This window comes from Trichomycterus rosablanca, chromosome 1 (assembly GCF_030014385.1).
Source record: "Trichomycterus rosablanca isolate fTriRos1 chromosome 1, fTriRos1.hap1, whole genome shotgun sequence".
NCBI lineage: Eukaryota > Metazoa > Chordata > Actinopteri > Siluriformes > Trichomycteridae > Trichomycterus > Trichomycterus rosablanca.
The window spans coordinates 51,168,009-51,456,366 of record NC_085988.1 but is presented as its reverse complement, the minus strand read 5'-3'; the positions used below and the strand labels follow the sequence as shown (position 1 = coordinate 51,456,366).

General features: G+C 39.1%; 1 protein-coding gene and 1 pseudogene across 3 annotated transcripts; one reads left to right on the top strand and one right to left on the bottom strand.

Moving 5' to 3' along the window:
* Positions 1-71,658: 71,658 nt before the first annotated feature.
* anks1b (ankyrin repeat and sterile alpha motif domain containing 1B) lies at positions 71,659-287,390 on the top strand. 3 transcript variants are annotated; one of them, XM_062994177.1, is made up of 21 exons: positions 71,659-71,949; positions 88,518-88,593; positions 102,645-102,826; positions 106,154-106,270; positions 134,745-134,898; positions 144,438-144,574; positions 159,512-159,698; positions 190,544-191,109; positions 194,077-194,149; positions 197,172-197,278; positions 221,612-221,710; positions 239,159-239,311; positions 264,853-264,960; positions 267,102-267,287; positions 269,496-269,621; positions 274,314-274,385; positions 276,789-276,872; positions 278,574-278,711; positions 278,882-279,049; positions 285,116-285,207; positions 286,009-287,390. In XM_062994177.1, exons 1-21 carry the CDS (start codon positions 71,746-71,748, stop codon positions 286,055-286,057), a joined length of 3,078 nt encoding a protein of 1,025 aa, XP_062850247.1. In that variant the 5' UTR covers positions 71,659-71,745; the 3' UTR covers positions 286,058-287,390. The 3 variants fall into 3 exon arrangements, with proteins under 3 accessions (XP_062850247.1, XP_062850256.1, XP_062850265.1); XM_062994186.1 differs by having other exon boundaries at positions 276,786-276,872; positions 285,116-287,390; XM_062994195.1 differs by lacking the exons at positions 71,659-71,949; positions 88,518-88,593; positions 102,645-102,826; ... (4 more) ...; positions 190,544-191,109; positions 194,077-194,149 and having other exon boundaries at positions 197,075-197,278; positions 276,786-276,872.
* On the bottom strand, positions 229,570-233,621 carry LOC134312336 (uncharacterized; annotated as a pseudogene).
* Positions 287,391-288,358: the final 968 nt, after the last annotated feature.

Sequence of the window (288,358 nt, the reverse complement as noted above, 5' to 3'; positions counted from 1 at the left end):
TTGGCATTAGGTAAAACAATACTGGGGCTATAAAGCTACTAACAAAAAAGGGGACAATCACAAATAAATAAGGTGGCCAAAATAATGAAAACAAACTGAAAGACAAAAACATCTGCAGCCTCCAACTGAAAAAAGTAGATAGAACAGGTATAGCATAGAATTAAAAACTGGTTGTTACAATATGACAGGCTGCTCTGGTTGTCTGTGACAACACAGTTCTCAGAAAAATAAAGATAGCAAACCCTAACACAAGCTGGGTGTCGAAACACTAGCGGTAGGCCCATACTATTAACTGGCGTAGCCCACGCTCAGCATGGTTCCAGTATGTGGCGATCACTCGTAAAAGAGGTCGTCACATCACCTCTGGGGCAGCTTGCTCATCCAGGAGCGGTTTCAAATGTGACACCACTAACTGTCGTGACTCTGGCTAAGTGCCTGCAATTAATAATTTTGACCTATACGAGGTGTCTTCCGGCCTTGTGGCCAGTTTTTCCTGGGATATGCTCATGAACCACTGAAATAAAGCAAATCAAAGATAGATTATATGTACGGAAGAACTTTGCATGGGTTTTCCCTCTGCGTTCCTGTGTTTTAATTGGTTATTTGTTCTTTAAGTACACCTGTGTCCATGTATATTGACCACCTTGTGTGCCATAGTTCTTTTTAAAAGTATTACCAATAATAGATTTAATATTAAGCCTTGTTTCGAATTTCTTTTTTCCTCGGGTATCCTAGTTCCATTATGTCCTTGTTTTTGAATTGCATGTTTTGCATTTTCAGCATTTAGCTGACACTTGTAACCAAAGTCACCTACAGCTGGAAGTGAATAAAGTTTAATAATTTTAGGTTAAAGGGCCTTGCTCAGTGACTTAACAGTGGCAACTTAGCAGTGGGGATGGAGGGAAGGGGGCTTGAATCAATTACCCTCTGATCACTAGTCCTGTACCTTAACCACTGAGTGAAAACTGCCCTGTTTTGAATATGGATTTAATGTGATTACCTTGTCTGCCTGTGATTCGATCCCAGCTTTGGGCTTTGACATCTTTGAATCCTGTTTAATCTCCAGCACTCTATTACTAGGATCTCGACCAAGTGGCATCATAAAGGTTAATGTCTGTCTCATTGATTCATGTAATGTCAGCCTGAACATCTTTCTCAAAACTGCGTATTACTTACGTGCTAAAGGTGTCTTTCCAAGCCGCAGGGCAGAAGGAAATGAGACCAGGATCATGCCTTTGTCATGCATGTGCCCATGCCAATATGCACTATGATTCTAATAAGTTAGAGTTGCATGAAAATAAGAGCAAATCCAAACACTGAAAATGACATACAAATAACATAGTAACTGATTCATAAAACACATTTACAAAATTAAAAACAAGTCAGCTATGAAAATAAGGCAGTATTTGGGAAGCATTGAAAAGAACATGAGCAATTACAAACACAAATGCAGGCAGTCAGAATATATGAATAAAACAGTATTAGTAATTAAATGAATAGTGTAAAGCAGAACGTTTGTCAGGGAGGTAAGTGATTTATGAACACATTAAGATTAGTAATGAATCATTATGTTAACCGTATAAAATATGTTCTCCATTAAGCTTTGTCTTTTGTCATATCAGAAAAAAGACCTGCTGTGGGGTTGTGATAACACACATTCCAGCAACCTGTCTAATTAATAAATCTAGTAAGTAGCTAGTCAGGGTTCATTGTTTTTGAGGAAGCCTTGGTCTTACTTCTTTGCAAAAAGATTGATAGTATGTCCCAGAAAGCATTTATGTAAATTATGTAAACTTTTTCCCTATGCTAGAGTGATTGTGTTGCTCTTAATGTTGTGAGATCAAAGGAATTTGTAGAGAAAGTCTGGAGATAGCGCTTCTGCCTATATCAGCAGATTGTACCTGAACGGAAATGTGAACAACCCATTCAACTGCTTGCTTCATTTGCATTTTTTCTTCATATTTTAACATACTTTGTATTTATGAGCAGAAGAAGAAAGTTTGGAAATAATAGTTTAAATAATAGTTTAACCACAGCTACTCCAATTAAATTTTGAGCAGGGTAAACTATATATGGACATTTGAAGGCCAGGTTTTGGCATTTGGTTGACAGAACTGAGTTGTTGTTTTTTTTGGTACAAACTCGACCTTTGCGTACAGTTTACATTAGTGCTGGGCGGTATGACGGTACATTTGGTATACCATCTTTGATTCCTCATACCATATGGATTTTTCAAATAGTGCCATACCATAGCATAGTTAATACAACAGCTGTAGGTTTCAGTAGGCAGCAAATAATATAATATTGTTTGCCGCCAAAAGCGCTATGGAGCGCTGTGTAGATTAGATACTCACAAGTAAGCCAGGTAGCGTTAACATGACAGTGTTAACAGATGAGAGAGGTTTCCTCGATATGGTGAAAAAAAAAAAAAAAACAGGTGGAGGATGAAGAGAGGAAGACCTGCCAAAGAAATAAGGCGTGTTGGAAGTTTAGAACAGACTAAATCACTATATACTGCATGGTTTGTCGAGCCACGGCTGTTGCAAACAACGACATTTCAAATGCAGTACAATCCACATATGCAAGGACAAGAGTCCTCTATAGACAGTCGAGAAAGAAGCTTTCAGAGCAATAATTAAAACAGTGGATTCCAGGTATGTATACTTCAGGTCAGTCGCTATTCCAACGTTATAAGCGAACTGGAAGCCAGGATATTTAAAGCAGAGATATTTATTTGGTCAAGTTGTACAGTGGAGTTTGCAAACATCATTTTGTTTGTTAAAGGGAGAGCTAAGGGTAATTGTACAATACTTTAATATTAAATAAGCAATAAAAATTGTATATATTGCAACTGTTTCACGCGTACTGATTCCATCATATATTGTGTCATTTTGTGGGGCCAAGCAAAGCTTATAGTACTCAAAACTTTCATTATATACATGGTAAAATTAAAACATTTTATATTCTATGTACTTATGATGGTATGACAGTAAAATGTTATGACAGTAGAACTGTCAGAATCGTAAAAAATACTGTGATACAAATTTTTGGTCATGCCGCCCAGCCCATGTTCTAAATAGATTAGACTCAGGACTTTGGGAAGGCCATTTCAAATGCTTAATTGTAGCCTATGCTATTGTAGTGTTGCAGGTTCTGTCAACTCAGTCAACTTTCTGCAATGCATCAGTTTAACTTTTTACTGGTTTTTACTGGAAGCAAAACAGCCCCAGAGCATGGTACTGCCATAATTATACCTGCAGTAGGTACAATGTTTTGGGTTTGAATGCCTTACTTTTTTCTCCAGTTTTTTCTCTCAGTTTCTGTTTTATCTGACTCTCCTCCAAAACTCTTCTCCAATGTTTGTGTGGTTAACAACAATGCTGAGTTTTAAGGTTCCGATTTTACAGCAGGGGTTTCTTTCTTGCTCAGCAACCTCCAAGTCTATAGTTCTGAAAAGCTTGCAAGGCTTCAACAGTTTTTACGTATTGCATATTGTAATTGGTAATAGTGACTTTTACACCATCCTTATGGCAACACTCCACATGTGCACTTTGTTTTGTCTTCATGTGTGTTTCACTGCCCTGTCTACACCCCGTATGTGATTTGTTCCTCATGTTTGTTGTCGTCACCTGTTTCCTATTGTCTCTGTGATTAGTGTGTGAGTAGTGTCTTGAGTTCCTTGGTCTTTGTTGTTGTGTGGCCTGTTTATTTGGATGCCAATAATGCATTTGTCTGCACTAACCCTGTCTGCCTGTCACCTGACCCTTTGACTGTTTCATGGAAAAACCATAATAAAGTGTTTGCTGATTATATGCATGTGTCCTGCCTCCTCTGTCCACCCAGCATAACAATTTATTATATAAGAGGTCTAATGCGCTGGACCACAACTGCTATCAGAACTCTCAAGTTTAATTCTCAGCTCTGCTATCTTTCGGCCAGGCGCCTGCACAGACGTAGTTGGCAGTGTTTGAGGGAGGGCCGAAGGGGATTCCCTTTTGCTTTTGTAATTGCTGCCTCTGCTGACTGGTCGATGGCACTTGTGCAAGAACAGGGAATAATGAGACTCCTGAAAACTGAAAAGAAGTGATTGGTTCCCGCACACATATCAAAGGGGACGTGTTAGGTATGACCCTCCCTGTCGGGGTAGAAGTCTGCAACACAGAGGAGATACAACTGGGTAATTGGATCTGACTAGACTGGGAAGAAAAGGGGTGAAAGCATAAATATGAATTATGTCCTTACTGTGTACCAAAAACACATGAGCAAGATTGCGGTCTTGAAGTTACATCTACAATAGGTCCACAAAATTAGATAATATCTGAGTATTATATTATATACAGTGTATCACAAAAGTGAGTACACCCCTCACATTTCTGCAAATATTTCATTATATCTTTTCATGGGACAACACTATAGACATGAAACTTGGATATAACTTAGAGTAGTCAGTGTACAACTTGTATTGCAGTGTAGATTTACTGTCTTCTGAAAATAACTCAACACACAGCCATTAATGTCTAAATGGCTGGCAACATAAGTGAGTACACCCCACAGTGAACATGTCCAAATTGTGCCCAAAGTGTCAATATTTTGTGTGCCCACCATTATTATCCAGCACTGCCTTAACCCTCCTGGGCATGGAATTCACCAGAGCTGCACAGGTTGCTACTGGAATCCTCTTCCACTCCTCCATGATGACATCACGGAGCTGGTGGATGTTAGACACCTTGAACTCCTCCACCTTCCACTTGAGGATGCGCCACAGGTGCTCAATTGGGTTTAGTCCATCACCTTTACCTTCAGCTTCCTCAGCAAGGCAGTTGTCATCTTGGAGGTTGTGTTTGGGGTCGTTATCCTGTTGGAAAACTGCCATGAGGCCCAGTTTTCGAAGGGAGGGGATCATGCTCTGTTTCAGAATGTCACAGTACATGTTGGAATTCATGTTTCCCTCAATGAACTGCAGCTCCCCAGTGCCAGCAACACTCATGCAGCCCAAGACCATGATGCTACCACCACCATGCTTGACTGTAGGCAAGATACAGTTGTCTTGGTACTTCTCACCAGGGCGCCGCCACACATGCTGGACACCATCTGAGCCAAACAAGTTTATCTTGGTCTCGTCAGACCACAGGGCATTCCAGTAATCCATGTTCTTGGACTGCTTGTCTTCAGCAAACTGTTTGCGGGCTTTCTTGTGCGTCAGCTTCCTTCTGGGATGACGACCATGCAGACCGAGTTGATGCAGTGTGCGGCGTATGGTCTGAGCACTGACAGGCTGACCTCCCACGTCTTCAACCTCTGCAGCAATGCTAGCAGCACTCATGTGTCTATTTTTTAAAGCCAACCTCTGGATATGACGCCGAACACGTGGACTCAACTTCTTTGGTCGACCCTGGCGAAGCCTGTTCCGAGTGGAACCTGTCCTGGAAAACCGCTGTATGACCTTGGCCACCATGCTGTAGCTCAGTTTCAGGGTGTTAGCAATCTTCTTATAGCCCAGGCCATCTTTGTGGAGAGCAACAATTCTATTTCTCACATCCTCAGAGAGTTCTTTGCCATGAGGTGCCATGTTGAATATCCAGTGGCCAGTATGAGAGAATTGTACCCAAAACACCAAATTTAACAGCCCTGCTCCCCATTTACACCTGGGACCTTGACACATGACACCAGGGAGGGACAACGACGCATTTGGGCACAATTTCGACATGTTCACTGTGGGGTGTACTCACTTATGTTGCCAGCTATTTAGACATTAATGGCTGTGTGTTGAGTTATTTTCAGAAGACAGTAAATCTACACTGCTATACAAGCTGTACACTGACTACTCTAAGTTATATCCAAGTTTCATGTCTATAGTGTTGTCCCATGAAAAGATATAATGAAATATTTGCAGAAATGTGAGGGGTGTACTCACTTTTGTGATACACTGTATATACAGTGGGGCCAAAAAGTATTTAGTCAGCCACTGATTGTGCAAGTTCTCCTACTTAGAAAGATGAGAGAGGTCTGTAATTTTCATCATAGGTACACTTCAACTATGAGAGACAAAATGAGAAAAAAAAATCCAGGAAATCACATTGTAGGATTTTTAAAGAATTTATTTGTAAATTATGGTGGAAAATAAGTATTTGGTCACCCACAAACAAGCAAGATTTCTGGCTCTCACAGACCTGTAACTTCTTCTTTAAGAAGCTCTTCTGTCCTCCACTCGTTACCTGTATTAATGGCACCTGTTTTACCTCGTTATCTGTATAAAAGACACCTGTCAACAGCCTCAAACTGTCAGACTCCAAACTCAACCATGGCCAAGACCAAAGAGCTGTCGAAGGACACCAGGAAGAAAATTGTAGACCTGCACCAGGCTGGGAAGAGTGAATCTACAATAGGCAAGCAGGTTGGTATGAATAAATCAACTGTGGGAGCAATTGTAAGAAAATGGAAGACATACAAGACCATTGATAATCTCCCTCGATCTGGGGCCCCATGCAAGATCTCATCCCGTGGGGTCAAAATGATCAAGAGAACGGTGAGCAAAAATCCCAGAACTACACGGAGGGACCTGATGAATGACCTGCAGAGAGCTGGGACCAAAGTAACAAAGGCTACCATCAGTAACACACTATGCCGAGAGGGACTCAAATCCTGCAGTGCATGAATGATATTCATTCATTACACACAGACTGATATATTTCAAATGTTTATTTCTTTTAATGTTGATGATTATAACTGACAACTAATGAAAACCCCAAATTCAGTATCTCAGAAAATTAGAATATTACTTAAGACTAGGGCTGGGTATCGCCACTAATTTCCTGGATCGATTCGATTCCGATTCACAAGGTCCCGATTCGATCTTCGATCTTCGATTTTTGATTCGATTTCGATTCAACACATTTAGGCATATTTGAGTTACATTAACAGGTTTTGTTTAAATATGTACAGATGTTCAGAGAACGAATGTGGTAATTGTAGAAAGAACACTCATTATTAAAAATATATATATTTTTATATTTGTGTATTTTGTTTACATAAATAATTAATCCAAAACAGAAAACAGTAACATTCATTTTTTATTATTATTTTATATGTCTGACACGCTACAACATTGTAAATGTAATGTAAACATACACCTGGCTGTTGAACAGCTTATGCCAAGTTTACACTACACGACACTCTGATTAACACCTGGTCGCTGTGTGGGGGTTTTTACACTACACCATCTATCACCAGGGGGAATCACAGGCGAGCTTCTCTGGTCTCCAAAACTAAGTTTTGTCACGAAAACACACGTGAGAAGTGATGAAAGGTTTAATGACACCACGTCCAAACATGCACATCAACAAGTAGCGAGTGATCAAAGTTTGTGCGCTGATGAAATAAATGAATCTGAGTGGATTTGGCAACACGAGCAGCATGGCTTGTTCTATAGTGAGTTGGAGGTTAATAAATATTTTGTTTTGTAGAGAACGATCAGGTCAGAAATACTGTAAAACTCGTGTGTGCTGATGTACAGTGTATCACAAAAGTGAGTACACCCCTCACATTTCTGCAAATATTTTATTATATCTTTTCATGGGACAACACTATAGAAATAAAACTTGGATATAACTTAGAGTAGTCAGTGTACAACTTGTATAGCAGTGTAGATTTACTGTCTTCTGAAAATAACTCAACACACAGCCATTAATGTCTAAATGGCTAGCAACATAAGTGAGTACACCCCACAGTGAACATGTCCAAATTGTGCCCAAAGTGTCAATATTTTGTGTGACCACCATTATTATCCAGCACTGCCTTAACCCTCCTGGGCATGGAATTCACCAGAGCTGCACAGGTTGCTACTGGAATCCTCTTCCACTCCTCCATGATGACATCACGGAGCTGGTGGATGTTAGACACCTTGAACTCCTCCACCTTCCACTTGAGGATGCGCCACAGGTGCTCAATTGGGTTTAGTCCATCACCTTTACCTTCAGCTTCCTCAGCAAGGCAGTTGTCATCTTGGAGGTTGTGTTTGGGGTCGTTATCCTGTTGGAAAACTGCCATGAGGCCCAGTTTTCGAAGGGAGGGGATCATGCTCTGTTTCAGAATGTCACAGTACATGTTGGAATTCATGTTTCCCTCAATGAACTGCAGCTCCCCAGTGCCAGCAACACTCATGCAGCCCAAGACCATGATGCTACCACCACCATGCTTGACTGTAGGCAAGATACAGTTGTCTTGGTACTTCTCACCAGGGCGCCGCCACACATGCTGGACACCATCTGAGCCAAACAAGTTTATCTTGGTCTCGTCAGACCACAGGGCATTCCAGTAATCCATGTTCTTGGACTGCTTGTTTTCAGCAAACTGTTTGCTGGCTTTCTTGTGCGTCAGCTTCCTTCTGGGATGATGACCATGCAGACCGAGTTGATGCAGTGTGCGGCGTATGGTCTGAGCACTGACAGGCTGACCTCCCACGTCTTCAACCTCTGCAGCAATGCTGGCAGCACTCATGTGTCTATTTTTTAAAGCCAACCTCTGGATATGACGCCGAACACGTGGACTCAACTTCTTTGGTCGACCCTAGCGAAGCCTGTTCCGAGTGGAACCTGTCCTGGAAAACCGCTGTATGACCTTGGCCACCATGCTGTAGCTCAGTTTCAGGGTGTTAGCAATCTTCTTATAGCCCAGGCCATCTTTGTGGAGAGCAACAATTCTATTTCTCACATCCTCAGAGAGTTCTTTGCCATGAGGTGCCATGTTGAATATCCAGTGGCCAGTATGAGAGAATTGTACCCAAAACACCAAATTTAACAGCCCTGCTCCCCATTCACACCTGGGACCTTGACACATGACACCAGGGAGGGACAACGACACATTTGGGCACAATTTGGACATATTCACTGTGGGGTGTACTCACTTATGTTGCCAGCTATTTAGACATTAATGGCTGTGTGTTGAGTTATTTTCAGAAGACAGTAAATCTACACTGCTATACAAGCTGTACACTGACTACTCTAAGTTATATCCAAGTTTCATGTCTATAGTGTTGTCCCATGAAAAGATATAATGAAATATTTGCAGAAATGTGAGGGGTGTACTCACTTTTGTGATACACTGTATTCTGATAGAAACTATATTGCGCTCCACCACCTGTTTACAACCTCTCCCCTGTGTTTCCCCTCGCTGTTTCTCACATTGATTGAGAGCCGAGTTTTGATCGCAGAGCGAACACCGAGTTCCTCCCGAATCCAGAGCCGAGCGAAAATCAGTGCAAAAAGTTGTGTAGTGGTCATAACTTGAGCTTCTGCCATGCTAAACTGATGTGCAGGTCAGATCTCGTTGCATGAAAAAACACTGGCTGGTCACGCGAAATTAAAGGGGGTAACAGATTTCCGTGTGCACCATAAAAAGGGGCGTATTTAAAAGATCGATCTCGCGTTTATATGAATCGATATCGGATCGTTTAAATAAAGATCGATTCGAATCGAAAAATCTATTTTATAAACCCACCCCTACTTAAGACCAATACAAAAAAAGGATTTTTAGAAATATTGGCCAACTGAAAAGTATGAACATGAAAAGTATGAGCATGTACAGCACTCAATACTTAGTTGGGGCTCCTTTTGCCTGGATTACTGCAGCAATGCGGCGTGGCATGGAGTCCATCAGTCTGTAGCTCTGCTCAGGTGTTATGAGAGCCCAGGTTGCTCTGATAGTGGCCTTCAGCTCTTCTGAATTGTTGGGTCTGGCGTATCGCATCTTCCTCTTCACAATACCCCATAGATTTTCTATGGGGTTAAGGTCAGGCGAGTTTGCTGACCAATTAAGAACAGGCATACCATGGTCCTTAAACCAGGTACTGGTAGCTTTGGCACTGTGTGCAGGTGCCAAGTCCTGTTGGAAAATGAAATCTGCATTTCCATAAAGTTGGTCAGCAGCAGGAAGCATGAAAAGTGCTCTAAAACTTCCTGGTAGGCGGCTGCGTTGACCTTGGACCTCAGAAAACACAGTGGACCAACACCAGCAGATGACATGGCACTCCAAACCATCACTGACTGTGGAAACTTTACACTGGACCTCAAGCAACGTGGATTCTGTGCCTCTCCTCTCTTCCTCCAGACTCTGGGACCTTGATTTCCAAAGGTAATGCAAAATTTACTTTCATCAGAGAACATAACTTTGGACCATTCAGCAGTCCTTTTTGTCTTTAGCCCAGGCGAGACGCTTCTGACGCTGTCTCTTGTTCAAGAGTGGCTTGACACAAGGAATGCGACAGCTGAAACCCATGTCTTGCATACGTCTGTGCGTGGTGGTTCTTGAAGCACTGACTCTAGCTGCAGTCCACTCTGTGAATTTCCCCCACATTTTTGAATGGGTTTTGTTTCACAATCCTCTCCAGGGTGCGGTTATCCCCATTGCTTGTACACTTTTTTCTACCACATCTTTTCCTTCCCTTCGCCTCTCTATTAATGTGCTTGGACACAGAGCTCTGTGAACAGCCAGCCTCTTTAGCAATGACCTTTTGTGTCTTGCCTTCCTTGTGCAAGGTGTCAATGGTCGTCTTTTGGACAGCTGTCAAGTCAGCAGTCTTCCCCATGATTGTGTAGCCTACAGAACTAGACTGAGAGACCATTTAAAGGCCTTTGCAGGTGTTTTGAGTTAATTAGCTGATTAGAGTGTGGCACCAGGTGTCTTCAATATTGTACCTTGTCACAATATTCTAATTTTCTGAGATACTGAATTTGGGGTTTTCATTAGTTGTCAGTTATAATCATCAACATTAAAAGAAATAAACATTTGAAATATATCAGTCTGTGTGTAATGAATGAACATAATATACAAGTTTCACTTTTTGAATGGAATTACTGAAATAAATCAAATTCTTCATGATATTCTAATTTTATGACCAGCACCAGTAATATATATATATATACTGTATATAAAAATGATCCACCACCCAAATAATACCTGCTCTGTGGTGGTCCTGTGGGGGTCCTGACCATTGAAGAACAGGGTGAAAGCAGGCAAGATATGTAGAGAAACAGATGGACTACAGTCAGTAATTGTAGAACTACAAAGCGTTTGTATATGGTGAGTGGAGCTGACAAAATGGACAGTGAGTGTAGAAACAATTTATTTAGTAATTGTTTCTTTTTGCTGCTTTAACAGCCTTCACTCTTTTAGTAAAGCTGTCGTCTAGATTTTGGCACATGGATGCAGAGATTCATTTATTCAACGAAAACATCAGTGTGGTTAGGAACTGATGTGAGGTGATAAGATCTGGCTTTCAACCTGCTTTACCATTTACCAGACCATTTAAATTGTTTTACATCAAACCTAGCAAACCACTTTTTCGAATTGTTACTTCATGCATGTATGTGCTGTTGCCACAATGTTTAAAGCACACAGATGTTTTAAGATTTTACTTATTTGTGCTTAGTGGTTCAGAGCATTACAAAATAATAGAGACCATTATCACAGCATAATCAATTTGACTGTTGGCATTGTGAGACTGATATAATACTCCGGAAATTGCATTTTTATTCATGGTGTGATTGACACCACTTTGGCTAAGCCATGGTATTACAGATGATGATCTTAGGCTTACACAAGACACAGTGATTTTTGTGATTTACATACTGCCACTTCTGAATTTGTGGGGCCTGTTATTGCTCCATGGTGTTTTCACCTCACAGAACCAGCACTTACATTTGACCAGGGCAGAACCTAGCATCCAGTGACAAGTACAGTGTATCACAAAAGTGAGTACACCCCTCACATTTCTGCAAATATTTCATTATATCTTTTCATGGGACAACACTATAGACATGAAACTTGGATATAACTTAGAGTAGTCAGTGTACAGCTTGTATAGCAGTGTAGATTTACTGTCTTCTGAAAATAACTCAACACACAGCCATTAATGTCTAAATAGCTGGCAACATAAGTGAGTACACCCCACAGTGAACATGTCCAAATTGTGCCCAAATGTGTCGTTGTCCCTCCCTGGTGTCATGTGTCAAGGTCCCAGGTGTAAATGGGGAGCAGGGCTGTTAAATTTGGTGTTTTGGGTACAATTCTCTCATACTGGCCACTGGATATTCAACATGGCACCTCATGGCAAAGAACTCTCTGAGGATGTGAGAAATAGAATTGTTGCTCTCCACAAAGATGGCCTGGGCTATAAGAAGATTGCTAACACCCTAAAACTGAGCTACAGCATGGTGGCCAAGGTCATACAGCGGTTTTCCAGCATTGCTGCAGAGGTTGAAGACGTGGGAGGTCAGCCTGTCAGTGCTCAGACCATACACCGCACACTGCATCAACTCGGTCTGCATGGTCGTCATCCCAGAAGGAAGCTGACGCACAAGAAAGCCCGCAAACAGTTTGCTGAAGACAAGCAGTCCAAGAACATGGATTACTGGAATGCCCTGTGGTCTGACGAGACCAAGATAAACTTGTTTGGCTCAGATGGTGTCCAGCATGTGTGGCGGCGCCCTGGTGAGAAGTACCAAGACAACTGTATCTTGCCTACAGTCAAGCATGGTGGTGGTAGCATCATGGTCTTGGGCTGCATGAGTGTTGCTGGCACTGGGGAGCTGCAGTTCATTGAGGGAAACATGAATTTCAACATGTACTGTGACATTCTGAAACAGAGCATGATCCCCTCCCTTCGAAAACTGGGCCTCATGGCAGTTTTCCAACAGGATAACGACCCCAAACACAACCTCCAAGATGACAACTGCCTTGCTGAGGAAGCTGAAGGTAAAGCTGAGAAAGCCATTTAGACATTAATGGCTGTGTGTTGAGTTATTTTCAGAAGACAGTAAAGCTACACTGCTATACAAGTTGTACACTGACTACTCTAAGTTATATCCAAGTTTCATGTTTATAGTGTTGTCCCATGAAAAGATATAATGAAATATTTGCAGAAATGTGAGGGGTGTACTCACTTTTGTGATACACTGTATATGATACAAAAGTCACTGAGCATTATGGTTTGACACTACTGTGATACTCCTACCACTTATATTATGGTATGACACTACCGTGAATAGTTCAACCAGCAATGTGTACATATGAGGACATTATAATGTAGTGGAGTGGATTAGACATTAGCTGTGTGTGCAGTGCTTTGTAATCACCTTTTATTACTTCAACCTCAGTGCACTAATCTGAAAGAGGCGCTAGCACAGGGCACACTCATGTAGCCAACTAAATCAATAATGCACTTACTGTGATGCTCGGGGCAAAGTGTGTATGTGCATGCACAAGTGTGTCTTTGTGTTTGTGGAATATATCTAAAGCCTAGTCTATATCAAGAGGACAGGCTGAATACTGAGGGCATCACATAATGGAATTCCACTGGCATAAACAGCTACAAAGATGTTGAGAACAGTTTCTTTAATTAATATAACTGCCTGGCCAAAAAAAAGTCACACACTCTAATATTTGGTTGGACCGCCTTTAGCTTTGATTACTTTAATTTTTCCCCAAGATCTTGTATTGATGATGGGAGATTCGGACCACTGCGCAAAGTCTTCTCCAGCACATCCCAAAGATTCTCAATGGGGTTTAGGTCTCTGGACTCATCAGACCACATGACCTTCTTCCATTGCTCCAGAGTCCAATCTTTATGCTCCCTAGCAAATTGAAGCCGTTTTTGCCGGTTAGCCTCACTGACAAGTGGTTTTCTTAAGACTACACAGCTGTTTAGTCCCAATCCCTTGAGTTCCCTTTGCACTGTGCGTGTGGTAATGCTCTTACTTTCACTATTAAACATATCCCTGAGTTCTACTGTAGTTGTTCTACCATTTGATTTCACCAAACGTTTAAGTGATCGCCGTTCACGATCATTCAAGATTTTTTTCTGACAACATTTCTTCCTCGAAGATGATGTTTCCCCACTGTCCTTTCACTTTTTAATAATGCGTTGGACAGTTTTTAACCCGACTTTAGTAGTTTCAGCAATCTGCTTAGATGTTTTTTCTGCTTGATGCATGCCAATAATTTGACCCTTCTGAAACAGATTAACATCTTTTCCATGACCACAGGATGTGTCTTTCGACATGGTTGTATAACAAATGAGAAGCTACTTACTGCATCAGTTAGGGTTAAATAACTTGTTGCCAGCTGAAACATAATCACCCATGCAGTAATTATCCAATGGGAGGCTCTTACCTATTCGCTTAGTTAAATCCAGGTGGTGACCTTTTTTTTTTGGCCAGGCAGTGTATAATAGGAACATAAAAGAGGGATTATCATTAGCCTCTGTTTATTTCAGTGGGGTATTTTCATTGGTACACTTTTAGACCTGAATTAAAATATGTGACTTGTCACTGTGAAAAACACTGACTACCTTAAAACACCTTGTAACCTTGAAAAACTGAACAGCTTTTTGATGCTTTACCATTATGGATTTGATATGTGTGTCTGCCATGACTAGGCAGTTATATTCAACCAGACATGCAGTGTATTGCGTCTAGTCTCTTTCATCAAACTCATATTTGTTAAAGACTTAAGTTGTTTTCCTAGTTTTAAGATTTTCTCACCACTTTCTCTGCTATTTCATATCACAGTAATTATCAGTTCATGTGGGTGAGGGCTTGCATGGAATACAGATTAAAGCTAGATTAGGTACCTGGGTGGGTCAGCTGGTTGGAGGTGCCTACGTCCACTTGCATCCAATTCAGTTCAGAGATCCCTAGGATTGGCTTGCAAAATAATGATTAATGGTGGAGATTGGAGTACTGTTCCTCTCACCCACAGAGGAAAACTAATCAGTGGCTTGTACTGCTGGGTTTTAGACCAAACACTGCTGTGCCGCTCAAAGGCTTACTCTTACCTCTATACTAATATTTCATTTTATTTTCATGTGTTACCACTACATTATATTGGTCAGGGTCATGGTGGGTCTGGTTTCTCCAGAATCTGAGCTCAATGCAATAACACACTGAATGGAATGCCAATCTATCGCAGGGCCTTGTGAAGTTTATGAGGGAACATGGCTCGGCAACAACACACCACACACCCACCCATTCAATCACTGACACCTAGGGGCTATCTAGAGCAGGAGTACTTACAGGAAACACACAAGGATTTAAAAAGACTATTAGGATCACGTTTTACACTTTTGGTTACATTCATGACAGGAACAGTAGTTACTTATTACACAAGGTTCATCAGTTCACAAGGATATATTGAACACAGTCATGGACAATTTTGTATCTCTAATTCACCTCATTTGCATGTCTTTGGACTGTGGGAGGAAATGAGGAAATTGGACTGTGGGTTTACACCGGAGCACCCGGAGTAAACCCACGCAGACACGGAGAGAACATACAAACTCCACACAGAAAGGACCTGGACCGCCCCACCTGGGGATCGAACCCAGGACCTTCTTGCTGTGAGGCGACAGTGCTACCCACTTAGCCATCGCACCACCCAAAAGTATACAGAGATCTCTTTGGGTCTTTTCACTAACAAAAGTTCTTTATAAGCCAATACTTGGCCACCATCTAACGTCAGTGTACTGTGAAAAGGCTTTTGTGTGGGAATATGTACATTTAGTTAAAAAAGCATTTGTAAGGTTGGCTATTATGAAAGTTCTATTACCTCCCATAGGTGTTTGCTGATGATTCTAATTACATCTTCTTTACAATTTTGTTACATTCATTGTCACAATTCACATACAGTATGAGCAATTATATAATTAATGAAATAATGTAATAAATAACACTTTTATAAGTAATAAGGACCAAGTCAAATTGTATTTTCTAATTAGAATTATCATTGGTGATAAGTTATAACTGTCATTCCCTATGATTTTTGTATGTGCATTACAGCCTAAAGCCCAACATGGGGTGCAAATGCCAAATGTCCTGTATCCGGTTGTCTGCCTGACTTCATATAGCATGTGTTATGCCACTGACTGTCTCACTGGAATTTAAGAAGACAAGATTATTATTGAGGTTGTCTCCTAGCAGAGAGCTTATGTTCACTCTGCAGGTGTGCCGCAGAAGGTCGTACCACACTGGCAGCGAAATATGTTGCAGCTCATGTGACAGTTATTTTGTCGCACAGGCTACAGTTACAGGGCAATTATTGTAGGTAGTATCTGAATGCATACAAGCTGTGTCTAAAATTAAAGACAGTTATCTTTATTCCTTAGTATCTTCAAAGGCAACAATTTTATCATTTGTTAGAAACAAAATTCACACATTGTATGTTTTCTATATCTGTAATATCAGTCAGTCCTAAGCAGAGAGGTATTAAACAACTGAGACATGATGATATTATAGTCTGCATGTACTGTTGTATTGCATCAACTGGCAACCTTGAAAGGGCGTGTTATCTAATAGAGGCTTAGAGATCAGAAAATGTGGAGGAGTGTGATAAATAAAGCTTAACATTGTGCTGTTTTCCTTTAAGCCAGCAATAGAATAGTTGTTTAAAACTTAAATGCAACAAAACACCCACTGTTCAATATGACAGCACATCCTTGTTTTAAAAGATTTAATTTTAATGCTTCTTAATGTACATTCAGCTTGATTAGGGTTTGTAGTTTAAGCCTGTTATACCTACATATTGCTATTTACGCAGCCCATGAGACCAACTTTTGGCCACTGCTGCGTCTCTTTGCAAGGGTTGAGAATCACTGTGATAGATTATTTAATAGCTAATGATTTAATTGCACTGGTGTAATCGAATGACAGAGAGAGCAAGTGGTGAATATAATAAATAAAGAGAAAGGAATTGTAGTAGTAATGTATGGGATGTATTTGTCACTGAGCAAGGACTGGCATTGGGATGGTATTAAGGTATGTGACAAAGGCACCTGGAAATATAAATACATTGGAAAACCAGGTTTTCATTTAATCATCTTTATCAACTGCTTTATCCTGATCGGAGACATAATGGGTTAAGAGAAACAGTAGATTTAAGACAGGGACACACCAATCGACAGTCCACCTACTGACATGTTTTTAGGAGGAACCTTGAGACACAAGAACACATGCCACAACCAAAGTGAGAACTGAACCTGAGCGAGTCCTGAGAACCCAGCAGCTGTGTAAAATCTGGACTACCTTCTGCACCGCTGTACCTTAGTGAAATACAAATTGTATTGCTTTTGGTTAAAGTATTCCAGTGATGTTAAACAAACAAAACTTATTACCTTACTCTATTAAAATTATAGTAAAAAGGAACAGAGTTTAGTAGCTAAATTGAGAATCCAGAAAAAAAACCAGAATCTGAATAAAGAATAAAAAATACACAGATCAGCCATAACTTTAAAACCACCTCCTTGTTTCTACACTACAATTACTGACTGTAGTCCATCTGTTTCTCTGCACGCTTTGTTAGTCCCCTTTCATGCTGTCCTTCAATGGTCAGGACTCTCCCAGGACCACTACAGAGTAGGTATTATTTGGGTGGTGGGTCATTCTCAGCACTGCAGTGACACTGACATGGTGGTATTGTGTTAGTGTGTGTTGCGCTGGTATGAGTGGATAAGACACAGCAGCGCTGATGGAGTTTTTAAACACCTCACTGTCACTGCTGGACTAAGAATAGTCCAACAACCAAAAATATATCCAGCCAGCAGCGCCCCGTGGGCAGCTTCCTGTAACCACTGATGAAGGTCTAGAAGATGACCAACTCAAACAGCAGCAATAGATGAGCGATCGTCTCTGACTTTACATCTACAAGGTGAACCAACTCGGTAGGAGTGTCTAATAGAGTGAACAGTGAGTGGACATGGTACTTAAAAACTCCAGCAGCGCTGCTGTGTCTGATCTGCTCTGTGGTGGTCCTGTGGGGGTCCTGACCATTGAAGAACAGAGTAAAAGCAGGCTAAAAAGGTATGTAGAGAAACAGGTGGACTACAGTCAATAATAGTAGAAATGCAAAGTGCTTCTATATGGTAAATGGAGCTGATAAAATGGACAGTGAGTGTAGAAACAAGGAGGTGGTTTTAATGTTATAGCTGATCGGTGTATATATAATTGGATTTAGACCCAGAATTCAGAAGCAAAACTGAACGTCCAATTGTTGAATAAAAATTCTAAATCTGTATCTGTACACAGTGTAAGTTTGAGTTAAAGGGAAACAGTCTCTTTTGGCTGTTTATATTATCAATATAGGCTGTATGAGGATTCCAGTGCTTTAAAAACGACATTAAATGTCCCTAAAGACATGCTGATGATACCATAATTTCTGTATGACAGTGTTAGCTCAGCTTAAAATGTTAGCTCAGCTGTGGTAATGGAGCACTGATCAGAAGGTTGCTGGTTCAAACCCTACCATTGCCAAGTTGCTACTGTTGGGCGCCTGGGCAAAGCCCTTAACCCCTTATTGTATTGTGTTTGGTCACAGTTGTAAAGTGCTTGGATTATGTACACGTATCTGTTGGATTATGTACATTTAAATGTATCAGGCAACACTATAAGAGCAGTTTTGTTATGTCTGCTTTTAAGCATGACTTGTCTGCTTTTAACAATAGCAACACACAGTTGTTTTCTTTTTAATGTCTGTCTTTTTTAAATGTATATATGATTGTGGCTCTAACCTGTGTGTTTTGTCACCATCATAGACGTTAGACGTTGGATTAAGAAGGCAAGAGAATCTGATGAGCATTTCATCTCTAGGATCATGCAGAAATACCAATGTCACTGTGTACTTCACTATGCAAAGGAAGGAGAGCGTTAAAGTGTGTGATATGAAGTGTGTGCTGAGCTCCTATCACATCTGTCTGCAGAAGTAATCCATCATTTGTGTGTGCAAATGGAAGGAGAGAGAGATGTATGTAAAAGCAAAAAAAGTGACAGAATTCATTCAGTCATCCATGGCATCTATCACCACCTGCCTATTTCCTTACAGCTTCTATACTAGAGAGAGAGAAAACACAAAAGAGTAAGACTGACAGACAACTACAGAGACTCAATGACAGCGTTTCTGGTTGATGACTGACAGATTGTCATCAGATAGTTTTTCCTTTCAATATGTACTTACTGGCTACTTTATTAGGAAAATTATAATACTGTGTAGGATCACCTTCTGCTTTTAGAACAGCCCCTCTTTGTTGGTTCCTTTTCACAAGGTGTTTGAAACATTTCTTTGGGGTTCTGGTTCAAAAACATGGACCACATACTGACCCTCCCATTAGCATGTGTAAGCAAGATTTATCAGACCAGGGGACATTTTAGCAATCCTCATCTGTCCAGTTTATTAAGGAGCGTTGTGTCAGCAAGTGCATCTGGTGTAATAACTGTGACAAATCAGGTATCCAGACCAGAATGATTCGCTGGTGGTCTCTGTGGTGACCCTTACATTTGGGAGAAAAATAAGGAAAAAAAAAGAGAAAGCTGTTGTGGTTTTCTGTTGTTGTAGCCCATTTGCCTGAAAGTTTAAGATACTTTTCTGCTAATCAAAGTTGTAAAGAGTGGCTATTTAATTTTAGTAGTCTTTCTTTTAGGTCTAACTAGTCTGACTATTTTAAAATATTTTAGCCACACTTAACATCACACAGATCACATTGTCAGCATCTATACTTTGTCTCTCTGGCTACTTAAAAAAGTTTGTTATTGCACTTTATGTGATGGAATTCATAGCACAGCTGCTGTGGTAAACTTTATTTTATTAGAACAGTTACCAGCTGTGTGTGAGCTGAACAGCTTAAATCTTTTTGAGTAGGTATAAGCTCATGTTGCTTATAGTCCCCCCCCCCCCCCCCCCCCCCCCCTTCGACCCTTCACCGTTGACTGAGGACGCCTCTCAACTGACATACGCCCCCTCCGGCACGTACAGTCAGTACAAACTGCATTTTTCACCTGCAGTTGCACCAGTTATGAGGACCTATGATCCGACTTTCTTACGCTCTAACCCTGAAGAACAGCCAATCGTTGTTCATGCTGCCGCCCAGTTGGAAAGGCAGAGCTGAAATTCCATACGATGTATTCGAAACCCCAACTCTGGTGCGCTAGCGTACTTTAATGCTGCGCCACCTGAGCGGCTCATGTTGCTTATAGTTGAAGTCAAACGTTTCAATTACATTTCATGGCAGACCCATGTGCCCTGATTCTACCTGTATTGTTCAGGTAACTGGATCTTTGTTTACTTGGTATTATTTTGTATACCATTTGTAGAAAATGTAGTATGATGTAGAAAGTTGAAGTAAAATTTTTACTAGGCTCTGGCAGGGTTTACATTGGTGGACTGAAGAGAATAAAACAGACATGGATGTGATTATCATAAATAAACCTGCTATTAGTAAACACACACACACACACACACTCATACACACTTTTACAGATGTGAGATGCTTCCTTGTGCGTTGTGCGTCTGTCTGTTCTTTGATAATCCAGTTCATGCATAAATTCAGACAACATGCTCCCTGGTGTTAGCATAGAGATATTAGTAATGTTTACAGAAGAAGCGAGGAAACATGTTTTGGAGAGGCAGCAGAATTTAGCAGAACCATATATAGTCATGTCTTCTGGCCTCCGGGAGTGTATATTCATAAAAGTAACATTCACTGGGGACTTTGTCACTCATGTAAATACAAGCGCTATGATAAACAGAGATGCACAACCACCACTGCTTACCCATTGAAGGTGGATTAAAATGGTGCTTAAATAACATTGCGCTTACTTTTACTAAAATGATTCCAGGTGAGAAATCATTTAAATCATTACTTGAGTGTACTTAGGTACTGCTGTAGTAAATAACATTAAAACAATGCAAACTTTGCACCTCACCAAATTATTTTCAGTATTTTCTTTACTTTGATGCAAGAACAAGCTTCAACTTCAGTAGTTGCTAAATATGTTTCAATATTAACAGACCTTAAACAGTAAACATAGGCATCATACGTGTAATTACTGAATTTTGAGCAAAGAGATGTATATAAACATTCTTTTATTGTGTGTTTTACCACTGCTTGTTTCTGGTTGGGGTAAGGGTGGATTTGATTCGTTGGGCAAAAGGTAGGAAACACCCTTGACAGGTCGCCTTTCTGTCACAGTGCAAACACACGCTTTCTCTCTCTCTCTCTTTCTCTCTTTCTCTCTCTCTCTCTCACACACACACACACACACACACACATACCTAGGGCAATTTTGTATCTTCAATTCACCTCACTTGCATGTCTTGGACTGTGGGCGGAAGCCAAAGCACCCAGAGGAAACCCACACAGAGAGAACATGCTGTACCTGGACCGCTCCACCTGGGAATCAAACCCAGGACCTTCTGGCTGTGAGGTGAAAGTGCTACCCACTGAGCCACTGTGTTGCCCTTGTACACATAAACAATAATTATTTAATTATTTTCACTAAATACTTGATAATTGATTCACTAAATACCTGTACAGGTTGCCTGTTCATCGTTGGTGTGAGATGTGGCTGACAGAAGAGGCAGGACACCTGCATATCATCAGAAATATTTTATATAGATAGATAGATGCCTTTATTTGTCATATATACATATACAGTACAATTAAATTCTTTCTTCATGTATCCCAGCTTGTTTGGAAGCTGGGGTCAGAGCGTAGGGTCAGCCATCGTACAGCGTCCCTGGAGCAGACAGGGTTAAAAGCCTTGCTTTGAGGCCCAACACTGGCAGCATGGCAGAGCTGGGATTCGAACTCTCAACCTTTCAGTTGATAGCCCAAAGCTCTACCCACTATGCTACCACTGTCCTATGCTACTTATTTGGGCAAATCCAAGAAACACTGACAGTGGTTTTAACCTGGTTCAAGCCCCACCTCTGCCAACTTGCCACTTTTGGGCTGCTGAGCAAGGCCCTCACTAACCCTTGTCACAATTGTAAGTCACTTTGGAAAAAAGTGTCTGCTAAATGCTGAAAATATAAATGTAAATGTAAATCTGTGATCAGAATACCAAGGCAAAGGGTCAGAATTCATACTATATATTATATAATTTATTGAAAACAAAGAAGCCAGGCTTAGAAACCAGTTCTTGGAACAAGGAACTGAAACAAGACGCAGGAACAGGCACAAAACACAGATACTCAGAACACAGGCAAGCATGTTGTATGCCTATAATGATGGCAATACACAACCAACAGACACACAGGGTACATATACACGCTAATTACAAGGTGATGAAAACAGTGTTAACAGTGAACAGAAGAAACTATTGACAGACAGCTATCAACAGAAACAACAAAAACATGTGGCGCCATATGGAACTCTAAAGGGCAGACTGGGTAGTATGTTTTAGCATGGCAACACACATTTACACATTCACTTACACATACTTTACACTAGCCAATTCAATTTTAATGACGGGATAAATAACCCAGGATAAACCCTATGAACCCTATGCTAAACTTTTTACAGTGACCGGAAACAACGATCAAACCCAAGATCTCAGGAACCCTGCTCATGTGTGGAACGCATAGCAGCTACACCACAGTTGTCACTTAATTGTAAAATATTATGTTTTTTGGGTGTTTTTTTTCCCACTTTTCCTCCCAATCTATTCGTATCCAATTACCCGATTGCATTTCGCTTCCTCTCTACTGACCTCCATTCCTGACTGAAAATAATCGTGACTAACACACACCCCCTTTGACACGTGTGCAGTAGCCAACTGCGTCTATGCACCTGCAGGGGTTGTAACTGCATTTGTTATGAGGAACATCTCCGGCATCCAACCTGATGGACGAGCCCATCCATGTCCGTATAGGCGCCCAGGTGCGCTAGCGTGTTTTACCGCTGCGTCACAATGTTCCTCTGTAATATTTCATCTCTAATTTCTGTGCCAAGTAATATTTAAACACAGTCCACTATAAACACATACCAAATCCCAAATCACCTAATCTTCAATGCACATGTACTTTACATAGTACTGTATACAGTGTATCACAAAAGTGAGTACACCCCTCACATTTCTGCAAATATTTCATTATATCTTTTCATGGGACAACACTATAGACATGAAACTTGGATATAACTTAGAGTAGTCAGTGTACAGCTTGTATAGCAGTGTAGATTTACTGTCTTCTGAAAATAACTCAACACACAGCCATTAATGTCTAAATAGCTGGCAACATAAGTGAGTACACCCCACAGTGAACATGTCCAAATTGTGCCCAAATGTGTCGTTGTCCCTCCCTGGTGTCATGTGTCAAGGTCCCAGGTGTAAATAGGAAGCAGGGCTGTTAAATTTGGTGTTTTGGGTACAATTCTCTCATACTGGCCACTGGATATTCAACATGGCACCTCATGGCAAATAACTCTCTGAGGATGTGAGAAATAGAATTGTTGCTCTCCACAAAGATGGCCTGGGCTATAAGAAGATTGCTAACACCCTGAAACTGAGCTACAGCATGGTGGCCAAGGTCATACAGCGGTTTTCCAGGACAGGTTCCACTCGGAACAGGCTTCGCCAGGGTCGACCAAAGAAGTTGAGTCCACGTGTTCGGCGTCATATCCAGAGGTTGGCTTTAAAAAATAGACACATGAGTGCTGCCAGCATTGCTGCAGAGGTTGAAGACGTGGGAGGTCAGCCTGTCAGTGCTCAGACCATACGCCGCACACTGCATCAACTCGGTCTGCATGGTCGTCATCCCAGAAGGAAGCTGACGCACAAGAAAGCCCGCAAACAGTTTGCTGAAGACAAGCAGTCCAAGAACATGGATTACTGGAATGCCCTGTGGTCTGACGAGACCAAGATATACTTGTTTGGCTCAGATGGTGTCCAGCATGTGTGGCGGCGCCCTGGTGAGAAGTACCAAGACAACTGTATCTTGCCTACAGTCAAGCATGGTGGTGGTAGCATCATGGTCTTGGGCTGCATGAGTGTTGCTGGCACTGGGGAGCTGCAGTTCATTGAGGGAAACATGAATTCCAACATGTACTGTGACATTCTGAAACAGAGCATGATCCCCTCCCTTCGAAAACTGGGCCTCATGGCAGTTTTCCAACAGGATAACGACCCCAAACACAACCTCCAAGATGACAACTGCCTTGCTGAGGAAGCTGAAGGTAAAGGTGATGGACTAAACCCAATTGAGCACCTGTGGCGCATCCTCATGTGGAAGGTGGAGGAGTTCAAGGTGTCTAACATCCACCAGCTCCATGATGTCATCATGGAGGAGTGGAAGAGGATTCCAGTAGCAACCTGTGCAGCTCTGGTGAATTCCATGCCCAGGAGGGTTAAGGCAGTGCTGGATAATAATGGTGGTCACACAAAATATTGACACTTTGGGCACAATTTGGACATGTTCACTGTGGGGTGTACTCACTTATGTTGCCAGCCATTTAGACATTAATGGCTGTGTGTTGAGTTATTTTCAGAAGACAGTAAATCTACACTGCTATACAAGTTGTACACTGACTACTCTAAGTTATATCCAAGTTTTATTTCTATAGTGTTGTCCCATGAAAAGATATAATAAAATATTTGCAGAAATGTGAGGGGTGTACTCACTTTTGTGATACACTGTATATAATATGCGCTCACAATATGCCAGCACAGCCTAATGGGTGAGTAAGAATGCATTCACATGATCTGCAGCAAAAGTGCTTTTGCGCTGGCTGTGCCATGTTTACTATAAAGTGAAGTGATGCCGCTTATCTTGCCACAGCGCTTGAACTTGGCTCCTTGCAGCTTATTTTTTACTACTTTCCACTTTTAAATCCTATCAAAATTTGAGCCAGTTGCCTGCTGACAGCGCCATCAATAAGACAATTTTTTTATATGATGTAAAAAGTAAAGCACAGATATGGCAGAGAGAAACTGATTCTCACAAAACCCTATTTCACTTAAATTAGAACTATGGCATTGGGCAGAAAATATGGAATAACAACATTTACTAATACTGGAATTGCTTGTTGTCAATCAGATTTAGTGTGCCAATTTAACCAAACCAACATTTTCAAAATAAATTTTTCCCCTTTTTGTGTTTAAAATTACAAGGATGTGCTGTTTTGCTTTTATATGTATACAACATACACAGTAAGTGGAAAATGTTCACAGTTGCTAGTTTAACAAAATACAGAAAAGTAACTGGGGACTACAAGTTTATTTGTGATGAAATGTGTTGTCATTGGGCAGAAGCAGGATAAAACAGGCATGATTGTAAGCAGGTCAGGCATTATCTGTGATGTTCTGGCCTTTTTTGGAAATGGGAAAAGATAAACTAGAACATATTTTAGGTTTTTCTAGTCTCTGTAGAGTGCTTTAATTAGACTTAATGCATTAGAAGGAATGATGTATTTACTTTTCCTTATGCCAGCACTTTTATTTCTTTTTATATTACAGTGGTGAAGTACAGTACATAAAGCAGTTATGAGGTATGAAAGTAGCTAATTATTTTAAGTAGCAAAATAAACTGCAATGTAAGATCTTTTAGCGAATTAAATTTGTTGCATTTAACCAATGTTTTATACCATTGTGCTCTGTAGTGTGTGGGTAAAACTTGATTGTTCAGTTTCATTCTTTTCCTAACAAAGCAAACAAAATTCTGCAGCACTCATTTTATTCTGAGTGCTTTTGTAAAATAAAAGACAATCTGAACTTATTATTAAAGGTGAAATACCCACCACCTTTAAGTGGAATCGTCAAAACAGTTTGTGTCCAAGCATCTTGAAAAGGAGAACCACATAACATTTTGGAGCTGGATGTACTTATTTATAATAATGCGACACCTAAAGCTGCCTGCATTCCTTAATCTATTCATTTTGAAGAATTGGGAATTAGTAAGCAGTCAATACACACTAAATTATGCTGCTTAACATATTAGCTTAATATAACAAAAAACTTAACGTGACTCAATGTGTTACACCAACCCAAAAAAGCATCTTGTGCTTTTTTTTAACAGCACAATATTTTTTGCACAGTAGAGTAAAAAACAATTGCCCTCTTTCAACACTACACAGCATTTTCTATTTTTTAAGGAGAAATGTGATGTAACACCAGTATTACACTTGTGAAAAGCAATTTCCCCCTAACTTGAACAATGTAAGGTGGTATCACCTTTAGCAGCATGACTACAACTAAACAGTTTCTATAATTTTACATTATTCTACAGAAACTTAGCCCACACTTCTCAGCAGAACTGCTTTTAATCTCTCTCTCTCTCTCTCTCTCTCTCTCTCTCTCTCTCTCTCTCTCTCTCTCTCTCTCACACACACACACACACACACACGTTAAGCATGAAGAGCATAAGTCGTTAAGCATGAAGAGCTTGTTTTAGGATTCGCCATAGATCTTTGTCCTGCTGCATAAATCAATTAAGTAACATCAGTTTATGCTCATGGACACACTATCTCACATTAAGGTGGACTTAACCCCAAATCAGAAAAAGTTGGGACAGTAGGAAAATGCAAATCAAATAAAAATGTAAAAGTAAATCAAATAAAAGTGTTCCTTACATTTACTTTGACTTTTATTTTATCCAAAAAAAGTTGGGACGGGGCAATTTAGGGCTAGTAATGAGGTGAAAAAGTAAATAATGATGTGATTCCAAACAGGTGATGTCAACAGATGATTGTAATCATGGTTTGGTACAAAAGCAGCATCCAGGAAAGGCTGAGTCTTTGATGGGCAAAGATGATCAGAGGATCTCCAGTTTGTCAACAAATGCATGAGAAAATTATTGAAATATTTAAAAGCAATGTCCCTCAAAGACAGATTGGAATGGATTTGCATATTTCTCCCTCTACAGTGCATAATATCATTAAACCATTCAAGAAATTGGGATGAATTTCACGAATGTGAATTCAACAGAGAATGTGTGGAGAATTTTGAAACGAAAAATGCGACAACGACGACCCCGCACTGTTGCACATCTTAAGACGTGTTTGCAGGAAGAATGGAACAAAATAAAAGATGAAACACTAAATTCCTTGGTCCTGACTCTAAATAAACACCCCCAGAACATTACACCACCACCAGAAGACTGTGTAAATGTTATAAAGTAAATACTATAAAATGTTGTTTTATAAGGCCTAATGACACTTTTATTGCCCAAAAAGTCCTAATTTTGATTCATCTGTTGAAATGTAAAATGAGCATAGAAGTGTCTCCTGGTTAGCAGTGTTTTTTTCCTTGCTACTCTTTTATAAATTCCATTTTTTGCTTTGTCATTTTCATAATATGAAGTCATGAACAATGACCATAGCTAAAGGGATATTTTCAGTTCTTGTAATGTTTCTTTGGAATCTTTTGACCTCTAGATTAGCTGTCACTGAGCTTTCGGAGAGATTTTCTGTGTAGCTTTACCATATTGCACTTTAATCTACAATAAGAAATCCAGCTTTCATTAATATGCTAATTGTAACCCCTATTCAAACCCACCCACAGTTGAACTGCTGTTGTATATCCTACTTATTGTATCTGATGCACTAACACTTTCCTGTGATCAGTCCTAGTCAAGAATTTCCAATGAAATTTTCACCTCCCATTGTTCCTTAAAAGTGCAGCCACTAGCCACTAGAGTGGTAATTTGGGTAACACTCAAATTTCTTTTGCCAAAAGTATTTAATCATAAAATGTTTCATTTGTTTTGGCTTTTTGACTTAAAATATCAAAGTACTAAATAACAAGTCCCAACCAGTATGCTTTTTTTATTATTCTTAAGTGGACTTAAACCTTTACATCTGATACACCTGCACCTAACTTCTCATAAATAAACTTTTACAAATGCATCCAGCTGCTTTGAATGTCTTACACTGTCATAGTCGGCTGTGCGTGTAAAAGTACTTCCAACACAGCTTCAGAATTAGATTATACAAGCAGCTCTAACTCCCAATAAACCAACCCACAGCAGGAGAGCTGCACACCATCTACTGACTCACTGCTGCTGCCTCCACTCTCTGCTCTTTATCCTGATCACTGAGGGTACAGATAAGGATACACCCACATAAATGACTTTAATCTTTAAAAATACTTTTTGAACAGTTTTCTGTAAAAGCTTGGACACTACTGGTGTTGAACATTTGTGAAATGACACTTTCCCACCATTTGCTCCAAAACTAGCCTTACCGAGTGCTTCTTGTATACCAGCCAGCAGTGGATTCTCACAAAGAGACTTATCTCATAAGTCATAAGTTGCAAATAAGAATCCACCGCCAATTGTGCTGGCACTGTAACCAGACAACAGAGATGACATTTCTGCATCAGTAAATAAGGGGGGAAAAGGACAGCCAGTCAACCAATCCATCATCAGGGCTGGCCAATTTAGCTCATTAGACTGCTGATATTCAATATATAAAGGAGCTAACAAAGAATATTGATCAGTTATTTTAGATGATCTAAGGTGGTTGGTAAAAGCTGGCTTTTCTTTTGTTATAGCTCCAATATAACAGCCAGCCAGCACCACACAGTAAGTACCTCAGTGATTAAGTGGAAAACACAGAAGAGAATACTGATGCGCACATACACTTAAGCCTTACTCTAATGTGCCAGTGGAGGTGATTTAGGGAGGTTTTTTATGTCTACTCCATCACCCCGGGCTAATGCTGTGTGAGATAAAAATGGCCTGAGTGAATTGTGTTACATATTGTGGATAAGTGGCCTAAGTTACATGATGACTCTGGTTATCAACTGTGGGCACTAGAGTTAAATATCAATACACTTCCTTTACTCTATTTTTGAAAAATGGACTTATAAAGATAAATGTTATTTAAGGTACTGTTTACTTTTACAAATGTACTTTTAAATGTATTCCAGTTCATTTATTTATATTCATAGTGACCTTTGTTCTGTGGTTGAGTCTTAAATCGTCTTGGTATGGTTAATATGCAGTCTTTGATCCATTGTTTTATATACAGGGTGGGCCATTTATATGGATACACCTAAATAAAATGGGAATGGTTGGTGATATTAACTTCCTGTTTGTGGCACATTAGTATATGGGAGGGGGAAAACTTTTCAAGATGGGTGGTGACCATGGTGGCCATTTTGAAGTCGGCCATTTTGGATCCAACTTTAGTTTTTTCAATGGGAAGAGGGTCATGTGACACATCAAACTTATTGAGAATTTCACAAGAAAAACAATGGTGTGCTTGGTTTTAACGTAACTTTATTCTTTCATGAGTTATTTACAAGCTTCTCTTTGTTTACAGTCATTGACATGTCGCAGAGGTTAACACGTGAGGAACGGATATAAATTGTGTTGATGTCTGGTGAACGCAGTACCCGGGTCATTGCAGCAGATTTTAATGCAAGACACCCTACGAGACCACCCATCTCCCATGCTACAGTTAGCAAACTGCTTGCCAAGTTTCGTGAAACTGGTTCAGTGTTGGATTTGCCAAAATGTGGACGCATGAAAACTGTCACTAATGAAGAAACATCAGTGGCTGTCCTAGCTTCATTCAGCAAGAGCCCACAGCGTAGCACTCGCCGCATGTCACTGGAGAGTGGCATCAGTCGAACATCCCTTCGGCGGATATTAGCTACTCACAAATGGCACCCTTACAAACTCCAGCTGCTGCAGCATCTCAACGAGGATGACCCAGATCGGCGCACTGAATTTGGAGAATGGGCAAAACAAAAATTGGAACAGGACCCTCAGTTTACACAGAACATTTTGTTCAGTGATGAGGCAAACTTTTATGTGAATGGTGAAGTTAACAAACAAAACCACCGCTATTGGTCTGACACTAACCCACATTGGATAGATCCCGCCAAGACTGTTGGAACACAAAAATTGATGGTATGGTGTGGTATATGGGGTACAAAGATAGTGGGGCCATTCTTCATCAATGGAAACCTCAAGGCCACTGAATATTTGAAATTGCTACATGATGATGTGTTTTTCCAGCAAGATGGTGCACCACCACATTATGGGTGTCAGGTCCGAGCATTCCTAGATGAACAGTTTCCTGGAAAGTGGATTGGTCGTCGTGGGCCAGTTGAATGGCCCCCAAGGTCTCCCGATCTGACCCCCTTAGACTTTTATCTTTGGGGTCATCTGAAGGCAATTGTCTATGCTGTGAAGATACGAGATGTGCAGCACCTGAAACTACGTATACTGGAAGCCTGTGCTAGCATTTCTTCTGCGGTGTTGCTATCAGTGTGTGAAGAGTGGGAGAAGAGGGTTGCATTGACAATCCAACACAATGGGCAGCACTTTGTAACTTTTTTTAAAGTTACGTTAAAACCAAGCACACCATTGTTTTTCTTGTGAAATTCTCAATAAGTTTGATGTGTCACATGACCCTCTTCCCATTGAAAAAACTAAAGTTGGATCCAAAATGGCCGACTTCAAAATGGCCGCCATGGTCACCACCCATCTTGAAAAGTTTTCCCCCTCCCATATACTAATGTGCCACAAACAGGAAGTTAATATCACCAACCATTCCCATTTTATTTAGGTGTATCCATATAAATGGCCCACCCTGTACTGTGAGTTCGAAGATGAACAGCGGCCAGACAACATGTATTGCTGCTGTGGTTAAAGGAGCCGGTCAAATTAAAGCATCGGGCCGTAGTTTGATGACCCCTGCCTTACACCCTTGAATGAAGCTTGAAGCTTCTTATTTATGTGTGTGTGTGTGTGTGTGTTTGTGTGTTCATACCCAAAATGTGTCTCATTTAAGTTGTATAATAATGGCATACAATATGCACTGCACAATCTCAAAGTTCTTTCACTATACACACAGAGGAGTGTTCTTGCGTGTCTGTATGTGGGTTCTCTAGGTACTTTTTCACACCTTTCAAAAACATACAGAAGGTGTACTGGTTATTAGGCTTTACCTAAACAATCCCTGTTTCTAATGTTCATCTGAACAATCATATAATCAAGGTAAAATAAATGAACAATGTTCAGTTTTATATTGTATATTTGTTGTATATTGTTTCTTCAACTAAAAGAACGTTTTAGAAAGACCTTCAGATTTGTGAAACCCTGTTAAGCTTTTAATAAATGCATAGGGACGCAAATAAAAGGGTTTTTACAAATGGTTGTAGGGTACTGAGAGTGCACACACACACACACACACACAGACCTAAGGCCAACTGTACTTTATTCCCATGACTAGAGCTTGAAATGTCAATAAGTCTGACGTCCCAGGAGAGGAAAGAATGAAAATCTCACGATATTCAAGACCAGCTAACTGACAAACACCCCCCCCCCACACACACACACACACTCAAAGCTGCAGAGCCAACAAGGCATGTAAAATGTCTAGTAAATAAACAGTTATACACATCAGTCTTTAATTCTTAGATAAAACAAGTTCAATAAATCAGTCTAACAGAGCAAGAATGTAAACAATTAAGTTAAGAAGTACTTAAATGTTCAAGTTTGTTTATTTGACTCATCACTTGAAACATGTGCAAATCCAGTTAGACAAAGCAAATGGCTGCAAAATGTCCAAAAGTGATGCAAGATGTATAACAAGATGTATTTGTTTTTAAATAATTACAATAATTTACCAAGTGAAAGCTTAGTTGACTGGAAAAATAAATAAAACATTCATTCATAACATATCTTCTTGAACTGTGTTTTCTTGGGTAATGGATTGATTTTACTATCTTGCAGGATAATTTGGTTTGGTGTATGCCAAAAGAATGCTTCTACTACACCACTTGGCTTGTAAAGTGTGATATACAGTTGTAATCTGAAATATTCAACCTCTTCACATTAAAAGCTATTATGTCATGTGTGTAGCATTTAATACAAATATACAAGAAGTCTCAGTAAACAGAGAAAGAACATTTACTGATACAAGCAGTTTTGAAAAGTTGACATCCTTAGTTTTCTTGATTAGGGTCAACCCCATCCCCAACACTTCTGGGACAATTGCTTTGCTGACCAACATCAACAGTGAACCTTGCAAATATGCTTGTGGCTAAATGGAAATGAATCCGCTACCCAAAGTCTAGTGAAACTCTTTTAGCCTTGCAAGAAGAGTGAATGCTAATGTGGATGCAAAGAAGCAGGTGACTGATTCATAATAATGTGCAGGGTTCAGAACGAGTTTAACAAGCATATGTAAATAGTTGTGATCAGCTTCACACAACAAAATTCCAAAAACAACACATACTAGTCCGCCACCTACATTCAAATCCAGCTGCTGCATTATTCCTGATGTGCGGTAAAGCAAAAGGCAAATTGTCTCAACAGCAGAAGTCACCATATCCTTTCTGCTCTGTGATCGGCTGATTTGTGGTGTGCGCTTGTGTCTATTTTCCTTTATTTCCTATAACTTTTGTTTTTAAATCTAAATTAAATGAATTGAAATTTAAATCAAATAGCTGAACCTCCCATAACTCTTATTAAGTAAATCATATAAATCTTATTAAATAAGTCATTTAATCAAATATTTTTAAACTCTCTTTCCAGAAAACTTTTTGCAATAAAATCAATAATCTGCTGTTTGTTCATTCTCATGAACCTTTAACTGACAAAAATACAAAAAAAAGATATTTTATGTTACCACTGATCAACTTTATTTTATGTTATACTGTAAATAAAAACATATTTGGAATTGGATGCCTGCACACCACAAAATGTGGCAGAGGCACGTTTAACACTATGTTACATCACCTTTCCTGTTAATGAGACTTTTTAATGGTTTGGGAACTGAGGACACTAATTGTTACAGTTTAGCAAGTGGATTTTTTTAAGAATTTGATATGAGTCTTCAGCGACTCAACAGTCTGTAGTCACCATTGTCTAAAACTCTACTTCATGATGTACTATACTTTTTCAATTAAAGACATACCCTCTTCTTCTGCAGCCATGCCTTTGTAATCTGTGCATGTTGTTTTGCATTGTCTTGTTAAAAAATGCATGGATGTCCCTGGAAAAGATGACGTCTTGAAGGCAGCATATGTTGCTATAAGATCTCAGTGTACTTTTCTGCATTAATGCTGCCATCACAGAAGTGTAAATTATCTTTACCAAGGGCACTGACATAAACCCATACCATGACAGACCCTGGCTTTTGGACTTGTTGCTGATAACAGTCTGGATGGTCCTTTTCATCTTTGATCCAGAGCACACGGCATCCATCTAATTCAAAAAAAGATCTGGAATGCTGATTCATCAGACCACAATACACATTTCCACTGTGTGATAGCCCATCACAGATGCCCCTAAGAACAGAGAAGTCGATGCCGCTTCTGGACATGGTTAACATAAGGCTTCTTTGTTGCACAGTAAAGTGGCATTTGTGAATGTAACTCTGTATTTTAGTGCTTGACAAAGGTTTGCCAAAGTAATTCCTTGCCCATGTGGTTATATCACCTATTGATGGATAACGGTTCTTGATGCAGTGCCGTCGGAAGGATTGGGGATCACAAGTGTTTAGCTAAGGGTTGTGCTCTTGCCCTTACACACTGAAATTCCCCTAGATTCCCTAAATCACTTAATAATAATATGCACTGTAGAGGTAGAAACATGCAAATCCCTTCCAATTGTACTTTGAGAAACATTGCTGTTAAACACTTTAATGAAATTCCCATGCACTTGTTGCCAAACTAAAGATCCTCTACTCATTCTTGCTCCTTAAAGCTTTTCGTGGATACTTTTGACCTCATTAACAGCCCTATATTTCTACCTTTACAACTTTTTTAGAATGTGTTGGAATAGATGTATATTAACAAATAAAATAAAACTGACCAAACAAACGAAATGTATTGGGTTCATAATGTCTGCAATGAAATAAGTCATTGAAACAAACACTAAGAAATGTCTTCTTTATTTGTGTAATATTGTGTATTGTTAAAAAAAAACAACTACATTTTTGCAGTGGATACATGCACAGAGCAAATTTGTAAAATGTAGAAATAAATAAATAAATGTGACTGCACACTGTCTCTTCTTTAGCTCACGAACAATTAGAGAGGCAGTGCAGTGAGGGGACTGTATAAACCTGCACTCAGTAGATATGACCAATTCATGTGTGAAATTATAGATTTGATGACACAGTAAGTGAATGTTAATGAGGAAAAAAGTGAACAACACTTAACACTGAGAATGAAACAGGAATGCTCTAAAAACACAGACACATTACATAGCTGTGAGCATGTATGAAGACCTGATCGTAGCATCATAATTACAAAATGCATTATAAGATCTTGTCTGTTGCCTCCCAACTCCCACACATACACACACACATACACACACACTCACTCACAGCAACAGAAGCATTTAGAGGAAAGACCCTGCCGCCGCAGTTCACAGAGGATGAGTCATCCAAATTGTGTGTGTGTGTGTGTGTGTGTGTGTGTAGTGAAAGTTATTTGAGGTTGTGCACTGCATACAGTATAACAATATTACCAACCTAAGCAGGACTTCACACAGAGATTTAGCAACACACACTGCTTAACAAACATCACTAACAATCCATAAATACGATTGTATACCACTGCAATCTCCATATACAGACACTGACCTTATAACAAGTCATACTGCAGAGCTCAATGACTTTCAGCACTGACAGCAAATGCCACCTTTTCAACAACACAGTCCTTAAGTCTGACCAGGTATCTCTAATAGGGCAGAAAAATGGATAGCTGTTGTAAAACGTCTAAGAGCAACAAAAGCTCAGCTGATCACAAAAAGTTCTCAAATAAGAATCAGTGCTGAATGTTGTAGTTCATAACATCTGTCTGTCTTTGGTGCAAAGCAAAGCTAGTACAACATCTGTTATTTTGGAGCTTAATGGTTTGGATTTTCATGACTGATCAGCTAAATGCAAGCTTAAGATCACACTACAAAGTGCACAATGTCAGATATAGTTGTGTAAAGCACACCAATATAGAACCCTGGGGCAGTAAAATGTGATCCCTATGAAATTAATTTTGTGGGGTTTTTTTAAATCCAAGAAAAAAGAGAGTGCCAAGCTAGTTAAAACAGCATTACTAGCAAATAATAACAATAATAATAACAACAATAATTTACCAAGTAAAAGCTTAGTCGACTGGCAAAGATAAATAAAACATAAAATTCTTCTAGTTCTCTGAGGTAATGGATTTTTCCCCATTTTTCCTCCCAATCTAGTTGTATCCAATTACCCAATTGCATTACGCTTCCTCTCTACTGTTGCTGACCTCCACTGACTGAGGAGAGCCATGACTAACAGACGCCCCCTCCGACACGTGTGCAGTAGCCGACTGCATCTTTTCACCTGCACATCTCCTCTGGCACCCTCCCTTGAACAACAAGTCAATCATTGTTCGGGTACACCACTTGTAAAGTGTGATATACAGTTGCAACCACTTTAACTTAAAAGCTATTATGTCATGTGTGTAGAATGTAATGAAATCTCAGTAAAAAGAATATTTATTAATACAAGCAGTTTTGAGAATTTGACATCATTAGAAATAAAAAAAACAACAATTAGTTTCAGGGCCGGAGTGGGCCCCTTTTTCAGCCCAGGAGTTTTATGCCCAAACCCGGCCCACTTTTTCCATGGAGGATGAATTTGAATAAATAAAACAGCAGCTAGCTCTTTCAATGCCTTTTTATTGGGTATACGTTCAGGTATATGTTGGTTAGTTAACAGAAAACACTTCACTTAAACATGTTTAATTCAAATTTAAATCAGATAAAGATTTAAAAGGTAAAAAAATGTGATAAAGATGAAAACGTATTTACATTTGTACAGGAGCAATAAGTTGAAATAAAAAAAAAAGAGGTGCTCTATTGTTAGGTTTACACTAAACTCTTAAATAGCTTCACTACACACATATTTAGTAGGCTACATACAGCATCAAAAACCTCCTAAACAGTGCACTGGTTTCTGCAACTTTATTAATAACGGTGTTATTGTCTATAGACATGAGAATTTCCTTCTCTGTGTACATTAACATGAAGGCCTCCAAGGGGTCCTGTTTAACTATTTCATTTGGGCTGATTTTAATGCATTTTCAGCATTCTGAATATCTGGGTACTGGGTATCATTTAGAATCTATCCATCACATCTGTTCTGTGTGCAACTTGTTACATAAAAAAGTTTTTTAGTTAATTTTTATTTTCTCTACTCGTCTCTGTAGTCCTGGCCTCTCCATGCCTACTCGGTTCATCAGCAGGATCAGACTGGCTCTGAGGCTAAAAAAAACCATTTCATTAAGGGTTAGCCTATTTTGCTGAATAACATAACATGCTTGAAGTTTTTTTTTTTTTTTTTAGCCTATATTATGATGGTGTAAAATTGATAGTGATTTAGGCTATTTGTCTCCATTTGTTAAAATAAATTAGGCTATCGTGCTGACATCTTTCTGAATGTCTGAACAATTTAACATACATCATGTATATTCTCTACGTTACATTTTACATTACAAATAACTATCTTAGTTTAAATAACTTTGTTAGACTATCCTCTACCTGTCCCTTCAGTAGTCATGGCCTCCTCGGGATCAGTAGCGTCAAAAACATTCCATTAATGAGTTAGGCTGTTTAATATATTACACTTCAAATTATGTTTATTATTTTCAGCTTGAAACTGGATATTTGTGATTAATGGTGTGTATTGGGTTCTACAAAATCCACTGACTGATGGTTTGCGCTATTCTGTTGCTATATTTACTTTTACCGGCGCTCCAGAAAAGACGCCTCATGGGCCAAACCAACTGAAACATTTGGGAGGGGGGAATTCCCTCAGATAGTAGAACCCATCTAATCTACTGCTGCGATGTAGGGGCTGCGCTGTCAGATGAATGGAGAATGAATGAAAGAAGAAGATTAGATAAGTGACAAATAAGTGTCAGAATTATTTTTCCCATCCAACCGGCCCAAACTCGAGATTGACATGAGCTGGCCCATCGGGAATCCTCCCGAATCTCCCGATTAGCCACTCCGGGCCTGGTTAGTTTTCTTGATTAGTGTAGACCCCATCTAACATTTCTGGCTATGCTGACCAACATCAATAGCCAAACCTACAAATATGCTTGTGGCTAAATGTAGATGAATCCGCTACCCAAAGTCTAGTGAAACTCTTTTAGCCTTCCCAGAAGAGTGAATGCTGAAATAAATGCAAAGAAGCAGGGGTCTACCTAAGAATAATGTCCAGGGTTCAGAACAAGTTTAACAGGCATACAGTGGGGCCAAAAAGTATTTAGTCAGCCACTGATTGTGCAAGTTCTCCTACTTAGAAAGATGGGAGAGGTCTGTAATTTTCATCATAGGTACACTTCAACTATGAGAGACAAAATGAGAAAAAAAAATCCAGGAAATCACATTGTAGGATTTTTTAAGAATTTATTTGTAAATTATGGTGGAAAATAAGTATTTGGTCACCCACAAACAAGCAAGATTTCTGGCTCCTGTAACTTTCTGACCTGTAACTTCTTCTTTAAGAAGCTCTTCTGTCCTCCACTCGTTACCTGTATTAATGGCACCTGTTTGACCTCGTTATCTGTATAAAAGACACCTGTCCACAGCCTCAAACAGTCAGACTCCAAACTCAACCATGGCCAAGACCAAAGAGCTGTCGAAAGACACCAGGAAGAAAATTGTAGACCTGCACCAGGCTGGGAAGAGTGAATCTACAATAGGCAAGCAGGTTGGTATGAATAAATCAACTGTTGGAGCAATTGTAAGAAAATGGAAGACATACAAGACCATTGATAATCTCCCTCGATCTGGGGCCCCACACAAGATCTCATCCCGTGGGGTCAAAATGATCATGAGAACGGTGAGCAAAAATCCCAGAACTACACGGAGGGACCTGATGAATGACCTGCAAAGAGCTGGGACCAAAGTAACAAAGACTACCATCAGTAACACACTACGCCGAGAGGGACTCAAATCCTGCAGTGCCAGGCGTGTCCCCCTGCTTAAGCCAGTACATGTCCAGGCCCGTCTGAAGTTTGCCAGAGAGCATATGGATGATCCAGAAGAGGACTGGGAGAATATCATGTGGTCAGATGAAACCAAAATGGAACTTTTTGGTAAAAACTCAACTCGTCGTGTTTGGAGGAAGAAGAATGCTGAGTTGCATCCCAAGAACACCATACCTACTGTGAAGCATGGGGGTGGAAACATCATGCTTTGGGGCTGTTTTTCTGCAAAGGGGACAGGACGACTGATCCATGTTAAGGAAAGAATGAACGGAGCCATGTATCATGAGATTTTAAGCCAAAACTTCCTTCCATCAGTGAGAGCATTGAAGATGGAACGTGACTGGGTCTTCCAGCATGACAATGATCCCAAACACACCGCTCAGACAACGAAGGAGTGACTCCGTAAAAAGCATTTCAAGGTCCTGGAGTGGCCTAGCCAGTCTCCAGAGCTCAACCCCATAGAAAATTTGTGGAGTCCATGTTGCCCAGCGACAGCCCCAAAACATCACTGCTCTAGAGGAGATCTGCATGGAGGAATGGGCCAAAATACCAGCTACAGTGTGTGCAAACCTGGTGAAGACTTACAGGAAACGTTTGACCTCTGTCATTGCCAACAAAGGTTATGTTACAAAGTATTGAGTTGAACTTTTGTTATTGACCAAATACTTATTTTCCACCAATTCTTTAAAAATACTACAATGTGATTTCCTGGATTTTTTTTTCCTCATTTTGTCTCTCATAGTTGAAGTGTACCTATGATGAAAATTACAGACCTCTCTCATCTTTCTAAGTAGGAGAACTTGCACAATCAGTGGCTGACTAAATACTTTTTGGCCCCACTGTACTGTATATGAATAGATGTGATCAGCTTCACACAACAAAATTACCAGAAACAACCCAGCTGCTGCATTATTCCTGATGTTTGGTAAAGCAAAGGGCAAATTGTCTCAACAGCAGAAGTCACCAAATCCTTTCTGCTCTGTGATCGGCTGATTCGTGGTGTGCGCTTGTGTTCATTTTCCTTTATTTGCACAGGAGGATAATCAAAAACAGACAAAAGCAATCAATAAGCACACAGTGCTTTAGGGATTCAGAGAGTGCATTGGTGTCAGTGAGTCTCCCAATGCAGGTCACATTCAATCCATCTCCAATCAGCTGTTGCTGCTCAGTGCAATTTGATTACAGTCAATCAGGCTGATCTGTGCTGTAGCCTTCTTCCACAATTACACCCGTAACAGTTTGTAAGCATAAGGAACAAACATGCATAAGTAAAAAAGGAAAGTATTTGCTGTCTTGGGGTTTTAATTTCCGCAACCATTTTTTTTCTGCATTTGATTGATTGAACATGTTCTTTTTTGTTGTGGATTTTCCAAATAATGTTACTAATTTTAAATACAACTGGTGCCCATATAAGTAGGGTTAGATTGACAACACCCAAAATCCCATCTATATAGTCACGAGTACATGTAACACTAATCTCTTTATGTAAGCATCCACCTGCCATGGAGATCGGAAGAGAGCATGGGTAACAGAATCATGCACACCACCTCTGCCATTATGGTCAGCATGGAGGCAAAGAGGACTGGCTCATTGCTGTGAGACCAGTATTTTTGTTTCTGATGGCTCAAATTTTTGTTTCTGATGGAATTCTTTTACAAGAAATTCATAGTGTTGTGGCTCCTCTCTGCCTAAAATGACAAACTGCCTCCAGAGGCAGCATGACAGCACCCCTCTGAGAGGAGCCCTACAAATTGGATGCGAGCTTCATCACTGGTGGAGTTGCTGTTCTACCCTGCTTGTACTAAACTCATCTCTTCATCTCTCTTTTATGCAAACGTGGGATGTCTCCTGGCAGTGGGCCTTCTTTTGTATATTATGTATTATTTTTCTACTGGGGGGCGTGTTGTGAGCGCATACTATATATATATATATATATACCGTATATACAGGGGTTGGACAAAATAACTGAAACACCTGTCATTTTAGTGTGGGAGGTTTCATGGCTAAATTGGACCAGTCTGGTGGCCAATCTTCATTAATTGCACATTGCACCAGTAAGAGCAGAGTGTGAAGGTTCAATTAGCAGGGTAAGAGCACAGTTTTGCTCAAAATATTGCAATGCACACAACATTATGGGTGACATACCAGAGTTCAAAAGAGGACAAATTGTTGGTGCACGTCTTGCTGGCGCATCTGTGACCAAGACAGCAAGTCTTTGTGATGTATCAAGAGCCACGGTATCCAGGGTAATGTCAGCATACCACCAAGAAGGACAAACCACATCCAACAGGATTAACTGTGGACGCAAGAGGAAGCTGTCTGAAAGGGATGTTCGGGTGCTAACCCGGATTGTATCCAAAAAACATAAAACCACGGCTGCCCAAATCACGGCAGAATTAAATGTGCACCTCAATTCTCCTGTTTCCACCAGAACTGTCCGTCGGGAGCTCCACAGGGTCAATATACACGGCCGGGCTGCTATAGCCAAACCTTTGGTCACTCGTGCCAATGCCAAACGTCGGTTTCAATGGTGCAAGGAGCGCAAATCTTGGGCTGTGGACAATGTGAAACATGTATTGTTCTCTGATGAGTCCACCTTTACTGTTTTCCCCACATCCGGGAGAGTTATGGTGTGGAGAAGCCCCAAAGAAGCGTACCACCCAGACTGTTGCATGCCCAGAGTGAAGCATGGGGGTGGATCAGTGATGGTTTGGGCTGCCATATCATGGCATTCCCTTGGCCCAATACTTGTGCTAGATGGGCGCGTCACTGCCAAGGACTACCGAACCATTCTGGAGGACCATGTGCATCCAATGGCGGTGCCGTGTATCAGGATGACAATGCACCAATACACACAGCAAGACTGGTGAAAGATTGGTTTGATGAACATGAAAGTGAAGTTGAACATCTCCCATGGCCTGCACAGTCACCAGATCTAAATATTATTGAGCCACTTTGGGGTGTTTTGGAGAAGCGAGTCAGGAAACGTTTTCCTCCACCAGCATCACGTAGTGACCTGGCCACTATCCTGCAAGAAGAATGGCTTAAAATCCCTCTGACCACTGTGCAGGACTTGTATATGTCATTTCCAAGACGAATTGACGCTGTATTGGCCGCAAAAGGAGGCCCTACACCATACTAATAAATTATTGTGGTCTAAAACCAGGTGTTTCAGTTATTTTGTCCAACCCCTGTATATACAGTGTATCACAAAAGTGAGTACACCCCTCACATTTCTGCAGATATTTAAGTATATCTTTTCATGGGACAACACTGACAAAATGACACTTTGACACAATGAAAAGTAGTCTGTGTGCAGCTTATATAACAGTGTAAATTTATTCTTCCCTCAAAATAACTCAATATACAGCCATTAATGTCTAAACCACCGGCAACAAAAGTGAGTACACCCCTAAGAGACTACACCCCTAAATGTCCAAATTGAGCACTGCTTGTCATTCTCCCTCCAAAATGTCATGTGACTCGTTAGTGTTACTAGGTCTCAGGTGTGCATAGGGAGCAGGTGTGTTCAATTTAGTAGTACAGCTCTCACACTCTCTCATACTGGTCACTGAAAGTTCCAACATGGCACCTCATGGCAAAGAACTCTCTGAGGATCTTAAAAGACGAATTGTTGCGCTACATGAAGATGGCCAAGGCTACAAGAAGATTGCCAACACTCTGAAACTGAGCTGCAGCACAGTGGCCAAGATCATCCAGCGTTTTAAAAGAGCAGGGTCCACTCAGAACAGACCTCGCGTTGGTCGTCCAAAGAAGCTGAGTGCACGTGCTCAGCGTCACATCCAACTGCTGTCTTTGAAAGATAGGCGCAGGAGTGCTGTCAGCATTGCTGCAGAGATTGAAAAGGTGGGGGGTCAGCCTGTCAGTGCTCAGACCATACGCCGCACACTACATCAAATTGGTCTGCATGGCTGTCACCTCAGAAGGAAGCCTCTTCTGAAGTCTCTACACAAGAAAGCCCGCAAACAGTTTGCTGAAGACATGTCAACAAAGGACATGGATTACTGGAACCATGTCCTATGGTCTGATGAGACCAAGATTAATTTGTTTGGTTCAGATGGTCTCAAGCATGTGTGGCGGCAATCAGGTGAGGAGTACAAAGATAAGTGTGTCATGCCTACAGTCAAGCATGGTGGTGGGAATGCCATGGTCTGGGGCTGCATGAGTGCAGCAGGTGTTGGGGAGTTACATTTCATTGAGGGACACATGAACTCCAATATGTACTGTGAAATACTGAAGCAGAGCATGATCCCCTCCCTCCGGAAACTGGGTCGCAGGGCAGTGTTCCAGCATGATAATGACCCCAAACACACCTCTAAGACGACCACTGCTTTATTGAAGAGGCTGAGGGTAAAGGTGATGGACTGGCCAAGCATGTCTCCAGACCTAAACCCAATAGAACATCTTTGGGGTATCCTCAAGCGGAAGGTGGAGGAGCGCAAAGTCTCGAATATCCGCCAGCTCCGTGATGTCGTCATGGAGGAGTGGAAAAGCATTCCAGTGGCAACCTGTGAAGCTCTGGTAAACTCCATGCCCAGGAGAGTTAAGGCAGTTCTGGGAAATAATGGTGGCCACACAAAATATTGACACTTCAGGAACTTTCACTAAGGGGTGTACTCACTTTTGTTGCCGGTGGTTTAGACATTAATGGCTGTATATTGAGTTATTTTGAGGGAAGAATAAATTTACACTGTTATATAAGCTGCACACAGACTACTTTTCATTGTGTCAAAGTGTCATTTTGTCAGTGTTGTCCCATGAAAAGATATACTTAAACATCTGCAGAAATGTGAGGGGTGTACTCACTTTTGTGATACACTGTATATATATATATATATATGTATATACACCGATCAGCCATAACATTAAAACCACCTCCTGTCCATTTTATCAGCTCCACTTATCATATAGAAGCACTTTAAAGTTGTACAATTACTGACTGTAGTCCATTTGTTTCTCTACATGCTTTTTTAACCAGCTTTCACCCTATTCTTCAATGGTCAGGGCCCCCACAAGACCACCATATAGCAGGTATTATTTAGGTGGTGGATCATTCTCAGCACTGCAGTGACAATGACATGGTGGTGGTGTGTTAGTGTGTGTTGTGCTGGTATGAGTGGATCAGACACAGCAGCGCTGCTGGAGTTTTTAATAGTGTCCACTTCCTGTCCACTCTATTAGACACTCCTACCTAGTTGGTCCACCTTGTAGGTGTAAAGTCTGAGACTCATCTATTGCTGCTGTTTGAGTTGGTCATCTTCTAGACCTTCATCAGTGGTCACAGGACGCTGCCCTCAGGGCGCTGTTGGCTGGATGTATTTTTGGTTGGTGGGCTATTCTCAATCCAGCAGTGAAAGCAAGGTGTTTAAAAACTCCAGCAGTGCTGCTGTGTCTTATCCACTCAAACCAGCACAACACACACTAACACACCACCACCATGTCAGTGTCACTGCAGTGCTGAGAATGACCCACCACCCAAATAATACCTACTCTGTGGTGGTCCTGTGGGGGACCTGACCATTGAAGAACAGCATGAAAGTGGGTTAACATAGCATTTAGAGAAACAGATGTACTACAGTCAGAACTTCAAAGTACAGGGTGGGCAATTTATATGGATACACCTAAATAAAATGGGAATGGTTGGTAATATTAACTTCCTGTTTGTGGCACATTAGTATATGGGAGGGGGAAAACTTTTCAAGATGGGTGGTGACCATGGCGGCCATTTTGAAGTCGGCCATTTTGGATCCAACTTTAGTTTTTTCAATGAGAAGAGGGTCATGTGACACATCAAACTTATTGAGAATTTCACAAGAAAAACAATGGTGTGCTTGGTTTTAACGTAACTTTATTCTTTCATGAGTTATTTACAAGTTTCTGCCCACTTATAAAATGTGTTCAAAGTGCTGCCCATTTTGTTGGATTGTCAATGCAACCCTCTTCTCCCACTCTTCACACACTGATAGCAACACCGCAGAAGAAATGCTAGCACAGGCTTCCAGTATCCGTAGTTTCAGGTGCTGAACATCTCGTATCTTCACAGCATAGACAATTGCCTTCAGATGACCCCAAAGATAAAAGTCTAAGGGGGTCAGATCGGAAGACCTTGGGGGCCATTCAACTGGCCCACGACGACCAATCCACTTTCCAGGAAACTGTTCATCTAGGAATGCTCGGACCTGACACCCATAATGTGGTGGTGCACCATCTTGCTGGAAAAACTCAGGGAACGTGCCAGCTTCAGTGCATAAAGAGGGAAACACATCATCATGTAGCAATTTCAAATATCCAGTGGCCTTGAGGTTTCCATTGATGAAGAATGGCCCCACTATCTTTGTACCCCATATACCACACCATACCATCAATTTTTGTGTTCCAACAGTCTTGGAGGGATCTATCCAATGTGGGTTAGTGTCAGACCAATAGCGGTGGTTTTGTTTGTTAACTTCACCATTCACATAAAAGTTTGCCTCATCACTGAACAAAATGTTCTGTGTAAACTGAGGGTCCTGTTCCAATTTTTGTTTTGCCCATTCTGCAAATTCAGTGCGCCGATCTGGGTCATCCTCGTTGAGATGCTGCAGCAGCTGGAGTTTGTAAGGGTGCCATTTGTGAGTAGCTAATATCCGCCGAAGGGATGTTCGACTGATGCCACTCTCCAGTGACATGCGGCGAGTGCTACGCTGTGGGCTCTTGCTGAATGAAGCTAGGACAGCCACTGATGTTTCTTCATTAGTGACAGTTTTCATGCGTCCACATTTTGGCAAATCCAACACTGAACCAGTTTCACGAAACTTGGCAAGCAGTTTGCTAACTGTAGCATGGGAGATGTGTGGTCTCGTAGGGTGTCTTGCATTGAAATCTGCTGCAATGACCCAGGTACTGCGTTCACCAGACATCAACACAATTTCTATCCGCTCCTCACGTGTTAACCTCTGCGACATGTCAATGGCTGTAAACAAAGAGAAGCTTGTAAATAACTCATGAAAGAATAAAGTTACGTTAAAACCAAGCACACCATTGTTTTTCTTGTGAAATTCTCAATAAGTTTGATGTGTCACATGACCCTCTTCCCATTGAAAAAACTAAAGTTGGATCCAAAATGGCCGACTTCAAAATGGCCGCCATGGTCACCACCCATCTTGAAAAGTTTTCCCCCTCCCATATACTAATGTGCCACAAACAGGAAGTTAATATCACCAACCATTCCCATTTTATTTAGGTGTATCCATATAAATGGCCCACCCTGTATTATAACGGGGAAAAAAATTACAGAGGAAACAAAAAATGGCCACATGGAGATTAGATTATACGGCAGCGATCCAACAGGTGGCGCTCCAAGCATGAGGGGAGTGATTGGCGCATCAATAGAGAGATGAGTGACCGCAGCCACTGAACTGTGTTGCGAAGCAGTTAAGTGGGATTTCGTTTTGAAAATCCTCGTGTCCTGTGTTAATTTCATTAAAGCTAATGCTCTTAACTACAGGCAGTTTCAGGAATTCTTGTCTGAGCTGAAGATGTGCTTTACTGAGATCCGCTGGCTGAGTCGGGGCGAGTTTTGAAATGTTTTAACGACCTGCTCCCGGAGATCAACGCATTTATGCATCCAAAATCAAAACTCAAACACATTGTTTAATTTTTATGCTTCTCTTTCCATTGTGAGCTCCCCGATCTCAATAAAACATACACTCAAAGTAACTACCGTTTTCGGGAGCATCTGCATCTGTAAGCAGACTTTCTCGAAGTTGAAACACCTTAAATCTCCAACCGGATGCAGTCAGACTGCTAAATTGCTCCACCCCTCATGTACTGTCTATTCACCAGTTACCTTAAACACCTGTGACCTGGTGCTGCCTTTTTCTGCTGATATAGTTCGAATCATGCACTTTAGATCCACATAAAGCTGCTGTAGTTCCTGTACAATACTTAAATGTAAATGTAAATATTTAAAATTCCTATCTTAGTTATTTCTTCTAGTCTTTTTAAGTCCTAAGTTTTATTTTTACTTAACTTGGTTTTCTTGCTATTTATATTTTATATATTATTATGTTTACACACACCGAGACCTGAGTAAGTGCATTTCGTTCTAATCATGTACATGGTTTTGAATGACAATAAAGCTGAGTCTGAGTCTGAGTCAGATCCAGACTCACTGATCAACATTTATTAGCTATTATGACTGGCAGTAACAAATATGGAACCTGATGCTTACTCTCGTCAGGCAAAAGTAGGCTCACAGTTCACACTGATTTTTTTAAGGAAACACTGTATGAGGAAGGATAATGGAAATTATTAAAATAAATAACATTTCTGCCTTATCATTATGAACTACAATTATACAAAGCACAGACAATACATCCAGTATACATAGTAAATAGCTTTTTTGGGTGTATTTACTATTTCACCTGCGGTCCGGCCCCCTGAAACACTGAAGAACAGTAATCTGGCCCTTTGGTTAAAAAGTTTGAGGACCCCTGGTGTAAGGGAATTAAACACCATTCATACATCCTGGTCAACATAAAAGGCAACACATACTCACAGGTCCAATTTTGTACCCCTACCATCAGACACACTGTCTCTCAGGCAGTATGCTTTTATTATTAAGTGGAAAAAAAAGATTATACATCAAATTATTTCAGTAATGAAATAAATATGCTATTGCTCACTGATTCTCCTTATCATGATTTGCCATGTGTTTTTAATAGAAGACAGATCTGGACTGCAGCCAGGCCAGTCAAGCACACACTCTGTTCCTACAAAGCCATGCTGTTGTAACAAGAATTCTGTTGATCATCTTAACCTATTACTGGTGATACTGGTGGTGTCTGTATTATTTGCTTGGCCTCATGCTGTTGGTGCTTTTGGTACGCCTCTGCTGCCACATAAACTGTTTTAATTCAATAAAGCCTGAAGTCATGTTTAATATTCTAATGTATTTAATATTTTTAATGTTGCTTTAAACCAAAAAATAAGGGTCTGTACAAAATGTAAAACCACTTCCCATTTTAAGCTCATCAATCCCACTAAATGAAAAATAACTTAATGTAAGAAGCTATCACATAAGCACAGCAAATCAGCCCTTACCCTCTTTCCTATTTTGGTTCATATTAATGTTTTAAAATGTTATCAAATTTATACTATGTGGCTGACAGGATTGTATAGGATAAGGGAAGTGCTTAGATGAGTTGAATTTAGTGTGTTGAAAAAAGAGGTTAGAATGATTAGCTGATACGGTGGGTGAGTATAATATTGTTTGTATTTGTTAAACTGTTTAACAATGAATGTGTCTGCCGATTTAGCTTACCGGAGTATTGTGCAAGAGTTAAACTGAATGTGTGTCTTATTTATTTTCTGCAGTATGTGGAGAGGGCTGAATGTGAACTGCACAGACAGCTCGGGATACACACCTCTACATCATGCTGCACTCAACGGTCACAGGTACAGCACCTATCTCACTTATGTAGCAGGTATTGCAGATGACAGGATGTAGACAGATACACACACTGCTGTTGTATCAAGCATGCACAGGCAGTCACTTAGACATATGAAATATTTAGATAAGGGGGGAAATATATCTTTATTTTAACATATATTGCTGCAACACTGGGGTGGTGCAGTGGTCTATTACTCTAGTCCACCACAGCTGAGATCTGGATTTGAATCTCCAGTGGTGCTATCAGCCATCCAAGCATCACACAGACAGGATTGGCTATGCTGAAAGGGGGAGACCCTACCCTTAAATAGGGAGGCTGGAAAATGTAAGAGATAATGCCCTCCAAATGATGTCATATTGTAAGGAAAATAACAGACAAGGTGGATGCCAAAAACAACTCGCTTACCTTTCTTTTTAGCTTAATACACATGTCCAAAACAACAAAAGATTTTGTACATGCAGTCATTTATCTAAAACTGCAATCTAAACAATGTGTCCATAAAAGAGGTTGACATTGGTGGGGTATTGTTTCAATGCCAAGTCTGGTATTTCTGTTAGAACAGTTTGGTGGGTTTTATTGTTGTTATACCATACTCACTTTATAACTTTTGTAACTGACGATCTTAATATAATTGTCCTGCTTGATCTCAGCTCAAGCTTTGATACTGTCTGCCATATAATACAGCTTCCTGGCCTTTCTTCAATAGACATTACAGACAAAACTTTGTCTAAAAACAATCATCTACTACTCCACTCACACAAGATGTTCCTCAAAGATCTGTTTTGGGTCTTCTTTTTATAATCTACATGCTTTCTTCTGGCACATTATCCAACATCAAAACCTCGGTTGTGACTTTCATCATTATGCTTATCAACATCAGTTCTTCCTCTGCTTCCTTCTCCTTCTTTTACAGCATGTATCTGTGAAATAATGGACTGGATGCATCCCAGTTTCTTTGCTCAATTGTTTCAAAACTGATATCCGATTAGTCAGCTATTACAGTCAAATACAGAGGTGCTTAAAGTTTGCCATTGATATACATGGAATGCTACATAGACCTTCACAAAGAGTCAGTGAGCTTGGTGTTATTTTTGACCCACTGACACTTAATTTTAAAACCCATATCAGCTTTCTCACCAAAACTGCCTGTTCATCTATGTAATATTCCAAGACTTTGTCTTTCACTCAGCATTAAAGATGCAGAGACTCTAATTCATGCCTCAATGAATATAAGACTAGACTTTTGCGATGTCTTCCCTCCAAAACTGCTCGACTACAGTACATTTACAACTCAGCAGCTAGGGTACTTACACACACCAAGAAATGTTTTCTTATCACCTCTATCTTGAGTGTGAATCTCGGTGGTGGTACCAACCTGGCTGGGCATTCATCAGATACCATTGGTCATGTCTTAGAGAAAAGGTCAGGTGGGGAATCATCTCCTTGCCACTGCAACCATGACTTACACATTCTGGAAAGATATAAAAAAAATGTGTCATGGTTTTTAGATTCTTATGAGGCTGTCTGCAGGAATCCACCACTATCCACTGTGCTATCCTGTGGCCTTCATCGACCAGGGTAGGTGTTCTGAACAGGGATTTTGAGCGTAGGCAAACTGAGACAATACAAGAAGGAAAACACACTTGTCATATGACACAGTTAACATCTTTTTAATTTGTGTTTGTTTTATTATTTTCCTTTTTTAAATTCAGTTATTTTATGATTTGTTGAAAAGTATAGTATAGTATAGTATAGTATAGTATAGTATAGTATAGTATAGTATAGTATAGTATAGTATAATCTGCTGGAGAACATCAAACATCAAACACTCTGGTATTCTTCCCTTTGCAAAGGTACACAGTGAATTTATTAAGAATCTCCTTCTTATAGCTGTCCTCATCAGAGTTGACAGACAGGTCAACAACACAAAAACAAAAAAAATAACAAGATGCTGAGAAATACTGAGGAATATATCAAGGCGCTGAATCCCATTTTAATGAATAGAGACAGACAATGGAAAGATTATGTGCAAAAAAGATGTTATGAGACCACAGATTGAAAATGGATGGGCATAATAAAGATTGACAGCTTAAGGATGGAGTTGGAGGAACAACAGATATGGAGTGCTAAAAGATAGACTGGAGTCTGTCATGCCCATCCAAGCCTTTATAACACCAGGAGGTACACTGATCAGCCATCACATTAAAACCACCCCACACTCACTGTCCATTTTATCAGCTCAACTTAACATATAGAAGCACTTTGTAGTTCTACAATTACTGACTGTAGTCCATCTGTTTTTCTATATACTTTTTTTTAGCCTGCTTTCAACCTGTTATTCAATGGTCTGGACCCCCACAGTACCACCACAGAGCAGGTAGACAATGACATGGTGGTGGTGTGTTAGTGTGTAGTTGGTTCACCTTGTAGATTGCTCATCTATTGCTGCTGTTTGAGTTGGTCATCTTCTAGACCTTCATCAGTGGTCACAGGACGCTGCCTATGGGGCGTTGTTGGCTGGATATTTTTGGTTGGTGGACTATTCTCAGTCCAGCAGTGACAGTGAGGTGTTTAAAAACTCCAGCAGCATTTCTGTGTCTTATCCACTCATACCAGCAAAACACACACTAACACACCACCACCATGTCAGTGTCACTGCAGTACTGAGAATGATCCACCACCCAAATAATACCTGCTCTGTGGTGGTCCTGGGAGAGTCCTGACCATTGAAGAACAGCATGAAAGGCGGCTAACAAAGCATGCAGAGAAACAGATGGACTACAGTCAGTAATTGTAGAACTACAAAGTGCTTCTATATGGTAAGTAAAGCTGATAAAAGCCGACAGTGAGTGAAGAAACATGAAGGTGGTTTTAATGTTATGGCTGATCGGTGTATATACTACCAGCTAAAAGTATGTGAACACCTGATGATGAGCTTTATAGATCTTTATAGATCTTGCATTGTGCACTTGGACCTTCCTTTTTATTGGCACACAATTGAAAACATATTCATTTTTTAAACAGTTGCCACAAAATTAAAAGCATATTAATGATTTTATATGCTTGTTAGCAATAAGTGTTCCTGAAACACCTCAACTCTCTAATAAGAAGGGAGTTTTCACATACTTTTGGTAGTTCAACAAAATACAAGCTGCTTTGTAAACCTGCCTGTATAAAATAATTGTCAAACATAATAGTCTTTAATGCAGCTAAAGCGCTGCATACAAGTCAAAAGTTTACATACATATGCTTATAAGATGTAAAGATGTCCTAGCATTCTTGGGATTTCTTACATTTTTGCAACCTGAATGCATTGTTCTTTTATGAAATCTGGTTCCTTCTCAGGCTTGATGTGGTTTTCTAAGCAACAGATAGATTTACAATGTCATATGACTTATGACACATAGCCTTCTAATTTCTCATTAGTGAAAAACATCTCTGTGCCCTTATAGGTAGGGCTAGGTTAGACTTAGATAAAAACATTATAAAGCAAATAAATGATAAACTTTTTAGGAACAGTCAGAGCTTTTTTTCTCCTTTATTTCCCCTAAGATTATTATTACAGTGGTGTTTTTGTGACAAATCTTTGCTCATTTAATTTTGTAACAAAAACTGCTTGTTTGCAAGTGTTATCCTAGTGTTATTGAATACGCTCATTTTCTTTACTCCCATGGGCTTATATATACAACACATTTGCAAATGTGGGTGAATTAAGCTGTATTGAATAAAGATATTAAATTAAAGGTATTCAATGTATTTTTAACCACTAAGTGGAACCGTAGACCATCGTAGGATACACTGGGATGCTGTAAATTGTGTATCATGCAGATACAGAGTACATAGTTGTGAAGTAAAAATGTTTATACCAACAGTATGTTATATACCCTGAATCATATGCCCTGCTACAGAAAAGGGGATTTCCCTCAGTGTCTGTAGGAATTCTGTATAATATTATTGTACTGATGATAGCTCCTCAAAAATTCAAATACCTACTACATAGTAATGTTGCACGAAAAACAGCCTGAAAACATCACATAGTTTCATTTAAGTTGGAGAAAACACAGGTTAGTCTTCACAATCCTAGATTAAACATTCTGCTAGTGGACATTGGTGAAAATTTGGTTGCGGCTTATGTAAAATAAAATGAACAAATTAAGTGAAACGGGTGACATGGTGGCTCCGTGGGTAGCACTGTTGCCTCATAGCAAGAGAGTCCTGGGTTCAACCCACAGGCGGGGCGGTCCGGGTCCTTTCTGTGCGGAGTTTGCATGTTCTCCCCGTGTCTGCGTGGGTTTCCTCCGGGAGCTTCGGTTTCCTCCCACAGTCCAAAAACATGCAGTCAGGTTAATTGGAAACACTGAATTGCCCTATAGGTGAATGGGTGTATGCATGTGTGTGTGTATGTGTGTCTGCCCTGTAATGGACTGGCGCCCCCGTCCAGGGTGTTACTATGTGCCTTGCGCCCATTGAAAAGCTGTTTAAGAAAGTCTGTTCTGGTAGCTCAGTGGTTAAGGTACTGGACTAGTAATCAGAAGGTTGCAGGTTCAAGCCTCACCACTGCCAAGTTCCCCCCTGAGCAAGGCCCTTAACTCTCAATTTTTTGTAGGGCAGTTGTAGCCTAGCGGTTAAGGTACTGGACTAGTAATCACAAGGTCGCTGGTTCAAGCCCCACCACTGCCAGGTTGCTGCTGTTGGGCCCTTGAGCAAGGCCCTTAACCCTCATCTGCTCAGACTGTATACTGTCACACTACTGTAAGTCGCTTTGGATAAAGGTGTCTGATAAATGATGAAAATGTAAATGTAAGAAAGTGAGTAAATGAAATTAAGTGAAACATGGGAAAGTACACTTAAGCTATTTTTAGACACTTAATGTTGTGTATAAGGATTGAGATTTTCTTTTCATTATACAAAGACCAAAATGTAATAAGTATTACATATATTGTAGTACTGTTTGTGATGTCTTTTATATCTGTTTGTCAGGGATGTAGTACTTAAGCTGTTGCAGTTTGAGGCCTCCACCAACATACCTGACAGTAAAGGATGCTTCCCTTTGCATCTGGCTGCTTGGAGGGGAGATGTGGACATTGTTCGAATCCTCATACACCATGGCCCGTCACACTGCAGAGTCAACGAACAGGTACACACACACACACACACACACACACACACACAAACACATTACATTTAATCATTTATAAATGAATTTAAATCATTTATAAATTAAATAATTGTAACTGTAACCATAAAGATATTAGCTATAGATACTATATTATATTATATAGCCTAGCGGTTAAAGTACTGGACTAGTAAGCATAAGGTTGCTGGCTCAAACCCCACCACTGCCAGGTTGCCGTTGTTGGGCCCTTGAGCAAGGCCCCTAACCCTTAATTGCTTAGACTGTACACTGTAAGTTGCTTTGGATAAAAGCATCTGGTAAATGCTGAAAATGTAAATGTAGCTGCAAAGAACAAAGCAGAAATAACACTATACATAAATGACCCTGGCAGCTTGTGCAGTAATTCCCCTAAATGTTCTCATTCCTAAAGAACAAATGAACATACAGGCAGAGAGTTAGTGTGAGAGTGTGTAAGAAGGCTGGAGTGATCATTCACTCTGCCTGGAGAAGGTTTATAATGGTTCACAACTCATAAACTATCCCATAGTGATAGCAGCTGTGTGTGTGCTGTGTGCACCTGGGAGCGAGAGATAAAAAGTCATTCAATGTCAAGTTTTATCTGTGCTCTGTAAAATATGACCCATGTTTTGAAAAAAGAGGACCCAGGATATACATAAATTTTGGTTTAAACACCTACAATATCTCACAAATGTCAATGAGTATTATAAACTACTAATACATTTGATAGTCTTTATGGTGTGTCATATATGGTTATTGTACTCTGTGCTGTCACCTTTAAATCAACACTATTATTCACTGCCTCTTATATTAAAAGGTTGTTGACACACGTACTCTTATACCCCACTGGCCAAAATAAATAGACCTTTTTATCCATTATATGCTCTAAAATTTTATAAAGTATTATATGTTGTATACATTGTTGTATAGAACTAAAGGTTAGTTAGTTCCTAAAATGGTGAAAATGCATGTCTACAACTAGTGGATTTATAGTTCATTACTTGTGACCGCTGGATGTATTTGCTGTACTTTTTTGCATGCAAGAGCCATTGACATATGTTTAATTCTTAAAAGTCACTTGTTGGGTGCTCATGCTTGTTAGGACTTAACCACAAAAAATGAGTAGTTTCTTATGAGTTTGCTGTTAATCAGCAATCTATGAAATCAGCATTGGCCTCAAATAGGCAGAGAGGACTATCTCTATCCATTAATATATTGGATTCAGATGGATATTTATGAGCGGGTGTAATCTCCGGTCTGAAACTTTAAAAATGGGATGAAACCAGAGAGACTGAATGCATCAGTTCTGCTCTGTAATAAAATGTTTCAGAGACAGAAAATCAATCTACTCTCTTAATTCATCTACAATGCAAAGGGCGCCATCTGAATTTGAAAATGGAAAACAGTCTGAACTGTAGTCTCAGCATCCTGTATCAGTGGAGATCAAACATAGAGCCTAAATCAGATTGGATCTTCTCAGGACTTTTCAGGACACTAGAAATCTACGGAAAGTCACCTTATGTATTTAATTTGTGCTTATTTTCATTTAGACCCCTCCCTACATGGCCAAAAGCATGTGGATACCTGTATATTCAGTAAAATTGCATTTTTGAGGTCAGGTACTGTAAAACAAGAAGGCCTAGCTCACAATCAACATGCTATTTTATTCCAAAGTTTTTTAAAGTGATGTTTAGGCTCTTTGCTGGCCACTTGAGTTTCTTCAACACATAGCGTTTTGCAGTTGGGATTTTTTTTTGCCAAATCTTGCTGCTGAGAATCTCATGGAGTAAGAGGAGGCCTACTGGGCAAGTTTACAAGATGGTCAAAGCAGAAAGGGAGCTACTCAATCACAATAAGTTCAGCAAGCTACATTACTTTGGCATGTGATGAGGCACCCACATGTCTTATGACAGGAACACTGACTCAAAAGACATGGAAGACCAAGAATAAGCTGGTTGGACAAAAACATGACATGGGATGTGTTATAAGGGGTTAGTATGCTACAAGCATTATTAGACAGGGGGGTTAGAGACAGCTGACTCGTCTGTACAGCCAACCATTGGAAAGCGATGATGGCATAGTGATGTGACATGACAAGACTTCAGCTGCCCAACAGTCTGTGTTTGCCATTGTCTGTTTTTACTGTTTAATAAGGCTTTTATGAATACCTCCAATCTTTTCACAAAATGATATGCAGTAAATTGTGAAAGAACTAATTATTTCCATCTTTGCTTGCAAAGACAAAGCCTTTGGTGGATTTTCCTTTTATATCTAATCATGATTTTATCAGCTCTGTATGAATTCACCTGTTTTTCTTGAATGTTTCAAACTGGTGTCACTGGAATACTTATTATTTTTCTCTGTCCCAACCTTTTTGATACATGTTAATAAGGCTTGAAATTCAGGATTTGTTTCTATGTCGAAATCAAATATGTTTTTATTTTCTGGATTTTTAAATTTTGAAATGTACTATGACATGCCAGTAAATAATTTAATCTAAACACAGTTTTGCAAAGGTTTATTATTTGAATGACATAGAATATATTTGGCTTATTTTACAGTAAAAAAAGTATGTTGGATCCTGGTCAAAGTGTAGCTAATATAACCCTGAACATTGCATAGAAATATACAGTACATCTTTGGTTAAAACAAAGAAGAATGCTTTTATTTGTCATATATGAGTGAAAGACGAATAGGGTGTTCCAAGTACCAAAAAAATAAAATGGTTAAATTGTATAATTTTTTCATTTAATATTGTGCACAAATGTGTCACCTATGTAAATATGTATTTTGTTTCTCAGCATTTTGCTTATTTGATAGTTTTAGTGTGGTTGACACACAACAAGGGCACAAAAATGTCATTCAGTGCAACGACTAATTTATGAAAAAATACACACACAAGGAACAATCTTAGCCATTTCAAATTTATAAGTTTAGTATATTTCCTACAAAAGATTTAAAACCTCAGAAGAAACTGTACTTACTCCGTTTAGAATTTTCTGTGCATTGTTTGTACTCTAATGCGTCTTGGGATTTTGTTTATTTGTATACAAGACGTTTTTGCTACACATTCTATTCTATTTAAAACCCAATCAAACTCCGTTTTCTATGAAGCAGGCCTGGATTCTCTTGCATTCACATGAAAAAAATATATAATAATTACTTATTACAGTTATTTTAAGCAAATGTTTTTGTTGCACTGTATGATGATTTTATGTTGCACTGAATGGCATACTCCAAATTATCCTGTTACATCAGAATATTCATGACTTAATTTGTTTTTAAGTTCTTTATTGATTAAAGTAGCAGTAGTAGAATGAAATTATGCCACACCAGTGGCAAGTAAGTGTTATAATATTACTACATCATGAGTTTGCATGTTCTCCCCGTGTCTGCATGGGTTTACTCCGGGAGCTCCGGTTCCCTCCCACAGTCCAAAAACATGCAAGTGAGGTGAATTGGACACACTAAATTGTCCATGACTGTGTTTGATAAAGCTAATGAACCTTGTGTGAAGATAAAGTACTGTTTCCTGTCATGAATGTAACCGAAAGTGTAAAACATGATGTTAAAATCCTAATAAACAAACAAACAAACTACATTATGAAAAAAGTAAGGCAATCAAAAACGTAAACTTTATTCTGAAATAAAACAAGAAACTTGCATAAAAGTGATGTAACATAAGATCATTTGAAGTCCTGTCATAGCATGAAAAAATGGTTGCTGTTAAAGCATTTCAATATATTCATAAAGCATTTTAATATTAAAACATAGCTAATGAAGCCATCATAACAACTTGTAAGGCACCAGAACAGTGTGGAAGTGTGGAATTTGTGTCATAACACGTGAAAAAGTTGCTGCGGTAAATCTAAATTCATTCAGCAGTGAAAACCATTTGAAGTCACATTTTATCTTTTGTTGTTAACCTTGAGGTTCTTGCTGTACATGGCTTTGGTTCTGCGATTATGATTTTGACATCAGACTTAAGGTAGTAAATTTCATCAGGTGGATTTGGCCACACAAAGGTATTTCTGTTTCAATTTTGCTTTAAAAAATAATTTTAAAACATTAAAAAGTCAGTATAACAATGTCATTGTCAATTTAGTGCAACAGCGAAATTCTGAATGACTGTTGTTGTACTGAATGACAGAAATTTTACTTTAGCACATTTTACAGTTATCCCAGTGGTTAGCCAAAGCTAACATTGACCTTAACTCAAAGACATTTCTACACATATTCACATTTAAATTTTAATAACCTTGTTTGTTTTCAAGAGTAACCGTAATATTATGTTTTCTGTGTTGTACTGAATGACACTTAGTTTTGTTCTTTAATGTACTATGTCAGTAAAAAGACATTTTTATCAAATAATGTTAAAATGCATTGACCTTTGTGTGTGCTGAGGGGTCCCCAGGTGTCTTCTTTTGTTGTTATAATTGGTCACATGACTGCAGTAACTTGATCGCATATTAAAATAAGGCTCTTTATTAACGTTGTACTGAATGACAACTGAAGATTGGGAAAATGGGGACTGAAAGTGTCCTGAATATTATTAATATTAAAAAACACATCTGATTGAATATTATTTAATATGTCACACATGACATTTGTACAATTATGCCAAAGCAGTCAATTTTAAGTTTTACTTAAGATTAATTAGTTTTTTCTTAATGTATTATTCCTTAAAGAGGTAGGGGGACCGTTGCACTAAATGACATTTTGGGGGTTTGAAGGGTAATTTTTTCAAAAATCATACATTTTCTGTAAAAATTACTTTAAGTTTCAGTAAACATGTACAAATGGAGTAGATTGAAGGTATATCCACTTATATTAATATAATTGTATATTATTTATCAAGTGGGGACACTAAAAAGTTACGTCTCGTCTTTGACCCATATACATATACAGTACACACATACAGTACAACAAAATTCCTTTCCTGCATATCCCAGCTTGTTTGTAAGCTGGGGTCAGAGCGCAGTGTCAGCCATTGTACGGCGCCCCTGAAGCAGACAGGGTTAAGGCCCTTGCTCAAGGGCCCAATAGTGGCTGCATAGCAGAGCCTGGACTTGAATCAACAATCTTTTGACTGATAGCCCAAAGCTCTACCCACTAGGCTACCACTGTTCTTATGAAATGGGCATATAAACTTCTTAGATTTTCACAGCTTTACATATAAAGGTAAATGTGTGCACTGTTTGTACTTGTGTGGTATGGCTCCCAAAATGCTTGATGTGAAACAGTGTCGCATTATTTGCTTTATAATTCATAAAAAAAACTGCCTAAACTTGACAAATACTGTAAGTCATTTTACACATTATTTAGACACCAATGTGATAATAACTATCCAAGATTTCGTAATCACTGAATTTGACCATAATAATCTTAACCTGATTTGAAAAAGATATTTGGTATAATGCTTAAGGTGTACATCTACATCAGATAAATGGAGGTTCTGTTCTTTATTGTGTAACATGTCTAAACTGTAGAATGAATTTGTTAGTGAGTCATGCTAAGAGTTGTGACCCTCTGTATTGCCATTTTGGCTGGCAGAGGGGGCATGAAGGCGCAAATGTTGATGGACATGGAAACCATGGCAATAATTTACTTAGCCAGCATTGCTGCAGTTTGGGGGTGTCACATTTGGAAACTCTCTAAATGAGCGAGCTGCCCCTTAGGGGGTGTGATGACCTATTTTCTTTTCTGGAGCTGTTCCCAGGTAGTGAAACCACACTGCATCAGTTCATGCTGAGGGTTAACCGCTTGTATTTTTATTTAACTGTCCCCAGCTTGTGTTAGGGTTCCCTATCTTTCCTGAGTTGTCACAGATGGCCAGAGCTGCCAGTCATATTATGACAACCAGTTCTCAGTTCTGCCCTATACCAGTTCTATACACTTTCTCCACTGTGGCTGCAGAAGTTTTTGTGTTGTGTTAGAACTAAACATATTGATGTACATTACATGTATAAATGTCAGCTCACTAAAATTAAATATACTGCATTATTTCCAATTTTTTGTTTATAGTAAATGTAAAAAGTAGTGTTTCCGAGGTTGATTTAGCATGGATAGCCGAAGCAAATAGAAAATAAATAAATACATAAATAAATAAAAATGTTTTCACAGCAGCCTCAACAAACAGACTCTGCTCTTCCATATCAAGAAAAGCAATTTTTGAGCTGTTTAAAATACTGGCCGCTACTTGCAGTGCAATACTCCATTGTTCATTGTAAGGGCCTGTGGTAGCCTAGTGGGTAGGGCTTTGGGCTATCAACCGGAAGATTGGCGGTTCAAATCCAGGCTCTGCTATGTAGCCACTGTTGGGTCCTTGAGCAAGGCCCTTAACCCTGTCTGCTCCAGGGGCGCCGTAAGTTGGCTGACCCTGCGCTCTGACCCCAGCTTCCAACACCAGCTGGGATATGCGAAGAAAGAATTTCATTGTACTGTACATCTGTATATGTATATATGACAAATAAAGGATATCTTCATGGTGTTGCTTGGTGTGCATGTTCAGGCCTGTTTGAAAATAAAATAGAAAATGCTTCAAAGGCCTTAAGTTTAAGTTAGACTCATTGTACTGTGTTTTGTAAGCTTAGGTCTGTTAGGAGCTAATATAACTAGTAAATCTCACTCTCTCTTTTTTAATCAGCCCATACACATAGACAGGCTTTGAGGAGAGTGCCAAAAGCTCAATTCTATATAAATGAGTAAAGAAAATAACCATAGACAGATAAGTATGATTTTTTCCACCAAAATAACCTAGACAGTGTTATCTACATTAAATTACAGTAATGTGAATAATTATAGGGTGTATTTTGAAATGCTTGACTAATATTATATTTTCAAATAGAGTCAATCCTCAAATACTTTTACTTTATTTATACAGAGTGTTTGGGGTCAAATGTATTCTTTATAACAGATGGGGAGCGGCTTAGTGGGTAACACTGTCGCCTCACAGCAAGAAGGTCCTGGGTTCGATTCCCAGGTGAAGTGGTCCGGGTCCTTTGTGGAGTTTGCATGTTCTCTCTGTGTCTGTGTGGGTTTCCTCCGGGAGCTCAGGTTTCCTCCCACAGTCCAAAGACATGCAGGTGAGGTGAACTGTCAATACAAAATTGTTCATGACTGTTATGACATCCATGACATTAAAATCTTGTAAACTTAATCTTGTGTAACGAGTAATTACCTGTTCTGTCATGATTGTAACCAAAGTGTTTAAAACATGACGTTAAATCCTAATAAATAAATAATAATAATTATAACAGGCGTGACATTATTTTTAAGGGCACATAATAGAGTGACACAATTTAAATAAAGTCAGATTTGACCAGTGAATCATTATTAGAAGATGCCCTTTAGAGGCTGCTACCTATTAGTATGCTATTTTAATGCTAATGCTGGCTAGTTGCCAGTTTGTTGACTGTGTGTTTATGCTAACTGCTTATCAGCACAGTTATTATGGTATGGCATGTTCTGAGGTACTATGATGGAAATCATCAAGATTTATAATGTTACTTAAAAGTTTACATTTACATTTACATTTTCAGCATTTAGCAGACGCTCTTATCCAGAGCGACTTACAGAAGTGCTTCTATAGTGAACATTTCATTTCTCAAGTTTAGGTAAACAACAGTCGAAGAACATAAATCTGCTAAAACCTGTTAGAACCCAAGCCTTTTTTTTTTTTTTTTTTTTTTTTGGAAATGGAAAAGAATGGAACAAAATGTTAGTAAATAAGTACAAGTCAGCCTAAGTGTTTAGTAAAAAGGTGGGTTTTTAATCGTTTTTTAAAGACAGCAAGAGACTCAGATGTTCGGACAGACAGAGGAAGTTCATTCCACCACTTCGGCGCTAGAACAGAGAACAGCCTTGATGCTTGTCTTCCTCGAGTCCTGGGTGGAGGATCAAGTCGAGCGAGACTAGAGGCTCGGAGGTTGCGTGGTACAGAGCGGGGTTTGATTAGGCCACGAAGGTAGCTTGGGGCTGGTCCATTTTTGGCTTTGTAGGCGAGCGTCAGTGTTTTAAACTGAATGCGTGCAGCTACAGGAAGCCAGTGAAGAGAACGTAGCAGTGGGGTGATGTGGCAGTGTTTGGGTTGGTTAAAAACCAGACGTGCAGCTGCATTTTGAATGAGCTGTAAGGGTTTAATTGTGGACATGGGAGCTCCAGCCAGAAGGGAGTTGCAGTAGTCCAACCGTGAGATTACAAGTGATTGCACCAGAATCTGGGTAGCTTCCCTGGAGAGAAATGGACGAATCTTCCTGATGTTGTACAGGAGGAACCGACACGCTCTTGTCATGTTGGCTATATGAGGAGAGAATGTCAGCTGGTTATCAAGGACAACACCAAGACTTCTTACCTTATCAGATGGTCTGATCTGGGAGTCATCCAGAGAAATGACTAGGTCCTGGGTTGGAGACTGATCTCCAGGAATGAGCAACATCTCTGTCTTGCTGGGATTAAGTTTTAGATGATGAGCCGACATCCATTGTGAGATATCTTGCAGACATGCTGAGATGCGAGCTGAGACCTGCGTGTCTGAAGGAGGAAATGACAGAACGAGCTGAGTGTCATCTGCATAGGAGTGGTAGGAGAAGCCATGGGAGGCTATGACCTTGCCCAGAGAGCGGGTGTAGATAGAGAAAAGAAGTGGGCCAAGTACAGAGCCCTGAGGAACACCGGTTGAGAGAGTGCATGGGGGAGATATGGATCCCCTCCATGACACTTGGTAGGAGCGCCCTTCCAGGTAGGAGGCCATCCATTGCCATGCTAAACCTGTTACTCCAAGGTTGGAGAGAGTGGTCAGGAGAATGCTGTGATTCACTGTGTCGAAGGCTGCAGAGAGGTCAAGAAAAATAAGGACAGATGACAGTTTGGCTGCTTTGGCTGCATGAAGCTTCTCAGTAACAGCTACAAGAGCTGTTTCCGTAGAATGTGCTGCCTTGAAGCCAGACTGGTACGGATCGTGGAGATCAGTGAGAAAGGCAGATAGTTGGTTATAGACAGCACGTTCAAGAATTTTGGATAGAAAAGAGAGGAGTGAGACAGGTCTGTAGTTGTTAATGTCTGTAGTGTAGTGTAGGTTTCTTAGGAAGGGGAATGACCTGAGCCTTCTTAAAAGCAGTAGGGACAACACCTGATGTCAGGGAGTTGTTGGTGATGGGTGTGATACTATACAGTTTCAATAGTACTGGACTGCAGGCAGCACACATATTCTGTGTTTATGAAGGCATACTGTTGTAGTGCATGCAAAATAAGGCCTTGCATCGTCTTGCTTAAATAATCATAGACTTCCCGGGAAAAGGCATTGCCCTGATGGCAGCATGTGTCTCTCTGAAATTCCCAATACAGTAGACCCTTGACTTACGAACCGTTTACCATACGAACATTTTGGGTTAAGAGTGATTTTTTTCAACTTAATGTACGAACAAATTTCGGATTACGAACCGAAATTTGCACGCGAACGAAACACGTGACGTCACGAACAAGTTGACTCCGACCGTCTCTGAGCGAACATTTGGACAGTGGCCGGTGTTTTTCCGATGTTTTCTTTATATTTTGTAAAATTCTATATTAAAATGTCCCTAAAGAAGGTGCAGAGAAAGCGTAGTGGTGAGAAAATGAAAAAAATCTATTACAATTGAAAAAAAGAAGGAAATTTATTATGGTGTATGGTACAGCACACATACTGTACTAAAATGTAATGTGTGTTTTTTATGTACAGTACAGTACTATTGTGTATTGTTGTTTATTATTCGTTTATTATTCATCAATGGAACCTTCACACATATGCAAGTCACCCATGCCGTGGGCACTGATGCACCCCCATAACATAATAGATGTTGGCTTTTGCACCTTTTATTGATAACAGACTGGATGGTCCTTTTCATTTTTGTCACAGAGAACCCGCCATCCTTTTTCCCCCAAAAACAAGCTGAAACGTGGCCTAATCTGACCACAGAATGTTTCCACAGTCCTTCTGGCTTTGCCTTACATGGACTGAGATCTGTCCAGATTTCCTGAATCTTTTCACAATATTATGAACAGTAGATGGTTAAAGACTAAATTATTTGCAGTCTGGCATTGTGAAATATAGGTTTTGAACTGATTGGTAATTCTCTCCTAAAAATTGGTATAAAGTGGTGAGCCAAACCCATCATAGCTTGAGAAGACCATTGGTGGATCCACCTTTTACACCCAATCATAATTTCTTACCTGTTACCAATTCACCTGCTTATTGTGGAATGCTGTAACTTGAATATTCTAACTTTTTTTCACTCCTTTTCCCCCCCGCTCTTTTCCAGCATTTTTGAAGTGTGTTTATACTTTTTAACTTTTTACATTGACTAAAATAAAGGTTTAGCAAACACTTAAATCAATATAAACTGTAATAACATTGGTTAAATGTGAAGCACGTAAATAGTATGTATAAATCCCTGTTTGCGAGCATGGCTTATTGCTCTGTATGGCTCTGTTCTATAATGGGTTTTATATAGACTTCAGGAATGTTTTGCTTTTAGCTGAGGGAAACCAAAAGGTTGCAACATTCCATCTGACTTAAAACCCCCACATCTCACTAGAGACCAGTCTCCAGACTCCCACCAACTCCCAATCCTCTTCCCTCTAACTCCCACAGTAGTGTCCAGACACACATACACACAAAAAAACATAACATGCTTACATTCACAGTGATAACGTCCTGGGTTTGATTTCCAGGTAAAAGGGTTTGGGTCCTTTCTGTGTGGAGTTTGCATGTTTTCCTTGTATCTGTGTGGGTTTCTTCTGGAAGCTCCGGTTTCCTCCCACAGCCCAAACACATGTAAGTTAGGTGAATTGGAGATACAAAATTGACTGTGACTTTGTTTGACATTGATTTAAACTGATCGATGTGTTATTCTTTCTGCCAACTGAGCAGGTTTGACCCTCTCAGCGCACTTCTGTAAGTTGTCAACAACTTGTGTTTAGCACAACCCAGGTGTTATGTCAAATTTGGCACCCCTGTTGTCAGATGCAACCTTTCTTTGAAGGACAGGCATAGAAAACCTACAGAAAGACCATTATGATTATGTTATATTTGTTAACAAAACATATTTTGCCTCATAAGCCAACATAAAGGTAGTATTTAGATCAGCATGTCATATTCACTGATGATTTGTGAAATCGTAAGCTATATCAGCTGCATCTGTATTATTTGATTAGGCAATATATATATATATATATATATATATATATATATATATATATATATACTAGATAGATAGATAGATAGATAGATAGATAGATAGATAGATAGATAGATAGATAGATAGATAGATAGATAGATATACATACACTGCCTGGCCAAAAAAAAGGTCACAAACTCTTAATATTTCATTGGATCGCCTTTAGCTTTGATTACGGCACGCATTCGCTGTGGCATCGGTTCCACAAGCTTCTGCAATGTCACAACATTTATTTCTGTCCAGAGTTGCATTAATTTTTCCCCAAGATCTTGTATTGATGATGGGAGATTTGGACCACTGCGCACAGTCTTCTCCAGCACATCCCAAAGATTCTCAATGGGGTTCAGGTCTGGACTCTGTGGTGGCCAATCCATGTGTGAAAATGATGTCTCATGCTCCCTGAACCACTCTTTCACAATTTGAGCCCGATGAATCCTGGCAGTGTCATCTTGGAATATGCCCGTGCCATCAGGGAAGAAAAAATTTATTGATGGAATAACCTGGTCGTTCAGTATATTCAGTATATATAGCTGACCTCATTCTTTGGGCACATAACGTTGCTGAACCTAGACATGGCCAACTGCAGCAACCCCAGATCATAGCACTGCTCCCATAGGCTTGTACAGTAGGCACTAGGCATGATGGGTGCATTACTTCAGCCGCCTCTCTTCTTACCCTGATGCGCCCATCTCTCTGGAACAGGGTAAATCTGGACTCGTCAGACCACATGACCTTCTTCCATTGCTCCAGAGTTCAATCTATTCTCCTTAGCAAATTGAAGCCATTTTTGCCAGTTAGCCTCACTGACAAGTGGTTTTCTTAAGGCTACACAGCTGTTTAGTCCCAATCGCTTTAGTTCCCTTCGCATTGTGTGTGTGGAAATGCTCTTACTTTCACTATTAAACATATCCCTGAGTTCTACTGTTGTTTTTCTTCGATTTGATTTCACCAAACGTTTAAGTGATCGCCGATCGATGATCGAAGATGATGTTTCCCCACTGTCCTTCCACTTTTTAATAATGAGTTGGACAGTTCTTAACCCGATTTTAGTAGTTTCAGCAATCTCCTTAGATGTTTTCTCTGCTTGATGCATGCCAATAATTTGACCCTTCTGAAACAGATTAACATCTTTTTCACGACCACAGGATGTGTCTTTCGACATGGTTGTTTAACAAATGAGAAGCTACTCACTGCGTCAGTTAGGGTTAAATAACATGTTGCCAGCTGAAACATAATCACCCATGCAGTAATTATCCAATGGTAGGCTCTTACCTATTTGCTTAGTTAAATCCAGGTGGTGACCTTTTTTTCGGCCAGGCAGTGTATACAGGTCCTTCTCAAAAAATTAGCATATTGTGATAAAGTTCATTATTTTCCATAATGTAATGATAAAAATTTAACTTTCATATATTTTAGATTTATTGCACACCAACTGAAATATTTCAGGTCTTTTATTGTTTTAATACTGATGATTTTGGCATACAGCTCATGAAAACCCAAAATTCCTATCTCAAAAAATTAGCATATTTCATCCGACCAATAAAAGAAAAGTGTTTTTAATACAAAAAAAGTCAACCTTCAAATAATTATGTTCAGTTATGCACTCAATACTTGGTCGGGAATCCTTTTGCAGAAATGACTGCTTCAATGCGGCGTGGCATGGAGGCAATCAGCCTGTGGCACTGCTGAGGTGTTATGGAGGCCCAGGATGCTTCGATAGCGGCCTTAAGCTCATCCAGAGTGTTGGGTCTTGTGTCTCTCAACTTTCTCTTCACAATATCCCACAGATTCTCTATGGGGTTCAGGTCAGGAGAGTTGGCAGGCCAATTGAGCACAGTAATACCATGGTCAGTAAACCATTCACCAGTGGTTTTGGCACTGTGAGCAGGTGCCAGGTCGTGCTGAAAAATGAAATCTTCATCTCCATAAAGCTTTTCAGCAGATGGAAGCATGAAGTGCTCCAAAATCTCCTGATAGCTAGCTGCATTGACCCTGCCCTTGATAAAACACAGTGGACCAACACCAGCAGCTGACATGGCACCCCAGACCATCACTGACGGTGGGTACTTGACACTGGACTTCAGGCATTTTGGCATTTCCTTTTCCCCAGTCTTCCTCCAGACTCTGGCACCTTGATTTCCGAAAACAGTACTTTGGACCACTGAGCAACAGTCCAGTGCTGCTTCTCTGTAGCCCAGGTCAGGCGCTTCTGCCGCTGTTTCTGGTTCAAAAGTGGCTTGACCTGGGGAATGCGGCACCTGTAGCCCATTTCCTGCACACGCCTGTGCACGGTGGCTCTGGATGTTTCTACTCCAGACTCAGTCCACTGCTTCCGCAGGTCCCCCAAGGTCTGGAATCGGCCCTTCTCCACAATCTTCCTCAGGGTCCGGTCACCTCTTCTCGTTGTGCAGCGTTTTCTGCCACACTTTTTCCTTCCCACAGACTTCCCACTGAGGTGCCTTGATACAGCACTCTGGGAACAGCCTATTCGTTCAGAAATTTCTTTCTGTGTCTTACCCTCTTGCTTGAGGGTGTCAATGATGGCCTTCTGGACAGCAGTCAGGTCGGCAGTCTTACCCATGATTGCAGTTTTGAGTAATGAACCAGGCTGGGAGTTTTTAAAAGCCTCAGAAATCTTTTGCAGGTGTTTAGAGTTAATTCGTTGATTCAGATGATTAGGTTAATAGCTCGTTTAGAGAACCTTTTCATGATATGCTAATTTTTTGAGATAGGAATTTTGGGTTTTCATGAGCTGTATGCCAAAATCATCAGTATTAAAACAATAAAAGACCTGAAATATTTCAGTTGGTGTGCAATGAATCTAAAATATATGAAAGTTTAATTTTTATCATTACATTATGGAAAATAATGAACTTTATCACAATATGCTAATTTTTTGAGAAGGACCTGTATATATATGTAATTTATGCATTTTCTCCCGACTTTTATCACGTCCAATTGCCCGATTGCATTATGCTTCCTCTCCACTGATGCCGATCTAAGCTCCGATTGAGGTGAATGAAACTAACACACGCCCCCTCCGAAACGTGTGCAGTAGCCGACTGCATCTTTTCATCTGCACTAGGCGAGTTCATATGCGGATTAGCTTTATGTACGGACAGCCACACCCTGATCAACGCAATCTGCTATTTGTTCTGCTATTCTATTTGTTTGTCCATAACAGATGCCAGAGTTGCCAGTGAGCACCCATTGCAGCATCCCTTGCAATTTCAAGGGATCAAAATCACTCAAGTTTTTGTAATTGCCTATATCTGTTGCATGTAATATGTACTGTATATGTTGTGCAGAATTATAACCAAAAGGCACATGTACATTTTTAAGGTGTGGTTCTAATATTTTGGCTCATCAGTGCATGTAATAAAGTGTAAAGAAGGCTATTCAGACTGTTCTTCACTACAACCAAATGCCATGTTAATGTTTTCTCAGTCTTAAGACACAATTTTCACACTTTTGTGAATAGGAGATTTTAAAAAAACTCTTGGCCAAATAGACACAACTGGCTGTGTCTGATGGGGGTGGTCTGAATGGCCAGCAGTGAGAAGGCCTGGATCTTCATAGGCAGGTGAAAAGAAGTGGTTGCTGCCTGGACACATGCCTGAGGGGACACACGATAGTCTGTGGCTTCCCTTGGTCAGGGTGGGGGTTTGCAGCAGCAGAGGCAGTTATTGGGGAAATTGAATACAATCTGATTGGAAGGAAAATGGGACGAATGCATGCAATGACAGTACATTTTATTTCTTTTCATTTTTAGAATTTACCAGATGCTTTTATTCAATGCGACTTACAGATGTAATAGTATACAATCTAAGCAATTGAAGGTTAAGGACCTTGCTCAAAGGCCCAACAGTGACAACCTGGCATCCTTCTGATTACTAGTCCAGTACCTTAAGCGCTAGGCTACAACTGCAATTGTACATAAACATACATGTATACATGAACATACATATCTGACTTTAACTGTACATATCTGTCATTTAAGTCACGTGTTATTTGAATGTGTTACTTATAAAGATGGGATGTACGTATTCTGTTGTCTAGATAGTTAAATACAGGGATTGGACAAAACATTGGAGACTCAAACAGTATAGCATCATGAAGTGGCTAGTAAAAATGTTGCAAACCTTCTAGATCAGCTTACTATGCTCTCATAATGCATGTTCTGATTGATTTGTACTGGCATGACTTCAAAGTCTGCATATCAGAGCTTCCTATAGAGGTTCAGTGATTTTTAAATGTAGTAAATAGGACTCCATGAAAGGTGCTTCATTCTGGTTCTCATCAAACCATTTCTAAAAAATTTTTGCAATATGCATAGGGGAAAGTATCATTCTGAAATATGAAATATGAATACTAAGAATTTCTAAGTGTTTGTATGTAACGTTGCACCTGGTATTGTAAATTTGCTGCATATTTTTGGCTGTTAAGCATTTTTATTATTCAGATGATTTGACCAGATCACTATTCAATTTTGGATGCTTGTTTAATTCTTTGGTTATTTTCTATGTGGCTGTGTTCTTTTTGTTAAAAGCTATTTGTCTTTGTCAGTGAGCTATGATTTGCCACCACTGTTTATACATACTGCCATGATGTTGTTTCATTTAAAACCTCATAGTTGCCTTATCCTGCTTCGAATTGTTAAATGATAAAGTCCTTATTGTCAGAGCACTTTTATAGCTAATAGATCAAAAACAGAATTACACTAAACTGTGCAGCTGTGTTGATAACGGTTTTTGTTTTTTATTCTTCTGTTATTTTGTCCAACACCTGTATGTACTTGTATCCAAGTCAGTCAGATGTTGTGGTGCAAATAACGTCTGGAGATATGCAAACCTCTGTTCATTTTAGATGACTATATGCTTTATGTATACTCTACTGTAGATGTAATTCTGTAATTAAGATTACACAACAAGCATACTAGCTGAATACAGCAAACACTCTGTACCTAGTTTTGTAACATGTTGCCAGAAGAAAATAATAGATATTTTTAATGATACAGTCAATTCAGTATTTGTGTTTACAGCTGGAACACCAATATAAATAAAAAGAATAAGAAGCAAGAGTTAGAGAGTTCATATGTGTCTGTGCGAGTGTATAAATCTACCCTACTCCAGCGTCGGAGTCTCTTTTTCAGGCCCTAAATTATTTGACTAATTAAGAGACCCATTTACAAACAAGACATTTAGGTTAAATCACCCACTTGCTGCAGTTTGCTCTGTTATTTACTGCACATCCAGTCATTTCCCACGCTTAAACACACTGTTGCTTCGCAGTTGCAGTAATGTGAAATATTATAATATAATATCATAATTTTTCACAGCACATATACATTAACACATAGCCACACACCCATAGAGCCTGTCATTTTGTCTGTCAAGGAAAGATAGAACAAAACTGTGCAGTAGGACAAACAAAAGAAACAAATGAATGTAAACTGCATAGTAAGTGGAATACAGAACAGCAAATTTAGTACGCTTCTGGAGTAAGTAAAAAAAACCCTAATAATTAGCAAGCTTTCAAATAATGCAATAATAATTATTTTAGCTTATTATGTGGAATTAATCATGCCAAAACTGTCAAGGGTTTGGAGCCCCAAGAGTGCATGTGAGGCATTCCTTTAGTTTATTGTCAAACAAAGCAATAATAACCAAACACGGGCATCATTCGTTCATCCTATCATTTTCATGTTTTACCAATGCTATATCCTGGTCAGGGTCATTGTGGGTCAAGCTTCCCTAGAATAACTGGATGCAATGCAGTAAAACACCCTGGACAGGACCTTGGCCACCCTCTCAGACAGATGCATGAGCATCAAAAAGTCTTTTATATTCAAAACACGACAGACAGTGCTCTCATTCAGATTAGTTCAGCTGCCCAGTCATGTTGCATTAGCAGCAGTTTGAAGATATTCACCACCCTCATGTAGCTTGGTGCCACAACTAGCAATATACAATAATTAAAATGAGCCAAAATTATTTCATGTATTACAAACTAAGTACTTACATTTCTAGAAAACAGAGACTTTATAGGTTATAAAGTTTTATTTCAGAGAGATTCAACTGCCATGCTGACCAACAGATCAGGAGCTCAGTAAACCTCACTGCTGCTACATTTTCTCTCTGTAAAGATTGGGACATACTGTGTCATTTTATATCAAAGGTGTTCAATGAGGTTGATGTCAGGGCTCTGTGTTCTTTCTCCACACCAAGCTCATCAAACCATCATGGGTAGAGTCTTGTTGGAACTAAAAAGCCTTTCTCAAACTTTTGCCACAATGTTGGAAGCATGTAATCTGTTATATAACATACATCTGTCAACAGCAGGTGGCTGTATGTCACTGATGACATCTTTACATCCTTACATCATAATTTTCCACCACTCATATTGGTGCCTTGACAAGACTCCAGTCTTCGCTCTCCGGCATACTCAACTGTGTCATTTGAGTGCCCCGCTAGACTGGTGGCACTGGCGAGAGTCTTAGAGTGTCTGTGCCTTCTGAAGAAGACCTTCTTCAAGAATGTCACAAAAATTGGCTGTATTTATCCATTGTTCAGTTCTCCAGTCTCTCTGTCCCTGTCGTTAAGAAGCACCACCTTAGCATGATGATGCTTCCCTGATGTGTCACCATAGGATTGGTATTAGTCAAATGACAGATATGCCCTTTACTCAATAGTGGCTTCTGTATTACCACTCTGTCACTACAACCGGATTTATGAAGTGCTGCAAAGATGGTTGTCTGTTCAACAGGATTTATAGTGACCATGCCCAATTTGGCCAATTTGCACCAAGTCTTTTCCCATTTCAAAATTATCATAGCCACTGAGTTCCCGCACACTAGAAGCTTTAGATATTGTATTATACCCTGCCACAGTTTAAACATTGAGTTCCACAGGCAGTTGATTGGACTTTCTTGGTTTTTGTACACTGCAGTATAAATTGTGGGCCCTTATAGACCTAAACTAAACTATGTCTAATTACTTCAGATTGCAACATTTTGACTCCAATTGATTTATAGACATATCTTAGAATAGAAAAAAATGCCTTTATTTGTCATATATACATATACAGAAATACAGTACAACGAAATTCTTTCTTCACGTATCCCAACTTTTTTTCAAAGCTGGAGTCAAAGCGCAGGGTCAGCCATTGTACGGCGCCCCTGGAGCAGAGGGCCTTGCTCAAGGGCCCAACAGTGACTGCATGGCAAAGCTGGGATTCGAACTCTTCAGTTGATAGCCCAAAGCTCAACCCACTAAGCTACCACTTAAGGATAATAAAAGCAGAATGCACACAATTTTGAGTGCCACAACAAAGGGTCTGATTACGTTTGTGAGTATTTTTATTACAATATTTTTACTTTGTCGTTAGGGGCGTAGCACTGTCGCCTCACAGCAAGAAGGTCCTGGGTTCGATCCCCAGGTGGGGCGGTCCGGGTCCTTTCTGTGTGGAGTTTGCATGTTCTCCCTGTGTCCGCGTGGGTTTCCTCCGGGTGCTCCGGTTTCCTCCCACAGTCCAAAGACATGCACATGAGGTGAATTGGAGATACAAAATTGTCCAGGACTGTGTTCGATATAACCTTGTGAACTGATGAACCTTGTGTAATGAGTAACTACCGTTTCTGTCATGAATGTAACCAAAGTGTAAAACATGATGTTACAATCCTAATAAACAAACAAACAAACTTTGTCATTATTGTGATGAAGTGTAGGTAAATGGGTAAATGGCAAGTTTCTTCCTAAATCTTTAATTACAATCAATATCCTCAACACAACATAGTGCACACAAAGTTAGAGGCCTGAATACTATTTGGGTCCATTGCGTATTTATTCATTTGCTTATAAGAATTTCTAAATAGTAATAGCAGTACTTGTGTACTTTTGATTAGTGATGTTTTCTATTAAATAAATGTTTCTTTTTCAAAGTTTGCTTTCCTCATAGTTCTTAATGATTTATTCTACAAAATTATGCTTTTAACTAGAACATTTTTCACAATCTTTTTGCTTGTATTTAGGAACCATGAATTCTAAAGCTGACTGTGTAGTTTAATAATAAATCATTCCATGTTTTGTTTGTTGCAGAACCATGAGAAGGAGACGGCATTGCACTGTGCGGCACAATATGGCCATTCGGAGGTCGTATGTGTGCTACTGCAGGAGCTGACCGACCCCAGCATGAGGAACCGCCGAGGCGAGACACCTTTGGACCTAGCTGCACTCTACGGCCGGCTACAGGTGGTGCGCATGCTGCTGAGCGCTCACCCCAACCTCATGAGCCTCAACACATGCCAGCACACGCCATTGCACCTCGCTGCCCGCAACGGACACCACACTACCGTTCAGGCACTTTTGGAAGCTGGCATGGATGTCAACACAGAGGTTTGTGTCAGATCTCTGAATATGCAGTAAATTCACACATGCTTAAGGTTTTTTTGTTCATTTTAATGGGTTGATCAGTTGTGTAAATGGTTGCCAGATACTTTTTTTTTTTTTACATTTTTGCTAGCACATCCAATCTACAGTATTATCAGCCGTTGGATTTGGCTCCTGTCTGATCTTTTTAAAGAAACGTCAATAAGCTAGCAGGTCGGTCAGTAATGCGTCCTACACTGTGGGTGTACTGTATCTCTCATGTCTGTTTCAGCTCATGCGAATCTAGAAACACATTTTTCCTCAGACTAAGAAAGAGACAGTTTTGTAAAAAACACTGTCATGTCTCAATAAATTTGGATCAGACATTGGGGAAAAGTCATCCATCACAGTGGGCAAGGCTACAAAAAGCATCAAACTAACAGTCAGATTTCTGGAGATCTTTAAAGTATGTGAAGCAAAACACCCCAAATTCATGACAAAACATTAACAGACCAATTTTCCACACATACCTCTGAATCATGGTATGTAGATCAATTTACACAGATGACCCACTTTTTATTTATTCTACCCAGAAACTTAGTCTCCCCTCTCTCTTCTATGGCATCTACCAGTTTGGGAGGATAATGACTAATATGTATTTTCTATAAGACAATTAAAAACAGCAACTGCTTTTTTAACCTGCAGTTAATGCAAGTAATAAAGCAGCTGAACACTGAACTATCCTATTTTGTATATGAAGTTAACCTGTAAAAAAGTATTTTCTTCCACACAGTCAGTTATTAATTTTTGAACATCATGGCTATGACCTTGTGATTATCTGGTGGCTAATACTAAAGTACTCTAATAAAAGGGCACATTTCAAAACCTTTACCATAGCTCAATGCACAAAAACAACCCACTTTCAATCTTTTACATACTTAATGTGGCACAAACATCAGCTAATAAAAATGTTGTACAATAGAGTAGATACAGTAGAACCAGTCATGAACCATCTGTATTCTGAAGCTGCAAGGTGAATGGCTGTGCTACTAGAGTAAGAGTAATGGTACTGTATTTCTGTGTTCCTTAATGGGACGGGTTGCGCCTCTCCACTAAGGCGGCTTACCTGCGAGCATGGGGAGGATGAAGCCAATATGCAGGAGACTTAACCAAGGTAGAACATTAGTGTGGCTAAAGAAACACAAACATTAAACTACAATATAAAGGGTGGGCAAAATAACAGAAATAAATTAAATAAATCAATATGCACACCATCTGTCCATCTGTTTCTCTGCATGCTTTGTTAGCCCCCTTTCATGCTGTTCTTCAATGGTCAGGACTCTCCCAGGACCACTACAGAGTACTGTAGGTATTATTTGGATGGTGGATCATTCTCAGCACTGCATTGACACTGACATGGTGCTGGTGTGTTAGTGTGTGTTGTGCTGGTATAAGTGGATAAGACACAGCAATGCTGATGGAGTTTTTAAACACCTCACTGTCACTGCTGGATTGAGAATAGTCCACCAACCAAAAATATCCAGCCAACAGCGCCCCGAAGGCATCATCCTGTGACCACTGATGAAGGTCTAGAAGATGACCAACTCAAACAGTAGCAATAGATGAGCGATCGTCTCTGACTTTACATCTTTACATCAAGGTGGACCAACTGGGTAGGAGTGTCTAATAGAGTGGACAGTGAGTGGACACGGTATTTAAAAACTCCAGCAGCGCTGCAGTGTCTGATCTGCTCATACCAGCACAACACACACTAACACACCACCACCATGTCATTGTCACTGCAGTGCTGAGAATGATCCACCACCTAAATAATACCTGCTCTGTGGGGGTCCTGACCATTAAAGAACAGGGTAAAAGCGGGATAATAAAAGTATGTAGAGAAACAGATGGACTACAGTCAGTAATTGTAGAACTACAAAGTGCTTCTATATGGTAGGTGGAGCTGATAAAATGGACAGTGAGTGTAGAAACAAGGAGGTGGTTTTAATCTTATGGCTGATCAGTGTATAATTATATGCCAGGCTAAAGCTTTCATGGCTTGGTGAGGTATATAAGCTTTGTCACATTGTCTGTGAGATAACTGAAACAGGGTAGGAGGATGTACACCATTGTAGGGAATAAAGACAGCAAGAAGCTGAAGAGAGAGTTGAACTGTAGCTCTGGGAGGATGAATAATTGATCTAGCTCTAAGGAAAAAGCAGAAGTATGCCAGGAACTCTAGCCAACTCACATGTAAGTGGGGTTGTGTAAACAATGTTTAATATACAATACTACTGATGGGTTTCTGGCAGTGGCGATTTCTCTAAGACTGCAAGAGAAGCTCAGCTTCCCCTAAAATGTCAAAAAATAAATGGTCAAATATGTACAGTGTATCACCCCTCACATTTCTGCAAATATTTCATTATATCTTTTCATGGGACAACACTATAGACATGAAACTTGGATATAACTTAGAGTAGTCAGTGTACAGCTTGTATAGCAGTGTAGATTTACTGTCTTCTGAAAATAACTCAACTCATAGCCATTAATGTCTAAATAGCTGGCAACATAAGTGAGTACACCCCACAGTGAACATGTCCAAATTGTGCCCAAATGTGTCGTTGTCCCTCCCTGGTGTCATGTGTCAAGGTCCCAGGTGTAAATGGGGAGCAGGGCTGTTAAATTTGGTGTTTTGGGTACAATTCTGTCATACTGGCCACTGGATATTCAACATGGCACCTCATGGCAAAGAACTCTCTGAGGATGTGAGAAATAGAATTGTTGCTCTCCACAAAGATGGCCTGGGCTATAAGAAGATTGCTAACACCCTGAAACTGAGCTACAGCATGGTGGCCAAGGTCATACAGCGGTTTTCCAGGACAGGTTCCACTCGGAACAGGCTTCGCCAGGGTCGACCAAAGAAGTTGAGTCCACGTGTTCGGCGTCATATCCAGAGGTTGGCTTTAAAAAATAGACACATGAGTGCTGCCAGCATTGCTGCAGAGTTTGAAGACGTGGAAGGTCAGCCTGTCAGTGCTCAGACCATACGCCGCACACTGCATCAACTCGGTCTGCATGGTCGTCATCCCAGAAGGAAGCTGACGCACAAGAAAGCCCGCAAACAGTTTGCTGAAGACAAGCAGTCCAAGAACATGGATTACTGGAATGCCCTGTGGTCTGACGAGACCAAGATAAACTTGTTTGGCTCAGATGGTGTCCAGCATGTGTGGCGGCGCCCTGGTGAGAAGTACCAAGACAACTGTATCTTGCCTACAGTCAAGCATGGTGGTGGTAGCATCATGGTCTTGGGCTGCTTGAGTGTTGCTGGCACTGGGGAGCTGCAGTTCATTGAGGGAAACATGAATTCCAACATGTACTGTGACATTCTGAAACAGAGCATGATCCCCTCCCTTCGAAAACTGTTTTCCAACAGGATAACGACCCCAAACACAACCTCCAAGATGACAACTGCCTTGCTGAGGAAGCTGAAGGTAAAGGTGATGGACTAAACCCAATTGAGCACCTGTGGCGCATCCTCAAGTGGAAGGTGGAGGAGTTCAAGGTGTCTAACATCCACCAGCTCCGTGATGTCATCATGGAGGAGTGGAAGAGGATTCCAGTAGCAACCTGTGCAGCTCTGGTGAATTCCATGCCCAGGAGGGTTAAGGCAGTGCTGGATAATAATGGTGGTCACACAAAATATTGACACTTTGGGCACAATTTGGACATGTTCACTGTGGGGTGTACTCACTTATGTTGCCAGCCATTTAGACATTAATGGCTGTGTGTTGAGTTATTTTCAGAAGACAGTAAATCTACACTGCTATACAAGTTGTACACTGACTACTCTAAGTTATATCCAAGTTTTATTTCTATAGTGTTGTCCCACGAAAAGATATAATAAAATATTTGCAGAAATGTGAGGGGTGTACTCACTTTTGTGATACACTGTACAGTTGTGTTAACATTTCATTGACTACAAATGCGTTAGAACACATTCATCTCGAAGACGAGTTTGTTCAGAATCAGCTACTTATCACAAATCGACTGACTCCAACTTCTCATACATTCCCGTAGCTCAATGCATTTGCCCGCAGAAGCTGAGCGTCTCTTCACTTCAATGGGGCTGCATGGGAGTTTTTTTTTTTATTGCTTCAAAACTCGTCGGTCATTGGATAAATGCCACGATTTTGTCCCGCCCCCGGACGCTGAGCGTCTCTGGGGGTGAATGGAGCTGTGGGCGGGTCTGGACGCTGAGCTTCTGCAAGATGATTGGAGGATCAGTCGAAAGGCTGAATCCCGTTTTGATTGACAGCTATCACTTAGAGCTTCAGTCCCATCGCGGATTTTGCGAGTAAAGTCGAAAGACAAACTGCATCCCATTTCAGGCCATTTTCTTGAAAAGGAACAGAGGGCACAATTTATATATAAATAAATTGACAAATTTTATGATGTAAGCCGACAATGAGCTTCCCCTGTTTGAAAGACCAGCAGCCGCCACTGGTTTCTGGACACAATGAGATTGATGCCCTAAAGCCCAGGTCACACCAGAAACTTGCCATTCGCAACACTTGCCAAGTTGGCATAGTCAGACCGAGACTGGAGTATTTTATCCTGAAATCATCCACCGTTGTTAGTTATTTAGCTATTTCTTAACTTATAAGTTCTTATTTATTTAATAGGATTTTAATGTCATATTTTACACACTTTGGATACATTAATGACAGGACAGGTAGTTACTGGTTACACAAGATTCATCAGTTCACAAGTCTTTAATGTCAAATACGGTCGTAGACAATTTTGTATCTTTAATTCACCTCACTTGCATGTCTTTGGACTGTGGGAGGAAACCGGAGCTCCTGGAAGAAACCCACACAGACACGGGGAGAACATGCAAACTTCGTACAGAAAGGACCCGGACCGCCCCACCTGTGGATCAAACCCAGGACCTTCTTGCTGTGAGGCGACAGTGCTACCCATTGAGCCACCGTGCTCATTCTAGTTTGCATGAAAAATTACTATTGTAAATTAATACAATCCAAGCAATTCAGTGTTGAAGGCCTTAATCCAATGCTCAACAGTGGCAATCTGGCAAGGGGGTGGGGTGAACCAGTGATGTTTGGATTACTAGTACTGTACCCTAACTGCTGAACTGAAAGTGCCCAATCAAATTAATTTCTACACAAAAGTTTTATATATCAAGAGTCACTGTTACGAAGGTAATCTTACTTGGCTAATCCCATGAACAATAAAAAATGCAACCATAAGAGACATTTTAATCTATCAAAGTAAGTTTTGTCTCTTATTTTCTTTTTAATAAAATAAGATCCTGCAAATCCTAACCAGCACCCGTCCCTACTGTTAAAAAGAATGCTTGCAACCAACACTACATTTCACAGTTGGGCCATTTTGCAGCTGTGCCATTTGTGTCCCATAACCACAGATGAATAAGAGGACAAACTGTTAGTGTTAGCTGTTGTCTTATTCAGGCTTTGTGCATCTTAACTGAATACTGTTATTACTCACCACAGTGTGAAGCCCTGCAATTCTCAGGCATCCTATCTATGCTGTATTCTCTCTAAATAAATAAATACATATCCTACTTATATCCTAATTATTTTGTATTTCTTGTATTTTAGTGTATATTTTGTTTGGGTCACATTATGTCTATTGGGCAGTTATGCAGTCTGCCTATTTTTATATCTCATTCTTAATATGCATGAGTGTGTGTGTGTGTGTGTGTGTGTGTGTGTTCTGAGGTGCAGTGAGCGTGCTCGGTAGGGGTTCTTTGCTTATGAATGAGAGCAGCTGTACGAACACAGAGGACTTTGATCCCAGAAACTACGCTCCTCCTCCTCTTTTTCTCTTTTTTGCTTTTTCTCTGCTCTGTTTCCTCTGACTAAAATGTCATGGGGTGTAGAACGGGATAGGGATGTCATGCTGCATGGATTTCTGTTTAAAAGAGAATGAGTTATGTTGGATGCATTTTCAATGATTGTTCTCTCCTGACTCCCCTCGATTTTTCACTACTACCCTTCTCCTTTACACTCTGCTTCTTAAAGCACACACATTCTTAGACATTGCAGGCCATGTCTACACACTTCATTACTCTCGACAGGTCCTGACCACCTCCACTGAGGTGTAGGATTAGGAAGAAACAACCTAATTGGTTCATGCCCAGCATTTGTAAAAAAGGAAGGCAGCTGCTGGTATTTGATTTGTGGGTAGAAAATGACCCCTTTTCTTAAATTGGAGATCTGGGTCCATAGCTACTGCTGTGCTCTTGCAGATGATATTAATAGTAACAGCCTTCTCAAGAGTGCAACAGGGCTATTGTGTAGTCAAAAAGCTGTCTCAGTTGGCATTAGAAAATGGTTCACATATTTTGCTACCTGGTCCACAGCCATTTTTTGCTCTAGATGTTAGTCATGTTTACTGATTCCTCATGAATCTTGGATCTTACTGATATTCCTGGCTATAGGTCAGACCTGACGACCTGCCTAGCTTCTCCCCTGGCCTTTTTACTGGTGCTCTTTTGTTCTGGTTCTGGTTCCTAACTTATATGAAGGGTAAGATAGTGCCTCAGTCAAGCAGCTTTTTTCTGGCCTGGAGTTTTTTTGCCACACCAGCTGTTCCAGTGAAGTGCACTACGTAGGGTATTCAACCATTTTAAGTGAGATTCCAATCCAAAGGAGGGAGTGGGGAGAGACGCTTCATCACTATGCCGGAAGCTGACTGGAACATTTACCCATTGCGTGCGTTGCGGGTTAAGATGGCCGGAGCATTATTAGAGAGCAGAAAATGACACTATCAGAATGATGTAGGATCATATATATATATATATATATATATATACAGTGTATCACAAAAGTGAGTACACCCCTCACATTTCTGCAAATATTTTATTATATCTTTTCATGGGACAACACTATAGACATGAAACTTGGATATAAGTTAGAGTAGTCAGTGTACAACTTGTATAGCAGTGTAGATTTACTGTCTTCTGAAAATAACTCAACACACAGCCATTAATGTCTAAATGGCTGGCAACATAAGTGAGTACACCCCACAGTGAACATGTCCAAATTGTGCCCAAAGTGTCAATATTTTGTGTGACCACCATTATTATCCAGCACTGCCTTAACCCTCCTGGGCATGGAATTCACCAGAGCTGCACAGGTTGCTACTGGAATCCTCTTCCACTCCTCCATGATGACATCACGGAGCTGGTGGATGTTAGACACCTTGAACTCCTCCACCTTCCACTTGAGGATGCGCCACAGGTGCTCAATTGGGTTTAGTCCATCACCTTTACATTCAGCTTCCTCAGCAAGGCAGTTGTCATCTTGGAGGTTGTGTTTGGGGTCGTTATCCTGTTGGAAAACTGCCATGAGGCCCAGTTTTCGAAGGGAGGGGATCATGCTCTGTTTCAGAATGTCACAGTACATGTTGGAATTCATGTTTCCCTCAATGAACTGCAGCTCCCCAGTGCCAGCAACACTCATGCAGCCCAAAACCATGATGCTACCACCACCATGCTTGACTGTAGGCAAGATACAGTTGTCTTGGTACTTCTCACCAGGACGCCGCCACACATGCTGGACACCATCTGAGCCAAACAAGTTTATCTTGGTCTCGTCAGACCACAGGGCATTCCAGTAATCCATGTTCTTGGACTGCTTGTCTTCAGCAAACTGTTTGCGGGCTTTCTTGTGCGTCAGCTTCCTTCTGGGATGACGACCATGCAGACCGAGTTGATGCAGTGTGCGGCGTATGGTCTGAGCACTGACAGGCTGACCTCCCACGTCTTCAACCTCTGCAGCAATGCTGGCAGCACTCATGTGTCTATTTTTTAAAGCCAACCTCTGGATATGACGCCGAACACGTGGACTCAACTTCTTTGGTCGACCCTGGCGAAGCCTGTTCCGAGTGGAACCTGTCCTGGAAAACCGCTGTATGACCTTGGCCACCATGCTGTAGCTCAGTTTCAGGGTGTTAGCAATCTTCTTATAGCCCAGGCCATCTTTGTGGAGAGCAACAATTCTATTTCTCACATCCTCAGAGAGTTATTTGCCATGAGGTGCCATGTTGAATATCCAGTGGCAAGTATGACAGAATTGTACCCAAAACACCAAATTTAACAGCCCTGCTCCCCATTTACACCTGGGACCTTGACACATGACACCAGGGAAGGACAACGACACATTTGGGCACAATTTGGACATGTTCACTGTGGGGTGTACTCACTTATGTTGCCAGCTATTTAGACATTAATGGCTGTGTGTTGAGTTATTTTCAGAAGACAGTAAATCTACACTGCTATACAAGTTGTACACTGACTACTCTAAGTTATATCCAAGTTTCACGTCTATAGTGTTGTCCCATGAAAAGATATAATAAAATATTTGCAGAAATGTGAGGGGTGTACTCACTTTTGTGATACACTGTATATAATTGTCACACGTAACTAAAGTTAACACATGCTGACTTTTGTTGTATACAAGTCATTTTTTGCGAGTCACGAGTCAAGTCCGAGTCATTTGAAACGAGTCTGAAGTTGCTGTGTGTGCGACTTACGTGCGACTCGAGTCCCCATCTCTGCTGTGGGGTGAGCTAAAGAAGAGAGTGCACATGATGGAACCTAGGACCCTGGACAACCTGGAGAGATTCTGTAAAAAGGAATGGTTCTTCTCTGCACTCTCCAACCATATAAGATGTTATAGGAGAAGGCTGAGTGCTGTTTTATTGGCAGAGAGAAGCTGCGTAAAGTATTATATGCAGGGACTCAGTATGGAATTAGGTTAATTCGACATAAGGGGACTTTCTTATAACACTTTCTTTACTAATCTTCACCAGGGGTGCCAGTATTGTTAAGGGGAGTTTACAGAAGACAACAGCTGTAGTAAATATTAATATTGCATTAAAGAAGAATTAGGAGGCCATGCCACAAAGTTAGTGACAAAAACTTTGTTTCAAAAACCTGAAAGAACTTCTAAAGGTTTATAATTCATTTTTGACAAAATCATTCAGCAAAAGAGTTGCAGAATACCAGGATTGTTATGACAGTTTTGACTTCACCTAGCTGTTTAATACATACGATTCAACTAGTACATGGAATCTTCTAAAAATCATTTATTAAAAATGAGGTTAAACACTCACTGTACATACTGTAAACAGTAATATGAAAGACACACATGTACAGACTACTATAGAGAAGAGCCCCTCAGTTCCAGAAATTTCCATAGGAATGAATTGATATCCTTTTTCTGGTGACACTGCTAGCTAATCGCCATGGGAAACAGGATGGGAAGTGGTGTTCGGTATGGGAGGGTTTCACTTCCTGTCTTGCTGCGGGTGTTCTTCTCGCTTATTCAAAGCCTGAGGAATACAGTTGTTTGAGCTTTATTACCGGATACAGTGTTATAGCAGTTTACACCGTTACATTAGGATTCATTTTGTTTGTGGATTTCTTTACAAGATAAGACATTGAGATGCTACTTTCATGTCTAATATTTTTCACACCGAGTAATGGCACACTCTTTGAGATGTAAGTACAGAAAAATATATATTGCTTCAGAACCTATTTATGTGCAGTGGTTAATTTGGGTGAATAGTTATTTATGGCTTCAAGTTCACTAAAAAGGAAAGTAAATTGTACTAAATTGTAACTGTGGTGGTACCCTTCAAAGTAGTAAATAGTTTTAAAAATAGAATGCAAAATAGTAGCTTGGTAAATAGAATAGGTATATAGGTACAAACCTCATTTAAGCTTTAACTGACTAAACTACAAAGAAATGTTTAAATGTTTAGTTGTATTACACCACTGTGTTAGATCACAGGTTGTATTAATTAAACGTTTGGAAACTAAAGATAGTAATTGTTGCACTTTTGCAAGTAAAATTTTTGACCATTCTTGCTTGATACAAGACTTCAACAGCTCAACTGTCTGTGGTTGCTGTTGTCTGATTCATTTTCAATAGGAGTTAGATGTGAACTGTAGGCAGGTAAGTCAAGACAACATGCACTCTGTGTCTACAATGCCACACTTACACTGCATCCAGAATAAGGTCTTGTATTGTTATACTGAAATGGACTTCCTGGGAATAAATGTCTTGATGGCAGCATATATCTCTTTAAAATCAGAATATACACTGATCAGCCATAACATTAAAACCACCTCCTTGTTTCTACACTCACTGTTCATTTTATCAGCTACAACCACTACAGAGTAGGCATTATTTAGGTGGTGGATCATTCTCAGCACTGCAGTGACAGTGACAGGTGGTGGTGTGTTAGTGTGTGTTGTGCTAATATGAGTGGATAAGACACAGCAGCGCTGCTGGAGTTTTTAAACACCTCACTGTCACTGCTGTATTGAGAATAGTCCACAAACCAAAAATATATCCAGCCAACAGCGCCCCAAGGGCAGTGTCCTGTGACCACTGATGAAGGTCTAGAAGATGACTAACTCAAACAACAGCACTAGATGACTTATCGTCTCTGATTTTACATCTACAAGGTGGACCAACTAGGTAGGAGTGTCTAATAGAGTGGACAGTGAGTGGACACGGTATTTAAAAACTCCAGCAGCGCTGCTGTGTCTGATCCACTCATACCAGCACAACACACACCAGCACCATGTCATTGTCACTGCAGTGCTGAGAATGATCCACCACCTAAATAATACCTACTCTGTAGTGGTCCTGTGAGAGTCCTGGCCATTGAAGAACAGCATGAAAGGGGGCTAACAAAGCATGCAGAGAAACAGATGGACTACAGTCGGTAATTGTAGAGCTACAAAGTGCTTCTATATGGTAAGTGGAGCTGATAAAATGGACAGTGAGTGTGGAAACAAGAAGGTGGTTTTAATGTTATGGCTGATCAGTGTATGCCTCTACACTTTTGTTGGCCTGTTTCAGGTATCTCAGTTTTGAAGGGTGGATTCTCCCAACTGCTAATCCATTTCTGTGTGTTTTGTAAAATGCTTTTTTGGGTCATTGTATTGTTAGAAGACTCGTGACCTCTGACAGAAACTCAGCTTTCTGACACTGAGCCATACATTGAGCTTCAAAATTCTTTGGTAGTCTTCAGATTTCATGATGCCATGCACACAGTCAAGGCATCCAGCGATAGAAGCAGCAAGGCAACCTCCACCATGAACCTCTACCATGGTTTGGCTGTAGGGACTGTAATATTCCGTTAAAGCTGTAAATTGGACAATGATGTGATTTAACAAAAAGCCTGGTCTTATTTATCCACTGGGCTTTGTCAGCAGTGGAGTCAACCTGGGTCTCCTACCATAGCTATTTAATTCATATAATGATGAATAGTATGAGCTGACACTATTGTAACCTGTACAATAGTGGTCAGCTTGAATTGAATTTGTTGATTGATTGATTAATTCGTTGGCATTTTCTATACATTTTCTCATCTGCCCACATTCAGGGATATCAGCTACAGTGCCACTTTCATCAGTGCCAATGTAAAGTTTTTACTAATATTGCACAAAGTGGACGTAGAAGCAATAACCTTTTTGGAAATAAACCTTTTGTACAATTTTGGTTTTTATATCTTTAGACACTTCTTTGCCTGTCTTTCATTTCTCAATGTCTTACATACAGATACAGATTAAGCCACTTTCCTCCATTTAAGCTTGTTGCAAGTGTGATTTCTATATTGCCAGCACTTGTTGCTTAAACAGTTGAGTTTAAGTATCAATTAAAGAACCATCAAAGGATTGAAATATATACACCGACGAGGCATAACATTATGAGCACTGAGAGGTGAAGTGAATAATATGATTATCTCTTCATCATAGCACCTGTTAGTGAGTGGGATATATTAGGCAGCAAGTGAACATTTTATTCTTAAAGTTGGTGTGTTAGAAGCAGGAAAAATAGGCAAGTGTAAGGATTTGAGTGAGTTTGACAAGGAATATCAGACTTTACTTTTTTTTCTTAGCTTTTTTGTGTAGTTCCAGTTTAAATAAACATGTGAATATTAAAGCCTTTGAAACCCACATAGTATGCTTCTAAAACAGCTATGACCAGCTAAGACTTGAACTTTACAATACATCTATTGGTGTTCTGTGGTATCTTATAACATGACATTACTCAGACCAGTTGGCTATCTTTCACAGCTCCGATGTCCAGTTCTGACGCCTGCGTGACCATTTTAGGTACTTTTGAAGATGGTGCAGAGGGTGCAGCCCATTACTTATCTATTGGTGTCCAGTGATATTGGGTACCATGACATTATATAGACCAACTGGCCTTCTGTAATGACTCGGATGTCCAGTTCTGATGCCCATGTGACCATTTTAGGTGCTTTTGAAGGTGGTGCAGAAGGTGCAGTCCATTGCTTGTCTATTGGTGTCCTGTGGTATCGGGTACTATGACACTATTCAGACCAATTGGCCTTCTTTCATGGCTCCGATGTCCAGTTCTGATGCCTGCGTGACCATTTTAGGTGCCTTTAAAGGTGGTGCAGAATGTGCAGCCCCATACTCAGAAGGGTTTGATGTGCTGTGTTATGAAATATTCACCTCATTATTACCTCATGTCCCCTGGCATGAATGAGTCTTGGCCAACAAACATTCTGTCATGGTTCATGGCTTGTCCCTCCTTGAACCACTGTTGGTGGGTATTCTGTGGCTACCTGTAAGCACGCCTTGCTTGTTTGGAGATAATTCAACCGACGTACTACCAGTAACTACCATCAGCCCAACACTTCTTATATGTCTGACAATCACATGCATAGTTGTTACAAATTAGGCATTGCCTTGAACATATTGGGGTTGTTGGCACATCAGTGTATGTAAATATTAGTTTTCCAAGCCACGTTTCAGCCACCATAGTCCAGAGGGTTCACAGAGGTGAAATAACACATATTAATGCATGGCAAAATTGCAAATCATGAACACAATATTTTTATTTCAACTCCATGAATATGTGTGCCAATGTCCGAAATAACCGGATTAGCTTGAATATAGTGCTAGCTCTTTGTGTTGCTGGTAAATCCATTTAGCAGGAGCAATGTAATGGGTAGGATGAGATTCTATGGTTAAAAGGCAGTAAAGCACAGAAGTGTTTGATTTAATAAAGACCACTGGGATGTACTCTCAGCAGAACTAAATATTGTGTGCAATCCCTCAGCTGTTTATTAAAATGGTCCTGCTTGCTAGCACAGGGAGCTGTCACACACACACACATGCTGTTGCTCTGGTTTGTTTTCCTTGATATTTCTCTCTATGGTACTATATGCCTCTTTTCTCTCTACTCTGGTATCACTGTTCTGTACTCTGTATTTCTTTGATAGAACTAGGGATGTCAATAGTTAATCATAAAAGTCACTGTTCAGTTAATGCCTTATGAATTAATTTTCAACAGCTGATGCTCTATTTGAACTGAAAACAGATCTCCACACACACAAGAGCACTTAGTTTGGAGAAAGTGCAATTTCAGGACACTGACCAGGATAAAGTGGTTGACTTCCATTTAAAACTTACATTCCTAATGTTGAACTGGATCTGCTCACAGTGTTTGTCTTATTGTCTTACTATTCTACATTGCCAGGTTCACTATTTCCATCTTTAATTCCATTCTTGTAATCTTGTTGTTATTGTTTACATGTAAAACTAATGATGGTCAGTTATTAGTTAAAAAATAAACTGGCCAAAATTGCACTCCGAGCTATAACCTTGTAAATCTGTAACAGTCAACTTTGCCTTACGAATGAAGTGGCAGGTGTAGCCCCACACCTACAGGAACTGAAAATGAACTGCATCTGCAGGATGCTTAACCAAGGTAGAAAAATACTGTGACTAAAACCACAAACAAACCAAAGAGAGTAAATAGGAAAAAGGCTAAAACAATGGAAACAAATGAAATATAAGACAAAACAAGGTAGGGTGTAGAAACAAAAACTGGTTGCACAATATGGCAAGCTGCTTAGTGCACCTACAACAACACAGTTGGTGGAAAAAGGAGAAAAAAAAAAAACCCAGAACAAGCTAGGGACAGCTAGCGCAGCCTGAGCTCATTGTGGATCCACTTGTGGGGCCCGCTCCAGAAAAGAGCTGCCAAACAAACATTTGCTTGCTCATTTAGCGTTCCCAGATAGAGATAAGTGTGCTGGCATCATACACCAGCAGAAAACTGTACCTGACTGAGCCCAGCATCACAGTTTCAAGAGAGAGCAGGTTGCCAGCAGAGGAGCTAGCAAGTCTGTAAACAGAAAACTGATCTCTTAGTTCTGTGACTATCAGTTAAGAGGAAGCAACATATCACATCTGCGATTCCATGCCCCCTATGCCGGCCATATTTGGCAAAGCATAAGGACATGATTTTCCTCAGCAGGTGGGCTCGTTATAAAATCATGACGTTAATTGCATGGCAGTAAACACCTGTTATGTGGATTATCATCAGTATTTACTCTGTATACTTTCCTCAGAACACATAATAAATAAAATGGGAAGAAATATATTTGAAACAAATGCTCAAACTGCATTTAACATAGGAAATTATTGCAATAATGATGCAAGAAATATCAGAAAGAGGAAACATTTTAATTGCATAGGTCACCATCTCTTGCAAAATAAACTTACACTTTGAAATAATTAATCACTATTATAATCATGTATACACAGTGAGTTTTATTAAGTTGATTGCTAATTAACAGCATGTATTAGCTATAAACTAGATTTGACAAGTAGCACTTTGATTTCAAGTAGCACTAACATTTCAAACAAAGCCAAAGGGTGCCTTTAATATCAATGTCGCTGTTAAGTATTGAATAAACTGGGTGATCCAAAATAGTGCGGACAGCGACCTTGTAGAAATCATAATGTCCAGTAATTTTTTTGTATAAATGTACACACATCAAGCATGGAAACACAAAAGACATCTTGAACATGCATACAGTGGTTGTTTTAAGAGCTACACTTACTATAAAGACCATATACACTTTGTGGATATACTAAAGCAATAAGCCACGAGAGACCGTGCGTTACTGCGATTTTATCACGGGGAAGTCTAAAACGTCTTTCCCTGTGATAAAATCCTAGCAGTAACGCACGGCCTCGAGTGGCTTATTGCTTTTATAAAACGGCGGTCAACATAAAATATAATAAAATACAACAATGTTCAATAAATAAATGTTTTTATTTACAAAAACACTTACAAAAAGCATTCTTCCGCGAAATCACGTAGTCCGTTAACAGTGTTGCTAGGCAACATGAGGGCGAACGTAACATTCACTTTTTTTTTTTTCAGTGGCGTATTAATATGGAATGATGTGAGGTGGTCATAGGTGTGCGTTTATCGCGGATTTTACAACGGCTTCGAACGCGGCTCAGCCAATCAGATTTTAGGACCGGAACTATCCGTTTTATAAAATTACATTATCTGTTGCTCTGCACACTAATTACTAAATGTGGCACAGAGGAGAGAAGATGTACAGAGGTTCAGCTAGGCTGCAGTCAGTAAGTGTATTCCCACACAGTGCATCAATGCTACCTTATTGACTTTAATTGTTTAACTGTTATACAGTATGATCACCTGTGATACAGACATTCTGGTTTATAAAACAAACTAATCTCTAATTTATTATATATAATACTTGGTCACCTGACTCTAAGCTTGTTAAAAACATTTTATTTTTATTTTATTTTATTTTATTTTGTTTTTATGTTTCATGTGTATCTGGTTTTCCCGGAATCACCTGACACAATGCAGTAGCACACTCGGAATATGATTTATTTTATTAACCTTTATTTTAACTCGGAAATACATTGAGGGTGACCCTCATTTTCAATGCAGCCGAGAATTTACAATACACAAAAAATGAAGAAATAAAAATAAAAACCAAGTCAAAATTTAGTAATCTTAAGTCAAACAACAAAGGTAAATAAGCAGCTAATTAACATATAAAGAAAAAGCCAAAAACTAAAAAGTAAAGTAATTAAGATCTAGTAAAACAGTTACAGGCTGTCTGAAGGTGGTTAGAAATTAAAAGTTTAAAATGATTTAGTGATACCAGCGAGCTGAGTTTTAGTGTTTCCTGTAGTGAATTCCAGCTCGCCGCTGCACTGTAACTGCAGTGATGATGCCAATCTATTGCAGGGTCTTGGCTATCCTCCCCTCAGACATAGACAATTGTATGTAGATGCCAGAGGCAGTGGGCTAGTGCAGTTTAATGCTGCTTTGATGTTGGATGTTACAGTTTATTTCAGAAATGTTCATTGGGGTTGACATTATGGCTCTATGCAGAAATTTGTTCCTCCACAACAAGCTTGTCAAACCAGGACTTTAGAGACTGTGCTTTGTGCATAAGTGGACAGTCATGCTGGAAATGGAAAATCTTCTTCAACTGCTGACACAAAGTTAATACAATACAATACAATATAATACAATACAAAGGTATGCATGTAACCCTGGCCATATAGTGTATTAAGATTGATATTACCCAATATTATTTGGGACTAATAAATAAAAAACAAAACAAAATGCTGTGATCATATGCTTTGTGTTTGTGTGTATTTGTACTTAATCAGTTATTGACTGTCATCTCTCACCTTTCCTGTATATCTGTGCTAGACTGAAAAGGGCAGTGCGCTCCACGAAGCTGCTCTCTATGGGAAGATGGATGTAGTTCGACTCCTGCTTGACTCAGGTAGACATTTTTAACTGTTTAAACCTTTGATGTCCTTTTTTTTGTTCAGCAGCGCTGGTTTTAGTTCCATTTGTGGGCTATGTGTTCTTGTGTGTGCTTGTGTGACCTTGCCTTTTTCCTCTTAGAGCTGTCAATAGTATAGGAAGTGTAAGACTGAGAAACTGGAAAATGGGCTATGTTGTATTGTAGTGAAAAAAGTATTTTAATTCATTTTTCTAATGCATCTAAACTAATAGTATTCAATCTAAGAGGGGAGAATAGGGGAAACTTGCAAAGAAATTGCCCCCCTAAACTTAACAACTGGAAATTCATCTTTGATTACTGTGAAGGACCATGCTTCTTTACAGAATTGCTGTAATTCAGCCACCTTTGAGGGCACTCTGGAAGCATGAACTGCTCATTTAAGGTACCACCATAGCATCTCAATGTGGTTTAAGTCAGTTTGTTATATTTGCAAATATGCTCCAAAGTTCATGTAGGCTTCTTATAACAGCTACTTGCTTTGTAAATTAATATGTTTAAGAAGAAAGCTCCACACAGTGTGGCATATTTCAAACCCTACATTAGGTAATTCATAAAATAATCCCTATCAGTAGAAAAATTATTACTTTGTACACTAATTAATTAATGTGGCACAGAGGAGAGAAGGTGTACAGAGGTTCAGCTAGGCTGCAGTAACATATTTCAAACCCTATATTAGGTAATTCATAACATAATTCCCATCAGTAGAAAAACATTTCAGTTAAGCTTTTACAGTTTTGTGCAGGTAGGCTAAAGAGTTATTAGGGTGAGTTAACCCAGTTTAATGTTGCAGCTTTTCCTGAAATAGGGTTTGTGGAACTAAGACAATTTGTTTGTAAAAAAATTGGGACATGGTTATTTATGGCATTCAGTGGCCAAATATAACAAAGTGACTTACCGGTGTACCTTTTACAATAAAATGCAAGCAATTAAAGTTTAAGCGCCTTGCTCTGAGGCACGTTTCCCATTCTCACTTGATATAACACTTTAGCTTTCAACAGAACAGGTTCTCTGTTTTCTTGTATTGCAACTAATAATTCACCACATTTCCAGTGGGAGACAAATCCTGACTGCATGTGCTTACTTTGAAGGCACACTATTGTAAAACATGCAAAACATGGCTTGGTACTATTTGTTAAAACAAGCTGGGGCATCTCTGAAAAAGACAATGTACAACCCCAAATCAGAAAAAGTTGGGACATCATGGAAAATGCAAATAATAAAAAACACAGAGTTTCTTACATTTACTTTGACTTTTATTTGATTGCAGACAGGATGAACCTGAGATATTTCATGTTTTGTCTGCTCAACTTAATATCATATATTAATAAACATCCATTCCTGCATTTCAGGCCTGCAACACATTCCAAAGAAAGTTGAGACAGTAAAGCATTTACCACTTTGTAATGTTGCCATTTCTTTTCACCACACTTAAAAGATATTTTGGCACCGAGGATATCAAGTGATTTAGTGTTTCAGTTTTTATTTTGTCTCATTCTTCCTGCAAACACGTCTTAAGATGTACAACAGTACGGGGTCGTCGTTGTCGTTTTTTGTTCAAAATTCTCCACACATCCTCTATTGGGGACAGGTCATGACTGCAAGCAGGCCAGTCCAGTACCCATACCCTCTTCTTCCACAGCTATGTCTTTGTAATGTGTGCAGCATGTGGTTTTACATTGTCTTGTTGAAAAATGCATGGACGTCCCTGGAAAAGATGACGTCTTGAAGGCATCCTATGTTGCTCTAAGATCTCAATGTACTTTTCTGCATTAATGCTGCCATCATAGAAGTGTAAATGACCTTTGCCAAGGGCACTGACACAGCCCCATACCATGACAGACCCAGGCTTTTGGACTTGTTGCTGATAACAGTCTGGAACTGGAATGCTGATCCATCTGACCAAAATACACATTTCCGCTGTGTAATGGTCCATCCTAGATGCCTCCGAGCCCAGAGAAGTTGACACCGCTTCTGGACATGGTTAACATAAGGCTTCTTTTTTGTACAGTAAAGTGGCGTTTGTGCATGTAACTATGTATTGTAGTGCTTGACAAATGTTTGCCAAAGTAATCCCTCACCCATGTGGTTATATCAGCAATTGTTAAGTGGCCGTCTGAGGGATGTAGTGCCGTCTGAGGGATCAAAGATCACAGGCATTCAGCTTAAGCTTGCGCCCTTGGCCTTTATGCACTAAAATTCTTCCCTATTCCTTGAATGGTTTAATGATATTATGCACTGTCAAGGGAGAAATATGTAAATCCCTTCCAATACTTCTTTGAGGTACATTGTTTTTAAACATTTCAATCATTTTCACATGCATTTGTTGACAAACTAGAGATCCTCTGACCATCTTTGCTCATCCAAGACTTTCTTGGATCACCTGTTGACATCACCTGTTTGGAATCACATCATTATTTAGTTTTTTCATCTCATTACTAGCCTTAAATTGTCCCAACTTTTGGAATGTCTTGCAGGCCTAAAAATGCAGGAATGGATGTTTATTAACAAATGAAATGAAGTTGAGCAGACAAAACATGAAATATCTTTGGTTCAAACTGACTGCAGTCAAATAAAAGTCAAAGTAAATGTAAGGAACACTGCATTTTTATTTTATTTGCATTTTCCATACTGTCCCAAGTTTTTCTAATTTGGGTTTGTATAAATGCTAGCACTTATTCCTCCCTGATAAAGGCAAGCACATTCTGATAAAAAATGCATTGTATTGGTGCTTTTGCAGATGTTCAAACTGTCCTTGCCATTTACACTAAGCAACACTTATAACATGAAAATGTGGATGTATTTCTCTTTGGTCCAGAGAACACAACATTCATTGTTACCAACCACAGTTAAAAAGTGGACTTGTCAGATCACGGTGCATCATGTGCTTAAGAAAACGGTTGACATTTCTGAATGTTTTTGATATATGGCTTCCATGTTTTACTTTATTCTTTATTTGCATTAGTAGATACATCTACAAATAAATATTTGTATTACAGATATAAATTAACAGCAGAGCGACAAGTTGTACACTGTACATTTTAGACTTATTGCACTATTTAACTATTTCACATTAAAATCACAAACCAAAGCTGTTTTTTATAGATAGATAGATAGATAATAGATAGATAATACTTTATTGTCAGATCAAAGATCTGAAATTTGTCTTGCATAAAAACACAGTAGCTCCGTTACAACACAATACATTAACATTACAACACATAAAACACAGACATTATACAAAATTATAACACCTTTGATAATTATGGATTAAGCTCTTTGTTGAACATATTCACTGTTTAAAACATGATTAGTATCGGAGATAATATTTTTAGCCAGCCGCACTGTGTTGTTATGATAAGCTGTCTCATACAGGCCCTCTAGAGGCTGACCCACAGTCTTTGAACAGATTTTGATCAGACTTTACAGATGTGGACAAACAGCTGTACCACACAGAATTACAGTACTGCAGAACACTCAAAATAACAGCAGTATAGAACAGTAAAAGTATCTGCCGAGTAGCTCCAAAGGACCGAAGGCGACGGAGAAAATACATTCTCTGTTTAGTTTTTTTACAGATGTAGTCGATGTGGTGTTTCCATGATAAGGTGGCATCAATCATGACACCAAGATATTTATAAGACTCCACCTGTTTGATTATTTCATTATTGATAATGGTGGGGTTTACAACTATTGGTTTTAGGCTAAACACAATTTCTTAATTTCTTAATTCTTAATTAATTTTTATCATTATGAAGTCTGACTGCATGTAAACAAACTATTTAAATGTCTAGTCAGTTTAGTCACATTATTCTGACCTCCTACTTTTGATGGCGGCAGAGCGTAGCTTATGAAGAAAGTCATGTTTCGTAAACTGGTTTGGTGGGTATATAAGGTGGTGCGATAGGCTGTCTGCACATATATCCATAGTTGCTGTCATGGGTAAAGGTACCATGAGTAAAATTTTCTTCCCTGGGGTGTATGGGATCTTCCAGCATGACATGTCACATGGCTAGAAATGTCTGACACTGGTTGGAAGAGCATGACCAAGACTTCCAAATACTACCCTGGTACCCTAATTCCCCAGACATTAACAATATTGAGCATCTGTAGGACCACCTCGATTGTCGTGTTTGCTTTATGTATACTCCCTCACGCACCCTTCAGCAGCTGTGAGATGCACTGCAGTCAGCATGGCTCCAGATACCTGTGACAACTTACCAAGACCTTATTGAGTAACTCCCGGCCCGTCTAGCTGCTGTCCGTGCTGCACATGGCGTTTACTCTGGATATTAGCTGGTGGTCAGAATAATGTGCCTTGACTGTGTATATTCTGTTTGCTAAACTAGTTTTACTTACACTGTTTATGTTAATTGTACTGTTCTTCATTACTGATGTTCAACCTGTCTTTAATCTATAAAGTGTAAAGACTTGATATGAAAATCGGTAATGTGTTTTATATTTTAATGGGATACTCTAAACTTGTAAGTTAACAGTTGGTTAGCAGTTTACAAAAAAATAAAAGGAATTAAAGCTGATTAAAAGAGGGTTTATAAACAGTAAACTGTATTTATAAACAGTAAACTGTATTTATTTTCAATTATTATGCTGTCCATTTTATCAGCTCCACTTACCCTATAGAAGCACTTTGAAGTTCTACAATTACTGACTGTACTGCAGTTACACTGAGATGGTGGTGTGTTAGTGTGTGTTGTGCTGGTATGAGTGGTTAAGACACAGCAGCACTGCTGGAGTTTTTCAATACCGTGTCCACTCACTGTCCACTCTATTAGAAACTCCTACTTAGTTGGTCCACCTTGCAGATGTAAAGTCAGAGACGATCGCTCATCTATTGCTGCTGTTTGAGTTGGTCATCTTCTAGACCTTCATCAGTGGTTACAGGACGCTGCCCACGGGGCGCTGTTGGCTGGATATATTTGTGGTTGGTGAAATATTCACAGTCCAGCAGTGACAGTGAGGTGTTTAAAAACTCTTATCCACTCATACCAGCACAACACACACTAACACACCACCACCATGTCAGTGTCACTGCAGTGCTGAGAATGATCCACCACCCAAATAATACCTACTCTGTAGTGGTCCTGTAGGGGTCCATTGAAGAACAGCATGAAAGGGGGCTAACAAAGCATGCAGAGAAACAGATGGACTACAGTCAGTAATTGCAGAACTACAAAGTGCTTCTATATGGTAAGTGAAGCTGATAAAATGGACAATGTGTGTAAAAACAAGGAGGTGGTTTTAATGTTATGGCTGATCGGTGTATGAATAGTACTATAACAGACACCATCCTCTTGGGACATCTCTCTCTCTCGCTCTCTCTCTCTCTATGTCTCTCTCTCTCTTTCTGTCTCTCAGGGATTAATGTGAACATTCAAGACTGCCACGGAAAAACGGCACTAGAGATTTTGAAGGAACACCCAGCCCAGAAATCACAACAAATCACTGCTCTTATACAAGGTAATTCAGTCAAAGTCCCCACACTGACACACAAGCAGGCCTACTTACACTCTTGCTGATCCAGGACACCAGTAAATAAAGATGTTACCTTACAAACACACTCAGATATGAGTGTGCATGTTGATGGCAGGACTTTAAGGAAAGACTTGTGCTGATAGTGTTGTGTTGACACAGCAGCAGTTGTGTTAATAAGTATAATGTCATTGCCCTAAAAAAGTGTGTGATGTTTGAGTAGTAGAGCCATTATAGAGATGCTAAGAGGGTAGAGTAAGCAGCCTGATTACCATGGACAACTCCTCAAACACCAGTTGCTTTCCTGGGTAGTTTTGACAGTTCAAAAAACTTAATAAAGTTTCAAAATAAGAAAGGAGAAAGATTATAAGTTTCCACTCTATAAGGGTTAATAACAGTAATCTATATCTAGATGTACTACACATGCTTGTAACAGCTTTCCAATTCTTGAATCTTAAATTGTAAAACATTTCAAACATGTCTACTAACAAAAAGCTAAAGGTACTTAAATTCTATGTTCACACCAGCATGAAATTTTCCTCCCAGGTTGCCCATATCAGGGATGTCAGATTTACTGTTGGTTGCCTAGCTTTATGTGTTCACTTGTGGCCTGTAGACATTCTTTACAAATGTACTGCTTTTCACTTGGCTTTTAGAGTAACCCCAAGTTATGGTTGCCAGAATCTATCTATGGTACATTGGATTTCAGGGGGTGTCTTGGCAACTTAATGCGGAACACCAACAATTAATGTTGCCTTACTTTGTCAGTATTAACAGCACCATGATGTACTATGGTACATCTAGGTTTTGGCGATAATATTTTGACATGGGCACCGTACAATGGCTGACCCTGCACTCTGACCCCAGCTTCCAAACTAGCTGGGATATGCAGAAAAGGAATTCATTGTACTTGTAACCATGGGGTGCTGAGGATCACCTGGGAGACTCACCAACCAAAAATCCTTTTCAGTAAGGAAACAACTACATGACCAAATTAGTAAAAGTTGGCACAGTATGGGAACAAAGCAGTATTTCTTAAATTTACTTTGACTTTTATTTCATTGCAGACAGTATGAACCCAAGATATTTGTCAGATATAGTCTGGTCAATGTCATTTCATTTGTTCATATACATCCATTCCTGCAAATATTTGTAAAAATGTATACATGCTAAGGTTACTTCAGAATAAATGTAATAAAATATATTTTAAAAAAAATATTAATATTAAAATATATTAATGTATGTATAAAATATGTAATGTTCTAATTACATACAATTTTGCCATTAGTAAGATAGATAGATAGATAGATAGATAGATAGATAGATAGATAGATAGATAGATAGATAGATAGATAGATAGATACTTAGTTTATCCCGAGGGAGATTATTGGTCTCCAGTAGTTTAACAAGCAAAAGAAGAGAAACTAATATGAATACAAATAAAGTAAGTAAGTAAATAGGGTGTAGCGAATGTACAACATGCATATATACTGTACAACATATGGCATGCAAAAAAACAGTATGTGTAAATTGTGCATCTGGTACATGTAATAGATGCAGTAGTGTATCCATTCTTATAAACAATATATACAGATATACAACAATAAATATAGAAAGATAAAGTCAGTAGCAACCATCGTGAAGGTAAAGGAGAATTACAGAATTACAGAGCTACAGCAAACAACTTAAACATTTGTGTTGGTAGTGGTTTCATAGTCTGTGGTGGGCGGTTTAGAACCACACATTGTCCCTAGACAGATGCATCACACAAGTACACACTTAAGAGAGAAGCAGTCACTTGAAGAGTTGCAGAATGACCCGAAAACAGCAGGAACAACAGTTAACCAGTAAGCAATGAATAATGAACTGCACCAAAATCATCCCCATTGTCACACCTCATGCAAAACTCTGCTTAAAAGATGCATTTCTAAATGTCACACAATTTTTGACAGTATAAAGGTGCATCCTGATATGGGGCCTCTCAACTGGACATATAAAAGAAAAAAAATCTGGGAAGAAGTTGGACATTTCACCAAAACAAGTATTTAAAAGGGAATGTCTGTCAGAGGGATCTTTGTAACCTTGCAGAATTGAAAACAGCTTTTAATTCATAAAAATTTGACCACAATACTGGCCATTTTGTTCACATTCTTTTTCTTTTACTAGTAAAGTATCAACTGATTTGCAACAAAGTACAAATTATATTCACTTTCATTGTCAGCACACTATTTACTCATATTACAGTGTTGGTATATTTAAAGTGACAATGAAAGTAAAGTATATGTCATACAAAATCAATTGTGATTTAACACTATGTATACCTTATATAAAGGAAGCAGGGATGAGCTTTTTCCCATATGTAAACAATCACAATGAAGTGAATATGATACTGCATGAGATTGACATGTACTAGACCACAGATCAAAAGAACAGGCCTGTTTAATTTCCTCTTTCCATCGTAGGCATTTCCATGTTTTCATTCAGGTCCTCTTTTTGACGGTACCCACACTTGCTTTGATTGATGTCTTGTGGTGCAGTTCCTAGAAGATAAGTTTCCAGGGCCAGTGAACCATATATAATGATTTCTTTTAGATGTGAAGTATGATGGTTTCTAAGCTTAACTGGAGTTTATTATCTAAGGTCCAGGTTTTGCTTGAGGCAGCTCTAAACTCTTAAGCAGGGTCATATCAGCCCATTAATCTTGGAGCCTCTCAGCAGAGTGACCTCTCACCTCTAAGCAGGTCCCTCGTTCCCTATTACTTCTCATTACCTTGTCATTGCCGTCTTGTTTTCTTTTAATAGATTATATGATGGCACAAAACAACAGAATCAAAATCACAGAGGAGCCGATTCGCCAGTGTCCAGTGCCTACACCCCGCACCTCAATATCCTCCCCTGCTCCTTCCCCTTCTCTTAGACATAAAGGTAAGTGTGTGTGTGTGTGTGTGTGTGTGTGAGAGAGAGAGAGATTTCATTCTTGAGGAGAGTATCCAGTTAGCTAAGCTAACAGCACAACCAAGTGGTGACTCTTGGTACTTTAGCCACTAAAACTACTTTAGCTGTAGCATCCAGCTGTAAGGGTGTTGTCTTAAAGTTAAAGTCAGAATAAGTTTTAAGTTTAATAAGTGGACCTAAGCCACATTAGCATCTGCGTGTGTGTCTGTGTGTTATGTTTCTATGCTTATTTGTTCATGTTTTTTCTTTAACATGTCAGCTGTCTAATTTTACTAGAACAGGATACTGTAACTAACAACATAGCAGTATGCCATAAGAAAATATTACATTAACAGTATTTGAATCTGAAGACGATGTACTATTGTATGGGGGAAAAGGCTGTATATGCTGTAGTTGATTTAACATAACAGCAGTCCACTATTGCATAAACAATGTGTGCAAAGCCATAAGTGTTTTTCTTCTTTTGGATGCTTCTGTATTTAGTGGTCGCCACAGCGACTTATTTTGGCTCATACCTTAGTAGGTACTTTTTTATATCAGATACCCTTCCTGATACAGCTCTTATTTTACCTGGGCTTAGAAACGGCACTAAGACCACAAGGAAAAGTGCACATCTCAATTGGTAGGCAGGGGCGGCACGGTGGCTAAGTGGGTAGCACTGTCGCCTCACAGCAAGAAGGTCCTAGGTTTGATCCCCAGATAGGGTGGCCCGGGTCCTTTCTGTGTGGAGTTTGCATGCTCTCCCCGTGTCTGCGTGGGTTTACTTCCAAAGACATGCAAGTGAGGTGAATTGGAGACACTAAATTGTCCATAACTGTGTTAGATATAACCTTGTAAACTGATAAATCTTGTGTAATGAGTAACTACTGTTCCTGTCATGAATGTAACCAAAGTGTAAAACATGACGTTAAAATCCTAATAAATAATAAACAATAAACAAAGAATTCGCAGCCTGTTAAGAAATTTAAGAAATGGCCTGAGGAATCTTTGTGAAATGTGGATTGTCAACAGGTACAATGCCATACTGGACACAATGATACTGGGTAATAACAGTAATATTTTTGTTATGATTGTCCTCATATGTCTTTTTTGGAATATGTCTTTTTTTTTTACTGACACACGCCCTCTCCATCACGGGTGTAGTAGCCAACTGCTTCTTTCACCTTTAGTAGCCAGGTTTATATGGGTATTAGTATTTTGTATGAAGAGTCGTCAGCCAGAAAGACCAAAATTGCAGCAGTTATAAGAAACTCCGGCAATCCCAATCTGATAGACAAGCCAATCATTGTCCATATAGGCACCTTAAAAAAAACTTTATTTTTGAAAATTCCAAACTGCCATGGCATTACTGATATTTGAATATTGTTGTGTTTTATTTTGTATTAAAGAAAATTCTTCTTAATTACTTGATTTATCTTAATTAGGGTCATGGTAGGTCCGAAATGCTGTGTAATAATAATGAACTTACTTAGTCAATACATATGTGTTTTCAGGAACTGTCTTGAGTTGCAGCTAGTCCATTCATACATTTTCAGTAACCGCTTCATCCAAATGCAATGTGCCTAAAACAATGTGTGCAAGCCAAAAATACACCCTATGTATTCTGGGGTGCCAATTTATCCAAGTCCTTTCCAACTTTCTTGCTATTAAAATTAGCTAAACAACCTGCTGGCATGTTTTGAAACAGTTGGATAAAAACAGAGAACCTGGATGCAACTCACTTAGACACAGGTAGAATATGTCAAATCATTAAATGACAGCCAGCAGAGGCTGAAATTAAAGACATGTCCCCAATACCCCAAAGTTGTGTTTGCCCTGTATTAAGTTTGTGAACACATACTGATGCATGATGTAAATGGGCTGCTGGCCAGGAGTTTCAGTATTCAGTATTAGTGCTGAATTTGTACCTTTTAGTGTCCATGGGTGCAGTTCCTTGACATGACATTTATTACAGCCCAACCTGAAGAGTATGCTAAAAGCACAACGTTGGTGCAACTCAGCATTCAGTACAGCAGATGCACTCCAGTGACTCGAAAATGGATGTTCCATTGTTACACAAACCAATAGACTTAATAGACTACAAGACTAAATACAGATTTAAATTAGTTTTTTTAAACATACACACATGTATTGCAAACCCAATTTAAAAAAGTTAGAATAGTATGTAAAACACAAAAACAGAAAGCAATAATGTTGGAACTACAGTGCATCCAGAAAGTATTCACAGCGCTTCACTTTTTCAACATTTTGTTATGTTACAGCCTTATTCCAAAATAGATTCAATTAATTTTTCCCCTCAAAGTTCTACACACAATACCCCATGATGACAAAGTGAAAAAAAAGTATAAAGTATAAAAGTACAAAAATATAACATGTACATACAAGTATTCACAGCCTTTGCTCAATACTTTGTTAAAGCACCTTTGGCAGCAATTACAGCCTCAAGTCTTTTTGAGTATAATGCTACAAGCTTGGCACACCTATTTTTGGGCAGTTTCTCCCATTCTTCTTTGCAGACCCTCTCAAGCCCAATTAGGTTGGATGGGGAGCATCAGTGCACAGCCATTTTCAGCTCTCTCCAGAGATGTTCAGTCAGGTCTGGGCTCTGGCTGGGCCACTCAAGGACATTCACAGAGTTGTCCCAAAGCCACTCCTTTGTTCTCTTGGCTGTGCTTCGGGTCGTTGTCATGCTGGAAGGTAAACCATCGCCCCAGTCTGAGGTCCAGAGCACTCTGGAGCAGGTTTTCTTCAAGGATCTCGGTCCCGCTGCTGAAAAACATCCCCACATCATGATGCTGCCACTGCCATGCTTCACTGTAGGGATGGCATTAGCCAGGTGATGAGTGGTGCCTGGTTTCCTCCAGATGTGACGTTTGGCATTTAGGCCAAAAAGTTTAATTTTGGTTTTATCCGACCAGAGAATCTTGTTTCTTTTGCCTTTTGGCAAACTCCAAGCGGGCTGTCATGTGCCTTTTACTAAGAAGTGGCTTCCGTCTGGCCACTCTACCATAAAGGCGTGATTTGTGGAGTGATGCCTGGAGGGTTGATCCTCTGATAGGTTCTCCCATCTCCACAAGGATACGCTGGAGCTCTGTCAGAGTGACCCTCGGGTTCCTGCTCACCTCCTTGGCCAAGGCCTGTCTTCCCAGATCACTCAGTTTGGCCGGGCGGCCAGCTCTAGGTAGAGTCCTGGTGGTTCCAAACTTCTTCCATTTACAGATCATGGAGGACACTGTGCTCTTTGGAGCCTTCAATGCTGCAGAAATTTTTTCTGTACCCTTCCCCAGATCTGTGCCTCAATACAATCCTGCCTTGGAGGCCTACAGACAATTCCTTGGACTTCATGGCTTGGTTTGTGCTCTGACATGCACTGTCTACTATGGGACCTTATATAAACAGGTGTGTGCCTTTCCAAATCATGTCCAATCAACTGAATTTACCACAGGTGGACTCCAGTCAAGTTGTAGAAACATCTGAAGGATGATCAGTAGAAACAGGATGCACCTGAGCTCAGTTTTGAGTGTCATGGCAAAGGCTGTGAATACTTATGTACATGTTATAACTTTGTGTTTTATTTTTAATAAATTTGCAACATTTTCAAACAACCTTTTTTTCACTTTGTCATAATGGGGTATTGTGTGTAGAATTTTGAGGGAGAAAATGAATTTAATCCATTTTGGAATAAGGCTGTAACAAAACAAAATGTGGAAAAAGTGAAGCGCTGTTAATACTTTCCAGATGCACTATATATTTTACTGGTATCTCACTAAAAACAGCACATAGAAGGATAGTTTTACCAATTTAGCTTTACTGATTTTGATGTAAACATATGCTAATTCCTAATTTGATGTCTGTGACACATTCCAGAAAAGTACAGACGGGGCAAATAAAACAATGACAATAGAAACAATGTAAAAAGATTACCCCTCTCCTTCCCAGCAAAAAGAGGAAATGCTATTATAATTTAAAAAAAGGCATAAACAAAAGACTGAAGAGTGTCTGCAGCAAAGAGAGCAAAGAGGGGTCAAGATTTTCCAATTAAAAAAAGATGTGTGTGAAAAGTTTAAGTCTTGACTTAAATGAAAGCAAAAACCATGTTTTAACAACATCAAGGAAAAAAATCTATTGGCCTTAAGCTCATCTCAGTTAGAGTGAAGCAATTATTGGATGTTGTGTTCTCTGGGCTAAGGAGGAAAAAGGGTCATCCTGATTGTTACCAACTAAAAGTTCAAAATCTAGCATCTGCCATGCTATGGAGGTGTGTGTCTTGCACATTTTGAGGGGCACTGTTAATGCTGAGGGATAAATATGCATTTTGGAGCAACGTGTCCTGCCATCTAGACAAGGTTTTTTTTATGGCTGTCTCTGCTTGTTTCAAAAAATAAACTGCCAAGTCACAACAACATGGCTTGTAGTAAGAAAGTGCTAGACTGTCCTCTCTGCAGTCCAGACCTGTCTCCAGTGAAAATTAGATGGCGCATTTTGAACTGCAAATTCTCAAAGAATCCTTGAACTATATCACTATTATATACTATATATACTATTATATATTTTAATATTGTTCAGAAAATATCATTTTTGGTTTGCTCAGCTTTAATATGTTCGGGTGCTTTGTTTAGGTAGAAAAATAGATACTTTATTAATCCTAAAGGAAATTATTGAATTATTGTTTTGGGTTGTGGGCTCAGTGGGTAGCACTGTCGCCTCACAGCAAGAAGGTCCTGGGTTTGATCCCCAAGCGGGGCGGTCCGGGTCCTTTCTGTGTGGAATTTGCATGTTCTCCCCGTGTCTGTGTGGGTTTCCTCCGGGAGCTCCGGTTTCCTCCCATGGTCCAAAGACATGCAGTCAGGTTAATTGGAGACACTGAATTGCCCTATAGGTGTGTCTGCCCTGCGATGGACTGGCGCCCTGTCCAGGGTGTTACTGTGTGCCACCCATTGAAAAAGTGGGATAGGCTTCAGCACCCCCTGCGACCCTAATTGGATAAGCAGTTAAGAAAGTGAGTGAGAGTGACTGTTTTGGGTTGTGACTAGCTGTATTAGCTTTTTCCTTAAGATGTAACAAATTCGTTTGGGGCAAAAGGTTTTCCATTTTTTATTTTACGCAATGTAAGTGGCAGCTGATTTTTGCACTTGGTTTTGATGTTTTCAGTGGTTTTATCATGCCACTACTGTATCTGGAAGCAAATTGTTTAAGACTAGTAATAAAAAGCATGCACACTTCACTTCACCCCACAAACTATTGTTAAACTAAACTAAAAAAAACTACCAATGATTAAATAAAATGACTTTTAGATGAGTGATGTTAGATGGATTTAAAAAGGAATTGCATTTTCTAGCAGTTTGTGTCTAATATTTAATATGAATGAACTTATGGTATAAGTTAAATTACATTTACACACAGACTTTGGGGTAGAGATTCAGGCTTTTGGAAATTGTGTCATCATACAACAACGTGTTTGTATAACCAGAATTATTGAGAAAACATTAATGGATATTGTTTGTAAAGTGCAAGCTTTCACTTGTGCACACTTGCTATGTTTATTTAACAGTATTCCACATGCCTTTGTCTGTCTGTTTCTTTAGATGAAGCAGTGACGGGGGACTTATCCAAGCTACTAAATGACATAAAGATGTGTCGGGACAGGGACTACTCATTTGAGGAGCTGTGCCAGACTATCTCATCACACTCGCAATCTGTGGAGAGTTTCAGCAGCGGGAAGCTTTCAGATGAGGAGAGAAACAGCACATTAACTCACGTCAGTAAGGTACATTTCACCTTGTTTTAGCTTGTTCATCTGAGATGTGGTTAAGATTATGTAGACACACCCTAATTGAGTTTAGATATTTTAGCCTCACCTGAAGTCAACAGGGGTATAAACTCAGTTGTAGAATATAAATTAGATGCATCCAAAATTCTGGCTACAGTTTGGGGAAGGCTCTTTCCTGTTTTACAATGATTTTAAGCCTCTGTACAAGTTTGTTGTCTTTATGTCTGACCTCACAAATGTGCGTTTGGCTAAATTGTCACAGACTCTCACGGACTTTAAAATCCTTAAAACTTTAAAACAGTGGATGTTGTTATGTCAGGGTAAATGTATATGAATACCAATGATTTTAGAATTGGATATCCAACAAGCATCCACAGGATTTCTACATACTGTTGGCCATATAGTTTGTACATTTACAGTATAATTTACAGTATAATTCACTGTAAATGTTTTATCTATTTAGAATTTACTGTGTTGGAAACCATAGGCAGCAGGTAGTAAGTCTGAGCTCGAACCTTGCCTCCAGTCACTATCAAAGAGTTTGCATGGGTTTTATATTTCTGAGTTTTTTCCACCTCTCAAACATATTAAACATGGTTTGGCTGATCTATATTGTCCCTGGATACAATTAAGTAGGTGAGTGTGCTGCCCTGCAATGGAGTGGCATACATTCCAAGGTGTATTCCTGTGCTGCCCCATGTATTTCTGAGTAATTCCAGACCCACTGTGATCTTGATTAGAATTAAGCAAATATTAAAAATTGAAAACCTTAATAAGGTATTACGCAATAGTGCAGTACTACAATGTGTCCAGAAGATAGCATACTTCACCCAAGTGTGAGTTTGTTTCGGTCACTACACAATTTATATAATCACAGGATGTATATTAATAGTGCTAAATAAATTCCTTTCCTGTTCTGCCAGATTTCCTCAATGACGTCAATCTATTTAAAAAGAAAATGCATCTAAAACCAGCCCACAAAGTGAAATAAATCCAGTATTGTGTTTGACTCTGGCAGAGATAAATAATTGGAAGAGCTGTGGATGATTGTGATCCTGTGCACTGGAACATTGATCAAATCTGAGGGCCGCTGATTGCCCTGGCTTTTGGGTAACTCAGCCATTTATCACTGTGGACAAAGCTAGGTTTTTCTCTATTGCTTGAGTGATCAATAAGCGGGTCACACACACACGCACACATACACACACACACACACACACATACACACACAGACACAGCCATTCTATGAGTGTGCAGTGAAAAAATATTTACCAATTTCTTCTACTTTTGCATATTTGTCACACATCATATATCACACATATTGGTTCTTATGTAGGTTGGACTGCTTACACCAAACAAGTATAACAAATGAGTAGTTTTGCATTTAAAATACATTATTTCAATAGGATTTATGATGTTATGTGAATTTCGCAAAACTTATTGAATACATAGGTACATAGGTACTGCTCCTGCGCTATAAGTTTGAAACTTTCAGCTATTACTACCAATGGTGTCTCCAGGAATATTTAAGGTCCTGGAAATGTATAGTTTTTACATTTACAGTTTAATTCACTATACACCGATCAGCCATAACATTAAAACCACCTGCTTGTTTCTACACTCACTGTCCATTTTATCAGCTCCACCTACCATATACAAGCACTTTGTAGTTCTACAATTACTGACTGTAGTCCATCTATTTCGCTACATACTTTTTTTTTTTTACCTGTTTTTACTCTGTTCTTCAATGGTCAGGACCTCCATAGTACCACCACAGAGCAGGTATTATTTAGGTGTTGGATCATTCTCAGTTCTGCAGTAACAATGACATGGTGGTGGTGTGTTAGTGTGTGTTGTGCTGGTATGAGTGGATCAGACACAGCAGCACTGCTGGAGTTTTTAAATACTGTGTCCACTTACTGTCCACTCTATTAGACACTCTCACCTAGTTGGTCCACCTTGTAGATGTAAAGTCAGAGACGATCGCTCATCTATTCCTGCTGTTTGAGTTGGTCATCTTCTAGACCTTCATCAGTGGTCATAAGACGCTGCCCATGGGGCGCTGTTGGCTGGATGTTTTTGGTTGGTGGACTATTCTCAGCCCAGCAGTGACAGTGAGGTGTTTAAAAACTCCATCAGCACTGCTGTGTCTTATCCACTCATACCAGTACAACACACACACACTAACACACCACCACCATGTCAGTGTCACTGCAGTGCTGAGAATGATCCACCACCCAAATAATACCTACTCTGTAGTGGTCCTGTGGGGGTCCTGACCATTGAAGAACAGCATGAAAGGGGGCTAACAATGCATGCAGAGAAACTGATGGACTACAGTCACTAATTGTAGAACTACAAAGTGCTTCTACAGTATATGGTAAGTGGAGCTGATAAAATGGACAGTGAGTGTAGAAACAAGGAGGTGGTTTTAATGTTATGGCTGATCAGCAGCAATATGTTAATATGTTTGGGAGGTGGGAAAACCCACAGAAATATAAACCCATGCAAACTCTTTGATAGTGACTGGAGGTAAGGTTCGGGCTAAGACCCCCCAGACTTACTGCCTGCTGCCTATGGTTTCCAACACAGTGAATTCAAATTAGATAAAGCACTTACAGTGAATCATACTGTATAACCTACTGTATATGGCCAACAGTATCTAGAAATCCTGTGGATGCTTGTTGGATATCCAATTCTAAAATCATGGGCATTCATACAAATTTAATTTTTGATGCAGTGAATGGATCTCCTCTCTCAGTTTTTGGGACAGCTCCTTAATTTTAACCATGGTTGAAACACCCATTGAACACATGAATCTCTAGGTGGTGTTTATATAACACATCACAGCTGAAGCAAATTAAGGGTTGTTATTGAGTTCCCAATAGTTTAATAATATATGGCACACAGACTAGCAGTAGGCTTTAAGATCAATAATATTGTGCAGCGGTCAAATAATTGTGACATGGCAGTATTAATGAAACATCCTGCTACTCTAGAATACTATATCATTCGTTTTCTTTCTACATTTACTGTATCATTCAATGAATAAACACTTTATTTAAAGCTAAAACTATCACTGAAGAAAAGTTTAGAGTTATAAATTAAATAAATAATAAATAAATATTAAATATTTCTGATTGTGAGTGTATGCATTTATAATTCATATGTGGTCTGTCAGTGTGTATAACTGAGTGATTATTTAATGTGATACTTCATTGGCTTCATTCCCTATCATGCACAAGCCACGCGCTCTCACATGATACCAAACTGTATGTGTGTGTGTGTATATGTGTTAACTGCTTGTTATTTCTATTTTTGTAGCGACCCTCTCCTCCGTTGCCCCCAGCGATGGAGGAGGAGGAGAAGGCCTGTGGTCCGTCAGGCTTATGGGAGGCACTCACACCCTGCAACGGCTGCCGAAACCTGGGTTTCTCACAGGTATGCTTTTTTTTTTTAAATCTTGCTCACACACTCATAGGCTGGAACACTGTAAATGATTTCCATTTAATATTATGCTTTTCTGGTATATTCCGCAATCTGTGGAACTCTAACTGTGCTTTCATTTGATAGGATGACAACTTATAAATGTTTATAATAAAAGATAATGTGTACATAGCTGTAGACTGTGTGATTGTGTCATTCTGTACAAGATTACATTTTGATTGCGTCATCAGAGAATTCCAGTCTTATTTTAAAATTAAATTTAAAAAAACAAGCTCACAGTATAATAGTGGAAATGTATTTATTTTAATAAAAATCTATAAAAAAAACAAAAAAAAAAACAGACACGATTGGCTATACCTTAGTGCCCTGTCCACATTGTGTTACTACATTGCCCCCAGTGATTTCGAGAAAACCGGACCCACTGTGAGTGACTAGGATTTAGCACTGGTAAAACATGAAAATGAATGAATGAAAAGTTTGCGACTGAGTTAAAGTAAACCATATGAAATGACCATGCTCCAAGTTGAGCTTAAGGTAATAAGCATTTTTGTGCAATGGTCAGACAGGCCAATTCAGCTCACTGTAAGTAAATGAAAGAAAGTGCTGGGCTAGTGTATATAGAAATTATTATTTTGTATCCTATGCTTTTGTGCTATAGGTTCTTTGTACTAGAGCATGAGCATGATAACAGTGGTCACACTGGACTGTAGGTCAACATTTTTGACATTGTCATAATTTACTTGTCAGCTGTCTTCAGTTGCAATGGTTCTGTTCCTGTAACAAAATTGACTAAGCATTGTCCGTTTTACCACTGCTTTATTCTGATCAGGGTTGCAGTGGTTCTGATAAATTGGGCAAAAGGCAGGAAACATCCTGGATGGGTCACCAGTCCATTACAGGGCAGACAGACAGACACAAGTAAAAATTCTGTTTCAGAAAAGATAATCAGAAAAAATAGGTACCAATGTAGGTCTTTCCTACAAGCAAAGTGGCTTTTAGAGAACTTTTTAAAAGACATGGCTACTTGTACATACTCTACATGTCAATGTAAATAATGGTGGCTGTGTGATGGGGACTGAAATCTTTAAGTTCTGAGGTCGACAAGAAACCGATGCTTATTTGTCCTTGGAAATAGATTTCTTCAAAATGCTCAGTGGTTAAAATAATCAGTGTTGTTTTGGTCAGGAGAGTGACATGTGCAAGCTTACATTTTAAGAAAGATCATTGTACAATCATTTATAACTGTTCTCTTTAACACAAACACACACAATAATGTAACTGTTTTTGACATAATTATTTGCTGATATATCTACTACACACCTTAATTTGTCTAAAGTTGTATGTTGGGTGCTTGCAGCTCTGTGCTGTATCAACACCATGTCCAGGGTGTTCTTGCCTTGTGCCCAGTGAAAATGGACCTGCTGTTGATGATCGGTTGATGAAAATAAAAAGATTTTGACATTGTATGATGATGTTCTCTAGGCACTGTATTTAAAAGCTGTGGATTGTCAATTCTGTACTAAAACATATTAAATTATGGAGCAAATATTAAAGTACATTAACAAATGTAAAATGTGTGTATAGATAAGTATTGTCAATTTAGTATCTTATTTAATGTTTTATCTTTTTCATTACATAAAAGTGCCTGCAGTTTAGCATGTTAGTAAAAAGGTGGTGCTGTTGGATTCGGTTTTAGTATGCATCCATGCAAGCCTCCTATTGTCTTTAAGTGTTGCTCTGGGAACTTCATGGAGGTTAGCAGCAGATTTCACTACAGAGCATCTCATAACATTACAGATGTAATGTGTGTAAGAATGTCTTATAGACAGTCTGTTAAACTGTATGAGAATCAATATTGAACAAAGAATGATGTCCAGCTACTGAGGTGTAACCAAGTCAATTATGCACTCAGAACTGATGTGTTCATGTGTATATACACTATATTGCCAAAAGTATTTGCTTGTCTGCCTTCACACTCATATAAACCTGAGTGACATCCCATTCTTAATCCATAGAATTTAATATGATGTGGGCCCACCCTTTGCAGCGATAACAGCTTCAACTCTTCTGGGAAGGCTTTCCACAAGGTTTAGGAGTGTGTTTATGGGAATTTTTGACCATTCTAACAGAAGCGCATTTGTGAGGTCAGACACTGATGTTGGACGAGAAGGCCTGGCTCGCAGTCTCCGCTCTAATTTATCCCAAAGGTGTTCTATCGGGTTGAGGTCAGGACTCTTTGCAGGCCAGTCAAGTCCTTCCTCACGAAACTCACTCATCCATGTCTTTATGGACCTTGCTTTGTGCACTGGTGCGCAGTCATGTTGGAACAGGAAGGGGCCATCCCCAAACTTTTCCCACAAAGTTGGGAGCATGAAATTGTCCAAAATCTCTTGGTATGCTGAAGCATTAAGTGTTCCTTTCACTGGAACCAAACTTTACACTTGGCACAATACAAATCAGACTAGTACCGTTGTCCTGGCAACCACCAAACCCAGACTCGTCCATCGCTTCCACTTTGTTATAATACCACTGACAGTTGACTGTGGAATATTTAGTAGCGAGGAAATTTCACGACTGGACTTGTTGCACAGGTGGCATCCTATCACGCTACCACGCTGGAATTCACTGAGCTCCTAAGAGCGACCCATTCTTTCACTAATGATTGTAGAAGCAGTCTGCATGCCTAGGTGCTTGGTTTTATACACCCGTGGCCATGGAAGTGATTGGAACACCTGAATTCAGTGATTTGGATGGGTGAGTTAATACTTTTGGCAATATAGTGTATGTATATTTCAGGGCAGTGGTAGCTCAGCTGTTAAGGTACTGGACTGGTACTGGTACTGGAGTTGCTACTGTTGGGCAACTGAGCAAGGCTCTTAAATTGTAACTGATCATGATTGTATGTCGCTTTGGATAAAAGAGTCTGTGAAATGCCATTAATGTAATTGTTAGTGTAAAGTAAAAGAGTGCAAGCCAAAAATAGGTGAGAGAGAAGGTTTGTGTTCGACTGAACTTACTTTTTTACTTTTTAGTACAGTTGTATACTTAGTTGTATATCTTCTCCACTGCTGTAGACTTTTACAGACATTGACCAAAGAGGGACCCCCTTTGACACATGTGTAGTAGCCCCAACCACTTCTTTTCACCAATTCACACAGGGATCAGTATCGTGTACAAGCCACACACTGATCTCTATTATTCCCTGTCACTGTACAGGCACCATCAACCAGCCAGCAGAGACCACAATTGCAGTAGCAATGAGGAATCCCTTCAGTCTGCCCACTCTCAGACATAGCCAGTCGTGTCTGTATAGGCTCCGAGCCGACTGATAGCAGAGCTGAGATTTCAGCAGTGGTGGACTTGTGTGTTTTTTGGTGTGTTATATGTATACATTTGATTATTTATGCCAATTGAGTTGCACTGTTTAAACACCACAGGTCACAATTGCTAATACCCAAGAAGGCAAGTGACAATGTGCTGTGTTTACAAACAGATGATCAGGATAATCAGTGGCATTTTGTGTTGAATTTGGAGAAACCACTTGTTATTTTAGTTGTGTTGAGCTATTTAAATTGTTCTTGTTTAATTGGTTTATTGCCAAAAGCTGAACGTTTGTAAATTTTGCTAATACTAATAAACCTAATTTGCAGTGGGGGTTGAATATTTGTATTGCAACTGTATATAAATACTGTGCTTGCAGCAGAATTTTTTTATGATCTCAAATCTACAATTCTGATGATCCTCCAGGTTAAGTAGCTGCTGAGTTTTAAGATTATTATTGTACAACAAAATATAAAATATGCTATAAATGCTAATGCTAAATTTAAAGCCGCTTTATTCTTATGCATTATTGGAGCTGTGGAGGAGGGATTTCCTTCTTCAGCCAGGAAGTGTAATTATGCAGCAGGAAGTGTAATCAAGTCACATGCTGGCCCACCCACCTGAGTCATGTGTGTATAATCCCTGTGCTGCCATGGCAACAGAGGCCCCTGGTGATGGAGTTTGGATGGGATTCCTCTTGTGGAGAGAAGCACTTTTTCACTTCCAGACAAACAGTTAATTTCATCACTTGCTGAAGCTTGCAGGGACATACACACACACACACACACACACATACATATACACACACACACACACACACACTAATGCATCGATTTCGAAAGGTTCTCATGGTTGCTAGGAGACAGAGAATTTATAAAGTGCAAGGCGTGGGATAGCCACCCACTTTCCATTGACAAATCCATCCAAAAATGTGCGTCACTGCATTGTACAAGACCATAGAGGAAGAAAGGTGGGGAATCACCTTTTTGCTGTTAACTCATCACAATGCAAATTTTGTTTAGGTACTATTACTACATTACGTACAGCAATATCACAATACTCCATCACCCCATTATTCCGTTCTTCTTTATATTTCATTACTGTCAATTCCCAACCACTGGTTAGTTGTAAGGACCCTGATTAGCAGAAAGAGAGGCGCCTGTGCAGAATGCATGGGTGAAAAAGGGTTTTGCTAAGGGCTGCGCATGGGTCGGAGTAGATGTGCAATCAGGGATCTCCCAACAGTGGAAGACAAACTGACTACGCTAAATTGGGATGCGTTAACCTTTGTATGCATTTTAATATCTTCATTTCTAGGCTTAAACTATAAAAGTAAGTTATACCAAGAAGTATAAGTATTAATTTTAATATTATGATTTTATGGTTATTAGAGACAAAACATTAGAGAAAAACGGAGTACAGTTTAAAAGTAACACAAAATATAGATGTAGTATAACTTTTTATGCAGGACACAAAAGCATAGACTATTTCATTTAAGCAAACAAAATAAGCAAGAACAAGAAGGACAAGGAATGAAGATACCAGGAACACAGTGGAAAAGCACATTAAACATAGAAATTAAACCAAAACAAGATACACATAGAATAAATAAGGACTAAATAGAATAGAATAGAATAAACAAAGGACTAAACTAAACTTATGCTAAGCTACACAATTGCTACATCCAGAGAACAAAGAACAGATTGCTAAGCTAAGCTAAGCTAATGCTAGCTGTAACATTGAAAAAGGAATGGCAATTGACACTGACCCACAAAGGAAGATCAAACTTAAGGGGTTCTACACTGTATGTAGTCCACATGCTTTGTAACAAAGATAGTCTGAAAGTGTTTTTTTCCCTATAACTTTTTTGATTATGGCCAATATGATTTCCTGTCCTGCTTTGCATCTATGAAGGCTTTTGGAACATGATACTTATTTAAATGTAAAATATTGAGATAATTAACAGTTTAATATTTAAAGTCAATTTAAATCAGACAGACGACAATTTAAAAACGAAGCATTAATAATTAACTGATGCTTCCAGACAGGTGCACTGCATGATATAGTTAAGCAGGTAACACTAATCATGCTCTGTAGCAGAATTGCTGACCAGGTTAAGTTATCTTTAATTTTGAACAGTATGGCAAAAGAAAAATATCTGTGTGACTTTAAAAGGAAAATTGTTATTTATTTATGATTAATTATTGGGCACAGACGGCATGATCTTCAGTTCTGAAGACTAAACTGTACAGTCCTGAAGGCTTGACAACCCCAGCAGTAAAGAGTTGTGGGTTTTTCCCCCTCATCCTGTGGGCGCATTCCACTGGCATAGTTTAGTGTTTAGTTTGTTCCTATAGAGCATGGGTCACCAACGTGGTGCCCGCGAGCACACGGTCACACGCAGGGACCATGGGAGTCGCCAGTAGGGCATGTTCTAAAAATAGCACTAGTGACCATAGCACTAGTGACCAATAACACTTGCATTGATGTAGATTTGAAAATAACAATACTGAATATAACATTTCAAAAACAAAAGATTTATGTATATATGAACTCAACAAACATCAATCTCACTCTTTGCTGAGACAAGCAAGCGAGCGCAGCTATGATGGGGAACGGGATGCATTTTCTTTTTTTGATAAAAAATAAGAAAGCCTTTTCGGTCGGGAAGGTCCTAAAAGGTGCAATGATGATAATAGCAAACACTGTTTTTAAAGACAATAAGAATGGTCCCGATGTCATGTCTCCGATGAGTATGGGGAGGTAAGGTGGTTAGAAGAGTGTCGGCTATGTCCGGGTTATTAACAGAGCAGCCAGACCAGGATCTGGTTCACATATACGCTGATCAGCGAAAACATTAAAACCACCTCCTTGTTTCTACACTCACTGCCCATTTAATCAGCTCCACTTACCATATAGAAGCACTACAATTACTGACTGTAGTCCATCTGTTTCTCTACATACCTTTTTAGCCTGCTTTCTCCCTGTTCTTTAATGGTCAGGATCCCCACAGGACCGCCACAGAGCAGGTATTATTTGGGTGGTGGATCACAGCGCCCCATGGGCACTGTTCTGTGACCACTGATGAAGGTCTAGAAGATGACCAACTCAAACAGCAGCAATAGATGAGCCATGGTGAACCATGCAACTTTGTTATTCAGGTGAACCATGCAACTTTGTTATTCAGGTGAGCCATGCAACTTTGTTATTCAGGAAGTTTTTTTACCCTTGAAGTAGCTCTCAGCTTCAAAAAGGTTTGTGACCCCTGCTATAGAGTGAAAGGCCACAAAGCTACTTTGACTGATCATCTGATACTAAAATGATGGATATACATGCAGACATAATTGGCTATGTCTTGAGTGTAGCTGAGGCTTGGCGTCCTGGCATCCTGATTGAACATTATTAGTGCTTACAATTACATAGTGGTAAAGCACTATTCTCTTTTTTGACCTCACTGTCCACTGGTAAAGTATGGTAATGCTTTTAACTGTCTTTGAAAGTCACCATCCTACAAAGATCAGCAGAAGGGCATGCCATCTGAGGATCTCCAAGCATCTTTTGCATTTGATGGCATCTGTGCTCATAAATTTATCATACTATAAAAGCTTAGCAGGTGCCATATTAATGCAAAGCTACCACAGGGGAAACCCTTCCTTTTCAAAAATGTAAATGCTGCCTTTATAAAATTTTCCAAAGACCATCTGTACAGTTGTACAGTGCTGCTGTGGACAAAAGTTTGAGGTTTTTAGTAAATGTCCACAGCCTTGTTAAGCAAATAAAACCCTGAATGCAAATACCAAAATGTAATTTTATCTGTAAAGTATGGTGAATGTATTGTGATATGTACAGATCTAGACACCTTGTGATCACTGATGAGTAGATAAAACTAAGCTTTGTTAGAAGATTCTATAGGTTTACTGTTAATAATCTAAATCTAAAAAATGTAATTATAAATAAATAAATAAAAACAGGTAAATTCAGCTAGAGGAAATCACTTTTACAAGGACCAAAAAAACACTCTAAAGCAGAATGTTGAAGCAAGATATTCCAAAATACACCAGAGATACATTTATTATTATTCTCTTTATCCTGGGTCAGGCTTATGGTGAGTGTTGCACCTGCCTGGAACACTGGGTGCAATGCAGGATTTTAACCCTACATAGGTTAAAATTCAGTCTATTCAATGTAATCACACTGTGATGATGTAAGTACTCCTTTACACATCACCAAGTCTGTCTGTATTGATTACCAGGAGACTAGACTAATTTATCCATTGTAAATAGGCGGGCATTATGTATTTTGAATGAACATGTACACTAAAGGATATGGCCATATGAATGTGATGTGTTGTCTGTTTAAATGCTCCCTCTAATTTCTCCTGCTTCAGGATTGGCCGCCAGGTCCTAGAGGGTAGGGGCCTTTTAGTTGAAGCAGAAGGAAGTGAGGAGAGAAGGAAAAAGATGGCAGAATGTCATAGGTAGCTTCGCAGCTACATCCTTATAGTGAGACCGCTATGGTCTAAAGCCTATCTCATTGGTAACTGCCTTTTAGTTGACTGAGGTCAATGGGGTTACTTATGTCAACCAGCTTTGGTTTTTATTCATCAACGCGTTTGTAAATAAAACAATAGCACTGGGAACTTGGACTTTTGAGCTTATGTCCTTCTTGCAAGCCTCCAACACTTGGCTCGACCTACCACACCTCTTTACACACACACACACACACACAGCATTAGAAAGTGGTCAATCCGACGTCTGAATGAAAGGACACTGAGAGAACATTTTAAACTCCATTTTAAACACACAATGACTAGAGGCAAGAATCATTTACCCAGGTCCCCAGGACATATGTTTTGCTATGCAGCACCCAAGCCACCAGAGATGAGTTTTATATTTTGGAATTGACCAAACTACACCTTAAGAATATGCTGCAGTGATTAATGGCTGTAAAATGCTTTGTTGAGATTTACATTCTGTTCAAACACTAACCGTTCAGTAGATACATGACACTGTGAAATTTGCTTTATTGATTAAATTGTTTAGTGTCACCTCAGATTTTTCACTCTTGTGCTCTTTTGGATTCCCACTCACAGATAATTATGGCATTACTGTGAAGGAGACACAAACAGAGTAAGAGCATTTTACTATCAGAAGCCTATATGGCTAATGGCAAACCTGGTTTAAAAGCTAGTTAAAATCCTAATTGCAAATTATACCTAGTTAGTAGCTTAATAGTTAGGGTACTGGCCTAGTAATCATAAGGTTGCTGGTTCAATCCCTATAAAAGCCAGGTTGCCATTGTAAGGCCTCACTTGAAAGTGCATGGATTGTATTTAGTCTCAGTTGTAAGTTGGCTAAATGCCATAAATGTAAATGCACCTTTTTTTTATTATGGATGTCACTTTGTGAACATGGGTAAAACTATACTTAAGTAAAAAAGACCCATCTGTTGCTACACAGATGAAGGGATCTGATTTATTTAAAACACTGATTTATAGTGAATTATAAGTGAATTTCACTGCGCCACCTGAGCGGCTACAGCAAAGTTTTAAGTGGCATTTGTGCATGTAACTCTGTATTGTAGTGCTTGACAAAGGTTTGCCAAAGTAATCCCTCACCCATGTGGTTATATCAGTTATTGTTGAGTGGTGGTTCTTGATGTAGTGCCGTCTGAGGGATCGAAGATCACAGGCGTTCAGCTTAAGCTTGTGTCCTTGGCCTTTATGCATTGAAATTCCTCCCAATTCCTTGAATCATTTAATGATATTATGCACTGTAGAGGGAGAAATATGCAAATCCCTTACAATCTTTGAGGTACATTGTTTTTAAACATTTCAACATTTTCTCACGTATTTGTTGACAAACTGGAGATCCTCTGATCATCAAAGACTCAGCCTTTCCTGGATGCTGCTTTTGTACCAAACCATGATTACAATCACCTGTTGACATTACCTGTTTGGAACCACATCATTTTAGTTTTTTCACCTCATTACTAGCCCTAAATTGCCCCCGTCCCAACTTTTTTTGGAATGTGTTGCAGGCCTAAAATGCAGGAATGGAGGTATATTAACAAATTAAATTAAGTTGATCAGACAAAACATGAAATATCTTGGGTTCAAACTGTCTGCAATCAAATAAAAGTCAAAGTAAATCTAAGGAACACTTATTTTATTTGCATTTTCCATACTGTCCCAACTTTTTCTGATTTGGGGTTGTAGATTGTGCTAGAAATGTGCTCTATCAAAGGTTTTCCCAAAGGTCTGACGTCAGCCCTCCAAAAAAAACACAATCCAGTCCATGCCATAAACTGTGTTTGTATTCAGTTATTAAAAAAGTTGCAGAAATAAGGTACATGCCCATCACAGCTGAATTTAAAATTTAAACCTCAATTATAACTGATGCTTTGATTTTAAATTCAGCCATCAGAAACACTACTAATATTTCATCTCCACTATAACAGCATGCAGGTTCAAAGTATTATTGTACACTCCACACTTGCCAAATGTGTGGGAATAGTGGGGGTAGTAGGCACTTTGAGGACTGAGCACTAGAGGAGAGTTATGTCTTTTCGGCTCGTTCCCAAGTGTGCTATTTAGACTTTATACTCAGTCTTTGTGTAAGTTTACATATGATAGATTACTCTAAATAGACAGTGTGAAATAGGAGTCTCTTGTAGTAGTGTGTGTTTTACAGCCTAGATCAAATATAAATCGGTTTGTATGGAGGCCAAGTCATGCTTTAGTGCTCAGAGAATATATAGCCGAGCCCAGCTGGGATTGCAGGCAGAGGTATTGGTCCTTTTCACACAAGGGTATAGCAGAGTGGTAAAGGGTTTATTGACGGAGGTTGGCCAGTTGAAGCACTTTTATGCATCAGTCGTTAACAGATGTCCGGTCCTTGCTACTGAAAAGCATTTCAATAACATGTTGCTACCAGCACCAGTTGCCAAATATTTTTATTTAAATACTGTTTTATTGGTTGAATGTCTTTTTTACACAGTTTTGGTAATGCATGGCTTTCTGATTATGAAATATTATTTAACTTTGTGTCCTTAAATCTTCTTTATGCAGTATTTAAAAACAAATAAATGGTACTTCCACATACACCGATCAGCCATAACATTAAAACCACCTCCTTGTTTCTACACTCACTGTCCATTTTATCAGCTCCACTTACCATGTAGAAGCACTTTGTAGTTCTACAATTACTGACTGTAGTCCATCTGTTTCTCTACATTTCTCTACCTTTTAAGCCTGCTTTCACCCTGTTCTACAATGGTCAGGACCCCCACAGGAGCACCACAGAGCAGGTATTATTTGGGTGGTGGATCATTCTCAGCACTGCAGTGACACTGACATGGTGGTGGTGTGATAGTGTGTGTTGTGCTGCTATGAGTGGATAAGACAGGAATGCTTATGCGCTGCTGGAGTTTTTAAACACCGTGTCCACTCACTGTCCACTCTATTAGACACTCTTCTAGACCTTCATCAGTGGTCACAGTACGCTGCCCACAAGGAGCTGTTGGCTGGATATATTTGGTTGGTGGACTATTCTCAGTCCAGCAGTGACAGTGAGGTGTTTAAAAACATCAGCATTGCTGTGTCTTATCCACTCATACCAGCACAACACACACTAACACACAACCACCATGTCAGTGTCACTGCAGTGCTGAGAATGATCCACCACCCAAATAATACCTACTCTGGTCCTGCGGGAGAGTCCTGACCATTGAAGAACAGCATGAAAGGGGGCTAACAAAGCAGGCAGAGAAACAGATGGACTACAGTCAGTAATTGTAGAACTACAAAGTGCTTCTATATGGTAAGTGAAGCTGATAAAATGGACAGTAAGTATAGAAACAAGGAGGTGGTCATAATGTTATGGCTGATCGGTATATATGCAGATCACCCATGCCGTGGGCACTTATGCCATTTTTTGCACTTTGTGTTGGTAACAGTCGGGATGGTCTTTTTCATCTTTGGCATATAGAATCTGATGTCTGTTTGTCCAAAAACAAGCTGAAACCTAAACTGATCACAGAACACATTTTTACTTTCAGTGTGTCTTTGGGCTCAGACAACTCAACTGCATTTCTAAGCAAAGTTCCTTTTTGCATAATACAGTTTCAGATTACATTTCTTAATGCAACACAGACTGTGTTAAGTGACAATGATTGACAATGACAATCCCCAAACCATGTTCACAACAGTAACATGATGGTTTCTCAAACAGTATAGCCAGGGGGCTCAATGGTCATGCACATTCAGCAGTGGTTTCTGCCGTTGGCCTTCATGCACATTTATTTCCCCCCAGTCTTCCTGAATCTTTTCATGATATTATGAATTGTAGATGGTAAAAGACCTTTATTCTATGCAATCTTGCACTGTGAAGCATTGTTTTAAACTTTGTGTGAGAATTGTCAGTCAGTTCAAAGACAAATAGGTGAATCACGACCCATCCTTGTTTGCAAAGACTAAGCTTTTGGTGGACGCTCCTTTTATACTCAATCTTGATGGCCTCAGCTGTTACCAGTTTAACTGCTAATTGTGGAACCTTCAAGAACAGTGTTACTTGTCAAACCTTTTTTTTGCCTCTGTCCCAACTTTTCTTGAGTGTGTTGTAGGCATCACATTGTATAGTTATTTTTTATATTTACAGAATACAGTTAGGTTTGTATGTAAAAATGGGGTTTGTAGACTTAAATAGGCTGCCAGTCAGTCCTGTATGAGGTTGTGCTGACAAAATCAGCAGGATGCTCTCAAGATTCTAGATTCATACAATATTCATGATTATTGGTCCATCAAAAACTTTTCTGATAAACACACTATCTGTAATGCTAACTCTGTACAAGACAGCACAACTGAGTGGACTGTAAATACTGCTGCCCTGCTACTGACACTGCTTTGCTAATTGGTTAATAAAAAGTGTAACTTTTGAAAAAGATGCTTGATTTGAATAGGAACAATGCTTACTCAGCTTTCAGAGTGGTTGCTGTACAGCAGCATTAGACCTTTGGTCACCATCTGTGGGAAGCTTTGCATATGTGTGTGGGTTTTCTCTGGGTTCTCTGATTTCCTTCATACTCTAAATCGCCTTAAGGTGTGAGTGAGTGAGCAAATGTGTAAGTGTGTAATATCTTGCACCTAGGTTGGCACTTTGTCCAGGGTGTCCAGAGTCCTGCCTTTGTGCCCAATGATCCAGGTGGTGTTAGAGCCATTGTGGATGAAGTGATTAATAAAAAAAAGACAAATGAATGAATAAATGAATGAATGAATGAACAATGCTCCCACCTCACCACCACATACACACTGATCAGCCATAACATTAAAACCACCTCCTTGTTTTTACTCTCGCTGTCCATTTTATCAGCTCCACTTACCATATAAAAGCACTTTGTAATTCTACAATTATTGACTGTAGTCCACCTGTTTCTCTATATACTTTTTAGCCTGCTTTCACCCTGTTCTTCAATGGTCAGGACCCCCACAAGATCACCACAGAGTAGGTATTATTTAGGTGGTGGATCATTCTCAGCACTGCAGTGACACTGACATGGTGGTGGTGTGTTAGTGTGTGTTGTGCTGGTATGAGTGGATCAGACACAGCAATGCTGATGGAGTTTTTAAATACCGTGTCCACTCACTGTCCACTCTATTAGACACTCCTACCTGGTTGGTCCACCTTGTAGATGTAAAATTAGAGACGATCGCTCATCTATTGCTGCTGTTTGAGTTGGTCATCGTCTAGACCCTCATCAGTGGTCACATGACGCTGCCCACAGGGCGCTATTGGCTGGATATTTTTGGTTGGTGGACTATTTTCAGTCCAGCAGTGACAGTGAGGTGTTTAAAAACTCCATCAGCACTGCTGTGTCTTATCCACTCATACCAGCACAACACACATAACACACCACCACCATGTCAGTGTCACTGCAGTGCTGAGAATGATCCACCACCCAAATAATACTTACTCTGTAGTGGTCCTGGGAGAGTCCTGACCATTGAAGAACAGCATGACAGGGGGCTAACAAAGCATGCAGAGAAACAGATGGACTACTGTCAGTAATTGTAGAAATACGAAGTGCTTCTATGTGGTAAGTGGAGCTGATAAAATGGACAGTGAGTGTAGAAACATCAAGGTGGTTTTAATGTTATGGCTGATGTACATTATGCATCCAAATCCAAAACAGTTTAAGCCACTTTGCTACACTTTGCCCCTGGTCAAGTAAAAAAAATCAATTAAGCATGGATACTTTATTAAAGTATGGGTTACTTGGTAGTGGAAAGTACAACCCCAAATCAAAAAAAGTTGGGAAATTATGAAAAATTTGTTTCTTACATTTACTTTTAGTTACTTGCCGACAGTATGAACCCAAAATATTTCATGTTTTCTCTGGTGAACTTCATTTCATTTGTTGATATACATTAATTCCTGCACTTTAGACCTGTAACACATTTAAAAAAAAGAGATGGTAAAGCATTTACAAATTTCTAATGTTCCTTTTTTTCTCACAACACTTAAAAGATGTTTTGGCACCAAGGGTACCAAACAATGAAGTGTTTTAGGTGTATTTTGGCCCAGTATTTCAAAATGCCAGGATGCATTGAATCTACAAAAATCAGGGTTTTAGACAAACTATGTAATACAGTGACATATATCGACAGGTTTGAGCAAACTTCTATAAAATATATTGACATATATTTTATACAATACAACAGCCTAGGGAATGCCATTTCCTGTTCCAGAATGAATGTGCCCATGAGAACAATGCAAGGTCTATAAAGACATGAAGGAAAGCTGGTTTACAGAAAGTCCAGTTATCTGCACAGAGCCCTGACCTCAGCCCCACTGAACAGCTTTGCAACATCAATTGAGGCTTTCTTGACCAACATTATTGCTGTTGGCTGTTGTTATAGCTAAAAGGATCACATAGAGGTCACTCCATGAGGTCACTTTAATATTATTTGTGTTTGAGAGAGGATGTCCAACAAACTCATGGTCAGGTGTGCAAATATGTTTGGCCATACAGTGTATCTGGTACTAGCATTCATTGGTAACTATAAGCTATGCCTAGCATACAGATAGGGCGGCACGGTGGTAAGTGGGTAGCACTGTCGCCTCACAGCAAGAAGGTCTTGGGTCTTGGGGTTCGATCCCCAGGTGGGGCAGTCCGGGTCCATTCTGTGTGGAGTTTGTATGTTCTCCCCGTGTCTGCGTGGGTTTACTGCGGGTGCTCTGGTTTCCTCCCACAGTCCAAAGACATGCAAGTGAGGTGAATTGGAGACACTAAATTGTCCATGACTGTGTTCGATATAACCTTGTGAACTGATGAACCTTGTGTAATTAGTAACTACCGTTCCTGTCATGAATGTAAGCAAAGTGTAAAACATGATGTTAAAATCCTAATAAACAAACAGCATGCAGATAAACATAGTGAGTATACAATTACTGATTGTAGCTCATCTGATGCTCTGTGCACTTTGTTAAACCTGTACCCCAATTACCAATCAAAATGACCCTTATGTGGCTTCCACTGACCAGAAAATGTTTGGTTAGTGAACACAATGACACAAACATGCTATACGGTAAATGGTAGTGGGAGTTGTTTAGATATTAGTGTACGTATCAAGTGCAGCAGTGTTGTTGGGATTTACTTTTCAAGCACATAGTGTTTTGTCAGTGGACATTTTCTGATCAAAGGATGTAGATGGCTTTATACTTTTGGTTGGATTACTCTTCTCCCCAGCATTGACATTTAGGTGTTTGAAAATCTGATACACTTATACCAGTCCAAAACATGCTACCATGTTAATGTCAGTGCAGTGTTACGAATGATCCACAACCAAAATAACATATAGAGTGTCCTATGGGGTATCCCTTTTGATTGACAGGGGGTGACAAAATGTACATAGCAACAGATGACGAAACACCCACAAAATTCATTTGTACAATATGTTTAGTTTATGATAGGGGTTCCTAATAAAGTGCTCGTTGAGTGTATATACGCTCAGTCACAATTGTCTATAAAGAGCCGTTGCAGAAAATCTTGAAATTAAAAAACTGCCATGACAGGCAGATTGGGTAAACCTGTGACATCAACTGTAAATACACTCATTCAAACAGAGTAATTGTTTGGCTAGAGTAAGTGGTAGTTCTTTAGCATGTCATGCTAGTCACAAAGTGAGTAAGTTGAAAAACCCACTCTCAAAGCAAGACATTAGAGCTAAATCTCTAAGAGGAAGAAGTTTAATAGAAAAAGAGTGACGTTGTATTTGACCCTCTTTATGTCTGTGCTGCCTCATTTCATGAGAATAGGAGTCAGTTTTGGGGGATTGCTTTATCTATTTGCCTTCTTTCTTTTCTTTGTGTTTTTTCTCACTCTTAGACTCTCACTCTCTAATGAACAGTTTATTTAATAGCCTGGCTGAGATTAAAGGAACTCACTTTTTACCGTGGTGCGTTATTGAACAAAGGCTGAAGCTGCTCTGCTTCTGACTGAGTTCATTTGCTTCATTAACATCTGTTTGTACTTTTTCTGAACATTAGGCACAGAGGTTCCAAACCACTTGGCAGGGCACTGCTGTCAGGCTGTGGCAGGTCTTTTGGTACTGGTGTGCAACAAAGCATGGAACAAAAAACAATTATCACATGAATCAGTTAGGTAAAACAGTGTATGTCATACAAAATAATGATGGGGTATTATAATAAAAACCTAGCATTTACTGCCCACTTACTAATCCGTCATAAAAGCAAGGAACTGCATGCAGTCCACGTTGTGAAAAGAATTATGCAACAAACATGGATGATAAGTGTGCACTATTAGAGGAATATTGTCTCAGCAGTATTTTTGTTTAGCTTTAATCAAAGCCTCCATTTGCAAAATGGCTTATTGCTCAGTTGGCGGGGGCTGGCTGGGGGTGCAGATCATGATAAGTGCCCACCTGGTATGCCATTATGAGCCAGAAAAGGACATGAAGGTGCAGATGACTGACAGTGCCAGTTCAAAGTCAGTCTCCGCACTTCATTTAGTATTATTTGCTTCAGCCAGTGGGTGCTCTTTATATACCTGTCTCAGGCCAATCTCTTTACTGGGTCTTTTTCTTTCCTCCTTGTTTGTTGTGCATGTGTGTTTGTTTGTTGTTTGTTGGATCAGTGCACCGCCTTGTAGATGTGTTAAGAACCTGCCCAGCTTTTCTTTCTCTAGATTTTTTTACAGAGCATGGGTGGTCACTTGCTGGTGTATTGAGTAGCTAATGTTTTTTTTTTCTTTTGGCTGCTCCTGTATTAAGGGTTGTCACAGTAAATTGTTTTGGTTTGCATATCTTTTTTGAATGCCCTTTTTGATGCAACCCCCCACCCCTCACTAACAAGTACATCTCCCAATGGCTAAGCTGCTGGGAAAGGAAGGATGCTGGAAGGGCTTTCCACAAGTGCATCTGTAGAAAATGTGTTCTTATTTTGTCCAAGAAAAAAACATCAGTGGGGTCAGGCCTGATGTTTATTCCAGGCCAGTGGAGTTCCTTAACCCCAAACTCTTGAGTTCATGTTTTTATAGACCTCATTTGTGCACAGGGGTACAGTCATGCTAAGAAAATTTTTTTCTTTTACAAACCATTGCTACAAAGTTGTAAGCCACCATTCATTTGACATTTGATTCTTTAAAACTGTGAACAATAGGTTTACAGTCATGCCGGAAAGTATGCACACCCCTTTCACGTTTCATTACGTTACAGACAATAGATGGAGTTCATTTTTTGCCTCAAACATCTACACACAATCGCCAATAATTACAAAGTGAAAACAGAGTTTAGAAAATATGCAATTTTATTTTACTGACAAAAATCTAAAACCCTTAGCCTAATACTTGGTTGATGCACCTTTGACAACAATTACAGCTTCAAGGCATTTTGGGAAAGAAGCTACGAGCTTGGCACACTTGTTTCTGGACATTTTTGTCCATTCCTCTTGGCATATCCTTGCAAGCTCTGTCAGGTTGGATGGGGAGCTTCGGTACACAGCCATTTTGTACCTTTTACTAAGGAGTGGCTTCCGTCTGGCTCATAAAGGCATGATTTGTGGAGTCTTGTGATAGGTTTTCCCATCTCCACAAGGATACACTGGAGCTCTGTCAGAGTGACCCTCGGGTTCCTGCTCACCTCCCTGGCGAAGGCCCGTTTTCCCTGATCGCTTAGTTTGGCCGGGCAGCCAGGTCTAGGAAGATTTTTTGTGGTTCCAAACTTCTTTCATTTATGAATGATGGAGGCCACTGTGCTCTTTGGGACCTGTAAAGCTGCAGCAATTTTTCTGTACCCTTCTCCAGATTTATGCCTTGACACAATCCTGTTTCTGAGGTCTGCAGATAATTCCTTTGACCCCATGACTTGGAGTTTGCTCTGATATGCACTGTCAACTGTGGGACCTTATATAGGCAGGTGTTGGTAATCCCCAATCATGTCAAATCAATTGAATTTACCACAGGTGGACTCCAATGAAATTGTAGAAACATCTCAAGCAGTATCAGTGAAAACAAAATGCACCTCAGCTCACTTTTGGGTGTCATGTTTGTGACAAAAAATGAACCTAATCTATTATAGAATAGTCTGTAATGTAATAAAACGTGGAGAAGGTGAAAGGGGTGTGCAGACTTTTTGGCTTGACTGTAAAAACACTGAAACTCAATAATTAAGAATGTCTACAAAATATTTTTCATGAAATTTACCTAATAAAACCCTAACAAGACAATGTGTTGATCTACCACAGTAAAATCAGTGGGAGTCTTGCTTCTGTGCTGGCATGTTCTTTGTACAAAACACTAGTGTTTATTACCCTGACTTCTTGATAGATTTCCCCTCCCCCCACTTCCCCCAAAACCTACCATTCAGATATACCATGAATGCTCTGGGGCTGGCAAAGTTTGTTACTGGTGGCTCTCAGAAGCACTACTTATGAAACATGGATCAGGCAACTCAAATTTTCTTTACATACTTATTTCTTTTAAAATCACTGTCTCTCTGTCTTCCTAGTCTTATTCTTTTTATTTATTGCTCTTTGCTATGAGAGGGGCTTCTGTCCTCTAGTGTCTTCCTCCCAAAATCAGACATGCAGCAGTGATGTGGAAATCACAGGAAATGACATAGCCCATTCAGATCTGATAAGGTTTCTACTGTCTACTGACACACACATACAAAGTAAGAGAGAGAGAGAAAGAGAGAGAGATAGAGAAATGTTTGGCATAATGAAGAGTGAAAGCAGGAAAAGGCAGCATGAATAGAGAAAGATGTTATTTGTTGTTGCCACAGAGTAATAGAAGCAGGCAGAACAAGACACATTTAAGTAAAAAAAGTTGGGGAACAAGAGATAAGCACTCAGTGAAGCTTGTCAGGCCCGAGTCACATGTAGAGGGTTGGAGACAGCAGGGACGTGACTGAGGACGGCCCATGTTTCCTATCTGGGTTTAGCTGCAGCATGCAGAGCTGCTAATTACTAAACACCACCAGTCCTGTTTGCCTGTTTGCTTCCTTTTTGTGCAAAGTTCCTCTTTGGCCATATCTCATACATCATACAGAAAGAGAGCGATAAAGATAAAGAGACAGGCAGAGGAAGAGACGTGGAAGTGGGCTTAGACAGTTAGACAGTAAAGACTTTTAGTTGTAAGACAGTGGAAGTAAGACCTCCAGAGAAACTACATTACAGGTACAGTTTTCTTCCATTTCTTTCTGAATGTGTGTGTGTGTGTGTGTGTGTGTGTAAAAAGCTGTGAGAGAAAGATTTTACAAGATGTGTTTTTATTCCCAACTAACACTAGTAATAAAATATAAAATGATAATTTAATGTCACTATCTTATATTGCAATTAAAAATGCATTTATTTACCTTTAATCAACAAGCTAGAAAAGCACTTGTTAAAATAGAGACACCAACTTTTACCTTTGATTGACTTGCAGAGGTTAGTGGCTTCCTTGTTGATGTTCATGAATTAACTATATTCAAGATTAACCATGTACGAGCTTTATAAAGATGTAACACGTGCACCTGTTGTATAGGTTGTCAGATGGTCACAGATCGCAGTAACGTGCCCATGTGGTGTGCCATTATGAGCCAGCAGGGGGCATGGAGGTGCAGATGACTGACAATGCCAGATCCTTTAATTGGCACTTCAAAGGCAGTCTCTGTACTTCATTTAGCATAATTCAGCCAGTAAGGACCTTTTTATATATATTCGGCCTCGTAACCAAGCTCTTTTTCTCTCCTTTTTGTTGTGCCTTTACACCAGATTGTAGATCATGTTGAAAACCTGCCCAACTTTTCCCGAGTTCTTTCTCTGTTTTTCTTTGGCAGAGCATGCATTGCTACTTGCTGGTGGATTTTGCCTACTTGTCAAATGGCTACTTGTTTTTCCTGTTGATTGATGTGGGTAGTAATGGCTATGCCTCTGTGGGGTGATCAGGTCTGACTATCGGTCCAGCCTTGTGATTGTTATATGTATATGTATCAGTATAATATAGCTTTATTTCTTATTACTTATGTCTATAATAAAAGGCACAAAACACCACCCCCAGTGTAGAATATGGTGGTGTTAACATCATGATATGTGATTTTTAGCATCAGAAGGTGGTAAAGCATTTTGTTCTTCAAAAAAGTAAAATGAATACAAACCCCCCAATAAAAATGAATCATTTATTTAAAGAAAGATGTCTGGTTACATTTTAAACCACATATAAACATATTCAATACTTTAAGGTCAATTAGTACACTTTCAGTGGGGTTATTACTATTTTGGTTACGTTTGGCACAGACATTTTAATTTGTTTCGATAATTTTTGCTGCCATAACTCCATGCTGTCACTCTGCAGTAGTAGCTCAGCAGGTATGAAGCTGGACTGTTGACCACAAGGTTAAGACTTAAAGCCCCTCCACCACTAACCTGCCACTGTCTGGCCCCTGAGTAAGACAGATTTAATTCTGTTTTACTTGTAATTATAAAGGTATTTTACACACTATCATAGATAAGATAGATCCAGTAGCCTTCAGTAGTTGAACAAAAAGAACAAAAAGAAACTAATATAAATACACAGCATGTATGAATGATGTGTATTACACAGTGTGCATAAAATATAACAGTATAGTAAAAAAGTAGTGTAAGTAACTAGATACAGATACAGGAAGTATATGAATAAGGTAAGATGTGCAAGTAGTGCAAAAATAATAAAAGTAATATTATATAGATTTTTATGAACAATATATACTCATATATAAGCATAAATACTGTATACAATATCAGATATAGGTAAAATTATAGAACAAAAAAACAATTAAATAGATTAATAGATTAATAAAGAATATGTATGGTATGAAAAGAAAAATATTGGTGTAAATGTGTGATTAAATTTTGAGTCCAATTTAGCGCCCCCGCCATTGTGTGGCATTAAACAGTCTGACTGCCTGGGGGACAAAAGACTTTCTCAGCCTGTCTGTTGAGCAGGACAGAGACAGCAGTCTATCACTGAACACACTCCTCTGTCTGGTGATTGTGCTGTTCAGAGGGTGGTGAGTGTTATCCATGATGAATAAAAGCTTTTTAAGTGTGATAACGATTTATGATTGAAGTGTGATAATGATTTATGATTGAAGTGTGATAATGGTTTATGATTGAAGTGTGATAATGGTTTATGTGGACGGAAAACGTTTAAAAAATGCTGAAAATCTTCAAGTATATAAATGTATCAGTAATAATAAGGACTTTGTCTCAGAGGCAGTTACTTCTGCCTCCTGTTTGTGCATGTGAAAGAGAGATAATGCGCTTCAAATCAGGAAACTCCTGATTCCAAGCCTTTTAGTTTGCTTCCTGTGTTCTGTGCTAGATAACTCTCTTTTGCATTATCCATTTTTCAGTTTGAGACTGAAACTGTAATTAATGTCCATGCTTTAACCTTTTATCCAGTGTTTCACCTCAAGTTTTCTTTATCTCAGTTTTTGTTATTTTTTCTGTTGTTTTACCAGTTTGTTTCTTTTGAGGTTTTTCATAGCATCACTGTGCCTTGTGACTGTACATTTATGAGATTATCTTTAAAGCCATGCTCTAAATTGTTTAAAAAGAAATAAAATATAATAAATAAATAAATCAGCAGAATACTAATAAATTGCTACATGCTAATGATTCTTGGTTTACATTTACATTTTCGGCATTTAGCAGACGCTCTTATCCAGAGCGACTTACAGAAGTGCATCCATAGTAAACATTACCTTACTCCAGTTTAAGTAGACAACAGTCCAAGAATATAAATCTGTTGAAACCCTGTTAGAACCAAAGTGTTGTTTTTTTTTGCACATGAAACGAATAAGAGTGTTAGTAAGTAAGTACATGTCATCCTAAGTGCTTAGTAAAGAGGTGATGAAGGATTTTAATCGTCTTTTGAAGACAGCGAGAGACTCAGATGTTCGGACAAACAATGGAAGTTCGTTCCACCTCTTGGGTGCAAGTACAGAGAAGAGGCTTGATGCTTGTCTTCCTCGAGTTCTGGGTGGAGGGTCAAGTCGAGCAAGACTAGTGGCGTGGTACACAGCGGGGTTTTTTATTAGACCTCGAAGGTAGCCTGGGACTGGTCCATTTTTGGCTTTGTAGGTGAGCATCAGTGTTTGAAACTGAATGCGTGCAGCTACAGGAAGCCAGTGAAGAGAACGCAGCAGTGGGGTAATGTGGCAGTGTTTAGGTTGGTTCAAAACCAGGCGAGCAGACTCATTTTGACCAAAAATTATTATTGCATGTGTCATTTCTTCTCTTATATTTGATCGTTCCCTCCTATCCTAAAAACAGCACCAGTCTTGAAAGCTAATGATTTTACCAACCTCTTAAGTTCCTCTAAATGTAATATTTTGGGGTGCCTATTGGTTTTTTTTACCTTCAGTTGCAAATTATCAGAAAAGTTTGTCAAAGATTGTGGTTTGTTATTTGTACAGGTTAATCAAAGTGTCCTAGTGTCCCTTTATGCTTCTCAATCTTGTCACACACACAGGTTGTGCCCTCTGTATACCACTGTTTTTAGAAAAAGATTTTCTGGAAAAAAAAGTCTGTGCTGTGCTGATACAGTACGAACCAAAATTTGCGAAACACGTGACATCACGAACAAGTTGAATCAGACCATCTCTCTCTATATATACTATATATATACAGTGAACGAACATTCGGACAGCGGTGGCGGCACACTGATTAGTTTTTCTGGTGTTTTCTTTATATTTTGTAAAATTCTATATTAAAATGTCCCCAGAGAAGGTGCAGAGAAAGCACGGATTAATTCTATTTACATTATTTCTTATGGGAAAAAGAGGTTTAACTTACGAACATTTTGACTTAAGGACAGCCCTTTGGAACCAATTAAATTCGTAAGTCAAGGGTCCACTGTATTGTGATATTGTCAATTGAACATAATGCACAAAAGCAACATATGGTGAACATGCTGTTTTCTGCCCTAGGTAGGTGCTAACCTGTTAAAGGATTCACTGTGTCAGACTAGAATATTTGGTGACTTTTGCCATTTTGGATGCTGTAACATTGGCTTGCAGCTTTGTACCATTTCAGGGCCAGACTTTGTCTCTTATGAAATTAGACATATGGTGGAGTCTAATTAGGGTGGGCACAATTTGTAATAATTTATGTTTAAATATATATTTTAATATGTAATGTATAAATTACAATAGAAAATCAGTGTAGAGAGTAGCACATAGGATGTGGTTTGTGATGCTGCCAGCCAGGAAATGTGTGCTATGTAAACATTGTCTGTCTGTCATAACCAAGAATGTAAGAGAATGGATATAACATGGCAACTAAGAAATGTTGTGTGCCAGGAGTGTTTAAAACAATGAATGGTATCTTTTGCACAACGTAAATTGATCAGTTAAACCAGACTGCACTGTAGCATTAGAGGACATCTTTTTACCAGAGGTATAAACAACAGTTGGAATGAATACATGCTAAAATAATTGGCAGCTATGGTCATAAAAGACTGAACACCTAATATTTGTATTGAAACTAATCAGTGTGCCGTCACCATGAGAGAGAATGCAAAAGACATCAGAATTTTAAAACACCTTTAAGGGAGCTGAATCCAGTGGTAGGCCTATTTCTGAATCATTCATTTAGAAGATATTCAGTTATCAGCAAAGTCTGAGCTGTTGTTTTGCTTGTGGTTATACATTCCATTGTGTATGTGTCCAGTTTTCTTTTATGTAATACATCCACTCATACATATACAGTAACTGTTTCAGGTCCATGCAAGTGTGGTATTTACACTTTAGGAAGAGGGCTTTCACATTCCACCGGACAGAGGCGGAGAGACATGGAGGGAGGGAGAAAGGGAGACATATTATTGGTACATTAAAGGAAGTGGCTTGGGTTGGTCTGGTTTCCCGGAATTCTTCTTGTTAAGAATATAGTAAAATTACAAAGGAAGTATTAAGTCAATATTTTTTTATGTATGTTTAAGAAATTTAATGATCAGATTATGCAGAAAGGATGTGCGACCGTTGCCATTTCTAAAAAGACAGTAAGACATATAAGTATGTATTTACACACTTTGTGTATTTAGTCAGGCTGATCCTGTATATTAGCCACACAACACACTACAAAACATTTTCTTTTGCAGTAATAAAAACATGATTCATCTTACAAATTATTAGTATTTAGCAGCATACAACCAAACAACCACATTCTATATGGAACTTTTTCCCCTGCTGTTCTCATATTTAGGGGTTGTAACAGTGAAATATTCTGGTCTACATATCTGTTTTGGCACAGTTTTGTGCCAAATGCCCTTCCTGATGCAACCCTCCTTATTTTTATCCAGGCTTGGGATTGGGAACAGAAATTGCACCTCCCAAAGGCTATGATGATTGGATATTCCCCATCCCCAAAGAGAAATAGCAAATAATGTCTGCATAGATGGCCTTTAGTACCGCTGAGATTTGTACCCCAGATCTCAGCAGTAGTGGGCTAGTGTCTTTACAGATAAGCCACCAGAACACCTGGATCTACAGTACACACCCTATATAGTGCACTACATACAGGGCTTAAAAACTTGGCTTTTACACTTTTTATAGTGCACTTGTCTGAGAACAATAACCGAGTAGAAGTGTCACATAAGTCCAAGTATTTTAGTAAGGAAAATGCAGTTTTTGTCTTGCATTTGTTGTAGCTTAGCGGTTAGGGTACTGGACTAGAAATCAAAAGGTTGCTGGTTCAAACCCCACCACTGCCAGGTTGCTGCTGTTGGGCCCTTAAGCAAGGTCCTTAACCCTAAATTGCTCAGACTGTATACTGTCACAGTACTGTAAGTCGCTTTGGATAAAATGTAAATGTATTTAGATGTCAACAAAAATTACTGACTTACTTCTGCATTGTCCAGCAGAAGTTTACATGTTACCATATCACACCAGGTCTAGTTCCACCAGGAAGCACTGGGTGCAAAGCAGGAATTCCCCGTACAGGGTGCCAAACCATCGCAGGGCTTCTGCCATTCCCCCTTCTCAGATAGCTAATCAGGTCTGTAAAGATGCCCGGCCATCCGGTATTCTAACCCAGATGTCAGACGTGGTGGGCTAGAATATTAGACCGCCGCACCACATAAAGAACCACATGAAACTTTCATACATAATTTCAACCAGTGCCGTGAGTCACCAGTGTTTGGACTGACAATGCTAGTAAAGCTGATTGCCTGATGGGACTATTGGACAGTAGGGATGTCCCGATCACGTTTTTTTGTTCCCGATACTGATCCTGATTATTAATTTTGATCCCAATCCGATACCGAGTCTCAAACTGATACTTGTATTTTCTAGATATTGTCTAGATAAGAACTGGATAATACTGTTCACACAGTGCACACTTCAAGTACATAACAGTTATTCAAATTAATCCAATGTATATGTTTAACAACTAAATAGCTCTGCAGTGCTGTAGGGAAAAATGCTGCATCCAAGCTATTGCTTAATCTTTTGTATTTTTACAAAATCAATCAAAATGAGTGAGATAATCACAGTTTTACTTTAAACTTTACATTCGAAGAAAAAAAATCTGTTTAATGCAGTGATACACTAAAAATGAACAGAAATCTGTGTAGCAGCTTAACTTGAATGTAAGAAAAAAAGTTACTTAAAAGCATTAGAGTAAAACCTGAATACCAAAATAAAATGGAAAGGCTCTTTTGTTATGAAGTAAAGCCAGTTTTTAAAGTGCTTGTATTGTGACAGTGGTTTGATGGACGTTTCTATGCGAAGTGAGTGTGTTTTGACCCTTTGGGGCTTCCATAGTGCATGAAATAGCGTGCTTGACTTTAGCTGTCCGCTATTCGGTACCGTAACAGAAGAAGTTAATAAAGTGTTATGCTCCCAACAATATGTGAATATACTGTGTATTTATTTCTTTAGGAGTGATCCTTGACTCACACACCATATCAACAGTAAAATTCTACAGTAATGAACGCAGCTCTGCTCCTACCGCCTCATGAAACGCTCGCATTGCAGACATTACACTTCACTGCTGGACTTGTTTCACTTTCCAATTTAAAGTATTTCCACACAGCGGACATGCTGATGTAAAACAAAAGATCGGGATTAGGATTTAGTAAAGCCGATTCCGATCAGTTAAAAAATGCCTTGATCGGCCCCGATCCCGATCTTTTAGATCGGATCGGGACATCCCTATTGGACAGTTTTTGAAATTATGCTTTACATATTATCCAAAAACTATGATAGATTTGTTTCGTTAGACGTTTTGAATGGATGTCTATTTAAAAACATGTTTTTTTGCTAACATAACGCTTTTAAAATATTTTGGCTGAGGGGGTTATCTGGGAAAGCTTGGCCAGCCCAGGACTGTCATCTAGTTCCAACATGCCTTTTGTGCCCAGTGTATGATGGATATCCTCAGTGCTCTCTGAGTTTTGTAGGGTTTTGTTGTAGACAGGAAAAGTAATAGCCACTCCATCACCTTGGAGGAGAGACAATTTGGTATCACAAGAAATAAATGTGTGAACAAGGAGGCCTTCTTTTGTGAACAATAGTTACTGCTACTTTGATTTTCAGTGATAACTACTGTGTTAGAGGTAAAGCTACTATGTGATTCACATACATATGTGTTTTATAGTAATGGTAAGTAAATGTCACTGCTTATTAACACTTTTACATTAATATTATCACAGAAGCTTAAGGTGACTAATTTATGACTAAATAAGTCACCTTATTTAGTATTAATAACTGACATAAACTTAAAAACTTGTATGCCTGCAACACTGCAACTCAACAGTTCACAATAAGCAGGTGAACTGGTAACAGGTGAGGGAATAATGACTGGGTATAAAAGGAGGATCCACCAAAGGCTCAATCTTATGGAGCATTCACATGAGAAGTGCCAAAATCAGCGCTGGCTGTGCCATTGTTTTTTATGGTTCCTGAGTGGCACTTTTGCCGTGTTGGGCTTGTGATTTTTGCGCTTTCCGCAGCGCTCAAAGCTCACCTGATTGAATTTTGACTAGGTTTGCTACTGATGCTTTTAAAGTGCCTCCAATGAGACAAACTGTTTGATATGACATGGTAAAAGTGTCTCAGGCAGTACAAACTATGCTTAACATGAAAACATTTACTTGACTTATTGTATTAAAACAATGAACAAGGAATTTCATTATTGAAGAGAACTTATGACCAGTAATAGCTGAGAGAAGTTTAGTGTTCCTATGTCGTTCTTTTAGTACATTAAGCCACGTTAAGAGATTCTTCTCTCAGCATCTCTCAGCACCCTGAGCTGCATAAGACAAGTTTAAAAGTGAAACTACCACACAGTGAGGAAAATACAGCAAGACATACAGATATAAGTGGATGCTTTCATAGTGAATTTCTTTGTTTCTTTACAAAAATGCACGTGTGTCATGTGCTTTACCACACAGCGCTGGGCAAAGTGGCATTTTGTGAGGCTCGCTTTGCATGTAAATGCGCCCCTAGTAGCTTTATGAGAGTATTGTAAGAGTATTGTATGAGAGGTCTTTTACCATCTACCAAACATGAAATTGTAAATAAATCAGGGAGTCTAGAGAAATCTCAGTTCCTGTAAGGCAAGTCCAGAAACCACTGTTGAATGTGCATGGTCAATGTAATAAATATAGCCACATGGGTTTGGGAGTACTTTGAAAAACCGTTGTTACATAACACATTCTACCTCTGCATCAAGAAATGCAACTTGAAACTCTGTCTGGCAAAGAATAAGCTATACATCAATTTTATGCAGAAATGCAACTAAGTTCTCTGGGTGCAAGCTTATTTCAGATGGACAAAAAGACAGTGGGAAGAATGGGCAAAATTTCCACCTGCAAAACTGCTACAGTTAGTATTTAGTATTAGTTTATCAAACGATAAAAAAACAAAAATGAATAGGAAAGCTGGTGTAACACAGCAGTAAACTCTTGTAGCCATCAAAATCTTTTCTTTGTGTTTTTGTCAGTTATTTAGAAAAAGACAAAATGCATTCCTAAATAAGATTTTTCTGAATATGGTCTTTCACCACTCTAGCACTTTTTTTTTAAACTATTGTTCAAACACCCATACATACCTTTATATCATTTTATTTTTATTTCCTTTTATTCCGCTTCACTAAAATACACACAAACATTGACTATTAATCACATGGTCCCTGGTTTAAACCTTGCTACTGACAGTTGGCACTGTAGAGTCCTTGAGCAAAGCTCTTAACCCTCATTTGCTTTGATTGTACATGGTCTCAAATGTAATTCCCTTTGGATAAAAGCATCTGGAAAAATGCTCTTCAATGAAATTAATAATTCACAGGATTTGTGTTATTATTTGTGTCTAAATATAATAGACTCTAAAGTATGTTTATCAAATTGGTAAAACAGCTACTACTTGTGCCATTAATGACCATCATTAAATGATACCCTTTTTATGAGACACATTTTAAAAGTCTCACAATTCAAATGAATATACATTGTGTTGTGGAAAGAGTTTACAATGACCATATATAACCAGTATTATTTATATATTCTTTAAAAGCAGAAATGCCAGTTTAATGTTTCCTGTAATTTTTTTTTTATTTCTGACAGTGTTTGAAGCATCTCCTGTGTAACAGCTGCTGCTTTGTTTTGTGTGCAGGACTCTAAACCTTGTGTGGAGATCATCCAGTCTTCATCTTTGGAAGTTTTTCTACCAGAGGATGAGGATAATCCATACGAATCAGTAGCCACCGCTGTTACGCGAAAACCCTGCTCTTTGGATATCCACCTCCTTAATTCCTGTTCCCGCAATGGTCAGTTACTGCACTTTTTTCTACATGTTCCTAGTTTCAAACCTCAGACACCTACATCCCGTCTATATTGTTGTTGGGAAAACAGTATTCAGTTACGAAGTAACCACATTGGCATAGACCATTACAGGGGTTGGTACACTGTGCATATATATATTTTTTATTTTATTTATATTTTTTCCCCTGTTTTTTCATCCCTCAGTCTAGTCGTGTCCCACAGTACGCACAGTCAGTACAGACTGCATTTTTCACCTGCACGAGTCGAGTTCATACACTTGACGGGCACTGTGTACGGAGGGCCACACCCCCATCATTATTATTCCTCAGCCCTGTGCAGGCGCCATCAGTCAGCCAGCAGGGGCCGCAGTCCCACCAGTCATGAGGACGTATGATCCGACTTTCTTACCCTCTAACCCTGAACAACAGCCAATCGTTGGTCATGCAGCCTCCCAGCCTAGTCGGAAAGGCAGAGCTGAGATTCGATACGATGTATTCGAAACCCCAACTCTGGTGAGCTAGCGTACTTTACCGCTGCGCCACCTGAGCGGCCCGGTTTTTATTTTATATCACAGTTTATCAATTTCGAACTGAAGGAATTTGATCTGAAGCCCACTGAACACTTCTTTCCTTTGCAGTGAATTAAATTGTCAAAACCAGGTCTTCTACTTCAACATTTACATTTACATTTTCAGCATTTAGCAGATGCTTTTATCCAAAATGACTTACACAATGAGCAACTTAGGGTTAAGGACCTTGCTCAGGGACCCAACAGTGGCAACTTGGTGGTGGCAGGGCTTGAACCGGCAACCTTCTGTTTACTAGTCCAGTACCTTAACCACTGAGCTATCACTGGCTAATACACTCAACATGAGTGTATGACCCCATGAATGTTCTTTTGATTAAATAATCCCAAATTCCCACATACACACTTTAAAATCTTGTGTAAAGCTCAACTTTCCCATGATTTTAAAATGGCATGTCCAACAAGCTTATGGGTCATGGGTCCACATACACAGATTAGGCATAACATTATGACCACCTTCCTAATATTGTGTTGGTCCCCCTTTTGCTGCCCCATACACGACAAACAGTGATGCCCTGTGTACTCTGACACCTTTCTATCAGAACCAGCATTAACGTCTTTAGCAATTTGAGCTACAGTAGCTCGTCTGCCAGCCTTCGCTCCCCACGTGCATCAATACAAGCCTTGGACGCCAATGACCCTATTGCTGGTTTACCACTGTTCCTTCCTTGGACCACTTTTGAAAGATACTGACCACTGCAGACCGGGAACACCCCACAGGAGCTGCAGTTTTGGAGATGCTCTGACCCAGTTGTCTAGCCATCACAATTTAGCCCTTGTCAAACTCGCTCAAATCCTTACGCTTGCCCATTTTTCCTGCTTCTAACACATCAACTTTGAGGATAAAATATACATATGCTTATACAGTATTTGTGCAAGTGTAAAAGAAAGAAATCACAGAGCAAATGTTCATCTCCACCTTTGCAAACTCAATAAGGGCCTGTAATTGTGGCTAATGGAATTCCTGACAGGGATGCTGCTGTGGTTTCATGCATCTTGTATGCTTGGAGTGGTGATGTCAAAGAAACAACTGCAGCGAGTCACTTGTGGGTTACCATGGAGATGCAGCGCAGATGAGCTGGGATGCCTGTAGGCAGGCTGACTCACCCATGCTCCAACGAGACTCAGTATTTAAGTGACTCAGGATTCACCATCACACTGTTTATATAATTCTACATGGTGCTGCAGGACCGTATGAACATGAGAGACTGCAAGATTATTAAAGTCTATTTCTGGACTTTTTGCCAGATTGACCAGACACTAAATAAATGCAGTGTGATCAGAGTAATGGTGTCTCCTGTGGTTGATAGAAAGATATTTCTTACTGTTAATTTAATTAAGTGTGTCACCTGTTCTGACTGAAATTGGCTGGCATTGTTAATCGTTCATAGCTGTATGTGGTATTCATTTATTAATTTGCTTATCTTCGGTAACCACTTCATCATTATTTACAACAGATGTGTTTGTGTGTGTGTGTGTGTGTGTGAAAAGGTAGAGCTTTGATGTCCTACTAGTGTCTGCGTTTTTTAAATCATTATTTTGCACACACAACAGTCTGACCAGAATGATACAATTGATACAAAAGACAACCTAGTTTAACCCAAAATCAAAAAAGTTGGACAGTGTGGAAAATGCAAATAAAAAAACACAGTGTTGCTTACATTTACGTTGACATTTTATTTTATAGCAAACAGTATAAACCAAAGATATTTCCAGTTTTGTCTGGTCAATTTCATTTTATTTCATTTTATCACAACACTTAAGAGATGTTTTGTGACTGAGAATACCAAGAGGTGAAGTGTTTCAGGTGTTATTTTGTCCCTGCTTTTGGACATGGTTAACATAAGGCCCCTTTTTTGCACAATAAACCTTTGGCATTTATGAATGTAACTTGCCCATGCGGTTATATCAGCTATTAATGAATGGTGGTTCTTGGTGCAGTGCAGTCAGAGGGATTAGAGTTCATGGGTGTTCAGCTTAGGCCTTGCCCTTTTTAAACATAAATTCCTCCAATTTTTTAAAAATCATTTAATAATATTATGCACTGTAGAGGAAGAAATATGCAAATCCCTTTCATTTTTTGTTCACCTGTTGACGTCACCTGTTTGAAATCACATTATTGCAGTCACAGTTTTTTTCACCTCATTACTAGCCCTAAATTGCCCCTGTCTGAACTTTTGTTTGGAATGTGTTGCAAGCCTGAAATACAGGAATGGATGTTCATTAACTAATGAAATGAAGTTAAATAGACAAAACATGAAATATAATGGGTTACTGTTCCAACTTTTTCTGATTCAAGGTTGTACATACATAATTTGTTCCCCTTCTTTGCACACAATTTTGAGGGCCAAGCTACACCTCTTTAAATTTCTCTGCTGCTCCTGCTGGCACCTTGACCAAACTGCAAGAGTCTCAGCACTGCAGTCAGCATTCACACAGACTTGATTGGCTGGGTATGTCTGAGGGGGCATCCTTAGATTGGTGCCCTCTTAAGTGGATTCCTGGTTTGCACCCAGTGTTTCTCGATAAAACTGGGTCTGCCACAACCCATACCAGTATAAAGTGGAAATGGAGTCAGTGGAGTCATTGATAAGGTTTTTGCTTGTACAATCTGTTTTGACGATAAGCACAATCAAGTCTAAGGCTACTGACCATTTCTGATATCCACAATATATCATTATTGTATTTTGTGCAATTTACAAGCCAAGTCTCTAAACAGAACAAGAGTTTGATTAAGTGCAAAGTGTATTTTTAGTAGCTACGGTCAAATGACTGTCGCTTATCGTTTCTAGGTACAATTAGGTCAAACCTATATTTCATTCCCACACTTCCTAGCCAACCTTCAGTTTTGCTTAAACTTTTTATAATCCTGTCAGTTTTCACCCAGGTGCTGTTAAAAACAATGCATTTCTTTTGATTTTTGTTTCCCAGACCTCCTCGCAGACAAACTCAATCTGGAGCTGGCAGATTCAAAGAGAGAACAGGAGTGGCACACACACACAGTGATATGCCACAAGAGGCTGTCATTTTGTTTTAATAATTAACACAATGCAGTTTAGTGCCTCATGAATATTCCAGTGTCATTTGTATAGGAAAGGAGAGAGGGAGGTCCTTGGTATTTGTAAGACTGTTGCGTGGGTGTTTAAACAGGGAAGGCTGCAAGAAATTGAAAGATGAGAGGGTTGGGTGTATATATTTGTGTGCATGCATGTAGACGAGTGAGGAATTCACAACAGCAGTCCATGTGGGTTTTCCTGAGACTCAGAAAAAAACTATTATACTGAGTTCTAGACAGATACAAACTCATAAATGTTTCAGCATGCCAATTTTAGTAGCTTATGGAATTTAATCTTGGCCATGAAAATGTCATGTACATGAACAGTAGTAATAACTTAATTTTGTAATATTACAAATACAAAAGGAAATCATGCACATTTACAGTGGGGCCAAAAAGTATTTAGTCAGCCACTGATTGTGCAGGTTCTCCTACTTAGAAAGATGAGAGAGGTCTGTAATTTTCATCATAGGTACACTTCAACTATGAGAGACAAAATGAGAAAAAAAAATCCAGGAAATCACATTGTAGGATTTTTAAAGAATTTATTTGTAAATTATGGTGGAAAATAAGTATTTGGTCAATAACAAAAGTTCAACTCAATACTTTGTAACATAACCTTTGTTGGCAATGACAGAGGTCAAACGTTTCCTGTAAGTCTTCACCAGGTTTGCACACACTGTAGCTGGTATTTTGGCCCATTCCTCCATGCAGATCTCCTCTAGAGCAGTGATGTTTTGGGGCTGTCGCTGGGCAACACGGACTCCACAGATTTTCTGTGGGGTTGAGGTCTGGAGACTGGCTAGGCCACTCCAGGACCTTGAAATGCTTTTTACGGAGCCACTCCTTCGTTGCCCGAGCGGTGTGTTTGGGATCATTGTCATGCTGGAAGACCCAGCCACGTTCCATCTTCAATGCTCTCACTGATGGAAGGAGGTTTTGGCTTAAAATCTCACGATACATGGCTCCGTTCATTCTTTCCTTAACATGGATCAGTCGCCCTGTCCCCTTTGCAGAAAAACAGCCACAAAGCATGATGTTTCCATCCCCATGCTTCACAGTAGGTATGGTGTTCTTGGGTTTTTCTTCTTCCTCCAAACACGACGAGTTGAGTTTTTACCAAAAAGTTCCATTTTGGTTTCATCTGACCACATGATCTTCTCCCAATCCTCTTCTGGATCATCCATATGCTCTCTGGCAAACATCAGACGGGCCTGGACATGTACTGGCTTAAGCAGGGGGACACACCTGGCACTGCAGGATTTGAGTCCCTCTCGGCGTAGTGTGTATACTGATGGTAGCCTTTGTTACTTTGGTCCCAGCTCTCTGCAGGTCATTCATCAGGTCCCTCCGTGTAGTTCTGGGATTTTTGCTCACCGTTCTCATAATCATTTTGACCCCACGGGATGAGATCTTGACCCCAAGGGAGATTATCAATGGTCTTGTATGTCTTCCATTTTCTTACAATTGTTCCCACAGTTCATTCATTCACACCAACCTGCTTGCCTATTGTAGATTCACTCTTCCCAGCCTGGTGCAGGTCTACAATTTTCTTCCTGGTGTCCTTCGACAGCTCTTTGGTCTTGGCCATGGTTGAGTTTGGAGTCTGACTGTTTGAGGCTGTGGACAGGTGTCTTTTATACAGATAACGAGGTCAAACAGGTGCCATTAATACAGGTAACGAGTGGAGGACAGAAGAGCTTCTTAAAGAAGAAGTTACAGGTCTGTGAGAGCCAGAAATCTTGCTTGTTTGTTATTGACCAAATACTTATTTTCCACCATAATTTACGAATAAATTCTTTAAAAATCCTACAATGGGATTTCCTGGATTTTTTTTTCTCATTTTGTCTCTCATAGTTGAAGTGTACCTATGATGAAAATTACAGACCTCTCTCATCTGGGTCAAACCTACAGAGGCATAACTGTTGCTGCTACAGGTGCACCCTCTGCTGGCTGGTGAAATGCACCTGGGATCAGTGTGTGACTCTCCATACACAACACTGATCTCTGTGTGAACTAGAGTCATGCAGGTGAAAAGAAGCGATTGATCACTATTTACGTCAAAGGGGACATGTGTTAGGTACAGCCCTCCTTGGTCAGTGGGGGTCTGCAGCGGTGAGGAGGGATATTTATGAGTAACTGCATACAACTAACTAAAGTGGGAAAAAAAAGGGAAAAATCATTAATACTATATTTAACAATTTTTTTTTGGGTCAACTAGGATTGCTCACGTACCTAAAGGCATCTTGTTCTGTTTTTGTACTAATTTATTTAATTTTTATTTTCCTTCATTTGTCATCCCTTGTTTGTACAAACCCCATTTCCAGAAAAGTTGGGACATTTTCTTAAAATGCAATAACACATTGTTAATTCGCTTTAATTTCACTGACAAACCTGCTGCTGGTGGATCTCTGACTGCAGTCAAGGTGGGTATATTGCTGCCCACGCCTCCTCTTCCGTGCAGCCCTTTGCCAAACCCTTTTTCACCTATGCACTCTGCACAGGTGCCTCTCTATCTGCCAGTCAGGGTCCTTACACAGCGTTTGAAGACCCCACCCACATAGTCTGGTCATCCCGTCCTAGCAGAAACGTGTCTGCTGCAGGCACTGCCAATTATGCCTGCTAGAGGGAGCCCAGCTGACCGGTTTCAACACCAAGTTTCGAACCGAGGAGTTCAGAATCTTGGTGCTGGTGTGCTAGCAGAATTTCCTGCTGCGCCACCTGGGCACCTCTGTCCAGATTTTTTAAGTGTTTTGTAGGCATCAGTTTCTAAATTTGTTTATATTTAAGTAAATTAACAAATTGCAGATTTTAGTTTTTAGTGCATTTTTAGAACATGTCCCAGTTTTCTGTAAATGGGGTTTGTATAATTGTGTTTGTGTGGCATTGATGCCACACAGTGTGTCACTTTGTTTCATTTATCTTTGTATTAAAACAGCTCCATTGTGATTCAGACCCATTTTGCTTATTTTTTATATTGCACTGTATCTACACAAGTTTTTGTAAGCTGAATGCAGATTATCACCGGGTGTGTGTGGGGACAGAATTCTCTCTCTTGTCGCTGACAGTTATGCTTGGTATGCAAATGCTGATGAGCTGAAGCAGAAACAAACTGTCTGCTGTTTTGTGTGACATACAGTCGACTTGAAAATCTCCAAAGAATTCATTTCTACTACATTAAAAGTCTAAGCACGGAACATCATGATTTCATTAGTACTCAGTTTGACATTTCATCAGTATGACATTTAAATAAAGAAGTTATATTGTGCAAAATGAGCTACAGTAAATCGTCACTTCAGCAGGTTCAGACTGATTTACCTTCTTTACCATCTTTTCAACTCTTAAATTAGTTCTTAGATTAAGTCTCCCATTGTCCATTATTATCATTGTTTAGCTGGTTGATATTTGATTGCATATTTTTGTGTTCTTATAGGTTACTAGAATCTGAAAAAAGTTGATAAATTGATGCCTTACAAAAACATAATGATTTATCTGAGTCACAGTAGAAATTTATGCCCAAAATTTAGAAGCACCTATTTACTATCGGGTACATAAAATAAAACAATTTTAATAGAACACCATCATTAGTGTTTAGTGACATTTAGCCTGGCAAGATAATATAGTTTTTGTCAAGTTAAAATGTAACAACAGCTCACTTATAATGTGAATGGCCACAGGACCAGCGATTGCATAAGCATTGCAACACTAAACACTGAGTTCCAGTACCTGTTCACCTGGAACATTACTGAGTGTATGACTGAGCAGCCACTCACAGGCCTTAAATCACAATGCGCAGTGCCAAGTGTCAGCCAGTGTAGTGTAAATTACACCTCCGTTTGATTTAGGAGTAGTGCCAATATGCACTTTGTATTATGTCTTATTATATAGCTGTCTTACTGACATATCAGATTTTTATAGATGTCAGGAGAACATAACATTTTCACTACTATATTACACCTGTAAGGTTTATTAGAGGTAAAATATCACATAGTCCGGGGCTGTTTAGTAGTCTGGACTCCTTTAAAGCAGGTGTGTCAAATTCATTTTCACCAAGGGTCACATCTGCATTATGGTGGCCCTCAAAGGGCCGATTGTTATGTATTCTGCTGTGATTGCAGTCTGCCTTTTAAGTCTTGGACAATGTGTTGTTTTTCTTGGAGGCTAAATTCTGTTTGGTGTCTAAATGCCAAATTTATTCTTCTTGAAGCACAAACTAGTATTCACTTTCCCATCTTTCACTGAATTTCCTTCCTTCTGCTTCAATTTTCTCTTCTTGTACACTTTGGGATTGTTTGTAATTATTTCTCAACATCATCTAGTGGCGGGATGCGTTCACTTTGCAGGTCACAAAATCAGCATGCATTGTGAGAGATGCAGTTATTGTATGATTTTACAGTGTATTTTAAGACAGTTGTTCTGCCCTTGCCAAGTTTTCCCCCTTTCTCAGCTAGACAGACAGACAGCTCCCTCCAAAAATACAGTTACGTTGGTTTTATTTGCTTCCCAACTGTACAGTGTGTGCACCAGAATGGAGTAAAACTACAAAATACAAACAATAAAAACAATAAAAAAACTTAATACAGTACATGCACATAGCTGTAGTTAAGTGTTACATCAATATGAAATTTAACCAAACGTAAAATAGCGCTTACGAGTAGTAATAGTAACGGTAATAATCATATTTAATTACGGAATTACGGTAAATTCATAACTGAAATGCTGTAGCATACTCGCTAAACATTTACAAACAACTGAGAATATACATGTCTACTACTTACAGGCGCTGCTTCTGTATTGGATTGCAAGAGAATTCACTTCTATTTATTATTTTTTGAGCTGCTGACTTTACCACACGTTCTTTTGCCTCTAAAATGTAAAAGTGACATGGCTTCTTAGCAAAGTCAAAGTTAGTTGCCATGACTATGATGTTAACGGTTGGCGCTTAAAGGCGCAGGTGCCCCATTAAATTATAAGTACGTCTCTGTAACTACTCGACCTATCACAACAATCACACTTCTTTTAAGTTCTCACGGGCCACATAAAATGATGTGGCAGGCCTTGAGTTTGACACCCCTACTTTAAAGCGTAGAATACTTAAATAAACCTAATTTACTATTTTTAAAGTGAAAACTTTGTAAGTAAATAAAAGTAATTTGAGCACAGTCCTATCCAAATCTGTTGGCATAAATACAAGCTGCAAGCACACCTTATTGCCCAACTGTAGTACTTATTGCCCACTAATCATGATGAGCATAGCTTTGAAATGAGATACTCAGCAGATGCACATGAATCTGATGTTTGCTTTTATTTCTTTTTCTCATGCTGTGTACATAGTTGGCTAATTAGTGGTATAACGATGAAGCATTTTTCTGCTGTCCACAGATATTAAATTGGAATCCCATTAGTGCCACAGCCATCTGTGGCCTTGAGAAAATGACCCTGCTTTCTTCGTGGGAAGGATGCCATTCCTGTGTCTTCTGTAAATCAGCAAAATACCAAGCAGTCATGGGTCTGTCAGTTAGCATTTAAAGATCAGGGCAGTTAGTGCAATTATGTAACTCACTAATTAGACGTCCTTTGTGAGGTTACACATTCCATTTGTTGTTTTGTGTGTGATTGCTGAGCTAGTTACATCATGTATCACCACTATCTTTCACATTACTAGGTTACCAAACTCTGAGAAAGTACCCGCTTGTGCTTAAAATTTACCAAGGTCTCTGACTTATTGTGTGATCAGCACGAGTATGTAGCATGAAACTGCCTGAACTTTGCCCACAGGTTTGAGTAAAGCTTTAAATGTAAAAATTCAAACCAAACATCAACACTAGACCTGTGCGTCATTGACAGATTTAGTTAATTAGGTCTTAATTAAAGATTTCTGCCTTATACTGTCTTTATTTCAAGGCCACTCATCCAACGTTTCGACCAGTGATGTGGAGCAGCGTCACCATGGTGATAACTACAGCGGCCCAACTCCAGACTGTTCCCCTCCCTCCCCTGATACAGCTCTGAAGAACATTGAGAGAGTCATCCGCCCCCAGGTATGTTGAAACACATACAGAGAGAGAGAGAGAGCTACACCTCCACATGAAAATGTTCAGCTTTTACTACATTTACTGATGATTAACCAATAAACAAAATATGAATATCTAATATTTTAATTTCCAAAAACTAGCTGTTAATATTTTACTTGTGCCACTATCACACATCATTGTCATATAAAGGAAGCTGCTGTTGTGCCAAATTTTGTCTCTGAAGCATTTGACCCCCTTAGTGGGCATAGACCATGTTTGTGAACTATTAACTTTTGACCCAGGTGTTGAAAGGTGACTTTATTTGTTTAAATTATACACTATATGGCTAAAAGTATTTGAACCCCCTGCTTAAATATTAAGTGATTTAGCTTCACCCATTGTCAAATCTTGTGTTAAACTAATACCATAAATTAAATTACATGCTTCAAACTTTATAAACACAGTAAGCTCCATACAGGCATGATTTGAGAAGTTTGACTGAATAGAGTCCAGACCTCAACCTGAACACTTTTGACATGAATCAAAACACTGATTGCGATCCAAACCTTGCTGGCTAACATCATTACCTCCCTCAAAATCTTGCATCAAACTCTCCTAGAAGTGTGGTGGCTATTATAGATAGTGCTGTTGGCTTACCTAATAAGTACTGTGATAACTATGAAAAGGTTCAACTCCACAAGTGTTACTTTCTAAACAGACATTTACCCCACATTGCATTTTCCCAATTTTGGATCTATTCAATTTCCCAATGTACTCCTGCACCCTGCTACTTAAACAGCACTCTTACTAGCAGAGACAGGCTGCAGGCTGGCCTCTTCCCACACGGGTGAACACATACAAAGGATCACACCATTCCTCTAATTCTCGTGACAGGAGGTGAATTCCCATCTGACCTTTCTTAACTCAGACACAGCCAGTTGTGTCTATTATGCACCTGACAAGGCTGGTGTCAGCTCTGAGAGTTGATCGCTGGTGGCCACAGTTTAATCTTTTTGATTTTATTTTTAAAATGCTGCAGCTCACTGAAGGTCATGAAATAATGAATAATAATGAATATTGAATAACTATTGCATCTGCTCTCTTAAGCATATATGACATTTTTGTGCATGTACACACATTATCTGCCATACACTAAATCAGGTTAGTAATTCTTTCTGAACACCAGTTTACACATATACTGTAGATACACAAAAAAATGCATCTTTGGTGTGAGATTTGCTGTAACAATAACTTTCTTATGCTGGGTTCTTTCTAATTACAATTGTTATGTTGTTGTGGTCCCACTGTGACCTTAAAAAAGATAAAGCATTGGTAAAACAGACAATGAAAGAATTAATGTTGTTTGGGTGAAAGGGTCTAACAAAACCCGTAATTTGCATACAAATTGGTTTGTTCCAGTATGAACCAGTTTTCCATTGATCCACATATACTAGTATGACGATACACTGGGTGGTCAGCAATGTTTTTCGCTATCCAACCACCTCAGAGTGAGTCAGAGAATCTCTGTGGTCGGGGGATTGCTGAAGCACTCTGCCCTATTCAGGGTATTCCTGCCCTGCACCCAGTGAAAACGGATTTGCTGGTGGTTCTGGAAAGGTTGGGAAGTAATAATGATTTATTAAACAGCAGCCAAACCTGTACATGACATTTATATTTACAGTGTATCACAAAAGTGAGTACACCCCTCACATTTCTGCAAATATTCTATTATATCTTTTCATGGGACAACACTATAGAAATAAAACTTGGATATAACTTAGAGTAGTCAGTGTACAACTTGTATAGCAGTGTAGATTTACTGTCTTCTGAAAATAACTCAACACACAGCCATTAATGTCTAAATGGCTGGCAACATAAGTGAGTACACCCCACAGTGAACATGTCCAAATTGTGCCCAAAGTGTCAATATTTTGTGTGACCACCATTATTATCCAGCACTGCCTTAACCCTCCTGGGCATGGAATTCACCAGAGCTGCACAGGTTGCTACTGGAATCCTCTTCCACTCCTCCATGATGACATCACGGAGCTGGTGGATGTTAGACACCTTGAACTCCTCCACCTTCCACTTGAGGATGCGCCACAGGTGCTCAATTGGGTTTAGTCCATCACCTTTACCTTCAGCTTCCTCAGCAAGGCAGTTGTCATCTTGAAGGTTGTGTTTGGGGTCGTTATTCTGTTGGAAAACTGCCATGAGGCCCAGTTTTCGAAGGGAGGGGATCATGCTCTGTTTCAGAATGTCACAGTACATGTTGGAATTCATGTTTCCCTTAATGAACTGCAGCTCCCCAGTGCCAGCAACACTCATGCAGCCCAAGACCATGATGCTACCACCACCATGCTTGACTGTAGGCAAGATACAGTTGTCTTGGTACTTCTCACCAGGGCGCCGCCACACATGCTGGACACCATCTGAGCCAAACAAGTTTATCTTGGTCTCGTCAGACCACAGGGCATTCCAGTAATCCATGTTCTTGGACTGCTTGTCTTCAGCAAACTGTTTGCTGGCTTTCTTGTGCGTCAGCTTCCTTCTGGGATGACGACCATGCAGACCGAGTTGATGCAGTGTGCGGCGTATGGTCTGAGCACTGACAGGCTGACCTCCCACGTCTTCAACCTCTGCAGCAATGCTGGCAGCACTGATGTGTCTATTTTTTAAAGCCAACCTCTGGATATGACGCCGAACACGTGGACTCAACTTCTTTGGTCGACCCTGGCGAAGCCTGTGGAACCTGTGGAACCTGTCCTGGAAAACCGCTGTATGACCTTGGCCACCATGCTGTAGCTCAGTTTCAGGGTGTTAGCAATCTTCTTATAGCCCAGGCCATCTTTGTGGAGAGCAACAATTCTATTTCTCACATCCTCAGAGAGTTCTTTGCCATGAGGTGCCATGTTCAATATCCAGTGGCCAGTATGAGAGAATTGTACCCAAAACACCAAATTTAACAGCCCTGCTCCCCATTTACACCTGGGACCTTGACACATGACACCAGGGAGGGACAACGACACATTTGGGCACAATTTGGACATGTTCACTGTGGGGTGTACTCACTTATGTTGCCAGCTATTTAGACATTAATGGCTGTGTGTTGAGTTATTTTCAGAAGACAGTAAATCTACACTGCTATACAAGCTGTACACTGACTACTCTAAGTTATATCCAAGTTTCATGTCTATAGTGTTGTCCCATGAAAAGATATAATGAAATATTTGCAGAAATGTGAGGGGTGTACTCACTTTTGTGATACACTGTACATGTTGTTATGAAAAAATAGATATTATGTTTGATATCACCTGAATATTAGTATTTTGCTGCTTGTACATTGAATACTTATAGTTGTTAAATCCATATGTGGCTGCCTGAGATGTGGCTGGGAGTCTTAAGTACATATACAAGCAACATGTCTGTTGTTAAGCTGTTGTAAGCAGATAAGAAACAACAGTTAGCATAGAATGAAAGTTCCAAAGTCCAACACCCAATTATTATTATTATGTTATGTGACTAGAGCAGTATAAAGAAAGCGCCACAAGATCTGTTTTTTGTTCTTCAGCTATTCCACTGCTACAAGAACCCCCGATCGTGCCAATAAATTCCCTAATCCAGTCAACTGTAATCTGTTATCTGTTTTCATTTATCATCTCACCTTCTTTTTCCATGACAGTGTTTAGAAAACACATTTAAGGTGACAAAACCTGTCAGTTTTAAAACACATACTATGGTACTATATAGATAACTCTAGTTAGTTTGCATTTTACAGTTAAATATGCAGCCTCATGTTCACTCAGGTCAAGTAAGCTGCATGTTAGATAATTTCTTGTACTGGTCTAACGCGTTACTATTTCCAATCCAGTAATCAGAATAAAGTTACTTATCCAAGTTACTGTGCGTTACTATTTTTGCGTCTCGGGGAGTGACGTCTGGCCTATGCGACAATTAAGTCACGAGCTGCGTCCGGAATCGCATACTTACAGAGTACGTACTAGATTGGAGGAAGTATGCACTACTCAGCCGGTAAAGAAGTACATACTTTCAGTACAGAAGTGTGCAGTATGCACACAACACCGCTACGTACTACACGTGGGGACGTGATGACGTAATATCACCATAGTTACAGACTCATTACAAACCCCACTCGCCAAAATTTTGGATATTTATCGTCTTTTTGTTATTTATTTGTCTCTAAAAAATTTTTTCTTACTTACACTTGTGAACAGAGGACTTAGTTTTCCGCTATCTTTCTTGTTTCTTATTCCGCTTCAATCGCCTACGCAGCTCCAGTTGCATTACGGCAGCTGCTGAATGTAACTAATAAAGTAACTTGTAATCTAACTTAGTTACTTTTAAAATCAAGTAATCAATAAAGTAACTAAGTTACTTTTAAAATCAAGTAATCAATAAAGTAACTAAGTTACTTTTTAAAGGTAACTATGCCATCACTGTATATATATATATATATATATATATATATATATATATATATATATATATTATTAGTCTGGAAGTTATTTGCTATATATCTATTTTATCTATATATCTATGTTATGTAGTAAATTTACTGCACTCACCTCTATACAACACAACCATTTATGCACACACACACACACCAATAGATTGTATTGTGTAATAGACTATAAATCCAAATTTAGTGAGTTATGCTCCATATTTTTAGATGTTAACAGAATATTGTGAATTTCCAAATTTCCAAATAATTCCTAGTGTAACAGGGAAGTGAGAGCGAGGCAAATTCCCACACAACCAGTAGGGAAGAAATTTAACCTCAAGTCAGATAGAATAATCCTGTGGCTGAATAACCAAAAACTAAACAGGGGGCAATATGGAAAGTAAAATGACCAATGTAATACAACGTAACAAAGGAAATAACAATATAAAATATAGGGTCCATAATCTAACAGAGAAACAGGGGATAGGACACAGAAAGCACAGAGATGAGATCTGAATGTTGCCATTTTGTGACGGGCTTATGACCGCTGCTGTCAACTCACCCAAACCAAACTCTCAGAAAGAAGGACATTGGAACTTTTGATGTAAGGACGCTTCTTTCCAGGGAAATAAACAGAATGCTGACATCCATTGTCAGTGAAAACTAGTGAAACCTCACGGTCCGACATCATTGCTCTGAAAGAAAAGGTGTGCCAGGTATTGCAGTAACAAACCACAAAAAGGTGACACTGTGCTTCTTGTGCTTTTTCAGCAGTTGTAAGATTTTTGTTAATAAACCAGTGTTATCTAGTTTGGTGTTTTTTAGTATTGGCCTAAAAAGCTGATTGTATGAATACTTTAAACTTTTCCCCCATAAACAATACAAAACATTTAGAACAATCATGGGAGAATAGCTCGCACAACTATTGTGTGTATCCAGACTTGGATGAAGAGGATCAGGCCTCTGCCCTTTCAGCTTTTTTATCTCTCCATTACTTTATCTGGATTGCACCTGCTGCAGGCTTTTTCTGTCAAGTGGTGTACAGTGCTTACTTCATTCTCCACTCACTGTGTGATGAGAAAAGAGGGAATGGAAGAGATGTTATCTTTATGTTGTGGAATTACAGCTTTAATTAATTAAATGGAAGTGGATCTCCTTCTATACAACTGTGGCAAACTGGCACTGTGAACAGGTAACAGGTGGATGGGTGGGATGAGAGTTGGCATTGTTCACGAAGAGATCTTCCCTATGTTCCTCTATGCTGACAAAGATGTTATACACTTGAGCACTGACACACATCTGCACACACTGCTCAAGTAACTACTCTTTCTTTAGCTAAACTCCAACCACTAGTTACAGGGCTGTGAAAAAAAGAATTTGCCTCCCTCCCAATTTCTTCCATTTTTGCATATTTGTTACACGTATCTATCAGATTAACTACTTTTAGTATTAGACCAAGATAACTTAAGTTAATATAAAATACTGTTCAGCCCTACCTGACCCTATGTGAAAAAGTAATTGCCCCCTTAGCCTCTAAATCAACCAGGTAACCGAATTCAGTTTACAATTTCAGAAGCTACACCCAGACCTGATGAATCTAAACATCATTAAATAGAACCTGTCTACCGATGTGAAGCAGACTAGAAGGTCTCAAAAGCAGCACATGATGCCACATTGCAAGAGATTCAAATACAGATGCGATGCAAAGACATTGAAATCTACTAGTCTGGAAAGGCTTATAAAGCCATTGCTAATACTCTGGGACTCCAGCAACCACTGTATATATATTCACAATATTCACATAGTCTATATACTGTATGTATGGGCAATATCCATAACATTTAGAACAGTGGTGAAACTTTTCAAATGTGACCATCCTACCAAAATTTCTCCCACAAAACATTGACAACTCATCCAGGTAGTCACTAAAGTAATTCATTGCATATGTGGTTATATCAGCTATTATTGAGTGACGGTTCTTGATGCAGTGTCGTCTGAAGGATCGAAGATCATGGGCATTCAGCTTAAGCTTGCGCCCTTGGCCTTTTACGCACTGAAATTCCTCCCGATTCCTTGAATCGTTTAATTATATTATGCATTGTAGAGGGAGAAATATGCAAATCCCTTCCAATCTTTCTTTGAGGTACATTGTTTTTAAACATTTTAATAATTTATCTTACACATTTGTTGACAAACAGGAGATTCTCTGGCCATCTTTGCTTATCAAAGACTCAGCCTTTCCTAGATGCTGCTTTTGTTCCAAACCATGATTACAATCACCTGTTGACATCACCTGTTTGGAATCACATCATTATTTTATTTTTTCACCTTATTACTAGCCCTAAATTGCCCCTGTCCCAGCTTTTTTTGTGTTGCAGGCGTGAAATGCAGGAATGGAGGTATATTAACAAATGAAATGAAGTTGGGCAGACAAAACATGAAATATCTTAGATTCAAACTGTCTGCAATCAAATAAAAGTAAATGTAAGGAACACTGCATTTTTATTTTATTTGTATTTTCCATACTGTTCTATACTGTCTGATGTTCTGATTTGGGGTTGTACATTAAGTTAACCTTGACCAGGGAAAAGTGCATTGGTAAATGAAAACCTTTTAAAGATAAAATAAAACCTTTAAAACTATCGCTTAAACATAATACCACTGGCTAAGGTGGGGGAATGGCCAAAGCCAAGTGCTTATTTCTAAGGACAGTATTAATTCTAATGCCCACAAAACACACAAAATATATAATAATTTTTATAATTTGCGACGATTACCTAAATGCATTTATCTTACGAACCCCATTTCCTCAAAAGTTGGGACATTTTGTAAAACACAATATAATGAAAAATCTGTGGTTTCTTAATCCTCTTGAATCTGTATTTAACTGTAAATAGAAAGAACAGATTTCCAATATTGTGAATGATAAGCTTTATTGTGTTTTGTAAATATAAATTTGATGCCTGCAACACACTTCCAAATTGGAACAGGTTCCAGTGATTTTTGTTCAGCACTTTGGCCAGTTCACTTCATTCGGTTAAGAGGTAAATGAAGATGAAAAAAACAGACAAAACAATGATTCAGAGAAGCAGAGTACAGAAATACAGCCATGCCAGCCAAATCTACAGAGCTGCAGCCCCCAGCAAAATACATTATAAGTAGATGACTCGCTTTTGACGCTATGTTCAAGGGCTGCTTTATTGTCATAACTAAATAAAGCCTGTCAATGGTCACAGATCATTAACAAATAGGAACATCCATTTAGAAATGACTAGATTTACAGATTTACTAGATTTTGTATTTTTGTGGGTCACACCATACGTCATTAATGCACTGACAGATGCTAAAAGCTGAATGATGCTGTGAAAGGATTTTTGTCTGTGATGGCTGTTTTTTGACACAGGAAGTGCTTTATATGGCTTTGTTGTTGCTGCTGCACACAGTGGTCTAGCAGCTTTATCAGTTTCCATGGAGATTGCTGCTGTATAGAACTAAGTATGAATGTGTGTGTGTGTGTGTGTGTGCGTGTGTGCGTGTGTGTGTGTGTGTGTGTGTGTGACAGTGATCACTGTAGAAAATCACAGTCATATGAAATGGGATTTTATAAGCATTTGTACAGTACTGAAACACTTGCTGGTATGTGTACAGCATTCTGGGCCGCCTTGTCTGTAAGGAGTGTTATGTGCATGATCTTGTGTATGTTCTTTGGGTACTCTGGTCTCCCAACAATATGACAATGTGACTCAGTGAAGAATTGTGTGGTGTCAACCTGTTTGGAAATGGAAACACCATCCATGAAGCTGACAAACAGTTCTTGTGATGACATTACTATTAAAGTTAGTTTGAAACTTTATAAGGACATATAACAGATGATAGGTATGACTCCCTGTTTAAATATGGGTATGACACACTTATGATAGTGCGATAAAACTTACTACCCATTTAACTGTCACTGTTTGTCCATTGAGATTTGATTTATGTAATTGTATGTAGGGCGGCACGGTGTGGTGGCTCAGTGGGTAGCACTGTCGCCTCACAGCAGGAAGGTCCTGGGTTCAATCCCCAGGCGGGGCGGTCCTGGTCCTTTCTGTGCGGAGTTTGCATGTTCTCCCATGTCTGCGTGGGTTTCCTCTGGGAGCTCTGGTTTTCTCCCACAGTCCAAAAACATGCAGTCAGGTTAATTGGAGACACTGAGTTGCCCTGTGGGTGAATGGGTGTGTGTGTGTGTGTGTGTGTCTGTGTCTGTGTCTGTCCAGCGGTGGACTGGCGCCCCATCCAGGGTGTTGCTGTGTGTCTTGCGCCCATTGAGAAGCTAAGAAGCACCCCCCCCCCCCGTTCTGCACCTGTTCTTTATTTCCTAACCTACTTATCAAAAAAGTGTTAACATACTTTTGGTCATGTAGTATACTTTTAGACTGCACCCTATTTGTCCTGCTTCTTCTATTTAAGAATCAGCATAGAATAAGCTAGACTTGATAGCGTAGAGACAGTGGTAACCTAGTGGGTAGAGCTTTGGGCTATCAATCAAATGGTTGAGAATTTGAATCACAGCTCTGCCATTCAGCCACTGTTGGGCCCTTAAACAAGGCCCTTAACCCTGTCTGCTCCAGGGGTGCCGTAAGGTGGCTGAACCTGCGCTCTGACTCCAGCTTCCAATACGAGCTGGGATATGCAAAAAAAAAAATCGTTGTACTGTACACCTGTATATGTATATATGCAAATACAGGTATTCTATTCTATAGTCAGGGACATGCTGAACATGAACAGTTCTAATCCAATGCTTCCCTAATGCTCTGAAAGCATTTTAGCTAGGGCATGAGCTGATGTTTTTGAAAGTGGCAGCAAATGAGCCACTATAAAAACTGATCCAGTCTAAAGTGACTGAAAAAAGAGGCCATGGCTCCCTGTACACCCTCAGCACAGATGGTACAGCCAAGCCTAGTAGCATGCTAATGCAGATGTGTAATCCTTACAAAATGAGCATAATTCCAAGCATAAAAAGATACTTTGAGGGTAACAGCATGGTAGTAAATCACAGTGCCATGTTTTAGGCTATAGTTGGGCTACATTAGCATTTGCAGTATAAGAAGAGATCTTTTGTGTTTAGGATGTCCCATTGGGAGACTTAATGACATTCATCGCCCTGCAGTCCTTGTGCTCACAGAATAATTAACATAATTGCAATTCATAAATTCTTCACTCTCTGAGCGCTTGCTGAATAAAGGCTTATTTCTCCAACAACAGGTCGTTGCTCCTATAAGGTCACCAGATGTCCCAGATTTATGGGCATAGTTTCCCAAAATTGCTAGCGCTGTTCAATGAAATGTGGTGCACTAACTAAAAAGTAAATGAGATTTCTTGTTGACATGACTGTTGTGTCATTATTGATTTGGCCAATGAAGGAGGCTCCATGTTATAGCAGTTGTTTATTCTTCTTACACAGATTTTCCTTTACTACTTTTTGAATGGCCAGCTGGTTCACCTTCAGACTGTAGCAAATAATGAACAAGAACAAAACTACCTCCTTGTTTCTACACTCACTGTCCATTTTATCAGCTCCACTTACCATATAGGAGGAGGACCCAGGACCACCTCTGTGCCAGTCACCTCTGTGCCAGTCAGGCAGGTATTATTTGGGTGGTGGATCATTCTCAGCACTGCAGTGGCACTGACATGGTGGTGGTGTGTTAGTGTGTGTTGTGCTGGTATGAGTGGATCAGACACAGCAATGCTGATGGAGTTTTTAAACGCCTCACTGACACTGCTGGATTGAGAATAGTCCACCAACCAAAAATGGTGGACCAAGGTGGACCAACTAGGTAGGAGTGTCAATTCAAAAACTCCAGCAGCACTGCTGTGTCTGATCCACTCATACCAGCACAACACACACTAACACACAACCACCATGTCAGTGTCACTGCAGTGCTGAGAATGATTCACCACTTAAATAATATCTACTCTGTAGTGGTCCTGTGGGGTTACTGACTATTGAAGAACAGGGTGAAAGCAGGCTAAAAAGGTATGTAGAGAAACAGATGGACTACAGTCAGTAATTGTAGAACTACAAAATGCTCCTACATGGTAAGTGGAGCTGATCAAATGGACAGTGAGTGTAGAAAGAAGGAGGTGGTTTTAATGTTATGGCTGGTCGGTGTAAAATATATACATTTAGGTAAGGTTGTTGTAGCTAATTATTACAGACCAGAATGCAGATTGTCATGCGCCCTTGATGACATGTGCACACTAGTAGCTGGTCACTCCTTAGGCCAGTTGTGAGGCCTCACACAGAGCTTTATTATGCATGGACAGTGGTAGCCTAGTGTGTAGAGCTTTGGGCTATCAACTGAAGAGTTGAGAGTTTGAATCCCAGCTCTGCCCTGCGTCCACTGTTGGGCCCTTAATCCTGTCTGCTCCCTGTCCTCTGACACCAGCTTCCAAACAAGCTGGAATATGTGAAGAAAGAATTTCGCTGTACTGTACGTCTGTATATGTATATATGACAAATAAAGGCATTCTTCTTCTTCACTCTGATCCCCAGAGCAGTGAGGAGAAACCCCATTCAATCTACCCACCCTAGAAAATGGTCAATCTGTCTATTGGACGTCCGTCCAGGTGGCTTTCACTCCTGAGATTCGAACTTGAATCTCAGAGATGCACTGGTGCATTAGATCACTGTGTCAACAGAGTGCCCCAGTCACAGTCATATTGCTTGGAAAAAAATTAGTATATTTATAATATAGATGAACAAGCATGCTGTGTTTTCTAACCTTGCCAGTCAGGCATGACAAGCTCATTAGAATAGCACAGCCTTCATGTAGAGACACTGTGTAAGAGAGTGTGTAACAGGTTCATTAGCAGCTACAACTGTAAGTGATTAGTGTTCCTGAGAGGTGTGTTTGAAAACTTAATATGAAGTGCTTACTCACCAAGGCAGCTGTGAGGAAACTGTGAAACAAATGAGCAAACATACCCAAATTATGAAAGTGTCTTTATCTGTCAAATTCTCTTCATTCATTTTAATGATGTTGCTTAACATTTTAAATCACAAAAATCTGAGGGGGAAGTATGCCTATTTATGTGTCCTCTCAGGAATTAGAGACACCGATACCCTTTAGCTCTAAGAAAGATTATTGGCTAATGACTTGATAGTGGTGATTTGTTCTACCTTTGGTCTGTCGATGTAATGAGATGTGTGTCTGCAACCCTTACGTTTTCTTTAGTCCATAATGAGCTCTTATTAATGATGAGGACTGCAGTGTTGTCAGTGTACCAGTTGTCTTTGAATCCATGTAGGCCAGATTCTTGTTTTATAATTATAAGGCAAACAAGTGGAATGTTTGCTCCAAAGTTGATAACAATGTTTGTACAGACGTCCAGTCATTGTGGACATACAGTTTGTAGAAGCCAGAGTTACTAGTTACGCCTCCTGAAAGGGGTTGTTAATGGCGCAGCGGGAAACTCCACTTGCACACCAGCACCGAGTTTCTGAACTCCCCAGTTCGAAACTCGGTGTTGCCCCCGGTCGGCTGGGCGCCATCTGGTGGGCATAATTGGCAGTGCCTGCTGCAGATACTAATTGGCCACCGTATCTGCAGGGTGGGGACCAGACTATATGTGGGTGGGTGGGTCTTCATACGCTGTGTGAGGACCCTGATTGACGGAAAAGACGCCTGTGCAGAATGCAGGGGCAAGAAGAGGAGGGCTGTGCATGTGTGGGCCGTGCTCTCCTCGGATGCAATCTGGTATCTCTGGTTGCATCGGAACACAAAATTGAGTGCGCTAAATCGGGAGGAAAATGGGGAGAAAATGCAAAAAAGAAAGGGGTTGTTAATTTAACATGAGCTGTCTGCTGCAGAACATAAAAGTCAACCAGAACCATTTTAATGAATCACCATCCTAGCAGTGGTGGCATTTGGATATCTCCAACTTTGTTCCATGCAAGAACTGCTGACCTGGTATTTGATTTTGAAAATGATGTGACAGGTTCATCTTTGTCTGCAGTTTTGCCGAGAGCCATGGCTGACAGGATGAACAGGTGCTAGGGGTTATACCAAAAGTAACTGTTTTATTATGCAAGATTGCTGCATAAGGGTGTCAGTGCTGAAACTGCTGAAGATTTTGGTTTTTAGGCTTGAGCACCATTATGAGTGGGTAGTAGGTACTTTTAAATCTAGCTGAATCAGCAGGTAGGATCGCACACAGTGCTTCATTTGGAACTGAGGTATCAGGGTGTATAAAGGTATCAAGTGCTCTTGGTGGCACTTGGTCTAATAGAATAAAGCAAATCTTAATTGAAATGGTGTATTATGTCTCTGTATTAGGTATGTGGAGACCTTCCTTAATTATTAGGTTCAGGTATTTTAGCCACATGCAATGTCAAAATGTAGGAATTTATTTCTAACAAATACACCGATCAGCCATAACATTAAAACCACCTCCTTGTTTCTACACTCACTGTCCATTTTATCAGCTCCACTTACCATATAGAAGCACTTTGTAGTTCTACAATTACTGACTGTAGTCCATCTGTTTCTCTACATACTGTTTTAGCCTGCTTTCACCCTGTTCTTTAATGACACTGACATGGGGTGGTGTGGCAGTGTGTGTTGTGCTGGTATGAGTGGAGCAGACACAGCAGCGCTGCTGGAGTTTTTAAATACCGTGTCCACTCACTGTCCACTCTATTAGACACTCCTACCTAGTTGGTTCACCTTGTAGATGTAAAGTCAGAGATGATCGCTCATCTATTGCTGCTGTTTGAGTTGGTCATCTTTGAGATCTTTATCAGTGGTCACAGGACGCTTCCCACAGGGTGCTGTTTTAATGGATGTTTTTGGTTGGTGGACTATTCTCAGTCCAGCAGTGACAGTGAGGTGTTTAAAAACTCCATCAGCGCTGCTGCGTCTTATCCACTCATACCAGCACAACACAAACTAACACACCACCACCATGTCAGTGTCACTGCAGTGCTGAGAATGATCCACCACCCAAATAATACCTGCTCTCTGCTGGTCCTGGGAGAGTCCTGACCATTGAAGAACAGCATGAAAGGGGGCTAACAAAGCATGCAGAGAAACAGATGGACTACAGTTAGTAATTGTAGAACTATATGGTAAGTGGAGCTGATTAAATGAACAGTGAGTGTAGAAACAAGGAGGTGGTTTTAATGTTATGGCTGATCGGTGTATGTTCTGGTCAAAATGTACTAACAACACAAATGTTTAGAAAGAATGTGAATACATTTCAACAAATACTTCAAAAACTTGTTGGGGTTGGGTCAACTTGAATGAGATGCCCAACAATTTCATCTTCAAGTGTCCACATACTTTTGACTATATTATGTATTTTTTTTTATATATTCTTAGAAAATAATGTGTGTTTAAGACAGGTTGGACCTTCACACTAATGTGTGTTGCAACCTGCACACCTAAATTAATTGTACACCTATAAAAAACAGAAAGTAAGGATGATGCTTATGTAAGACTTCCTGTTGTTATACAACGGAACATGGTCCTCCTTGCTTTCTCTTCTCTCAGCACATCCATACAAACTCCCACTCCCAGTCATTTTACTATGATCCGGTGTGTGGAGCAGCAGCTGCACATCATGTTTTTCATACACAGCAATCCAATGTGACTCAGAGCTGCTGAGTAACAAGGTCTTACCGCATTATGCTTAATATTATTGTCCACATGAGACAAACCTGTACAAACCTGATTGGTATTACTGGTGTAGATGTACATTTATGTGTATTAGAAATTGGATCAGATCACACAAATCAGCTGGGGTTGGATGTTTTTTTTTTCTTTAATAAATGAAATGATAATTAAATAATGTATTTGTTTCATAAAACATTTGTATGAAGATGGCAAAAGGGCAAATACGTTCTTAAAATAACAGCATACAACATTCAGGTTTTTTTTAAGCGCGTCCAATTGCCCCATTGCATCATGCTTCCTCTCCACCAATGCCGATCTCTGCTCCGATTGAGGAGAACGAAGCTAACCCACGCCCTCTCCGACACGTGGGCAGCATGCCGTATGCATCTTATCATCTACACTTTGACGAGTGCAGTGCAGCCTAGCTGCGTGTACGGAGGGACACACCCTAAGAGCACTCTTTTCTCATCTCTGTGCAGGCGCCATCAATCAGCCAGCAGAGGTTGTAATTGCAGCAGTCATGAGAGAGAGACCCTATCCGGCTTAGTCCCGCCCATATGAACAACAGGCCAATTGTTGTTCATGTGGCCACTCATCCTCAGCCGGCAAGGCAGAGCTGAGATTCGATACGATGTATTTGAGATCCCAGCTCTGGTTCCAGCGTGTGTTTTTACCGCTGCGCCACCTGAGCGGCCTATGTCCACATACTTTTAACCACAAAGTGTAGTTTATTCAACCGCTGCTTAAGGTTTAAGGCATGGAAATATTGTTTTCAGTAGCACAAACCCTCTTGAAAGGACAGGATCTTGGATTAAACTGGATTTTCATTTTCTTCTTTTGCAGCCCAAGCAGCGCACATCTTTGTCTTCATCGCAGGACGTGCAGCGACCCGTGCAGAGCCACAGTGGCGAACCATCGGAGGTAAGCTCATCTCTGGGCTACGCCAGCTTCAGCACCAGCCCACCTGCCAGTCCTCCCATCAGTCCAGCCAACAACTCCACCGACTCGGTAGAGGACTGCACACTAGCTGGTATGAACACTCTACTTTTTCTTCTTAATCCACTTAATCCACATTGTTTCCATTGATCTTTGGGTTATTTCTTAGTTTTCTAACCACACATGTCACTGTGCTTGTGGTCAGTAGTATCTATCCAGGTTCTTAATTTCTATAATGGTCCTGGTTATGCTATTGTACATCCCACCAGTGTTATGCAGGCCAGCAGCCATGGTTCACTTCTGTTATGAAAGCATTTGAGTTTTTTTTTAATTGACTACAAAGGTATTTTGGACAGTGCAACCTGATTAAGTGATTCTAGGTAACAATAATGTTCCTGGAGACTAACAGTAAATATGAATACACCGCTTATCCAATTAGGGTCGCGAGGGGGTGCTGGAGCCTATCCAAGCTTTTCAATGGGCACAAGGCACACAGTAACACCCTGTCACCTATAGGGCAATTCAGTGTCTCCAATTAACCTGACTGCATGTTTTGGACTGTGGGAGGAAACCGGAGCTCCCGGAGGAAACACACGCAGACACGGGGAGAACATGCAAACTCTGCACAGAAAGGACCCGGACTACCCCGGCTGGGGATCGAACCTAGGACCTTCTTGCTGTGAGGCGACAGTGCTACCCACCGAACCACCGTGCCGCCCAATATGAATACACTTTCTTGCTAAGTATGTAAACACTTAAAATTAATTTAAGGTGTTTTAGCCACACATATTGCTATACGGGGTGGCACGGTGGCTCAGAGTGTAGCACTGTTGTCCCAAAGCAAAAAGGTCCTGGGTTTGATTCCCAGGTCGCGTTGTCTGTGTCCTTTCTGTGTGGAGATTGCATGTTCTCCCTGTGTCTGTGTGGGTTTCCTCTGAGTGCTCTAGTTTCCTCCCACAGTCCAAAGACATGCAGTCAGGTTTACTGAAGATACTGAAAGTTTCCATAGGTATGAGTGTGTGTGTTGCCCTGTGATAGTCCTGTCCAGAATGTTTCCTGCCTTTCGCTTAGTGAATCAGACCCAGTGTGACCCTAAATGAACAACAGTCTGTGTACCACAATTTTAATCTTGTTTTTCAGTTACTTTCTGTGATGGGTTTTGCATGTTCACTTGTCTTCATGAGTTTTCTCTGGTACTCAGATCCTTTTTCTTTCACTTTCCCAAAACATGCAGGTGGAACGCTATCCAAATTGCCCCTGAGGTGAAGGAGTGCATGAATGTGTCAGTGTGATGCTCTGCGGTTAATCTGTGCCTTATGTAGCATGTGTCCCTGCCTTTATGCTCAGTGTTTTAAGGATGGGAGAGCGTCAGACCAACAGTTACCCTAACTTGAATAAATGGTTTCAAAAAATGACTCAAAAAATGACTAAAAAAAGCTAAGGGTTATTTGTTTTGAGCCGAATCTCGTTTCTTGTAAGTGGCTGGATTAAGGGCTTGTAAGACTTTCATATCTAGCACTAATGCTTTGTCTCTCACTGAGGGACTCCTGCTGTTTCCAATGATTATTCTGCTGCTGTGTACATAATTTGGATATCATAATGCTTACAAGAGCAGAATAGCATATTAAAACATTGAATTGCCACTTTAATCACATGAGGACATTCAGTGAAACAGAATGAGAATTCAGCTACCCAGTCATTTATTTTAGTTCCTGATTGAGCATAGTCATTGTGACAGTAGGTAGGGAGATTATTGTGTTTTTGTTACATAGAAAGTCAGGTCAGTGCAGTCAAAGATTGTGCCATGGTAATGGTGGTGTCTGCAGTGATGGGCTTCTTGCAGCCACTAATGCTACCATTTTGCTGTCTGGCGCCGTCCTCAGCTGTCATGACGATAAAAGTAAGAAACATTTAGAGAGCTTTCAACGACCTTTTACATATTTTTTCACTGGGTGAAAAGATGCAAAGTCTCACTTTAGTGAGCATTAGCTTACCACACTTGCAATATATTAGCGCTAAATTATATTTAATATTACTGTTATTGTGGTATTGACAGTACACCTTATAAGGACTATTAAAGACAATGCACCTTTCTTTTTTCATCACATGTGATCTGATCTTTAGATGGGAGTAAAAGAAGGAACCACCCAAGGCTCAGTCTTTGTAAGCAAAGGTGGGTCATGACTTACCTCTTAACTAAATTGCAATAAGTTAAAAAAAAATTAGGTTTTTATCATCTACTGTACATAATATAATAAAAAAGAATCAGAGAATCTGGAAAGATCTGTGTCTGTGTAGGGCAAGGCTGGAAACCACTGGTGAGTGTGCATGACCTTCAAGTTCTTGGTATTGCATTAGAAATCCTCAACTTCTGTGGTAAATATATTCTAATGGAGTCATTTGAAAAAAAAAAAAGACTTTTGTCACTGTCTTTGCATTTAGTCTTACATTTATTTTGACTTTTTTATTGCAAACAGTTTGAATCCAAGATATTTCATGTTTTGTCTAGTCAACTTTATTTAATGTGTTAATATACCTCCATTCCTGCATTTCAGACCTGCAACACATTCCAAAAAAGTTGGCAGGCCAGATTAGTACTTGTACTTTCTTGTTCTGCAGCCATGCATTTGTAATGTGTACATCATGTGGTTTTGCATTGTCTTGCTGAAAAATGCATAAACGTTCCTGGAAAAAGATGTCAGCATACAGTATGTTGCTCTAAAATCTTAATGTATTTGCAGTGCTGTCTAATGTATCAGAAATCACAGGTTTCAGCTTAGGGTTGTGCTCTTGCCCTTAATGCATTTAACTGTAGAGGGATATACAGTGTATCACAAAAGTGAGTACACCCCTCACATTTCTGCAGCTATTTAAGTATATCTTTTCATGGGACAACACTGACAAAATGACACTTTGACACAATGAAAAGTAGTCTGTGTGCAGCTTAAATAACAGTGTAAATTTATTCTTCCCTCAAAATAACTCAATATACAGCCATTAATGTCTAAACCACTGGCAACAAAAGTGAGTACACCCCTAAGAGACTACACCCCTAAATGTCCAAATTGAGCACTGCTTGTCATTTTCCCTCCAAAATGTCATGTGATTTGTTAGTGTTACTAGGTCTCAGGTGTGCATAGGGAGCAGGTGTGTTCAATTTAGTAGTACAGCTCTCACACTCTCTCATACTGGTCACTGAAAGTTCCAACATGGCACTTCATGGCAAAGAACTCTCTGAGGATCTTAAAAGACGAATTGTTGCACTACATGAAGATGGCCAAGGCTACAAGAAGATTGCCAACACCCTGAAACTGAGCTGCAGCACAGTGGCCAAGATCATCCAGCGTTTTAAAAGAGCAGTGTCCACTCAGAACAGACCTCGCGTTGGTCGTCCAAAGAAGCTGAGTGCACGTGCTCAGCGTCACATCCAACTGCTGTCTTTGAAAGATAGGCGCAGGAGTGCTGTCAGCTTTGCTGCAGAGATTGAAAAGGTGGGGGGTCAGCCTGTCAGTGCTCAGACCATACGCCGCACACTACATCAAATTGGTCTGCATGGCTGTCACCCCAGAAGGAAGTCTCTTCTGAAGTCTCTACACAAGAAAGCCCGCAAACAGTTTGCTGAAGACATGTCAACAAAGGACATGGATTACTGGAACCATGTCCTATGGTCTGATGAGACCAAGATTAATTTGTTTGGTTCAGATGGTCTCAAGCATTTGTGGCGGCAATCAGGTGAGGAGTACAAAGATAAGTGTGTCATGCCTACAGTCAAGCATGGTGGTGGGAATGCCATGGTCTGGGGCTGCATGAGTGCAGCAGGTGTTGGGGAGTTACATTTCATTGAGGGACACATGAACTCCAATATGTACGGTGAAATACTGAAGCAGAGCATGATCCCCTCCCTCCGGAAACTGGGTCGCAGGGCAGTGTTCCAGCATGATAATGACCCCAAACACACCTCTAAGACGACCACTGCTTTATTGAAGAGGCTGAGGGTAAAGGTGATGGACTGGCCAAGCATGTCTCCAGACCTAAACCCAATAGAACATCTTTGGGGCATCCTCAAGCGGAAGGTGGAGGAGCGCAAAGTCTCGAATATCCGCCAGCTCCGTGATGTCGTCATGGAGGAGTGGAAAAGCATTCCAGTGGCAACCTGTGAAGCTCTGGTAAACTCCATGCCCAGGAGAGTTAAGGCAGTTCTGGGAAATAATGGTGGCCACACAAAATATTGACACTTCAGGAACTTTCACTAAGGGGTGTACTCACTTTTGTTGCTGGTGGTTTAGACATTAATGGCTGTATATTGAGTTATTTTGAGGGAAGAATAAATTTACACTGTTATATAAGCTGCACACAGACTTCTTTTCATTGTGTCAAAGTGTCATTTTGTCAGTGTTGTCCCATGAAAAGATATACTTAAATATCTGCAGAAATGTGAGGGGTGTACTCACTTTTGTGATACACTGTATATGCAAATCTTTTCCAATTTATCCTTGAGGAACATTGTACCTCAACATGTTCCTTAACATTCACACATTAGATGCACATTAGAACTGCAGATTCTATGCAGATCTTTGCTACTCAAAAACTCAGCCTCTCATGGATACTGCTTTTGTACCAAATCATATTGTTTTTCATCCTCATTACTAACCTTAAATTGCCTCTATCCCATCTTTTTTGGAAAGTGTTGAAGAACTGGAATGCCGGAATGGATGCATATTAACCAATGAAATGACCAGACAAAACATGAAATATCTCACATCCTGTCTGTAATGAAATAAAAGTTAAAGTAAATGTCAGAAGCACTGTGTTTTTATTTATTTGCATTTTCCATAATGTCCTAACTTTTTTGGGGGGATTTGAGGTTGTATATTCAAATTCCAAAACGGCTCAACTTACCCAGAAAAGCTCTCTGTACCTAATAGATGTACCTATAGATTAACCTAATAAAGTGCTTGATGAGTGTATTTAAATTTGTATATACCGCTGCAAACCACAATCCTTCAGTGTGTCTTTTGTTCGTGTGACTTTTTCATCTTTAAACTTTAAAGTTCTACCGTGCCAATTTTTTTTCTTGAATTTTACTAATTTCTTTCTTTTCTTGCTTTAATCTCTGGTGGTTTTAATAATTTACCATACCTGCATGAAGAAGGGTGGGTTTTTCTAAATTATGCAACAGAGTAAAATGTAGAGAGAGATAAATGTTACCTTTTTTGGAATTATCTGAACTATTCACAGTCACTGTTCCAACATTATTCTGATACCTGAAACATAGAAAGGGCTGTGCAAACACTGCAGTCATAAACTAAAATAAATTTTTACCTGACTGTATTTAATAGTAGCTGGATGGCTAGATTAAGCATCCATAGCACCCATATGGTAGTCTTTCGTCTTTTCCAAACTGTACAATGATTAAATAGAAATGTCATTTTTCTTCCTTTGATATCACTTTCACTTGAATGCTCCAAGCTTCTGATGTGTGGTGTATTCCATCATTTCAAAGCATGTGCTGCATATGGCACCATGGACTATATTGACATGATCATTTCAGGTGCCATAATGAAGCAGATTTCTATTGAGCAGGTAGTCTTGTACTATGTCTTTACCTTCTGGCTATTCACACTGGCCCAGGAAGTTGCTTTTATATTATCACTGGGGGTTAGAAAAAAGTCATTAAAGGAAGTAATTATGGGAAGCTTATTGGTTTAAATTCTAAGCATTAGAGGGTTTGACTTAAGATTGCTAATGACACGGTACTTTTAATTTGCAAAAATATTTAGCCATTGACAAATATACTCAAGTTGCATTAAATTAAAATCCAGTTGCTCTAGGAGGTTGTTAATTATTGTAATAAGTCATAAAAACTCGCTTCTAAAACATGCTTTACCCAAGGGCAATTTTTGTATGATCTGACTTAATGTTGCCTGCCTCTTAATGTTTGTGAATTTACATTAAAATATTTTTAGAGGCTATTTAATTATTAATAAACCTCTGGTTAACAATTGTAAGCTGGTAACTGAAAGCATACTGGTTTTACGTTTACATTTGTGGCATTTAGCATACACCTTTATCCAAAGCAGCTAACAATTATGAGCAATTGGGGGTTAAAGGCCTTGCTCAAGGTCCCAACAATGACAACCTGGCAGTGTTTGGGCTTGAACTGGCAACCCTCTGATTACTAGTCCCGTAACTTAACCTTAAAGTGACCACTGAATTACTTTTATTTTTACGTATGGTATCAAATGATTTGCTAAAGCTTTTAAGATTTGTTAGCTCTAAAATAATACCAGTGATAAACATTAATAAGGCCTGTTGCGATGTATGTACAAGTTGCATAAAGACGTTCAAGCTATGGCAGTAAGTAATTAAATCATATAATGCAGCCATATCTGAATTTCAAAGGACCTTTTTGGTGCCCAGGTGGCACAGCGGGATATTCCGCTAGCACACCAGCACCGAGATTCTAAACTCATCGGTTCAAAACTCGGTGTTGCCACCGGTCGGCTGGCCGCCATCTGGCGGGCATAATTGGCAGTGTCTGCAGCAGATACGAATTGGCCACCGTATCTGCAGGGTGGGTGCCGGACTATGTGTGGGCGGGTTTATCTTCATGCGTGTACAGCGACGTGCTTTCCTCGGATGCAATCGGGTATCCCTCAGCAGCGGAAGACAAATTGAGTGCGCTAAATCAGGAGGAAAATGGGGAGAAAATGCATATATATATAAAGGACCTTTTAAACACATTTCTTCAGCTTTTGTCAGGCCATTACATTCAACCGAATGCTTTCTAATTAACAGGAATTTAGTGGGACTAGTTCTGTTACAGCATGGTTGGTTACATATTTTGGGATCCTTAATTAATTTAAAAGAATGACAGCTGCAGACAGAATGTGAAGTTAATTATCAGTAGAGAACCTAAGATGTAAGTTCAGAGTTGAAACTTGAAACTGTTTTTGTCAGCTGCTTTGAAAGTTTTCCTTTATCTGGCTTTGGTGTGTTTCCCATGCCTAAAGCCAAACAGCATGCTCGGTTGATAGAGCACTCATGTCTTAGAGCTCTTGTTCTTGAATCTCACTTCCTTTTTGATGTTTGTGGTTATTTACCCAGTTTCTGTTTGTGGTTTTCCTTTAGTAAGTAATTCCTTTATTATTCTCTGTTTTTAGTTTTTTTCTAGTTCAGTTTCCCATACTTCGTTCTCCTGGTTCACCATCTAATATCTCAGGTGCCGGACTCTGTAATAAGCTGCTTAGCACGCATGGCAATCAAACTTCTACAGCTAAATACACCGATCAGCCATAACATTAAAACCACCTTCTTGTTTCTACACTCACTGTCCATTTTATCAGCTCCACTTACCATATAGAATCACTTGTAGTTCTACAATTACTGACTGTAGTCCATCTGCTTCTTTGCATGCTTTGCCCTTTCATGCTGTTCTTCAATGGTCAGGACCCCCACACTACCACTATAGAGTAGGTATTATTTGGGTGGTGGATCATTCTCAGCACTGCAGTGACACTGACATGGTGGTGGTGTGTTAGTGTGTATTGTGCTGGTATGAGTGGATAAGAAAGTGTGAAAGAAAGATGAAAAATTGCATATTAATAGGCTGAATAGTTTTGATTAATATTCAGAAGTATGATATTAAGTAATCATGATTATTATTTTAGCTATTATAATACAGCCCTACATTAACGCATATAATAAAGAATTTTAACAGTTTGGTCCACTTGTTGAATTTACTTGTGTTTGCTCATGTACAACACAACACAACACACAGTCATCCAGCATGTTTACAAGAGCAAATATAATCTAAATTGTAAACTGAGCAGTGCGGTCACTTGTACTTGTGTTGCTCTGAGTTGAGACTAATGAGGCAGAAATGTGACTTCCATGCCTTATGACAGCATAGGTGGTAAATCAACTAGGGAGCTCATGTTAAAGCTGTCAGGCACCACTTTGAAACAGCTTCAACTCCAAGAATAGATTTCACATTTTATATTCTCTCTCTTATAACTCATTCCCTCCCTTTTAAAAGGTTCAATGTGTTGTTGCTGTGGCAACTGCCATCAAATGAAAAGCGCATTCTATTTAATTTTTTGACGGCTTGTTTTTATAGATGCAGGAATTTGCCAGTAAATTGCAGATAATTAAGACTGAGACAGCGTTTGAGCAGAGGACGTTATATTAAATCAGCCTGCTCTGGCTGAGCCCACACTCCTAAATCACCTCTATAAGTAATTCCACCATATAACGACACACATTTACCCAGTTCCTCCTAATTCTGTCCCTATTTATGTTGTCTGTAAAGACATCTTGTTCTTGTGGTCTGTTTATAAACAACAGTAAAAATGAGTTGGTGTAAACAAAATTGCCATAGGATTATGTAACACCTAAGTGAGAGGACAGCTACGTCAGTGTTGCATATAGAAACATGCAGCTAAGCTCCTGCAGTGTGGAGATAGCTGGAAGACCCGTCTTGTGCTTACTCAAGGTGAAAGCTAAAACACAGCTTTTTTTTTAGCTTAATAATAGGGATAAGTTTGGTTTGTAAAGGTTACAACAATTGCTGTGCTTAATTTGCAGCAGATGATTTAGGAGTTGAGGGTAAGAATACAAGTTCATGGTATTGGTTTATCATAACCAGGTTTAGGGAAGGCTTTAAAATCAATCATTATTAGTACATTACAAGTATTTGTTCACAGCATGTAAGTCTAATAAGAACTAGCTGAGATTTTACCGGACGTATGCCAGCAGCCCCGTGTGCATATAGGTGGCAGCTGTGTGAAAACAAACTGCAACACAGACTTGTTGGTGTGCCTTACTGTCACGTCAGTACTACTGCAGTCACAGCTCTGTCACATCATGGATCTCATACTGCATAGTCAATTTCTTCATATTTTATGAAGTTAGTAAAAGGAAACAATCATATCGTCTTACAAACATATGTAGGAATAAGGATAGACAAAAATCGTTATGTTAGACACTGACCCCTAAATTGCCCCGTATCAACTTTTTTAAAATAAAATGTGTTGCAGGCCTGAAATGCAAGAATGGTTGTACATTAACCAATGAAATGAAGCTGACCAGACAAAACACGAAATATCTTGTGTTATTACATCGATCAGCCATAACATTATAACCACCTCCTGGTTTCTACACACACTGTCCATTTTATCAGCTCCACTTACCATATAGAAGCACTTTGTAGTTCTACAATTACTGACAGTAGTCCATCTATTTCTCTACATACCTTTTTAGCCTGCTTTCACCCTGTTCTTCAATGGTCAGGACCCCTACAGGACCACCACAGAGCAGGTATTATTTAGGTGGTGGATGATTCTCAGCACTGAAGTGACACTGACATGGGGTGGTGTGTTAGTGTGTGTTGTGCTGGTATGAGTGGATCAGACACAGCAGCACTGCTGGAGTTTTTAAATACCCACTCACTGTGTCCACTCACTGTCCACTATCCTACCTAGTTGGTCCACCTTGTAGATGTAAAGTCAGAGATGATCGCTCATCTATTGCTGCTGTTTCAGTTGGTCATCTTCTAGACCTTCATCAGTGGTCACAGGACGCTGCCCATGGGACCCTGTTGGCTGGATATATTTTTGGTTGGTGGACTATTCTCAGTCCAGCAGTGACAGTGAGTCAGTCCAACTCCAGCAGCGCTGCTGTGTCTTATCCACTTATACCAGCACAACACATACTAACACACCACCACCATGTCATTGTCACTGCAGTGCTAAGAATGACCCACCACCCAAATAATACCTACTCTGTTGTGGTCCTGTGGGGGTCCTGACCATTGAAGAACAGGGTGAAAGCAGGCTAAAAAAGGTATGTAGAGAAACAGATGGACTACAGTTAGTAATTGTAGAACTACAAAGTGCTTCTATATTGTAAGTGGAGCTGATAAAATGGACAGTGAGTGTAGAAACAAGGAGGTGGTCATAATAATATGCCTCATCGGTATATGATTTCTATTGTTATTATTATTATTATTATTATTTTATTTATTTTCCATACTGTCCTAACTTTTTCTGATTTAGGGTTGTAATTTCACAAATGTGTTACCAGATTTAAAGTTTATTTATTGATAGTATTTAGTTAGATTTTTCAAAATCAGAGAAAATCCTCTACAAAGTTGTAAAGAATCCCAAAAGCTCTTTTGTTCACTGTATATTGTCATTGAAAATAGCCCTTATTGTACACTATATGCTTTATGGGGCACTATATAATATGCATATGCAACCACATGAAAAAGGATGCTTTATTCTACTTATTTTCACTAAGCTTGAAGTATTACCACACTTTGCAGGAGCCAAAATCAGGTTAATAAGGATTTATATTATATTATAATAAGGTTTAGTCATGGTTAAAGAAAATTAATTAGTGAAATTGCAGTAGTTGTGTACTATGTAATAAAGTGGTCCCATAATGAGGATCGACTGCTTGTGTCAACGCAAACACTTTGGAGAAGTTTGGTGTTGAATTATTAACTGTTGGTACTAAACTGTTGGGGGAAATGCTTGGGGCTCTACTAAAAGTAGAGTAAGAGTGAGGATTAGACGTTGAAGGTTCAGACTTACAGGATTACTTAATCTTGTCAGGTGTATGTTATGTAAACAGATTACTGGTGATTTTGCCAGGTTCCGTTTGGAGGTTGAAGATATAATGAAAGGTACATTTGCAAGGTAAGGTTATAAGAGTTAAGGCTTGTGGATAAATCTGACCAGTTCAGTCTGGAAAATTAGATTATGAATGAATGTGCATGGTTAGGCTTTTATGTTGAAGAAAAGATTAAGCTTTGTAAATTAAGGGTTAATACGAAGGATTAATTTTCTAGATGTATTGGTAAGATGAATGTAGAGCTATAGGGGAATTTGCCAGTTTTAATGGATAAGTTTAGGGTCAAATTAATTTAATTAGTCATATTCAAGATTTGGAGTGTAGTTAGAGTAAGATTACAAGTACATTGTCAAGGTTAAAGTTAATGGTTAAGGATAAGATTTAGAATAGATTTGCAAGGTTAGGGTTGGATGTTTAGGCTAAGATCTGGAGTACATTTTTATAGTTTAGGCTAAGATTTATAGTACAGTTGCCAGGTTAGGGTTAAAGGTTTACAATAAGATTTAGAGTACCTTTTTGAGGTTACAGTTAATGGTTTAGGATAAGATTTAGAATAGATTTGCAAGGTTAGGGTTAAATGCTTAGGCTAAGATTTGAAGTACATTTTATAGTTTAGGCCAAGATTTGTAGTAGTACAGTTGCCAGGTTAGGGTTAAATGTTTACAATAAGATTTAAAGTACATTTTGGGGTTGAAGTCAATGGTTTAGGATAGGATTTAGAATAGATTTGCAAGGTTAGGGTTAAATGTTTACAATAAGATTTAGAGTACCTTTTTGAGGTTACAGTTAATGGTTTAGGATAAGATTTAGAATAAATTTGCAAGGTTAGGGTTGGATGTTTAGGCTAAGATTTGGAGTACATTTTTATAGTTTAGGCCAAGATTTGTAGTAGTACAGTTGCCAGGTTAGGGTTAAAGGTTTACAATAAGATTTAGAGTACCTTTTTGAGGTTACAGGTAATGGTTTAGGGTAAGATTTAGAGTACATTTGCCGTGTTGTGGCTGACTGTTTACAGTAAGAATTAGAGTACATTTGTGAGGTTTAGTTTAATGATTTAGGGTAAGATCTAGAGTACATTTATGAGGTTTTGTTTAATAGTTTAGGTTAGATGTAGAATACAGCTGTGAGGCTAGGTTTAAAGGTTCAGAGTACAATTTAGAGTACATTTGTGAGGTTAGGGTTAGAGGTTTTAGAGTTCATTTTCAAGTATTGTTTAAAAAAGAATTGCTATGACCTGAGTTTAAATGCACTGTGGATATTTTTTTGCATGCAAGGCTGAAAGCTGACCTAAGGTCCTCACACATTTAAATCCTTTTTGACATGAAGTGCTTTTTTTGGGACAGTGGTAGCCTAGTGGTTGGGACAGTGGTAGCCTAGTGGGTAGAGCTTTGGGCTATCAACCGGAAGATTGCCGGTTCAAATCCAGGCTCTGCTATGCAGCCACTGTTGGGTCCTTGAGCAAGGCCCTTAACCCTGTCTGCTCCAGGGGCGCTGTATGTTGGCTGACCCTGTGCTCTGACCCCAGCTTCCAAACATTTGAAAAAATTTCATTGTACTGTACATCTGTATATGTAAAAATGACAAATAAAGTAAATCTTCTTCTTCTTAATCTTTTACCTTGATTCACAGTATGGTAAAGAGGCTTAGGGCACATTTCTCCACGCTTTCTTTAGAGTGTTATTTTAGCGCAGTGGGAATCTAATGTGACAGAATTTTGCCGCCACTGTACCGGTGGTCATGTAGCGAGTAGCAAGTTTCTGTGCTGGTTCCCGTGGTAATTTTTATATATTTTTGAAAGCAGAAAAGGGAACATGTGATTTCATTTAATCCAGGATTTTAATATGTAGAGATTTTGATCTGTCTATTGCTACCAAAGGGATTTTGTATTTGACTAGTGAAAACATAACATTGATCCTATCCTTGCACATGGAGCACTATATTAAATTTAAGCTGGCTTGGATTGACAGGTCTTATATTGGTCTACTTTTTAATAACTGGCAGAGGCATCGGAGACTAAAAGTACCAAATGGTTTTGATTGCTGTGGTGGTCCGCTTGCCTTACACAACCCCCAAGTCAACCTTCTATACATGTCATTGTATGTGGCTTAGGCTTTGTATCTCTAATATGCCTCAATCAGCAATGTTACAGTCTCTCAGCTTTTAACATTAACAGAGTCACTGGCCCTATTGGCAGGACTGGTTGAGGTTTGGTACGGTACAGCAAACATTGTTTACAAGCAATTTAACATCAGGCCTGTAATCCAAAGCCATCAGTCTGGCTGTGTGCATTTGGATAAATAGGAGGAATTAGTCTCTTTTGTGTCCTTTTTTCTCTTTCTCTTTCATTATTTAATTGATACACCACTTTTCGTATCTTGTATTATGTTAAACTAATGGTAGATTCAAAATTAACATCCTTACGGTAACCAGTCTGTGTAGGCAAGGTTTTTGTCCTATTATCACTGGTATGATGTATGCCATGTTAATCAACATTTTAGGCCAGTTTTTGTCCTGCCGATTTTTAATATTAAGTGAATCAATAACTTGCATAATCAAGTACTTATATAGGTTACAGTGTTATTGCTTACATTAAAATATTAAATAATAATAAATAAAATAATATTAAATAATAAAATGTGCATACATATTATTTCTCTGTGTATTCTAATAAATTCAGATTATGAAAAAAATTATTAACTAAGGTCTCTCCAAACAACTGTGTTGCTGAAAGGGGTTTGCCCTGTTTTTCTGTCCCTGTCCCTGCTTTTCTGTTTATTTATTTACCTTTGTGGAGGTTTTTTGGCCAGTTTTAAGAACTACAGTAGCAACAGGCGGATATAAAAGTACTTTTACAACTTTTTTAACACCTACGTTACTACAAAGCTTATTATGCATATAGGTAAAAACAGTTATTGTGAATAACCCATATAAATTTTTTTACCTTACTGGTTGCAAGATGCATCTCTTGGATGCGCTGAGATGCATCATCAGTGATGTTCCTGGGGTCACAGGGGGTTTCGGGTCTTTCAACATCAGAGTGCACCCCAGCAGCAGCGGTCCACGAGCTCACCCTCTTTCTCCAAAGCAGTGGTTTGCGATACTGCAAAATTTGGTATCGATCCACTACTTTTTACTTATAAAGCAGCATATTTACTTTCATGTAGGGAGGAGCAGTGTGTCATGATTTATGAGTGTTTTTGCACACTGGTATTGATACTATCCATATTTGGATCGATCTTCCCACCACTAATCCAAAGCCACCGTGTGGCTTTCTCTGCGGCTTCTGTGGTGGAACGAATGGCCCTTAACTTCGCCGCTCCAGTTAGTCCTAGGCCTGACAGTGCTTTAAAGAGTGAGCACCCAGCAAACCCACGACAGCCCACTTCAATTGGCTCGCAAAGAGCCCGCCAGCATTGGCTCCTGCACTGCTCTACTAGCTCCTGATATTTGGCCAGCTTTCTCTCATGAGCTTCCTCCATATTCTCTTCCCATGGCACCGCTCCCACATGATCACTTGTTTTGTGGTATCTGAAAAAATTATCAGGTCTGGCAGAGACTGGAGACTGGTGTGCACAATGTTAGCAGGGAATTTGAGCTGTTTCCCGAGGTCTACTCTCAGTATCCAGTCAGGAGCTGTGGACAGTCGGCTGGCTCTTGACTAAGGTTGGGATGGGGGATTCTCTCCAGCCTTGATGAAAGAGATGGTTTTTTTTCTCGGGTGGTATTTACTGGCCTGAATGGCTGAGCTGACTGTTTCCGCAATTGCCTTGAGCACCTGGTCGTGGCGCCAGCGGTATCACCCTTCGGCCAGGGCTTTGGGGCAGCTGCTGAGGAGGTGTTGAAGAGTTCCTCTCCCAGAACACAAAGGAACAGGAAGGAGTCTCCGTCTTACTCCAGGTATAAAGGTTTTCCGGGCTTGGTAAGGTGTAAAAAACAGCTTGGACCAGAGATGCGACACGATACGACTGAAATCTGACCTCTAGAAATCTGTCCAGGTGATCTTCCGCTGCACTATATTTTCCCACCTTGTCCAGGCGCCTTGCTGAGTCCCACCATCTTGCTGACTCATTACTCATTTTGTCATATGTGACCGTTCTTTTTCTGAGTCTAAATTTTTTTTTTTCCAGCTTTACTGGACTTTACATTTTCCAGCAGCTTTTTTCTACAGGTGGTACAAAGTGACAAGCTTAAGTATAAAGAACAGTGACTATTGTACTATATTTTTGGCATTCACCCCACTATCTATCAACCTGTCGGTGATTGGCTTGTGAGCTAATCGAATAATAACCATGTAATTCAATGGTAACTGGGTCCCCTGAGGAATTGCTTTTATTTAATATCAGTATATCAACCTAACTCTCATTGTCAGCTCCAGTTAAAAATGGGCACTTATAAACATAGTTTATGTGATCATCACTCCATCTCTGGAAGTGTTGTCTGCATGACAAGTATGTATGGGTTTGTTGAGACTTTTGAGTTCATCTTTCCAGACATATGGATACCTGTTTACCTAAGAGTTAGGATAGTACAATAGAAATCCAGGTGTGATGAGGGATAGAGTGGTGATTTTTGATGTTCTCTATGAAGATTGTTTAATTTTGGGGGAGAAAGATTTAATTAAGGAATCAATGCTGAATACTGTTGCTTTAGTGAGTGAGCCATGCTGAGCTTGCGATCAATGACCCAATTTGAGTCATCACCTCCTCCAGGGGTCCTGTGTGTGCTCTTTCCATCTAATCGCTTTGTGCTTTTATCTTGTTTCTCTGATGCCCCCCACTGTTTACTGCCATTTTAAGAACTGTGGAATGTTTACCATGTGCTTTATTTTGCTATAACAGCACGTGCACATAACCACGGGCTGTTTTTGTTTCCCATATTCTTTAGTCGTTTGAAGAAAAGAGATTAAGCATCATGGCTAATCCTACAGTTTTCTACACTTTTTGAACACTGTGTTAAAAGACTGACATAAAATGCTTAAATTTGCAGCAATTCTTGTTTTCCTTTTGGGGTAAAGCAATGCAGTAAATCCGTAGAAATTTAACATGGTTGCTCCTGACTGGTGATTTGCTTTACATGTTTGAGTCCAATGAAGTAAAAGCTGTATCAGGATGGCATCTTGCGATCATGTGACTTGATGGTGAGTTTACCTTGGGCAACTGTAAGTTCATGTTTATGGGCAAGTGCAGTAAGTGTTCTCCTTTAAGCCTACTGATATACACAATAAACAGGAAAGCTAAAGACACTACTAAATACTTATTCTAATAATAAAATACACATTTGTTTATAATCTGGGCTAAAATAAAATAGTCAGTGGTTGGCTTTTTGGGGTCAACAATATTTCATAGCTCACTAAATGTTTTCCACAACTTTTATGTAAAATGTTCAGGAATAGCTTGTTTACAGTTTAAGTTTACATCCACTTATCACCTTCACTCATTCCAGGTCAACAGACTGTAGTTTTAGCAAGCAATATCTTTAACAAATGATTAAAAATAGATCATTTAACCTATACTTTACTACAGTCGAATCCGGTTAATTGGACCACCGGTTAATCGGACCAGCCGCTTATTCGGACCGAATCCTAAAGTACCGAAACAAATCCTATTATGTACGTGTAATGTTATTCGCTTATTTGGACCAAAATTCCGTTTAATCGGACCAAAGAACGTGAGAGCGAATAAGAAAAAGAAGCCACAAGTCGCCACTTAGAGCGGATGCAAAGCGGGTCAGCGAGATATGGGAGGATTCCTGGGCTCCCTGGCAGAATTTATGCTTTTATCAAAGGTCAGGAAATCCGAAAAGTTGTGTTGACAAGAGCAAAACCAGCGGGAGGTGAACACGCCCACCACTTTCTTTCCCACAACGAAGCACCCAGTAGCCAGCAGCGTGGTTATTGGATCCATCTGCATCTCCGCTTTTCGGCGAAATGAAGTCAAGCATAAACAAGAGTGTCCGGCAACACGTGCAAGGAATTCCCTCCTGTCAATCACGATTAAAGTCTACACGAGAAAGCTATCATTCCACTATCATTCCTTGTAACATAGGGCATGTTCGTGTAATCGGAACAGCCGGTTATTAGGACCAAAACGATTGCGTCCCGATGTGGTCCGATTAACCTGATTCGACTGTATATCAAAATTCCAGTGGGTCAAAAGTTTACATACACTAAGTTGTCTGTGTCTTTATATAGTTTGGAAAACTCTACAAAACGATATTATTGCCTTAGAAGCTCACATTATAGGCTAACTGACATTATTTGAGTTAAATGAAGGTGTGCCAGTGGTAGTTTCTAAAGCATACATTCAAGGCCTTCTTGCTTCTTTGCTTGACATCATGGGAAAAATCTAAAGAAATTAGCCAAACATCAGAGACAAACTGTGGATCGCTACAAGTGTGGTACATTCTTGGAAACAATTTTCAAACACCCAGTACCTTTCAAATGTTTAAACACCATGGAACCACACAGCCATCATACCATTCAGCTAAAATATACTGTATGTAAACCTCTGGCTTTGCATAATAGTTTTTGGACAACAGTATTTGGACAAAATTGTGAGCCCTATCAAATACAGTGATGATTGTTTTAATTAAGCTAAGTAATCTTCATAAACAAAACAACTGGCAGATGAATTGGTCATACTGTAAAGCTCAGTGGTGTTAGAATGCCACTTTCCCTACAAGTTAATAAATCCAGTTTCTGACCTGCTAGAGCTCACCATGTACACTGTTAATGCGGTTAAGGTAAAGTGTAACAGACTAAATCCAACAACAGCTTAGCCGTGAAGCAGTAGGCCACATATAAGTTCACAGATCAGTACTGCTGAGTACTGGTACAGCCTGTACTATAGCCTCTTAAATGCCTCTAAATTGCATTTGCTGCATTGTATGCACTGGATCCCACCAAAGTCAGAAATTTAATTTGCTGTTCTGGCCCTAGTTTCTTAAAAATATGATCCTATAAGGATTTGCACTTTAGCTTAGTGGTAGCGCCTATGTTGCCTGAACATACAGGGGTTGGACAAAATAACTGAAACACCTGTCATTTTAGTGTGGGAGGTTTCATGGCTAAATTGGACCAGTCTGGTGGCCAATCTTCATTAATTGCACATTGCACCAGTAAGAGCAGAGTGTGAAGGTTCAATTAGCAGGGTAAGAGCACAGTTTTGCTCAAAATATTGCAATGCACACAACATTATGGGTGACATACCAGAGTTCAAAAGAGGACAAATTGTTGGTGCACGTCTTGCTGGCGCATCTGTGACCAAGACAGCAAGTCTTTGTGATGTATCAAGAGCCACGGTATCCAGGGTAATGTCAGCATACCACCAAGAAGGACAAACCACATCCAACAGGATTAACTGTGGACGCAAGAGGAAGCTGTCTGAAAGGGATGTTCGGGTGCTAACCCGGATTGTATCCAAAAAACATAAAACCACGGCTGCCCAAATCACGGCAGAATTAAATGTGCACCTCAACTCTCCTGTTTCCACCAGAACTGTCCGTCGGGAGCTCCACAGGGTCAATATACACGGCCGGGCTGCTATAGCCAAACCTTTGGTCACTCGTGCCAATGCCAAACGTCGGTTTCAATGGTGCAAGGAGCGCAAATCTTGGGCTGTGGACAATGTGAAACATGTATTGTTCTCTGATGAGTCCACCTTTACTGTTTTCCCCACATCCGGGAGAGTTACGGTGTGGAGAAGCCCCAAAGAAGCGTACCACCCAGACTGTTGCATGCCCAGAGTGAAGCATGGGGGTGGATCAGTGATGGTTTGGACTGCCATATCATGGCATTCCCTTGGCCCAATACTTGTGCTAGATGGGCGCGTCACTGCCTAGGACTACCGAACCATTCTGGAGGACCATGTGCATCCAATGGCGGTGCCGTGTATCAGGATGACAATGCACCAATACACACAGCAAGACTGGTGAAAGATTGGTTTGATGAACATGAAAGTGAAGTTGAACATCTCCCATGGCCTGCACAGTCACCAGATCTAAATATTATTGAGCTACTTTGGGGTGTTTTGGAGAAGCGAGTCAGGAAACGTTTTCCTCCACCAGCATCACGTAGTGACCTGGCCACTATCCTGCAAGAAGAATGGCTTAAAATCCCTCTGATCACTGTGCAGGACTTGTATATGTCATTTCCAAGACGAATTGACGCTGTATTGGCCGCAAAAGGAGGCCCTACACCATACTAATAAATTATTGTGGTCTAAAACCAGGTGTTTCAGTTATTTTGTCCAACCCCTGTATGTCACCTCCAGATCCAGCAGATGACAATACCAGTCCGTCTGTGGCCCTCTTTGTTTCACATCCCAAAGGCCTTATACAGAATCAGCAACACCATCAGCATTCAACTCAGTGTTAAATCAGTTATTTCCCCTAGGCATTCACTATCTTTTTTGATTGGAACTAAAAGCCAATTAACTTAGGGTTAATTTGTACCAACAGCCCTATTATGATGCCTGTCAGACTAGTCATAGTCTTTTGTCCCCTGAATTTTTCATGCTGTTTTGGGAGCTAAAAGTTTAAGTAATTTCAGTTGCTGTGTCAATTGCTTGATCTGCCTATTGACCTCTTCACATCATTTTAAAAAAGACCATTGCTTAGTTTTATTGTCCACATTTCTCATGTTCTCCTCTGTATCTTGTTTGTCTTTTCTTCTCTTTTGTTCTTGAAGGCCGAATGCTTTCTGCCTTAGACTTATAGAAGCTGGAGAGCTGTTGCCATGACAACCAGATCTCACCTGTTGCAACATGCAAAATATTTGTATTATTGCAGTATTTACTTTTATTTTATTCATGTGTTATTTATGTATACTGAAGATCAATAAGTCTTTGTTCTAGTTAATTCAAAATGTATTTGATGGGGTTTAGGTCAGGGCTCTGTGCAGGTCAAATTTTTTTAAAGACACTTGTTAGTAATGAGCCAGTTGACCAACACATTATTATAACACTGTGTGTTAGCATTTCTGTTCACTTTGTCACCCATGTGTATACTCTCTTTAAATGCATCACACTGACTTACACAATATACTGTATACTACCCATCAGTGTAAACCATGACCCAGATTAATATTTATGGTTATGATCAGATTCTGGGTCAGTAGTGCTTGACAATATCAAAAACACATGTGGATAATTGATCTGCCAGTTACATTTGATTTTTACCTGATACAGAATGGGTTTATTGGTATCCTGTCAATAAACCAAATGTGATGTCATAATTATTAAGCATGTTTTTCAGATTAGCTTTGGTACTAGCGGCTATCTGAAGAGACAATGTGAAATGAGTGCTGTGCCTGTATTGTGATGTGTTTCCTGTTGTTTTGACTAAGAATGGGATGACATTTTACAATGTTGACAGCTCATGCTGCCTGGCGTTTGACCATTACCACAACAGCTTCTGGCTCAGTGGTATCCTTTGTACACCTAAGGCCAAACACAAAAAAATAACTTACACGTAGACTGCAATTGTTATTTACAAAATTATAGTCTACAAAATATACAAAATTAGGGGTTAAAAGGTTCACAGCAAGAGCTTTTTTCAAAACACCTTGACGTTTCTTGTTGTAAACAATGTTTTTGTCACAACTGACTTTTGTCATTTTTCAAAACACTGAAAAAAAAATGGGAATGTATGTTCACCGGACCATCACTTTTAAGGATAGTGATTTACACATAACCTTACACATACATTTTGTACTATTAAATCAACTTTTTTGTAGGGCCAGACATAATCTTAAATTAGATTAGATTTAGGGAAGTCTTTGCAAAAGTTATTTATAAACAGTGCAAGCCTTTCTGTTAAACATTGAAGGTTAAACAATTAATCCATAATTCCAGTTAAAATTTCTTCATTTTATTTTCATGTTTTACCATTGCTTCATCCTGATCAGGGTGTACATAACATGTTCATAATTTCCTCTACCTTAATTAAACAGTTCCAGCTAAAGGAAAACAGCCCCAAAGCATAATGCTGCCACCACCATGCTTTACTGTGTGTATGGTGATCTTCTAGTGATGAGTATTGTGTTTTACATACCTTTATGACCAAAAAGTTTAACCTTGGTCTCACCAGACTATACCACATTTTTGTAAAAATGCAGCTGGGCTTGGATGTTTTCCTCTCTTTGAAAAGGCTTTCGTCTTGCCACCCTACCCCACACCCCTGGCATATGAAAAATACAGAGATTGTTGTCACATGTAGTACACAACCAGTACTTGCCAGAAATTGCCAGCTCCTTTAATGTTGCTATAGGCCTCTTGGGAGTATCCTGGGTCAGTTTTCTTCTTGTCTTTTTTCAATTTTGGAGGGGTGGTTCTTGTAATGTCTCTGTTGTGCCATAATTTATTCACTTGTTGATGACTTTCTTTACTGTGTTCTATGGTATATGTAATGCCTTGGAATTGTTGAATTGTTCAGCTTTTGCTGAAGGATGCAACTAAGTAAATGTCAGGAAAGATCTAGTAGAAAATCTGAACTTTATATTGGGTTAATCAGAGTCCCTTTAATTGATGGCAGGTGTGTACGCACCTCGATATTACCATTGGGGATTTGAACCCCTGATCCCAGCCGTAGTGTGTTAGCACAATTTACTGCTGCACCACCCAAACAGCTAATCAGATTTTGGAGGTTAGTGGAAATTGTTTTGCTATCACACCGTTGTGAGTTTGTGATTTGGAATACATCATTTTGAACATAGCCACATCCTAATAAAAAATTACTACCTATGCACCTATGCAATTGAATTAATTTAAACACATTAAAGGTGGAAAAAAGTCAAAATTAATTTTTAGGTCTGTTTTTTTGCATAACTAAAACTTGCAATGTTTATTTCCATTGTATATGAATATATACTTATGTAACATTTACAGTTATTAACAGTGGGCCAAGACTTTTGGAACTATGCTATGCACTATATATTTTTTTTACAGTCGAAACAGTCAAAATTTTATTGATGAACCCCTTACTCTTTCACTGGTTTCACTCTGTAAACAGTGGCATCGCAACACTACTGGGCCAATCCATTCTCCCAGTGTGTCTTCCTTCTGAGGTCCTATAACACAGCAATGCTTGTTTGACTGGACAGATCGACCCTGCATCATGACTTCAGAATAAATGCAAGTGTGGAAACAACAATCTGGCATAGAAGTAACAGAGAGGCCTTGATATATATAGGGAACCATCCATCTGGAACTAATTAACATTAAGGTGTTAGTCAATCAAGAGTGTTTTACAGAGACACTACGCCTCTGTGCCATTTCTGCCAACCAAACTTGACAGTGCAGAGGGACACAACTCTCAACATGGGTGAGCTGCTATTACAGCTGCCACCCTATTACAAGAGCTTTGTATTATTCACTATTAAAGCCTTTAGACTGTATTTGACACATTTGCAGTAAAAGGCCAGTTACACACAATTGCTACTCATTACAAATCATTGTAGGTATTACATTATAAGAAATATTTGTTGCATGAACATCCAATACCTTCTTTATTTCTAAATCACTTTAAATTGGAGACATTTCTTCATATTTGCTGACTTTAAGCTTTTCCCCGTGTCACTTTGCTGTGTAGATGTTTTTAATCAGCCATCTCAATAAGAGTCTGAGTGTCTTACTTGATAGTGTATTCACCCTTAACTCATTTTGAGTGAATTACTGGATATTACAAGGTAACCATGCATGTGTGAAAGGAGCTCTAGTGAGAAAGAACAGAAACACGTCAGTTATTAAATTTCTACATGATAGCCAACACACACATCATCATACATTGAAGCACCTAAGAGGACCCAACAAGTAACACATTTACTCACTCACTCAGATTTAACTGGTGGCCACTTCTTCACAAGAGGGAGCTATTTCTGCTGTAGTTGTCTTTGTGTGTGTTTCAACCTGCCACACTAGACTTTTGTATCAGTAACGCTGTGTATTCATGTTATGTTAGTGAACTGTTTTTTTTTTAGCAATGCAACTTAAGCCAGATTTGTTTAACTGACAACTGACTGCCATAAGCAAACTATTAAAATATTAAACACAACACATTTGCTATGTACAAGGCTTTATGGTTCGTTGGATAAAAAAACATCCTAATGGAATTTTCAACCTTCACCATCTGATCCTTGATTTTGCGCTCACTCTCTTCATCCTCTTTACCTCTGAAACATCCTACAGACCACTATCCAAAGTTGTCTAACTACACTCTCACACTTTATACTCTCTTTCTTTCTATACCTTTTCCACTCTTATGTTACCTTGTGTTCTTTCTTTCTTTTTAAATAAATATTTACTAAAGCCATTTCTATCATTTTCCATCTACCACCATCTGCCTTTCCCTATTCATCCTATTCATTCCACCACTGTATGTACCCAACACCATCTCATCACCTCTATTATCTTCACCAACATGCTCACTGAAGTCCGTTCCAATCACCATTCTCTCTTTCTAGACTATACGGCATTCTCTTCTCTCCACCACTTTATCTCCAATCACTCCAGAAATAATTTTTCTCCTCTATCTCACAATCCAATTGCATCCAAATCCATATGCACTGATGACATTCACTGATGACTCATCAGTTTCCAGCTTAACTCTCATCACTCTGTCAGTCCATTTTTTCACCTCCACTACATTCTTGATGTACTCTTCCCTCAGGAATACCCCCTCCCTATTTCTACTCCCATCTACACCGTGGTAGGACACTGTACAGATATGTTACAGCATATTATACATATTAGAATGGATGTAAAACAGATTTCAATAATGATAAAATGTATTTGTGTATGCTGCATGAAATATTAATTAGTTAAAAAAAGCATATAAGATTGTATCAGTCGATTGGTGTAAAAGCAAGCTCAAAAAGTTGTGTTTTCAGGTGTGGAAGAAAGGTATACGTATAAGGATGGAAAAGAAAAGTGTTCCATAATTTTGGGGCAGTCGCATTAAAAGCTCTATCTCTGATAGTGTGGAGCCTTGAAATAGGTACATACTGTACATCAAATGGTTTAAGTTATAATAATAATACATTACAATATACAGTATATAACAACATATACCCAATGAGGTAATTAGCTCAGTGGTTAAGGAAGTTTTTAAGTGGTTTTTACTAGTAAAATGAAGGTTGCTGATTCAATCCCCACTACTTGCCACTTAGCAACCTCAGTTGCTTAAGTTGTATTCAGTCCTGTATAAATGTGTGTGTCTATGTAATGTAAATGAACTTCTGTTGAGACATTGTGTGATATCTACTGCTTTCCTCTCAATTTAAACATCAACCATCAGATGTTGGCAATACATTAACCAACAGTATTGATCATACAATGTTTTTATTAATCATTTGCATCTGTAGATAGTTTTTTTATCTGGGCTGTTCCTGTGCCCTAGCTCAGTTTCTTATTATTTTACCATGTTATTTATCAGGTTTATTTAATGATCCCCACCATGGTTTAATACTGTGCTTTTGGCTAAATGGATTTTTGTTTTGTTGATGAAACTGCATTAACAACATAGTAAGATTTTTTTTCATTTCTATTTGATTTTACTGCTATTGTGTTTGAATAGCAGGTCTCTGTGAGGAGTCAGTCGCTGGCTCTGAGTGTGATTAATTTTTATTAGCACTATGCTGACTAATAAGTGGTGTTGTGATTCTCATGGGAGAGGTGTCATTTTACAAATGTTAACAGGTATTGAAACTATAATTAAGAGTAAACATTTTTATTAACAATTACAGGTTTTTTATCATAGAATATGATTGAATGAGCCCATCAACCTTTTAGAGATGTGTTTTTTTTGCACGCTGATTCTACACTTCGACCTTCTAAATGCCCATGGGTACAGATGCTTTTAGTAAAGGCCATGTCAAAGACTTTTCTTCTCAGGGGAGGAGAGGATGGACATGCTATTACACAATATTGGCTCATTTTATCAGACGGGCTCAGGGCCTGGGGGTTCCATTTGTGTATTTTCTTATTATTTGAATCCTTGACTGTCCTTTGAATGTGCTTATAATGTGTGTATACACCTTTAAAAATGGTTAAGAGTAGCACGGTTTTAGTGCTAGACTTATTAAGTGGTTTCTTGAGTCCCCTATTGAACTTATTTAAGTCCCCATGTGTACATTAACCCTTAGAATCCTAGCCTGTTTTTTCAGCTACTTAAATATCTAATTATTGTTTGTATTACATTTACCACGTTTTACCATGATTTCATAAATAATATGAATAATTACATCAAAATTGTATATAATCTATAACAGTGAATATAAAAAGTCTGCACATCCATATTACAATGCCAGGTTTTTGTGATGTGAAAATTCTGACCAAGATGAATCATCCAAAAACATCCACTTTTAATGTGACCTATAATCTGTACATTTTATTTAAAAAATGTGCACACACTTTGTTGAAGCACCTTTTTAATTTTATTTTTGTGTCTTTTTAGGTATGACCAAATAGATAGTGTTTCTCTAGATAGAATGTCTTGACCTGCATCAGTTTGGTTGACTAGGTTTCTTAATGGCTTGTTCATTGTTTCTGTAATTAGATTCATACATCTTTTTGCTGGCTGTCCTCTTCTTCTTTTACATTTAACAATTTCAAGCTTAACTGAATTGTCCAATAAATTGATTCTTCTTACAGTGCCCCAAATCAGAAAATGTCATCTTATTAACCTGGGCTTTTAGTGAGGGATTTAGTTAGGGCTTTCTGTCTTCCTTGCCATTCAAGGTACTCTCAAAATTTCAAAGGCATCAACATTCCTCCTGTACCATAGTCTGGACAGATCTGGTCTTTGTTTGGAAATACAAATAATTACATCTGGAGATATCTGGAGATCATTATTGTTCTGCAAAGTGCCAGTCTGTGATGTATTTCCTAAATTGTGGATTTTTTTTCTGGTAATAAATGATAAAAAGTAGGTAAAAGCTGTCCAACAGTTTGACATCATCTCCATCCATGTAAAGTTACTGGTTTTTCCAGTCTTCAAGACTTTTGTTCTCTTTATATTGAGCTAAAGTCGCATCTTTACACTTTGTTGCTTAACTTGCCTTATAAAAGTCTTCTTGGTTTCTGCTTTGAGTTTTGTGTAATCTGCATATCAAAGGTTATTGATGTTTCCTCCACCACTCTTGAATCCTTAATCATCTTCCTCCAGTCCTGCTTCTCTTATTATTTCTATAGGATACAAGTAGGGACAGAGACAGCAAGTGTAACTCCACACCTGTGATGTTAAAAAAGATAAAACGCAGTTGCTGAAAACCTGCTGAACAATGCTGTGGCTTAAGAGCTTCAAAATAAAAGGAGAGAAACAATGCCCAAAAGAATCAACTTCATATTAAAACTCAAGATAAACACAGAACACAACCAAACCATCCACAGCTCAAAGTACTAAAGAACAGCACCATTAGGATGGTTCTTTCGTATCAACTACATTTAGAAATGCTGACTGCAGTAAACAAGAGTAGTACACACCAACAGCAAAGTTCTTATATACCAGATCAAAAGGACCGCAGAAAGATTGGCGGCAGAAAGCTGGGCAAGCTGTCGAGTCTTATCTACTGTACAACCCATTAAAGCAGCCTAACAAACCAACAAAGAGACACACAGACAAACAAGCAGGCAACTAGACAAAAACTTAGTACTGAGCTAAGTTTATAACAACAACAACAGTAATAATAATAATACTTGAAACTGAAACAAAAAATAACAATATTAAAAATTTAAACTGAACTAAAAGACCTGCCAATCATAGATGCACGTCTAATACGAGAAACAGCTAGAAGGCCAGAGCCAGAGGATGTAGGAGAATGGTTGCGTCAGTAAAGTTGAAGAATGCGGTAGGTAGGTAGGGACGAGACCATGAGGGACTAGTATTTAATATGGGATGATATTGGTAGCCAGTGAAGCTGAATAAGGATGGGCGTGATTTGGGGACTCATGAGCTGAATGTGCTGAAGCCAGTTTACCAGCTTAGCAGGATGACCGTTAAGAAGGGAATTACAATAATCCAGGCATGAAAGACAAAAGCATTAACCAACATACCACCAGCATAACAGAAAGTTTTTACTTATTTTGACTGGATTGACTGGTGCATCATCCACACTCTTGAATAAACCGAAAGGTTAGAGACCAGTGCATTGGACAACAAGGTTTAGGTGTTTGTTATACAACCAAAGTGTTTTTAACTCCCTTAAAATTACAGGAAGAAACCTTGAGAGGAACCAGACTCAGCAGGGACCCCCATCCTCTTTGGGTGGTCTGGAGGATACTTTAAATAAATATCATTTACACAAATCATACAAACACAAAATTAAATTGAACTGAAAGTTGTAACTAGCAAAAAATAATTGGAGTTCTTCATTGTTCAGTCCAGTCTGTGATAAAGTCCGTAACTGAGTAACTGAGCTGATGCAATAGATGTAGTGCTACAATAGAGCTGTATGTCATCTGCATAGCAGTGGAACTTAAGTCCATGACTGTGAATGATTTGACTTAACGGAGAGATATATAGTATAAAGAAAAGTGGTTCAAAGACAGAGCACAACAGATGAACTGTTGCCTGTTTATGAGAGGGCCAGTACCAGTCAAAAGCCAAACCTTGAGATATTAATTAATGAAAGTCTGGAAATAAGTATATTATAATTGGCCGTGTCAAAAGCTGCTTTAATTCTAGTAATATAAGTAGGGATGCATCAATACCATTTTTTCCCAACCGAGTACGAGTACAAGTACATGTATTTTTGTACTTGCCGATACCGATACCAATATCTATTTAGAATACCGTTTTTTTTTAAAAACAAAAACACACGTGAGAAGTGACGAGAAGTTTAATGATACCACGTCCAAAAATGCACGTCAACAAGTAGCGAGTGATCAAAGTGTTTGTGCGCTGATGTGATGAAATCAAGGAGGAAAAATAAATGAATCTGAGTGGATGTGGCAACACGAATAGCATGGATTGTTCTGTAGTGAGTTGGAGGTTAATAAATATTTTTGCAATGTTAATGTTTTGTTGTTATGTTTTGTAGAGAATGATCAGGTCAGAAATACTGTAAAACGTGTGTGTGCCGGTGTATTCTGATATAAACTATATTATCCCCCTGTCCCACCTGTTTACACTCCTCTCCTGCATTTCCCCTCACACCGTATCCTGCGTTCTCATTGGCTGTTCGACATAGCACTCACTGCCAGTTGCACATCTCAGATCAGATATCTGACGTGCTAGAAAACTCGATCCGGTCGCCGAGCCGGTCAGATCGAGTTGTTGGATAGTTCACACTTAGCGATCGAGAGCCGAGTTTTGATTGCCGAGTTGCTCCTGAGCCGGCAAATCTAGCGCTGACCAGTCGCCGAGCGAAAATCAGGGCAAAAGTCATGTAGTGTGAACTAGGCATAACGCAGCAACGTGCACTAGGCACATGGTATCGGATGTTTAGTATCGGAGCCTCGTTTGCGAGTACGAGTACAAGTATCGGTACTCATGCATCTCTAAATATAAGGATATTAAGCAATCCAGCATCTGTAGGAAGATGAGATTGTAAACAATCTTTAACAATGCTTTCTCCATACCACATATTTTCCAGAAGCCAGACTGAAAGGGTTCATACACTTTTTTATTTTTGCTAAGAATGTCCTGAAGTTGGAGGCCACAACTCTCTCCATCACCCTAGCTAAGGAAGGTGAGAAATATGTCTCTAATTACAAAGTTGTAATAGATCTATCTAAGGCTTCTTTAAAATGGGAGTACAAGCCGAGATGATGGTACAGATCCTAAGAAAAGACACTGATTAATCAAATTAGTAATAGGAAAAGAGATAGCAGAAACACAGTGTTTAAGAAGCGCTACAGCTGTGAGTTCATTTGGGGAAATGCTGACTGATGCTGTTCATTTTTTCCAAAAAGTGGTCCTGAAAAGCCTGACACAGAGAAGAAGATCTGGGAATAGATCATTCGTGCGGTTGAAGAAGTTTGTTTGTAGTCCTGAATAGAGCTTTAGACCTAGAGCTGCCACCTTTTATAATGGTTAAGTAGTAGGCAGAGTGAGTGATGGATAGTAAGTCTCTAGATAATTAAGTAAGTAAGCAAAGGCACTCAAGACCATGTCTGTTTGCTTTCATGCTCTAAGCTCAGGGGTGAACCATGGTGGGGTGCATGAAGCAGGGATCAGTTTTGTGTTAAGAGGGCCATGGATATTAAATGTTTGAAATAGATTCATTGTATAATAAAAACCTGGGCATCAGGAGAGGAAGGTTTATACAAAAAAAAAAAAAAAAACTTGACGACAGATTTAGAAAAGTGGTTTGACATCAGGTGTCCTAAGACAACATTCAATCAGCCTGTGGTCAGTGAAGCCAACAAATAAACCAGTTGTTGAGACCAGAGGAGCAGAGCAAATCAAGTACATGACCATGACAATGAGTCAGAAAATCGATGTGCTGAGTAAAACTAAAGCATTTAAGGGCTGCCAAAAACTTGAGTTTTTGGCAGCTGGTGCCAATATGAATGTTAAAATTACCCAGGAGAATGATAGCAGGGCAGATGGAAAGGCCATAGTAAGCAGTTTATTCAGGTCAGACAGAAAGTGAGAAGCTGGCTTTGTATGACGATAGAAAATAAATAGCAAAAATAAAGTGGAGTAGGAGAAGACATTTTAAAGCCAAGTATTCACAAGTAGTTACATCATAAAAAACACTTCTTTGACCTGCAGACTTCTATGATAAACAACAGCTAAAACTCCTTTCCCAGTGGGAAGCAGCTTAGATAAATAAGTACAGTATATCCCACCGGCACGTACAAGTTCAGGTGGAGGTGGTCCCCAGGCTGTTGCCAGGCTTCAGTCAGCAGAAAGTGCACAAAGATCCTCCACAGAAGCATGGTAACCTGCTGGTTGCACCCAATCACGCCATCATTTTTCCTCCCCTGAAAGTCCATAAAGACCCCAAGCCTCAGATAGTGTACTGCACCGTCTTCCACAAAAGGGTAAACCAGAATCCCCCTTCCCAAGGAAAAAGCGAGGTGAACGGTGAGGTGAGAAACGGAGAGGTAAAAAACTAGCATAGGGAGCTAAGAGGAAAGAGCGTGCACCCTTGGAAGGATGCGTTCCAGAGCGTCAAAGAACGTGCCAGACCTCCAGCTTTCAAAAAGTCTCTCCAAGTCAGATTCCAATCTGAAATCTACTTTCCCAATGGGAAGTAGCTTAGATGAATAAGTATATCCCACCAGCAAGTTTAGGTGGAGGTGGTCCCCAGGCTGTTGCCAGGCTTCAGTCAGCAGAAGCATCTCCCTATCCATCTATTTAATAAAGATGCATTAATAGTAATTGAGTGAGTGTTTAGTGTTTTGGCAGGGTGTGTAGTCAAAATAATAGAAGAAATAGATAATTATCGGTGTGTTTCTATTGTCCTCTGAGACATCATGAGCAGAAGGAGAGCGGGAAGACTGGTGGATACACCTTGGCTGACAGGCAATTTCAGCTGAGCAGCCAGGGTGTAATCTCAACATTATTTTATTTGCTTTTATACATAGTGAATCATCACACAAGCCTTAGTCCAAACACATCAGCAATCACACAAGTTCGCAAGTTCGAGTACAGCGAAGTGAATAGGCCTCCCAGCACAACATACTGTTGACAAACAACTTAGCGAGAAAACGAAAAACACAGTGGCTGTAGTTGAAAAATGCAGGTTGGGAGTTAGAGGGCTTGACTACTGGTTGACTACTGGTGTTGCTGTTTCCAGGATTGAAAAATGTCCATCGGCCAGAAAATTTTGAAAAGCAAAAGCAAAAAATAACAATAGTGAAAACCCGAAGCATGAAACCTGTTTACCCTCTCGAGGTTAAAGACTGCAACAATGCTGCTCCTACTAGATGGGATGGGTCCTGGTGTGATTGCACCCAAAATGCCCAAAAGCGCTATATAAATAAATTTGACTTGACTTGACTTGACTTGGCATTGGCACTGGCAATAGACAATCCAGAGAAAAGCCAGAGCAAAGGGGCACACAGCATGCTCTCAAATGAAAGCAAGGTGATTGACAGAAGAGAGGTTTAAAGTAGCTTAAAGGTCGTTTATGAAGGGGCACCCCAGATTAAGTAACTCACGCTTAATTAGACCCAGAAACAATAGAACTGCACTTCAGAGTGTATGTCTGCCTTTTCCTCAATGTTTACTGGCAGAGCTGGACCCTCTGTGACCCAGGATAAATCTAATTCAGTGAAACTGTCTAATTCAGTGAAACTGTCATCGTTTTTTCCCAGTGACATCATAGCAGTAAAAGAATCTGAACTCCTTTCATTGCAGATGAGGTGGTGGAGCAGAAGGAGTCGACTCTGAGGGATGAGCGCAGGGAGAGCCGGGTTCCTGAGCAGTTTGCCGGCCTGCTGCATGGCTCCTCTCCAGCCTGTGAGTCCCCGGATAATCCGTATCAGCTATACGGCAAAGTGCACAAAGATCCTCCACAGAAGCATGGTAACCTGCTGGTTGCACCCAATCATGCCATCATTTTTCCTCCCCTGAAAGTCCACAAAGACCCCAAGCCTCAGGTAGTGTACCGCACCGTCTTCCACACAAGGGTAAACCAGAATCCCCCTTCCCAAGGAAAAAGCGAGGTGAACGGTGAGGTGAGAAACGGAGAGGTAAAAAACACTAGCACAGGGGGCTACGAAGAAAGAGCGTGCACCCTTGGAAGGATGCGTTCCGGAGTGTCAAAGAACGTGCCAGACCTCCAGCTTTCGAAAAGTCTATCCAAATCAGATTCCAATCTGGTGGCAGCTTCACCTATCGAGGAGGAGCAGCGGAATTCAAATGGACTAAACAGCCCCACCAGACTGGAGCGCACACCATCCTTCACAGCAGAGTGGGAGGAGGTAATAATATATAATATAATAATAGCATGTAACTGTATAATTGCCAATATAATCACTGTTAAATGAATCCCATAATCTGACCCCTGGTTTTAACATGGTCCTTTGTGAAATGTCATGACATTTCCTCAAATGGCTTTTGTTTGTGGGTGAAAAGGGTTTCATGCAAATTTAATATGTATGCTTATATGGACCTCACATGACTGGTAAAATAATGATAAAAGGAACTTTAGGGTATTTTATTTGCAATAATGAAAATCACTTCAATAATTGTGTTTGCTGATGGGAAGTTTACAAAGCACATCAGTCTGAGACCTTTAGTAAAAATGCTTCTTTTTGCAAATAGAAAACTGTAATTTGTATGGATGCATGTATGGGAAGACCAGAGTATATTATAAAAATCTTGCTACAAACATTGTGGTAACAGTTTAGGAAAGGGTTTTTCTCTTCACGAGCATGACGGTACCCCTGTTTAAAAAGGGAGCTTTCTTCATATGCATTGATCATGCATGTTTTGCCATTTGAATTTTTCTCAGCTCTGTCATCCGGCTGGACCAGGCCGCTACATGAACAACGATTGGCTTGTTGTTCATACAGGGTGGGAAGCCTGATAGAGACCTTATAACTGATGCAGTTATGACCTCTGGTGGCTGGTTGAGGGTGCCTGCACAGAGTCAAGGAATAATGCGTTGATCAGGGTGTGGCTCTCCGTGCACAAAGCTGATCCGCATATGAACTCGCCTCGTGCAGGTGAAAGGATGCAGTCGACTACTGCACAAGTGTCAGAGGGGGTGTGTGTCAGTCTCGCTCTTCTCAATCAGAAGTGGAGATCAGCATCAGTAGAGAGGAAGCATAATGCAATCAAGTAATTGGATAAGACTAGATTGGGAGGAAAACTGGAAAAATGCAAAAAAAAAAGAACTGTAGAAAGGGGATGTTTTCTTATGTTTTCCATTTTGCTATATTATTTCACCAATATTAATGCTCTGAATTTTGATACCCATATTTATTCAATACTGCAGTCCTTACAGTAATTAAACCTTTCTATGCGTAAAAAGCATGACTTATGTGCTCCTATACCAATTCTTCATTTCAGACTAATATTGACACATCAATACACAGATGCTTAGATTGACATTACATGCCTAATTTAATTTGTATTAATAATAGATATTGGTGATTTTGTATTCAAAGCAAATCACCAAACAGGGTGCAGTTCAGGGTTATTAGTGTTAATTACATTTCACAGTAAATGACATTTAAAATATTATCCAGGAAACTTCAAAATTCACACTTCTTTAATTTTAAGCTTGTTTCATCTTATCAAGTCATTAACTGATTTAAAACTAGCTTAAAAATGTATTTACGTTAAGTGGTCAGGCTGTTAGGTACACCTACCTTGTACCAGAACTCATTTTGAACAATTTGTTAGCCACCCGTCACACATCAATCAATGAAATATGAGTTACATTGCTATGCTAGAGGCATGATGATCTGTGTTAAGGTAAAATTCATTGCTGACTAAAACAGTGCTTGTCAGAAAATGCTGTCCAGCTAATTAACACCACAATAGATTTTCTTTTTATTTGGCTGTAAGATCTACCTGGGTACATTTGAGGTATCACTATCACTATCAGGTCAGTGTTACTATGCTGTTATTGGTCCACCACTAAAATTATGTTTGAAGTTGGTGTCTAAACCTAAACAAGCAGTTTGCATTAACAAGTAGACTATCTGTTTAAACAAGTGAGGAATCATTTTAAACAAATGTTTTATTCACACATATTATTATACACTATATGGCCAGAGGTATGTGGACACCTGACCATGAGCTTAACAGACATCCCATTTAAAAAATAAATGGTATTAAATAGAGTGACCGCTATGTGATCTTCTTTAGTTATAACAACAGCCACTCTTCTAAGAAGGCTTATCACAAGAATCACAGTACTTTGTGTCTATTCAGTGAAAAGAGCATTTGTATGGCTGGGCACTGATGTTGGTCAATAAAACTTCAATAAGTGTTCCAGTTAATTCTAAAGCTCGTTAGTTCATTAGGGCTGAGGTCTGGGCTCTGTGCAGGTTACTGGAGTTTCTTTAAATTAACCTTTTCTTTAAGTCCTTATGTGCACAGCGGCGTAGTCATGTTGGAACAGGAAATGTTTTCCCAAACTGTTGCTGCGAAGTTGGAAAAATATACATTAATATTTATGACATTTAGCAGACTCTTTTATCCAAAGTGACTTACAGTCATAACCGAATGAAGTGCAAGCAATCAGTGGCAACTTGGCAGTCGTGGGGATTGAATTGGCAACCTTCTGATTGCTAGTCAAGTATCGTAACCACTGAGGTAACACTGCCCTTCCTATACATAAAATTGATTTATTACACCTGATAGCAACTGTTGTGGCTAAAACACATCACTTCAATAATGAGAAAGGATGTCCTTATATTTTTCTATATTCTGTACCTGTTTATTAAGCTTGTTTTTGAGGTAATGCAAATCTGCCAACTTAGATTATAGCATGCCCGCAGAGGCTTTGAAATCTGCTGCCTGGATCGTTTTAATCATTCTTAAATAGTAGTGTTTTCATTAAAACCATTCAGCCTGGGAGAAAGCATTTTAAAATGCCTGTCTTTGTCAGTATAATATGTATTTAACACAACTAAGTAAAACAATTTACATTTGCTTAAATGTAGCATTCCCTACACAGATTTTAGCTATGAAAAAGCTATTTCATATCCGTCTTCCTTCATTCTCCAAAGCCTAATTATACGTTTTGAAGGAAAGACGGAAGGTTTAAATTGAATTAGATCTGGGAACATGGGAATTAAGATAGATAGGAGGCAGATCATGGACTGGCATGGTGCAGAGGGTTTGATTGAGTAAAAACATAGCATTACGAATTTTTACCCCACTTTATTCTCTCTCTTTACTCTCACTCTTTCTCTCTCCATTTATCTCTGTAGATTGATAAGATCATGAGTTCCATCGGTGCAGGAATTGTGACAGAAATTGAGGAGAATGATGAAGTCCAAACAGGTGTGTGCCTTACCATCTATTCATGTCTACATGTTTGTGTGTGTTGTGCCCAAAAAGCTTTACCTTTGGGAATAACCCATGAGATCAAATCTGAGTATCTAAAAGTGTATCTAAATGTATACCTATTCTAATGTGCTAATTTGTATCTACTGTAGCTTGTTCCTTCATCTCTGTCACAGTAGGAAGTTTTTTTGAGAGTAACTATGGTTACTGTGAGCTACTCTCTTCACTGCTGATTTTTGTAGTCATAGTGAGGAATGCAGAGGCAGAAAGCGTATGGGTTGATAGGAAAAAAGAAAAGAAATCTGCAAATGCTCATTCTCAAAAGAGCTTTAACTGTCCAGGGTGTTGATGCTTTGTGCCCAGTGTTTCCAGGTGACCTTGACCAGCGTAAAGCGGTTGATGAAAATAAAGTAAAATGGCATAAAAGTAATATGTGACTTTTATCCAATTACATATATGTTTGTCTATTGCTTTTGTAATTTTGCCTACTCTACTTAAAATATCAGTGACTTTATATGATAAATTTCGATCAGGGATCAAATAAATGGAAATTATTGAGAATATATTAATATTAAGGGCATTAATATTAAGCTAAGAGGAGCCACCCTTAGCCTGCAGAACAGCTTTAATTTTTTTTTAATTGATGACATACAAGTGGTGATCTACAACTTTCCAAATAAGTTAAATGATCTGTTGATTGGCTAAGCCATGGAAGGGGCTTGATTTTATTCCCTACCATACTTTAGAGTTTGTGACCCTAAAACTAAATGGTTCTATGTGTAATGATAGTTCATATTTAAATAGCATATTGAAATTATATGGTTACAATGTTTGGCAGCAGATATTGTTGGTTAAATGCATTATTTGGTTGCATACAAACATACATTTCAGGCGGCACAATGAGGAGCACTGTCGCCTCACAGCAAGAAGGTCCTGGGTTCGATCCCCAGGTGGGGCGGTCCGGGTCCTTTCTGTATAGAGTTTGCATGTTTTCCCCGTGTCCGTGTGGGTTTACTCCGGGTGCTCCGGTTTTCTTTCCACAGTCCAAAGACATACTAGTGAGGTAAATTGGAGATGCAAAATTGTCTATGACTGTGTTCGATATAACCTTGTGAACTGATGAACCTTGTGTAATGAGTAACTACCGTTCCTGTCATGAATGTAACCAAAGTCTAAAACATGATGTTAAAATCTAATAAACAAACATTTCAGATGAATGAAAATATTTTAACTCATTAACTTATTGCTTTTCCTATACCAAGTTGTGCTTTTTTGTGCATTGGCCTTCAATACCAAAGGTTTTTGAATGACAGCCCTGTGTGAATTTCCAATTAATAGTTAATACTTACTTAATGTATTAATCTGGTTTTGTGGTTTTATGTGTGACTGTATTTTTAGGGTGTTTTGCAAAGTGACGTCCATCTCTGTCAGTGAGCTTTAACTTGTGACCACTGTTACTTATTTGTACATGTTAGACATATGCTTTTTTTAATCCATAAAAGAAGTCATCTTGAAATATTCAATGAGTTACACATTGGAAACACACTAGTAAACTCATTTGAAGTCTCATTAGTGGCCCTTACGTTGCTTTGAAATCTCTGATATCAAAGTACCAATTTTCAGAGCACTTTTATAGCTGATACATGAGGTTAAATGATACATCTACCTAAAATATAGCTCACCTGTGCAGCTGTGTTTACTTTCAGAGTCAGTTTCAAAATAAATCATTCTCTTCCCATAGTTTTAAGAAATTGGCTGGATGTTTATGTGTGAGCATCTTTTAAATTTAATTTCAGGTAGCCATGTTAAAGATAACTTGTATCTCCTCTTAAAAACCCTTAAAAATTCATTTCAGATCATGTCACACAACACAAACATTTCATAAAAGATCATATCAAGACATATCAAGAAGAGCATCTTTATCTGTTCTTTGTTTTTACTTTCCCTCTTATTTCCTCTTTTATCCTCTTCATTTTGCTTTCCTTTGCTGCAATGGTTGTCCACTGCACTTTCCACAGTAAAAAATACTATTTATGTTGCCATTCTCATGCTCACAGACACCCACAGTAGAGAAGACTGTGTGTGCACGTGTTTGTGCGTGCGTGTGTAAGCGTGGGAGGAAGTCGCAGTAGCTTTGCACCCAGGCAAAGATGCTACGACTAATCTGATGGCTTTTATCAGCAATGGTAGGTACGGCTATAAAAAAGAGAAAAATGGAGTGAAAGTAGACGAATCAGAAAGGAGCGAGCGTGTGTGAGAGAATGAAAAACGGTGTGTGTGTGAGAGAGAGAGAGAGAGAGAGAGAGAGAGAGAGAGAGGGAGGGAGGAAAAGCAGAAAGGAGCAGGCTGCAGAAGCATACAGATGAGTGTGGGTGTAGTTGATAAAGAGCATTCTACCAGGCAAACTGCTCTCTCTCCCTCTCCCTCTCTCTCTGCATCTCTATCTATTTTTCCTTTTCTCACCCACATGTACACTAACACTAGCAAGCAGACCCACACAGCGTGGCGCAGCGAACAGGAGCAACAGCTGAGCTGAAGCATAGCTCAGAGCGCCGCAGTGCTCTATGCGTGAATGGGATTTCTATCCTTCAGCATGCCTTTCCTTACCTCTGGAGCCTGACCCTTACTTCTTGTAGAGGACGACTCTTTTTTTTCTTTCCCCCTTCCATTTCTCCTCGCTTCCTTTCCTCTTGCATCCCACCTTTAGTTTTGTTTCCCCCATCCTTTCTTGTTTTCCCCCCTATCTCTTTTATTCCTTGTACTTCTTCCTCTATTATATTTTCCCTACTTTTTCCTCCAGTCCTCATCTCAGTAGTATTTTTGACTACTCAGCTCCTGACTGTTTTATTTTTCTACTTGTTTTTGGATCTACTTATTTTCTGGATCATGGCAGGCTCATTTGACAGCCACTTTGCACGGAACATGATGTGGCAGTGCCAGCTATCACAGCCGGACTGCCGCTGCTATCGCGTGGATGGTTACTCTCTTCTAAAACGCCTTCCTCTGCACCCACTTATAGGACCGCGCTGCCCTGTGCAATCTGTGGGTCAATGGCTTGACAACATCGGACTGGTCCAGTATGAGAACCACCTATTGGCCAATGGCTTTGACAACGTGCAGTTTATGGTAAGCGCTGCTGCTTTTCTGTGTCTAATGGTGTAAACTTTTCTTTTGCTTTCTTTTTTGGCCTTATCACTACTACCAATACTGGTGTGTTTTGTTTATTTTGTCTGTGTTTACTTGTGTTCGTTCGCGCTGAGAGGTTCTGCAGTTTTATATTACTTTTTATATTTTGTTTGTTTTGCCTGATGGCTGATGTGTTTTGTCTGTATGTATTTTTTGTTTTGCTTATTTTGTCTTTTGGGTTTTTGTAGGGTTCTACATTCTTTACTGCTTTTTATATTTTGTTTATTATGACTAAAGGCTTTTGTGATTTTGTGTTTTTATTATGTCTACAGAGTACTGAGTTGCATTATTTTTTTTATACTTTAAGAATATGTTCACAAGAACATCTGAAAAAGTTCCTTGTGTTGTATTTTGTCAACATTAAAACATTATTAGTCCTATGAAATGTGCCTTTAATTAAAAAAGAAAGGAATTTTCTATATTATAATAAAAATAAAATATAAAAAAAGTGTGAATGGACATGCATTGCTAAATAATAGGTTGCTGATTGTCAGGTGATCTCAACTTCAACTAATATTTCCTCAGTTAGTGGTCATTGCTTTTTGAAATTCTTTAAAGGTTTATCATGTTGTTTTGATAATAGAAGACTTTTTGAGTAGACATTTCTATAAAAGATGTTCTTTATATCATCTATACAAAGAAACAGCATGGACATGCACCAAATCATAAATTACCACTCTAAGTGTTCAGCAGTGTTGTTACTATTTTAAACATATGGTACATATTAAGTTAGATGTGCTTGAGATAATACACATAAAATACCTGGCTAGGAGTTTGTAGACTGTGATGGTTAATTGTGTGTTGTAAATAAGTCAAAAAAGTTGTCCAAAATATTAGATTAGATAACTGCCTTGCCCAAACAAAGAAAAGGATGCAACAAAGCAACACTGAATGTTCCTAGAGATACAGTTAGAGTATAGTTTGCAAGTTCAATTTTAAAGGAACAATGCCTACACTACCTGGACATGGCAGAAAGATGACCAGCTGAGGAGGCAGGTGGTCAAAAACCCAGTGCACAGGTGCAAACTAAACACTGAAGATACTCCAAGATGTATCTCTACATTACCCAAAAGCACAATAAAAGTCAGCTCCAACATGCTCAAATCCATCTAACTAAGCTACAGAGGTGGGATTCAGTTCTGTGGAGCGATGAAACAAAACTTGAACTTTTCTGGCCTGTGGATCAGCGGTATGTTTGGAGGAGGAAGGATGTAGCATATGCTGAAAAGAACACCCTGCCTACACTGAAGCATGGCAGTGGCTCAGTGATGTGTGGAGGGGAAGATAGATTCAATCAAGTATCAGGAAATCCTAGGAGAAAACACCATGTCTTCTGTGATAAGGCTGAAGCTTGCGTGTCATTGGACCTTCCAACAGGAGAATAATCCCAAACATATCTCATAATTCAGCATGGTTTCAGAAGAACTGCTTGGAGATTTTGGGGTGCCTGTCACATTTACATTTTACATTTCCTGCATTTAGCAGACACTTTCATCCAAAGCGGCTTACAGTACTGTGACAGTATATTGTCTAGGCAATTCAAGGGTTAAGGGCTTTGCTCAAGGGCCAAACAGTGCCAACCTGGCAGTGGTGGGGCTTGAACCAGCGACCTTTCAATTATTACTCCAGTACCTTACCTGCTAGGTCTTGAACCCCATAGAAAATCTAGCATGCAAACCCAAGAATATTAGTGAAGTGAAGGCCATTTCCCAGGAAGAATGGGCTAAAATACCTTAGGAAAACTGCCAGAAGCTGGCTAGGCATCACATTTGCAACAGGTAATAACAACAAAAGATGTCATACCAAGTACTAAAGACACATTGAATGGGTTGCATAGTTTTGAGACTGCAGTAGTTATTTAAAGTGGCATTGTGTGTTACATTTTAAAGAAAAACTTGTTTTATTAGTTGTGTTGAGCTCTTTAAATTGCCCTTGTTTAATTAGTTTATTGCAAACCTGAATGTTTGTAAATTTTGCTAATATACTTTAAATGCAATAGGGGTTGAATAATTATGATCAGAACTGTAACTGAGTAAATGCCCATTTCATACATATAAACATGCTTGAGCAAAGATATACTGCTTTGTCCAGTAAAGGAGATACCATATCTCTCACCTAAAAACTAGGGCTACCAATCCCACTTTGCCTCTGGAGCACATACGGAATGTGACATCTTCAAAGATAAACCTTGCAATCTTAAAGTAATAAGGTGAAGGTTTATTTGTTTGGTGATTTGCACAGAGAAAGTACAAAAAGGAGGATGTGTGGAGAGGTGTAGGCCACCTCAAAGTTTCATTAATAAGTATTTTATCACCTGAAAACAGAGGTCAAAATGGGTTTCAAACAGTTGAAAAGCAAGAAGTTAAAGAATACTAGTTAATGAAACAGCAAAATCCTTGGGAAAATGTTACATAAAAGACCAAGTGCATCAAAGTTAGGGGTTTAAAAATATGAGTAGGTAATAGGACAAAAATATGGTGGATATTTACATTTACATTTTCAGCATTTAGCAGATGCTTTTATCGACATACAGCACCGTGACAGTATACTGTCTAAGCAATTGAGGGTTAAGGGCCTTGCTCAAGGGCCCAACAGTGGCAACCTGGCAGTGGTGAGGCTTGAACCAGTGACCTTTCGATTACTAGTCCAGTATCTTAACCACTAGGCTACAACTGCCCTTGGATATGTTAAACCCGTGTTTTGGTTACCACAGAGATGGTACCATCAAGATGATGTTTGGATTTAAATTATGTAAAAAAAGGTGAAGGACAAGTAAAAATGCAGCGAGTATTTATATTACAGTGGATTCAGAAAGTATTCAGACCCCTAGACTTTTTGCACAATTGATTTTTTTTCTATATGGAAGGAATTGCCTTTGTTATCCATCAAGCTACACTTATTATCCCATTATGACAAAGTAAAAACTTGTCTGTGAACTGCAATCTTCAGATTTAAAGACATTACAGTCTTGTCTCATTTATAGACTTCTGCCAGGTGTTCTGCCAGGATGCCCAATTATAGGAAGGTTCAAGGTCATGCCAAGCTTTCTTTTTAAAATTATTGCGGACAGTGTGGTCCTGGGTACACTCAAATCTTTGAATATTTGTTTTAAATTCCTGCCTTGATACCTTGCCTTGTGTCTTAAGTTCATTACACATTTCAAGGATAATTAAAGCTAACAGGATGCACCTGACCACAATTTGGAGTGCCACAGCAAAGGGTCTGAATACTTTTATTTAGAAAACATGAAAAAATGTAATGTACATTAATAGATAAAAATTGGTTCTGATTTATCTTTAAAATCATATGCAAAACAAAATTGTGCAATGAGTAAAGGCATTTACATACTTTTCAAACCCACTGTATGTTTATAGTCAACTATTTCCCATTTTAGTGACAACATGTTATGCATCAGAATCACTGGAGCAAACTGATCCCAACAGTCACTGCTTCATAATATTTATACCAGTACAATACATCCTAGCATCTCAGTGTCATTATAGCATCCTGTGCACTGTACAGTGTATATTCATGTAGGTTAGTATTTGAATAACGTTTACAATAGAGCGCAATTGGATACAAAGAAATAATAAATAAAGATACAGTATAAGAAGATTTTAGAGACTGGCCTTCCCTTTTATTGCATAACAAGTTTTATGGTCAACGGCAGAACTGTTGTACTGAGAGAACTCGGGAGAGTAATGAACCATAAGATTTGAGGGATTGAATAGTAACATACACAGTATACTGTATGTTAAAGAAAGAAAGGGCGGCACGGTGGCTTAGTGGGTAGCACTGTCGCCTCACAGCAAGAAGGTCCTGGGTTCGAACCCCAGGTGGGGAGGTCCGGGTCCTTTCTGTGTGGAGTTTGCATGTTCTCCCCATGTCTGCGTGGGTTTACTCCGGGTGCTCCGGTTTCCTCCCACAGTCCAAAGACATGCAAGTGAGGTGAATTGAAGATACTAAATTGTCCAAGACTGTGCTTGATATAAACTTGTGAACTGATAAAACTTGTGTAATGAATAACTACTGTTCCTGTCATGAATGTAACCAAAGTGTAAAAACATGACGTTAAAATCCTAATAAATAAAAAAATTTATAAATAAAGAAAAATAAGCCTTGTGTGCTTTGCGTGTGTGGGACTAATGCGTGTGGATATAATTGAACAGTTTTGCTTGTGGATGGTGACATATTCCGATTGGCTCTCTTTAGCTTTGACCTGCATCTTTTTCTGTGGTTGCCGAGGCAACTGCAGTGTGTGCAGGATACATCGTGCATTAAGAGGCAAACATTATAAAAATGTTTCTGTAGCTGCACTTTGCTCAGATAAAATAAAGCAATAAGCCACGAGAGACCGTGCGTTACTGCGATTTTATCACGGGGAAGGTTGTAAAACGTCTTTCCCGGTGATAAAATCATAGCAGTAACGCACGGTCTCGAGTGGCTTATTGCTTTTATAAAACGGCGGTCAACATAAAATATAATAAAATACAACAATGTTCAATTTATAAATGTTTTTATTTACAAAAACACTTACAAAAAGCATTCTTCCGCGACCCCAGGTAGTTCGTTAACAGTGTTGCTAGGCAACATGAGGGCGAACATAACATCCACGTTTTCTTTTCAGTGGCGTATTAATATGGAATGATGTGAGGTGGTCATAGGTGTGCGTTTATCGGGGATTTTACAACGGCTTCGAACGCGGCTCAGCCAATCAGATTTTAGGACCGGAACTATCCGTTTTATAATTATGTTTTTTTTCATTGTTATTTCTCTAATTATACGTACCTTGGGTTTGATTGTGCCCTTTAACAGTGATTGTTACATTTTACATTGCAGTTAAGTCATAAAAAGAGGTTATAAATACAGCCCTAAATTAATGTCTAAAGCAATTTTTATCTAGATAAATTTAATGGCTAGTTTATAGGGGTTTTTGTATCTGTTGGTCCTGGATTTTGTAAAGTTGCTTTGAGACAATGTATATTGTAAAAAGCGCTATATAAATAAAGTTGACTTGACTTGACTTGACTAGTTTAATTTTAATGGCAAGTATTTCAGTGCTCACATGAATAGAGCTCTAAAATTGAGATTAGAAGTCTTCAAATTAATTTGTTTTTATTAAGGTGGCTCTTAATAGCCTCGTTCTGTGTCTTATACTTTTGCTATTTCATTTTGTCTGTAGCCCCAGAAAGTCCTAAAATGTGGTTTTTTTGCATAGTCTTCTGGTATCCTCTGTACCTTCCGAATATATTGTTTTAACATAGAGAAGTACATAAAGCCATGTAAGGCACAACATACTGATGTACCTAATAAAATTAAGGTACAATACATGTACTTTCTCATGTAAAAATAGACATACCAAATGAAGAAACTATGTACCCTCAAGGAAAATCACCCGGCAACAAGAAAGGGCACAATTTACTAACATTCTGATCCCATTCATGTGTGTGTGTTTTTTTTTTATAACCAAGAGATTAAGATATTGTGTTTAAAGTGGTACAAACAATTAGTGACTTTATTAAGAATAGAACCCTCTTTTAAAATACTGTCATAAAAGTGAAATGGAACTTTCCTCTCTACATTCTTAAATTTAATTTTATTTAATGATTGGGCGGCATGGTGGCTCGGTGGGTAGCACTGTCCCCTCACAGCAAGAAGGTCCTGGGTTCAATCCCCAGGTGGGGCAGTCCGGGTCCTTTCTGTGTGGAGTTTGCATGTTCTCCCCGTGTCCGTGTGGGTTTCCTCCAGGTGCTCCGGTTTCCTCCCACAGTCCAAAGACATGCAAGTGAGGTAAATTGGAGACACAAAATAATGTAACCTTATGAACTGATGAACCTTGTGTAATTAGTAACTACCGTTCCTGTCATGAATGTAACCAAAGTGTACAACATGACGTTAAAATCCCAATAAACAAACAAACAAACATTTAATGACTCATCAAGGTAGTGATGTGCTTCATAGTCTGTGTTTTCTAACTTTCAATACATTTAAATGAAGTATTTATCCATAAAAAGGCCATGAAAAGCATTTGGCAATTTTTTTGTGTATTAAATCATTTTACCAATAAGTATAGCAGCATTATCCTGCAATACAGTCCACAATACAATACTGTACAGGTGTGTGGTGTAACAGGCACACCTGCCATGGAGACTACACATGGAGCTGTATCACAAAATTGGGTCTATCTCCTCTACCACTAATTGCCTCCAGAGGCCATGGAGGCACAGATGACTGTCTGTGGCGTTCTCTTCAATCTCTGGGTCTCATCTGTGGTAATGTGCTGCACCTGAAAGAGCCTTTAAATATCGTTCTCTTTGGGCTTTTGCTTGCTGGCTCATTGTGTTTGTTTGGTGTCTGTATCTTAGTGACACCTACATACTCAGCAAGACTGGTGTCTTTTGTTTCTGCTGGCTCAGTTGTTGACATTCTTGGATCTTTTCTGAGGAGCTGAGCTAGTGCTGAGATGATTCAGTTATTCAATTCTCACCCATGTTCTTTTATCGTATTGTTTTCTACTTTCTTCTGTGGTAGAGCTTTTCGCTGGGGCATGCATTGTCGATGTCCCTGTGGGGCCAGCGCATGGCTATCTGAGTTTTCTTTCCTTTCTGGGTGAGCGTGTGGGGCTCCACTAATGCACTATCTGTTCTGTATCTGGTGTATCTGTTCTATCAGCTCTTTGCAATGGGCGTTGGTTTGAGCTCTCTGTTTTTTTGGTCACCTGTGTTTTGTAGTTACTCTTTATTTGTGGCTTTGATGACTACCTGGGTTAAGCGTCCTGCATATTGGGTTCATCCTCCATGGACCACTTTAAATATTGCTATGAAGTCTGGGTTTGTGCTGCCTACAGCATAAATGTATGTGTGTTGTGAAGAACAACCTTGCCAGAAATTACAGCTTTGCAAAGCTAATTACATACAGAGAGTGTTTATTATTTATAAGAGTTGTTGCACACTCTTGTTACGTATTTTTAATAGGATTAAATGCTAATGAATGCAAATGAGCAAGGGCTTTGTAATGCATGTATTATTTGTCAGTGATTTGGAATGTCATATTAAAAGGAAATCTTTAATCTTGTGAATAGTCTTTGCAAAAGAGTGGCTGTTGTTATAGCAACTTTACATTACATATTACATTTCGGAGTGACTAGTTAGCATTATTGCAATAACCTGATCTGCAATATACTTATGATTGGTGGTGGGGGTGCCGGTGGATGACAAGTGTAGTTCTCCCTGAACTACACTTCAAAGTCATTCTCTACACCTGGGGGAGAGCATTTCATAAAGGCACCTGGGACTTTGCTTTGTGCAAATTACTAGTTTTTGTATCCAGGAACTTGGTACATGGTAGCAGCTTTCTGGTTTTGTAGCTACCACAGGCAGGTGCTTTTCTGTCCTTTTCTGTGTTTTTCCACTGGTGGCTTAGCAGCTTTCTGGGGTTTACCCTCTGGTGAGCATTTATTGTTCTTAACTACACTATATTGTCAAAAGAACTCGCTCATCTGCCTTCACTCGCATATGAACTTGAGTGACATCCCATTCTTAATCCATAGGATTTAATATGATGTTGGCCCACCCTTTGTAGCTATAACAGCTTTAGCTCTTCTGGGAAGGCTTTCCACAAGGTTTAGGAGTGTGTTTATGGGAATTTTTGACCATTCTTCCAGAAGCGCATTTGTGAGGTCAGACACTGATGTTGGATGAGAAGGCCTGGCTCGCAGTCTCCGCTCTTAATTCATCCCAAAGGTGTTCTATCGGGTTGAGGCCAGTCAAGTTCTTTCACACCAAACTCGCTCATCCATGCCTTTATGGACCTTGCTTTGTGCACTTGTGCACAGTCATGTTGGAACAGGAAGGGGCCATCCCCAAACTGTTCCCACAAAGTTGGGAGCATGAAATTGTCCAAAATCTCTTGGTATGCTGAAGCATTGAGAGTTCCTTTCACTGGAACTAAGGGGCCGAGCCCAACTTCTGAAAAACAACCCCACACCATAATCCCCCCTCCACCAAACTTTACACTTGGCACAATGCAGTCAGACACGTACCGTTCTCCTGGCAATCGCCAAACCCTGCCAGACGAAGAAGCGTTATTCTTCACTCCAGAGAACACGTCTCTACTGCTCTAGAGTCCAGTGGCCGCGTGCTTTACACCACTGCGTCCGATGCTTTGCATTGCGCTTGGTGATGTAAGGCTTGGATGCAGCTGCTCGGCCATGGAAACTTGAAGCTCTAAGCACTGTTCTTGAGCTAATCTGAAGGCCACATGTAGTTTGGAGGTCTGTAGTGATTGACTCTGCAGAAAGTTGGCGACCTCTGTGCACTATGCGCCTCAGCATCCGCTGACCCCGCTCTGTCATCTTACGTGGCCTATCACTTCGTGGCTGAGTTGCTGTCATTCCCAATCGCTTCCACTTTGTTATAATACCACTGACAGTTGACTGGAATATTTAGTAGCGAGGAAATTTCACGACTGGACTTGTTGCACAGGTGGCATCCTATCACGGTACCACAGTGGAATTCACTGAGCTCCTGAGAGTGACCCATTCTTTCACAAATGTTTGTAGAAGCAGTCTGCATGCCTGGGTGCATGCCTTTCTTACATTTTTTTCTCAAAAGTTTTATTTGTGTCTTGTCAATTAATTATTGTATTTCTCTCCCTTGCTTAAGTAACTTTTAAGCCACAGTATTCCTCTGCTTTGGTTATGTCACATGCAGTAGGGTTCATCTATTAATATTTAATGTGTGGGGTTACACTTAGTGCTTCTGTCACTAAACCCTTCACAAAAAAATAAATAAATAAAAATAATAACAAATGGCTGGCTAAAATATTGTGGCGCCGGCGAGCAGGAAGGATAGCGTCAGGGCCGCGAGTGAGCTGCCTTTGGCAGTTCATTCAGTGGTTTAGGGACAGACACCCATTCATACACACATACATTCATACAACAGACAAACATATAAGCTACTTACCCAACCCTCACCGCAGCCACCTCACTCCCAACAACGGGATACACGGCTACGGTGAGCTTAGACACCACTGCCGCAAGGCTTTCTGGGTAAAGCCTGTGCCGACGTTACACTGCCCCCTCCCTAATGGTCAACCGTCCCGGTGACCCACTCACCAGCGTCCACTGGGTGGCTCCATGTCCGGACCGCACCCCATTACACTGCCGAGCCGCTCTTCCACCCACTGCTGGACCGGGCACCCTGCCCCTACAGCCACCTGGGCTAGCGCACTCAGACAGACCGGGCATATTGGCCCACCGAACCACCAGAGCCACCCAAATGCCACAATCCCACTTCTGACACCAATGTGGCGCCGGCGAGCAGGAAGGATAGCGTCAGGGCCGCGAGTGAGCTGCCTTTGGCAGTTCATTCAGTGGTTTAGGGACAGACACCCATTCATACACACATACATTCATACAACAGACAAACATATAAGCTACTTACCCAACCCTCACCGCAGCCACCCCACTCCCAACAACGGGATACACGGCTACGGTGAGCTTAGACACCACTGCCGCAAGGCTTTCTGGGTAAAGCCTGTGCCGACGCTACAATATAAAGACTTAACAATAATTATTATACTGTATGCACAAATGTAGAGAGTAGAAAGCTATTTGGGATTCAGCTTACCTTAAAAGTAGAAACATTAAAAATTGAGTATGCACTTAAATGCTTTAAATTAAAAGGTCTTTACAGTGCTCAAGATTAGGGCCCTTGTTGCCACAAAGTATTAAAGTATATCATTTGTTTTATGGAATTGATTTTATACACAAAATGCATGTCTAATAAGAAGGGGTGTCCACTTATTTTTTGCCTTTTATTGTATATCAGTTCAAACCATACATTCTGATCATGTTGTGCCAGGAAGCTTAAAACTGTGCCAACAGATAATGACTTCTTAATGACCAAATGCATCAATATACAAAAGTTACACACAGTCTGTTTAATATATGGAGTATCATGGCATAGGTCCAGTAGTGTAAGTTATAGTTTTGGCTGCAGAGCTTTGATAGTGTCTTATTGCTGCCGTTCAGTACAGTATGTTGGCATCCAATAGTTCAGGCAGTCTGCCAAATAGTCAGTAAAACAATGCAAACAATGTGCAATGACATATAGCAAGGTTGCGTCAAGACATATCGGTGTCTGTGCTGGTTACTTTGAGTGATCAGATGTCCCCCCTTTTCCTAAAACATCACAGTAGGTGGTCTAGCTATTTTAAACAGTTTCTATGTGTGTGAATGAAGGAGTGAGTATGTGATGCTATATGTTTGAGTCCAGAGTTTATTTCTATGTTGCATCCAGTGCTCTCGTTATAAGCTTCTTATTAACTACAACCATGATTAAGATACTAAGAAAATACATCACTGAATGAATTAATTAAGATATAACCACTGGCATACACAGATCAGCCATAACATTAAAAACATCTCCTTGTTTCTAAGCACAGTGTCCATTTTATTGGCTTCACTTACCATATAGAAGCACTTTGTACATAGTTCAACAATTACTGACTGTAGTCCATCTGTTTCTCTGCATGCTTTGTTAGCCCCCTTTCATGCTATTCTTCAATGACCAATATACTCCCAGGGACCACTACAGAGCAGGTATTATTTAGGTGGGGTGTCATTCTTAGCACTGCAGTGACACTGACATGGTGGTGGTGTGTTAGTGTGTGTTGTGCTGGTATGAGTGGATAAGACACAGCAATGCTGATGGAGTTGTTAAACACCTCACTCTCACTGCTGGACTGAGAATAGTCCACCAACCAAAAATATCCAGCCAACAGCGCCCGTGGGCAGCGTCCTGATGAACCACTGATGAAGGTCTAGAAGATGACCAACTCAAGCAGCAGCAGTAGATGAGTGATCGTCTCTGACTTTACATCTACAAGGTGAACCAACTCAGGACAGTTGTTGCCTAGGGGTTAAGGTACTAGAGACTAGTAATCCAAAGATTGCTGGTTCAAGCCCCACCACTGCCATGTTGCCATGTTGCCAAAAGTGTCTGCTAAATGCCGAAAATGTAAATGTAAATCATCCATCCAACTAGGTAGGAGTGTCTAATAGAGTGGACAGTGAGTGGACACAGTATTTTAAAACTCCAGCAGCATTGCTGTGTCTGATCCACTCATACCAGCACAACACACACTAACACACCACCACCATGTCATTGTCACTGCAGTGCTGAGAATGATCCACCACCTAAATATGAACAGGGTGAAAGCAGGTTAATAAAGTATGTAGAGAAATAGCTGGACTACAGTCAGTAATTGGAGAACTACAAAGTGCTTCTATATGGTAAATGGAGCTGATAAAATGGACAGTAATGCCAAGTTCACACTACACGACTTTCTGATTTGCCGGGTCGCTGTACAGTTCACACTACACAACTGAATCTTTTGCACTCGGGAGTCTTTCAGTCGGTGTGTATTTCACACGACACGACTGATCGGCAATAGGGGCTTTCACACTACATGATCTATCACCAACTGGAATCACAGGCGAGCTTCTCTGATCTCCCAAACTACGTTTTTTTTTTTTTTTTACAAAAACACACGCGAGAAGTGACGAGAGGTTTAATGATACCACGTCCAAACATGCACGTCAACAAATAGCGAGTGATCAAAGTGTTTGTGCGCTGATGTGCAGCGTAAAATCAAGGAGAACAAATAAATGAATCTGAGTGGATTTGGCAACACGAACAGCATGGATTGTTCTGTAGTGAGTTGGAGGTTAATAAATATTTTTGCAATGTTGGTGTTGATGTTTTGTAGAGAACGATCAGGTCAGAAATACTGTAAAACGTGTGTGTAACGATGTATTCTGATATAAACTATATTATCCCCCTGTCCCACCTGTTTACACTCCTCTCCTGCGTTTCCCCTCACACTGTATCTTGTGTTCTCATTGGCTGTTCGACATAGCACTCACTGCCAGTTGTGCAACTCAGATCAGATATCTGACATGCTAGAAATCTCGAGCCGGTCGGATCGAGTTGTTGGGTAGTTCACACATAGCGATTGAGAGCCGAGTTTTGATCGCCGAGCAAACGCCGAGTTGCTCCCGAGCCGGCAAATCTAGCGCCGACCAGTCGCCAAGCCAAAATCAGGGCAAAAATCGTGTAGTGTGAACTAGGCATTAGTGTAGAAACAAGGAGGTGGTTTTAATGTTAATGTAATGCTGATCAGTATATAATGATGAATAATATTATGGGACTCTTCAGTTGGCCACTTTTTAGTTATAGAATAGTGGGTGGCATGTTTGGCACAACAACCCCTGTAATTAAATTCCTGTTTGCCACATAATAAAACATATAAAATGATACATTGTATTAACTGACATAGCATAAAGACAACAAAAAGTGCAGTGCTATCATTCAGTGCACATTGCACCAAAGGTGTACAGAGCTTAGAATAGTACATGCATCCCAGCCATTGTCCTGCAGTTGATCCATGGGAATATAAACTGAGAGGCTTATTATATAATATTCTAGACTACCTACTGCTTATGCATCATCTGATATCACTTGCTTTCGTTTGCAAATTTGGAAAATGCAATAAAACAAGGCAAAGATACATTCTGTACAGGCTAGCAATCCATCACAGAGCAACACAAATTCACATTCACTCACACAGACACACAACTTAGGGCAGTTAAATGCAGCCACCAAATATCTACATGTTTTTCAGTAAGTGGTAAGAAACTGGTATAGTTGTAGCTCATTGGTTAAGGTACTTGACCCACCTCCTTGTTTCTACACTCACTGTCCATTTGATCAGCTTCACTTACCATATAGAAGCACTTTGTAGTTCTACAATTACTGACAGTAGTCCATCTGTTTCTCTACATAATGTTTTAGTCTGCTTTCACCCTGTTCTTTAATGGTCAGGACCTCCACAAGACCACCACAGAGTAGGTATTATTTGGGTGATGAATCATTCTCAGCCCTGCAGTGACAATGACATGGTGGTGGTGTGTTAGTGTGTGTTGTGCTGGTATGAGTGGATCAGACACAGCAGTGCTGCTGGAGTCACCTCACTGTCACTGCTGTATATATACTGCTATATATATACCTGTATATATATATATATATATATATATATATATATATATATATACAGTGTATCACAAAAGTGAGTACACCCCTCACATTTCTGCAAATATTTCATTATATCTTTTCATGGGACAACACTATAGACATGAAACTTGGATATAACTTAGAGTAGTCAGTGTACAGCTTGTATAGCAGTGTAGATTTACTGTCTTCTGAAAATAACTCAACACACAGCCATTAATGTCTAAATAGCTGGCAACATAAGTGAGTACACCCCACAGTGAACATGTCCAAATTGTGCCCAAATGTGTCGTTGTCCCTCCCTGGTGTCATGTGTCAAGGTCCCAGGTGTAAATGGGGAGCAGGGCTGTTAAATTTGGTGTTTTGGGTACAATTCTCTCATACTGGCCACTGGATATTCAACATGGCACCTCATGGCAAAGAACTCTCTGAGGATGTGAGAAATAGAATTGTTGCTCTCCACAAAGATGGCCTGGGCTATAAGAAGATTGCTAACACCCTGAAACTGAGCTACAGCATGGTGGCCAAGGTCATACAGCGGTTTTCCAGGACAGGTTCCACTCGGAACAGGCTTCGCCAGGGTCGACCAAAGAAGTTGAGTCCACGTGTTCGGCGTCATATCCAGAGGTTGGCTTTAAAAAATAGACACATGAGTGCTGCCAGCATTGCTGCAGAGGTCGAAGACGTGGGAGGTCAGCCTGTCAGTGCTCAGACCATACGCCGCACACTGCATCAACTCGGTCTGCATGGTCGTCATCCCAGAAGAAAGCTGACGCACAAGAAAACCAGCAAACAGTTTGCTGAAGACAAGCAGTCCAAGAACATGATTTACTGGAATGCCCTGTGGTCTGACGAGACCAAGATAAACTTGTTTGGCTCAGATGGTGTCCAGCATGTGTGGCGGCGCCCTGGTGAGAAGTACCAAGACAACTGTATCTTGCCTACAGTCAAGCATGGTGGTGGTAGCATCATGGTCTTGGGCTGCATGAGTGTTGCTGGCACTGGGGAGCTGCAGTTCATTGAGGGAAACATGAATTCCAACATGTACTGTGACATTCTGAAACAGAGCATGATCCCCTCCCTTCGAAAACTGGGCCTCATGGCAGTTTTCCAACAGGATAACGACCCCAAACACAACCTCCAAGATGACAACTGCCTTGCTGAGGAAGCTGAAGGTAAAGGTGATGGACTAAACCCAATTGAGCACCCGTGGCGCATCCTCAAGTGGAAGGTGGAGGAGTTCAAGGTGTCTAACATCCACCAGCTCCGTGATGTCATCATGGAGGAGTGGAAGAGGATTCCAGTAGCAACCTGTGCAGCTCTGGTGAATTCCATGCCCAGGAGGGTTAAGGCAGTGCTGGATAATAATGGTGGTCACACAAAATATTGACACTTTGGGAACAATTTGGACATGTTCACTGTGGGGTGTACTCACTTATATTGCCAGCCATTTAGACATTAATGGATGTGTGTTGAGTTATTTTCAGAAGACAGTAAATCTACACTGCTATACAAGTTGTACACTGACTACTCTAAGTTATATTCAAGTTTCATGTCTATAGTGTTGTCCCATGAAAAGATATAATAAAATATTTGCAGAAATGTGAGAGGTGTACTCACTTTTGTGATACACTGTATATATATATATATATATATATATATATATATATATATATATATATATATATATATAAACCTTGCTAAATGCTGTAAATCTAGCCATAGTAACCAGAGGAAACCCATAAAATACCCTTATTAGTGTTGTTACTGTAAAATGTTTTGCAAATTGTACAAAACACAGAAAACATGATCAATTCCCACACAGGCAGTAAACAAAGGGTAGAATTAAAACCTGGTTTCTGGAGCTGTAAGGTAACAACACTACCTGCTGCACTACTGTAGCAACCCCACTGTTTTATAGTTTTAATAATACAGTCCAGTCGATCAGCAATGAGATTTATTCGGCAGTTTCATTTAGACCCTGGAGATGAATAATATTTTCATCGACCTCTTTGCAAAATTGGTTATTGTTAAAGCTGAACAGTAATGAAAAGGCTCAAGCTAATTTAGCCTTCCTACACACACACACACACACACACACACACACACAAACATCTCTGCACCTGCTCTACTAGTGGCTCATTATTATGGAAGATTGCACTATCTGCTTACTCCGGATGAGTGAGGTATCTCAAAGAACCTCTGAAAGACTCGCTCTTCTTCTTCCTTGCCTGCCTACTTCCCCCCTGCGTTTGAATATTTAAATATCTGATAGTGAGCTTCAGAAATGGCTTCAGATCTGATTAATATTAGATGGCAGACTGTTGCTTTGCTGCAATGTTTACCAATCTCTGATGTGCCACAGAGCTTTTTGTATGTGCTGCTCTGCAGATCAAACTCAAGACATCCTAGCTAATAGAGACAAATAGAAATAGGCATGGCCAAGGTCATTGTTTTTCAATAAAGAAACTAGAGAGAAGTATAGAAATATATTGAAGCTTTCATTTCCTACTCTCTGAACCAATTTCCTGCGCTACTGATCTGAGATCAGCTTTAACCCTTCATATCTCAGAGCAGATAAAGGAGGCTTAACTCAAACCAGTATCTTTAAAATCAATATGTGGACACCTATGGTGCACAGGTGGCACAGCAGTCTATTATGCTAGCCCACTGCTACTGACATTTGAACCCAAGAGGTGAGGTGGCTGAACCCCTGCAGGCCCTTCACACTACAGGCCCTTCACACTACAGGGACACAGTCATGCTAAAGCAGGCCGGGGCTTTCCCCAAACTGTGACAAAGCTGAAAGCATATAATGAATGGCTATATTTGTTTTTTAGACTTGTTTACGATGGGTGTGACTGAACTTTAATAAACTCAATAATTTAGGTTGTGTTTATACGAGAGACCTTTAAATAGTTTCTACACTTATATATTTTAATTTGAAACGGTAAGGGAGGGAGGAATAGTAATTGGTCATGTCTGAGAGACTGAGGGAGAGCTTATAGTCTGGATTTAGCACCATCTGATTTCCACCTTTTTGGAAGCTCAGAGAAGCTTTAAGGGGAAGAAGATTTTCATGTGAAAGCAGCAGTTCATCAGTGGCTACACGCTCAACCAAAAAAATTTGTTGCTGTTGGCATTAAAAAGTTGGTATGACGCTGGGAAAAATGCATTAGAGTGTGACTATGTAGCAGAGATGTTCACAAGTCACAAAATACAAGTCTGAGTCGAGTCACGAGTCTTTAGGCTAGAGTTCGAGTCAAGTCACGACTTTTTAGGTTAGAGTCCGAGTCAAGTCACGAGTCTCTAGGCTAGAGTCTGAGTCAAGTCACGAGTCAATATAATATACACAAAACATATATTGGAAATGTAGTGTAGAAACAAATAATATGTACGTTTAGATAAAAACAACAACAGATTAGTGACTGTATTTTGCCGTTTTACTTAGTGCCTTTACTTTCCTAGGTACCAGTTAAAAGCTTAAACTGAGGTTTTGTTTTCATTGCAAATGACGGCACAGCAGCCAAAATCCCAAACACAGCAAAAAAAATCCATAATACTGCTTACCTTAGCTTATGTTGTTCCAGATGCTATCAAATTTATAAGCTTATTTATAATAAGTTATTTTGTAAATGTGCTTATAATTAAAAACCTCCAAACTTTTCCCGGTTGTGAAGTAAAACACAAACTTGTTAGAAAGCCAATCAAGCGTTTCATTGACAATCATCTGTGTGACACTGAAAACTAAATACATGCAAATAACAGCATTTCTTACTAAAAATTACAATCAGAAGGCGGTCTTTCAACCATTAGTGCCAATTCTGTAGGAGCGTTCCATTCACATTATCTGTTACTGTGAAGTGCGCTACGTAGGGTATTCCACCATTTTAAGTAGGGAGCGACACTTCATCACTACGCCGGAAGCTGGTTGGAACATTTACCCATTCGTGCGTTGCGGGTTAAGACGGCCGGAGCGTTATTAGAGAGCAGAAAATGACATGATCAGAATGATGTCGGACTCGAGTCCCCATTTCTGCTATGTAGAAAATTCTTAGGGTTTTAAAAAGTGCGGAAACTTTCTTAAAGAACCCTCGTATTAATAGTGCGGTTTCCTTTGTCCGAACAAACCAAGAAAATAATTCAGAAAGCCTAAAAAAGTGATGTATGGCACACATATGACATATTTTGCAAGCCAGTCATCATGTAACAGACTTTTCTATAATGCAGCACGCTGAGAATGTTTACTGTATGTGTTTGCATATTGAATGCATTTTATCTCTTTGGGATTTCCACAGTAGATGGGATCACCTCTTCCTGTATTCTGTGATATGCCTTAAAACAGTCAGTACAGTTGTGTTCCCTGTAACTCAGTACACTTTATTTCTTACTTCATGAGTTCAGCAAACCCTAAATGTGCTGAACAAGGGCCAGTGATAGCTCAGTGGTTAAGGTACTGGACTAGTAAACAGAAGGTTGCCGGTTCAAGCCCCGCCACCACCAAGTTGCCACTGTTGGGTCCCTGAGCAAGGCCACTAACCCTCAATTGCTCATCGTGTTCTGCTCACTGTGTAAGTCGCTTTGGATAAAAGCGTCTGCTAAATGCTGAAAATGTAAACAATGCACTACGACTGTTGTGTATACCTGGTGGTATTTTAACAACAGGAAACACAGCAAGAGGTGGTAAAATGGATAAAGAAGTTAAAACAGAAATTTATCTGCTGCACACACCAAAGAAGGTTCTCGTGGCGTGTTTAGTGTTGCATCTTGTGACATGTCATGTTTGGTTTGTTTAGATGCCCTTGGTTCAGATTGTGCTCACACCTGAAATGAATCAGACTAGAATATGTTGGACCAAGACCTCACTGCTCAAGGGCTCTTACTGTAAGAACCGCACTAACAGAGCAATCACATCAGGGTTTGTTTTAATCGAACCAAAGCTGACAAGAATAAACACAACTATAAAGGGGTGTCCACATACTTTTGGCCACGTTGTGTATGTGTAGTATGTCTCCAGTGCCACTTATTATCAAAGGCATTTTATTTATTGTACTGGTAGAGGACCTGGTTGTCCTGGTCTGATAATGCTATTTTTATTAGTTCTATTTCTGAAAACACTCTTTGTGCTGCATCAGTGGTACTTATTGCTATGGTAACATGCTGTCCTGTATGTGCAGGATAACCGATGTACTGCAAGTGAAAAATATTATCAATTACATGGTTTTTTACTTTAAAATCAGGTGACACTTAAATTGTTGCCGGATCTTTATTCAAGTCATAGTTGTACACAAATGCATTCTGCCAAAACTAATAACTGATTCATTATTCATTTTCAGTCCAGGCTGGAAACCCTTTAGGGAAAACCTGGTGGATTTAAATTTTACACCGTTCTTTCAGGATTTCTTAAGGAAACTGACTCTTTAGGTCATCCCAAATGATCTTAGTTGGTTAAAACTGGTCTCTGACTTCAGAAAACCCAATTGTTATTTTATTTATTGAACAAAATTTGCCTAATTATTATGCTTTTTTCAGTCCCAATGGTAACAATGCAGCCAAAAACCATAATACTTTCTCCACTCCAAGAATTTGCTGTGTTTTGGCGTGCAGCCCTTAGCCCTTTTTCATCTATGAACTCTGCACACGCACCTCTCTATCTGCCATCAGAGTCCTTACACAGCATTTGCAGACTCCACCCACATAGTCCAGTCATCCCGCCCTAGCAGAGACGTGTCTGCTGCAGGCACTGCCAATTATGCCCGCTAGATGGTGCCCAGCCGACCGGTGGCAACGCGGAGTTTCGAACCGAGGTGTTCAGAATCTCAGCGCTGGTGCGCTAGCGGAATTTGCTGTGTTCACAGAGCATTGTCCCAGAATCATTGTAGTTCATCTAAGTGGTCTTTTGCAAACTTGGTGTGCAGCAATGGTGTTGCTTTATTAACACCATATTTGCTTTTTTGTGGGTGTCACATAAACAGTGAGCTTATCCAGTTGTATAGATTTCTGCAATTCCCGTGCTGCTAGCCTCTGTTTTATTTGCTTTTTTTTTTTTATTATTATTTTTATATTTCTAGAAAAAATTTATTTAAAACTTCAAATTTTCATCTTAGCGATGCCAAAAAACATTATTCTTTGTTTATTCTTATTTTGCTCGGCATTTAAGTTACCAATAACCCTACTACCATGGTAGCTGAGGGGGGCTGCAGACTAGCACTTGCCTCCTTCGACATGTGTAAAGTCACCAGCTGCATTGTTTACACCAGCCAGCTGTGGATTCTCACGAAGAGGCTCATCACACAAGCGAGTTACTCTATGTCCTGATATTTGTAACTGACTCCTTCAGAAATTTAACTTTTCTTGATTTAGTTTTGGTATTGGCTTACTGTGCGACACAGTAGCTCAGTGGGTGGCACTGTGGCCTCATAGCGAGAAGGTTCTGGGTTTGTTCTGGGGATTCTATGGAGTTTCATGTTCTCTAGGTGCTCCGGTTTCCTCCCACAAATCCAAAGACACATAGTCAGGTTAACTGGAGCTACTAAAATTGGCCCAAGTGTTTGTGTGTGTATGCCTGTGATGGACTGGTGAGCTGTATGGGGGATTTCCTACCTTTTGCCCAGAGGATTGGCCACCATAAATCTAGATAGGATAAAGCAGTGGTAAAACAGACAATAAATAAATGAATATTGGCTTTGTTCACCCATGTATTACCTTTATTAACATTGTTAAGGTTTCAAAACAGAAGTCAGAATTTCTGTATACTAGCTTTAATTCAAAACTACATCACACCAACAAACTTATCTCATTGGAATGTCTGATTTTTGGAGCAGTCATAGTAGTCAAAATGTGGACACTAATGTGTCCACTAAATGTGGACACTGAGATTTAATCTCAGTTGTGCTAGTGACCTGGCTGGGCTCCCCTGCTGGCTGGTTGAGGCATCTCCAAGATTTAACTCTTTGTGACACTCCACCTCTGATGAGTGAAAAGAAGTAGCCAATGATGGCACACATGTCTGTGGCTCTTTTGGTTATTGCAGGGATGGTGCAAAGGTCGGAAAAATTGTAATCAGGGAATGGAAAATGACCTGACTGGGAAAAAAGGGACAATGCAAATGCAAAAAATTGAATTAATTAATATGTTTAGTAGATATAGAAAGTACAATTGTGTTAAAATTTAGGGCAGACTATGTTTCATATAGATTATACCTGCAGTTTAGTTTAGTTTAAATCAATCATCTGTGACAGGGCGAATGATAACAGAAGCCTTAAGGGATGGAGGAGGGTGCAATGAATGATAGCCTTGGCTGAATGAAGAATTGAAAATGTGTGCACAGAGCTTCTGTCTTGTTATTAGTCATGGCCATGGACACCTGCACCAACCTTGTCCCCCTTTACTTGAGGGGACTGAAGATTTTGAAGAAGTTTTTTCAACAAAATGCCATACAAAATACACCAGTAAACACATTGTTTAGGTTGGTTCCATATTTTTTTTTATAAAGGGTTTCATTTCAAAGCTTTATTCATTTATTATTTCATCAACAACAATAGAATTCGGGATATTTCATCTATTAAATTTGCATTTTCTATTAGCTAATTACTTATTTCAAAGCCAAAAAGCCTTATTTCAAAGAGCCTTACTTAAGGGTAGTGACAGCTTTGCAGTGACTGCTATCTATCAAATGTGATCTGTTTTATTTTTTAATTTTTTTTATCACCCAATGTCTTTAAAGGAAACTCAAGTTTTCTTTGAGCTAAAATCACTGATATGAATTGAAAGTTTAGATTTTAATTACTCTCCTGTTTAGCTGCCAGCTTAAGTTAGCAGTTCTAAATATACCATGTGTGTGTCTCTAAAGTAGATGTGTATTTGTGTTATATTTGTGGTGTGTGTCAGTGTGTCCGTGTTCAGATCTCTGCTGGGTCCCAGGTTGATTGGACTAATAAGCCTTATTGCAAAGGCCATTAAAGGTGAAACTCAGCCTGAGGCCATTAATTGATTGTATGTGTGTGAGAAGTGGGGGTGATGCTTCTGGTACATTTTTATGCTTTACAGTTTGAGATAGAAAAACAGGTGTAATGATTTCATTCTGCTCATCAATGCAGTTTTAAATCAGTGCAGTGCATGAGCATGTCTTGGCTATCACGTCACAGTTATCACAATTTAACACAGAAAGGAAAGTGTTTTTACAGTGTTTTGCTGTTTTCATGTACTGTACGTCATTGACCTGAGAAGTTGGATAGGCCTGTAGAGTTCTGAGACACAGTTTTATGGAGTTACAAATCAATACTAAAAATGTAGCCATATGGATTAGCAGTTTGTCTGGTGCGTGGAGGTAAGGCTTATGACCAGTAAAGAGGTCATGGAGTTGGGTCATTGATGACGAAGGAATAGTTTTCTTGTGCACAATAAGACACACAATAAGACACAGCAGTGCTGATGGAGTTTTTAAATACCGCACTGTCACTGCTGGACTGAGAATAGTCCACCAACCAAAAATATATCCAGCCAACAGCGCCCCATGGGCAGCGTTTTGTGACCACTGATGAAGGTCTAGAAGATGATCAACTCAAACAGCAGCAATAGATGAGCGATCATCTCTGAATTTACATCTACAAGGTGGACCAACTAGGTAGGAGTGTCTAATAGAGTGGACAGTAAGTGGACATGGTATTTAAAAACTCCATCAGGGCTGCTGTGTCTGATCCACTCATACCAGCACAACACACACTAAACACACCACCACCATGTCAGTGTCACTGCAGTGCTGAGAATCATCCACCACCTAAATAATACCTGCTCTGTGGTGGTCCTGTGGGGGTCCTGACCATTGAAGAACAGGGTGAATGAAAGCAGGCTAAAACAGTATGTAGAGAAATAGATGAACTACAGTCAGTAATTGTAGAACTACAAAGTGTTTCTATATGGTAAGTGGAGCTGATAAAATGGACAGTGAGTGTAGAGACAGGGAGGTGGTTTTAATGTTATGGCTGATCAGTGTATATATGACAATAAAGTCATTCCATTCTATTAAAAAGGGCCTTTTGTCCCCCTCTATTGTAGAAAGAATGTTGTGCTGTAAGGTGGTCCATCTACAGATTTATAAAGGGCCTTATAAATATAAGGCCCTCTATAAATATATTTATATTTGTACCTTGCAACTCACCCACAGGTGCCACTTGTGCCCAGCGTCTTTCTTATTGTGCAATCTTGTACACTGAGCATAAATGCAGCAAGTGAGGCATACAGTTCTTAAGATGTTTGTCTAGGTTCTTCTGTGACTTCCGGTATGAGACATCTATGCATTCCTAATGGCTCTCACTGTGGTTTGCTGAAGTCCCAGAGCCTTACCAATGGCTGTGTAAGCCTTTTCAAAGTGGTGGATTTTAATGACACATCTGTATTTAGATTTTTACAATGTGGCATTGTGCTGCATTTTGAGCTCCTCTACTCTGTCTCACAGACAGGTTCTATTTAAGTGATGCTTAAATTCAACAGTTCTGGCAGTAATCATGTCTGTGTGTGGCTAGTGAGACTGAACCCAACTGTCAATTGAACTGTTTAATGTAGTATCTAATGGGGCAATTACTGTTTAAGATATGGTCAGATAGGTCTGAACAACATTTTTCCTTTAATAAATAATAAATAAATAAAATAATCAGCAGCATTGTTGGGGTGTTTATAAACTTGACACACACACATACACACACACACACACTGCTAAGAATATTTTAGATAGATAGATAGATAGATAGATAGATAGATAGATAGATAGATAGATAGATAGATAGTCTTGTTTTTTATTTTTATTTTTTTAGATTGGGTTTGTACATACACTGACTAGGCATAACATTATAACCACTTACAGGTGAAGTAAATAACACTGTTTATTTCTTCTTTACGACACCTGTTAGTGGGTGGGATATATTAGGCAGCAAGTGAATATGTTACATCAGGAAAAATGACTTTGCCAAGGGCCAAATTGTGATGGCTAGATGACTGGGTCAGAGCATTTCTAAAACTGCAGCTCTTTTGGGGTGTCTGCAGTGGTCAGTATCTATCAAAATGGTTCAAGGAAGGAACAGTGGTAAACCGGCGACAGGGTCATGGGTGGCCAAGGCTCAGTGATGCACGTGGGGAGCGAAGGCTGGCCTGTGTGGTCCGATCCAACAGACGAGCTACTGTAGCTCAAATTGCAGAAGAAGTTAATGCTGGTTCTGATAGAAAGGTGTCAGAATACACAGTGCATCACAGTTTGTTGCATATGGGGCTGCATAGCCGCAGACAAGTCAGGGTGCCCATGTTGACCCCTGTCCACCGCCGAAAGGGCCAACAATGGGCACGTAAGCATCAGAATTGGACCACGGAGCAATGGAAGAAGGTGGCCTGGTCTGATGAATCACGTTTTCTTTAACATCACGTGGATGGCCGGGTGTGTGTGCGTCGCTTACCTGGGAACACATGGCACCAGGATGCACTATGGGAAGAAGGCAAGTCGGCGGAGGCAGTGTGATTCTTTGGGCAATGTTCTGCTGGGAAACCTTGGGTCCTGCCATCCATGTGGATGTTACTTTGACACATACCACCTACCTAAGCATTGTTGCAGACCATGTACACCCTTTCATGGAAACGGTATTCCCTGATGGCTGTGGCCTCTTTCTGCAGGATAATGCGCCCTGCCACAAAGCAAAAATGGTTCAGGAATGGTTTGAGGAACACAACAATGAGTTTAAGGTGTTGAGCTGGCCTCCAAATCCTCCAGACCTGGCCCCCAGATCTCAATCCAATCTTGTGTGCTGGACAAACAAGTCCGATCCATGGAGGCCCCACCTCGCAACTTACAAGAGTTAAAGGATCTGCTGCTAACATCTTGGTGCCAGATACCACAGCACACCTTCAGGGGTCTAATGGAGTCCATGCCTCGACGGATCAGGGCTGTTTTGGGCTGTCAGCAAAAGAGGGACCAACACAATATTAGAAAGGTGGTCATAATGTTATGCCTCATCGGTGTATATCCTATTACTTAGTTCTCTGGCTGGTGAGCCATGACTTAATAATCACACTTTTAACTATACCCTTACCATTATCTATATGTGTTGTTTTATTTATTAAGTGTGACATTGATGAATGAAGTTTTACCTAATTATTTGTCTGATAACAAGTAATTGATTTACTGACTGAATGACTAATTCATTTTGCATTTCAGGGCAGTAATGTGGTGGAGGACCAGGACCTGCTGGAGATTGGAATTCTTAACTCTGCCCACAGACAGCGTCTCTTGCAAGCCATTCGTCTTCTACCTAGGGTGAGCACACTTGTAAAATATCAGCACCACTTATACTACATGAAATCATCTGACAAAAATAGTAGCCTTCACCAATAGCAGTACTTTATTGTTACATGCCAATACAATAAATAATTAGCTTGCTGGACATTCCATGTCAAAAACAAATGGTATTACAATAAAGTGACCTCTATGTGAGCTAATAAAAGCCTTAGTAATAAAAATTAATAATAATAATAAATTTTTTTTTTTCAAAATCAGCATTTTAATCAGCATTTTTCTTCTATTTGTGGTTCCCCACACTTTCATTCATATTGTACAGCTGGTTCTTCAAACTTTATTACTTCTGAACTTCATTCTCCTTTGAAAATCTTGCCTATTGATGTATTTTATGTTATATGAGAGCTCAAAAGTAAAGTCGTGCTGGTTTAGATGATTTAAAAGCCTAATGTGTTAAACTTGCCACTCATATAATAATGTATCCTCTTGAAAATGTATTTAACTTGCCTTGTTTGTGCCAGAGTGTCCAAGGTGGAAATCTGTACCACTGCTTAAATCTGTGAAGCTGATTTTTAATCAGTTATCACCATCACAATCTGGTTTTAGACTGAACTTTTCCAGGTGTGCAATTTTTATCTCTTTCCAAGGCTTCTGATATGGTTGATCACTACCTCATCCTTGATAAGCTGTTTTATTGGCTTGTCTTAGAATGCTCTCATTCAGTTTAATGCCTATTTCCATAAAAGGTTTATTAGTGTGTGTGTGATTTTTTTTTAAGGTTCTTACTTCTCAGATTACTTCTTTTCTCTGTTTTTTTTATTGATGACCTACCTTAAATATGCTCAGATTGTTTTGTTCATCTTTATGCTGATGACACTGTTCTTTACACTTCCAACTCTGACATATTATAAATCCAGAATTCTTTAGTCTGATTTTAACTTATTATTATTCTTTTGATTTGTATGTTAATTTTGATGATGGTTTACCCCTTAAGAAAGTGAATTTGATGGATGGACCGATTGATCCTGAACTCTCTTTTAAGCCTTACATTGATTTTACTATAAAAAGAACATAGTGTTGTCTAGTTTACTTTATTGCTCAATTAACTGTTTTACTTTCAAACTCATAAAAAGAATAACTTCTCAGTTTATACTATCTATTATTGATTATGCTGACATTATTTATCAGAACACCCCTAACATCTATATTAAGCTCTTAATGTTGTACAAAAATTTCTCTGTATATTTCTTTTAAAGTGTTATGAACTTACCATTGTTGGCCGCAGGTGGCACAGCTTTAAAAACACACGCTGGAACCAGAGCTAGGATCTCTAATACATCGTATTGAATCTCAGCTCTGCCTGCCAGCTAAGTCTGAGCAGCCACATGAACAACGATTGGCCTTTTGTTTAGATGGGTAGGACTAAGCTGGGTGGGGTCTCTCTCCCATGACTGGTGCAATTACGACCTCTGCTGGCTGATTGATGGCGCCTGCACAGAGATGAAAAAAGAGTGCTCTCAGGGTGTGTCTCTCCATACACAACGCTGGGCTGCACTGCACTTATCAAAGTGTGGGTGATAAGATGCATGCGGCATGCTGCCCACGTGTCGGAGGGGGCGTGGGTTAGCTTCGTTCTCCTCAATCAGAGCAGGGATCGGCATTGGTGGAGAGGAAGCATGACGCAATCGGGCAATTGGACGCGCTAAAAAAGGAGAAAAAGGGAAGAAAATGCATAAAGAAAAAAAAAGAACTTACCATAGTTTTATGTATGCATTGCTTAATTGTTTACAGCCTTAATCTAAAAGACATTTACAGTGGGGTCAGTTAATTTTCAACAACTTTTTTGTTCCACACAGACATGCTTTTACTAGATTTATTTTTATAGAAGTTTTCTAGATCATTCCAATACAAAGCTTCTGATTGGTATAATCTTCCACATGTCTTGAGATCTATTACCTCTTTACGCTGCTTTAGGACATCCTTATTTTCTCATCTTAAAACATTATTTATATGCTTTTAATTTGTGTGTACTTTAATGTTCAGTTGCTGCTTTGAATCATCATTATGCTGATGAAACTGATTTAATAGGACCCCCTAGAAAATGTTACATCTCAAGGGACTATCCTTTCAATTAATTTTTAAATATCAAACTACAGTCACTCATCTGAGAAGGCTTCTCACAAGGCTTTAAAGTATATTGGAGAGAATTTGTGCCCATTCAGTCAAAAGAGCATTGTAGGTCCACAATTGATGTTCTAGTTCATTCCAAAGCTGTTCAGTGGGACTGAGGTCAGGGCTCTGTGCAGGTCACTTGCTTTTCTTTAAACCTAGCTTTTTCATGTCTTTATAGACATTTCTTTGTGCACAGGGGCACACTAATGGTAGGGCCTTCCCTAAACTGTTGCTGCAAAGTAATTTACTTTATATAATTGATTCATTACATCTGTTAGCTATTGTTGTGGCTGAAACACATAAATGAATGGTTCTGAAGGTATAGCTATTGACATTTGAAAAACATCTCTCTCCCTGTGTGCGTGTGTGTGTGTGTGTTTAATACCATATAAGCTCCACTTGTGCTGTAACCCACCCAATTCAATTCTCTGAACAATAGTGCATGTGTGTGTTTCTACTCACATGACTTCATACCAAATAAATTGCTTCACTGTCCCGCATAACCTTCTACTCCTACTAACCTTCACAATCAGAGCGAAGGACTGCAGACATGTGTGACTGCTACAGACTCTCAAGACACTGCACATGTGCTAGTCCCAAGCACATATGTGCATAAGCCAGACTTGTCTTGTGTGGTTATTACAGTTAGAATAAATGTAATAAATGCAAATTGAAATGAGATTGTGTAATTACCAACAGTGGATTCAGCATTAAACCAGATGATGAGGAAAGAATAGGACTGGAGGCCTTTAATATTTTTGAAGCTATATACTGTGTGTGTGTGTTAGTGTGTGTGTGTGTGCAAAAGTTTTAGGCAGGTGTGGAAAAAATGCTGCAAAGTAAAAATGCTTTCAAAAATAGAAGCGTCATAAGTTTGTTTTTGATAATTAACAAAATGCAAAGTGAATGAACAAAAGAGAAATCTGAATCAAATGAATATTTGGTGTGACCAACCTTTGCCTTCAAAACAGCATCAATTATTCTATAGCAGGGGTGGGCAAACTTTTTGGCTGAAGGGCCAAACTGGGTTTTAAAATATTACAGACGGGCCAGGCGACAGACTTTAACAAAGGTCGGGGTCGGTAGTGTTTGGAGAGCGCAAACTAGTGGAATTAACTGAAATGCAAGGTATTAAAGAAAAAAAGTGAAATAAAAGCAGGCTCTAAAGTAGGGCTGTGCGATATGACTAACAAACTCATATCTCAATATGCTTTTGAGAAGTGGCGATATACCATATGATATAATGTAAGCTTAAAGTACAATGGCAGGCCACTGCCCATATTTTACCTTATATTGTTTATAAGTTCTCTTAAAAACACAAAATACTGTAGTTCTGATCAGGGATGGACTGGCCATCGGGAGGGTCGGGAGTTTTCCCGGTGGGCCGCTCTGTATGTGGGCCGCTGAGGGAGTGAAAAATAAATTCTGTTTTAAATATTCCTGAATAATAATCCTGAAGTGTACATTGGCCCGCCACAGTATTCTCACTGCATATCCATTGGCCAATCACAGAAATGTCCCTCCCCCAGGATAAACCGTAATCACAACCACTAGTTCAAAAAATACATAGTAAATGAGTGCGAGATGGAGAAAGGGTCGAAAAAGCGTAAAGGAGGTGCAGAAAAAGCTGCAAACAGATGCAGAAAAGTGCAGGAAACTGGACAACCTGTTTGGTAGTGAGGAACTACAGCATAGCCAAAGAGCTTCGTTAGTAACGCCGTTTAAGAAGAGATTGTGGGCCCATCTCAAATATCGCCTATGCCCTACTTAAGGTACTTCCTAACAGTACAAAACATTTCTTTTAACAGTCACTGAATGATTAATAAGTAGTTATCTAAGCTACTGTTAGATACCAGGGGCTTTAAACCAGTCGTTTTAAGGACTATTTTTTGTTTGTGAAAGTTCTATTATGTCATGTTCAACATAGTGCACTACATAGGGCGGTGGATAGAATTTGAGATGGTACCATTAGTCAAGTCAAGTCAAGTCAACTTTATTTATATAGCGCTTTTTACAATAGACATTGTCTCAAAGCAACTTTACAAAATCCAGGACCAACAGATACAAAAAAACCCTGTTGAGCAAGCCGAGGGCGACTGTGGCAAGGAAAAACTCCCTGAAGATTACAGGAAGAAACCTTGAGAGGAACCAGACTCAGCAGGGCCCATCCTTCTTGGGTGGCCAGGAGGATACTTTAAATAAATACATGATTTACACAAAGCATACAAACACAGAATTAAATGATCTAAAAGTTATAACTGGTAATAAAAAGATAAATAATAATAGAGTTGTTCTTCGCTGTAGTCTTCAATAATGTCTGTAGTGATTTCTTGTCATTCTTGGTGCAATTACTCCAGACCTGTCACATCCGGCAGGAGCAGCATAGTTGTCACGGCAGTCTCGACTTTAATCCTTAACCTCGGCGGGTAAACAGGTTTCCATCAGAACGCCTTTGGAGTAAAACAACAAAGAATGTAGTTAATAATGTACAATGCGAGTTGAGTAAAACAGTTTTACAGAGAGTTTTAGACTCCGGCAGCCCTAATTATTACAGCATAACTAAAAGGGAGAGCGAGCAGGTAACAAGGTCATGAAGGCTTTCACAGGACATCAGCGCCCACCTCTCCTACCCAAACCGGAGTGATCGGACAAGAGAGGCAGAACGACAGCAACCCAACATCCCTGATCACCACAAGTTTCTATGACCAAGAACCCCCAAGCTCTGCACCTTTGTCTATACTAATCAAAAGCCTGAGAAAATAAAAATGTTTTCAGTCTAGACTTAAACATTGAGACTGTGTCCGAATCCCGAATAGAGGCAGGAAGATTATTCCAGAGTTGTGGAGCTTTGTAAGAAAATGCTCTTCCACCAGCTGTGGTCTTTTTAATTTTAGGAACTATAAGTAACCCTGCATCTTGTGAACGAAGTGGACGCGCTGGGCTGTAGTGATTAATAAGTTCACTCAGATACTGTGGAGCCAGACCATGTAGCGCTTTATAGGTTAGTAAAAGTATTTTGTAATCAATGCGGAATTTAACTGGCAGCCAGTGTAGAGATGATAGAACAGGACTGATATGATCAAATTTTTTAGTTCTAGTTAGCACTCGAGCTGCTGCATTTTGAACTAACTGGAGTTTGTTTATGGATCTACCAGAGCATCCAGTTAGAAGAGCATTACAATAATCTAACCGAGAAGTTATAAACGCATGGATCAGTTTTTCAGCGTCATTAACAGATAGTATATTTCTTATTTTAGAGATATTACGCAAATGATAGAAAGCAACTCTAGTAATATTATTAATGTGTGTATCAAAGGAGAGATCTAAATCTATTGTGACACCCAAGTTTTTTACATCTGAGCTGGGAGTAACAGAGAAAGTGTTTAGGTTTAGCACCAGGTTAGACAACTTGTCGCTTGCAGCTTTAGAGCCAACAAGTAAAACCTCAGTTTTATCTGAATTAAGTAAAAGAAAATTACACGACATCCAGTTTTTTATGTCGTTTACACAATCTTCTATCTTACTGATTGTGTCAGTATCATTTGGTTTGGCTGATATATACAGCTGTGTGTCATCTGCATAGCAGTGAAATTTTATGCCATGATTATGAATAATTTCACCTAGTGGAAGCATATAGAGTGTAAATAATAGCGGTCCAAGTACCGACCCCTGTGGAACACCACACTTTACTTTTGTAGTTTCCGAGCATTTATTATTTACATAAACAAATTGCGAGCGGTCAGTCAGATATGATTGAAACCAAGAGAGTGCGAGTCCTTTATCATCTACTGTATTTTCTAGCCTCTCCAGTAAAATGTTATGATCGACCGTATCAAACGCTGCGCTAAGATCTAATAGAACAAGAAAAGAGACACATCCATTATCAGAAGACATTAACAACTCGTTAACTACTCTAATTAATGCGGTTTCGGTACTATGATTGGGTCTAAATCCTGATTGAAATTTTTCATGAATACAATTTTCATTCAAATAAGAGCATAACTGTTTGGAAACTACTTTTTCTAATATTTTAGAGACAAAAGGAAGGTTTGAAATTGGCCTATAATTAGCTAGTACATGTGGATCAAGATTAGGTTTTTTAATCAGGGGTTTAATAACGGCACTTTTAAACAATTTAGGTACGTACCCAAGGCTAAGGGATGCATTGATTAATGTAAGCAGGGGCTCTACAATAGCTGGGAGTAAATCTTTAAGTAAACGAGTTGGAACAGGATCGAGTATACACGATGATGACTTCGATGATTTAATCAACATAGTTAGTTCATTTTGGGAGATTGGATTAAAGGAATTTAGTTGGATTAACTCGTTACTATTATCACCAATGCTGCTCGGAGTGAGTCCATACTTAACATTGGCAAGTGACACACTTTGACTCTGAAGTCGTATTTTTTCTATCTTGTCATTAAAGAATTTTAAAAAATCATCACTGGTACAGTCAGGCGGTATATTAGATTCAGTTTCATTGACGTTTTTAGTTAATTTGGACACTGTCTCGAAAAGGAATCTGGGATTGTTTTTATTTTTCTCTATTAGGGATGAATAATATAAAGATTTAGCTTTTATAAGTGCATGTTTATACTCAGTTAGAGCCTCTTTCCAAGCAATCTTATACACCTCCAGTGTAGTGTGATGCCACTTGCGTTCTAATTTCCGTGCTGCTTGTTTAAGTGCGCATGTGTGGTCATTGTACCAAGGAGCAAGTTTTTTCTCCCTAATCAGTTTAGTTTTGAGTGGGGCTACGTTATCTAAGGTTGTGCGCAGTACGGTTTCTAGGTTTTGAGTTGCCTGATCTAGTTCTTTAGGTTCTGATGCTGGTATATTTGGTAATTCTGGTAGGCAGTTTATGAACGCTGCTGCAGTTGCAGATGTAATAGTGCGCTTACATTTAAAACGATGTGGTTGCTGTATATTATTGGACAGGGACACTTCATATATTAGTAGGGAGTGATCAGAAATTAAGTCATTCTGTGGTACAATTTCCAGGTTGTCTATGTTTATACCATAAGTAAGTATTAAATCTAAGGTATGTTTACAGCGGTGAGTGGGTCCTGTTACATTTTGGGTGATGCCTAAGGATTCTAAAATAGAATCAAACGCAATTTTGAGTGGATTACACTTATCCTCATAATGAATATTAAAGTCACCAACAATTAAAGCTTTCTTAGTTGATAAGACTAGTCTAGAAAGAAAATCGGCAAATTCGTTAAGAAATTCTGAGTAAGGACCAGGAGGTCGATAAACAGTAACCAGTTTAAACATACTATTTTTATCAGATGAACATTTATTGGATATGTCAGAGATAAGAACTTCAAACGAGTTTGTTATGGGAGTTGATTTTACAGTGAGACCTATCATAAATTGTGGCTATTCCTCCACCACGACCGCTAAGACGTGGCTTATGTTCATAACTGTAACCCGGAGGAGATGCTTCATTTAAACCTAGATACTCATCAGGTCTTGTCCAGGTCTCGGATAAACAAAGTGCACTAAGACTATTATCTGTAATTATTTCATTTACAATTACTGTTTTGCATGCAAGTGACCTGATGTTTAGAAGTCCTAACTTTAATTTAGCCTTACTAGGGTTTTCATGATGCTCATTTAGATTAATTTTAATTAAGTTATTATGACATACTTTTTGATTTTGTTTTGGCTTACACCTGCCACGGTAAACAGACACAGTCTCAATGGTTTGTGACCTAAGGATTCCGGGTGATGTCCGATGGCGACTCGCAGACAGTCGGTTAGGCCTGTTTGTCTGCTGCCTGGTCTTGGCTCTGGATAGTCATTTAACACTATCTGCCACTACACTAACGCGGTGGTAAAGCCTGTCACCTATGCTGCAAGAAATGCGAGCAGCACCCTCCCACGTGGGGTGGACACCATCCCGCTTCAAAAGACCAGGCCTTCCCTCAAAGGTGGACCAGTTATCTACAAAATCAATGCAGTTTTCTGAGCACCATTTAGACATCCAGCGGTTCAGCGACAACAACCTGCTGTAGCAGGTAAGCAGATTCGGCAGGTAACCCCCTGCCGAATCGGTAAGGGGCCAGAGCACACTACTGCCTCAGACATCGACCTAGCTAACTCACACACCTCTTTAACATTACTCTTAGTAACCTCAGACTGCCGTAAACGAACATCATTAGTGCCGACGTGGATAACAATCTTCGAAAATCTATGATTAGCATTAGCCAGCACTTTCAGATTTGCTCTGATGTCAGGCGCCCTGGCCCCCGGAATACAAGTGACTATGGTTGCTGGTGTCTCTATGGGGGTTGCAATACGCACGTGTCGGAGCTGAGAATCTCCTATAACCAGAGCACTTACATTAACAGGCTTCTCAGCGGGTGGGTCACTGAGTGGGGAAAACCTGTTGGACACGTGCAACTGAGATGGTCGGTGCTTTGCCCTACGACTATGTCGCCGAGATGTCACCCAGTCGCCCCGCTGTGAGGACTCTAATGCCGGAGTCTGGGGTTCTGTACCTGAACTGCTGGCATTCGGGACTGCTACAGCTGAATCTAAGCCCTCACTAGTAGTAGTCTGTTCTAAAGCCCGAATGCGCCCTTCTAACACTGAGATCTTCTCCATCAGACTAACAACTAATCTACACTTATCACATATAAAGTTATCACTAAACACGGAGAAGGAATAACTGAACATGTTGCACTCGGAACATGGATATAAAGCTCCTGCTGGGGCCATAATAACAGTACTTAGCTTTAGAAGATGAGTTGAAGTTGATGTTTATGTTGGTTTCACCGGCGCTTCTGCTGGTAGTCACAGAAAACCGGCTTTAATTCCGGACGAAACAGGCGATGATGAGCTGGAATACAAAAACCAACAACCAAACAACACAAACGCGCTTCGTTCGGATAAACCGGCTGTAATTCTAAAGGAAAACGGTGTTTATGCGCTCATGTACAAAACAAATAAACAAAACGCGGTTCCTACAGACAGAAAACGGCTTTAACTCTCCACAAAGTAAATATGTTTAAGCGCTAAAATACAAAAACAAACAAACACAAACGTGCTTCGTGCGGACAGAAAGCGGTTTTAATTCTGGATGAATAATATGTTTATGCGCTGAATTACAAAACAAACTAAAACCGGCTTCGTTCGGATGCCGGTAGCAGAAGTTTTCACAAGCACGAATTTACGTTAGTAAACAAGCGTAAACACAAGCGCTTTTTTACGATAGACAAAATAACACTCTATGTCAACTATGCGCGAAAGATTAACGTTTAAAACATACGTATATAAAAAGTTATTTAGCTAATGGCTACAAACAAACAAACAACTAGGCTACAGTCTCAACGTGCGTACCACCGGAATTAGTCTCTGCAAGTAAACACTATCTTGAAATTTTAGAGTGATTATGTGCATAGCTCACATGGTTAATTTCACTTGTGAACATATTAAAGCAGACCTGGGCATTGTACGGCCCAACATCCCCAACCTAAAAATAACATTATTGGTCCGGCCCTCCACAACAGTCCCAGTTGCTTATGTGGCCCCTTCGAAAATTTAATTGCCCACCCCTGTATTAAAGTATTTACACATGCTATTTATTTCTTTGCTCATCGGAGCAATGCGCTAATTTGGAACAATCGTGAATCACGTGTGAATAAAAGTGCGAAAAAAGCTTATTTACCAGTGTTAAAGGTTTAAATACATCCAATAGAATAAGAAAACTATACATCCAGTAGTTAAGAAACTAAATTTTAAGAAATATTGTAGAATTTGTATTCTATATGTAAATATATACATATAGAAGGGTATGATATGTGTATATGTACAGTGTATCACAAAAGTGAGTACACCCCTCACATTTCTGCAAATATTTCATTATATCTTTTCATGGGACAACACTATAGACATGAAACTTGGATATAACTTAGAGTAGTCAGTGTACAGCTTGTATAGCAGTGTAGATTTACTGTCTTCTGAAAATAACTCAACACACAGCCATTTTGTGCCCAAATGTGTCGTTGTCCCTCCCTGGTGTCATGTGTCAAGGTCCCAGGTGTAAATGGGGAGCAGGGCTGTTAAATTTGGTGTTTTGGGTACAATTCTCTCATACTGGCCACTGGATATTCAACATGGCACCTCATGGCAAAGAACTCTCTGAGGATGTGAGAAATAGAATTGTTGCTCTCCACAAAGATGGCCTGGGCTATAAGAAGATTGCTAACACCCTGAAACTGAGCTACAGCATGGTGGCCAAGGTCATACAGCGGTTTTCCAGGACAGGTTCCACTCGGAACAGGCTTCGCCAGGGTCGACCAAAGAAGTTGAGTCCACGTGTTCGGCGTCATATCCAGAGGTTGGCTTTAAAAAATAGACACATGAGTGCTGCCAGCATTGCTGCAGAGGTTGAAGACGTGGGAGGTCAGCCTGTCAGTGCTCAGACCATACGCCGCACACTGCATCAACTCGGTCTGCATGGTCGTCATCCCAGAAGGAAGCTGACGCACAAGAAAGCCCGCAAACAGTTTGCTGAAGACAAGCAGTCCAAGAACATGGATTACTGGAATGCCCTGTGGTCTGACGAGACCAAGATAAACTTGTTTGGCTCAGATGGTGTCCAGCATGTGTGGCGGCGCCCTGGTGAAGAAGTACCAAGACAACTGTATCTTGCCTACAGTCAAGCATGGTGGTGGTAGCATCATGGTCTTGGGCTGCATGAGTGTTGCTGGCACTGGGGAGCTGCAGTTCATTGAGGGAAACATGAATTCCAACATGTACTGTGACATTCTGAAACAGAGCATGATCCCCTCCCTTCGAAAACTGGGCCTCATGGCAGTTTTCCAACAGGATAACGACCCCAAACACAACCTCCAAGATGACAACTGCCTTGCTGAGGAAGCTGAAGGTAAAGGTGATGGACTAAACCCAATTGAGCACCTGTGGCGCATCCTCAAGTGGAAGGTGGAGGAGTTCAAGGTGTCTAACATCCACCAGCTCCGTGATGTCATCATGGAGGAGTGGAAGAGGATTCCAGTAGCAACCTGTGCAGCTCTGGTGAATTCCATGCCCAGGAGGGTTAAGGCAGTGCTGGATAATAATGGTGATCACACAAAATATTGACACTTTGGGCACAATTTGGACATGTTCACTGTGGGGTGTACTCACTTATGTTGCCAGCCATTTAGACATTAATGGCTGTGTGTTGAGTTATTTTCAGAAGACAGTAAATCTACACTGCTATACAAGTTGTACACTGACTACTCTAAGTTATATCCAAGTTTTATTTCTATAGTGTTGTCCCATGAAAAGATATAATAAAATATTTGCAGAAATGTGAGGGGTGTACTCACTTTTGTGATACACTGTATCTGTATGAAGGGTATGATAAGGGTATGATATATAGGGGGTGATATGTGTGGCACGACTTGCTTGTAGTGGGCTGGTCAAGAAAAAAGTCCAGGGCTGGATTTTGTTCCCAGTCCAGCCCTGGTTCTGATACATTCTGACAGAATTAGTGTTTATTTTTTGTGATGCATTTGCGTTTTGACATTAAACAAATCAGCAAAATCTCACAATCACATTTATGCTGTCGGTTTTACTTCAAATAAATGAGCATAAAAAATCACAATATTTGATAAAGCTTTGCTATCACTGCAAAATGAAAGCGCACGGTAAACAGAACCGCGACCCAGATCAATCACACAGCAGCAACAAATCATAACCTCTGCATACCTGATTCGTGTGTTAATCCATCAGGGATATAATCCACTTTTTTGGCGACCATGATTGTTTCCAGAATATATAAAATTCATACTCAATTGTTTTTATTCACTAATGATAACCGTCTTAGATCGTTTATTCTCTCGGCTTTCGCGGTAAAAAGCTGCTTCGTTCACTTAGCTGTCACTTATCCAACTACCAATGAACAGAGAGATTAAAATTCCGCCCAGTATCTGAATTCGGAAGCTCTGATTGGTTTATAGAACTGTTTATCAAGGCATGACCTCAGAATCTCTTGACAAATAAACCGATTCATTAAGTTGTATGAGCACGACACCGTAATGAAATGAAAGAGTGAACAAAACGAATGAATCTTTACCGTAGATAAGAGCTCAGCTCCCTGATTCGATTCCAATGAATAATCCATTTGAAAATGTATTATCATCTTTGACTCTGAAAAGTCATCTTTGACTCGTTGATTCAGTGATTCAGTTTACAAGCGGAGAATTTTGTAAATTCTTAACGGGCCGGATCAAACACCCTAACGGGCCGTAGTTTGCCCACCACTGTTCTATAGGTACACTTGCACAAAGTCAGGGATTTTGTAGGATTATAGTCAGGTGTATGATTAATCCGTTATACCAAACAGGTGATAATACATATTTTCATATGTAGGTTGAAACACACTTATTAACTGAAACAGCAACAGCTGTAGGAAGGTGTCTGATCTGCTGATGCTCTGAAAACAATGAAACAGTTATATTAACAACCATTTATTTTAAAACCACCTCCTTGTTTCTACACTCACTGTCCATTTTATCAGCTCCACCATATAGAAGCATTCTGAAGTTCTACAATTACTGACTGTAGTCCTATTTTTCTACATACCTTTTTAGCCTGCTTTCACCCTGTTCTTCAATGGTCAGTAACCCCACAGGACCACCACAGAGCAGGTATTATTTAGGTGCTGGATGATTCTCAGCACTGCAGTAACACTGACATGGTGGTGGTGTGTTAGTGTGTTTTGTGCTGGTATGAGTGGATCAGACACAGCAGCACTGCTGGAGTTTTTTAAATACCGTGTCCACTCACTGTCCACTCTATTAGACACTCCTACCTAGTTGGTCCATCTTGTAGATGTGAAGTCAGAGACGATCGCTCATCTATTGCTGCTGTTTGAGTTGGTCATCTTCTAGACCCTCATCAGTGGTCACAATACGCTGCCCACGGGACGCTGTTGGCTGGATATTTTTGGTTGGTGGACTTTTCTCAGTCCAGCAGGGACAGTGAGGTGTTTAAAAAGTCCAGCAGTGCTGCTGTGTCTTATCCACTCATACCAGCACAACACACACTAACACACCACCACCATGTCAGTGTCACTGCAGTGCTGAGAATGATCCAGCACCCAAATAATAGTAACAGTACTCTGTAGTGGTCCTGGGAGAGTCCTGACCATTGAAGAACAGCATGAAAGGGGGCTAACAAAGCATGCAGAGAAACAGATGGACTACAGTCAGTAATTGTAGAACTACAGAGTGCTTCTATATGGAGTTGATATAAGTGGAGCTGATAAAATGGACAATGTGTGTAGAAACAAGTAGGTGGGTTTAATGTTACGGCTGATCGGTGTGTGTGTGTATATACAGTATATACAGTGTATTTATTCTTCCCTCAAAATAACTCAATATACAGCCATTAATGTCTAAACCACCGGCAACAAAAGTGAGTACACCCCTAAGAGACTACACCCCTAAATGTCCAAATTGAGCACTGCTTGTCATTTTCCCTCCAAAATGTCATGTGATTTGTTAGTGTTACTAGGTCTCAGGTGTGCATAGGGAGCAGGTGTGTTCAATTTAGTAGTACAGCTCTCACACTCTCTCATACTGGTCACTGAAAGTTCCAACATGGCACCTCATGGCAAAGAACTCTCTGAGGATCTTAAAAGACGAATTGTTGCGCTACATGAAGATGGCCAAGGCTACAAGAAGATTGCCAACACCCTGAAATTGAGCTGCAGCACAGTGGCCAAGATCATCCAGCGTTTTAAAAGAGCAGGGTCCACTCAGAACAGACCTCGCGTTGGTCGTCCAAAGAAGCTGAGTGCACGTGCTCAGCGTCACATCCAACTGCTGTCTTTGAAAGATAGGCGCAGGAGTGCTGTCAGCATTGCTGCAGAGATTGAAAAGGTGGGGGGTCAGCCTGTCAGTGCTCAGACCATACGCCGCACACTACATCAAATTGGTCTGCATGGCTGTCACCCCAGAAGGAAGCCTCTTCTGAAGTCTCTACACAAGAAAGCCCGCAAACAGTTTGCTGAAGACATGTCAACAAAGGACATGGATTACTGGAACCATGTCCTATGGTCTGATGAGACCAAGATTAATTTGTTTGGTTCAGATGGTCTCAAGCATGTGTGGTGGCAATCAGGTGAAGAGTACAAAGATAAGTGTGTCATGCCTACAGTCAAGCATGGTGGTGGGAATGCCATGGTCTGGGGCTGCATGAGTGCAGCAGGTGTTGGGGAGTTAAACTTCATTGAGGGACACATGAACTCCAATATGTACTGTGAAATACTGAAGCAGAGCATGATCCCCTCCCTCCGGAAACTGGGTCGCAGGGCAGTGTTCCAGCATGATAATGACCCCAAACACACCTCTAAGACGACCACTGCTTTATTGAAGAGGCTGAGGGTAAAGGTGATGGACTGGCCAAGCATGTCTCCAGACCTAAACCCAATAGAACATCTTTGGGGCATCCTCAAGCGGAAGGTGGAGGAGCGCAAAGTCTCGAATATCCGCCAGCTCCGTGATGTCGTCATGGAGGAGTGGAAAAGCATTCCAGTGGCAACCTGTGAAGCTCTGGTAAACTCCATGCCCAGGAGAGTTAAGGCAGTTCTGGGAAATAATGGTGGCCACACAAAATATTGACACTTCAGGAACTTTCACTAAGGGGTGTACTCACTTTTGTTGCCGGTGGTTTAGACATTAATGGCTGTATATTGAGTTATTTTGAGGGAAGAATAAATTTACACTGTTATATAAGCTGCACACAGACGACTTTTCATTGTGTCAAAGTGTCATTTTGTCAGTGTTGTCCCATGAAAAGATATACTTAAATATCTGCAGAAATGTGAGGGGTGTACTCACTTTTGTGATACACTGTATATATATATATATATAATTATTATTATTATTATTATTATTATTATTAGAATCAGTGCATAGAGCTTTGCTTGGAAAAATTGTTAAAGCAAATAATTTGTGTATGCCAGTATTGCACATTATCATGTTTATTCAAATTTATTCAAATTGCACTCAAACTGTAAAGAAAAAAAAACGTAGCATGATGATATAACAATACAAATAACAATGACCAAATGAAAATCCAAAAATCAAAGATTAAAACTACAGTCCAGGTAATATATACAAAAATTACCATAGAAAATGCAAGATACAAGCCTCAGACTTTGAGAATGCATGGCCCCTTGTGGAAATATGTAGTAATTCATTACTTTCCGTCATTGCTGTCAAAAAGTAAATGCATATTTGTTGCATTTTAATGATTTTACATTTTACATTTAAACAGAAATTTAAAAAAGCCAATTTCAATAGTAATAACATTTTTATTTTCACCACTGTTAGCAGTACATAATATACATATAATAAGCAAAACAAACATCAGTAAAACATCAGTAAAATAGTGTCAAATAAAATAAGTAACAATTAAAATGAGTAAGCAAGCTTTGAAAAATTAGTTTTTAGTTTTTAAAGTTGAAAGTTTTTAGAGCAGTTTTAAATTCTTTAATTGAATCCAGTAGTAAATGTGAGGGGTAAATGAATTACAAAGTTTAGAAGCAGCATAGGAGAAAGCCCTGACACCCATGGGGCTAAGGTTAATGTAGGGAAGCATGACTAAACCTGCTGATGAGGACCGTGGAGAGCGAGAATAAGTTTCGGTCTGAAAAATATCTGTAAGGTTGGCAGGAGAAAGGTTATAAACAGTTAGTAATAAGATTTTGAAATTAATCTGTTATGACACAGGGAGCCAGTGTAATTGAATCAGGTGTGACATGGTCGGTAGATTCAGAATGTATAATGATTTGTGCTGCAGAATTCGGAATGAGTTGAAGTCAGGAATTAAGTTTGTTATGGATGCCTAACAGGATTACATTGCATTTACTAGGACTTCAATGGAGTGTTGTGTTAAAACACGACATAGCAGGGAGATATTGCGCAAGTGAGAAAAAAGCAATCTAGAAGACATTGTTTATTGGAAAAAGAGAGAGTACTGTCTAAAATAACTTCAAGGCTTCTAACCTTTGTGGAGACAGGTTTGATAGCTCAAGCAATGGTGAGGGAAAAGATGTTGGTTTTCGAATATGTAGATTTAGAACCCATGAGGAGTAGCTTAGTCCAACTGCTGTTGAGTAATTGCTTGGTTAGTTGTGAACTTGTTCTTGTATTTTGGACCGTTATCTTACTGGATAACTAAATAACACCTCATCTTCCATCTACTGACAGATGATTTTTTATTTATCCTAAGAACTGTTTTATAAAGTGTAGAAATCTTTCTTTTTGCCAAAAGTTCAGGTACTGACAAAAAGAACCATTGCACTACCACTACTTTCTTTGATAGCTGATTTAATGTGCAATTTATAAAATGCTGTTTTGCTTTTTGCCAGACACATTGAGACTCTTTTCATCCAAAACATTCAGATATTGATATTGAAACAAGGGGTTGATTATGTTGGCCACTTAGAAACCTTTCAGAGGCACACTGATCTCTGCTGATATAATACATTATACCCAAGTTTCAAACATGGTAGCATTATTATTATTATTATTATAAAATACTGTTTTGCTTTTTGCCAGACATATCAATCAGATATTGATTTATGGATCCTTAGAAGATTATCCTTCATCCTTAAAGGTTTGGAAAAACATTTAAAGGCTTTTTTGCAATCTACTTGTTTTTAGCACAGTTAATTTTATCAATGATTTAAAAACAACTGGCCCAATGAGACTATACAATAATACAACCATGGAATTTTAAATGCTAGAATACAAAAGATTACATATTCCCAAAAGAGCACCCAATTATCATTTGAACCCACTTACATCTTCATGGAATTAAGAGTACCCAGTTCATCTAATAACATGTTTTTGGAAGATGGGAGAAAATTGCAGTACCTGAAAGAAACCCACAAAGACAAAGGAGAGCATGTAAACCATACATGAATTTACCCACCCAGAATTTAAGTGCCATATCCTGGAGAATAATGTTAATGTCAGCACTTTTTATATAAAACAGAAAAGCTACATGATCTATGGTTGTGTGGCCCTAAAATGTGGAATTATAAGGTTATGAATGCTACCTACTTGCTCCCAGAAGAAAAATAAGAACCAGGAGAACATTATGTGTATCTCCAGGTGTAAAACAAGGGGATGATTATGTTGGCCACTTAGAAACCTTTCAGGGGCACACTGTTCTCTGCTGATATAATACATTACACCCAAGTTTCAAACATCAACACATTGTTCTATATGCTTTGTACTAACGCATGTGTGTGTGTTTTTTTAGGTGCGACCCATAGGCTACGATGGCAACAACCCCACATCAGTGGCTGAATGGCTGGAGTCTCTGGAACTTGGAGACTACACAAAGTCATTTCTTATCAATGGTTATACCTCTATGGAACTTGTCAAGAAGATCTGGGAGATAGAGCTCATCAATGTAAGTTCCAAATTGTCATTTGTTAACCATTTATGGTTTACTCTATTTTCATGACATAATATATTGAGCTGCCATAAGGCTGAATTATTTAATATAGAAGGTTGTGTTTGAGATAAACTTGCTATTGTGATGTTATCATTTTATAGCAAATGTGTATACCCCCACTTAACCCATTTACCTCTCACATGTACACAAAATGTTTTACAATTATCATGTGTCCTCTCATATTCCCTGCCTTAGCTTACATGTTTTTACACTCACCACTCTTATCTCTTATTCATACAAAATCCTTTATTACCTCACATTCACACATAAAAAAAAATGCTTCAGAAATGTGTTAACATTGATACTTTAATACAAATCTAAGTTAACATTTATTCATTCATTCATTCATTCATTGTCCTTTTAACCACTGCTTTATCCGGGTCAGGGTCGAGGTGGGTCACAGTTAACTATTTTTCTTACTGATATCCAAACAAATCTCTAATTTAAAGTAAGCATACAATGTAAAATTAACAAATTAACACATGGAATAATAATATATGGTCAGTGTAAAGACTTTTAATGAAAATGTCTTATTATTAAGAATATTTTGTGAGGTCAGAGAGAGTTGAGTCAGGGAGCACATTTTAGTTTTTAGGTCCATACTGTGGCATAATGCTTAAAGAAATTATTTTGTGTCTTGATCAGGTCTCTTATCAGTATCAGAGTATAGGGCATGTTTCTGAGACCATCATGGGAATCCAATTAGAGTTTCTTTTATAGAATCATAGCAGAGTGCAATGCTATTGTTTACTAAACTTAGAATCACAAGAAAAATTACCTGATACTGAAAGAATTTTTATACAAGCAGTAGATGAAGAATGGAACGTAAGTGCTTATAGATGTCTTTGATGAGGTTAGGTGAAGCCCCGCACCTGCAAGAAAGGTGAACCCAGGTTTAGGAGGCTTAACCAAGGTAAAACAATACATGGCTCAAAGGCTAAAAGGCACTTAACAAAAACGACAATGGAAAAAAAGATGGCCAAAATAATGGAAACAAATTAACAAATGAAAGGCACAAAAACATACTTAGTCCGCAGTGGAAAGAGTGGATAGTAAAGTGGTAGCGAGAAACTGAGCCACACCACTGATCTCCATGGCAGTTGGGCTTGTTACAGGTTACACAAGGTCTTGGACAAGCCCTCAATTGTTTTTGCCAAGGTTTTTTTTAATAATGATTATGTGTGTAGGTAAGAGGTAGTAAACCCAATAAACTACAAAGTCATAATTTATTTGAAACTATATAATTAATTATATTTAACAAGTTTAAAAGAAAACACTGAGGTAGTCCCCTCCTCAGCAGTTGGAGCTATTACAACCCACTGCCACTAGAGGACAACAAAAAAATCTAAAATTAAAATATTTTTATTTATCATTAAAAAGCATTTCTCACATTTTAGACAGATATTATTTACATATGTCTGTGTGTGGCTGGTGTGTGAAGAAAAGGATAGCAGTAATCGACTTTGACCCCCTTAAGGCTTTGTTTCATGTAGCTTTATTGATACTGACTGTTTAATGTTGGAACTGTGCTCTTCTAATGATACAGCTGTGAATACGGCAATTATGAGCTTTCTAGCACATAACAGTGTATGTGTGTGTCTGTGTGTATTGCGGTTTATTACTCTAGCATGATTAACAAGCAGGTGATTATCTTACATTAAGATGTAATTTATAATGAAAGACCATTACTAAACGCTTTAGTAATGTTTTTATTTATTAAAGGTTTTTCTTTTTTAGTTCTGGTATAGGTCTTAAACCCATTACTTGTAAAAAAATATATTGTTGTTATTTTTTGTAAGGAAACTGGGTAACAATCACCAAAAGTGGTGAGCCATCAGCAAGGAAGCTGCTTGGTGTGACATCTAAACAAAAGAATGGAGCAAAAGAAACTTGGTGGTGGAACGAGGAAGTGCAGGAAAGTTTCAGAAAGGTTAAGAAAGAGGTTGGTGAAAAAGAACTGGGATCCAAACAGACAAAGAGATAAGGCCTAAGGCAAAGAGAGAAGTGGCCAAGGCTATAAAAAGGCATAGGGCAAGCTGTATAAGAAGTTGGACAGTGTAAGGTGAAGAGGACGATTGGCCAGACAGAGGAACTGAGCTGGAAAGAATATACAGCAGGTTAGAATGATAAAGAATGTGGATGGAAATATGCTGACAAATGAGGAGAGTGTACTGAGGAGGTAGAAAAAGTATTTTGAGGAGCTGTTGAGTAAAGGTGATGAAATATGAGAGAGAGAGAGAGAGAGAGAGAGAGAGAGAGAGAGAGAGAGAGAGAAGGTTGGATAATGTAAAGATAATGTGCCAGATAGTGCTTCATATTAACAAGGAAAAGGTGAAGGCAGCTTTAAGAAAATGAAGAGCAGAAAGGCAGTTGGCCCAGATGACATACCAATAGAGGTAGGACGATGGCAGTAGAGTTTTCAACTAGATTGTTTAACAGAATCTGTGAATGTGATAGGATGATGTGAGAACACTAAGGGTAATGTGCAGATCTGCAGCAACTACAAAGGTATAGTAGGTTTAGGTAAGTTGATCAGCCACAGCATGAATATCTGGAAATGAGTAGTGGAAGCTAGGTTGGGAAAAGAGGTGAGACTTTGTGAGAAGCAGTATAGTTTCATGCCAGCAAGTGCACCACAGATGTGATGTTTGCTTTGGGAATGTTGATAAACAAGTATAGGGAAGACCAGAATGAGTTGCACTGGGTTTTTGTTGATCTAGAGTAAGCTTATGATATAGTGCTGAGTGAGGAACTGTGGTATTGTATGAGAAAATCTGAAGTGGCAGAGAAATCTGTGAGGGTGGTGCATGATATGTATGAGGGCGGTGAGATGTGCAGTAGGAATGTTGGACAGACTAGGCATCAGAGAGAAGGGGAATGAAAGTTAGCAGGAGTAAAATGGAGTACAGAGCTTGAACAAAAGGTAGAGTGGTAAAAAGGTTAATGTGCAAGGAGCTGAGTGATCAATATTTATATATTTATTAGGATTTTAACACCATGTTTAAAACTTAATTTACATTAATGACAAGTCAGGTAGTTGGGTTACTCATGATTCATCAGTTCAAATTGAGGTCAAACACCATCACATGCAATTTTCTGTCTCCAATTTACCTAACTTACATGTTATTTGATTGTGGAAGAATTGTGGCTTTCCTAGAGTCACATGACTCAATGCAGTAAAACAATCTGGCCAGGAACCTAATCTATCAAAGAGCTTCGTCCAGCCCCTCTCCTTCCTAGACAAAGCCAATCATGTATGTATGCAGGTGCTCATCCAGTTGATAGCACCACCCCAAGTGTTCAAAAGTAAAGTATGCTTATATGACAATTAAAAAGTCTGCACTACCAGTCATCTGGGCGCCATCTAGCGGGCACAATTGTCAGTGCTTGCAGCAGACAAAATTAGCTACCGAGTCTGCTGGGTGGGAAAAGGCCGGACTAAGTGTAGGGTAGGGTCTTCAAACGCTGTGCAAGGGCCCTGGTTAGCAGACTGAGGTGAATGTGCAAAACTGAATGAGCCTCATGTGCAAATTCCCCGAAGAACAGGAGATAAAGAAGGGGTTGTGCACGTGTTGGAATGGGCTGGAACAGGCAAATATACCTTCTTCAAACGCAATTGGAATCCCCAGCAGCAGAAGACTAATTGTCTATGCTAAATAACTATATGATTATGTTTATATAATATATTGTGTGCAGTGGTAGCTCAGTGGTTAAGGTGCTGGACTAGTAATTAGAAGGTTGCTGGTTCAGTCCTCACCACTGCCACAAGTTGTTAGGACCCTGAGCAAGTCCCTTGACCCACAATTGCTTGAGTTGTTCCATTACAGTTGTATGTTGCTTTGGGTAAACCATCTATTAAATGCTGTAAATGTATTGTTGTATGGTTGTGTTGATCATTTGTAAATGCAGGGTGCATGTACTATTAAAAATACAAAATTTTGTTCTGTTAATTAAGCAGAAGCAGTTTGTAAAGTTTGCATTTAAAAATGTTCCTTTACAGGTCATGAACTGTAAAACAATTGCTTAAATGTTTATTCTTTAAAATTTTTAACTTTGGGGTGACGCAGTGGGAAAAATACACTTGCACACACCAGAGCTGACATCACAAACACCTATACAGACAATGATTAGCTTGTCCGAGGTAGAAATGCCTGATCAGAAATTCCTCCTTACTTCTGCAATTACAGCCTCTGCTGGCTGATCGATGTACAGACACAGAGACGGGGGATAATGGAGATCACTGTGTGACTCTCCTCGCACAATATAGATTTACATATGAACCCGCCTCGTGCAGGTTAAGAGAAATTACCTGCTACTGCATGAATATCGAAGTTAGTCACAGCCCTTCTTAATCAGAGAGGAGGTCAACAGCAGTAGAGGAAGCGAAATGTGATCAGGTAATTAGATATGACTAGATTGGGAGGGAAAATACATAAAAAGTTACTAAAATTAAAATGTTTGTTAAATAAAGTATACATTTATTGTCACTAAATGTATATCTGTATACTTTTTCCCTATTCTGAAAGGCATGCAGTTCCAATTTCATTTGGGCCCATTCATCATTTCTGAAAATCTCTGTAAACATATAGCTTTATTTATTAAAGATAATAACTTTAACACCCTGTTTTAATCCTGGTGTGAACCTGGTGTGAAGTATTACCTTTGAGGATAAATAACTTAATGATTAAAATCTCATTACAGTGTCATTGCAAAGCTTTATTAATGCATGTTAAGAAATTGCTGATCATTAGGATACATCCAGAGTGTTCTGTTTTCTCCCTGAGCCCAGCAGATATTTAATCACGTTCTTATGAGCAAAGAGTGCAATAAAATTCTTGCACATGACGCCATAATTCTGATCAGTTTACACTGGAAGGCACACATTTGCTAGACTGGGCACACACAAAAAATCACCTATGGCACAAAGCATAGGATTTTATTTGACAGACATACACTGATCAGCCATAACATTAAAACCACTGGTGGTGGTGTGTTAGTGTGTGTTGTGCTGGTATGAGTGGATCAGATTTTTTAAATACTGTGTCCACTCACTGTCCACTCTATTAGACACTCCTACTTAGTTGGTCCACCTTGTAGATGTAAAGTCAGAGATGATTGCTCATCTATTACTGCTGTTTGAGTTGGTCATCTTCTAGACCTTCATCAGTGGTCACAGGACGCTGCCCACAGGGTGCTGTTGGCTGAATGTTTTTGGTTGGTGGACTATTCTCAATCCAGCAGTGACAGTGAGGTGTATAAAAACTCCAGCAGGGCAGCTGTGTCTTATCCACTCATGCCAGCACAACACACACTAACACACCACCACCATGTCATTGTCACTGCAGTGCTGAGAATGATCCAACACCCAAATAATACCTGCTCTGTAGTGGTCCTGGGAGAGTCCTGACCATTGAAGAACAACATGAAAGGGGGCTAACAAAGCATGCAGAGAAACAAGGGGAACTACAGTCAGTAATTGTAGATCTACAAAGTGCTTCTATATGGTAAGTGGAGCTGATAAAATGGACAGTGAGTGTAGAAACAAGGAGGTGGTTTTTAATGTTATGGCCGATCGGTGTATATCACAAGTGCATTTAAACCCATAAGACTCTGTATGACTGAAGGAGTAATCTTTCTTTAAGCCAAAAATGTGTGAGGCCAGACGCATATGATGGGTGTAAAGCCAATCTCAAACTGTGTTGGACCTGTCAAACTGCTCGACCAGTCAAATCCATATACATTTAATACATGATGCATGTGCTTTTCCACACATGTCAAGGGCAGTGTTCTTTACACCACGCCATCTGATTGATTGCATTACATAGGAATAAGAAGGGTACATAGGTACAGGAAGGGGGGTTGTTGGGGCTACAGCCCCCTCCCCCCCCTCACACGCACATAATATATTGACATGAAACTCTCTGTATCAGGCTGCACACATCCGACCAGCCGAATGTTGATTGCTGTAATAACCACTGTGCCACCAGAGCATCTCTTTGCACTAATGTTTTTTTCGTTTTTTTTTTTTTACTTTCATCTATTATGTATGGATTAAGTATATGTTGAGGATGCATATTACTAAAACACTAGATTGGCCAATCAAGGGCATTCATGCTTAAAATAAGCCAAAGTTGCCTGATTTGTCTCGCATTCACAATCCACACGTTGCTGCACTGTTTACAGAGGCTCAGACAGCACAATGATTCAAACGATGTTATCACACCTAACAGTAATGCATCTACACTACAAACATTCTGCAGGAATTGGATATAACATTCCTTTTTAAATGCTTCATCACAGCAGAACGTCAAACAGCCGTAGGACACAAGAATACTGATCATACTGCTGCTAACACTGCTATCGTGCAATGAGGTTTTGATTATTCAGCACCTGTAACAGCAGCTATAGGCTGAAGTTCATAATTTTGTAGGTAACATTGCTGCCAAGCAGGTATTGTTTACTTGGGCAAAGCATTTTACAGTGCACCTATGTTACCACAGTACTAGGAAAATGCAACCAGGGACAGACAAATCTTTCAGCAACAGAACACAGCTATTCTTTTTAGTCCCGTGAGCTTGTGTGGCTCATCAACTCACAGCAAAGCTGTTTTCATTTTACAAAATCAGAACTTGATCTATGCAGCTTTACTGGTGCAGAAAAGTGAAATCCTATAATATTTATACATTAAAGTCACTGAGCTCTTCAGTATGATCTATTCTATGCTGTTTATTTTTACATTAACAAAAGTAAAGACATTAAATTGGTTTTATTACTACATTTGCAAAGTTTGCATTAAAAAGTTTCAGTGATGTTCAGTAAGCATCACAAGTTACAAAACTGGTTAAACAGCTTTATATTCATAAGAAATATCACCTGTTGTAATATTCCTTAACTGTAATTGTAACTGTAACTGTCATTTTTATTAATTTATATGGAACACTGCTTTCACTTAGCAGTGAATGGTTGTTCAACAGACATTGTATAATATATAAGGTGTATGCTCATGATTTAATGGGTAACTATGACTGCAGATTGCATTATTCATTTATTCATTCACTGTCTCTTTTACCACTATTTTCTCTTGATCTGGATTGCAGTGGGTCTGATTCATTGGGCAAAAAGACACAAAACACCCTAGACAGGTCGCCAGTTCATCACAGGGCAGACACACTCACACACTTAGGTGGGTCCAATTGGCCTGACTGAATGTCTTTGGTCTTTGGAAAACCGGAGCACCTGAGGGGAACCCGCACACAAGTAAGACCCTGGCAGCTCAGGCGGGAATTGAAACCAGGCTGTGGTTTTGCTGTGAGGTAATGGCACTACCCACCGTACCACCGTGCTGCCAGTTTCACATTGAGAAAGGTTCAATCTTTATAACTGCAATAAAGTAGGTAGTGGATTAAATGCCACATCTGGTTAAAACTGTGACGTTTTAAAATGCAGTTACTGTTGAATTAATATACAATTTCCTTATGCTCAGTGAGCCATGGCCTTTTCTAACAAAATCTGTCCAGTAGATGGCTCTAGCGCACCTCGATTTAATCAGTCCTTACCTTAACGCAGAGCATCTAAGATTGATAACTTCAGAGAGCAAAATAATTGGGGCATGCACTTTGATTTTATTACATTTGGGACAAGCGGCTTTAGAAAAAATTTTTGCACATGATAAAACTACAGCACTCAGAGCAGAATAAGCCATGTGAACAAAGGATTTATTTATTTCCTGCTTTAATACCAAGAGATTTGCTGTGGAAACATCAAAGTGTGGATGTTTTTTTTTTTTTTTTTTTTTAGCAAAGATTTACTGTTATTATCCACAACCGAGAACGTGTGTATACAATCAAAAGTACAAGCATTTATTATTACCTTTCAGCTTTTTAACTGGTTAATTAAATAGTGTGTCTAGCCTGGAATACTGATAGAGAGAAATAAGTTTTACTATGATCCTCTTGAACCTTAATCCTTAGAACACAGTAAATGATATCTAGTAAAATTAAATGTTAAGAGATATTGGCCAAGAATATGCAAATTTCCAAAAAAAAAAAAAAAAAAAGAGATTTGGGAGTGTATAAACAAATACTACAATTAAAATTATTTAAAATTCATATCTAACATACACCAATCAGGCATAACATTATGACCACCTTCCTACTATTGTGTTGGTCCCCCTTTTGCTACCAAAACAGCCCTGACCCTTTAAGGCATGGAGTCTGACACCTTTCTATCAGAACCAGCATTAATTTCTTCAGCAATTTGAGCACGGGCCAGCCTTTGCTCCCCACATGCATCAGTGAGTCTTGATCGCCCATGACTCTGTCGCCGGTTTACCACTGATCCGTCCTTGGACCACTTTTGATAGATACTGACTACTGCAGACCGGGAACCCCCCACAAGAGCTGCAGTTTTGGAGATGCTCTGACCCAGTCGTCTAGCCATCACAATTTGACCCTTGTCAAACTCGCTCAATTTATTTACACCCATTTTTCCTGCTTCTAACACATCAACTTTAAGGATTAAATGTTTACTTGCTGTCTAATATTTGTTTTTTTTTATCATTATTTAAGTGGAGTCTGTTTGGCTCCAGGGTCTGTGTGGCCCAAGGTCTGTGTGGCCTATTTTTATTATTATTAACTGATAGTCTGTGTGGCTCTGGGTCTGTGTGGCCCTCATTTTACTATATTTTCTTTTAGTTTTTCATGTTCTTAATTTTTTTTATCTCTCTTGTTTTAATTTCATGTTCTCTTAATTGTAACTAAATGTTTGCAAGAAGTCGGTTCTAGATCTCAGGAATGTTTTAATGCTTTTAATTTTTCCTTATGTAAAGCACTTTGAGTTGCCACTGTGTATGAAAGGTGCTATACAAATAAACTTGCCTTGCTTTGCCTTGCCTAATATATCCCACCCACTAACAGGTGCCGTGATGAAGAGATAATCAGTGTTATTCACTTCACCTGTCAGTGGTCATAATTTAATGCCTAGTCTATGTATAGTAAGGGAGATGTAAGTTATAATCTGGAGTCAATTTATTTATTTTATAATATCATAAAATATGTTATTTTAGTAGTTGTTTATTGGAACTGTTTGACAATTGTCTCATACAGTTTCTCACAAATTGGTGAACCGTAACATAATCTTTGCTTGCAAAGACTGAGCTATTTGTGGATTCTTCTTTTATACCCAGTCATAATAACTTGAATATTCTATACACGTTTCACTCTTATTTTACATATGTCTTACCTTTTCTGAGTGTATTGCAGAAATCAAATTCAAAATTTGAATATAGTTACAAAATACAAATGAAGTTGGTCTGTTGGACAGATTCCTGTTTTTACTGGGTTTTTTTTTACAAAATCTTTGTAAGCTTACCAGTTATTTTGCCAGCATTTTAGTGCTTGGTAACTATACTCCATCAGCTTCATGCCATGCACCTGCTAGATATAATTTGTTGATGGAAGATTATTTGTGAGGTGCTCATTAATATAATTATACACTAATGAACCACTAATCACATAGTGTGTAGCCTATTATTGCATTTCAATGACTGAGCAATGGCAAAGTTGAATCTGTCTGTATGTCTGTCTCTATCTATCTATCTATCTATCTATCTATCTATCTATCTATCTATCTATCTATCTATCTATCTATCTATCTATCTATCTATCTATCTATCTATCTATCCGTCTATCTATCCATCCATCCATCCATCCATCTATCTATCTAGAGTTAGAATTTTTAAGCTATGTACACCGACCAGGCATAACATAATGACCACGGACAGGTGAAGTGAATAACACTATCTCTTCATCATGGCACCTGTTAGTGGGTGGGATATATTAGACAGCAAGTGAACATTTTATCCTCAAAGTTGATGTGTTAGAAGCAGGAAAAATGGGCAAGCATAAGGATTTGAGTGAGTTTGACAATGGCCAATTTGTGATGGCTGGATGACTGGGTCAGAGCATCTCCAAAACTGCAGTACTTGTGGGGTGTTCCCACTTTGCAGTGGTCAGTATCAATCAAAAGTGTTCCAAGGAAGGAACAGTGGTAAACCAGCGACAGGGTCATGGCCGGCCAAGGCTCATTGATGCACGTGGGGAGCAAAGGCTGGCCCGTGTGGTCCGATCCAACAGACGAGCTACTGTAGCTCAGATTGCTGAAGAAGTTAATGCTGGTTCTGATAGAAAGGTGTCAGACTCCATGCCTCGACGGGTCAGGGCTGTTTTGGCAGCAAAAGGGGGAGCGACACAATATTAGGAAATTGGTCATAATGTTATGCCTGATCGGTGTATATATGCATTTGGAGATACGTTGTTCAGAAAGCATATTTGTCAGTACTGTTTCCTAAATACTAGATAAGTGAATTTTAACAAACAAAATGTTAATGATAAATTTGTTTTCCTATGTTCATAAAAGAACTTTTGCATTGTATGTAAACTGAACATGTGTAATTTTGACCTAGACAGAACGAAATGTTAAGAATGTGCTCGCTTCTTTGTTTTGGCTAGTCAGAACACATACCAGCTGCAACAAAATTGCAGATTAGGCAACACATCACCAGATAAACATTTGCTGCCTTTTCTCTCAGTGTGTCTTGGCTACCTAATTTATTTGACCTGGCATGAAGTTTTTTTTTGCCTTAAATATATTAGATGCTACTGGAACCTGATTAGAGCTTTTTTGTGAACAAGGTGGGTTTGGCATAAAAAGGTTGGTTATACAGTGAATCGAGTAGGTAAGCGCAGTTCTCTAAGGAGTTAAAATGCATTCAGAAAGCACACAGTAGCATCACTGGGGTACTAATAGTAGGCGGCCTAAAGTCATCCAGCCAGTAATGATAGTTTAGCGCTTTTCCCCTGATAATTATTACCCTGTTGCTGGAACTGCTTGCAGTAGTTACCATAGGGACCGCTTGCGTGAAGTATATGTGATTCAGAAGTGACGTGTATGTGACGCACATGTATGTGTCAGTGCTATAATGAGTTTTATGTCCTCTGGGTTGCATTCATGTGCATTACCTCCAAAAGTACAGACAGCCAATTGTCATACCTTGCTCAAACAGATGGCTACTGTCTGTTAATGTGTCAGTCTCAAAAGTCACACATACAGACTTTCCAACTATATTGACTGAAAATCTACTTTTATTAAACCTACAGTTTATATTTACATGTATTACGTACTCCTATTATATAGATTTACTTTGTGGGTACATAGATACGGACTGTTACCCATCTGCCGCTATGTGCAATTGTTACTGGTCAATAGAAAGGGACTACCATAGGACCACAGCATAGTACAGCAATAAGACTGGCATAGCAGTGTGTAGTGTAGTGTATCATATGCATCATCACTGCTGTGATTTCTATCAGTCCTATTATTTTCATTTCCTGGAATAGGACCAAAAAAAAAATAGCCAACAGTGCCTCTGGTCAGACATACAATAATAATGGACTGAAAGCCAATTAACACATTGTGTATAGAGCAAAAATGTTATAGTATCTAACTGTACACTTTCAAGCTATACCTTTCGGTGGGCAGTGACTGGATGATCATGTTCACCCAACTTTACTTTTTAAAACTAAAATTACACACATTGAGGTAAGGCTAGATGAAAACGTTAATGTTGAATACCAAAAACCATATTCCAAGTTTCTCTGCACTGGGGACCAGTGTGGAAAATTACATCAAATCTAAAGGAGACAGGGCCAGATACAAGGACCCCCATAGCCAACACTAATCTCTGACACCCAGAGATCATCATCAGTGTTCATATATGTCCAGTAAAAGACACATTACTATCTCTATGTATTTGTGTCAATACAGTTTTTCCACTGATATTCCAGTGATAGAAAAATGTACAAAGTAGGGTTTTGTCTTATTTATTTGTTGACATGAGCCAATACAAATTTTTGGAGCCAAAGAGCCAAAGATGGAGTGACTGTGGCCCAATGTGCCAGAGGGTAAACTTATATAGGATCAGTGCTGACCAGTTCCACCATTCCAAGGTACCAAGACAGATGGTTTTAATCAAGTGATAAGTGAGTGTACACATCATTTAAAATCTCAGTAATTCCAATAAACTCCACCCACCTCCATACTTACTAAATCAGTGTTCCTTGTCTGTCCACTGTCAAAATATTATTTGCACAGTTGTAGACTTATTGTCTATTTGATAGTGAGCTAACGAATTGAGAGAAAAACATAAAAAGTGGCCAACTGCCAGCTGCCATATATCTACACACTACACCCATATGGTAGGTGTACTTAAAAATTGCCAGCTAGTGTGCATTTTCTTTACCCTTACATTTCATACTGGGAGTGTTTCATAATAAAGGCTTTTTAGTATATAACAATTGTTTGAATTCTGGTTTTCTACCATTCCACCATTGCTGTAATGTGTATGTGTCTGTGCACATGCCCAAACGCATATGTGGAATAATATAGTATGCGAAATGAATGCTATAAATGATTCATGCTCTGAGTAGTGCTGTGTTGATCACGCTGGCTTGTACGTGTGTAAGGTACTTCGTGTGGGTGGATGAGCCTGTAGGCTTATGTGTTAACACTAACACGTCCTGACAAACATGTTTGGAACACAGTAGTGGAGCTTGATGTTTTCTGCAGAAAGAGATGTGATTTTCTTTGTTTGTGTAACAGAGAAACTGTAATGCCGAAAAGAAGACTTGTACTGGGGTGTTATGTAATTATTTAAATTAACACTGCTTGCTGTTACATTTCAGCAGTGCAGTCTCTTGTACTACTCATTAATAAGCATATGCCAAATATGTCATTTTTGGTGTTGACCATTTAATCTACAGGCTGTTATAAACATGTAATTTAATATGCTGATACATTATTTAAGTAAAGCAAAGTAGTGGTAACCTGGAGTCCTACAGGTGTTCCTGCAGAGGTAAAAAAACAGAATTACATTTATTTTATAGTTTTTAACAACAAAATGGAAATCCAGTTAAATCTGAAAATAATAAATTGAAAATAAAGATTTTTTGTGTTGGAATAAGGCCAAAGATTAACACAATTAGTTAAAAAGAGACTTAGTTCCAAATAGTCTTATACGCCCTTGTTCTCTTCCAGCTGAGTGTTAATTGTATTTATTCTAATGATATGGTGAAATGTAATACAATATTATATGATACATTACCATGTTTCTGAAGTATTGGTAGTACACTGGTAAAACTCTAGAACTCAGTCTAACTGACAGCAAATTCAAATAATGTGGGAACTCTTGTGATTGACCTAAATTTTTTGTTTCCTTCTCATTAAGTCTTTGTGGATAGGTGTTGAATCATACAAGATAAATGTGATGTCCATAAGGTATAAGCATTAGGCATGCTATTGTACATTTAAATATGCTGTTGTGTATACTTAGTGTGCACCTAGTGATCTGAGTAATCACTCAAAATCAACTAAATATGGTTGCAAGCCACATCTGAAAATACTCAAAACTAAATGTTCTTTTAACTACCTAAGCAGTGTTAGCTTAATTGTAAAATACTTAAATATTAAATATCGTGTTTGTAGATCAAATTTGTATTTTACCTATTGACTGAGACATATATAATGCTATAGCTGTGCAGTGATGTATCGTGGAGTAGAAATTCCCCCTTGCTGCATTGATGCTCAGGCTAAAACAAATGCTGGTGCCTAAGGGGTTAAACAGCAGAGCAGATTCAGAGAGGAGGAGGGAAAGAAATAAAAGCAAAAAGAGAGAGAAGAGACAGCGCTCTACAGTATTAGGGTTGTAGTACTGAGTGCTGCATGGCTGCGGAGACCGTCGTCCTCTCTGGATGTGAGTATCCATAGTAACCAGGCAGAGGGTGGACGTAAAGCCTCGGACCGAGAGCGAGGGAACGGGTGAATGGGATAGAAGGAAAGACAATAGAAAACCAGAAAGAGGGGAAGAGGGTGAGTGAGAGACGTGTTAAGACAGAGGAAGCTGGAAGTAGATCCTTTGGCTGCTGAGTGGTGTGAGGAGACTAGAGATCGGGCAGGAAAAGAGCGCGAAAGTAGAGAAGGAGCCACATTTTGGTTTGTTCTCTTGGGGTTTCTTCACAACATTACACTTCTGGAGTGAGACCCTTTTTTTATTCTGATCCTGTCATATTACCAAAAGAAGAAGTGAAATAGAAAGTGAGAGAGGGGTAGATCAACTGATGCTGTAAGTAGTTACTTGGCGATGTTGTAGGATCTTGAGACATCAAGAGTCGGACACTTGCAGGTTAAGAACATCTTCAACTCTAGGTAAGCAATCTCTTGCTTCTTGCTCAAAACACACACACAGTGCTAAAAGACACAGGATGAAAAAAGAGGACCAGGCATTTAGATCTCAGTACAGTAAACCCTTTTGTTCTTTGATTGCTGCAGTACTTGCTGTCCTCTTCTGTCTTCTTCTTCCACCAGGTGTAATCTGGTTTTAGCTGACTGTCTTACTCTTTATCTCTTTCTGAGTGCACTTGTTGTGATTGTGAGTAGGCGTCTGTGTTTCTCCTCACGTAACCTGCACCGAGGTCACTAACATGATCTCACATTTAATGTAAAGTGGATCAGAGACCAGAATGGTTAGCCATTTCTTTTGGACTGCATTGGACATTAATATACACAGTTCTTGCCTAAACAAAGTGTATTCTACTATTTCTCGTCTCTGTGTTCACAAAATGCTGTAGTGGTGCTATAATAATGTCATTATTATGCCTGGTGCATTCAGCTAATCTGCAGTGGGCTCAGGACTCAAGTTCAGGCTCAGGGCAACAATGTACAGTAGCTTCAGTGATAGCTTTTATTTAGCTTAAGCGTTCCATCCATCTAGCCAAATAAAGTCATTAGTTATGACAATTTACTATCTTAAAGTTACTTTGATATTTTTTATTTTACACAGGCTTAATGCATTTTTAATTTTTAATTTACTTTTAATTTACTAGCCAGTTCCCTATAATGTAGCATAATGATTTGTCTGTCACACATCAGTTTTAAAAAAGGTTGCAATGACACAGTTCTTTCCATTTTACATTAAAGACTAATACCGGAGCTGACATTACACTAACCAGTTTGAGTCTGTTATATTCTTATAAAAAATCATACTGTTTCACATACATTTAAATGATTAAATTAGATCTAACACAGATTCAGCATTTTGGACCTGTATTAGTTCAGATACTGCTTCTTATTAAAGCATTAATAAATATGACATTCATTTATTAATTCATCTTATGTAATCTTTTTACCCTGATCAGTGTCAGAGACTGATTACACTGGGGCATTACACCGGGACATGGTGCCAATCCATAATTAATTACAGTCCATTACAAACATACTCATTCTCACCTAAAGGCAATTAAGCATAGCCAGTCCACAGGCATGTTTGGGGAGTGGGGAAAAAATAAAATACCCAAAGGAAACCACACACAGACATGAAGAGAACATGCACAACATCTGAGATAGAGTGACCCAAAGGGTACAGCACATTTGCACACTGCCAAAAATAATGTCACACAATTGCATTCTGTCATATCAGTTTTCATACTTCCTCCAGTAATGTGGTGTGATATGCTGGCTAAATGGAAAACTGAATGTTGTGCTTCGATAGAACTCATTACTCTATCAGGTTATTGCATATAGCAGTGGTATGTGATATTATACAACCCCAAATCAGAAAGAGTTGGAACAGTATGGAAAATGCAAATTGAAAATACAGTGTTTCTTATTGAGGTACAAACCAAGTTCCCCAGGACCATTCAGGAGTGTGTCTTCTACATTGCCATTTTTACCTGCTTTACAATGGATTTATTTCATTTAGGTTATTTTTATCTACGTACGCAATCTTGCATTTGTGATTTCTATTTTATTTATAAAACAATTAGGTATGACACTGAGCTGTGTATTTATAGTGTGGTGGTATACCAGAATAAAAAAAAATCTAAATCCCATCATACTAATATTATGTCATACCACTACAGACAGTGATGTCCCAATACTCGCATACTCGTCATGTAACGTCACTTCCTTTTAGAAAAGTAAAACAACCACATTCCAAATTGGAATATTCAGAATTGGAATAACATTTTAATGGATTCCTGACAGCATGATGCTTAGTGGGATTATAATATGCACAGTTTCGGCCAGCTATAAATGCCCATCTGCATATATGACACACTTTACATCATCTGATATGTTTTTAAGCTATGAACTTCTGAACTTCAAAAACAGACCAGTCTTTGATTAATTCCTGTATATAAAGATACTCTTCTAAAAACAGTAGAAGTCAAAGGTAAATCTTTGCTATAATAAATAATAAAGTTTTTGAAATGTTCTCATAATTTGGGATTTTTAGAATACAACCAATCAGCAAAGTGGAGTCTAAGGCAGCGGTCCCCAACCTTTTTGCAGAATTGGACCAGTTTCATATAAAATATAATTTCACGGACCGGCGGGGTGGGAGTATTTAAAATAGAATAACTTTAGAATGAAAAATCAGTGTGAATCCTAAGCTTTTTTTTGATGCAACGAGACACTGCTCCCACCTAGTGGTGATTGAAGACAATAACATTGAAAGGTTTTGGAAATGTAATTGCTTTTGTAGCAATCTCTAATTATTTATTCTTTCTGTGCAGCCCAGTAATAAATGACCAACGAATCGATACCGGTCCACGGCCCGGTGGTTGGTGGCTGGTCTAGGGAGTCTTCATTTATTTCTATACATCAGTTTACTTCAATTTTACATTCTGAACAAAATAGTGGTACTAATATTACATTATTTCTGACATTGGCAATTCATTTACAACATTAACCAACATTATCCCTGTATTAGACAGTCCCATCAGCTTCAGCTTGGACAGATGACCCTACCGTCTTTTCAAGGATTTTTTGATAGATATTTTTTACTGTCAAAAATGGCAGTTCTATCACCCCCCAGACTGTTTTATAGTGGTCCCATAGACACAGAGGTCTAATAACTGTCTAATACTTGACATTAATAGCAAGGTTCAAAATAAGTGGGATTAAAGTAGTAAATAAACTAAAGTAGTAGATAATAAAGTGATAATTTAGCAAAATTATTGATGGATATTAACAAGGAGATGTTAGAAAGAGCTGATTTGATGCCAAATGTGCTGTTCTCACAAATGGTGATAATGGCTGAAACTTAGTTTAGGCATCAGTTTAGGCATTCTTGGCATTTTAGCCAAGACTCTTTGGTACAAGGTGAGTGAATGCTGAATAACATTTGGTACCCACACTTTCACTTTCTGGATCTTAATGCTAATTCATTAGACTGTGCACGTGACTGTTTTTAGAGAAATAGGACTAAGAATTGTTTGGTTGCCAACACTGCTTATTTTGGCTGTATGATGTAATCTAAGTTTTACTTAAGCTGGATGTGGATTGCTTGGATTCCTGTGTGTCCTTTTGGCACAGTCTCTGCATGGTACACAGCTGTACCAAGGATAAAGTGCATTTGCACACTGCCAAAAATAATGTCACACAATTGCATTCTGTCATATCAGTTTTCATACTTCCTCCAGTAATGTGGTGTGATATGCTGGCTAAATGGAAAACTGAATGTTGTGCTTCAATAGAACTCATTACTCTTATCAGGTTATTGCATATAGCAGTGGTATGTGATATTATACATCCCCAAATCAGAGAGTTGGAACAGTATGGAAAATGCAAATAAAAAAATTCAGTGTTTTTATTGACTTGTATTTTATTGGGGACAGTATGAACCCAAGATAGTTCATGTTTTGTCTGGTCAACTTTATTTCATTTGTTCATACACATGCATACCTGCATTTCAAGTCAGGTTTTATTTTGTCCTATTCTTTCTCCAAACAAGTTTTAAGGTGTACAACAGTACAGGGTTGTGATTGCATTTTTTATTTTAAAATTCTCTACACATTCTCTATTGGGGACAGTTCAGGACTGCAGGCAGGCCAGTCCACTACACATATGCTTTTCCTTTGCAGCTGTGCATTTGTAATGTGTGCAGCATGTGGTTTTGCATTGTCTTGTTGAAAAATGCATGGACGTCCCTGGAAAAGATGTATGCAGATGTTGCTCTAAAACCACAATGTACTTTTCTGCAATAATGCTGAATCACAGAAGTGTAAATGACCTTTGCCAAGGGCATTGACACAACCCCATACCATGACAGACCCTGCCTTCTGGACTAGTTGCTGATAACAGTCTGGATGGTCCTTTTTGTCTTTGGTCTGGAGCACATGGCATTTATTTTTTTCTAAAAAAGATCTGAAATACTTATTCATCTGACCTCAATACACATTTCCACTGTATGATGGTCCATCCCAGATCCATTAGAGCCCAGATAACTTGATAATGCTTCTGGACATGGTTAACATAAGGCACTTTTTGCACAGTAAAGTTTTAAGTGGTATTTGTGAATGCATTGTTGTGCTTGACAAAGGTTTGCAATGTAATCCCTTGCCCATGTGGTTATATCAGCTATTGACGAATAATGGTTCTTGATGCAGTGCCGTCTGAGGAATCGGAGATAAAGGGTGTTTAGCTTAAGCTTACGCCCTTGCTCTTGATTCCATTATCAGTCATTCGTTGTTTGTTTTAAAACTGCTTTATTTTTGTCAGGATTGTGGTGGGTCAAATTCACTGGGCGAAAAGTAGGAAAAACTCTAGACAGGTCGCCAGTCTATTACACTCACACATTTACACCCATATAAATATATATACACTGATCAGCCATAACATTAAAACCACCTCCTTGTTTCTACACTCACTTTCCATTTTATCTGCTCCACTTACCATATAGAAGCACTTTGTAGTTCTACAATTACTGACTGACTGTTTCTCTGCACGCTTTGTTAGCCCCCTTTCATGCTGTTCTTCAATGGTCAGGACCCCCACAGGACCACCACAGAGTAGGTGTTATTTGGATGGTGGGTCATTCTCAGCACTGCAGTGATACTGACATGGTAGTTGTGTGTTAGTGTGTGTTGTGCTGGTATGAGTGGATAAGACACAGCAGCACTGCTGGAGTTTTTAAACACCTTACTGTCACTGCTGGACTGAGAATAGTCCACAAACCAAAAATATCCAGCCAACAGCGCCCCGTGGGCAGCGTCCTGTGACCACTGATGAAGGTCTTGAAGATGACCAACTCAAACAGCAGCAATAGATGAGCAATCGTCTCTGACTTCACATCTACAAGGTGGACCAACTAGGTAGGAGTATCTAATAGAGTGGACAGTGAGTGGACACGATATTTAAAAACTCCAGCAGCGCTGCTGTGTCTGATCCACTCATACCAGCACAACACACACTAACACACAACTACCATGTCAGTGCTGAGAATGATCCACTACCCAAATAATACCTTCTCTGTCGGGGTCCTGTGGGGGTCCTGACCATTGAAGAACAGGGTGAAAGCAGGTTAAAAAAGTATGTAGAGAAATACTGTAGATGGACTATAGTCAGTAATTGTATATATACAATATCATTCAATTTCTTTCAGAATTTGTCTTCATTTTGTAAAACTGTGCTTAAACCATTTACCATTTAGAAATCTGACCTGTTCATTAAGCTGTTAACTGGAATCTTTATTACATTAATTAAACATATTATTATATAAAATAATTTACAGAAAAAGACAAACTGTATACATGTTCAGTTATACTGATAATGTCACAGATGAGTCTGTTTCCCAAACCAGTTAAATTCTCACTTTTTGTGTATGATTTGATGGTTAAGTAAAAGTGTAAAAGTGTGTGTGTGTGTGTATTTGATTTTCTGTTCTACAAGCTAAAATTTTCTTTTAACTGGCTAGGAAATAATTACACTCTCATTTTCAGTGGTCTAAAACAAACCCGTACACCACTGATCTCATTTGTACTGTATACAGCTTTGCTTTGCCATGGAGGCCTATAACCATCTGTATAGTTGCTAGGTAACTGTCTAACTCTGCTTCCACTCGATTTGTCCCCTGGTCAGGAAGTGCGGGTTTTAACTACATTTGATAACCTATTATGAATGACTGTAAATGAATTTGTAGACGAAGACAAAGTCACAGCCACATTTGAACACCAGCTGATGACAGCAGCAGCAGAACCGTCTGGCTCTGAATTATGAATTATAGATGAATGTAAAAGTGGATCTTTGAACCACTGCAGTATGAGAACTGCTGCACTCACTCACCAGGACCTCATTACACTGTTCATATGAGTAACTTATATGACATGGCAGATCATTTTAGCAGTACGCCATGTTTGCAATGGTGGTTTTTATGCCTCAAGGTCTTCAAATAAATGTATATGGTCAGCTCACAAAATCAGTGCGCACATTGCTGATACAGATTAACACTGTTTAATTTTACTTGTATTGACATTGCCACTGAGCAGCATTACAAACATTTAGGTTTAAACCCCACATGGGCAAGCCAAAGACAACAGTGCTGGTTTCCCTTTTTCTCTCAATCTAGTTGTTCAGTAGAGCCGCCCCAGAGGAAAGCCACAATGATGAATCCATTTTACCATTACCTCCTTTAAGATTGTGTCTGTGAGAGCACCGGGAAAATCGATAGCAAAGCTAAGATTTAAACTTAAGAGCTCAAGATCTTAGTGGTGGTGGGCAGGCACTATAGAACATAGAATCATACAGTCAAATTCAGTCTTATGATTAAATGTTTGTGAAACCAAGCTAGTGTTAAAACACTATTTTCTGCAATGGTTTACTGGTCTGTTTTGGGTCCTAGTGACCTGGGTCTTTAAGGAATTTTTTGTATGTTCTTCTAGTGACATTTAGGGTTTTCTGTGGGTACTCCGGTATTTTCCAAATTGTCCCTAAAGATAAGTGAGTGAATCAGTGAGTGAGTGAATGGACGCCCACCTACCCGCACTATTTTATGTTCCCCCCTTATGTCCAAGATGTATTTCTCCATTGCACTGCATTGTCTTTCATGGTGGCACCAGATCTAATATGACCCTGACCAGAATGAAGCAGTAAGAAAAGAATGAATAGATAAGTACACTGTTTTATTGTAGGCAATAAAATGTGTTACTGTTTTATTTCCCAGATTGCCTTTGTGTTGTTGCACTGATCACACAAAGCCATGCCCGTGGCTTTACAAGTAATAAATTGTAGTGTTCATAATTAACCTTTCCTAATATGTCTAAACCTACGGCAATATGTGCCACCTTGTATGAGCAAGAACTGGAAGAGATTTATTTCCTACTATTACATGCAAATAGACTCTAATGTTGGCTAGAAAGCAAGTTAATTTAAAATGAGCACAAAGTAATCTGGAGGTTTTCATTTTCAGCTTGGCCTGGGGCCTTTTTAAATCAGCTATATGTAGCAAAGCAAAAAAAAACATTCATGCCTTGTCAGACACACACTATCCATCTCCTGTTTTTAGCCATCTATAGTTCCACTCCACAAAGTCAACTGACAGTTGGCTGTCAGTTCTTTGCATAGTGTTTTAGATGCCTTTTGGATCTCTTTTGGATGCCTGGCTCACTGTTTTAGTTTTTTGGTGCCATTGTCTTACTTCATAAGATACGGTGCCCTTGTCCTACCTTTCTTTATAGATAATTGAGTTCTCCTAGTTTTATGTGTCATGTTTCACTGATTTGAGGATAAAGGACAAAAGCAAAAAATCAAACTTAATATGTTTTTAAAATTGTTTGAGAAAAACTGCAGGGCAACACATGCGTACCCATTTGCTCGCTTACTTAAACTAAGCACACTTTGGAGCATCTAATCCACATTTCTACATGTTTGTGAGATATGGAGGAAATTTACAAACCCAAAGGAAAATCAAGTAGACACAGTAAAAGCAAAGTGCAAATCTTCTCACAGTCAGTACTTAGAGGTCAGGACTAAACCCAGGTCCATGGTGCGCTACACCACCAACTCTACTAGCTACACCACTGTGTCTCCGACTTATAAGTAATTATCTGCTAAAAATGAAATGAAAATATGTTTTTAATTATCAGCATCAATGAAACAATGACTTAATAAATAAGAATTGCTTCAATATTACCGTTAATGAAAGCATTTTTCTTTTAATTAGAAAAATCACAAATAGCTTTGTCAGGTCATTTAGTCAGTCATGTCAAGGCTCAGAACTGATTAGCTAGTCACAGTGCTCATGCATCTGCAAGCTCCTATATAATAAAGAGAGAAAATACAGATTGGGGTTTGGGTAGGTCATGGAGAAAGGAATTTAAAGAACCAGTGCTGCTTTCATATTCAACCAGGTCTCAATTAACCAAAAGCTTATCCAGGCTTCTGTCCAATCTGTACCCGCTCTTTGTCTGGTTGGAACTATGAGATCATGGAGGTTGATAGGTATTGAACTGGCTACTGTAAATTATATGGAAATTTGCAAGTGAATGGATGATTGTGTGATGCCCTGGGTTGGACTGGCATCCGCCCAGGCTGTATTGATAGCTGGCACCCTAACAGGCTGTATTGATAAGCTGTGGACCCACTGTGACTCTTGTTAAAATAAACTGTTTATACATACATATTTAACAGTTTAAAGGAACAACATTAGGCCACTGCAAGCCACCAGAACAGCCTTAATGTGTCTTGGCATCAATTCCACAAGTCACTGAAACTGTACTGAAAGGATGAAACACTGTTCCTCCAAAAATATTTCCTTCATGGGTGGTACAGCTCATAATCTTCCATAGGTGTTCAACTGGGATAAGGTCCAGTGACTGTAAGAGCTATAACATAATTTACATTATCATAAAACTCATGAACCGCTCATTGACCCATTGTGCCCAGGGGCATTGCTTTCTTCTACTTTGTAAATATTTCCTTATATTTTTCTTGTGGAACTTTCATAGTAACTTTGTTATTCGGTATTGGTATTATTATTACTATTATTATTATTATTATTATATGCCATCAAGTTTATTCTGACTTTTGGTGACTATATGTATAGTGTTATTCCAGAATATTCTGTCTTCTTCCGGCTTCAGGCTTCTAAATGGCTTGTTCATTGGTCCTTTAATTGTATCCATTCGTCTTGTTGCTGGTCATTCTCGTTCACCCTCAAGTCTTCCAAGCATAATTGCCTTTTCCTGAATTGGTTCTTCTCATAATGTGTTTAATTAAAAGAGCTTCAGTTTGGTTATCTGGGCTTTGTGTAGGAGATTATGTTTGATTTTGTCAAGGATCCATTTGTTTGTGCTCTCAGGAGTCTTTGCCAACACCAAAATTCAAAGGCATCAATATTCTTCCTGTCCCACTTTTTTACTCTCCAGGTTTCATATCCATCAGGAAACACAGAGAGGAACAGAATCTGGACAGATCGGATCTTTGTTTGGAGAATATTTACATCTGAAGATCTTTTCCAGTTCCTTTATTCTTGTTTTACCAAGTACTGGATCCTTTCCCACTAATAATTGATTAAGCAGGCAAAATGAACACACCTTTTAGATAATCTCCCTCTGACTTTGTCCTATATTGCTTTTGCCCAGTAAAAGTGGAAGGTTTAATCTGGATTTATTATTTTTCTAAAATTTGCTGCCAGACATTTCTGCAATTTCTGTACCTCTAAAGGTTCAAGTCCCAGCTTCACCAAGCACTGTTGGTTGTTTCTTCAAGACCACTCTATAAAAGCCACCCTAATGCTCTGATCCCAGCTTCCAAACAAACTGATATACAAATAATAGAATAATATTGTCTCGTGTGTATATGCATTCTCAATCAGAATAAAGCAGCTGCTAAATAAATGTATCACTGTCTTTAAGTAAGTAAATGTGTATTTTCATTTTAAAACATTAGATGTATACATGGTTTGTATTAGCGTGTAGTGTTTCTTTTTTCAGTTTCTTGTAGTTTTTCTTACACAGCGAGATCAAATTACTGTATTTAGTAGCACCAAGTGCTTTCCAAGTTCGAAAATACATGCTTATCATGATCCCACAGCGCTAAACTAAAGTAAATGTAATGAAGGCTCCCTTTTTAAAATGCAGATTATGAAATAAGGTGCTCAGGAGGAATGCTGGAACTGAAATGATGTGATATTGTGTTTGTTAAAGTAGATCACTGCAATTATACTACTGTTGTGATAGCTTTACAACATAGCTTGTCTGTGTACTGTAGTATACCTTATTTTGTTTCTCAGCATACATGTAGAACAGACTGTGTGTGTTTATCCAAGTATGCCCAGAGGGCTAGAAATGAAGTACTAGGTCACTCAAAACAAATTTTCTAAAGACAGTAGGATGATTGGGCTGTAGAAGCTGGAGAAAGGATAAATGTGACTGGGTTGATACAAATGCAACAGAGACGCTCTGTAAAGTTCACCAGTTATTAGTATGCTTAAAGTAAAGTACTTTTCTCTAAAGAGTCAAGAATTTAAAGATTTTTAAATTATTTACATACATAAAAAGTGGGTGCAGATTGACAGAGAATAAGCAGTAACGTAATATATAAGCAAAACAATATATTAATATAATAGGGCTAGTAAGACGTTTGACCACCATTTGCTTCATAACAGAGCATTCTCTAAATGCCGCCATGCAAGAAAAACTGGAAAAACTTTTCCCCAGTTCTTTCAGGGTTAAATTAGGGTGAGATATACTTTGCAACCTGCACTCTAACAGTTCTGATGAATATTTAATCATTTGGAAATCTGATGATTGTGAAGACAATTAAAGGTGCTTGACTTTATTTTGGTGTTCAACAGTCTGAAAGAATTTCAGCTCTATGTATAAGGCATTATCATCCTGGAATATGAGAACCTTATTAGGAAAGAGTGCGCCATAAGGTGCATCTGGTGCTAATATTGCCTCATATTTGCCTCATATTTGCCTATAAAATAACAGATCTTTCATAATACAGTGACATTCTTTGTTTCATCCAAACATACAATTTGCTTAGAAGTAACAATTATGGTTAAAGTTGAATTATTGGACCATATTTATTTACACTGCATGGTGCACTTTGCAATACATTTATATTTGCTACATGACATACAAACTGTGGCCCTTTAGATATAGAATTATTTCCCACATGAAACTCAGCACCCACTACTTGTCCTTATAGCAGCCACTATTTGGCACTGGATATGGATAGATGAATAGTTAGATCAACAGACGGATGGATGGATGGATGGTAGACAGAAAGACAGACACGCAGCAACACAGTCAGACAGTCAAACAGACAGACAGTGATAATTTTTCCAGTAGCAATGGATCATTGTAGCCTGTACCATATAAGATATGTAAATAAATTCTTCAAATGTGTTAAAACTCACATGTACATCTGTTTGTAATTACTGTACTATGTGCTTACTTCAAAGTCAAGTTTTATTTTATAAGCAGAACTGGATGATATTCTACTTTGCAACGTTTTGCATCTTTTTGACTCTCATGTTACAATTAAAATATTGTTACTAAATGTTTGTGTATGTTCTGTATTAAAATGATTTAGACAATGTTAATATCCCTATTTTTCCTGTGTTCTGCTAACCTGTCGCCTTTCTTTTGCTTTCGTAGGTCCTAAAGATTGGATTGATTGGACACAGAAAAAGAATTCTTGCATCACTCGGAGACAGACTACATGAAGACACTCCACAGAAACCTCCACGAGCTATTTCTCTAAGGGTCAGTACAAAACACTGGATACAGTTAGCGGCACACATAAATGTCCATTGTTGGTTGGACTGGGATCAGTCTTGACTCAGTGGGAACTGGCAAAAATAACTTCAAGCGTTCAATGTTAATTTCATGTGAAAATAATTTAGATTAGATTCTTAATCAAGTTGTCCTTATTTAATTAAATGTTTACATGGAATTGTTATATGGAATGCGGAATTGCTAAAAATTTGCCTTGATTTTCAAGGTAGTTGATAAAAAGCTATAAAAAATTAAAAATCCAATAGTAAATACAGGAAAAACCATCTAATCCAGCTTCAGCTGATTGGGAAACACATATACACAATATCTCAACTTTGCCTCAATAATTGCAATTGTCATTAATCACACAATAACTGAATAACAATAAATATAATTTAAAAGAGAATTAAAAGTATAATAGTATAGTTTAAAAACAATATAACAGCATGAAAGTATTATAAGAACTGAAAAGAGCTGTTAAATGCAGGTAATTGTATTAATTATATGTATACCGACCAGGCATAACATTATGACCACTGACAGGTGAGGTGAACTGATTATCTCTTCATCATGGCACCTGTCAGTGGGTGGGCATATATATATATATATATATATATATATATCACGCAGCAAATTTCTGCAGTGGTCAGTGTCTATCAAAAGCGAAGGCTGTACGAGCTACTGGGCAGACGAGCTACTGTAGCTCAAATTGCTGAAGTTAATGCTGGTTCTGATAGAAAGGTGTCAGAATACATAGTGCATCAAAGTTTGTTGTGTATGGTGCAGCAAAAGGGGGACCAACACAATATTAGGAAGGTGGTCATAATGTTATGTTTTTTTTTTGCATCAATCCTACTAGTATTAGCAAACTCTTATCATTATATAAAGATACTATGCTATGCTTTTCTAAAGTATTAGTCCACTACTTTCTACCTACCCTATGTACTCTGGTTTTTAATGCTTCTTTTTATAGTCACCAATCACTTTAATGCTGTTTTTGATTATTATTTGCCGTTTGCTTTTTTGAACGTTTCTTTTTTGTATGGATACAGATGAGACATTTTGTTGTTCCTGATGGTCACAGACCAGCATTTTTGTGCTGGCTTTTGCTGTTTTTGCTGCCCAGTCTAAACAAGCAATAGATCAGTATTTGCCAGCAAGCCAGCTACTGCTGGCTTGTGCTGTTTCTTTTCATCAGGGTGGATACATTCATCAATATTAGTGTCAAACCATTAGCATTTACAGACAAATTAAAGGTTGTGAATGTAGTAATAGCGCCAGAGTGAGGACAGTGCTGTTTATCTTGCCTGGTTTGCTTTTTATTCTAACCCATTTTTATTCATTTCCTAGCTGTTTTTGTTTATTTCCTTCCCAGTGGGTATTCTTCCTGTCCTGTGCCTCTTTAAATGCACATGAAATTTGCTACTACTGCTTTTTAAAGCACAAGCAAGAGAACTTGCTGTCACTGGCCTACTAAGGCAAAAAACAGGATCTGGCTATTTTGTATAAAGTTTGTATTGTTGTTGCCATGTTATGGTCACGTTATGGTATTTAGCTTTTTTACGCTTTTTTTTTATACTGACACTGACAGAATATGAAGCAAACTTCAAAGAAGCTTGGGCAAATTAGTATGACTGACAATATTACAGTAATACAATGTTGTTAACAAGTTACGCATTTCTTGGGCAATCAATGCATCACTAGTGACCTAATATCCTATATAATCATTGAATTAGCTTGTAATCATTTGACCTGGTCTTGGTCACTGTACCTTTTATGCAAGAAGATATAAGTACTTAAATTTTTAGAAATGAGATTTTAACCTGTGACTTGTGTAACATAGTCCAAGTGATTTACCATGCTAAAACCTTGTTTGAGTCTATGAGGAAACATGCCTTTTGCCTACATAATACATTTCTATGAGAGTATACCAGACCAGTTAACTCTCCTAAGATTAACTGATAGTTGATCATTTGTTTCTAAAAATCTTAATGTATCCATACAATGAGATGGCTTGAAACTGATTGTCTGATAATGACACTAATACATTGTGTCTAAACAAGGTTTTGATCTGATATTTATGCTAATAAGCCTTACTCAATGTCTCTTTGCTGTGATGTTTTGTGTAGGAGCCCAGTGGGAATCACACTCCTCCTCAGCTCTCTCCGTCACTTAGCCAGGCTTACCCTAACGCCGGCTCACTTGACGTGCAGCACCTCATCATGCAGGCTGACGCCAGGCGTCGACGCAATGACAACTACTTTGAGGATGTTCCACGCTCCAAGCTGGAGAGACAGATGGCCCAAGTCAGTATGGTGAGTGTGTGCTCCTCATGCAAGTGCAGTATGAAGTGGTGCTGTGTGTAAAAGTTATATGGGTATAAGTGCATAAATTCAGATGTTTAAAGGCTTTTTAAAGAAGTGTTCACATTATTAATGTATTTCTGATGTTTAGCTCATTTGGCTCTGCTCCTGTTTTATGTCTTTTTTATATCTTTCTGAATACAATTGTACAGGAGCACTTGCTCTTGTTTCTGTCTCACTAAAGTGTGTTAAATGTTTCTGCATAATTATTAAATGTGAATGAAATGCACCCTGCTGCAATGTCTCATCACAGACGGCAGCTCTGTGTCTTTTTCTGACAGTCATTACGGACTAATTGGTAAAAACTAAATTGTTTGCATAGGGAGTAAATGATGTTTGTACAGAATAGCAATAGGTAGGTATGATTTAAGCTACAGTGGATTCAGAAAGTATTCAGACCCCATTGGCTTTTTGCACACTTTATTGTTCTTTAGATTTGATTTACACAAAAATAATTGACATTTTACTCATTAATTTACACCCAATATCAATTATCCATGATGACAAATTGAAACTACTTTATGTTTTTTCAAAAATCATTAAAAGTCACAAACAGAAATCCATCCTGTTTGCTTTAATTATCTTTAAGATGTATCGAAAAAATCAATGTCAATCTGTTGCAATTTGAATTGATTGGACATTGTTTGGGCAGCACGGTGGCTCGGTGGGTAGCGCTGTCGCCTCACAGCAAGAAGGTCCTGGCTTCGATCCCCAAGCGGGACAGTCCGGGTCCTTCTGTGCAGAGTTTGCATATTCCCCCTGCGTCTGTGTGGGTTTCATCCGGGAGCGCCGGTTTCCTGCCACAGTCCAAAGACATGCAGTCAGGTTAATTGGAGACACTGAATTGCCCTATAGGTGAATGTGTGTATGTGTGTGTGTATGTGTGTGTGTGTGTGTGTGTAAGTGTACGTGTGTCTGCCCTGCGATGGACTGACGCCCCGTCCAGGGTGTTACTGTGTGCCTTGGGCCCATTAAAAAGCTGGGGAGTGAGTGAGTGAGTGGACATCGTTTGGAAAGGCGCACCTGGGTCAGTAAGGGTCCCCAATTTACAGTGAAAGGTCAGGACCAAAACCAAGCCATAAAGTCAAAGGAACTATCTGTGGATCTTCATTATTACATTTTGATGAGACATACTGTATATCAGATCAAGGATTTAGAACAATTTCTTTGAGGTGTTCAGTTTGTTTTTTCAGAACCACAGCAGCTTAATTTTGAAATAAAACAAGTTTGTCTCAATTTTAAACCTTCCTAGAATAGAACATCTGGTCAGATTGTGTATGGGCAAGAAGTGTCTTGGTCATACCCAACTGTTACTCTAAAATAGCTCCAAAAGTCCTGGGCAGAGATGGGGAAACCTGTGGGGTGGACAACCATCCCTTCAGCATCTTAGAGTGGCAATAAGAAATCCACTGTACAAGTACAAGGCATACGACACTTTGGTCTAATTAAACGAAAACTCTTTGGGCAAAACAGAAAGCACTATGTCTGCCAAAAAAGCACACCACATTGACTGTCCCTACAGTGAAACATGATGGTGGCAGCATCATGCTATAGGGACATCATGCTATAGGAAATTGAGGGATTAATGCAGCCCAACAGGGACATCCTTATAGAAAACCTTCTCCAGAGAATATTCAGACTTAGACTAGGGCAACAATTTACCTTTCACCACTCCTTCATCAATCATACAGCTGTGGGGAGACTGTAAGATGGCAGTTTATAGACTGTAAGTCCAATCGGACAGAGCTTAAGAGAATCTGACATAAATTGGATAAACTGCTTAAGTTCAGTCTTGTAGAGACAGTTAGCTCTAATTGCTGCCAAACAGACTTCTAAAAAGCATTTCATAAAGAGAACAGATGTTTTGTGAATAAGGGATTTGAGTTTAGATGTTTAATTCATTAAAAAATACCCTTTAACATGTTTTAACTTGTCATTATACATGATTAAATGTAGATTGCTGGTAAAGTGGCAGTTACATTCTTTCAGAATAGATTTTACACCTCAAAAAAGTGTAAAAAAAAGTCAAGGGGTCTCAACACTTAATGAATCCACTCTATATGAATAAAACATAATACCAGAATACTGTATATAACATTTAGATCTAGCTTCTTGCACGTGTTAATGTTCCAATTGTTCTTATTTCATATTGTATTTTAGCAAGGGGAATGGTGTGAACCAATCACATTGCGGCCTCCAAACGAAGCAACATCATCCACTCCTGTGCAGTACTGGCAGCACCATCCAGAAAAGCTCATATTCCAGTCATGTGATTATGAGGCATATGTAAGTTTTACTTACTGGTTATCTTTTTATTATAATATCTTTTATCTTTATTTTGGAACAAAAAAATCAAGGTTAGATGTGCAGCTAGTTTCAGAAGTAATTGTGCACATGCTTTGTTGAAAATTTAAATACAGTTTAAATACAGTTGTGCTTGGATTAAAAAAAATTTTTTTTTGTAAATGACAGGATATTATAATTTATTTTACACAAGTCCTAAAAATAGATACAAAAGAGGTATGTACATATTGTACATGGTCATATATTTATTAAGGAAAATTATTAAATGTGTATGTATATTTTACATATGTAAGTGGCATAGGTATGTGAGTATCTGGGGTGATCCCCCTTTATGCTGCAATAACTGCAACTAAATGTTTTTAGTAACTGATGCTCAGTCCTGCATATTGGTTCAAAGAATTTAAGCCCATTCATCTGTACAGAACAGCTTCAATTTTGTTGGTGGGTTTTCTCATATGAACTGCTCACTTCTGGACTTTGACTTGGTCCCTTCAAAACATTAACTTTATTGTTCTTTAACTTTTCCTTGGTATAATGATCTGTTCTTAGGGTCTTGCTGCTCAAACCATGTTCTCTTTAGATTTAGTTCACGGACAAATAAGCTGACTTGGCTGGTGTAATTCAGAATTAACTGTTCCATCAATTATACTATACCACTAACACCATGTTTCAGAGAAGGCTCCTATTCTGGAGCCCCGGTTTCCTCCCACAGTCCAAAAACATGCAGTCAGGTTAATTGGAGACACTGATTTGCCCTATAGATGAATGGGTGTGTGTGTGTGTATATATGTGTGTCTGCCCTGCGATGGACTGTTGCCCCGTCCCGGGTGTTGCATATCTAAACACAAAACAGTTTTTCAATATCATTCTGGCTTGTCCATGTGATCTTTATCAAACTGCATATAGGCAGCAATGTATTTTTGTAGAGCAGTAGCTTTTTCCCATTCGTTCCCATGGCTTCAGTTTTCATTGCTATGCTGATGATGCAAAGAATCATTCCCACCTTTCATACTTGTATTCATGAGATTACATTTAGTACATGCTGAACTTCAACATTCAGAATTTCTAATAAATGGTACCAAATCAGCCATTTCTGCATATTCAGATTGCATCCTTTCTTTTGATGATACTTCAGTCACCCCATCCTCCATTATTGGAAACTTTAGTGTTCTGTTTGACTCCTGTATCACTTTTGTTCCACATATTAAATCTTTGACTAAGTCTGCATTTTTTCCATCCCCGCAATATTGCTAGAGTCCACCCTATGCTCACTTTCGAAGATGCTGAGATCCTGGTGCATGCTTTTATTACATTCAGCTTAGATAACTGTAATACCTTGTTCATGGTCTACTGACTAAAATCCTATGCTGTATACAGTATATCTGAAACTCTGAAGTCAGAATCTTACTATACACCAAGAGGTCTGCACATATCACTCCCATCCTTCATCAGTTACATAAAGAACATTTCAGTTAAAGAACACATCTGCTACGAAATCCTGCTGTTATCTTTTTAAGCCTTGCAGGGCTTTGCTTCTACTTATTTCTTAACATTGTAACATCTGCATGCCCTACAATCATGCCAAACATACCAATGTCATTTAGTGTTCTCCTGATAGTGGATAAGCCAATGTGAAGACGTTTGTGACCTCTTGGAGGGTAACACTGGATAGGTAACAAGGGCCTTGAAATTGCACCCCAGCTCTTTAGTGATGCTTTTGTAACCCTTTTTGCCTTAATGAACAATTATTTTTAAGGTTCTCAGGAATCTACTTTGTTTGGGCCATTCTATTTTGTGTTCACTCAAACCTGATTGTCTTATAGAATATATACTTGGCAACATTTAAAGTGTATTCATTTACCTCATAAACATATGATAGGGCAAAAAATCTCTACAATAAAATATGTCGAGTTGCAGCTTATTACATACATACTTGTTACATTTTACACATAATTCAGTTTAATTTAAGATTCCCAGTTCAGATGTAAGACATTTGCAGCCTTGTTGCTAGACATTGTTGCCTGGTTTTCGTATTTTCCATTAAATTTGTTGACATCTTTACCATGACTTAGGGTTTATTTTTGGTTCACTGGTTGCAGGTTTATTTTTACCCTAAATAAGGGTATTAGTGTTGTGTATAAGTTTCCTCTGGGAGTTCCGGTTTCCTCCCACAGTCCAAAAACATGCAGTTAGGTTAATTGGAGACACCGAATTGCCTTATAGGTGAACGGGTTTGTGTATGTGTGTCTGCCCTGCGATGGACTGGCGCCCTGTCCAGGGTGTTACTGTGTGCCTTGCGCCCCTCCCGCAACCCTAATTGGATAAGCGGTTAAGAAAGTGAGTGAGTGAATGAGTGAGTGAGTGTTGTGTATACGTTATTTTTTAAACATATTATTCTCACTGTCAACATTTCAGTTCATCCCATTCATCCCAGGTGATTAATGAGGTTGAGGTTAGGGCTCTGTGCAGGCCACTACAGCTCCTCCACACAAAACTCACTCATAAAAATCATATGTAGATGTCATGTAGCTCTACGCGAACATAACTCTGAAGTAATGGTTTGGTCATTTTAAATTTAGCCCTGCAAATATTGATGCTTACTACATTGTTACATGCACATAGTGCATGCTACTACATCCAGTTAATACTCTTTTTGTGGCTATTTTCAAAATTATTTCAAAAATATGTTACGTTGTTTAAATTACTAAATTATTATCTAAAAGCTGGAAGGGTTTCTGGCCTGTTTGAATCACCAGAGAAAGACAAATATGTAAGAACAGAGACGTACAGATAGAGATGAGAAGAGCTGTTAGTGAACAACAGTATTTCTTTATTCTATAAAAATGTAGGCCTGTTTTTTAGCTTCTCTCCATCCTGGAGTAATTTTAGCTGGAGGTTACATAAAGCTGCTCTGTTACCAAGCAACAGCCCTGCAAATCTGATTGGTCTATTTGCCCACATGAAAAGCAATGCTGGAATTGTAGATTGTACCCCTGTTACACTCATGTTAATTTGATTGGCACTTGGACAGGCCAGTAGAGTATGTATTCAGCCACTGCAGCAGAAGATAATAAAGAGATCAAAAAGGAAAGGAGGCAAAAGTTGAATATTTTAGTACATTATTTGCATTTATTGATTTTAATGAATGAGTGGTTTATTAATTAAGCATTAGCAAACATCAAGAGGCAGTAAAAGACCATAGCTGGGTCTGTTTGTGTGTGTGTGTATATGAGGGGTTGCATGTGGTGTGTGTGCCTGTGTGTTGAAAGCACCATATAATTTATCTGGACAGGGTGTGTAAAGCTGCACCTCATGCTGCCTCCAGCGTTTCTGCAAACAGGATTTTAATCCCATCAGTTTTCATCCATCGATCTAAGATGCACAAAGTCTGACAGCCATGTTTCAACACACAAGATAAAGACTGAGAGAGAGAGATTTGTTCACTGTGTGAATGTGTTATTTATAGTAATTTATTTTAAGAAATAGTCCATTCAAATATAAAGTATATTTTAATTTAATATTTTAATATTAGTTGGCTACAGGACACAAACTACACCATTGTTATAAAGCACCTAACAACCTTCAGAAAACCGATGCTACCTACTTTAATGAGTACCATTATTAGGGTAGAATTGGACATAGGTGTATGACCAGGGTACAGATACTCATGAACCAACTCTACCTGGATATAACAGTAGTAAAACATGACAATTAAATGAAAAACAAAAGAAATTTGTATACAACTAGTACTTGGGTGGAACAGCAGTCTATTATGCTAGCCCACCACTGTCCAGATGTCTACACAGACATGATTGGCTATGTCTGAAAGGGGGATTTGCAGAATCCCTTGATGGATTGGCCCCCTGTTCAAAGTATTTCTACCTTGCGCTCAGTGTTTTACAGTGGAGCTAGACCTGCCACAGCCCTGACTGGAATAAAGTGGTTAATGTGAATAAAGAGAATTTTCATGTATGTGTACACTAGAATAATCCCTTACTTATTTCAAACCTAAGGCACAACCAAAATGACGAGTTTTAAAAAATAGTACAATATGGTGGCTTCTGTTGTTTTACAGATATTTGTTTTAATTTAACAATATTTCATTTTAATCAACCACTTCATCCTGATCAGGGTTATGGTGGGTCTGGTTTTACCAGGAGACACTGGGCAGGAATACCCTCGATCAACTGAAGGTCAAACCAGTCAATCACAGGGCTTTGACCACCCTAAAAATAGCTAATCGTGTGAAAATGCCTGGCTCGGCAAATAGCACCACTGAGTTTTAAACCTGGATCTTAGCAGTGGTGGGCTAGCATAATAGACTGCTGCTCCACCTGAGCGACATAACTAATTTGTTAATTAAAAAACGCCCCCAAACATTGTTAATTATATTAAATTACGAGCAGGTTTTACAGATGTTATGTTTATGGTCTAGAATAAAAAATCATTTATTGGTATTATTGGCTCTCTATTATTAAACAGTAATAATAATAATAATAATAATAATAATTAAACAATTAAAATCATTATTTGTGCATAAATGATCTTAGCAGGAATTGACGAATAAAGTAAATCTGTGTTTTTGTTTGTTCTATATCAGTGTAATGCATACTGTGGATAAGTCATTTCAAAAAGGTGGCTTATGGGTAATCATATTTGTAATGTGTTTTGTAGTATCTGGGCTCCATGCTGGTAAAAGAGCTGAGAGGAACAGAATCAACACAAGATGCCTGTGCAAAAATGAGGGTAAGACTATGTGCAAAGAACAAAACATGCATTGTTGTGTCTGTGCTGCTACTACATAAACATCAGTTAACCAGAAGAACTTTAACCTTTATGTTCTGTTATCATTGACTTTACTGCCTTGTTATTTGGGGTCCCAGAGTTGTGTGGATTAAATCAAATTACAGTGAGTTCAGTTTAAACCAAATTAATGTGTGTATAGGAGGTTAAGAGAGTCAACTGTACAGTCAACACCAGACAGTAACTAAAAATGTATGAAAAACTATTGCCTTTAATCATATATTCCAGCTGGGGCCTCTGAGACCCAAACACAGATGTATAAATTAGGGGGTATTTATTATTATAAAAATATAGCTTATTTGCAGTTTCCATAACATTAAGAAAGTCATGAAGTATTAAGCTGATTGAAAAAGGCTAAAGATATTGGGACCCCAAACAGAACATTAAGGTTAAAGAATTGTATCTCATTGAATCATTACGTTGCTCATTATGTACAAGATTTAGTCATTCATATTTAATATTTAAGAATGAAAGCAAAAGCAACTTAATTTAACCACAATTAGACTGCATCTTATTTCTTTTCTTTTCAATATTTAAACATAAAATGCTCTTAAACAGAGGTTTTTAAACTCGTTTGACCTAGTACCAATACCCAAAAATAAAAATCTTAAATATTAATTTTAAAACAATTAGGAACATACAAGCAATATATTTATTAGAGCTAACACTATTCCTTTTGCCATCTATTCTCCTAAGCTAAACTTTCAAAATTTTTAATGACAGAAATTAAATAACAATTATCAGCCTTTTTAAAAGAAAAGGTAATTTACAAATGAAAATGTATCTAGTATTATAAATACTATTTTCAATGCAGCCACCACTGTTTGAGTATAACTGCTTTAAAACATTCAGGCTTTAAGAATGTAGGTACAAGATTTAAATTTCAGCACTGCATTTTTATCAGCTGTTGTTGGAATGTGTTGGATATCTTATGTGTTGGACATACAGCTGTTTTCTAAAGACACAGATCCATTCACAGATAAATGTGAAGAGAAATTACCCTAGCCTTCTCATAGCAGGGTAGTTTACAATGGTGTAGTAGTGTGTTAGTGTTGTAGGTCATCTATTAATACTGTGTGTGTGGACATAAGCTTGTTAAAACATTTGTGAGGGTAGGCACTGATGTTAAAGTTCTAGCTTGCAATCAGCATTCTAATTCATTCCAAAGGTGTTCAGTTGGTTAGAGTTTAGGGCTTTTTGTGGGCCAAAATAGTTCCTCCACACCAAACTTGTCAAACCATGTCTTTATGATGTTGAAAAAAGAAACTGCCTTTCTTAAAATGTTGGCAAAATGTTGAAAACATATAATTTCATATAATTGATGTTATAGAAGTGTTAGCAGTGGGTGTGGCTAAATGGGATGTCCACATAGTTTTACAATGTATATAGTCTATATTATACTGCACAAAAAACATCCAGATGAGATCTTTCTGCGGGCTGCATTTATCCATATTACCAGACTTAAGAAATGATATGATGAAATAATCTCTTGATTGCCGTCTATTCCTTTTTGTTTTCTCTTCTTATATAATCTCTACAGTATATCCCTTTTACTGCCTCTACCTAATTTTTCATACCCAATTATCATACTCTTTTCCTGTACTGTATGTTCTTTATCATTTCATGACTAGCTCCATGGCGCTTATTTGTACTAGTTTTTAAATTCAGGTAATTTGCCATCTGCCCTCCTTTTCTCTTTCTTTTCTGTTTTAAAGCTGGTCTTGACAGGTCCAGGGCAGTGTTGACGTGCTGAGGCAAAGATAAATGCTGACTGAGAGAGAAAGAGAGAAATATAAAAGGCCCAAATATATTACTGTCAGAAAGCCTAGGCAGTGGGAAAGGGAGTGCTAAATGGATTCTGGCCTATTTAAATAAAGTTTGATCCACAGGATCAATAAATATAAATAATTTCTTTACTATTGTAAAGATAGTATTTACAAGAAAAATGGTTTCTACCATTGGTTTTCTGAAAACTTATGGTGAAAGTTGCAGTTTTGCCTTATTTTTTTTTCAGGGGCCGTTAATTTTAATTTTTGATTTGGATTGATTGGATGTGTCAGTTCTATATTCATTACACTTCTCATGTAGAGTCTCATGCAGTCAGGTGGTAGACCTGGAAGTGTAAAATGATTAGCAGTACTTGGGGTGTAGATTTATTTAGATTCTGGTGTATATTGATTTTGCGCTAGATGTGCTAGATTTTAAAAAGTAGAGGTTTTGGGGTGCATAAAGTGTGGAGGGACGTACAAGTGCTTTGTAATTTGCTTTATTTTGGAGTGTAAGGTGTAGGCATTCTTTTTTTGGATGGATGTGTTATTTATTTCTTCTCTTCTTCTTTGCAAGAAGTCTACAGAACAAATGAAGAAAGTCCCTACAATCGTCTTGTCAGTCTCTTATAAAGGAGTCAAGTTCATCGATGCCACAAATAAGGTAACCAACACCCAATGATTTTCTTTTTAATCAAACAACTATTATTTATAAAATAAAAAAGAGATAACAAATCCCAGACACTGCCACTATCTGTGTCTGGTGCTGTCATTAAGTAAAGCATTGTATTTCTTTTTTCTTTATTATATTTTAATGTAAATTAATGTATGATTATATTTTGTTTAGAATACCATGGATTCAGATGCCATGACTGCACACTTCATTGTATTATGGATTTGAATAAATATGAATAAATATAACTGGCTTTTTTACAGATCCATCTACAATTACTCAAAGCTATATTATACAAATTATAACATAAACCATGTTTTATACATTTTAATTTAAACTAATATACATTTTTCACACCTAGATTTAGGCAGTTTACCCCAGTCTTTATGGCAGATCCTCTCAAGATCTATCAGATCTGTGAAGTGCCATCTTCAGGTCTCTTTACAGATGTTCAATGCAGTTTAAGTCTGGGCTTTCAAGGAAAATCAACCAATTAGTTAATTATTAATTAATTTATAATACATTAGTTAATTACACAATGACTGAGCCTGCGCTCTGACTCCAGCTTCCGAAGAAGCTAGAAAAATGCAAATAAAGAATTTTGTTGTACTGTATATGTGACAAATAATGCCTTTTTATCTGCCCTAGATAATTTTTATTATTTAAATATTTTTATTATTATTGTTGTTGTTGTCATTTTGTTTGTTTAATTTCTTTAAGCAAGTAGTAAACAAGTTATTAATCAGTTAATATATTTTTAAAAAAAAGCTTGTTTCATTGAGGTTTAACCTAAAACTTTATATATTTATAAATTAACATTCCTGCACAGTTGTTCAGACACATGCTAACTTTAAGTTGGTACATACTGTAAATAAAAGTGGTAGCTTTTGGGAGGGCCACTATGTAAATGTTAGCCAAATGAGAAGTGTTTTTGTATTATGTGCACAACTAGAACTTCTGAAGTTAAAGTGCATTTTGTACACATTGATTTGATTCACTGAAGGTATGGCAAACACTGGGAAGAGAAACAAAGGCTGCTGTAACTAATGTACTTGTTTCCCTCTCACTGTTGCAAGCTTTAATAGCGACCTGATAGTCTGATAGATCTTACCTTTTATCCTGTGTGTCAAAGAATGATTTGGCGATATAAGGCACATGTCTTCAGCACACCTGGCATTACAGCTGCATTCCAAATATGTACATTCCATGCAGTAAATTATAATCACATTAGTTATTATAGTATACGGTTATTATAGTAATTCTATGTACTTTTTTTTTATTTGGCAACATCTGGTTTGGAATAGAGAATACAATTATGCTCTGCTGTATGCACAGAGCATCAATTTAAAACTTTTTTTTCTGGTATGAAATAAACTACCTAAAAGTTTTGGAACTAATTTTAGAAGCTGATTTTTTAACTGTTTATTTAAATAATTACATTATTGGATTAGACAAAAGAACTGTTTAAGCACTATTTAAACATTTACAGCCTAATCAAATCCTGTACTTGATTATGTTTTAATATCAATAATTTAGCTAAATTTTTATTTGATTTATGTAATTCAGATATTTTTTGATATATAATAAATACTTGGGTGTGACTAAGAATTTGATAAAATGTGTCAATTTAAGTCAACAGGTTTGAGACAGCTATAATTATCTTAATTTTCTTTTCATCTTTGTTTCTTGTAGAACATAATAGCTGAGCATGAGATCAGAAACATCTCCTGTGCAGCACAAGATCCCGATGATCTCTCCACATTTGCCTACATCACCAAAGACCTAAAGTCCAGTCACCACTACTGCCATGTGTTTACAGCCTTTGATGTGGTTAGTAAGACATATACACTCATTAAAATATGCATGCTATGGTTATAACAGTGTATTGGCATTATGGTTTATTGTGGTGAGGACATAGCTGTAGCACTATACTGTTAATAGTGTGTAAAAAATCACAATATGATATTCTCATGTTGACCTGTTTTTTTTACATTGTACAGAATCTTGCCTATGAGATCATCCTGACACTGGGTCAGGCGTTTGAGGTGGCCTATCAGCTAGCTTTACAAGCCAGGAAAGGTGGGCATGCTTCATCCACACTACCCGAGAGCTTCGACAGCAAACCGTCCAAACCCATCCCTAAACCTCGCTCCAACATCCGCAAATCTGTAAGTTTTAAACCTTAAACAATAAACAGTTTATTTATTCACAGTGCTACTTGCTGTCTAACTAGCTATACAATATTCACTCATTCACTCTTGCCTTTTAGTAATGTTTTATGCTATTTGTTTCAGTGATTAATAAAGATAAAGAAAGTGATGCAGTATTTCTGTTATATCACATTGAAGATCTTTATTCTAGCTGCATTCTTGTTTGCCTTACTTTTCATTTTTGTTTTTAAGTTGTAAGTAAATTGTTTTATTATGTCGAAAAACACTTAATACATAGGATCTTAGCAGGCAGAGTATTTTACATATACTGTATGCGTATATTTAATATATAGTTGTGTGCAAAGGGTTACCTGTTACTTGTACAGCATTAAACAGATGCTTTTTTAAAGCAACTTATGATTGTAAATTAATTAAGGATTAAGGGCTTTGCTCAGAAGCCCAACAGATTAAATCTGAACCACATTGTCTTAAACCTTAATCTTATGTTTCTTGAATTATGTAATGGTGATTTGATGTTTGTTAAAACAATTATATTGTCATAATATCCAATCTACTTTACCATTAGTTTAAATACATTTGATTAGATATTAACTGGTAATATAAACTGTTTTCCCTCCATCCACTCAAAACTGTATCTTTCTCTGAGTGCTAAACAATCCTAATGTAATAGATTCACACCTAACACTTGAAAAGTATAGCAGACAATTATGCTAGCCATGCACAAACTTAACTGGCTATGTCTGGGTGGGGGGTTCCAAAGCTCTGCGATGGATTGGCACTCTTGTCTGGAGTGTTCCAGTCTTGCACCCAGTGTTTACCAGTTTTACTGGGCCTGTCATGACCTGGGATGGCTGGGATCGGTTGGTGAAAACGAAAATGAAATGAAAGACTCACCTCAATTCTTCATAGATGATAGGGTATTCTTTTTTAAACTGATTTAGTAGTTAATGAAATCTCCTGGTTTCAAAATGCTTCTTGCTTATGTGGTTTCAAATACTTTGCGACATATGTATACCTTTGTGGTGAAATTGTAGGTAAGGTTTTCACTCAAATGACAGATGCAGATAATGATAGTTTAACCAGTGGAATGTATGGTATTGGAACAGTCTCCTCCCATGTCATCCAAACTTCTTGCATGTCTTTCTCTGTAATAAGGGGGTTTGCTTTACATTCATGTTAAGTCCTAACATGTTTACTCTTTCCATTTCTGAACAGGTCTCAGCTTAGAGCAAAATAACCCTTAGTTGTTGAGGTTAAGCACAACAGTCTGATAGTTTCAAAGGGTCCAATATTTTTAAGTACTGCAGCTGGTATTAACAGACACAAATAACGTAAGTGGATCAAATAAAAGGGTGTACAAAATTTGCACATTTGTTACATTTAGTTAATAAATGCTTGTTGTACTTCAACCTTGAATGAATATGTGATGTTTCCTTACAGAAACATAAAAAAAACAGCAGATGATGTGATATGACCAGGACTGCCCAAACACTGCAGATTAATGTGAAGATAATAAAGCACTGTGTGTGTGTGTGTGTGTGTGTGTGTGTGCAGCACAAAGCTGAGTGTGATTGATGAGGTGTTGTTTGCACTGTGTGGCTGGGAGGTTCTCTCATCACTTGCTTCTGGCACAGTGCCCTACTGACTGGTAGATACCCTGCCACCAACAGAGCAAAGGCTTAGTGCTCTACAAAAAAACAGAGCATTTTAAAATTTCCTATTTAATCGATTCAACCTGAGACATGTCATTTTACCTGATTTGCTAAAGTTGTTTTTATTAATAATTAACAGAAAAAAGTCCCAGAGATATGAGCAATCTCTCACGACTCCCTCACGACTTATTTGCACTCTCAGTGCTAATTTGTCTTTATTAATAGTTTGTGTAATAATATAATTTATTAATAATAATTGAAATATGAAGTAATAAACTCTATTATTATCCAGGTGTAATAATATAGTTTATTAATAAAAATATAACGTGTCTAAAAGAGAGAAAAAAAGTCCACACAATTATTACAGTCCACCCAATCATCAGTGACACAGTTGATAGAGATACTGTCAGATTATATTTTGTCTTACATTTACATTTTCAGCATTTAGCAGACGCTTTTATCCAAAGCGACTTACACGATGAGCAATTGAGGGTTAAGGGCCTTGCTCAGGGGCCCAACAGTGGCAACCTGGTGGTGGCGGGGCTTGAACCGGCAACCTTCTGTTTACTAGTCCAGTACGTTAACCACTGAGCTACCACTGGCCTGTGTTCATGTATTTTATTTATTGTTTGTACTACAGATACAAAGTGTTTGTTTTCATCCCTGAGGTCAGTGGGACCATCTTTATAACTGTAACAAATGCTGACACTTGTGATTGCCCTAAGAGCACCTCAGTGCCAGCTGTGAAGGGAGACAAATGAAATAGCAGGAGTTCACATAGTTTTAAAAGCTTTAAAATTGGCCGGTCTGGAATAGAAGTGCCCTATGGATCTATAATTGGACATCTCAGAATTGTCAGACATTGCGGTCAGTTAAATGCACTAAATGCATCCACCTTTAGTATTGTCTATACACAGCCATTGTTTCATCATGTTCCCATATGTGGCCTGTTAAATCATTACCCATTAACTGATCTGTGTCCTTCATATAAGAGCCACATTTTGCACAATGACCTTGCATACAGATTGAATTGATTTAATTTAGTGTATTAGAAGGAGAGCAGTATAGTTGCTACACCTGCATTCACAATAACCTTATCTACTCAATCTACTACAGAATCATTTGACCTTATCTGTTTGCTGAACCTTTTATACCAGGGTTTTTGAACTCTGTGTGACCTTTTTGTTCCACTCCGTAGGTTATGCTACCCTCTACTCGCTGGTGCTTGGGGCATATATACACCCCTCACCGTCCTCCGCTTCACCCTCCTCCCTCACGACTCCTTCTCCATCCACACAAAATTCAGTGTCAGGTCTTATTGCATCTTCATTTCATTTTGCCTTTTTATTTTCTTTTTGTCATTTATTATTTCATTATAGTTGAAGTCCTGCTCTTTGGTTCAGCTTGAGCTCATCTTTCAGTTCTTTCGGTTTGGTCTGCTTGATATCCTGTTGACTTTTGCTGCCTGGCTTTATTGCCTCTATTTTTGTGACCAAGGCGCAAGTAAAACAACACAGCACAATAATGTGGCATTGTGTATTCTTGGTACCTATGTTTTTGTAAAACACATCTAAATACATTATTAAGCAGTCATTACTGGTGCTTCTGTGGTATCAAATTTAATGAACAGAGTAACATTTTCCTTATTATGAATTCAATTATTTCTTAAAATTCTAGTGGTACAAACAACTCTTAACTTGATTACTTTGTCTGTCTTATTTATCGTAAATATCATTATATTTTTAGCGATACAAATGCACACAGTAAACAGGCCACAAACTACAGATTTTGTTTAAGTAAATGATATAATAATTATTGATAAATATTAATATAAAACTGTATATGTATATAAAAATACTATGTAATATTATATTTTAGCCATGTTTTAGGAAACATGATGCTCTTTAGCACTCATTCTAAAACCTAGAAATTTTCTATCAGTAAATGATATAATTATTATTAATAAGTATCACTATAAAACTATATATGTATATAAAAATACTATGTATAATATTAGATTTTTGCCATGTCAGTAAATGATATAATAATTATTGATAAATATCAATATAAAATGATATGCCACAGAACAGAATATCAGTGTTATACCAGAAAAAATTGCCTGTGCCTAAACAAAAATAGAACTCAGTGTATGCATGTTGTGAATTATATTTATGGATCTGCTAGCTCCCGTTTTGTCATTATAATAATCATGGTGCATGTATTTTTTATGTGTGGATTTTATGTATTGATTATTGAGAGATAGTACAGGTTCAGACTACACTGTGAGTTTAGTCAGTTGTGAGCAAGTGAGCGAGTGTGATGTAGTCAGACATAGTCAGGCAGTGTGAGGATTATGGCATTTAATATTCATGTGGCTCCATATGGAAGAGCCAGATAAAGATAGGAAGGCATAGACAACAGAAGGCATAGAATCATTTGTGTGTGGGCATGTGTTGTTCTTGTAGAGAAGCTCATTCTGGTGCTATGTGTGGAATAAATCTCAGACACCAAGGATACAGGAACAGCACTGGGATTGGTTGCTATAGCTGATGTAGTTGTCAGGTAGTTTTGTCTGCAGGAGGTTTACAGTTAATACCTAGCAAAAATAATGTAAACATGATAAAGATAAACTATACAATAATCACACGACAGCCCATTAGTGCGTTTAATTGTTTTATTGTTTAGGTATAGCAATGGTATATGATTAAGGTATAATAAGAATGATTATGTTATTATTATTATTCTTGTTGTTATTATTATTATTAATCATTGATGCTGGCAGCTAATAATCCTAATAATAATAATGCTATTATTATTATTATTACTATTATTATTATTATTGATCCTGGCAGCTTGTCAGTGTTGATTTCAAACAATTGTGATGTTCATCCATACAGACAAATGTAACCTACACAGAACAGAAAGCAGTAGATAGCAGCAAATGTCAAATTATGCACTCTGCTTATTGATCTTTTATGGCATTTCTGTAGCCTGAATATACCTTCTTTTGACGATTGCATTATGTATCTTTTATTTGGTAAAAGAAATGAGTTTTGGTGCAGTAAATGATTTTATAAATTTTTCTGTGTGCAGTGGATTCAGAAAGTATTCAGACCCATTGACTTTTGCCCGCTTTTTTAATTTTGAATGGATATTATTGGCATTTTACCCATCATTGCACACTAAATCCCAATTAGAGTCTTTTAAAATGTATTACAAATCAAAAACTGAAGCGTCTTATTCACAAAAGTATTCAGGCTCTTTGCTCTGGTCGGGTGCATTCTGTTTGTCTTAGTAATTTTTGAGATGCACCTAGAACTCAATTGGAGTCCACCTGTGTCAGGAAAAAAGCTGTTTGGAAAAGCACACATCCGGGTCTAGGGGTCCACAATGTATACTGCATTGTCAGGACAAAAAACAAGCCTCCAGTTTTTAACTGTCTGTGGATCTCCATGATCAAGTTGTGTCATGGAATAAATCAGAGCAGGATATAAAACAGTATCTAAGGTTTAAAATGTTCCTAGGACCGCAGTAGCTTGATTGTTCTTTCTGAAATGGAGAAGGCTTGGCACAATCTTCAACCTTCCTAGAGTTGTCCGTCTGGCCAAATTGGGTATTTGGGCAAGAAAGACCTTGATCATGTTGTCTTCCTAGGTTTATTCTGGGTACTCAATTTTTCTTGATTGGCTGATGCAAATTGCATGTGTGAGTGTGTGGCCCTGCGAACTTGCATCACTGCAATGCAATTAAGTGTCTATAACATTAACCCCATCATGCCTGATATACACAACCAGGATTAAGAAATATTTAATTTCCAAATTTCCTGTTGGAACAATCATGAGATTCAGTATTTAATATGAATAATAATAAGCATAAAATAACACAAACCATTATGATTTCTACCACTGCTTATACCAGTACCACTACTAAGCCAACATGCCTGTAAGTGGCAAGGATGCAGTACAGCCTTTTATATAAAATGTCTATACATCTACAGTATGTCTATATGATTATATTCTAGTGTTATTAAATGTTTAAAATGGTTAAGTGTGCCCAGAAACACAGTTTATTTAATCTTTCAAGAGTTTATGCATTTCTAATGGTGGAGGATCTTTTCCCAGTGAGCACCAGGCCAAACATGATCAACAAAGTCCACTACTGGGCTGTTTTTATCAGTCTATGTCTATTTCGATTTGGCCCTGAAAAATTCTCTTTGTTTCGTATTTTGGTTTACTACGGTACTCTCACCTAAAACTGACTTTTACAAACTGTATTTTATCTTCAAATATCCTTGTACTCACTGGGTTTGATGTAGCTTGCTCTAAATCATTTTGCTCTCTCAATCATTCTTCCACCTTCATTTTAATCCATTGTTTTGTATTCCCCTCTTGTAATTTTGTGTCCACTCTAGATGGAACAGCCTTCCATGGATCAGAAGGGTCATGGCAACGTCCCTTGGATCGTGGAGCCAGGACAGGAAGCCAAGAGAGGAGTCAACACCAAGTATGAGACCACTATTTTCTAATATGCACCCACTGTCCACTCCTGTCTGTGTGTGTGCCTTTCAGAGCACGCCCTCTAGAGGCCCCCCACGGAGCCATGGGCCCAGTGACCTTTGACCCGCCCGTGTCTCTTCGCTCCGTTGCGGTCCAGCTCGCCCCATTTTACCGTGGCCTCTGCATGATGTCGCTGCCGTTCTCTCTCACCCTCTTTTTCTCTATCACTCTCGACCCCCTCGCCGGCAACAGCGCAATACAAATGAGTGTTACACTGAGCCCTCGACCTGACACGCAACACCACTCTCACTCCCTTTCAAAAATGTGATGCTTTTTCTCCCATGTTTTCTTACGTCCACCATTAAGTGCACTCACACTCAGATCCTGACAGCTTGAATGAAACATTTAAATCCATAATGCTGCTGTTTTATAGTTAGCAGGGGATCTACTTTAGTTTATCAGGCAGTGTGTCAGGCAGTTACCCACCAAGGTCCAAGGGGAGGTGGACAAAGGGGAATTTTAAGCAGGCACACTGTGGGGCAGTGTAAGCATGGTTGTTATTGGAAAGCCTGGAAGTAAAATGCATGTGTGAAGTCAGCCTGTTCATTCATATTCCGAAATGGCATTTTGCAAACTAGGCTTTGCCTAGTTTGGCTTTTAATGCAAGCAGCCCTGAAACAGGCATTAGAGCCTGCTGAGAGCATGTGATCTGTTGGACCGGCGATCGGGGGCATCTGAGAGGCTCTTTTTCTTTTTTCTTTTTTTTTTTGATGGACGCTCTGGATAAGTGATTTAATCTCATTCACAGGGCAATGCCGGACTCCCATGTCTATTACTGTGGAAATCAAAGAATGTAGCCAGCCCCCAACATGGACCCTCTCACACACACATTGCAAAAAAGGACTACAATATACGGAGCCTGACAGTGGCACTGGACTACAAACAAGGCAGAGCCTTTCGTGAAAGAACTTTTGACATAAAACAAAGGACTACTGGTGTGGACCTGTGGATTTTATAAATGATTACTTAAACATGTGCATACACTACATTGGACTTCAGGATGATCGGTTAAATGTGCTTTACTGGGAGCCACTTCAATGCACTGCACTCAGGCTCTGTATGTGGACTATGTTGTGTGAGGGAGAAAGTTGGGGGAAAGGCAATGTACCATGGGACAGAACACATACTGTACCATGGTTACTTATTTTAACAGACTAGTTTTAAAGCTCAAATTGACATGGCATGTCAGGACTGAGGCAAACATGGACTTGCTGGTTTGCCATATTTTTACTTTTCAGTTGTTCTTTTTCATTTCTGTTTGATTGATTAAACACTATGAATATTATGCACAATGTGAATGGGTTTATTGCAATGGACAACCAAGAGAGTGATGTGTCTTGTGCCAAAATCACTATAGACTTGTTGTTTAAATGCCATGCTGATTACTTTTCATACTGGCAAAACATTTTAATGTTTAATATAGGTCTACATTGCCATTATTCTAACTCTTAATTGACTATATTATTATTAATACTTCTTATACTTAATGTGCAATTCTTGTCTAATGTTGTCTGAATGTTATATTATTTTTATATGATATGTTGGGCTTAAGAATAATAGCCACCCTGAGAAGAAATGTATATTATTATTATTATTATTATTATTATTATTATTATTATTATTATTATTATTATTATTATTATTATTATTATTATTATTATTATTATTATTATTATTATTATTATTATTATTATTATAGTACAAGTAGTAAAAAAATTGAATGGCTCCAATCCACTTTGCTTTTAAGTGTTAAGGCCATCGTTTTTAATGGGCTGATCCACAGAAGATACGCAGAAATACTATTTTCACAGTGTCACTGTAGAACATTTTTTTGCCCCAGTTTTTTATGTAAATAAATATTTTGTTGATTCTTTGTTCATACATGTAATGTAGTTTAACATAAAAAGAAAGAAAATAAATAACTGAAAAAAGAAAACATATTCCACTGGTTTAACATTACCGAATTCCAGAGGTCAAGTGTGAGATTTCATATTAATACACAGCATTGTGAGCATTGAGAATTGTTAACCTACATGTACATAGGCTTGGGCTTCCAGCACTCTGATTTTCTAAGTTTGAGCCTTATTTATATTCTGGCAAAGCACATGAAATAAATCGACCTAAACCATTTTCTCTGTGTGGTCTTCAGTTTTTTTTACAAGGACATTATAAATTATAAAACTGTATTTCACCCCTCACACCTCTTAGATTATTGCAACAATTTTGACATTAAATTGCATAAACAAATCTGATTGCAGATAAAGTATAAATGATACACCGACTAGGCATAACATTATGTGGGATATATTAGGCAGCAAATGAACAGTTTATCCTCAAAGTTGATGTGTTAGAAGCAGAAGAAACGGGTAAGCATAAGGATTTGAGTGAGCGTAACAAGGGCCAAATTGTGATGGTTAGACGACTGGGTCAGAGCATCTCCAAAACTGCAGCTCTTGTGGGGTGTTCCGGTCTGCAGTGGTCAGTATCTATCAAAAGTGGTCCAAGGAAGGAACAGTGGTAAACTGGCGACAGGGTAATGGGTGGCCAAGGCTCATTGATGCACGTGGGGAGCGAAGGCTGGCCCATGTGGTTCGATCCAACAGACGAGCTACTGTAGCTCAAATTGCTGAAGAAGTTAATGCTGGTTCTGATAGAAAGGTGTCAGAATACACAGTGCATCACAGTTTGTTGCGTATGGGGCAGCAAAAAGGGGACCAACACATTATTAGGAAGGTGGTCATAATGTTATGCCTGATCGGTGTATAATGTAGGAATGTGATAGAAAAAAAACACTGAATATTAGGCACTGTGTGTGAAAAAAACAAGAACCCCCCCCCCCCCCCCCCCCACCCCCCCCACCCCAAAAGAATGCGTCATTAATGCTATTTGAAATTTAGACGTTTCCATGAAAGGATTTACATGGTCTGCAACAATGCTTAGGTAGGTGGTATGTGTCAAAGTAACATCCACATGGATGGCATCCCAAGGTTTCCCAGCAGAATATTGCCCAAAGCATCACACTGCCTTCGCCGGCTTGCCTTCTTGCTATAGTGCATCCTGGTGCCATGTGTTCCCCAGGTAAGCGTTGTGCACACACC

Excerpts from the sequence above, each read along its gene's own strand:
- anks1b (XM_062994177.1), top strand. The coding sequence starts at position 71,746 with ATGAGGAACCGCCGAGGCGAGACACCTTTGGACCTAGCTGCACTCTAC. Across the intron at positions 269,622-274,313 it reads CATGTGATTATGAGGCATAT|TATCTGGGCTCCATGCTGGT; the intron begins GTAAGTTTTACT and ends TGTGTTTTGTAG. Across the intron at positions 274,386-276,788 it reads ATGCCTGTGCAAAAATGAGG|TCTACAGAACAAATGAAGAA; the intron begins GTAAGACTATGT and ends CTTTGCAAGAAG.